At 41.2% G+C, this 288,358-nt stretch overlaps 1 protein-coding gene across 2 annotated transcripts; it reads right to left on the bottom strand.

The window, feature by feature from the left end:
* Positions 1 to 111,723: 111,723 nt before the first annotated feature.
* Positions 111,724 to 265,597, bottom strand: ADGRG6 (adhesion G protein-coupled receptor G6). 2 transcript variants are annotated; one of them, XM_073337489.1, is made up of 25 exons: positions 265,370 to 265,597; positions 259,222 to 259,322; positions 203,398 to 203,739; positions 199,740 to 200,363; positions 191,193 to 191,261; positions 188,014 to 188,100; positions 180,390 to 180,475; positions 177,257 to 177,309; positions 177,104 to 177,163; positions 166,731 to 166,873; positions 166,099 to 166,213; positions 162,202 to 162,263; positions 158,310 to 158,517; positions 157,528 to 157,693; positions 152,189 to 152,329; positions 148,082 to 148,198; positions 146,913 to 146,958; positions 145,622 to 145,728; positions 134,221 to 134,348; positions 132,666 to 132,934; positions 131,222 to 131,336; positions 129,761 to 130,044; positions 124,917 to 125,018; positions 121,302 to 121,454; positions 111,724 to 115,040 (listed from the first exon to the last, which is right to left on the bottom strand). In XM_073337489.1, coding segments are annotated over exons 1-25 (3,759 nt in total). In that variant the 5' UTR covers positions 265,372 to 265,597; the 3' UTR covers positions 111,724 to 114,861. The 2 variants fall into 2 exon arrangements, with proteins under 2 accessions (XP_073193590.1, XP_073193591.1); XM_073337490.1 differs by lacking the exon at positions 188,014 to 188,100.
* Between the last annotated feature and the right edge of the window lie 22,761 nt (positions 265,598 to 288,358).

Raw genomic sequence — 288,358 nt, 5'->3', positions numbered from 1 at the left:
GCTCCTGTAATTCTGGCAGGGAAAGGGGGATTCTGGTCGTAGAAGGATCTTGGCTAATAATAATTGAACAATTGCTGTGGCGCATGCTGAGTAGGGATTGAAGTTATTAAGAGAGCTGCCATTCAGGGCAGGCTGCTTCATGTACCCGCACAGCTCCTGTGAAACTGAGCTCATCCCAGCTCTGTGGAGGGCCTGCAGGGAGGTTGCAGGGCGGCTGGGGTGAGGGGACATGAATGGGAAACTGCCACTTTTGGTGAGGAGTCCAGAGTCCAGGGGAATTATTAGCTTTGTTGGTGTGATTTAAATATTTCACTTTTAAATTTTCACTTGTTTAAAAAGAAAACATGAATACTTGTCCTGGGCCAGGTTGTGCACCCTTGCTTAGGCTGCTGTCATCCCTGGGAATAGCCATGTGCTCACTGCCATGAGTAAGGCTTGCACTATCTAGCCTTAAATCTACCACGATCAGGGATTGGGAAGCTCACGTTCATGATTAATGCTTTGTTCTCTGCTCCCAGGCTAAAAAAAGGTTGGGAGTGGCATAGAGGGAGTTTCATAGAGCAGTTTCAGCTCCTGGGTGGAGAGGGTTTCCTCCGTTGCACCAACTATCCTGGCCTTGTGCACTGGGAAATGGAGACTGAGCTCTGTAACACGCTCTGCAGCAATCCTCCAAACTCGGGAAAGGGCTGGGGGAGGTTTCATGTGCAGTGTTGCATAAGAAGGAATGAGTGAAAGGATGGGAGGGCACAGCTACAGCCTCTCCATAAATTTCTCCATGTAGGGAAATTTCATAGGCCTCAATCCTGTAAAGATTTAAGCACGTGCTTAACTTTATGCATTGTGAGTAGTTCTACCGACTTAAGTGTGCGCTTAAATCTTTGCAGGATTAGTTGTAATCTCTTTGGGGAAGGGACCTTGTCTGCCTCTGTGGGCTAGATTTTGTTTTTGGCAATGTAGCCCTATTTTTGAACAGTTCCAATCACAATGAGATACCAGTCCTGACTGAGGCCTCTGGGCACTACTGCAATATAATAATAATTATTATACCACAAAAGACACAAAACTCTCCTGGTTTCAGGCTCTCTATTAATCTAAACGTATCTCCTCTTTGTTGAAAGGATCACGAAGGTTTAGGAAGCTGCAGAGTGCACAAAGCTTGAAAACCTTACTCTAGTCTGAGGGAACATTGTCTCATGTACAGTTCTGCATCAAAACCATGCAAAGCTGGCACTTTCCCAGACTTCTGATGGCGTAAAATGGTACAGCTCCATGTACTTCAATGGCGCTGTCCTGATTTACTTCAGCAGAGAATTTGGCTCTCAGTTTTGCATGGTTTTGACCGGTGGTTTTCCCTGAATTTTGCTTTGAGTTTTTTTGGCTCTCAGTGGGTACAAGACGTATGAACAGCTGAACCCAAACTGCCTCGCTACACCTGGCTCTACTGTGGTTAGATCAACTGTGGGAAAGTCACTTAAACTCAGCGTGCCTCAGTTGCATCAGTAAAACTGGAGTAGTAGTGATTGCCTCCTGAAAATTGCTGGCTTACCGGGCTACTGTGAGGCTAAATTTACTGATGGTTGTAAAGCACTCTTGAGCTTCAAATAAAAGGGCACAGCATCGCTATTTGTTTAGTTGGATTGTGTGTGTTCTCTCTTACGGGCTCTGTAGCTGAGAGGGGGACATATAAGCCACACTGCCACCAGGCACAGGTTAGAAAGACGCATATGAGTGCTCCAGCTTGGAGACCTGTGGAAATGTTGCTGAACAAACTCAAATTCTTATTCATTTTTTAATAACAAAGAGTTTTCCTCACTCACCGCAAGGTTGAAAAGCCAAGTGCAAGGTTAGTTAAAGTCAATGGAGGAAAACTCGTGAAGCACTGTCCTGTTGCCTTACTGGTAGTTTTGCACGGTTCACCCTTCATAATGAGCCTAATGGGTTGACAAATATAAGACAAATAAAGACAAAGATAAGTCTCAAGCTTTGAGGAGCACGTTCACCTCAGCACACAAATTTGACAGGCAGTTCACAGAAGCCCTGCAGGAATGAGCTCCAGACTACAAGCTTTTAGAGCTGAGGTAGACTTAGAGTAAAGACTAAGTAGCAGCCGTGTTAGTCTGTATTCGCAAAAAGAAAAGGAGTACTTGTGGCACCTTAGAGACTAACCAATTTATTTGAGCATAAGCTTTCGTGAGCTACAGCTCACTTCATCAGATGCATACTGTGGAAAGTATAGAAGATCTTTTTATACACACAAAGCATGAAAAAATGGGTGTTTACCACTACAAAAGGTTTTCTCTCCCCCCACCCCATTCTCTTGCTGGTAATAGCTTATCTAAAGTGATCACTGTCCTTAAGAGCTTAGCTCTCAGATTTCCAAGGTCCTGTGGCATGACACTGGCCTTTTCATAAGGTGAGTCCAGGACCCAAATGCGGGATACAACAAAAACAAGAGAGCAGGATGCCAAAAATGATGAAACACTCTTTCTTTCTTATAGGTAACATTTGCTATAACCTCATATTCATGATCTCCCCTCTCTGAGGCTGAGCATTCACAGGACTAAACAATGAAATAACAGGAAGTTGATGTGGGACCAAGGCAAGTTCTGGTCTCAAATGAGTGCTATGCCTTTTAATGAGACACTAATGAGAGGTATGATAAAGAGCCATCAGAAGGGGGGCTGGCCCATGCTGAAAGACAGTGGAGCCAGTACAAACTAAGGTCCACATTTTCAAAAGTGGCCTCTAACTTTGCATACCTCACTTTTCAGAGGCTCAACTTGAAACATTTGAAAAGGGCCTATGACATGGCCCTGGCGGTGCTCTCCTTCTTGGGCACGCATCATGCTGCTGTGTTTGTGCCTCCCATACTGAGTCCATATGCTTTAAACTTCCTGTGTCTGAGTGGGTGTGACCCACATGCTTGTATTGCACCATTTAGTAGTGTAAACAAGGGCAGAAACCATGGGGCGGATACATTGTTTCTTGTTTTTTGTTTTGGGGACTCTGTATGCCTGCTGACTTGCCAGAGCCAGGTGAGGTGAGTGCTGGATGGGCCAGAATCTCAAGACCGTGATTGGCAACAGGCTATCTGAACCGACATGGGTGATTTTCATTGTGGGCAAGCAGCCTGGCGGAACACCTTCATAGTCACTCTGAGAGTGGAACCAAACTCAAGGAGAGGAGAAGGCATTTATAAATAGGAGGAGTGGAAGCCAGACTGAAGAATTTAGCAATAGAGCAGTATAAGGAACAGACGGGTCTGCTGTAAGGACTGTGTTCCAGGGACTCTGCCAGTTTTGTTGGACTCAGACTGCAGGCTCACTTACCGCACTGGAAGAAGAAGATGACTAGAATTTACTTAAGGCCGTCTGCAAATTGCAAACTGTTGTTGTGAAGGTTTCAGAGTAGCAGCCGTGTCAGTCTGTATCTGCAAAAAGAAAAGGAGGACTTGTGGCACCTTAGAGACTAACCAATTTATTTGAGCATGAGCTTTCGTGAGCTACAGCACGAGCTGTACCTCACGAAAGCTCATGCTCAAATAAATCGGTTAGTCTCTAAGGTGCCACAAGTCCTCCTTTTCTTTTTGTTGTTGTGAAGATTCAAATGGAATTTGAAAGAGACTGTGGGGCTGATACTTATTTCCCAACTTTAAGGAGGGGCAGGCCCTACAAAAAGACAAGACACCACCTCTATCTCTGAGAGACAGAGAAGAACCCTGGGGCAGTATATGTATGTGTGTGTGTGCACATACGCTGCATTTGAACTTTGGAAGTAACAAGTACTAAGCCTGGAGGAAAACCCCCTGAAAGTTGTTGTTGATAATATTCATAAGTGTTTCATGGGTTATAAGCAAACTGTTATGCAAATAATACACACACACATAGACATAGTAAACTTTTTTCCTTTAGCGATTTTGTTGCTCTCTCAGAGTTTTAATGGTGTATAAAATATATAAATCAAAGCCTTGAAAAGACTAAACTGTGGTCATACTGCAGCAGAGAGCTAAGCTAAGGTACAGGAAAGGGGAAAGCAATATTATACCTAATATTGTATTTCCCCAAGAGGCTCCAGCCTTGTCTCTTTCCTGGGCCTGTCTGGCACACTTCCTGGGCACAGACTCGCTGTCTGTTACCCCTTCACAAAAACGGGTCCAGCTGCCCTTGATCCCCAGGCCCAATGGTGACCTCCCCCCACCCCAGACTTCCCAGTTGCTTAAGTATACCCTTCCCTGGAGTTCTAACTTGTGCATGATAGTGGAAGCAAGTGGCCAAACAAGCTCTGCAACAGTCTCCAAACCCAATCACTGTTTACATAGAACGAGAAAGATACAGATCCAGACAAACAATAAAACATTTGGGCTCAGGTCAGAGTCCTCTAAAGAATCCAAGATCTCCCACTCCCCCAAAACATGGCTTCTCTTCTGAATCATGAATCCTATCCCTCTTCTCTGGAGAGACTTTCCTTCTTCCTCAGCTGGTCCTGCATTTAAAAAGTACCTCTCTACTTTGAAAGCATGCCCCTTTCCCTCTCCTTCCTAAGTGTCCTTTTACTGTGTGAGTTCCTCCTCTGATGTTTAAGGCCAAGCATTAACAATAGGGCTGCCAATGAATTTAAAAAATTAATTGCGATTAATCGCACTGTTAAACAATAATAGAATGCAATTTATTTAAATTTTTTTTGATGTTTTCTACATTTTCAAATATATTGATTTCAATTATAACACAGAATACAAGTGTACAGTGCACATTTTATATTAATTTTTATTACAAATATTTGCACTATAAAAACAAAAGAAATAGTATTTTTCAATTCACCTAATACAAGTACTGTAGTGCAATCTCTGTGTCATGAAAGTTGAACTTAGAAATGTAGAATTATGTGCAAAAAGAACTGCACTCAAAAACAAAACAATGCAAAACTTTAGAGCCTACAAGTCCACTCAGTCCTACTTCTCATTCAGCCAATCACGTTTGCTTACATTTGCAGGAGATAATGCTGCCTGCTTCTTGTTCACAATGTCACCTGTAAGTGAGAATAGGTGTTCACATGGCACTGTTGTAGCCGGTGTCGCAAGATATTTACATGCTAGTAAAGATTCATATGTCCCTTCATGCTTTAACCACCATGCCAGAGGACATGTGGCCATGCTGATGTTGGATTCTGCTCAGTAACAATCCAAAACAGTGCAGACGGATGCATGTTCATTTTCATCATCTGAGTCAAATGCCACCAGCAGAAGGTTGATTTTCTTTTTTGGTGGTTCAGGTTCTGTAGTTTCTGCACTGGAGTGTTGCTCTTTCAATACATCTGAAAGCATACTCCGCACCTCATCCCTCTCAGATTTTGGAAGGCACTTCAGATTCTTAAACCTTGGGTCGAGAGCTGTAGTTATCTTTAGAACTCTCACATTGGTACCTTCTTTGCGTTCTGTCAAATCTGCCGCTAAAGCGTTCTTAAAATGAACATGTGCTGAATCATCATCTGAGACTACTATAACATGAAATATATGGCAGAATGCAGGTAAAATAGAGCAGGAGACCTACAATTCTCCCCCAAGGAGTTCAGTCACAAATGTAATTAATGTATTATTTTTTTAACGAGTGTCATCAGCATGGAAGCATGTCCTCCGGAATGGTGGCCGAAGCATGAAGGGGCATACGAATGTTTAGCATATCGAATCTTCTTCAGTCGAGTCTGTTCTTCTAACTTGGCCTAAAATAAGTGGTTGATCTTGTTATTATTAAGAGCCCAAGGGTACCTACTACTGCCTGCACAGCTCATACTGGATGATAATAAATACAAGTTAACACATTGTTTTATTATCTTTTAACATAGCCATTTACTGACATGAATGTTTCTTGACCTCGATTTTCTATTGTTCTAGCCAAAATGTTGGCCAGTGACAATTTAATTAGCCAGTGGTCAATTGATCAAATAATACCTGCCCTTGGAAATCAAAATGGATCAAAATAAAATGAGACATTGTTATTGTCACAACAGATGTTTTGTTTCCTGAGTTTTGCTCAAATTAACTATAGGAAATAATTTATTGGCACTCATCTTAAGTGGAAGGTACTGTACAAACTATGCTTTAAATAATATATGCATGTTTCTATAGATGTTAACCCAGTTTTGCTTTGTTACTTGAATGGAAATCTGGACTAACTTTACTGATTTCAGTGGTGTTATTCTGGATTTACCCTGATATAAATGAGAGCAGAAATCTACCCCATTTTCCTTTCATGATTCTTGAATCCTTACCCTCTCCTTCTTGCTTACCCCTGAAAAGAAGACAGTACTTTGAAGGATTCTATAGTTCCGGCTTTGGGCTGGGGAACTTAGAAGGAGAGACTTCAGGTCATCATCCTAGAACTCAGAAATGCTAATTCCAGAGGCATTCTCCTAACTTGAGTTATTAAGATGTCGATTCAGCAGAGCATTTCAGCATGTATTTACCTTCAAGTACATGCTTAAGAGCTTTGCTGAATCGATACCTCGGTCAGCTGAATGGTTTGGCATGGAACTGGGAAGGTGTTTCAACTCTCCCAGGAGCTTGCCTTTGCGCCAAGAAGGTTTGGTTTAGATAGTATGTGGGAACGGTCTGGCCTGATTTATGCTTGGAAGCCTCAAAGAAATGTTGAAGTTGCATAATGCCTCCTTAACATTCCACCTGAAGGGATGGATGTTCAAATGATCTGTGTAGGTACAATGAAGGCAGACATTAGTGGGATCTGAGACACTCTGTGTCTCTTCATGCTTCTCTATGTAGAAGAGTTATAGATAAGGGCCAGTGGGACACTTTATTTATTCCTTTCTCAACCTATTTACCATTGCGGGCTGCATATGGAGCTCTCTGTGTGTTACGTGGGCCGCATCCACACAATATATATACTACCTGTCTGGCCCTGAGGATGTCACATAGGCTGCAACTGTGCTGATTGGGCCGCAAGCGGCCTCTGGGCTATGGGTTGATAAACCACTGCTTTATAAGAAATAGTATTTTCAGTAGCTTTCCTGTATATAAAAAGTGTTTTCATATTTTCTTATATCTGCTGCTGTTTTTGCTTCGTCTGTAGGCTGGATGTAGTAATAGTTAGGCATTTCTCTTTTTAATCACCATCACCACAGTACTGTTGCCTTCGAGTTATAAGGAACCATAAACAGGGAAGGATTTAGCCTCAGAGTGATAGGCACTTGATGACATGCTAGTTTTATATATTTAGTTGTGTGGGAGCAGGGAGACAACCCTTTGCCCTGAATAATTTATGCAAAGAAAATAGACATTTGGTACCAGTGGAAATAAATTTAAATCACCCTCTAGAAATAAACTCAGATACTTGTTATGATTGGGATTTGGAGGAGTTGGCATGACACTGATACTGAGAGATAAAGGACTACAGACATTAAACTAATTTGTAAGCCTCACTTAATGAATATAAACTTTAATATACTTTTTGGGGGGTGGCTCAGTATTATTAGTGTAAACTATAGCTGGGATTTGCAAAGGGCACAAGGGAGTTAGGCACACAACTGTCAAAGAAAGTAAATGGGAGTGGAATGCCATAGGCTGCCTTGAAAATCCCAGACCATGTGTACTTGTCTCATACACTGAAAGTGCTTGAAATCTCTAGCAGAAGTCTGTGGCAGTTCATTAATTTAATCCACTGCTTTTTAACTCACAAAACTCAGAATTTCCTAACATATTTCCATGTCAGGGACGACCTGGCCAGCGTGACTTTGCTGTTAGGTCAATAAATAGCCTTATGTTTACACATTTCTAATACCTCATCTCTTCCACAGCCTGGGTGAACTTATGGCCAAGTAGTTAAAAGAGTGCTTAGGGCTAAATAAAAAAGGCACCTCTTCGCTAAGATCTTACCCTCTGTGACAAATCCACAATGGGGATGCTGGGCAGAGAGAAGGATAGTGAAAAGCAAACAGTACTACAGAGGAGGGGAGCGGAGGGAGGAAATTGGAGCACAGGGAGTCAGGAGAACAGAGTCCTTTGTGGGTGTACTCAGCATTACCTTTGTTTGGTGCTTCGCTACTATGGTGGTAAACAGCAAAAGGTGGCTTGACTCCTTCCATCCGCAGCTGTTGTGGCTGCAACAGAGGGGTGGGAAAAATACAGCCCAGACTGAAGTGGTGGATGGAGAAACCCTCGAACATACTCATTGTGCTTATTAATATCTTGAATCACTGCCTTGGGGAACATGAGAGTCACCTCAGTCAGGCTGGGGTAAAAGAGTTCCTTTAGCAAGAGCGGGGTACAAGAAACACTGGCATAGATACATGGAGTCCCCCTTATTTTTCTCTACTAGAAACAAGGCCTAACTAAGGATAACAGATATTACAACAATATGTTTTGAAAGCCAGATCAAAGAGGTACCTCAAGAAGCTCAAACTGAGGCAGCTGGAAATGGTGGCTCATGATTAAAAGAGCTGCAGCACCATGTCATTGCTACCATCAGCTGGCTTAGTTGTCTCTAGACTCTAAACCGTTGGGCTCATGGTTTGTCACTTTGTAAAGAGATTTCCATTCTGATTCTGGGAGACTATCATTGTCTTTGCTCCCAGGCAGGGATTGTGGAGAACTGTAATGGCACAACAAGGCCTCTCTGACTTCAGGCCCAGATGTGGGTGGTAACACTAATGTAATGTGAAACCTCTCAGCGAGAGAGAGGGATTAAAAAAGAGAAGTCAGGCTGTCTCTTTATCTGCCTTTCAAGACATTTATTACAGAGCATGCATACAAAAATATATTTCCACTACTTTATACAGTACATGCAAGTTTTCCTGCTTTGTGTGCATGTGTTAAGGACATGGGATTCAGATAAAGCAGCTATCTGCTGTATTTGAGGATCAAAACGTGCTACAGAAAAATGTATTTATGAAAGGTCAGGCACTAGACGAATCTCATTCCTCCTCTACCCCCGCCCTTTGGCTAATAAACAGAAAATCCTGCAGCTCCAGTTTGGAAACAGCCTGTGCTCTGGGTTCCATCCCGACAGGCTCTGCAGGTTTCACCCCCAAAGGCTCTGTAGCCTGTTCTGGATAACAAAACCTGAGTGGAGAGGTCATGTTATCACCTCTGCAGTTGGATCTGCCATGCACCTCAGGATACTGTCTGTAAAAACAGCCCCTCCTAAAAATTAGTACTGAGGTGTCAATATGGAGTGTTAACTTCAAATGAAAAATAATCAGGCAACCTGCTGCAAAGTATATAAATATTCCCTTCTCCATTGAGCAAGAACAGTGGCAGATTGAAACATCAGAGGTCCCAATTTGCACAGACCAATTTGGTAGTAAAAGGGGATTATGTGTCCTTTACATTCTGTGATGACTTCTCCCTCTAGCGTTTATAGCTCTTACTATGTCCCTGAATTGTTTAGATTTTCTTTGGGAGGGACCTGACGTTTCAAGATGCTCCTCATTACTGCCTTTTACTTCTTAGCGCCAGACTATATTTTTTGCAGATAATGGTGTATTAATAGACCAAGAGGCGTTGTAGTGATAATACAAGCAAAAGAACTTGCAGACAGTGTTATGCGGGGAAGGACTGAATATTATCACTGTGTCTACCTAACTCTAGCCAAATCAAGTTTCCTACCCAGCTTCAGTGAATCTGAATTTGTGGGAGGGAGAATGGCACATAAGTTGGCAGGAGAGCTCTGTGTGAAGCTGGCAAGTAGAGAAGACCCACAGAGCTCCATTCCACATCTAGATTCAGACTTTTCTGCAGTGTGGGGTGGGATGGTTAGATTCTGAGTTCTTCTTCGGCTAATTATAGAAATAAGGGCTAATGGTAAAATTCAGATCCAGATACAAACTTTCCCAAGGCCAGAGGGTGTTCTCACTGGGCTTCCCCTTTGGGCTCATCTCGAGCTCTAAGCTAAGCTTCTTTAAACAGCAGTAGCCTTCTCTTTAATGTGAAACATTAGTCTAGCTCTTTACCTCCTTTCAAGATAACAGCTATGAACGCCCTCTCTGTAATAGGAGGCACGCTGCTCTGTGTGTGTAGGAGACGGATGTACCAATAAATATCAAAGCAAGATTCTGTTACATTAGCAAATGAGCTTCTGCTAAAGACAAGAACATTGCTTTCGTGTAAACATTTATAAAAGCAGGGATACATATCTCTTGAATAAAACACAGGTCATTTTATGGAGGTATGGTGTACCCGTTTCAGAATATTTGAATTACATTGTCCTTTATCATAATTACGTATTTATTACACACATTTATAAGGCTTGCATCACCATAGTATCTGGATACCATTCACAGAACATAAATAATGCAATATTTGCCACTAAAAATGAGAATCATATTAATACGACATGTATTTTGAGTATGCCAACCCACCATCCTGTCTCCTTTCATATCATCCCTTAAGCCCTACTTCTGTGGCGCCCAAAAGACATGAAGAACTAGGGACCTCCCACAGAGACCAATCTGCCAACACTCCCTCTGACTTCCACCCTGTGGTTGACTGTAAAAGCACCCCAGCTAGTCATAACCACCATCACAAGGGAAAGTGAAGGGTTTTTTTCAGATCACAGGGACCTACACCATTTAATTCTGTATAGATAATGATCAACAGCTTGAAACACAATCAGATGAACTGGCAGCCAGTGCAGAATATAGAGCATTGGTGTAAAGTGCTCTCATTGGTCTGTGGGCAAGCTTCGAGGGTAGCCCTTTGTGGAACTCATTACAGTAATTTAGTGTGGAGGTAACAAAGCATAGGTGCTTTTGTGAGGCCCTCATCTGAGAGGAAATAATTAAATTCCTTGATTAGCTAACAATGAGTACTTAGGAATCCGGGATCAGTGATGAAAGCAGTAAACTCAGATCCTACAAGGAATAAGTGGAAGTTAGGAGCCTAAATACCTTTGAGGCTCTGGCCCTAAGTCTCCAATACAGCAGATTACCTTGACATTAGAAGACATTCACCCCCATTTGACAGCACAAGCACAGCCCCTTCCAATTCCTCAAAATACTTCCCACAGCTGACAAGTATCTCCTGAGTCTTAGCTAGCCTGAGCCAAAGCCAGCTAGTTTTATAAGAAGTCCCTAATTCAGCCAGACACTGGGACAGTAAGGGAAGAGCAAGGTTCAGGTGTGTTGAAAAAGATGAAGCAATGAGTCTCATGAGAATGACGGGGGGAGGGTGGGGGTTGCATCCCTTAGTGCCATCCCCACATGTGTTGAATAAAAGGGGAAACAGTGAAGTATATTTTGCTGTAGTCAATTTGGTGCTTTGTGATGGGGCCCACACTGGCCCTAAGAGGTAAATTAGGCCCAATTACCTGCCCAGGCTGTGCCTAGAGGAGGAGCCAGGGAGCAGGGATTGATTAATTGGACACAAGGCTCAGCTGGGCAGGGACAGGTGGGACTAGGGTTGCCAACATTGTATTGCAAAAATAAAGGACTGTTTTCTTAGCACCCCCACCCTATCCCTCCTGCCAATGTTATTACTTATTATTATAATTAATTAATTAATTAATAAGAAGTGCTCACCTACATTCGCCAGAGGTATTTCTTGCTTAACAACTCCCGACCTTGTTGTACAGAGATGAAAAAACAAGGGACGTCCCTTGTGATGAGGGACTGTTGACAACATTAGGCAGGGCTAATGTGTGCCAGGAAGCTGGTCCTAGAAGGGGGCTGCAGGGAACTAGACTGCAGTCCTTCCTCCCAGGGAGCTAATATCCAGGATGGCCAGCAGGAGGTACCACTAGCAGTGAGTGGACCCTGTGACATGCTTGCTGCTCTACCACACTGCAGAAGTATTAAACAATTAGTTTTACTACCATGACACTATTAATATTAACCTCGTGTTCCCCTTTAGCACTATCTGTATTTGGAGAATATTTTTCCAGAGCTCTGGGTATTCAAGGTTCTCCTGGAAGTTCGACAATGCAGAGTTCCCTCTAGAGCTTCAGTGATACCACTCTTTGTTGCCGACCCCCAACATTTTGGCACCTGAGGCGGGGAATTCAAATGACGCCCCCATACCCCCTCGCTTGGGCCAAAACATTGAAAGGTCTCAATTCTGCCTTCTTCCTGTTCTACTCCTCTCAAAAAGAAAAGGAGTACTTGTGGCACCTTAGAGACTAACCAATTTATCTCTAAGGTGCCACAAGTACTCCTTTTCTTTTTGCGAATACAGACTAACACGGCTGTTACTCTGAAACCTACTCCTCTCATGGTACTGCTCTGCTACCTACCCCAATAAAGGAGCACTAACAACTTAAAATACCTTGTTCAAAAATTTTAAGTAACGCTTAACTTTCAAACACCTGAACAGCAAATGTAACTTTTCTTGTCTGCATAGTAAACACTGGCATTTTTATCTGTTTGAATAATCAAAGTGGTGCTTTCTGTGCCTGCTTGGTTGCAAAGATTTGAACTGCTTCCTGAAGATCCACAGTCTGGGCCAGCTCACACTCTATTGAGATGGTTGCAAGGCCAACCCGCCTCTCCTGTGTCATTGTGGAGCGTAGATGTGTTTTTAACTTCAGCTTGAAGAAGCTGCGTTCTCCACTGGCAACTGTTACAGGAAGTGTTAGAAGTATGCGCAGAGCAACAAAAGCATCTGGAAAGAGGGTGGTCATCTTATTTGTGCACACATATTCCAGAACAGCCTTTGGAGTTGATCCTGCTGAAATGTATCTTGAAAGGGCTTTCAGTTCATCACCTAATCACTCCATTAATATTGCGCATGTCATCATGTGTCAACACTGTCTCTAGTGCTCTGTATTGCTGGTGTAGGTCTTCTTCAGGTATAGTGAGGAGTTTTGGAATATCATACAACATCCCAAATATACTGCTGTGTTCCTTGAGCTGCATGAAACATTCTTCAACTGACTGTATTGCACAATCTAGCACCTGGTTAAAGAATTCAACTTTGAATTGTTGTTTGGGGTCTCTTATGGGATTATCCTGTGCCTCGTAATCAAAATGTCTTCTTCTTCGGTGAGTCTTGTATTCTTGAATGGGTGGGAAAACAGCTTCAGTGTGAAGTTCCTCTGCCAACTTCTGTGCACTCTTCAGAATGTTTTGAAATCCCTCATCTGACCGGTAAGACTGTAGGTATGACTTTGCTTTGTCCAGTTGTTCCATTGCTCCAGATATATCAAGGTCCACACCTTGGAGTCTCTTGCTTACAACGTTTATTTCAAACAGTATGTCACGCCACAACTCTAATCCACACAGAAATGTGAAGTTATGTATATTTCTGGTGAGTCTATTTCCTCTGCCACTGTTCTCACACAAACAGTTCCTGTCATAACATTATCGTCCATAATGGTAACTATGGCATCATCTATCTTCCCAATTTGGTGTTTGATAGGCTTTGCTGCCTCCAGTCAACTTTCCCATCATGTGGCACTCAGTGGTTTCAGTGTCAGAGAGGATGTTCCCAGATGTTGCTTCAAAATTCGCCATCGATGAGCTGATGCAGAGAAAAATACATAGATGTTTTGAATTACATTAAAAATTTCAGCAGCCTCACTAGAAGCTGAAGCTGCATCACTGGCCACCAAGTTCAATGAATGAGAACTGCATGGGACAAAAAAAGCTCAAGGGTTTAACTCTTGGATCCATGTCTGTACTCCTCTGTTCTTTCCTCTCATGTTGGCATCATTATCGTAGCCCTGATCTCTCATGTCAGCTATCACAATCCCTGTACCTTCCAGCTTTTTAAGAAGCACATTTGTCATACCAAAAAGAAAAGGAGGACTTGTGGCACCTTAGAGACTAACCAATTTATTTGAGCATGAGCTTTCGTGAGCTACAGCTCACTTCATCGGATGCATACCGTGGAAACTGCAGCAGACATTATATACACACAGAGATCATGAAACAATACTTCCTCCCACCCCACTGTCCTGCTGGTAATAGCTTATCTAAAGTGATCATCAAGTTGGGCCATTTCCAGCATTTCCAGTATTTTCTACACTCTGGGCCCTAGTGCCCCCATCCCCACAACCTGGCACCTGAGGCGGCCGCCTCAGTTCGCCTCATTGTAAGGCCAGCCCTGGTCAGACTCCATGAGGGCAAGCAGTCAGGGCAGCTCCTTTGCAGAAGGACAGGTGCCCAGTGTGAGCTGGGAAAAGCTGAGCCCAGGAGCAGGAAGCGGGCTGTTATCCCTAACTCTGAAGCATTTTGCAGCAGGTTAGTGATGTCGTTAACCCTCTAACAGGGAAGCCTGGGCAATGCTAATTATAGCAAGGGGAAACTGGGAAGGAAAAATAACTTCTATTTTAATTGTATGTTTTGAATGTTGTTCTGATTTTAGCCAAACTGTTCTCGTTAAATTGTCTGAATTAGTCTGGTTCCCCAACTTTTCTTCAAATGTAGTAATGGGGAAAGAGTCATTTATATTTTGCTATTCTCAGTTTTGTGTGTTCTTGTAATAGGGTTTTATTTGAATCTATACACTTACCTAAGTGGTTGGTTAATCAGTCAGCTGACTGGCTAGTGTGATTTCAGCATATTCAAAAGAGGGGAAAAGAAACAAGACCTTTTAGCTCCTCCCAGTAGTGCTTCATCAGCTAAGATGCCTTAAACTAGTAATTAAATGAACTATTTCAGTATCTGTTAGAAAGTTTTGTCTTCCAGATTTGTTTTTTTTTTTTGGTTTTGAAGGATGTTGATTCTGTTTCTCAATGTTATTTGCTCTTGGCTTTTTGGCAGCATGCTAAAAATTACAATATTTCTGACGTGGAGTCTGCAGAATAGCGGAATTTCATCCTTTTTGGTCATTCTTGTGAAATGAAATGTCTTGACTGTTTTATAGAGCCTATGAAAGTAGATTCATCCAGTGGGACACCAGGGAAGTACCCCTTTCTGGGTGGTTTTGTGTTACTTGTTAGTTTTGTGTATATATGTGCAGTAGCCTTGTGTGATCTGATGTGTAAGTGGTCCCTCATGTTGACACATTACATTTATGTGTGTCTCCGGAGTAGATTAGAAAAAAACAGGCCTTCTTTCCATTCTGAATATGGCCATGAATATAATGCATAATGGAGATGGCATTCTGCATCTTGAGCATCCAGTTAATCATAGCTGTAACTGGAGCTGGTCATATCTTGACAGCCAAATAAAAAGGAACTATACAGGAAGAATGTGTGGAAGTGTGGGGGCAGTACAATTTTTATGAGCACAAGTATGGAATGACCACATTACTCAATGAGTGACCATAGGTGCCAACTTTCCCTCTTTCCCCTGGGTGCTCAATCCCCAACCTCTGTCCCTGGCCCCGTCCCGCCTCTTCCTACCCCTTTGCTGCCCCTATTCCAACCCCTTCCCTAAAGTGTCCACCCCCTCCCTGCCAATTTTACAACTCCTTTCCCAAATCCCTGCCCCGGCCCGGCCTCTTCCCCACCTCCTCCCCGAGCGTGCCATGTTCCCGCTCCTCCCCCCTCCCTCCGGAGAGTGCTAATGCTGCCAAACAACTGTTTGGTGGCAGATGGGGGGAAGCATGGAGAGGTAGGTGGAGGAGCGGGGATGTGGTGTGCTCAGGGGAGGGGGAAGAGGAGGTGGGGTAAGGGGTGAGGGGAGCTTGGCTGCCGGTGGGAGCAGAGTACCCACTAATTTTTCCCCATGGGTGCTACAGCCCAGGAGCACCCACGGAGTCGGTGCCTATGTGAGTGGCTGAGTTCTGAATGAATTATGCAGATCGAATGAAATAAGTGGCAATTAAAATGTGTAGTACCTCACACAGTCATATCTTTAGTTTATGCCAGATGGATCATACCCAGTCCTCAGTTACACTCACACTGGTGTAGCTGAGAGCAGAAGGTGTCCTATACATTCAGGCTAATGGCATGGTTGTCTCATTTTTTGTCTGGGTCCTTCCTTGCGGTCTTTCTGCTTCTTCCTCTTTGTATTACATTACTGCCTATGGGAATAACAGTGAAGGAGCTTAGTGCAATATTAAGGGTTTGAATTATGGATTGTAAAATATAGAAATTGTGTATTTGTTATGATGGCCACAGATTATTGCTAGACATGTTGTAGATGCAGCCTACAAATATGAATGCTCCTGACTTTGGGGATCTTTGGATCTGAATTCAGATCCAGATCCAGATGTCTATGTCGAAAGTCTAGGAGTTACTGACATTCAGCTTTCTTTCTCTCCCCACTTCTGTTGCAGCTGTTTGTCCTTCTGGCCTTCTCACCTGTCAAGTGCCAGCCATAACCAGGCTATGAGTCCGAGGGAGAGAAGGAACCAGATAAGCAGAAGGCGATGAAAAGGGAAAAAAGAAGAGAACAGCACTGAAAATTCAGAAAGGGAGGAGGACAGAATATGGGGAGGCAGAAGAAAGAGTTAAAGAAAGGAGTTGTGTCTGTGGGATCAAGACAGAAAATATAGTAAATGGTCTGAAGCTAAAAGGTACTCCCCAACTTTCAACTGTCCAAAACCTTCCTGACTCAGCCCCATGCCCAGGATGTGAAAACCTGCCCCAGTTTTTAACTTTGAAAATCCACTGTCATCTAATCCCTGTCTCTGGACTTTTAACATGCTCATCAACACAGTATCTGAGTCCAACGGGCTCAGTTACTGCAGAGATAGGCGCCTCTCTCATGCTGGGAGTAGAAAGATTACATGTGTGGGGTGGGAGGGTGTTTACAGGGACAGAGTTTATCCTCTGCAAGGCCGCTGAAGCAGGAAGCTGGGAGGGCAGTGAAGTGATGGGAAGGGTTTAGAGAAACATGTTGAGGTGGAACTAGAAATGGCAAAACATAAAAATGAGGTAACTTTGAAGTTATATAGGAGAGAGAGGTCACAAAACAAGGAGTGACTGGGGACCCATTGTGCTGAAAGCTTTTCCTGTTCAAGTGTTCTAAATGATTTTGGGCCAGATGGGCCCTTTGTTCTTATTGTGTGATGAGCTCATGTCCTTCCATTATTATTTTACAGTGTAAATAATTAAAGCCAGCAACTTGGAAATGCAATAGTCGAGCAAGTTAAGAGACACATGAACACGAAATGGGACAAGAAATCTGAGCCATTTAAGGAAGCTAAAATATGATACCTCCTAAAAAAGATTTTTTAAATGGAGAGTTCCTGCCCAATGAATTGCAAAGGTTCAAAGATGTCAGGGCTATCTATTCCTTGGCATATTTAAATGTGGTCTAATAGGGATATAAGGAGTAGGAATGGGCAACCGGAGCCTGACTAGATGGGACACTTACTCAGAATATACCACACCTGGCTGTGGAAAGTTGGGTGATGAGAGAAAGGCATCAGGGCCATTCCAGAGCTCAGCAGTCAGATGGAATTCTAAAGTAGAAGGGGGCTTTCCCTAGGAAGCGCTTCAGTCTTTTGTCCTGATGAATATTCTGGAAACGATTTGATTTAAAATAAAAATCCTTCACAAGACAAGCAAGAGGGACAGTGAGGTGGCACAAGCAGCATCTCACACACCAACCACCAGGACACAGCCCAGAGGATGAAGAATCTTAGCCCTTCTACGCCACCTAGTGTAGGAAGCAAAGTAGTTCCCCTGTTTGTAATACTGAGAGTTAGACTTGGGAGTCAATGGGAGTTAGGGGCACTCAGTGCCTCAGAACCAGGCTGTGTGTGCTGGAATGGATTGGGTAGGCAGTAAACTAGAAATCTGAATTGCACCCTTCCATGGACTAATTAATCCATTCACTTCACAGTTACCTCAAGCATCTCAGCAATGGGTGCCATTTATTGCTGGTAATGTTGGGAATTGTAATCGGCTAAGGTTTTTAAAGGGGGCTGCCTTCTATTTTCTTTTGCTGGAATCTGAATGCTGTGGTGCTCATTTTTCATTTATTTTAGGTAAGGTCAATTTTTTTTTTTTTTTTTTAGAAAAGATCAAAGATGTAGTAGACAGTACCTCAGTCACAGATACGAATGTAGTGTCATGAGATGTCTGCATTGTTCTGCTTTGTGTTAAGAGGTGGTTTGAAAGCCATCAGGTCAGGGAGTAAAGCTGCTGTGTAGTTACAAAGACATAGCATGTATTTGTGACAGGAGGTAGAGAAAAATACTATCTTTGCAGCTACTCTGGGGAAAGCCCAGGGGAAAAAATAAGCTCTGACTCTGTCAGCATTATTTGGACACAAGGCACTGCAGGAATAGTCCAGAAATGTGGTATTTAGTTTCTAAGTGACAAACATACATATGCTTCAGTTAAGTGGTTAGGAATAACTTTCCCTATGGGCAGGTTTATTCCTTTACTGCCTACTTCAGGGCTTCTTGCATTTTACTTTGAAGTGTCTGCTGCTGGGTACTGTTGGAGATAGGAGAATAGACTAGCGTTCATCACAGGCCTGGTTCAGTTTGGCAATTCCTGTGTTATTGCTTGAAGACACTACACCAGTGGATGATGGTATGTTTTGAACTCATTCAGTAACAACTGCTTCATATGATGCTGTATTATTCAAGATGTCACCAGTTTCAGCATAATTAGGTATATATGTGAATACTTCCATCGTATCTGCAGGTGTTTAAGAACCCTTATGTTTGACGGTTCCTGCACTTTGTCAAACATTTTACATATAAACTGTGAATTATGCTTACGTGTACCCTTGCAGTGTAGAGTTCCAGGAATTCTCATAGTTGACATAGTATATTAGCATATTTTCAGTACACTATTGCTATCCCAATAGTAAAACTCATGCACAGAACCTAAGTACTGTACTGGAAATCTATCTCAAGAGCAGAACTCATGTAGAAGGTTCTAATTCTTGTTGGCTAGGTCAAAAAGTCAATATCTCTGATTTCTCACCCCCTCCCCATTTTCTAACCTTGTTGCTACACCTTTACTTATTCCCTCTAATAATCTTCTATTTAAAATGCCCAACTGCTACCGATGAGTAGTGCTGCAAGCACAATGCATCTGAATAGAGAATTCCACATTTTATGTAGTCGTGTCTAATTTAAAACAGAATCAGGCCCCCCCACTCCTACACCCCCCATCAGACACCCACACAGCCTTTTGTATGCGCTTCCGTGTTGCCACAAGTGTATCATGTAGCACATGTAGAATTTATATAGTGTACAGACAAGGATATTCCAAGGAGTTCAATTGCATGAAAAAGGTTGGCGTGTGTGATGGCAAAACAATGAAACATAGACTGTAAAGTTAATAAGGGCTATATGTCTTGGCAGTATAGCATAAAAGATACCATATCAGAGGAGGAGGCAGAATTACATCATATGCTTTCTGTTTATCCCATGTAAAAAAGATAATATTTCTACTCTTTCCAATGCAATGTGATGTGTGTGTCTGGTTGTGTTATTAAAAAGAAATTAAAATGATTAAAATATCTTTTCATAGGGGGAAAAACAGTGTAAGTTGGTCATTTTGAGCAAGTAGCCAAATATTTGGTTTTCTATTTTTTTGTTTGTTTTTTTTCTTTCCTAGAGCTTGGAAATCACATAAATCTATAGTTAATAGAGCCACTGAAGATGATTGATTGTTAACTATTTCAACTTTTTTCTAACCTAATTATTGATCCCACAATGTTTAGTATCCAGGAAGCAATCTCAAGTTCCTGAAACGAAAACCACATTCCAAAGATGAGGCTTTTTATAAAGATGACTCACTGGCTGGCACTTGGGAAATTTTTTGGAACTCAATTTAAAGTGAGAGGTTTTGAGGAGAATACTTGTGTGTATGAAAGTCAGAATGAAATGCCTGTCAACTTTCAAAGAAGAGCATAATAAAATCACAAAATATCCTGGGTGAATCACGGGGCACCTATATTTGGTGCTTTGCAATGACTCACTTAAATCTCCTCTTAAAGAGTTTCACAGAATGTGAATTCTCTCCCAGATTTCTCAGACCAGTAGAGAGTCCATTTCTTCCTGAAGTGAATGGGGCATAATTTAAACAGAAGGCAGATAAGAACACAAGAGGGTTCGCTAGGTCCTCTGGTCACTTAGCAACTGGCTTTTTAAACCCCTGTTCTCCCTGAATTAGCACTGCCTCCTTGTCAAGGGATCAGGGATCAAAGGATAGCAAGCCCGAGCCCTCTTAGCATGCTCTCAGCCCAGTCAAGCAGCCTGATTGGCTCAGCACACAGCCCCCAAAACAGACCACACTATAAACTTCAAGCAAGCACACAATAGCTAAACAAACTAACAGACAACAAACACTCCCTAAGGCTCACCGAGCTGCTCCTCCTTCACCTGGAGAACTCCCTTGCAAAACTCCCCCATTTGCTGCTCCTGTTCACTAGGTGTATTGCCCCTACCTGGAACATGAGTTTTCACTGCTGGAATTTTACTGCCATTGGGGAATGGCCGAGGATTGAACTCCCCCTAAACAACAGTTCCCCTGAGATCTGTATGATGCATGGGGGTCAGTGAAGGTCAAGGGTGTGCCTCCTCTCTAGTGTGTGGTGCCCTGTTCCCCGGGCTCCTTTGTCAGCGCGACTTTGGGATCATTAATTTACCTGTGAGAGCCATACTATCAGAGAATATTTGGTGGCTACTTCCCTAGGAACAGCCTCCCCTGACTCACTTCAGAGGTTATTCCAGAGCAAGGAGGGGGAAACCAGTTGAGAGAATCATAGAACTGGAAGGGACCTTGAGAGGTCATCTAGTCCAGTCCCCTGCACTCGTGGCAGGACTAAGTATTATCTAGATCATCCCTGACAGGTGTTTGTCTAACCTGCTCTTAAAAATCTCAAATGATGGAGATTCCACAACCTCCCTAGGCAATTTATTCCAATGCTTAACCACCCTTACAGTTCGGAAGTTTTTCCTAATGTCCAACCTAAACCTCCCTTGCTGCAATTTAAGCCCATTGCTTCTTGTCCTATCCTCAGAGGTTAAGAAAAATAATTTTTCTTCCTCCTCTTTGTAACAACCTTTTACAAACTTGAAGACTGTTATGTCCCCTCTCAGTCTTCTCTTTTCCAGACTAAACAAACCCAATTTTTTCAATCTTTCCACATAAGTCATGTTTTCTAGACCTTTAATTATTTTTATTGCTCTTCTCTGGACTTTCTCCAATTTGTCCACATCCTTCCTGAAATGTGGTGCCCAGAATTGGACACAATACTCCAGTTGAGGCCTAATCAGAGTGGAGTAGAGTGGAAGAATTACTTCTCATGTCTTGCTTACAACACTCGTGCTAGTACATCCGAGAATGATGTTAACTTTTTTTGCAACAGCGTTATACTGTTGACTCATATTTAGCTTGTGGTCCACTATGACCCCCAGATCCCTTTCGCAGTACTCCTTCCTAGGCAGTCATTTCCCATTTTGTATGTGTGCAACTGATTGTTCCTTTCTAAATGGAGAACTGTGCATTTGTCCTTATTGAATTTCACCCTATTTACTTCAGACCATTTCTCCAGTTCTTCCAGATCATTTTGAATTTTAATCCTATCCTCAAAGCACTTGCAACCCCTCCCAGCTTGGTATCATCCACAAACTTTATAAATGTATTCTGTATGCCATTATCTAAATCATTGATGAAGATATTGAACATAACCAGACCCAGAACTGATTCCTGCGGGATTCTACTTGTTATGTCCTTCCAGAATGACTGTGAGCCACTGATAACTACACTCTGGGAATGGTTTTCCAGCCATTTTTGCACCCACCTTATAGTAGCTTCATCTAGGTTGCATTTCCCTAGTTTGTTTATGAGAAGGTCATGCGAGACAGTATCAAAAGCTTTATTATAGTCAAGATATACCACATCTACCACTTCCCCCCATCCACAAGGCTTGTTACCCTGTCAAAGAAAGCTATCAGGTTGGTTTGACACTATTTGTTTTTGACAAATCTATGCTGACTGTTACTTATCATCTTATTGTCTTCTAGATGTTTTCAAATTGATTGCTTAATTAATTGCTCCATTATCTTTCTGGGTACAGAAGTTAAGCTGACTGGTCTGTTTAACATAAATCCTTCCACCCTTTTCTATACTGGAAGGATAGTCCAGGTGGAAACCACAGAGCCATTCCACTGGAAACAATGGTAACCACACAGCAACTTGTGGATTTTGTGTCATTAATGTCATGCTCATGTCACTAATGCAAACCTGTAAATTGAAATATTTCCCTCCTTTGTCCTTCCACTGAATGCTGCGGATCCACTTGTGGAAAGCTCTCTCACTGGAGATAATCAAAGATTAATATAAAGAGGATAGCGGGAGCAAAAGATAACCTGTAAAGCCTATTTTCTTTCTAATCTGATCATTTGTGATCACATGTTTGCATTCCACATACATCTAGGCTTTGTCACAATTCACAGCAATACTTAACAGAAAAAAATTCAAGCCTTTCCAGATGCTTTTATCAACTGCCTGCATTCTGATTTCAACTGCCTATTCCAGCTCCAGGGCTTGATCAGAGTAGTCGTTGTTGAAGGTCTAGAAGTTACACTCAGAAGGCGGGAGTGGAATGGCACTGAGCTGGCAAACTCAAGCTCAGATACGTGGTATTGCTTGCCTGCCAGAATATGAAACCTTGGAATATAGTTTGCTCCTGTTTCAGTGGTCATAAGACCTGTGCTATGAAATCCCCATTGAAGACTTTATATGACTAGTTCACCAACATGAAATACCTGATGGTTTATATATGAAAGTAACATTGTTGCTATCTTAAAACATATGCAATTCCATTCAAACAGACCTGTAGAAGTGCATCTTAGCTCACATTCACTCCTGGTTTAGGTCAGTGGGGTTATACCAGGAATAAATTTGGCCTTGTGTATTTTGCTGTTGGAAAAAACATGAATGCTGAGCGTGCTCCAGAAAGTGGCAGGGAATAGATTAATTTTGGTCATACATTAAAGTAGTCTGTAGCAGAGACTGCCCTACTTACCTACCCCAGAGAACACTTGGATATTCTGTACTGCCAGCCAATGAAGATTTACTCTGCACAAGCCTGATTCTCCTCTCATTTACACTGGTCTAAATCAGGAATAACTCCAATGAAAACAAACATAAAACCAACAGAAGTGAGAGGAGAATCAGGCAGGATGTTCTCGCTCTCAGAGAGATCACATTCTGCAATGGAGAATAGTTCTATATTCCCCAGTGGACAGAGGCCACAAAGTTCCATTACATGGCTATATCATGCAGAGACCATAAAGGCCAGGTAATTTGTTCTGAATGAAGAATACCAGATCTGTTATCACCCTTATGTGTTGAGTGCTGAAATGCGCTCAGTTATGTACAGTAAGGGGGTCACAGACTTCATAGCTTGTGTAGACCCAGCTCACTGTACACAGCAGGGGCTTCTTGCATCCCTCCATTTCAGTCCACAAGCTCCTTCTGTGCTACACTCCCATCTTCTTCTAGTTCAGGGACTCTCTAAAACTCCTCTGCCAGGGGTTCTGTGTGCACCCCTTTCCCCACCCTATCACCCAATCACCCCTCATTAGAGGTTCTGTATGCCCATCACTTCCTCCTCCCTCATTCTCCCCGCCCTTGCCAGGGTCTCTGCCTGTCCCCCATTCCCACCTTCACTCCATGGTAGGGGCTCTGTGTGCCCCTCCCCTCATAGCGGGGTCCCCAATTCCCCTCTCCCAGCTTGGGGTTTGTGTGTGCCCCCTCCCGCCTCCCTCCATATCAGTGTCCCCTGTTCTCCCTCCAAAGCCAGGGAATGTGCACACCCCCACTATCCACATTAACCCCAGCATGCTTCCCACCACTGCCATTATTATTTATCTTGGCAATAAATCATTCAGGGTGTAAGGATGCCACCATATTAAACTCTATTAGGAGGATGATCAGTTAATTGGTGCCATTAGCCAGTTTGAGCTATACGCAACTGCAGAGGAACTTGAAGCCATGGCAGGCTGTGCTAAACAGATGGCAGGAGCTCCAGGTGTTTTTCCCCTTCCCTCCTTTTCAGTTTTCTGAACATCAGATACAGATGAAGAGAGGATGGACTTGGCAGCCCAGTGGAGAAAGTCAGCTTAATACGGTTTTGTTAGATAATTCACTTCTGGTCAGATTCTATGGCTCATTACTGACCCTTTGAGCCAGCAACACGGGGCAGAGTCCCATGCCTCTTTGTAGTCTGACCAGCTTTGGTGTAGGGGATGAGAAAGGGTCAGGGAATGAATAAGGAGGGATGTGGAGGGTCTCTGATATGTCTACCCTCCTCTGGTGGAGGGTCCAATAAACACTTGACATCAGTGGCTCAACTTAGAATTGACTGCAGCAGCTTTAAGTGGCATGGAAGGTGCAGCTGGCATTGTCACCAGCTCCCAGATGCTCTCCATCCCTCAGAGTCTGGCACAGAGACAATTTGACCTTTCATCTCTATTGTAATTTGGGGACAGAGAGTGAGTTCAGTGAAGACTGTTTGGAAGCAACACTTTTTGGGAAGGATAAGGGGAATCTGTGACATATATTTCCAAGTGTTGCACAAACACATACCTGTTTCTAAATCCCTCTAGAATTAACGGCCTGTATTCTGTTCTATAAACTTCCATGTTCTTCTTTCAAATCCCACCATCACTTTTGCTCTTGAGTAACTCAGTTAGAGGGCCCCCTCATTCTTCTAACCATATCTAAATTATAAGTTAATGTCTCAGTGGGACTGTCATAGTCACTTCTAACGTCAAAGAAATCCAATATTATTGCCTCTTTTCTCATGGAAACAAAACAACATGTAGACCTCAATTGCTTACAGTCATGCATGAAAGAAGCTTATTTGAGTCTAAACCACAAGATGAAGTTCTGTAGGATTTATTCAGTGAGGGTGTTTTATAACTTTCCTGCAGCCTCTGTCTCCTTTGAGAATTGACTGCAGCAGCTTTAAGTGGCATGGAAGGTGCAGCTGGCATTGTCACCAGCTCCCAGATGCTCTCCATCCCTCAGAGTCTGGCACAGAGACAATTTGACCTTTCATCTCTATTGTAATTTGGGGACAGAGAGTGAGTTCAGTGAAGACTATTTGGAAGCAACACTTTTTGGGAAGGATAGGGGGAATCTGTGACATATATTTCCAAGCGTTGCATAAACACATACCTGTTTCTAAATCCCTCTAGAATTAACGGCCTGTATTCTGTTCTATAAACTTCCATGTTCTTCTTTCAAATCCCACCATCACTTTTGCTCTTGAGTAACTCAGTTAGAGGGCCCCCTCATTCTTCTAACCATATCTAAATTATAAGTTAATGTCTCAGTGGGACTGTCATAGTCACTTCTAACGTCAAAGAAATCCAATATTATTGCCTCTTTTCTCATGGAAACAAAACAACATGTAGACCTCAATTGCTTACAGTCATGCATGAAAGAAGCTTATTTGAGTCTAAACCACAAGATGAAGTTCTGTAGGATTTATTCAGTGAGGGTGTTTTATAACTTTCCTGCAGCCTCTGTCTCCTTTGAGAATTGGCTGCAGCAGCTTTAAGTGGCATGGAAGGTGCAGCTGGCATTGTCACCAGCTCCCAGATGCTCTCCATCCCTCAGAGTCTGGCACAGAGACAATTTGACCTTTCATCTCTATTGTAATTTGGGGACAGAGAGTGAGTTCAGTGAAGACTGTTTGGAAGCAACACTTTTTGGGAAGGATAAGGGGAATCTGTGACATATATTTCCAAGTGTTGCACAAACACATACCTGTTTCTAAATCCCTCTAGAATTAACGGCCTGTATTCTGTTCTATAAACTTCCATGTTCTTCTTTCAAATCCCACCATCACTTTTGCTCTTGAGTAACTCAGTTAGAGGGCCCCCTCATTCTTCTAACCATATCTAAATTATAAGTTAATGTCTCAGTGGGACTGTCATAGTCACTTCTAACGTCAAAGAAATCCAATATTATTGCCTCTTTTCTCATGGAAACAAAACAACATGTAGACCTCAATTGCTTACAGTCATGCATGAAAGAAGCTTATTTGAGTCTAAACCACAAGATGAAGTTCTGTAGGATTTATTCAGTGAGGGTGTTTTATAACTTTCCTGCAGCCTCTGTCTCCTTTGAGAATTGACTGCAGCAGCTTTAAGTGGCATGGAAGGTGCAGCTGGCATTGTCACCAGCTCCCAGATGCTCTCCATCCCTCAGAGTCTGGCACAGAGACAATTTGACCTTTCATCTCTATTGTAATTTGGGGACAGAGAGTGAGTTCAGTGAAGACTGTTTGGAAGCAACACTTTTTGGGAAGGATAGGGGGAATCTGTGACATATATTTCCAAGCGTTGCATAAACACATACCTGTTTCTAAATCCCTCTAGAATTAACGGCCTGTATTCTGTTCTATAAACTTCCATGTTCTTCTTTCAAATCCCACCATCACTTTTGCTCTTGAGTAACTCAGTTAGAGGGCCCCCTCATTCTTCTAACCATATCTAAATTATAAGTTAATGTCTCAGTGGGACTGTCATAGTCACTTCTAACGTCAAAGAAATCCAATATTATTGCCTCTTTTCTCATGGAAACAAAACAACATGTAGACCTCAATTGCTTACAGTCATGCATGAAAGAAGCTTATTTGAGTCTAAACCACAAGATGAAGTTCTGTAGGATTTATTCAGTGAGGGTGTTTTATAACTTTCCTGCAGCCTCTGTCTCCTTTGAGAATTGGCTGCAGCAGCTTTAAGTGGCATGGAAGGTGCAGCTGGCATTGTCACCAGCTCCCAGATGCTCTCCATCCCTCAGAGTCTGGCACAGAGACAATTTGACCTTTCATCTCTATTGTAATTTGGGGACAGAGAGTGAGTTCAGTGAAGACTGTTTGGAAGCAACACTTTTTGGGAAGGATAAGGGGAATCTGTGACATATATTTCCAAGTGTTGCACAAACACATACCTGTTTCTAAATCCCTCTAGAATTAACGGCCTGTATTCTGTTCTATAAACTTCCATGTTCTTCTTTCAAATCCCACCATCACTTTTGCTCTTGAGTAACTCAGTTAGAGGGCCCCCTCATTCTTCTAACCATATCTAAATTATAAGTTAATGTCTCAGTGGGACTGTCATAGTCACTTCTAACATAAAAAAAATCCAATATTATTGCCTCTTTTCTCATGGAAACAAAACAACATGTAGACCTCAATTGCTTACAGTCATGCATGAAAGAAGCTTATTTGAGTCTAAACCACAAGATGAAGTTCTGTAGGATTTATTCAGTGAGGGTGTTTTATAACTTTCCTGCAGCCTCTGTCTCCTTTGAGAATTGACTGCAGCAGCTTTAAGTGGCATGGAAGGTGCAGCTGGCATTGTCACCAGCTCCCAGATGCTCTCCATCCCTCAGAGTCTGGCACAGAGACAATTTGACCTTTCATCTCTATTGTAATTTGGGGACAGAGAGTGAGTTCAGTGAAGACTGTTTGGAAGCAACACTTTTTGGGAAGGATAGGGGGAATCTGTGACATATATTTCCAAGCGTTGCATAAACACATACCTGTTTCTAAATCCCTCTAGAATTAACGGCCTGTATTCTGTTCTATAAACTTCCATGTTCTTCTTTCAAATCCCACCATCACTTTTGCTCTTGAGTAACTCAGTTAGAGGGCCCCCTCATTCTTCTAACCATATCTAAATTATAAGTTAATGTCTCAGTGGGACTGTCATAGTCACTTCTAACGTCAAAGAAATCCAATATTATTGCCTCTTTTCTCATGGAAACAAAACAACATGTAGACCTCAATTGCTTACAGTCATGCATGAAAGAAGCTTATTTGAGTCTAAACCACAAGATGAAGTTCTGTAGGATTTATTCAGTGAGGGTGTTTTATAACTTTCCTGCAGCCTCTGTCTCCTTTGGACTGGTCAAACTGGAACTGCAGCAGGGAAAATCTTGAAAATTATTATAGGAAGGGCTGGTTATGCCACCTATTATTAAGGTTGCTTGACACTTCCCATTTGAAATCCTGTTTTCAATTTCTTATAACGTTGCCAAACTTGAACAGTTTGGGATAACATTTTTGATTCTGGGTGTCTGTCTCAGGCTGAATTGTTCTGGAAATTTTCAGGCAAAACGGTTCAGCCATTTCCAAGAACAAGGATACAGAAAAATGTCATTTTGCCCATGGTAAAAGTTCCAGCAATCTTTTCTTTGAAGACCGCTACCACCACCATGCTTTGCAGCAGGGACTTGAAATTTGGCAGGAGAGGCATTCATGTCAGGGATGTGCCTTTTTCCATCCCTGTGAAAATCTTCTCAAATTCAGCCATGTTATAAACCTTTGCTTGGTAGAGACTTTTCAATGGTAGCAGTTAAAACCTCTGTGGATTCCATCCTCACTGAGCATGCTTGACTCTCTCTCAGCTTGCAGTGCTGACCAGCCTATGTATGAGTCATCACCATGTACCAACTGAACATGCACTGGGAAGAAGGATAAAAGAGTTTGAGGCGCAAGTGGTGTTTTCGTCCATCCTCCCTGTAGAAGGAAAAGGCCTGGGTAGAGACCGTCGAATCGTGGAAGTCAACAAATGGCTACGCAGGTGGTGTCGGAGAGAAGGCTTTGGATTCTTTGACCATGGGATGGTTTTCCAAGAAGGAGGAGTGCTAGGCAGAGATGAGCTCCACCTAACGAAGAGAGGGAAGAGCATCTTTGGAAGCAGGCTGGCTAACCTAGTGAGGAGGGCTTTAAATTAGGTTCACCGGGGGAAGGAGACCAAAGCCCTGAGGTAAGTGGGGACATGGGGTACCAGGAGGAAGCATGAGCAGGAGAACGCGAAAGGGGAGGTCTCCTGCCTCATACTAAGAAAGCAGGACAAACAGCAAGTTATCTCAAGCGCCTATACGCAAATGTAAGAAGCCTGGGAAACAAGCAGGGAGAACTGGAGGTCCTGGCACAGTCAAGGAATTATGATGTGATTGGAATATCAGAGACTTGGTGGGATAACTCATTTGACTGGAGTACTGTCATGGACGGATATAAACTGTTCAGGAAGGACAAGCAGGGCAGAAAAGGTGGGGGAGTTGCATTGTATGTAAGAGAGCAGTATGACTGCTCAGAGCTCCGATATGAAACTGCAGAAAAACCGGAGTGTCTCTGGATTAAGTTTAGAAGCGTGAGCAACAAGGGTGATGTCGTGGTGGTGGGAGTCTGCTATAGACCACCGGACCAGGGGGATGAGGTGGACCAAGCTTTCTTCTCACAACTAACGGAAGTTACTAGATTACAGGCTCTGATTCTTGTGGGAGACTTCAATCACCCTGATATCTGCTGGGAGAGCAATACAGCGGTGCACAGATAATCCAGGAAGTTTTTGGAAAGTATGGGGGACAATTTCCTGGTGCAAGTGCTGGAGGAACCAGCTAGGGGCAGAGCTCTTCTTGACCTGCTGCTCACAAGCCGGGAAGAATTAGTAGGGGAAGCAAAAGTGGATGGGAACCTGGGAGGCAGTGACCATGAGATGGTCAAGTTCAGGATCCTGACACAAGGAAGAAAGGAGAGCAGCAGAATACGGACCCTGGACTTTGACAACCTCAGGGAACTGATGGGCACTGGGAGAATAACATGAGAGGGAAAGGACTCCAGGAGAGCTGACTGTATTTTAAAGAATCCTTATTGAAGTTACAGGGACAAACCATCCCGACGTGTAGAAAGAATAGTAAATATGGCAGGCGACCAACTTAGCTTAACAGTGAAATCCTTGCTGATCTTAAACACAAAAAAGAAGCTAACAAGAAGTGAAAGATTGGACAAATGACCAGGGAGGAGTATAAAAATATTGCTCGGGCATGCAGGAGTGAAATCAGGAAGTCAAATCACACCTGGAGTTGCAGCTAGCAAGAGATGTTAAGAGTAACAAGAAGGGTTTCTTCAGGTATGTTAGCAACAAGAAGAAAGTGAAGGGAAGTGTGGGCCCCTTACTGAATGAGGGAGGCAACCTAGTGACAGAGGATGTGGAAAAAGCTAATGTACTCAATGCTTTTTTTGCTCTGTCTTCACGAACAAGGTCAGCTCCCAGACTGCTGCACTGGGGAGCACAGCATGGGGAGGAGGTGACCAGCCCTCTGTGAAGAAAGAAGTGGTTCGGGACTACTTAGAAAAGCTGGACGAGCACAAGTCCATGGGGCCAGATGCGCTGCATCCAAGAGTGCTAAAGAAGTTGGTGGATGTGATTGCAGAGCTATTGGCCATTATCTTTGAAAACTCATGGTGATCGGGGGAGGTCCGGGATGACTGGAAAAAGGCTAATGTAGTGCCCATCTTTAAAAAAGGGAAGAAGGAGGATCCTGGGAACTACAGGCCAGTCAGCCTCACCTCAGTCCCTGGAAAAATCATGGAGCAGGTCCTCAAGGAATCAATTCTGAAGCACTTAGAGGAAAGGAAAGTGATCAGGAACAGTCAGTATGGATTCACCAAGGGCAAGTCATGCCTGACTAATCTAATTGCCTTCTATGATGAGATAACTGGCTCTGTGGATGAGGGGAAAGCAGTGGACGTGTTGTTCCTTGACTTTAGCATAGCTTTTGACATGGTCTCCCACAGTATTCTTGCCAGTAAGTTAAAGAAGTATGGGCTGGATGAATGGACTACAAGACGGATAGAAAGCTGGCTAGATTGTCGGGGTCAACGGGTAGTGATCAATGGCTCCATGTCTAATTGGCAGCCGGTATCAAGTGGAGTGCCCCAAGGGTCGGTCCTGGGGCCGATTTTGTTCAATATCTTCATTAATGATCTGGAGGATGATGTGGATTGCACCCTCAGCAAGTTTGCAGATGACACTTAACTGGGAGGAGAGGTAGATACGCTGGGGGGTAGGGATAGGATACAGAGGGCCCTAGACAAATTAGAGGATTGGGCCAAAAGAAATCTGATGAGGTTCAACAAGGACAAGTGCAGAGTCCTGCACTTAGGACAGAAGAATCCCATGCACTGCTGCAGACTAGGGACCGAATGGCTCGGCAGCAGTTCTGCAGAAAAGGACCTAGGGGTTCCAGTGGATGAGAAGCTGGATATGAGTCAACAGTGTGCCCTTGTTGCCAAGAAGGCCAATGGAATTTTGGGATATATAAGTAGGGGCATTGCCAGCAGATCGAGGTACGTGATCGTTCCCCTCTATTCGACATTGGTGAGGCCTCATCTGGAGGACTGTGTCCAGTTTTGGGCTCCACACTACAAGAAGGATGTGGAAAAATTGGAAAACGTCCAGCGGAGGGCAACAAAAATGATTAGGGGACTGGAACACATGACTTATGAGGAGAGGCCGAGGGAACTGGGATTGTTTAGTCTGCAGAAGAGAAGAATGAGGGGGGATTTGATAGCTGCTTTCAACTACCTGAAAGGGGGTTCCAAAGAGGATGGCTCTAGACTGTTCTCAGTGGTAGCAGATGACAGAACGAGAAGTAATGGTCTCAAGTTGCAGTGGGGGAGGTTTAGGTTGGATATTGGGAAAAACTTTTTCACTAGGAGGGTGGTGAAGCACTGGAATGCGTTACCTAGGGAGGTAGTGGGATCTCCTTCCTTAGAAGTTTTTAAGGTCAGGCTTGACAAGGCCCTAGCGGGGATGATTTAGTTGGGGATTGGTCCTGCTTTTGAGCAGGGGGTTGGACTAGATGACCTCCTGATGTCCCTTCCAACCCTGATATTCTATGATTCTATGATTCTATGCACCAGCTGCAGGGTGAAGCCAGACTTTCCCTATTATGACTGTTTCCAGCTGCTCTGGGCTGGGGAACTGGAAATGAGAGCACAGAGCCCATCTCTCCTGTTCTCTCAATGATCCCTCTGCACCTAGGCAGCATAGAGGAGGAGGAAGCCACTTGACTTGAATGCAGAGGGGAACAGAGCAAGGATTGCCACCTGTCCAGATTTTCCCAGGATTGTTCTCCTGCCCCCTTTTTTTGAAGTATCTGTCTCAAAAAATCTGTAAGGGTGCTCAGTATACACTGCCTGCTCTCCAGTTTTATGGGCTCAGGAACATCCTAGTTTTTTGTACTTCAGAGATGACAATTCTACCAAGAGCTGGAACACAGAGGAAGGAAAGGAGTAGATTGGGTCAAGGAGTCTGGTGAGACTGGGACTGGAACAGGGAAAGGGAAGAGAAAGAATGACAAGGAGATTTGTACTGGGAGCTGGAGGAAAGGAGAATCTGGGACTGGGAGCCGGTGGTGTGGAGCCTGGGACTAGTCAGCAAGGAGTCTGGGACTGGGAGCCAGTGGGGGAACTGGGAGCTGGTTGGCTGAGGGAGAAAACTGAAATCAGTCAAGGAGGTGAAGGTAGGGAGGGACACTAGATTGGATGTGGAGCCCGAGGGAGTCTCGCACTGAGAACTGGGGTTGGGGGAGTGGAGAGACAGACTGGATAAAGGGGGTACTGGGAATGGCTGGCCAATGAGACTGGGAATGAGTATAAGGGTGGGGAGAGACTTGAAGTGGAAGATTCAGACTTCAGACGATGAGCCCCGAGCAACTGGACAGGGATGAGAAGCCTGAGGAATGGAGACCAGGACTGGTAGGTGAAGAGAAGTGGACAATAAACATGACTGGGACAGATTGGAGGAGATGGGGATGAAGGGGTTAAGCTTGAGGGAAAGAGGCAGAAGAGTTTGTGTCCACTGTAGTACACTCCCCTCCCCAAGCCTGGAATGCAACCTAAGATTCCTGTGTCTAACCATTCCTCTTCTATCAGCAAATAGCCGTGAGACCCACTGGCAAAGTGTGTGTCTCATCCCCCCTTAGTGATGGTTCACACAGAGGATCACAACCTACTACTGCTGTCAATTATTCTATTAGCTCAAGTGGCATTACGCCCCATATCCTTCATAGAAATATTGTTATGATATGAATATGGCATAGCTAAGATATGTTTTATGCAAGATGGGTTGTGTGAGATATCATTTGTATACACATGTCATTTCTGTATCTGAAGTTAGAAATATTGACAATGTGATCACAACTGTGTTTTCACCTGAAGAACGCCCACCAGACAGTATGCAAACAGTCTGGCTGGGCCATTAGGAAGGACAATAGGACTCTGAAGATACTAATGTCCCTCCTTCCTGAGACGTTTCCTGGGATGCTGCATTGACACTGCAGGGTCATCTCATCATGTCACCTGGTACAGGATACCATCTTGAAATGCTCGTACTTTTCCACTGGAAGGGGGATCAAACTGGGAAAGAAAGGATTCCTGTCATATGCAAATCCTATTTAAGCCTGGGGAGCGAGTTAATTTTGGCTCCTCTCCACGGCATCCCCACCCCACCCAAGGAGGAAGACTGCTAAAAACACCTGAAGAAACAAAGGAACTGGGGGGGGGGGGAGGGGAAGGGAAGGAGGGCAGGGGCTGAGCCCAGGAGAGAAAAGTCAGCCTGTGAAGGGAATCCCTGGAGATTAAGCTGCAAGCGGTGCAGTTTACCTTCAAGAAATTCTGCAACCTGCATAAAAGAACATTTAGGGTGAGAAATTGCTATTTGTAGCCAATTTCTTAAATGTATTAAGCCTAGTTTGCATGTTTGTTTTATTTGCTCAGTAATCTGCTTTGTTCTGTTTGCTATCCCTTATAATCACTTAATTTACCTTTTGCAGTTAATAAGCTTGTTTTCTGTTTATTCTGAAAACCAGTTTGTGCAATTCGTAACTGTGGGGGGGAGAGGGAGATCAAAAAGTTTTGCACATCTTCCTCCACATTGAGGGAGGGAACGAATTTCATGAGCTTACACTTGTAGATCTCTATAAAGTGCAAGACAACATAATTTTGGGTTTACCCTCCAGAGGGTGTGTGCACCAGAGTGCTGGGTAATTCTCTGAGCTGAGTCTTCCCACACAGAGCTGATTGCAGACTGTGTGATTCTACAGCTGGGTATTTTCCTACCTGTGTGTGTGTGTGCAGCAGGACAGGATGAGGGAACCCAGGTTGGTGGAACGTGTGGACTCAGTGGGACCCCAAGACATCAGGTGGCACCCCAGAAGGGGTGGGGGTCCAACCTGTCACAACAGAGATCTGTGCAGTGGATCTAATGGTTCCAACCCTGCTGATGCACTAGGTGGGGTCAATATGATTCCACATGATGGAATTTCTAGTTTTTCCGGGTCTTTTTCAAACCTATGAAATTACAAATACACACAAACAACATGAAAAGAACATTTTTAAGGTTCAAAAGTCAAGCGCTACAAATGTGGGAAATGCCAGAATAAAGGTTGCTTGTGCAATCTTAATTTGGCCCCTTGGCATGTATGCATTATGATAATCTTTAATGACATGATCAAATTCTAGTTTTCCCATAGTACCCCTGCCTCATTCAGTGCACAGGATCGATGGTGCTCACTTAATGAGCAGCTATTTAATATTTTATCTTTTCCTCATTGGCCCCTGGCCTTATTTTCAGCACACTATTCAAAGGCTGCTCTTAAGACAGAATTATTAACTTTCTCATTGTCTTCTATATGGTAATCATCGCTATAGGATCAGAATGCTTCACAAACATTAATTAATCTTCACAACAACCTGTGACAAGTGGGGGTGGTATTATCACCATTTTATAGATGGGGAACTAAAGCGCAGAGATCAAGATTAAAAAAAATCCACTAATTTTGGGTGCCTAATTTGAGATGATAAAATCCTGATTTTTCAGGATATATAGCATTATATAACACTTTATATGTGAAAATCACAGTTCCCATTCAGAAGTTCCCAGTGACTTCTGTTGAAGCTGTAAGTACTCAGCACTTCTGCAGATCAGACCACAGGTATCAAGTTAAGCATCCAGAAAATACAGCCCTGAGTCAGATTCATTGTTTTTCTACAAATTAAATAGAATTTCATGTTGGTAAAAGCTGTCAGATGGGAATGTAATCCTTTCCAGAACAGTTACAGAATGAGTAACAGCAGTGCAGCTTCCCTCATACTTTACCCCTATTCTGGAGAGACCACATGTTTTAACAGTTCAGTCTCTATACCCATTTAGGCCCTAATCCAGGAAAGCATCTGCTTTTAAATGCTTTGTTGCATCAAACCCTTATTCACTGGCCTCCACTGAAACTGCTGGAAAGGGTGTTAAATATGTGTAAGTACTGTAGTTTTTGTGATATAGGTGGATGTCTGTTAGGCAGAGAAACTACCAATCCATATGGACCACCAAATCATTTTCAGATTATAATGATTTTTAATTGCATTCACAGCCTGGAGTAACCTATTTCCAACTCCCTGCACCATCCAATCGTCCACACCATTATTTCTTTAATAAATTCCTCAATATGTTGTCCTGCTCTCCTGATATTCAGGTTTCTGATGCTGAGAACAGCCAAATTCCCATGTGGAGAAAATATATTTCCACATGTTTTTTGTATCTTTCACAAGTGGGTTTTATTGAGTAGTTTGAAATGTAAAAAGAAATCAAAAACCCAAACGCAACCTGGCACATTTTCAGTGCCTTTCCCATGGGAAAGTGTCCTACAGAAGTGCGAGATAACATAGTGTTATATACCAACATGATAGATGACGTTCAAGTTAGTATATATTAAAGAAATACATCTGAGTAAATGTCTGCCTAATGTTCTGTACAAAACTGAATTTAGTCTCGCTACATTATTTAGGCCTCTTTCTTAATGTCTTATTTCAAAACTCCTTTTTACTCTGTCTTTATCTTAAGAACTAATAAAATATACAGCAATAATATTGCCTGTCAGTAAAATGAGCATAACAACATTTGGCAAGTTCACAGAGATGGTGGGATGCATAAATAATATTTGTAAAGAGATCTGAAAGTTTGTCAAGGCTGAGGGCCAAATTCTGGGTACAGCTGAGCTGCATTAGATATTACCAATGCAGGCAGATTAGAATTGGTGCTGTAGAGATGAAAAGCTCCATAATTGCTAATCCCCAGAGCTATCCATTCCTCTAACTTTTATTAATATAGATGTAACAATGTTCAGTTCCAGAGGCAAGTTGTAACAGCACCAAAGACGTTTTACTTTTCAAACTTTTCTCATAACATAAGAGCCTGCACTAATACCCAAATACAAACCTAGTGTCTGGCAAAATTATCTCATTGCCAAATCATGTACTTGTGGAGAAAAAGATTTCATTCAATTTTGTGATAAACACACAGGGTTCACTCGTCCCCTTCAGCAGCTGTGAAGCTTGTCACTGTTGGAGGACAGAATTGCCCTTAAGGTTTACACTGAAATAGATCAAATTTATGCATGGACTTTTGTTTGGCTACTTGGGGCCAGATTGTGCATTCCTTACTGAGGCAGGACTCCTGCTGACTCTAATGGATGTCCTGCCTGAGACAGGAATGCAGGATCAGGGACCTTAATTTTAGAAATTACACTGGAAGGTCAAAAATGCCATAATTTTAAAAAGGCAGCATACGGCATAAATTACCAGGAACAGCAATTAAACCAAATAATGGAAATGAGTTTTAGAAACACCTACCTTTATTTCTGGCAAAAGATGGGATTGGGAATGTGGTAAAAAACACATGGGTGGGACTGAAATTAACCAAAAGACAGGCAGACATATCCAGCCAGATGGTCTTTTTCCTGTTCCTAAGATTTCTTGTGTTTTACCCATAATTTATAAAAGCACCCATAAGTGAGGGAAAAGTCATTTCCCACTGCAAAGCACTGCACTGCGTCATTAAATCTATGGGACCTACAGCATTTTAATTGTAAGCAGATACACAGGATCAATACCAGGTCAGCAAGACACCCCGCTCAGAGAAAAACCCATTCAGAAGTTAATTTAACATTCCAAACATCATGGTCCACGTCCTTGGCTCAAATGGGAGCAGGCAAAGACCCTTAGTACTCTTTGCATGCTCCTAAAGCTTCTGGGATGAGGATTCCCCCAGCAGATGGTTGTAAAGCAAGCACAGGAGAGAGGAATACAGTGTTCTTCCTGATCCCTGACACAGTGATCCATAAGGGACAGCTGTAGTTGGCACAGCTTAAAGCAGCTCTTGGGTTGCTCTAAGATCTCCCAGAAGCACCTTTGCATCTCCCTGGCATTCACTTCCAGCCCTCGAAGACACAAAGATATCAGGCCCCAATTTTGGGCTCCACCGTATTCCCTTTACACTGGCTCTGAGGATGTAAAGGGACCATAGTTGGCCCCTGAGAATGTCTCTGGTGTGTGTGTATGGGTTCTTCAGGCAATGTAGGACCAAAGGAATAGTTTTGTCCCTCTCCCCTTGTACTTTCTCATACAGAGGCATACTAGGGAGAGGGATAGGCTGTCACTAGAATGCATTGTACTTTGGCTGTTCTGGGCTGCTGCAGTGGTGTATGGAGAGGTTTGCTGCAAAGCGTAAGTTAGAACAGGTCCTGGGGCAGGTATTTCTTACACCTAGTCCCTGGCTGGCTCCAGAATGTGGGAGGTGCACAGATGGCATAAAGACACTTTCTTCTTCTTTCCCGCAGCTCCTGCACCAAGCTCAGCTTGGCCGGCACTGAGAATTGGGACCATCAGACTTTAAATTTACGGCATTTTTATGTCTAAAAAAAGCATTTTTAGATCATTTTAGAGGTTTCTACCATTTGTTAACTATACCTTTTTCATCTCAGAGCCTTAATGGCTCATAGTAACTAAGGCGCCTGGCTACACTGGTACAGGGTTACAAAACAATAATCCCAAGAAAAAGGTTAAAAATCTATCTAAAACATTCCCAACTAGTTGTCCTCTAATGTATGCGGCATAGAGAGAGTATGTGACCGTGTAGCAGTATGGGATAAAGGTTTATTGGCAGTCATTTGGGATACTCTGCTTGTGCTCTGCATCTTGTGAGGTATTTGGCTTCCTAAATTCATGCTGATAAAAACAAATATATCACCACACCAATATCACTTTCTCTCTGATATGTCTGTGTATTGCACACTAAATGCATAGCTTTATAGCTAACAGATTTTTTCCCCATCGGAAGTACCCGGTGGAAAAAATACTATCTCTACTTCGAAATACTCGAAATACCTTAATTTGATCTCCTTTTTTTGCTTTGAATGTAGTTAATTTTGTTATACACCTCAGAGAAAGCCAATAGGCAAGATATTTAACCATACTCCTTATCTGGAAAAGTACTGCACTTATGAGTCCCCCCAGGATAAGGAATGTGTTTACTTTTGCCATACTGCTATATTGTCTGTGTTTACGCTACAGGCTATGTTTTGTTTACTACTAAAAATATATCGAAGTTGGCTGTCAGTTCACATCATTTAACACTGTTGGTTAGCCATAATATATTTTAATGTCTTCTTTTAACACAACCTTTAATACAACCTTTTAACTAGACAAGCCAAGATAACCATCAAATAGAGTAATTCATTGGATTGGCCTAGCAGCTTAGCTGTAGTTGTCTGTATTGCATACAAGAGAGGCCGTTCAATTCCTAGTCAATCCACACACTGTTCTAAACTATGCTCCCAGTGGTCCCAAGAGACCATCCATCAGCCAGACTTTGCTGGAGCACAGTGTCTGGAATAACCCCGGCAGGCCTTCTAGATCAGAGGCTGCAGGAACCCTCCTTCCTGGCTCTGTGCCAGCTGGGAGATGTCCCTATACTGCAGGAAGCCCCAGGAGAAGAGAATGTGCTTTCTGTCTCTTTCTCATTGCCAGAGTGGTGCGAAGGGACTTGAATGAGACACAGACTTATGCCCTCTTTGTATAGGTGTAAATGACAACACTAGGTGCAAGGCAGAGGAGTGTGTTTAGAATTGTAAGGTTGGGTTCACATTATATTAATATACATCTGGTGCGTTTACTTTAGAACGCAGTTTACCTTAAGACTACACATTTTGCTCATTCCAGTCTTTTCCTACTTGCGTAAATATGAAACAAAAATAAACAACATAAATCTAATGATGATAACCAGATTGTCCAGCCTGCAGCAACAATGTCGAATGGTGTGGGAATCCCCTGACTGCAGCACAGAAGACCAGCTGACAGGTGCAAGATGGCTGACAGCAAACATGCTAAATGTCAGAGGTTTTGTTGGTGCTCAACTCTCAAAAAAGACTAAAAGTGTAGTAGCCTAGCCCAACAATTAAAGATATACATTGGGGGTCCAATCCTGCAAACTTTGCACATGGGGAACTCCCATTGGTGCAGTGGGGTGCAAAAACAAGTGAAGTGTCAGTGGTTGGTAATTTTCAGAATTACACCCTAGATTCCCCATCAAAATTATTGTTATTTGATGACAGCCTGTCCCCATTGAAGTCTATAGGAGTTTTGCCTTTGTCTTCAGCGGAGCCAGAACTTCAGCCCTTCTCTTTGATTTGCCTGGAGTCATATTGGCTGTCAATAGAAGTCGGTGTTCTGGATAGATGAGTAATATACTGGGCCATATATGGGAAAATCAGATGCTCTTCATGTAACCTAACAAGTGCACTGTCTTTTTTTCTTCAAGAGTGTTTTTTTGACAGTTGTATGTTTTAACCAGTCACAGTAGAAATGTTCAAGTTCTCTATTAGGAGTGGATGCTGTTTGAATATAAGTAGGTATGCAAAGATTAGATAAAACCAGATTCAGAACTGGGTGTGCATGATGGTGAAGGGAAGGGCATGTAAGGCACAGACAAGATGCTATTACTAACAATTAATAGGGACATAAAAACTTCTAGACTGGATAACACTTGTAGTCCAGTATCTTGCCTCTAACTGCAGTCGGGATCAGATGCTTTCAGTGCAAAACCCTGTAATGGATAACTATGGAACTTCCTAACTCCAGCAATGGATGGTGTATGCCCTGAAGCATGAGGATATACATAATTTACAGAATATATATCATGTTAGTATTCTTTATATACATAGCAATTGTTATTGCTTTAACTATCTGAATATGGAGGGGGACCCATGTCCCCTGGCTCATTGATTTTCCTCTCCCATGAGGAAAGTGAGGTCAGCCCCCCACCAAAGCACTGTCTCTCCTGTTTCAGACACTTATAGAAAACCCTCTTCTGGCTTGGGGGTTTGTACACTCATTCCCTGTCAGCAGCTGTAAATCCATCCCAAAGAACACAGTTGAGTTTGACTTGTAACCCAATGAATCATCTCACTAGCTCTGAATTTCTATGCCAGCTTTGTGCAGAGCGTGTCATCAAAATGGAGTGGAACTGTTTACCTTGCGGGGGAGGGCCCAGGAGTGAAAATATAGGCCTGCCCCAAAATGGAAAGGCACGGCTTGTGGTAATTAGCTCTTTTAAGCTCATCTCTCTAAAATCTACCTAATGGAGCTGATATCAGGATTTAGTCCTAAATATTGCCAGTAACGCTCAGTTAAGATGTTCATTCATTTTTTGGCCTTGACATAAATACCGTTTTTCTGATATAGAATTTATCTCCCTATGTCCAGCTGACCCTGACTTGGTGAAACAGTAATCATATAAGGACAGGAATTACTGAGCTGAACTTATCAAAGGAATGCAGGACTTTTCACATCGAAGGTAATTTATTTATTCCTCATTCAACATTTTATTCTGATAGAATCTTCTAACAGGGTGGCCTGTCCTTTTAAGAGGCCGAAAGGCTGAGGACTGGCCAGCTCTGTGTAATAAGCCCTAGTTTGCCATTTCTCTGCTGGGTGTAGGACTTAAAAGTGGAGGAAGCCAAGCAGAGAGGGCCTGGATATGGAGGAGAGCTGCTAAGCTGGGTTGTAGCTGGAAATTAAGACAAGCCACAGGAGTGTGTGACAGGCCCATGCTCCAGAGATGCAGTCCTGGAGCTGGTGTTCTGGAAGGCGAACAGAGAGCTGAAGGGGCGCCCAAGATGCTCAAGCCTGGAGGGGAGAGAAGGGTACTTTGGCTGGGTTTAATTTTGTTTGTAGTTTTGAGCTCTAGCCCAGGGAGAAACCCTGAGAAAGAAGAGTGTGAGTCTGTTCAGTTCTGGAAAGACTTTGCGGCTGGCCTGGGGGTCAGCTGGGAGAAGCCAGCTTCGGGCCTTGCCTGCACTTGGATATACTATGTTAAAAGAACAGCATTAAAGTTGTAAAGTCAAACTCTCAAAAGTTAGGAAATGCCAGAATTAAGGTTCAGATCCCTTGTGCCTATGCATTACAGTGAAGTTTTAATTACATGATCCCCTACCATTTTTTCCACTCTGCTCTGGGGATGAACCAAGGCTGCGTAGTGGAAGAGTCTGTTGTCTGTAAGACTCCGCCTCATTTGTTGCAGAAGTTAGAAGGTCTGTAGTGAATGAGGCCAGGGATTACAGGAAGCAAAAGGATATTTTCATGGTTAAAGCTATTGAATGCCAACCTGGAGAACTGGATTCTATCCTGGCTTTTGTCACAGTGTTCCTATGTGATCCTGGGCAAGTCACTTTAACCAGATCTTTCTGGGTGCCCAATTTGAGATCCTAGGATCTGATTTGCAGAAGTGCTGAGCTCTCACAGCTGTAAGTGAAATCAATGAGAGCTGTACTTCCAATGTATAAAGTGCTATATAATGCTAACTACTCTGAAAAATCAGATCTTAAATATCTCAAATTAGGCATCTAAAATAACTGGATACTTTTGACCTTAATCTTTCTGTGCCTCAGTTCCAAATCAGTAAAATGAGGCTAATACCCACTCAGCAAAAAGTTGTGAAAAGAAATTCTTTAATGTTTGTGAAACACTCAGATATTACAGTAATGAGTGCCTGATAGAAGCCCATGAGGAAATTAACATTTTTTCTTGAGAGTAAGCTTTGAATTCTGAGCAGTAAATAAGGCCTGGGGCCGCACATTGAAAAATGAAAAATTGCTGCTCGTTAAGTTAGCCCTGCCCATTAATTTGCATTGAATAAGGCAGGCATCCTATGGAAAAAATAGCATGATCACATAATTAAAGACTATCATAATGCATACACACAAGAGGATTGAATTAAGGTTGCACAAGCAACTTGTTGCTACATCCCAGTATCTCATTAGCTCTTTTTGCCACCAAGTCACACGGGGAGCTCATGTTTATCTGGTTTTCCACCACCACTCCAAATCATTTTCAGGATCACTGCTTCACAAGTTAGAGTCCCAAATCCAGTAAGTATGGCCTGCAGTCTTTGTTCCTAGATTATACACTCACATTAAGCCATATTAAGACACATATTGTTTGCGTGCTCTCTCTATATCAGTGACCTGTCCTCTTCTTTATTTATGACTCTCCCATTGTTTATGTCATCTGCAAAGTTTATCAGTGATGACTTTTTTTTTCTTCGAGGTCAATGATAAAAATGTGAAATAGCGAAGGCCAAGAACTGTTCCCACTGGAAGCACACCTGCTCAATGACAATTCCCTATTTACAATTATATTTGGAGACCCGTCAGTTAGACAGCTTTTAATCCATGTATTGTGTAATCCATTTTATCTGTGCTATGGATTTTATATCATTCAATTTTATATCATTCTAGTTTTAAAATTAACCTGGCATACATTAAATGGATTAAACTGGCTAATTGATAGGTCTCTGCCAGTTGAGCTAATGGAGTAACTGAGAGCTGTAGTAGGTTGTTATTCTCTTCAGCACTAGAGAGGGACTGAAAACTTTATCAGTGGGTTTCACAGCTATTTGCTGACAGCAGAGAAATGGTCAAACTCTGGGATCTTGGGTTCCATTCCAGGCTCTGGAGAGGAACATGCTGTCATGTGCACAGACTCTTTTGGCCATTTTCTCCAAGCTTGACTCACCTGCTCTATCCCATCCCACCAGCTGCTGTCCTACTCCTGTCTCTACCCCACCCCTTGATCCTTGTCCCAGACTGATCTACCTCACCTAGTCAGTCCCAGTCTCCACTCCTCAGGTTCTGATCCCACTCCCAGTCTCCTTGTTTAGTAAATCCTAATCTCACCCTTCAGACTCCCCATCCCAGTTCCAGTGTCCTCTGCTCCTACTCTCAGGCTCCTTGCCCAGCCAGTCCCAGTTCCCTCCACAGCTCCTTGATCTGTGTGTCTCTCTCTTGGCCACCAGTTCTCCCCGTACCTTCCCTGTCCCCATTGGTTCCCAGTCCCAATCTTCCTCCCCTCACTTCTCATCCAATTTGTCCTCTTCTCTCCCAGGTCCTTGTTCCAGTCTCTTTGTCCACTCAATTCGCCCCCCAGACACACTGGCTGTGAGATCTGCTCCCTTTAACCCTCCCTTTAACCCTCATGTACCCTGCCAGTCTGTCTCCTCCACTCCCCACCAGCTCCTCATCTGATCTCAGTTTCTCTTGCTTTCCCCACCATTTTCCTCCCTACTCCCATCACAAGCTCCCAGACCATGTCTCCTTGCCCAGCCTCTAGTTCCAATTTCTGCTGCAGGTTCCTCAGCCTCGTCTACTCTGACAGTCCTTTGTGACCCTAAGCCAGATGGCACACTGTCATATTTACCCGAGGTGGCATGTGTTATATAACTGGAAAACTAATAACTTACTGATCATTAGTATTCTTGCCTGATTTATGTACAGTTAACCCACAAAGAACTTTACAGCTGTGCTGGAAATAAGTGACTAAACTGTGTTCAAACCAGGCATGTCAGGGGAGGTGGTAAACAGGTTTTCTCCAGACAAAGGAAAGAGCCCAACATCTCATACCAGGTATGGCCAAATTCAGGGGGCTAGTCATTTGTATTGGAAGTCCAGGAAGTGGTCCTTTGCATTGTAAAAATCATCAGCAGGGGAGGAACCAGAATGGTGCCTACTCCAGACAGTTTGGCATCTACATCCAGCAGGGAAAAGGGCCTTTATGTGGGGATACTCTTCTAAGGTTTACTGGACTGTAAAGAGGTGTGGGGGAAATCCCTAAGTGATCATTCTCGTAAGGAGTCAAACAAATCAAGTGCTTTGATCTCTATGTGTTGGGTCCTGGTCTATGCCTTCCACCTTGGCCTGGAGCAGCCATTTCAGGGAAAGTCCAGTACCCCTGTGCTAGACCATGTGCAGTTGGTCTATTGGGATGGAGTATGTACAGTCTGGTCAGCACAGTTTGGAGTTGTGAGAGCCTCAAGCAAGTCCTGTAAAGACAGAATTTTTAGAGATTTTAGCTGTTTTGGCAAGTCTATACTGAGCATTTGTGAACTGCTGCATTTCAAAGGTGCATAACTTCGCCAAATTTGAGCAGATTTTCACAGGAACAGCAAAAGGCACATGCCAGAGGATGTTGTGAAGGCCAAGACTATAACAGCATTCAAAAAAGAACTAGATAAATTCATGGAGGATAGGTCCAGCAATGGCTATTAGCCAGGATGGGTAGGGATGGTGTCCCTAGTCTCTGTTTGCCAGAAGCTGGGAATGGGTGACAGGGGATGAATCACTTGAGGATGACCTGTTCTGTTCATTCCCTCTGGGGCACCTCGGAAGACAGGATACTGGGCTAGTGGACCTTTGGTCTGACCCAATATGGCCATTCTTATGTTCTTATGTTTACTGGGCAAAGGCCACCCCCTTGCCAAACTTCAAATCCCTGCTCAAATGACTTACAGAAGTCTATTACAACAACACTATTACCTCTATCAAGCAAACTCATAATCTCATAAAGAGGATATTAAGTTAGTTTGACAGGATCTATTGTCCATAAACCCATGCTGATTGGCATTGACTATCTTACTTTCCTCTGTCTTTATTTATAGTCCTGTTTCAGACACTCCATTATCTTTGCTGGGATTGATGGCAGACTGACAGGCCTATAATTACCCAGGCTATCCCACTCACCTTCTTTAAATAGTGGCACATCATTAGCTTTCTTTCAGTCTTCTGGATTTCCCCCATGTTCCAAGACATATGTAAAATCAACATTTAATGGTCCAGCGAGCTCCTCAGCCAGCTCATTTAAAACTCTTGGAAGTAAGTTATCTGGACCTGCTGATTTAAAAAAGTCTATCTTTAGTAGCTGCTGTTTAACATCTTCCCAGATACTAGTGGAATGGAAAATGTTATCATCTTGCCCCGCCCTCTCTCCTCCACAACCCCACCCCACGTGTCTCCTGTGTGCTATCTGCAATTTGTGACATGCAGGGATGGTGCATGTCTCCCACCTTTGGCAGAGTAAATGCCCCAGTTTGGATGCTCCATGGTCTCAGAGGCAAGATTTGTCCCTAAATCTTAGTCCTCTGCATTTGGGCAGATTTGGTTTTTGTTCCCATGTACATAAATAACAAGTGCTTTTTAAGTGGTCCTCTGGTTGAAGACGTAGGATGTTATTCCATATTCCCTTGGTTTCAGTTCCCTACACAGAGTCTCCTTTAGATTGTACCAGGCTAGAAGTGGGACATGTAAACAGCAGTTGCTCAGCAGTGGCTGCTTATGCCAACTTAAACAGAACATAGTGTGATAATTCAATTTACAGTCTCTTCCTCCCCTACAGAAACCAGCTATTTATTTTAAAAGTCAGATCCCAGCTAGTGTCAAAAAGTTAATGGAGCTACACAAGTTCAGACCAGCTGTAGACTTGGTCCTGCATATTTATATCTGAATTCTTATATGTATTTTTAATAAACTCACCTTCATGAGAAGGAGAGGATTTGGCACACAGAATGAATGCCTGTTCTGTGAAGGACAGAATGCCAACACACAGCATTTATAGTTAAATTACTTTTTCTAACTCCAATGTTAATCTTGGCATCCTGGAGACCAAAGAGAACAGAATTAATGATCAAATCCTGCAATGCAAGGACTTTTCTTGAAAGGTGTATTTATTGTGGCTGAAAGATGCCAAACTGCCAAAACTGGAAACAAATACTCCATTTATCTACAAAACAGGTGTAGCATGGACAGTGGAAGAGGAAACTTCCCCACATCTCCCTACTAATATACCTTAACCTTAACCAAGAGGGACCACTTTTAGACCTCAGCAAGTAGTTAGTTAATCTCCATCTTTTTGTCTGAGACTACTAACAATAGGGACAAGCAGGATGGTAATTGGTGTGATGTGTGCATCACTAGGAATTGGATTGATTGAAGGGGTCTCTTCACAGAAGTCACCAAAGTTAATTTATATATATATATAGAGAGAGAGATATAGATATAGATATATATAACTGTGATCCTGGATTGGATATGACCCAGTGACCTGAAGATGAAAATTGTTGATCCCATTACCAATTCCCTGAATCATCTGTCCCTTATCTGAGGGTCCGCCTGGCTGTATGCTGACACTGTATCTGTCAGCCTGGCCCTATGCTGACACTGTATCTGTCAGCTTCCAGATGAGCTGACCACACCCCCTTCCTTCTCTGCCAAGGGCACCGTTTTTAACCCCTTGGGGTCTTTTGATCTCAGCCCTAGCCTTGGGAAGGTTAAGAGGTGACTTGATTAGTCTATAAGTAGCTACATGGGGAACAAATATTTGATACTGGGCTCTTCAGTCTAGCAGAGAAAGGTATAACACGAGCCAGTGGCTGGAAGTTGAAGCTAGACACATTCAGATTGGATGTAAAGCATAAATATTTAATGGAGAGAGTGTTTAACCATGGGAACAATTTACCAACGGAGTGGTGGACTCTCCATTGCTGATGATTTTTAAATTAAGATTGGATGTTTTTCCAAAAGATCTGCTCTAGAAATTTTGGGGAAGTTCTATGTCCTGTGTACTACAGGAGGTCAGAGTAGGTGATCACAGTGGTCCCTTCTGGCCTTGGAATCGATGAAGAGGAAAAACTGTTTCCTAGTTTGTCACAGCATGAGTTTGGAGCTGATAGTCTGGATTTTAGTAACTGTGTTTATGTCACAGTCTGACCTCTTGCACAGCCTGATGCAAAGATCACTGAAGGCAATGGAAGTCTCTCCATTGACTACAGTAGGCTTTGGATCAGGACCACAGACGATCGCTATGACAGTAACGTTTATACAGATGATATGAGAACTTTTAAGCTATTTAAATACTTTCCAAAATCATGGAAATGCTTGGAAAAATGATTAAAAATAGAACAGAAAAATGTATTTCCTTTTAATATTCAGATTGTACTGCAGCAGGGAAGGGCTTTATAAATCATGCTAATTAATACTAATATATTAAAGTTTTGCTTGAGGCAGCATTGGTTACAGATCTGTCATCTGATCTGTTCCAGTTGATGTTAGAATCCTCCTAACAAAGACAACTTCAGAATAAAGGAGTTATATAACTGCTAAGCATAATTATTACTATTGAACAAATCAGGATTTTTCTTCACCTTCAGGCAACTCTTCTCTTTTCATGTAGTTTTCTCTAGCAAACACAGTTAATGTGGACAATACTGAGAAACTCCCAATTCTCAGAGTTCTCCTGTGAAGCATACAGTCTTGTCACACAAGCCTTTCATAAAGAATTCACCTTCAATAACACTGAGTAGAACAAGGTGTACTGCTCATTGTCTTTCTTGAAATACGTCTTGCATTCAGAGGGAAAGGGAGACTGGTGAGATTGCTTGTCCTCTTGTTGGCATATAAAGATCTGAAGCAGATGCTTTGTCCTATTTAACCAGTGGGGGCTATGGCACCCAGTATCAGAAAATGGAGGACTTTATGAGGTCATCAGTGTTAACATTAACAGCATATGCTTGGGCTATTTCTGTTGCCCGGTTTCCATAAAGTGAAACAGCTTCTGTGCATTATCCACCCGGTGGATTCAGCTTAACTGGAATTTTCATTTGTGTTATTGTCTGTTTCCTCTTTTGGGTCCCATGTTCCCTATGCTGGCTATTCTTGTATATAGAAATGGAAACTATTTTCTCTGGTCAATATTGTATATAGATCACCTGCCCTGTCAAACAGAATGATAGCATTGCAGACACTGTTCCTGATATTGTGTAACTTTTGTGAGTTTTTCTGCAAATTAACTTTCCATAAGAGTAAGCAAGTATCCTTAGTTTATTATCCCTTTAGTCCACTCTGCTTTGGTCAGAATGGATTCTTTCCACATAATATAATATAAAGCTTAGTCTCCAGTAAAGCCACACACACGTTTCACTTTATGCTTGTCCGGAATGAGACTGGACAAGTCATTGAGGATGCAGACCTAAGTAAATTCAACAATTGTTTACTTGTATTGTGCTTCATCTCACATGCCACTGAACACATTACAGTTGGGTGGAACACAGTGTCATGTGATATTTCACTTGCCCATAGACTTCAGTGGGAGAATTGGGACCTAATGCAAAACACCTTACTCCCAGAATTTAAACACAGACAGCATGTTCCAGGTTCTCAGCTGAGAATGTGACCCCATATATTTATCTCAGAGAGTATAGTTATATAGAGATAGAATATGGGACTATAAAGGGACTGTAATTTACACTGAGGCCATATTATACCATCAATTTTTAAGAAAAGGAAAAGTGCTACCTAGAATACAGATGGCACCATGTGACCCATTGTGAAGTGTTTGCAGGGGTTGGCACAAAAATTAACTTTTCCCCAAGAACCCTTAATTTAATGGAAAATGTTTATATAATTTTCTCCTTCCCCACTCTTTGCCAAACGATGAAAGTTTCTCTTCAGCTGATTAATTTTCCTTTATGAACTGAAAATACCCTCCCAGTAAGAAGCAGATGTTACAGAAATTTTGCACAGCAGATGTGGCATTTTGTGCTTCAAGAGGAATTGGCACTGGAGCAATAACTGGATTTGAGACATGTTTTCCTCTTGTAAAGCCCATAACTTTCCCATACAAACAAAACCCTGCAACCTTTGAACTGTAAACTGCCCCAAGGATTTTCTTCTTGACATCTATCTAGGAAACACTCTGGAGATTTGATTTAGGGGTAACCAAAGTAAAAATTAGAGATTGATAATGGTAGCATTGAACCAAATTAATTCCAGCTGTCAACTGAATGGGCATATGCTAGATGGATGAATTTGTCCTAGAATATTGTGTCTAGAATATTTCACCCTTGTCCTGTTACTTGTTTTGTAACAACATGATGAGAACCCCACCCCCAAGAGTGGTCTGCTGTGTAGTTTCTGAAATATTGTTAATACTCATGTGCCCATAGGCTGCAGGCAGCCTATCTGTGCAGCACACCTGTGCACTACTGTCTGCAATGACAGGTAGTATTTTCTGTTCTGTCTCAAAACGTCTGTAGGAAACGCTGTTTTTTCCTATACAGTATGTGCACTGTGTGTGATTGGTTCATTAATTTCTCCTGGGAAAATGGCTGTGGCTGCTTGCTGCTACATGTGTATTTCCTTATTCCTTTTTAAACTTGTATTATCTTTGGCTTAATCGTAGAATCATAGAAGATTAGAGTTGGAAGAGACCTCAGGAGGACATCTCATCCAATCCCCTGCTCAAATTAGGACCAACACCAATTAAATTATTCCAGCTAGGGCTTTGTCAAGCCGGGCCTTAAAAACTTCTAAGGACGGAGATTCCACCACCTCCCTAGGTAACCCATTCCAGTGATTCACCACCCTCCTAGTGAAATAGTGTTTCCTAATATCCAACCTAGACCTCTCCCACTACAACCTGAGACCATTGCTTCTTGTTCTGTCATCTACCACTACTGAGAACAGCCGAGCTCCAACCTCTTTGGAACCCCCCTTCAGGTAGTTGAAGGCTGCTATCAAATCTCCCCTCACTCTTTTCTTCTGCTGACTAAATAACCCCAGTTCCCTCAGCCTCTCCTCATAAATCATGTGCCCCAGACTCATTTTTGTTGCCCTCCACTGGACTCTCTCCAGTTTGTCCACATCCCTTCTGTAGTGGGGGGACCAAACCTGGAAGCAATACTCCTGGTGTGGCCTCACCAGTGCCGACTACAGGCGAATAATCACTTCCCTCGGTCTGCTGGCAGTGCTCCCACTAATACAGCCCAGTATGCCATTGGCCTTCTTGGCAACAAGGGCACACTGCTGACTCATATCCAGCTTCTTGTCCACTGTAATCCCCAGGTCCTTTTCTGCAGAACTGCTGCTTAGCCAGTCGGTCCCCAGCCTGTAGCGTGCATGGGATTCTTCCTTCCTAAGTGCAGGACTCTGCACTTGGCCTTGTTGAACCTCATCAGATTTCCTTTGGCTCAATCCTCCAATTTGTTTAGGTCACTCTGGACCCTATCCCTACGCTCCAGCATATCTTCCTCTCCCCCCAGCTTAGTGTTATCTGCGAAATAGCTGAGGGTGCAATCCATCCCATCATCCAGATCATTAATAATAATAATAATTAATGATGATAATTTCTTTCTTTCTGAAAAAGAAAGACATTTATAGGCACTCATCCAGTGCTCTGGTCACTTATCTGTGTAAAGCAATGTAGGATAAGTATTGTCAGCTCCATTTTTCAGTTAGGTTAACTGAGGCACTGAGTTGCTAAGGCCTTGGCTACACTTGCAAGTCAGAGTGCATTAAATCAGCCCTGGGCACCCTAACTCCGGAGGTGTCCACACTGGCAAAGCATGTAGAGTGCCTGGACTCTGCAGCTTGAGTGCCCCGGTAATCTACCTCCAAGAGAAGCATAGAGCTTGCTGCGCCCTGGCTGAAATGCCGGGGTGTCAGTGTGGACGATGTGTTGCATTACTGCGCTGTGATTGGCCTCTGGAAACATCCCATAATCCCTGAAGTCAAGTGGCCTCTCTGGTCATTGTTTTGAACTCGGCTGCAGGCATGTGGATATCCCCTTTCAAAGCTCCATTTCTGACAGTCGGCTGTTTCTCTGCTCCGGGATACAAAGCAAACCATTACTGTGGAATGCTCCTGCTGCAGAGGCAGGCGTTTGTGCATGTGTGAGAGAGAGGCTGGTGGGGTGGGGGCTGATGTCAGGGTTTCCCCCTTCGCTCTGCCGCTGTCTGAACTTAGAAGACAGCATGCTGACATGCTCTCTGCCCACCAAAACACACTGTCTCTCCCCTCCCACATACGCACAACACACTCCCTGTCACACTCCACCCCTCTCCCCCACATTTGAAAAGCATGCTGCAGCCACTTGCATACTGGGATAGCAACCACAATGCACTGCTCTCTGTGGCGTTGCAAGGCCTGCTCATGTGGCCATGCCACTGCGCTTGCAGCTGACAGTGTGAACACACGGCAGCGCTTTCCCTGCTGCTGTCTCCGAGGGCTGGTTTAACTCCCAGCGCGCTACATCTGCAAGTGTAGCCATAGCCATAGCCAAGATCACACAGCAAGTTAGCTGAAGTTCTGGGTACAGAACACAGGCTTTCTGACTGCCCGGTGGGTCAATGGGCCAGCAGCTATGGTAAGCCTTGGCTCAAGTTCATTGTGTCGATGCACCTTTTACACATCTGTTTACTTTGACTCTGGTATGACACCATCTTTTATTTATATTATACATACTAATAACTTAGTATTGGAGGGAGGGCACGCCTTGTGAAGTGGAGGACTGGTGGGAAGGGATTGCTGGAGAATGAGAGAGGAGTGGATAAACAGGGAGGGAGACCGAAGGGGCAGAGAAGGAGGGGAAAACAGAAGGGGCAGGGAGCATGAGGTCAGGCACCTGATCAATTGGTAGGAGAAAGGCAGGACTAAGGGGACCAAAAAAAATAAAAGCAATTGAAGAAAAAATCTTCATTGGCCAAGTGCCTGATCATCATCAGTTCTGAGCAAGATACATTTGGCTCGGGAACTGGAAGAGAAGCAGGAGAACATACACCACTTTTGTACCTCTCTGTTGTGAGGTTGGGCTGGGGTGGGGAGGGGGCTGCAAGCCCCTAATGTAAATTAGACAACCTCACGCCATCAGAGAATAACCCCTGCCTATGGCTTTTGCTGGGTGGTGTAAGGAACCTGCTCTTGTAATTTACAATGCGGGTGATGTGTCAGGGCCAGGGACAGAGAAGGGGGGGTTGTGGCTGCAGTGCTGATGTGTTTTGGCTAGTCTTTGCTGCTTACTTGTTCTAGCAAACAAGAATAGCCAGAGAAATACAGCCACAGTGCTAATCTCTCCTCCCAGTGATGGCCACTTACATGCCTCCTACATGGATGCCTGTGGGCAGTGCCTATGCTGGCTCTCCAACACCCAGGGAAGTCATCTACAATGGCAGTATTCCCAGGTGGCCAGATTAATCACCTTTATGGCTCTGCTTACACCACCAAAGCAGCATAAAGGTGCTGTAGGGCAATGCATGTTTCTGTCCCTAAGTTTAGAATTGAGCAAATGATACCAGGAGGTAAGTCTCCTCCAGGCTGCTGCTGTTTGCCATGTGGAAGAGGAAGGTGAGTCTATTGGGGTGGCTTGATTCTGGGTCCAGAGGAGGATGGTCCACAGTCACTTTTGCACAGCCCCCCACAATCCATTACTAGTTCTGAATGCACCTAGGAGGCCCTGAGTTACAGCTTGTGTCCTCAGCTGTGACTCAGCCTCCTGTGAGCTGTGCGCATGCAACTTTCCTGTGGGAGTCAATGAGATTTGCCTCTGTATGCACACAACTGACAGGATGAGAGAGATGGCCTCTTTTGTGTATTGTCTCCTATTTTTCTATTGTCTAAACACGCATTAGTGGCATGTAGAAAGAGAAAAGCAAAATGCTTCTAATACATTCAACATAAGCCCCACTCTGTGCCACCTCCTTGATTTTCTTTCTGTTGAAATACATAAGCACTCAGAACAGAGATATAAGACAGCAGAGCTCGTGAGTTCAGAGCTGTGTGTGTATGTTGTGTGACAGGCCTATTTGTCATCTCTCTGGTACATATCCTGTGCCTACTTGCCATGGGAAGGGTACATGGAACAGCACAAGCATCTTAAATGATCTTATTCATAGTTAAACATTTCAAATCAATCATTTGAGACAGAGAACTTGTTTTGTTATAGGCAGGTGGTGACTAATCATCTTTTAGCCCACCTTAACCACATTACAGAGATGTCAAAGAGCTGACAAGTAGAAAAGCCTCTTAGTAACTCTTCATTATGTACAGCTGATGTGGGAGGCACCTACCCCCTCTGCTGTTGGATTAAGATAGGAAAAATAGGGCTTCCAAGTTCCATTTTCTTATCCTTGACGCTTCATTATTTAGGTAATGGCAAAAATATGTTCCTCATATAGTGTAACTAATATGTATAATCCTTCTTCCCCACAAAGAAATTGACAATAATTTTCACATTCATAGCTTATATTTTTAAGCTCTTTTTTGCATGACGCAGCTAAGATGAAATATTTAGGGGACCTGGTTCTCAACCCTCTTATGATCTTTTTGTACTGCCCCATTGGTGCAAATAGGACATAAACTGGTTAAATAGGTTAACTGGGAATGTCTTTGGCACAGGAGTTGTTGAGTGGCACAGAGTCAGCATAAAAACTCTATGCTACCCATCTACTCCAGTCCTAGTGTATGGCTGAAGTGCCGCTATGCAATGGCCACCAGAACAGCTGTTTGGAAATTTAGGTAGCAGGTGTAGGTTAGGGCAGCTCTGAGGCTGCTGTAAGTTAGACTGTGGGCCAAAGGGGCTCCTTCTTGATCCTAGAATTGGGGCGCTACAAAAGATGTGGGAAAGTCAATTTTACTCTCACCCATCTGGGACCTGAACCAAGTGTAGCTCATCTGGACATGAGAATCAGCATCTAAAGCTGCAGCAGATGCCGGTTGTTGACAGAAGGGTTTTTTAAAGTGTAATTGTGACTGGTGAAGAATATCCTGTAGCTGGAATATGGGACATTTTAGGAATGAAAAAAAAGATAGGTACTCCTTGAGTGAGCAAATATACCACCAAATGGTTATTGCTTCCAAATATATTTCTAAATCTTTAAACCAGATTGTGGCTCCTATTGTTTCCTTTGGCAGCTTATTCTACCCATGAGTTTCTCTCTGGGTAATGAAATTCCATCTACAGGAAATCTTCTAAGTGTCTCCCTGTGCCTGAGGTTTTTAACTTTTTTGAACGCTGAATCTCTGCTCCTCTGACTTCTGCAGCACCGTTGCCATCGGACTGGCTAAGTCACCTAATTTGGCCACTGGGAAGCCTCCTGTTCTCAGCAGCTCTCAGTGAGGAACATTTAAAAGAGCTTCACTCTCTGGCTATGCAGCACTGACGGGAATGCATTTCTGTGCTTAGGAGTACTCTAGGTGGGATCTCTATAGTTAGAGGTCTGAACTTTAACTATGGAGATCCAGCCTGGAGAGTCAAACCATAAAGATAGAGGCTAGCACATAATCCTTCATCCCACCCATCGCCCCAGGCTCAGAGCTGTGCCTGGAATGACACTGGACGATGCTCTGGCCATATGTCCTTGGCTGCATGGGTGTGCGGCCCATAAATGGGGAGCAACTGCCAGGATCAGAGCCTCCCTTCCCTGACCCCATGCAATGAGGAGCAGACAGAGGTAGGCACCTAGCTAGGGGCAAAGGGCTAGATACACAAAGGGACTTAGGTACCCAGCTGCCCCTTTAGGTGCCTACATAAATCTAACAGGCGCCCCCCACTCCGCCTTGGCCTAACCCCTGAGGCACCTATATTTCTGCCAGAGGGCATGCACAAAACTGCATAAGTCCTGACACCGCCAAGCTGCTCTGCACCCAATCTCACACCTAAGGCATGGTGAGATTCTCAGACTAAGCATTCCCCTGCACAGCTCACCTGTGAGGCCCAACTTATGTACTCTAAGCATGCTTAACCTGCACAAAAACTGCTCCTGGGAGTGAGCTGTTCAGGAATATATGTGTGTGTGTGTGTGTGTGTGTGTGTGTGTGTGTGTATCTCATTATAGACAAATGGGCACTCTCCTGGGAGATAGGAGACCCAGGTCTGAACCCACCCTCTGCCTGATTTGGAGCAGGGACTTCAGCACAGGTCTGCTACCTCCCATCTGTATGCTCTTGCCACTAGGCTATTCTGGGGCGGTCTCTCTCACTCTCTCCTGTTGACGCTGCTCCACTTTGTATAAATAATTAACTACTCATTGAGAGAATGAGAATGACTCTATAGCCCTGTGGTTAGGAGAGTGGGGATTTGAAAACAGGTATCTCACACCCTTGGTGAGGGCCCTAACCACTGGGCTTTGGCTATAATAGGGTGGTGCTCCCCTCCCTGTGAGATAGGATTGAGCTGTCTTAGGTGCCTAATTCCAGGAAAAGAGTCATGGTTGTGAATCCCCATCAGAGAGAGGTGCCTTTCTCTGGCCCAGAGTTAGGCACTTAGCTGAGATGAAGGTGTTAGGCTCCTCCCCTCTCCTCAGTGTTTCCTATTGCATTGCTCCCTCCTCAGATTGTTGGCTTCTGAGAATTTCATTCTGAAGTGCCTACCTCTCCCCCGGGATTGTCTGAGAGCTTGGGTGCCTGACTTGGAGCTGAGAATTCTACTGGGCAGCAGGGCACTTAAGAGTTAGCTGCTGCAATGCCGAAGTCCCTTTGTGGATCTAGTCCCGGGTTCCCAGCCAAAGCATCCCCAATTTGATGCCAGGAACCAGTCAGATCCTCCTTCCCAACCCAGGGCAAGCAGCAGCCAGCACTGGGGCAACCGCAGTCCTCCACCCAGTTCATGACAAGGAGAAGCCACGGCAGAGCCTCAAGAAGCTGCCAAAATTCCTTGGACACCAGCCCAGTGAGATGCCAGAGCCAGTCACAATTATAGGGTTTCCTGTGTTCCTAAAGCTCTTTCCATGCCGCAGGCTCTTCTGGTTTAAAGTCTGATAATCAGGACATTTGTGGTCATTTATGTAAATAAAGTAAAGAATATTAATCATATATGCAAGCTAGGGCACAAAAATCATTTGCATAAAGTCTCCAAATTTCGGAACCTCTGGCCTTAACAGGTATATGTCATAGTTCAATAAAACTCCACTGAATTCCATAGAATATTAGGACACACCTGGTACCTTCAGTAACAGTCGTGTGGTTAAATTCATGACCCTGTTCTTGTATCAGGAACTTGAAAAAAATCTGAATTCTGTATACCTCACTAAGGTATATTTTGAAAATATTAGACATCTGTGGCACCATACAGCATTCCTTGCAGGCAAATTCCTAGTCACTCCAATGAGGAGTTTTGCCTATGTAAGGACTGTCAGAGCATACCTTTAGTACTTCTAATTTTTGTGTCGCTCTAAGATCCTAGAGTCATTTTGATTACCTTGTGCTGCAGCACTCTCCCTTTTTTATGGTATTATGCTTAAATGACCAGTGTTAGCTAGTGTTCCAAAGGTACTATCACTAGTGTGAGAGCAATCACACTAGATGCTTTCAGAACAACACTGGAATAATTTATTCTGTGTCCAATTTAATACCACCCTGGACACATGAGTCTCTTTGAACTGCTGTTAAGTGTTAGAGGACTTGTTACCACTACCTCCAGAATGCTTTGTCTGTGAAGTATTTTGTAGCATCACTGCTACCATCATTTGTATTCTAGTAGTACTTCGAGGCACCAGCGAAGATGGGAGCCCCACAGTGTTCTAGGCACCGTACCGGCACACAGTCACAGGCAGTCCCTTCCCCTTACACAATCTAAAGAGGCAAGAGATAGGAAGGGAGACAGAAGCACAGAGATTACATGACTTGGCCACAGTCACACAGTAGGTCAGTGGCAAAGCCAGAAACAGAACCCAGGTCTGAGTCCCAGTCCAGTGCCCTACCCTCTGGGCCACGCTGCCTGCCATAGATGGTATTTTCACCTATTGATCCCTGTCATATGAGTTTACATTTCTCTGAAAGGAATTGCAAAAGATACTTAAACTGTTCACCCAACCACCTTCTTTGACTCATTCAAATCCATCCTCAAAACTCACTTCTGCCCTCTCATCTATGAGGTGTTAGAAGAAAACAACTACTTTAATGGAACCGTTGGAATGTGTTAGTGCTATAATACCTGATCCAAAGCACACTGAGGTCAGTAGAAAGACTTCCATAGACTTGCCATGGGTTTTGGAGCAGGCATTTACTAAGTAATTTTGTGATCTTACTACCCCTCTCATCCTTTCTCCCTTCTTCCCCCATTTTTTTTTTGCCAGCTAGTGACCCACCCTTATTATGTCATATTAAATTTCGATTGTAAACAGTTTGTGGAGGAACCAAATTGTACTTATTTCTATGCAATGCCTAGCACAACCTGAGTGCTTAATAATACATAAACATTAGTAATAAATAAAAATCTAGCCAAGTCATTGAGAATGGTACCACCCCCTTCTTTTTCTAATGACTGACTGCTTTATCTCAGCAGCAAAATCCATTCTCTTAGAACACTTTCTCTTTTAGGCCATTGATTACACAATCATAATCTTTAAAATTAACTGTAATCTTTGCATCACTCTGTTAATTAGCTTCCTCCATCATGAATTATTTCCACAATTCATATTTGTTCCTTTGGTCCTATGCTGACAGTGAAGGACAAAGAACCTCATGCTGCTTTAACTACTTCTAAACCAGTGTTCAGAGGCTCTGGAAGGCTTCACATGCAGCCCTACTTGATTGGAAGGTCAATAATTGGGGAGGGGGAGAGAGGTGGAAAGGAGGAGACACTTGTGGCTTTAAGTACTCCACTGGGTGAAGAGAAAGCACTTGTACGGGCCAGAAATGATAAAGAAGAGGAGGTCAAGCTGTAAATTTTTCTTTCCTACAATAGCATATAAAATAGGGAAGTACAACTCAGTTGATTTTGTTTGAATAGGTACACTGGTATTTTTCATGTTTGCAAGAATTTCTCCCGGTGTGTCTGACGCTGGTCTCTCCCTCAGGAGCTGTGAGCCTTGCATAACTGTGAAAGTAGTATCCACTCACTCTATTTAATTTCCAAATTTCATGAAAGAAAATGTGTCAAATGTCAAAGTGATTTCAATTTGGCTGACTACTGAGTGCTTTGAAATAGGTTCTACTTTCTATAGCGTATATTCTCTGCAAAATGGTTTAACAGGATGAAGCTATTCATTTCAGTTGACATAGCTTTCCAAGTAAATGAAAGATATATTTTCCGCTCTAAATTCATTAGACCACTGTTAAGTTAGACAAGGAAGACAAGGGCACTGCGGAGAAACTAAATGAATTCTTTGCATCGGTCTTCACTGCAGAAGATCTGAGGGAGATTCACACAGCTGAGCCATTCTTTTTAGGTGACAAATGTGAGGAACTGTCTTAGACTGAGGTGTCAGTAGATGTTTTGGAACAAATTAATACATTAAACAATAATAAGTCACCAGGACCAGATGGTATTCATCTAAGAGCTCAGAAGGAACTACTAATTGTGGTATGTATCATGTTGCTTAAAACACATTTTGTACCAGATGACTGAGGGCTTGCTAATGTAACACTGATTTTTTAAAAAGGCTCCAGCGGCAATCCTGGCAATTACAGACCAGTTAACCTAACTTCAGTACCAGCCAGATTGGTTGAAACCAAAGTAAAGAACAGAATTATCAGACACAGATGAACATGATATGCCAGGGAAGAGTCAACATGACTTTTGTAAAGGAAAATCACGCCTCACCAATCTATTAGAATTCTTTGCGGGAGCGGGGAGGGAATTGTCAACAAACATGGACAAGAATGATATAGTGTACTTGGATATTCAGAAAGCCTTTGACAAGGTCTCTCAAAACAGGCTCTTAAGCAAAGTAGGCAGTCATGGGATAAGCGGGAAGGTCCTCTCATGGATCAGTAACTGATTAAAAGATAGGCAACAAGGGGTAGTAATAAATAGTCAGTTTTCACAGTGGATAAAGGTAAATAGGGGGTGGATCCCCCAAGGATCTCTACTGGGACCAGTGCTATTCAATATACTCATAAATAATCTGGAAAAAGGGGTAAACAGTGAGGTGGCAAAGTTCGCAGATGGTACAAAATTACTCAAGATAGTTATGCTCAAAGTTGACTGCAAAAAGTTACAGAAGGAGCTCACAAAACTGGGTGACTGGGCAACAAAATGGCAGATGAAATTCAATGTTAAGTGAAAAGTAATGTACATTGGAAAACATAATCCCAACTATACATACAAAATGATGGGGTCTAAATTAGCTGTTACCACTCAGGAGAGAGATCTTGGAGTCCGCATAGTGTGCTTAGATGTTGATAGATGCTTGGCTGCGTGTGTGTGTTTCCTCTGTGAGCCGCCCCAGCCCTGCACAGAGAGCTGTTATCCTTGGAGAATGTTTGTGTACTACCCTTAATATCGGAGTGTTCTGGTACCACTTGATATCGAAATGTGTTTGTGTAAGTACTTTGTAATGAGCACTTAAAAATGTGTATTTCTGCAAAATTAGATTCTTGCCAGATTCTGTAAGCAGGTCCTGCCTCATACCAGGCCTCTAATACGAGGGCTTATGTTTCAGGCTCTCTTTTTTACCATATATGGAGAGTTCTCTTAAAAAATCTGTTCAATGTCCAGCAGCAGTCAAAAAAGTTAACAGAATGTCAGGAACAATTAAGAAAGGGATAGATAATAAGACAGAAAATGTCATAATGCCTCTATATAAATCCATGGTATGTCCACACCTTGAATACTGTGTTTAGTTCTGGTCCTCTCATCAACGGTATTAGTAGCCACTGAGTCAGCGTATACTGACCCCTGTCAAACCCTGCAGGGAGGAGAGGGGATGGATTCTATCTTGTCCCAGTTAGTGGATCACTTTGGGGATTAGGTGGGAAATAGGTGCACGGACTCGAGAGTTAGGCAGCAGGACCAGAGGCAGAGACTTATGTGCCTGGGAAACTTTTACTGCAAAAACTTAGGCTCAAAAGTGAGTTTAGTTGCCTACAGGGTTAGGCAGCAGCAGAGAGGAAGTTTTATGGATTCTACTTTGACTAAAAATGGAAATGCGGTGCCTGGTTTTCTTTGTGGATCAGAGTCTATCTGATAAAAAGTTACTTCTCCACTGGCATGATAAAGGACAGGTTTCCATTTTGGGGGGAAAAGTGTTTTATACTTCTCAGGAACTGACCATCTTTTGTATTAATTGATTTTGGTTACAGCTGCTGGGAGCACACTTAGAAGTGGATGCATGTGGCTTGGAAGTCAAAATGACAGCATTAGATGCAAAAGGAATGTTATGTCATTAGCCCAAAGAGTCCAATTGCTCCCTTAACCATAGCATAGCAGGGCTGAGGCATGCCCTAAGAGATCACATTTTATTATGATGGGTGTAAGAACAAAATGTTTAGTTTCAAAATCTAACAAGCTTCTGGAGCCGAGGGCCATTAACCCCGAAATAGTTATAATATGCCAGGCAAGTAGAATAGAAGAATCACTATGACAAAATGCTAAACACCCACCTTCTCATTGCAAATGGGAGAGAATGTTGGATTCCAAAAAGAAAATGGCTAGAGATCTGCCAAGATAATAGCTATACCATCCGCCAGGTCCACAGAGCATACAACATAACCAACCCTGAAGGTTAGTCTTATCTAGTGTCCCACACAAAACCAAGAGGACACTGACTCTCTGTTTCTTGAGGGCATCCAGAAAGCTAGTGTCTGTGTCTGTGCACTGGCAGAAGTAACAAATGCTCACCAGTCACTGTCAAGGAAAATCACCATGAGCATCAACCACAGCTCCATCTAGTTGGTGGAGCCTTAGAAACTGAACAGGTCACTACAGGATGAACTGTTCTGAGCATAAGAAAGTGACTGGGGAACAGAAGCCACAGAGGTTCAGAATTAGTAGTTACTGGCAGATGTGCAAATTTTAGGCAGGATAGTTGTCTCATTTCTAAAGGGGGTTCAGGCCCTGTATCTTGATTTTCATTCTTTACATTTATTTTTTTGAGTTATGTTGTGTTAGTTTGTAGCTGATGGTTTTAGCTGCTAGGTTTTGGCCATAGTTATCAGGCGACCTGCATGTTAGGCTCCTTTTTGTCCCTCTTGAGTGCACCCCTCAGGGGACAGGCCTGGCTTCCTGCTCCTCATGCTTGGTTGACCCATGTGGTCCAACCACTCACGGACTGGAACTCTGGCCTGCAGCCCCGCAGTTTCCCAACCATGTTAACACAACAGGCCTCACTGGATTTGACATCTTAAAGAGTTTCCTTCAAAAGCCTGTGACAGCCTAAGTTTGCAGTGATACTGAAACAGTGTCTTCTGAATAAAGCATTATTTATTCTTTCACCCCAAGATACAGAGCATACAGTGTGAAGAGTAAAAACAACAAGGAGTCCTATATGCATATTTCCCCTTACCTATACCTTAATCTTTCTTTGCTTTTTTAAATATCAGGAAACTTTATTAGTAGCCACTGAGTCAGTGTATATTGACCCCTGTCAAGCGACCTCTGTAGCTCTGACCCAAGTCATATGAAATAAAGACTCTTACTAGCTGTCCTGTATGTCTCACTATTATTACTCAAGAAGTTTCCAACGACACAGAACAACATGTGCCTTAAGCTCTGCCCTCCTGCTCTGCTGACGCTGGTGTTTGTCTGAACTGGACATTCTCGTTTCCTGCAGAGCTGAAGGAGTCACATAGCTGAAACAAAATTCTTTACTAAAATCGGCAAGGAATTGCTGCAGTGTATCTGTAACCAGGCCACTGCCTAGAAACTACTCATAAAAAGTATAAATGTTAACTCCAAGAATCATCTTTTTCAAAATTCAGCAAAATGCCAAAAGCACAGTAACTGATAATTCAAATTAATCTTCTAGAGCCTCCATTTGATTGAATCATGTACAGATGTCCCAATGAAACAAAAAAGTCTGTATTTATGCTGGCAGGACTCCCAGGCATTAGCAAGGAAATCTGCATCTTTGAAAACCTTGATATTTTAGTTGGAAATTCCCAAAAGACTGATGTTCATTTTTCGCATCACTATGGTTTCCGAAATATGCAGCTAAACCACGAACCCAGGTACCATTAAAAGTTGTGCAGTAAATGCCAGATATTCTTGAAGGCAATAGGTGTTTTTGCCTTTGCTTTAAGCTCAGATACCTCATAAGTATGGTACAATGACAAAGAGAGGAGACAGGTTTCAGAGTAGAGTACATGGCAATGATGAATGAACACTGAATCTTGACTCAGGGGATGCTGACTTCTCAGTGACGTTACAGGTACTATCCTGAGGATTCTGCAGAGCTCTGGGCAGAGCCCAATGTCTTATTCTGTGGGGGCTGAGGAGCAAACCGCCCAAGAGAGCAACTGGGGAGAAATATGTTTGAGGTTTCTTTTCTTCCCTCTTCTAATGGCGTTATTGGGGAAAGTGCAAGTGAAGAATACAAGGGAACAATGGGAATGCAGAGAATGAAAGGGATGAAGGGGAAAGAGAGCATGAAGAAATTAGAGGGAGGGAAAACAGGCATTTAAATATCACATACAGAAGAAGAAAGGAAATATTGGACTTAAGAACTAGGAAAGGGCAGAGGAAAGAGGACAAAATCAAGGCAGGTTCAGTAAGTTAATTTGTTTAATAAAGTTACTACAAAATGATAGTATACACATTTGGATATATTAAAAGGCACAAATACAAACAATACTTTCAGTAGCTCATACCATTCTAGTTATAACCTCCCTCTCCTTATCACAACTGTGTGTGTACTAGTTGGTATGCTGTATATATCTCATATAGACACAAACACCTGTGATGAAATGAGGGGAGTTATGTTATTAGTGTCAGCTTCCCAATATATTGCCAAAGGTGAGGCAATAAGGAGGGGTGCTTTAGAAAGAATTTGTGAGTGAGATAGGCGACATGCGAGGAAATATCTATGTGGGGTGGATCCTGAAGTTGGGTCAGCCACAGCATTTTGGTGTTTCCAGGTGTCAGCTATCCTTAATGAGCATGTTTACACGCCTTTTGCTGCTTTTATGTTCTGTGCTTTTGGTGTCCAATGCCTAGTGGTTTCCAAAATTGCGCAGAGGCATTTCAGTGTGTCTCCATTGACTGATTTTTGTATGATTTAACAGCTCACAGATAGAAGGCAGATATTAGAATGTGACTTTTTATACTGCTATTGAAATGGATGTGCATTTCTTGCACACAGTATAACGTGGTAAGCTAGATAAGTGGTGGCCAGCTATAATGCTTCCAGGGGAAGTCCGCCACTGTTGCACTGAAAGGAATGAAGAAGCAAGTGACAGAATTTTGTGGGAGAGAAGTAAGTACAACAATGAGCATTGTTTGCTTTACTGAAAGACTGAGGACTTCTGTTTGCCAGAAGCTGGGAACGGGCGACAGGGAATGGATCACTTGAGGATTGCCTGTTCTGTTCATTCTCTCTGCGGTACCTGGCATATGCCACTGTTGGAAGACAGGATACTGGGCTAGATGGATGTTTGGTCTGACCCAGTATGGCCATTCTTATGTTCATGAACACAGAGCCTCATTCCGCCACCTTACTCATGCTGAGAAGGGCCTTACTTCACCAGTAGCCCCATTCGTATCAATGGAGAAGATATTAATCAGATGAGTGTCTGCTGTGTGGTTTGGTATATTGCATTGTTACCACTGACAGGCACCTATTGCCAAGTACTCATGATTATTTCCAATAATTTAAAGGAACAGCTAAATATTAGCTCTCATTATTTGTAGTCCCATCTGTTTTTTGACACTAACATTGATCTGGGGTAATTCACATCTCTGAAATAGTGTGAAAAGCAGTAGAGCAGGAATTTGACTTGAAAAATGAGGTTGGTTATTATGAAACTGAACTGTCAAAGCATAGCCACTAAAACTGAGGAAAAAAAAGTTCTCATGTGTTGGATTTAATCTATATTCAACTATGTGTTTGTACCTCACTGTTCATATCACTTTTCAAGGCTTGAACTAGCTATAGCTTGGAAAGCTACATGGAAAAACATTACATTCGTGACCCAATATAATCAAGGAGCAGCCTTTCTCCTACATAGTGTATCGTCTTTACACATGGAAAGGTTGAAAACACTCTCTTTGGGAAAAGATTCCCGACAACTTCTAGGGTTTGGATCATTTAACCCATTCAGTGTACTATTTATTCTATCTCTTAACTCATTCGGTGCACATAGTGTAATATGTGTAATGTTTACCCTCGGTATGGCCCCACATATCTGGTATATCCTGTTTCAAGTGCCAGTATACTAATGGAATGTCAGCATAGAGAACAATGCCAAATGCTTCTGTTGCACAGAAATGGCAGCAACATTCCAGTGCTAAATGGTTAATTAAATAGTAGGCCTCCTTTGCTATTCTCCCAAAACCCTGCTTGCTTCTAATCTATACCACCACTGCACATGGTGCATGGTACAGTGCAACTCCACATTACTATTACTTCCGGTGCTTCTACTTTCTACACACCATGATGTGTAGTTTGAGGGAGGAAGGTGAGAGAAAGATGTTGCTGGAAGAGGAGATGTTGATTGAGAGTAGTTAAGAACAATATTTCTTTGTTTCCCTGTCTCAGCAACCACCTTGAGTATCTATCAGTCCCTTCAGCAACCTCTTCATTTTCTCATTCCTTCACTGCTTTAGTAACAAATGTTCTTTTCTTCTCTTTCACCACTTTCTAAGTATCATTTCTTCTGTTTTCCTTCTTTAGTTTCTCAGATTACCAAGATCCAAATGTTCTAGATCATTCATCTTCTTGAACTGAACAGCAAGGATAGAATAATTTTTTTAACTATCTAAACACTCAGGACTTTTTTCTGTTTCTAGGAACCCCCCTCCCCTTTTTTTTTGAGTTTCTAAAATATTTGATAAATTTTTCTCTCTCTTCTGGTGTCCATCTGAGAGCAGAATCAGACATGTTGGATATCCCCTGGGAATGTCTGTTTTATGAAATGTCTAGTCCAATTTTTCAGAAACAAAAGTTGCCGAAAGAATGGATAAACATTTACACTTCTGGATGCTTACTTGATCCAAATCAAAACTCTAAGCCTTTTGAGGTTGCTCTATCTCTCATGCATGTCAACGGACAGACAGATGCATCAGAAATGTGCTCTGGTAGCCGTGGATGTCAAATGATACTGCCCCTGAAACTAACTTCCACACTGTTACTATAGCATTGAATCATAACAGACTGGGACAGAATAGTGCTAAAAAAGGGATGCTGAAGGGATGAACTTGCAGGTTGTATCTGCAATTAGGGCCTGAATTCAAACTATACTCAAGAATACTTTATATCTGTTATATTCAAAAAAGCAACTCCTCTCTCACACTCTTTCTGGGGTCAACTCTCAATAATGTGACTCCCTCTTCTTCTGGCCCTCATTCCAAGACCTGAGGGCCCTTCACTGATCCTCCTTTAAGTGTCTGCGGATCCTTCTTCTTCAATTGCCCCCATCAGCATAGATGGTCCTTATTTCTCCTCCATTTCCCATTTAGAGTCCTGAAGACCTTCTGCCTCCTCTATTGCTCTGCCCCAGTAGAGGCAAGAAACAGCTCTGCAATGATACTCCTGGATCCCTTCTTGCCAGTGCTCTCTCTTGATCCCCTATCAGCACAGCAATCGTAGTGCTTTGTAATCATGAGACACCTTCAGAGATCCTTGGATCTAAGCTTTTTGGGTCCAAGGGCTTCCTCCAAACCTGCTGCCCAGATTGGTACATTCATTGATCTTGTCTTAATGGCAGCACAGTGTTGTAAGGTTAGATTTGTCTTGTCTGGTTATGCCGGGCTTTTACGAGACAGGAGGCAAAGAGAGAGAGACAGGAAAGAAGTAGGAAATGTAAAATGGGAGGTAGCATAAACCTTATGTTCACATCTCAAGAGCTACTCAGACCATACCCTTGGAGATGGCAATGGCTTTTGGTTCCCTCTGATCATCCAGTCTGGTCAGAATATCCTTCAAGATCAGGAATAAAAAGGCCCAGTGGAATGATGATAAATACTTGGATCAGGCCCAGTATGTGGTGGTAGACAATGAGATAGACGCTGGTCAACAGGGTGAGAACAATTCTGCCCAGCAAGCCTCCTGCCATGTAAAGCGATTTGCCAAGGTCTACTCAGCGCCCCCCGACCCGCAATCAAAAAACCCAACAACAAAAAACAACCATCAAAACTGTCCAATCAAATTATCTTTCCTCTTCTTTTAAGATAATTATTAGATGCTATGAGAAGCAACAGATAACTGGTCTGTTGCTACAAGAATTCTGTGAGTTCACCAGAAACCTTGAAACTCTTTTCACACTATTTATTTGACTCTTTCAAGAACAGTTTTACACAGCCTCCTGCCACCTTTCACCCAAATTGGACAAGCTACATTTCAACCAAGACCATTTCATCACAAAGGCCTGCATCATTCTCCCCCTGTCCCATTCAGATCTGTGAATTCAGGGGATCCTCCACAAGTGGAGCTCTCACTCCTGTACTGAAGTGGGGACTTGCCCCCACTTTTGTGAGTTCAGGTCAAAGGGATGCAGATTGGGATGGATGCACTTTGTCTACACCTTTGGTCCTACAGAATTTAGGTAGAAAAGCTAATACAACATGGGACTGCATTACCTTTTCTGCATAGAACACACCCAAAGCTCCCAGGGGTTATGGTTGCCACAACCTATTCCACATAGGAAGAGATGCATACCCTGCTCTCCCACCAAATAGAATGAGTAACTCCATGAGGAAATCTTCGTTGTGATGTTCTCCCCTGAGCATCCTCCTGTGGGGTTCTCTGGAAGTGGATAAGCGGCTAAATGACTTGCTCAAAGTCACTCTATGGGTGGTAGAATCTGTGATCCCCAATTCCAGATATTCTGCTCTGATTAGCCAGACCACAGAAGGGATTTAACCCTATGACATTATATAATTAAAATATGACCAGGTACTTCATTGTTGCTACCACTGTTATATAAGTGCAACAAATCTTGTACAAAGTGTATCAAGTAAGGAGGTCTATGGAAAACTTATAATTTGCTGAATAGGACAATCATATTTTGCATACATGTATCATTTTTGTAGCTGAAGTTATGAATATTAACTATGTACCTGTATTTCAAAAGTTTTCTCCTGTGGCAACACCCAGAAGGTATTTAGCCAGAACATTGTGAAGGGACTATTCAAGTTGATGACTTATCAACAAACACAATGCATCATGGAAGAAGCCTATCTACACCTAATGGATTTTCATGTGAATGTTCTAGCTAGAGTATGGGTAATGGCCTCTGCTATGACACAGCAAAGCATGCAAGGGCATGTGACTAAACCATGTGACTCCAAATTCCATCTTGTTACCTGTAATTTTCCACAAACTAGAACAATGGGTTTCCCTCCACATGGCAGAAGCTATAAAAGGCCCTAGAAACATCTCAATTTTTCCTCTTTCCCGCTCTGATCTTTGGACTATGGACTTATGCTAATGGCAGCATTCTAACTAAGGGACTGAGGACCTTGCAATTATTTGGAAGCAACCGGGGACTTATCAAGCCAACAGTTTATTTCATCACTGCTTCAAGCCTGATCCAAGAACTCTTTGAAACACTAAAGCTCATATCTCTTCTATGAAACCAACCTCAAAACTATATTCATATCTGTATGTATAGTGATCTTTTAACCAATACTCTCTCTCTTTTCTTTTTAAATAATTTTAGTTTAGTTAATAAGAATTGGGAGTAAGCGTGTATTTGGGTAAGATCTGAAATAGTCATTAACTTAGGAAGTAATGTGCCTGATCCTTTGGGATTGGTAGAACTTTCTTATATGATGAATAAGATTTTCAGTAATCTCTCATCATATTTGACTTGGGTGTCTGGGTGGAAGCCCAAGGCTGGGTTGCTTTAGGGGAACTGTGTTTTGGCTTCTGGGTAACCAATAAGGTATTACAGAAGCTGTTTTGTGGCTAGCTTGGTGGATCTAAGTATTGGAATGACCACCAGCTTTGGGGATTGTCTGCCCCATTCTTTGTAGTTTGCCCTAATTAATGACAGGTTTCAGGCCTAACAAAGAAAATAACAGAACGCCAGTAGCCGTCACCTTCAGCCCCCAACTAAAACCCCTCCAACGCATTATTAAGGATCTACAACCTATCCTGAAGGATGACCCAACACTCTCACAAATCTTGGGAGACAGGCCAGTCCTTGCCTACAGACAGCCTCCCAACCCTGAAGCAAATACTCACCAGCAACCACATACCACACAACAGAACCACTAACCCAGGAACCTATCCTTGCAACAAAGCCCATTGCCAACTGTGCCCACATATCTATTCAGGGGACACCATCACAGGGCCTAATAACATTAGCCACACTATCAGAGGCTCGTTCACCTGCACATCCACCAACGTGATATATGCCATCATGTGCCAGCAATGCCCCTCTGCCATGTACATTGGTCAAACTGGACAGTCTCTACGTAAAAGAATAAATGGACACAAATCAGATGTCAAGAATTATAACATTCATAAACCAGTCAGAGAACACTTCAATCTCTCTGGTCACGTGATTACAGACATGAAAGTTGCTATATTACAACAAAAAAACTTCAAATCCAGACTCCAGCGAGAAACTGTTGAATTGGAATTCATTTGCAAATTGGATACAATTAATTTAGGCTTGAATAGAGACTGGGAGTGGCTAAGTCATTATGCAAGGTAACCTATTTCCCCTTGTTTTTTCCAACCTCCCCCCCCACCCGCAGACGTTCTTGTTAAACCCTGGATTTGTGCTGGAAATGGCCCAACTTGATTATCATACACATTGTAAGGAGAGTGATCACTTTAGATAAGCTATTACCAGCAGGGGAGTGGGGTAGGAGGAGGTATTTTTTCATGCTTTGTGTGTATATAAAAAGATCTTCTACACTTTCCACAGTATGCATCCGATGAAGTGAGCTGTAACTCATGAAAGCTTATGCTCAAATAAATTGGTTAGTCTCTAAGGTGCCACAAGTACTCCTTTTCTTTTTGCCCTAATTAAGTAACTGCAGTGTGTCCTCCCTGGTACTCCAGTCACAAACCTAAAGGCTGCACATAAAGCACTTCTACATCATACTGCTTTTCTACCTGTGTGGTTTTGTCTTTTTTTTAATGGAAGAGGGGGAAAGTGTGGTTTGATAACATGCCCTCATCGACACTACAAAATAAGGGATGACACAATACCATGATCCTTATGTGTGTGGAGTAATGGGTAGCCCTGGTCTTAAAAGAAAAAGGAAAAGAAAATATTTTCAAGTTACACATCAATAAATCAATATATTTTTCCAAATCCAGAGACATTTTCATTTTGTTTGAACAATCCTCTTGCAAAACCATCTTTCATATTGCAAATTCCCAAACCACAGCTGAAACACAAAACTGAAAGGAAGTGCCATAAAGAACTAAAGCTTCATCCAAATCACAGATTTGTCCTGCCATTATTGCTCCACCTTGGCAAACCAGGCAGTCATTTTCCATTCATTTAGGACTGAGTCAAGCAGGATCAATTCTGGCTTTGCTTGTCTGTATCCTGTGATGTAAAGCCATCTAATGAAGCTACAAAGTACAAAAACTGACTTCTGCCAGCAAGACCATTATAATGTTCTCCACTCTATTTTGACCTTTAGGTCAAATTGCAGGCACTCAAAGAAGATGAAACCAGCAGCATATGGCAACATATTGAATAGAAATACAGCCTATGGGACTATTCCTGTGACCCACCTACATGTTATCTAATCTATTCACTTAGTACATACAAAAAACTATATTAAAAGACTGTTAAGGTTCCAAAGTCAAGCACTGAAAAGTTAGGAAATGCCAGAGCTAAGGGTGCCCGTGACACCTTAATTCAACCCCCTTGTGTGTATACATGGTGATACAATCTTTAATTACGTGATCACATATTACTTTTTCCACTGGACTCCTGCCTCATACCATGCTCCATGCAACTGGGGCCTCAGCTACTAGGAGGAGCAATTGCTAGAAAAGTCCTGCACAGCACCCATAGCCCTGGAATGAAATATGTTCACTCGCTTTGTAGACATGGCACTCACGCAGTCTGGTCAGTAAGTAGGAACTGTGAGGGGATGGAGCATGCTCAGTGCAGATGAAGTCTTGAGCGTTAGTTTGGCAGCTAAATTCCCAGCTGAACATGTGTGAGCCAAGATATTCAGAGTCTCAGAACTTTGCCAAATTTGGGTAGATTTTGTCAAGCAGAGCAAAGGGCATATCTCTGACACAAAGATACCCCCCCCCCAAATTTAAAATTCCTGCTCCATAGCCTGGAGCTGCTTGAGTTTCTCAATGAAATGGTTATAAGATAATTTTTTATGACTATGGGCAAAATAAAGTATTTTCCCCAGCTCTGTTCTGAGAAATGACAACTGCTTTTGCTGAAATTTTCCAGAAAAATCAGCCTGAGGCAGATAGCTGACTTGGAAAATTTCAGCCCATTTGTTTAAAGTTTGACAAAGTTGCAGGGAAATGAAAAGTACTGGGCAAATTTAACTCATGACTTATAGGGGTCTCTAACTGCACTGCCTATAATATGGCCCCAACATAATAAAATCCGAGCCCTGCAGTGAAGGTGGTGGTAAAACAGTAGGAGGTTGGTGGAGGAAGGACAGGTGTTATAGCAATAGGTACCTGCTAACTCAGCAGGGCAGGCTGCACAGCATGGTGAAGCCAAAACATGTTTAAAAATATCGATGGAACAAATAAGTGCATGCAAATACATATTTATGCTTGGAAAGATTTGATTTTTATTGGTAAATGTTGATTTCACTGCACACGTACAAACCAAAGAAATAATATTTCCAGTGATAATAATTGAAATTTACAGATAGGACAAGTAAGAAAAATGCTGCCTGAGAACTTCTTAGTGTGATTTAAAGACATTTAATTTGTGTATCTTGGCATGTGATGTTGACAATTTGTGTTGCAATGGTTATAGAGCTTTAATTTTTTCAATCTCAATGTCCACTGTCATTAAATAATGATGGTTTGACTCCCCTCCGTAATTTCTGGCAACTGTGAAAATTTAGATCAATGAAGATTAAAAAATGCTTAAACCTCATAATTTTGCACAACTATGAAAATTTAAATAGATCAAAATAGAAAAATGCTTAAAAATAAACAGTGATATTATCCATCAAAATTATAAAAAAAAAATCAAATTGCCCCAAGCCTATATGCATTCAAAGTGCTACACAAACGTTAAGTAATAACTCCCCACAACAGTCTTGGGAGGGAAATATGCAGGTATTACTTACTCCATGTTGCAAATGGAGAAACTAAGGCAGCGAGGTGAAGTAGTTTGCCAAAAGCCACACAATGAATCAAGACAGAGTGGGAATTAGTACTCAGGAGTTCTGAACTCTGTGCTCATTTTTGTAGACCGTGCTGCTTCTCACTGCTAATATATAGCACATTAGGCAGTATCTTCATCGGTGGCACCCCGCCTTGAGGAGTTGCCAAAGGCTGTCTGCAATCAGTTGGAGTGAGAAAGCCACAAATAATTGCAGTATGGTCTGCCATTGTCTTGTGCTGTTCCATTCCAGCACTGTGACTCAATGCCATCACCTACTGCTGCTGCAAGATCATGCCAAGTGCATTGCAATGTGATGTCAAGATACTGTGTGGCCATTGTTTTGTGGCTCTCTACAGCTCTATTTGCCAGTGCAATTTTCCTTTTCTCATCCTGGCGTATAAAGATACAGAAATTCTTTAGCTGATCCCAAAGACAAACGACGAGCATCGTTGAGGGAGCCATCTTTAATGAAATTGAAGGAATTGGACTTTATATATTTTTCCCCGGAAACCAATAGTGGCATAAACAACAACAGATCAGCCCAAGTAAGCAACCTGTTGGCCAGGGTCAGTCTTAGGCTGAAATCCTGACTCCACTGACGTCAATGGCCAAACTCCCACTGACTTAATTGGGGCCACGATTTCATCCTTAGTTTGTATCTACATTTATGCCATAAAGAAATTTGGTGGCAAAATCAAGCTTTTTCAAGCCTGATATTGCCTGAAATGGGGAAGAGGGAATTTGAACCTGATGAACAAGAGAAACTGCTTGAAACTAGATGAACTATTCTCAGAGTGAAAACATTACACAGCATGCTGCCTATTCAGTGTCCACTTAAATTGTCAGTGGCATATGTTCTGAGCATGTTGTGCCATTTGATTTTGCTGGTTGCCAGTCTAACTTACTTACAAACAGGACAATGCAAAATGCTCTGTAATTATCTTGTCTTAGATCCAGCCGCGGAAATATAAATCTCCAGCATGTAATCAGAGTGCTGTTTGCACACCTTCCACTACACATGGCAGACATGCTGCTGTGTGTTTTGCTGAGGCATATCAGGATTTACATTGTTTGCTCAGTGCCATTCCCACTCCCTTGCTCCTATGCTGTGATTTTCATCTTTCACTCTGCCACATAAACCTCCTACACTCTCTCCTCAATGAGAAATACCGCACTGAATGCTCACCAGTACCACTGGATATTAGGCCTATGAAAATGACTCAGGAGAATAGATTGTTCTGTGATTATTTCCCCCTGCATGAGATATGAAACATGAGGCAATATGGACTTTGTTCGCCTATCCATGTCTCTCTGGAACACCTTTCACCTTTTATCTATGTACTGGGCTGGATTCTCCTCATACTTACACCACTGAAAATCAGGAGAATCTCCAGTGAAGTCACTGGAATTACACTGGAGTAAGTGAAGAAAGAATCAGGCCCCCTGAGAAGTCAATGAAAGCTTAAGAAATCAGTGGAGCAACACTAATTTACACCAGCTGAGGATACTGACCTTCATAACAGTCCAAGTATGAGACATCTTTTCTGTGCCTTCTTCAGCAGAGTCATTTAGAAGACTCATGCTATGGGGGAAGTGTAGGGCTATCCATGTTCCTTTGTGTCCTTTATTAAGGCAAGGCCTTTGTGAAGAGGTTTATCTTCCACTGAGCTCTTAAAAAAATGAGACATGGTAACCTTGATTCACAGAAGCAGGGAGTTCCATTGTCAGTTGGCCTTCACTGAAAATGCCTGGATCGCTGTACCCCAAAGTTTCACCCTGGATTTGATCAAATGAATGTTCTCTATGACTTTAGTATTTCTAGAGGGTTGAGCAAGAAAGAGGTGTTCCCTGAAGCCAGGAGTTCCACAGATAAGGACTATTTATTGAAAAGTCCACACTCATTTCCCTCCTGCATGCCCCAACCCTGACTAAAAGATCACAGTAACATTGGCACTGAACTGCACCAGTCTACAAATTAGACTTCTATTTCACTCACCTGACTCATACGACTTTTACCTGTGTCCAGATCATTGTTTCACACTACACAGCTGAAGAATCCAGGTCAGTATTGCTAATGATATTGTTCTAATTGCTATGGGGGGAAAAGGTAGTAAAGTAGAATTCAGTTCAATAAATTGAACTGAGCAGTGTCAGAATGACCATGTCACTGAATCCGTGACTTAAATTCATAACTTTTCTCGACACTAAAAATCATGGACTCAGTAGAGACACTGGTTTTATGTTTCATTACAACAATCTGTAACTTACTAGGTCTCTTTTGCCCTATGACAGCAGAGTTGCTAATTGCCCATTTCATTCTGAATGGTCTCTTGCAACATGTATTTACTCCTTATGCTTACCAATCTGTTCCACCTTATATTGCACTATGACAGATTACCTTTCCCATACCTGAATAAGAGCTCTGTGTCGCTCCAAACTCCAAAGCATGTTTGTTTCATCAACAGCAGTTGGTCCCAAAAAAGATATTACCTCACCTACCTTGTCTCTCTCGTTTCACTGAATCAAGATACCAGACATTGCTTTTCGTTTCAGTGGCAATCACTGTTAACATTTCACATAGTAGTAGGTTTCAGAGTAGCAGCCGTGTTAGTCTGTATTCGCAAAAAGAAAAGGAGTACTTGTGGCACCTTAGAGACTAACCAATTTATTTGAGCATAAGCTTTCGTGAGCTACAGCTCACGAAAGCTTATGCTCAAATAAATTGGTTAGTCTCTAAGGTGCCACAAGTACTCCTTCACATAGTAGTAGATGCTGAAACACTGTAGTTCTCAAAGTTACCTAATATATCACAACAGTTTGGTATGAAGTGGCAAGTCAGTAGTTTGCACCTAGGCAACTTTCCACGATTTTATTTTTTTAATGTTTGCAAGGTGGATCAAGAGTGTTTGGCTAAGGTCTGTTTGGCCAGTATTTTACATTATTTCAGTACTCTGCTTGGGTATTATTTAAAATCTTCACCTTATTATGCAACAGAAGCCAGAGCTCACGTTGCCAACCATTGCTTTCAATTATGTTGTAGTGTACTCGCACAATGCAGATGACTCCTATTCGTGCCTTGTTAGAGGATAGCTTTATAGGTGAGGCCATACTCTCTGCAGGCTGCACAAATGATTCGAAAGCATTTTTTGGTATTGATAACTAGACCCTTGTAATAACCCTTGTTATGAGTGGTGATAACTAACATTGTTTCAAAGTAGATAAAAATCACTTTGCCTCATGCATGTTTTCCAGGCAGAGGAGGCTCCAGCCATTATTATTTGGCATCTGTCTTTCTGGCAGAGTGTTTTGCTCTTTTACGTACTCCTGAAAACCATAAAACCAAAACAATCAAAACTGTTTAAAACTGTAGTGTTGACTTCCAGGATTTGTTAGGCATTAGGATAGGAACCTGGAATTAATTACTGAGAAAACAACCATTTTAAGCTATCCATTCTTAGATCTCATTTTTGGCTCTGACTCACACAATGGGGTTTATGTGAGTAGTTTCTGTAGCTAAAACTTTTTTTTTTATGGTGACAGAAAGCCGCCCCATCAACCAATCCTCGTCCTTTTTGATCCAGGCTTGGGACTGGCACTGGTGGCAAAATGTGGAGCAATAAGGAATTCCAGCAAAATTAATCAACATTATGAAGGCATTCTACCCCAACTCAAAATGCTGCATTAAAATGGAAAATGGATTGAGTAAGCCATTCAGCTTCAAGACAGATGTAAGGCAGGGGTGCGTCCTGTCTCCTTTTTAGTTTATGCTAGTCATCAACTATAGATTAAAACAATGTGACAGCGATACATATGGCCTAAAATGGAACAATTCAAGGCTATTTGATCTACGCTTTGCTGACAACATCGCTCTTATCAGTGAAGATGCCAACGGTCTACAAAAAAGCACAAACCAAGTAAAAGAAGTAATGGAGAAGACAGGTTTGAGATACAATGCAAATAAATGTAAAGTCATGTTAATGGGGACAACAGGGACAGAAATCAAAATTGAAGAAGAGAAATTGGAGAAGGTGAACAATTTTCTGTATCTTGGAAGTACCATCAGCCAAGATGGTACTAGTTCCAAGGAAATAAGAAGGAGGATCAGGAAGGCAAACTCTGCATTTGGAAGACTCAGAAACATCTGGCAACTCAAAAACATTTCCCTCAAGACAAAACTGAATATGTACAAAGCAACTGTTATCACCATCACAACATATAGCAATGAGACTGTCAAGGTTCCTTCCCCACTCTGAACTCTAGGATACAGATGTGGGGACCTGCATAAAAGACCCCCTGAGCTTATTCTTACCAGCTTAGGTTAAAAACTTCCCCAAGGTACAAACTTTGCTTGTCCTTGAACTGTATGGTGCCACCGCCAAGCATTTTAAACAAAGAACAGGGAAAGAGCCTACTTGGAGACGTCTTCCCTCAAAATATCCCCCCAAGCCCTACACCTCCTTTCCTGGGGAAGGCTTGATAATAATCCTCACCAATTGGTACAGGTGAACACAGACCCAAATCCTTGGATCTTAAGAACAATGAAAAATCAATCAGGTTCTTAAAGAAGAATTTTATTTAAAGAAAGGGTAAAAGAATCACCTCTGTAAAATCAGGATGGTAAATACTTTATAGGATAATCAGATTCTAAACATAGAGAATCCCTCTAGGCAAAACCTTAAGTTACAAAAAGACACAAAACCAGGAATATACATTCCCTCCAGCACAGCTTATTTTACAAGCCATTAAACAAAAGAAAATCTAACACATTTTCTAGCTAGATTACTTACTAACTTTACAGGAATTGGAAGGCTTGAATTTCTGATCTGTTCCCGGCAAAAGCATCGCACAGACAGCCCAAACCCTTTGTTCCCCTGCCTCCGATTTGAAAGAATCTTGTCCCCTCATTGGCCATTTTGGGTCAGGTGCCAGCAGGGTTACCTTAGCTTCTTAACCCTTTACAGGTGAAAGGATTTTGCCTCTGGCCAGGAGGGATTTTATTGCACTGTATACAGAAAGGTGGTTACTCTTTCCTTTATATGTATGACAGAGACATGGCAACTTACCAAGAAAGATACACAAAAGCTGGATGCATTTCATCACAAATGTTTGAGAAGAATATTGGGAATAATATATGGAGATAGGAAGATGAATGAAGAAGTCAGAAAAATGACTGGACAAGGCACCCTCTCATAAATAAGCTAGAAAAGACGACATCAGTGGCGGGGACATGTGCTGAGAATGGAAAAGGAACACTTACCAAATACCGCCCTTGAATGGAAGCCAGAAAATGCATGAAGAAAGAGAGGAAGACTACGAATAACATGGAAACGAACAGTTCTGAATGACATCAAGCACCTCAACATGAAATGGGAAGATTTGGGGAGAAGGGCAGTTGACAGGCAAGGATGGCAAATGTGGGTAGCCCAATGTGCAGCAAAGCATGGGATGGACTAAAGTCTAAGGTAAGGTCTCATGCAATGGGGCTTTAGAATTATTATTTATTCTTTCAACTTTTATTTATTAAAGTTCGTAAAGCACTTGGAAATCCTCACATGAAAAGAACTATACAGATGTTCACAGTAAATTCTTAAAAAGTAGTATTATTTGCAATTACATAATTGTACAATCTATACCATTTCCTCTATTGCTTGTTCATAGTCCTGCTAATGTTCACCTGTAGGAAAGGAGAAAACTATAGTTCTGCTGACCGGGCTCCTTTAAGGGATGATCCAAAGCTCACTGAAGTGAATGGAAAGACCCCAATTGATGTCACTGGGTTTGGATCAGGCCCTGATAGCTTTTACTTGGAAAAAACATGAATACTGAGTTCCTTCTCCTACATCTGGGATCTTCCTTTGTCACTAAAGGGCTTCAGAATTTTCAGAATAAATATAACTTTCACTGCCTTTCAATGGGGACTGAAACTTGTCATCTCTGTGTTTCAGTGCCCTCATCTGTAAACTGGGGATAATCATGCTTACCTCCTTTGTAAAGCATTTTGAGATCTATTGATAAAAACCACTGTCTAAGTGTGAGGTGATATTATTTTATTATTAATTATTATTATTATATAATGATGAGGGCTCATATTATAGACCAATTTCAGGTCTGCAGAATTAAAGCCACTACTTATAACCTTAGCCATAAAATGTCAGTCTCCTTCCTCAGTTTGGTATAAGGATTTATTTAGCACACACTTCAGATCTGTTGAGTCTGTCCCTTTTTGGTGAGTGATAATCCTAACATAATTTTCCTGCCTTAAAGAAGCACTTTCGACTTGTCCATTCAATGTCACATCTGTAAAATATAACAGGACATGGACAGAAAATACAAAACAGCATTGGCTACCAAGTACAATGTCATCCATTACACACCATTTGATTTTATGTATTGTACATAGGATTTTACCAGTCAAAATTTCACAAATGGAAGAATTATTTATAGTGTTTGAGAGTAATAGAGCATGGTTTTCTATGGGTTCCTGAGAACTGACCACTACAGTTATGTTGGAATTCAAATGAAAACATAAAATGAACCAAATAGTGATATGATTTTAAGATTTGATATCTCAAAACCAGCCAAACTTTGAAATGAATGCTTTGTTTCACTGGAAATCTGGCATCCTCAGATTTCCAGTGGCATGAAATGTTCACTTATAGTCTTGATGATTTGGTAATTATTGGTTTTTCAGGTTGTCACTGGATCCTTTGGTCAACAATTGGGTTTCAATACATGATCCAAGATTGAATATAGAAAGCCCCAGATCTTGGACCAAAGTAATTTTTAATCTCTACAAATTTTAGAAAAATACATTCTAAGTATAGTAATAATGTTTAGTTCTTGTTTAACATTTATCATCAGTAGATCTCAAAGGATTTGTCACTGCAGCAACTAGACACCAGCAGCTGACCCATGGGAGCTGACTCAGGTTTGCAGAACTCAGACTGCGGGGCTGTTTCATTGCTGTGTAGACTTCCAGACTCAGGCTGCAGCCTGAGTTCTGGGACCCTCCCACATCACAGGGTCCTTCAGCCCAAGTTGGCTCACATGGGCCAGCCATGGGTTTTTCTTTGCAGTGGAGACGTACCCAAAGTGCTTGACAAAGGAGTTCAGTATCATTATCCACATTTTACAAATGGGGAAACTGATGAGACTCAGAGATGATAAGTTTCACATCCATTGAAAAGCAGAGAGAGTTATGATTTTGGGGGCAATCTCATGATTTTTTGGACTCTGACTCATGATTTTTGAACCTCTTAGGCTGATAATACTGCCTCATGCTATTCTTAAAAGCATATTTTGAGTAAGTCCCATATTTGCCCCATCTTTAAGTAATTCTGGTGGAGAATATTCTTCAGTTTCTAGGTGCTGTTTCTCTATGCTATGTCATTGTATAGTCATTTATACCTTTAAAAATGGTCCAGATTCTCAGTGCTTAAATATCATCTAAATATTTCAAACATTCATCACTGAGAAAAGAACGAAACCAAAAATAATGCTAGCCATTGTTTTTGTGGGACCCATAACACTAAAATGTGAGCTGAAATCTTTTTGTCGACTGTAGTAGTAGTTAACCCAAAACAAACAAAGAATACATGAAAAATACCTTAGAGGGCTATCTAGCCTGATTAAAGGGTCAAATGCACCATGGAAAATATAAAACTCTCAGGGTAAGATTCTATGCTCCGCCTCTTAGAGGTACAGTATGGAGCTCACAGCCAAGAGTGAGGGAAGGCTATGGTAGTTTTAAGCCACCTTTGCAACCTCTTGTTTTGGGATGCTCCTAGGGCTGGAGAGACCCTCAGCATGTTAGACAGCCACAGGGGTCTGTCTTTATTACAACAGATATTATCCTAGCTAATGTAACTGCATAGGCTATTCATGGAAATGTCTAATTTTTTTTAAACTTACTAAATGATTTGTTCCTATTACATGAAGGACTCAGTTCCCCAGGCTAGTCAGTCATTGTGTGTAATCCTGCTTTTCAGTTTGTAATCAGGGTCTGAATGAGTGATGCACTGAGGGGGAAAAGACTTCAAGAGCAGACTGTTTTTGCATAGACATGCCTATTCTGCCGAGGTGTTTGGCAAACAGACAGATTTTGCCACAATGCACTTTGAATGCGAGGGAATGAAATGATTTTATCCTTATTGTATGAGTAAAGGGCAGTAGAACTGTACTTAGCCTGTCCTGGTTGAGTGGGGGTTACCCTGAACTGAACTTGCTAATCAGGGGGTAGGCATACCCATTTCACCATCAGTGGGATCTGATATTTCTATCTGATGTGGGTGTTAGCAAAAGGGTTCTTGAAACTATTTAATCCTCCCTTCTCCAATGTTTAAAGGCAGCACTGGCTGGAGTCACTTGCTTTCTGTTCAGTGGCCACTGCAGCTGATATCGCTGATGGATGAAGTATTGTGGTGAAAGGCAATGGAGACAGCAGCATAGAAGTTCCCTAGTGAAATCACTAAGAGCTGGGCTAAGTGGGTGAAACTCGGAATGTGTCATTGTGGAAGCGGCAGTATGCAGCCATGATTACAGCAAAGATAACAGTGAGCCAGCTGCAGGGGTGCCTTTGCATTGCTTGATTTTTCTCCCCAGCTCCCTTCAAGGGCAGGAGGTGGACCCATGTGAATACACCTCTGAGCTCTGGGCCTTTCCTGACTAAGGACAACTAAGTGGGATAAAGGGGAGTGATGTGTTAAAGGGACACACATCTGTCAGATTTTCACATGGCCAGGTGGGAAACTGAGGGAAAGAACACTGCCCAGTGTAGGGTGGGATGGGTGTTTGCTATGGCTACATGCTTCTGACTGTGGTCGTGGTGCTTTTCCCAAATGAATAGGGGGTTCCCTTTTAATAAAATCATCCTTTTGATGCACACACATTCAATGCTTGTGAATGGGAAAGTATTGCCTCTCAGAGGTGCCTGGGGTGCTGTTTAGCTTTCCCCAGATTACTGGGTGGGGCTTGAGCCAGTTCCATTTCTTGCTGTTAAGAAGAATCCTGAGGTATTGAACCCAGGACATACTCCTTTGCTGAGGTGATCAACTTTGGCTGTTCTGATTTAAAATTCATTTAAGTCTTGGATGCTGGTGGGATAATGAAATGTTATCCTTAGTGTATGATTAAAGGGAAGCAGAACTGTACTTTATATGACCTAATAGAGTAGTCACCACAATGTAAATATCACTGAGAGATGCAGCATCAAAACGCCCCCTGCTGCAGAAAATCCTAGCGCTGTGATCACTGATAACTGAGCTAGGTGGTCATGATGCTGTAGGACTAGACAAAACCGAGGATGCAGAAGGTATTGTGGTGACAGCAGCATTACAATAGTGGATGAGGCATCATTTGTCTTCCTCCCCTCCATCTGGGGCTGGAGGTGACTCCACCTGAACACACACAGCTGGACTCTGAGACTTCACTAACTTTGGACAACAAAGTGCAGCAGAGAGAAAGGGATTTGGAATGGTGTGTTACAGGAACTTTTGTCTGTGGGACTTTCACACCACAAGGGGAAATATTGAGGCAAAGGACACTGCCCCAAGATAGTGTGCGGCAGGAGTTTTACTTATTGTTTGCTTCCTTTTGAGCTATCACTGCACTGTTTTCTCAAATTAATGTAGTAGTCCCTCTTCCCTTTAACAGAACTTTTATATCCACAGACTAAGTGCAAGAGAGTAGGGAAGTATGGACTATTGGAGATGCCCATGAGTAGTGGTTAATTTCCCCAGATTTCTGGGTGGGGCCTTGAGTTGGTTTTGTTAATTTTAACAACCCCTAGATATTGAACCCAGCCCTTGTTACTGCCAGCACCACCTGGTAGAAGGTTTCCACGCATAAAGCAAGTGGCTTTTTAAACAATTCAAATCTTCAGAAAGCTTGAACGGGCTTTGAATTCCAATGTGATTCCCATATTAAAAGCTGCAAAATCCTTCAATTACCTTCTTCATGCTCTGGTGGTTATTTGCCTCCTAGGCCCCCTGCTTTCATAAGAGGCCTGTTCTGCTGTCCAAACTTCAGCTAGTGTCAGCACTGCCATATCACATGAAGTGAGCTGGACAGCCTGCCCTCCATGCCTTTGCTGACTCTTCTAAAGGCATCCCAGCCATACCTTTTCCCCATGCCCAGTATGTGGAATGTCACTCATGTTTGCAAGACCAGACACCCTCCAGTGTACATGCTCAGTGACAATATTGTCAGTCACAAGAGATCTCAGGTGTTGCTTGACAGAACCAGACAATCTATTGACATCCTTCAAGACTGGAACATATGGTGCTATGGCAGTGTCAGCAAACTTTCTAACATGTGAACAAATACACTGCCATTTGAAGAAATGGGCACGCAAACAAGTTTTTTTTAGTGTTATGCTCTCTGTATGTGACATTCCCAGCTGTGATCATTATAGTATCCTTGAAACTGTACTGAGGACAAGGGGCGGGGGTATAGAAAGAGAAGGCAGTTTAGCTATGCTGGAAATCATACCTCCTGCATATGGAGTCTAGGAAGGTAGAAACACTCACCTGCTTGAGCACTAACTTACCACCACCATTTTTAACACCAGGCACTTGGGAGTGAATGTACAGCTCTAAAAACTGTCACCATGGTCTTAACATCATGTTTTCAGATGTTTCTGTAGTGTGTGCATGGGGCTCATTTGGCTAGTCATATGACTGATGTGGGGAAATCCCAGGTTCAAGGCACCAGTTTGGTGCCTTTGTTCCTTTCTGCAAGATCTTTGAATTTATTTTCCCCATCTCTATTGCTTGCTTTCAAAATTATGTAGTATGTTGATGTAAAGTTCCATTCTCCTTGGATTTTTTTTAAAGCTTCAAAACATGAAGGCAAAAGTAGCCACATAACTAAACAGTTTGGACTACTTTTTCTATCTGCTCCCTACCCCAGGCAGTAGTGCAAAAGCAGCATATACTCCTACTAAAAGCTCTCAATGGAAGGAATGTACAGTCTATCTAGTCTGGTATCCTGCCTCAAGCTGTGGCAACTTCCTTATTTCAGAGGAATGTGAACCTCCACACAATGGACCTATTTCCTGAGGCAAAAGACTTTCCCAAGAAACTGTGGATACCTCAAAGGGCCAGGGTAAGAGTTATTGAATATGACAACCTATGACACTCACAATTACTCCATGAGCTCAAGTGACAGACATCTGTGTGGTGGATCTAAAGGTTACAACCTTGCTGATGAAACCCTTCCTGCAACCTGGGTTTTTCCCTTCAAGTTCCAGGCAGGCTGCTACAGTGAATATACTGTAATGGACAAAAGTGTAGTTTGACTAATCTATTGCCTCATTGTTTCCTTCTCATTTCAAATTATTGCCCCTATTTTCACAGAAGAAACTACTTTGATTTTTTTTAATAGCCCTTCCCCTTTCATGAAAGGTGATGTGCCAAATGCTTAAGTCCTTACTTTAATAAAATTTGAATAACTCATTGAGTCTTCCCAGCCTTTGCTCAGGCAAAACACTGATACAAATTTTTAGGATTTGTCCTGGACTATATATCTTCAGAGATGTTATACTTTGGACTCTATATTTTTTAAATGGGTTAGATTATCTACTTACAGAAGAACAGTCCCAAATAGCCAATATTTTAAAGTTGCTTCAATGAGAACTGGATTCACTTGTTAAGAATGGCTCTAGTCAAGTACTTTTTGGTTTGCCAACCTACTTCCCTTAGGTGATGGGGAGAAATCTAAAATGAGATGTTTTAGGGAGTATTTCCACACCCAGTTTGTTATGCCACTAATGACGAAGAGACCATGGAGCTCTTGAAAGCCTGTTTAACTCACATTTGTTCGCCAAGTCAAGGCTATATCTTTGCCCAAAAAACAAATGAGCAAACAAAAAACACAACACTTCCCCCCTGTCTTTTGCTTTGGTTGACATATAGGTTTTATAATTTAATTTCCTTTTGGAAAGGCATAATTAGGATTAGTACAGAGCTATGACAGCCTAACATTGTGAAGGCAAGTTTGTATTTTAGCCTGGTAGTTAGTGTATTATAGGTGAGTCTTCATAGCACAGAAACAATAATACTTGTTGAATTTTTGCAATGAGATCAAGAATTTAGTGGACCTGGAGACAAAACTGGTTTTTCTCCTTTCTTAGAGGAGAGGGTAAAATAGTAAAGATTTTCCACTAGCACTTATGTTGCCCTTGAATATCTAATATGGATGCCATAAATGAAATGGTGGTTTTAAGAATGAGGCACTCAAAGCTTTTTACAGAGCTCTCTGCCTAAAATGTCTCTTTAACTGAGACTGGACATCCTTCAGAGTCAAGGCTTTCTTTGTACTTGATTGTAGCTCATATCTTCCTGATGACAGGACAATTTTGCTCAGAGCTACTCAGCCACAAGTGGTATAATAGAGGGCTTCACAACTATATCAAATGTAATAAGCTGTCACGTAATCATGTTTGAGCCACTGCGTAAAAAAATCCAGATATTGAGCTAAATGAAAGGAAGGAATACAGCTTATAGTTGTCTTCTCTACATGCCCTGCTTTCACCTACTCAAGCCAAAAAGATCTTCCTGAAAAGCCCTCTTCAACTCCAGATAAAACTCCTATTCTCTTGTACATATTTAACCTGAAGGCCCAGCCCCTGGGAATGGGCTGAAGGCCCAGCCCCTTCATTTTTAGGTGGGTTGCCTGGTTGCTTTGAGTTAATCCACTTGTAAAATATATTCTTGCTAAAGAGTAGCGTATGCCATACTGCCCAATCTTATGTTTAAGATCTTATTCAGAACTGGTACATATGGGGGGATAGAAGGATATATTGTGGGGTCTGTCAAGGGTCCTTCCCCACTCTGAACTCTAGGGTACAGATGTGGGGACCTGCATGAAAAAACCCCTAAGCTTATTTTTACCAGCTTAGGTTAAAACTTCCCAAGGTACAAACTATTTTACCTTTTGCCCCTGGACTTTATTGCTGCCACCACCAAGCGTCTAACAAATATATAACAGGGAAAGAGCCCGCTTGGAAACGTCTTCCCCCCCCCAAATCCTCCCAAACTCTACACCCCCTTTCCTGGGGAAGGCTTGATAAAAATCCTCACCAATTTGCATAGGTGAACACAGACCCAAACCCCTAGATCTTAAGAACAATGAAAAAGCAATATTTAACCATTTAATATTTAAATATTTAACCATGTCACAATATGTACTATATCAACACAGATTTCCTCTTTGTGATGGCTCTCAGGGTATCAGGACTTGTGAGTCACCTTATTATCACTCTGCTTCCAGTGAGAGGGAAACTTGCTGGTGCTTAATTGGGTGTCAGGTCCCTGACAACCCCAGCTTGTTAGCCACCCCAGCACTTACCACTGGGCCATGCCAGCCCTTTCTTTGCCTTGCAGGTTAACAAGAGGTGCACCCCAGACCCAAGCCCCTTAGAAGGGTTCACCTGTAGTGTCCAGCCCCTTATCCACTGAACACTCACAGAAACACCAGGTCTGCTATCCCCAAAGGAACAATGTACACAACAGCTTGAATGATTCAACTCAGGATGCACTCCTTGTATAAAACCACAGCACTGAGATATATTTACAGTGAAAACAATGTGACTTTTATTACCCAAGATTTGAGATTCAAGAGAAAGTGAGTAAAGATAATGGAAACAACAAAAGAGTTCCATATAAAACACAATCATGAGGTGATTTCTAGAAACTAAACTTAACAAGCCAACCTTCAGCCTACAATTTCTCAGCCTAAAGTTTCTAACCCCAAATGTCCTTTGCAGCATTCAATCAAGGCTGCTTGAGATCCTGTTTTCAGGAATGTAAATGTGCTGTTTAATTCCTAGGTGCAGGATAAGGGGGCATCTTCTTTCCCTCTTACTTCCATCCCCCCCCCCCCCAAGTGCACTGTCTTTGTAGATGGTCAGGCTAGCCCCCATGGCTTCCCCCCCATGTACTCCTTTCCTGTTGACTCCATATGAAAATGGGCTTCCACTTGTGTTACAGTTGCTTAATTGTCATTTGGACAGAGCTACACATCTTACCTCCAGTCTGGAAGAAAACCCTTTTCCCCTCTTTGGTTGATGACAAACTTTAAAACCTATTTTCAGTACATATACCCAACTTCTTAGATATTACCCATCCATCTTGCAACAATTATGAGGATTAGTATGGCATAAGCTTTTATTAAAGACTTTCTAATAATGACATTCTTTGATAGCTAGAATATACATACCAGACTTGGGAGATATCTGTAACTTCTATGCACCTCCCCCCAGCCTTTTTGCCAGCTGGCATGGTCACACTATTCTTTCAGTGTAAATTATAGTCGGATGAAATCAAAGTTAGAAGGCAATTATTACATTTTAGTGTCTACCACTGTCCCAACCCTTTTCTTGCATTTTGTTGAACCTCTGTCTATGAGCATTAGCAAATTGCAATTTGCTAATCCGCACACCTGATTTTAGTAAGCCTCCTTGAGTAATTCTCCCTAGACACTTATCTCTAGCCAGAGTTTTAAATGGTCAAATATTTAATGACCTGACAGTTTTCTCCTGCATTGGTGTGAATTTTTATTTACTGCCAGGTCCTACTGGCTTATAGAGCCAGTGGCTTGAATCATTATAGTCATGTTGCCAGTAAGTGGCACACTGTGTTTTGATTGGCAAAGGCACTAAGGCATACCAACTGTGAATGACTTTTCTCTAGCAAAGAGTGTGCAGGACAATTAAAAATAAAACCAGAAAAGCTAGTTTGGGGAGAGATAAGGAAAGGGGAAAAATACTGAAGAAATCTGAGTCCAAAACTCCATAGCTTCTAAATGTAAGCAAGTTTCAGATCACCCTATAAATAAGATCTTCAAGAGAAGATTTATGTGAACCTGAATGAGGATTTGAGACTACCTCCTACTGGTTAGTCATATTACATTAAATTTTAATACAAGACTTTTCTCAAGGAAAAGCATCAGTTTGCCAGCTCAGAACTGTTGGTAGCCCAGTAAGAATATTAAGTTAGATGGAAATGTCTATAGCATTGTTACCACACTGCTGCTGTAATTGCAAAGAGTCAAGGAATTAGAAGTTGAGAAAACAAGACCCATTAGATCATTTATGATGCTATGATCAAAAAAGCTAATGCAATCCTTGGCTGCATAAACAGGAATCTCTAATAGGAGCAGAGTTTATTTTACCTCTGTATTTCGCACTCATGTGACTGCTGCTGGAATACCACATCCAGTTCTGGGGTCAATAATTTAAGAGTGATGTTGATAAATTGGAGATGGTTCAGAGAAGAGCCATGAGAATGTTTAAAGGATTATAAAACATGCCTTATAGTGAGACTCAAGGAGCTCAATCTATTTAGTTTACAAAGAGAAGGTTGATTACAATCTAAATACCTATCTGGGAAACAAACATATTTGATAATGAGCTCTTCAGTCTAGTTATAACAATCAAATGCTTAGAAGTTGAAGCTACACTAATTCAGACTGGAAATAAGGCATACCTTTTAACCAAAGGGTAACTAACCATTGAACAACTAACCAACAGGTGTGATTTCTCCATCACAGACAGTTTTAAAATTTGGATGCTTTTCTAAAAGAGATGCTCTAGGAATCTTGCGGAATTTCTATTGCGTGGTCACAAAGGTCCTTCTGGCCTTGGAATCTGTGAATCTAATCCATTCTGCTGCTGGTCCATGATTATTCCCCATAGAATATTTTCTAGCAATTTATATGTCCTAGTTTTAAACCACATCTAGGAAGAATTTGTCTGCCCCTCCCCCCACTTTGGCAAGTGATGGTCATACAGAGAGCCAACCTTAATTATTTAGAAAACCTTAATCCTGTTTGGGATACCCAGTTTTCTCCTCAGTGTCCCAAAGCTCTATCTAATTTTAAATATCAGAGCTGCTTTCACACTTCACCCTTAAGTTTAATCATTTTTGGCATCTTGTTCTTGCAGGGCCAATTCTTGTAGGGCTCTCCTACTGGTGATGACAGTACCACTAGGCCAGGGCAATGGCTGTAGCAGTTTGGAGCCATGTGAAAGTACCATCTAGTAGGGCATAGGTGGCAAGGAACAATGTATTTGTGGTGCAGAGCAGGAGGAAGCTGAAAGACAGAAGGCTATTTCTTGAAGGTTATATCAAGGGGTGGACACTGTAAAAACTAGCAAAAGCACTGGAAGGCCTATTTCCCCTGATAGCATCTCATTACTCCAAGTTATGTACTTGTTTATCACCTAAAATGTTTCAATCCTCTAAATACTTGCCCATACTTTATCAGCCAGGCTATATTAATCTTTCCTCTTATTGTAAGTTGTTCCCTCCAGACCAATTTGGTATGATTACTTGACTCTTTCTTCAATTTGCCAATAACCTTCTAGTATTGTGGTGTCCAAAAATGAATGCAGTAATCAAAGTGCAGTCACCACCACTCCTACACCTGCTTTGAAATGTCTATGCATGATCAGCTCAAACTGCAGGGCCTATTTCTTTTACTTGCCCTTTGAAGATAGATAGGTGGGTTGAGGTAGACCTGTGGGGCTGTTAGTATTTGAAGACATCTTTCTGTTTGATAGAAGGGGTCAGCTGATTGGACTGCATTTTGGCTTTGCAATTTTAAGTCACTGGTAGGATGCTCACCCCCAGGGAATTATGCACAGAAAAAAAAAATCAAGTTGCACAAGCAACATCAACATTCTTCAAAAGTAAATATATTTTACAAACTAAAAATAAAAATATTTGAGCCTTCTCTAGAAATATATGCAGGTATTTTGTATTTAGCACATTTTATCACAATCTACTGTAGTGCTTTATCATTCCTTGACCAAAAAAAGGGACCCAGCATGTGTGATTACTTTAAAACTAAAGTTATGGATTGTTTGAGATTAGTTTTTATAATTTTCAGCAAAATCACCTTTTTCTGCATTAAATTAGATCTTTTCCAAGTTCAAAACAATTCAAAAGAATTCTTTGAGTCATTATGGTATCTCAAGTATTGTGAAATGTCGTAATTGTTGTGCAGCTGTCTTGGATTCTTTGCTCATACTGACTATCAAAATACTAGCACAGTAAGTAAAGTAAAATAAAACAAAACATCAGTAAGACTAAACGAATGGATTTTTTGTTAAAGTCGTCTTAAATTTCAAGATTGAAATAAAGGAACACCCGCTCTTTCAGCTGGTCTTCCAAAAGAGTGCTTCCAGTTGGAGAGCACAAGATTATACAGTGAGTTGTTGCACGCAGCATCACCTGTTACACCAGTGATGTATCTGAAAGCTAATGTTTTCAAATTCAGAAGATGGTTGGCGGTTGACCAAAACATGGCAATGTCAACTTCCTCTGAGTGTAGATCATGTCAGGGGTGCCACCTTCCCAGTACATAAAGTAAACTCCTTTGCTGAAATATCAGTGACATAAATTGAAGTATAATCCTCCTTGACATGAGACATTACAAAAACTCTTCTGACATTACTCATTTCAGGAATTTAATTGCAGGCTGCTTACTCTCAGTATCACTGATGTACTTCAGATTTTCAACTGAATTGTCAACAGCTGAAGGAAACAGGTGCACCAACTTGCTACTTTGATCAGTTGTTACATTGTTGATATCTATAGCCTGAGAAACCTTTGAGTGGTTTCCTCCAAATCCAGAATGTGTTTCAAGGAAAAACAGCAGTTCTTCTATTTTCTCAAAAGCAAAGAGTGTACTGTCTCTGGCTTTCAAATGTAGCAATTAGGTCAATAATTGGCTTGCACATTTCATGCATAAAATGCAACGCTATCTTCAGTATTAAACATAGAGTGCTGTCAGATGAAACCCATTCTTTCAAGTTCTCCCAACGAATGTGGTGCAAAGTTGCCACACACACCTATTCTTTAACAAAACCAACAATAATATTGAAAGTGCATTTTATGGTACTGAACAGCAGCAAACCAGCTGTTCCATCTAGTTGCTACTGGATATGGTGCCATTGTTGCACTAGGAACTTCTTATCTGAGGTAATTATGTACCTTATCTTCCTGCCCCCTGCCATATAGAACATTTGAGAGCTTCCACCAGTGCATTGACATCCTCAAATGGCTTACAAAAACTTCCCCCACCAGACTGTGTGCAACCCATGTTACATGGATGCTACTGGGGAAACAGTCCAGACAGTACAGTTTTGTAAGCTTTTTTCATGTAGGCAGCATTATCTGTCAAAGACAACCACATTATTGTAGGCAATTTCATAACTGCACAGTCTGTATGACTGAGACACAGTGCTGTGACTTGTTTTTTGCATGAAGTGTCAGCAAGAAAGGAGGATATCTTCTCAGCACAATCTTTCGCCAGTGGCATAAGTAAAATGTTAAGTGCATAGCAGTCCTCATTGTCAGTCCTTGAAATGACTGACACGTAGTTATTCTTCACTTTGTCCTTACGTTTATTTCTCTGACATCAGTAAGATATGCATCTAGAAGCTGGTAACCTGGACTTGCACCACCATTCTTGACTCTGTTGTTTAGAAACTGGTGTATGAAAGGATGGTCCATTTTAGATAATGGTATATTTGCAATGGCACAAGTTATGACCCAGTCATGGACAACATCCAACCACTCATGTGCTATTGTGGTTGTGTTGAAACACATTGAAGTGTAAACTGCATTTTTGTTTTTCCCGAAGATGCAATTTTTCTCTTTAAATGCCTCTGATTTGGTGAGATGGTTTGCAATTGTCAATTTTTTTCCTCTGATGGTCCAGAACAAGGTTACACTCTTTGCAAATATACACCAGCAAAAGAGTAAAAAAAGATTTTCCTGGACAGGTATTTGAAGATGGTGGAAAATTTTTTTGAAATGTGGGACCTTTGTGGCATTTTCTAGCGAAATCAATCAATGCTGCCTTGACCCTCAGTGTGAGCCAACATTTTTCACTCTGTCTCTGTTAAGGGATATTATGTAGCAATGCATGGTCATAAGTTTTACACATATGCAATTATGTACCCCACATAATTTTAATTATGTACTCAGAGCCTGTATGTAGGTGCATTTAACTTATTCTAAAGAGAACTAAAGTATGGGGAATCTGTCTGAAGGGGTCTGCGCAGAGATCTCCTCCTCCTGGGACCACTCAATGTGTTTTGGTATGGGAAGGGATTATTTGACTGGGGTTTCTATTGCTCACCTTCCAGATTAATGGAAATGTTTTAAAACATTAGAATTGTCACCATTCCCTAAACACTGCTCTGCAACTCAGTGTTGCCATACAGCATTGAGAGAAGGGCATGATGTGAATGGCAAATTGCCATTCACTGAAGGCCCTGGTTATATCAAGCAACTTGAATCAACTGTGAAGAGTTTTTTTTGAGTCACACATTTTAAAGCCAGGAGTGACCATTATGATCATCTAGTCTGTCCTGCAGCATAACACCATGAAATTTCACCCAATAAGTCCTACATTGGGACCATTAAATCAAAAGATGCTGTAGCTCACACCAGAAGTAAAGACTTCAAGTGATGGAGAATTCACCAATTTTTTTTAAAAGGCTAGTCTGAATTTGTCTTGCTTCAGCTTCCTGCCACTGGATCTTATTTATACCCTGGAGTGAGATGATAGCCATGAATTTACTAAAACTCACATTACTACACCTACTATGCAGCAATTAATTTTGCATGAAGTTTGTTTGACAAGATTTGTAGTAATAAACCATACTTCCCATTGCTCTTGATGCTTAGCTTTTCTGTGGTTACAGATTTGTCTTCATATTTGTTCAATTATCTTAGCATGAATTGAAGACTGATTTGCTGGACCATGTGAAAAGGGGTTAAAAATAGGAATGATGTCAGAAGGGTACATGCCCCAGCCATATCAAAACCGAAAAGGTAGAAACACTTGTGTTCCACATGAGATTAAAAAGATTATAAAACCATTTTTGAGCATCAAAGACTCTGTGGCACACTGGCATTTTTGACAGATATTACTTTTCTGTATCTGATATAGGTAATTCTGCTTACCTAAACACCATATGAAGTTTTAATTGGATAACATTTTTCTCTTTTGTCCAAATCACAAATGTTTCTGCACAGCTATTATGTTACAACCACCACTGCAGTGCATTTCACTGGTGGGTTCAGAGATGCCTTTGTCCATAATTTATATATGGATTTGGGAGCACTGGGGGGAAATGCACTGTAGAAATATAAGCCTATCTTGCTCTGACTTTTCCAGGGCCTTTCAGTCAAAGGCTGTCAAATGCTAAGCTCAAACATACAATGGACTGTATTTTCTGGTCCACTAAACCTAGCAGTACAAAGCAGCCCTAAAGATGAATTAACTGGCCACTTGAGGATTCCCTCTATACCAGGGAATCCTTCAGAGCCCTACTAGCTGTGCCCTCCCCTTTCCACTGGCCCCTGGTACAGCCAGGGAAAAGAGGGCCTGGCGGGACTGTGCTCCCTGGCTACCAGAAAGGCCCCACAGGCAGCACACCTCCACTTCTTCCTCAGCCCTGCTCAGGTTACAAGGTATCGTGGAGCAGCTATTCATTACAGTATGTTTTGTCAGCCTGCCAGTGCCAAGGCAGCATTGGCTTCCATTTTGCAGTTAATTCCCCCCCATATACTCAACACACTCACATGCCCGTATGCTCTTGTGTAGAATTGCACATGGGTTTTAGAACATTGTCCTGCATAAACTGTAAGATCAAAAGATGTGACCATTTTGTGATCCTCGTATGGCAGGGAGTGGAGCCCTTCCCATTACTGAAACCTAATCCTAGGGAAGAGAAATAATACATCAGATAACTGTTTCAGTCTGGAAAACTAAAAAAAAACCAATTCCTATGGAAAGAATTCTCTCAAACTGTATCCTGCATTTGTAGCTTACTGAGCCCAAGACCATAAAGACTTGATATATACTTCCTCTTTGTAGGAGCCCACAGACTCACAATTGGAATTTGGTTTATAATATAAATTAAAGATCCAGAGCCAGCAAAAAAGGAGTAATAATGGACTCCAGTGGGTTATAATGTTATGGGATATTTTAAACCTGAACAGAAATGGTTACCTCTCAAGCACATCTGAAATAAGACACTGTAAACATAAAAGTAAAACTAAAACAAATGCCAGCAGTGTGGATAGGCTACAACAGGTCAATTCATTTAGTTGAAAAGGCATTAATGCTAGCATAAAATATACCTTTTATTTAACACTACCCTGCTGCTTTGGCAGCTAGCTCTGAGAAACTATTGAACAGATGCATTACTCATGCAGTAATGTTATGAGCAAATTCAATTTACAAGACTTGATATGCCAGAAAATTAGTTTCACATTTCCAGACAGAGGGGATATTTTATCACGGCACAGAAGACAGTTCCCTGTGTAGTAGTGCTCACGTTGTATTAGACTAAAACCAGGATGTACAGTGTACATACAGTCCAAATGAGGTAGATGTAAACTGCAATCTATGATTGTCCTAGTTTATAAGCATCAGCTACCTTTCATTATAAGGCCTGATTATACTTTTATAGAAGTAATGGTCATGATTTCAGTGAAGTATAGTATAGAAATGCTTAGAATTTCTGCCAAGGGCTAACTGTTCCTCAAACATAAACACCAAATAAGGGTAAAAGTTTGATACAGTTAGGTCTGACATACAGTTAGATTTCAGAGTAACAGCTGTGTTAGTCTGTATCCGCAAAAAGAAAAGGAGTACTTGTGGCACCTTAGACTAACAAAGTAGTATTGAAAGAGAAATGTTCTGTTCCAAAAAGACTGAAACATTCCATTTCCACCTTATCAAAATACTTTTAAACTCTTTTGCAATGAACTTTAATCAAAAATCAGCGTTTCCACAAAACATTTAGCTTTCAACAAATCACTTGCTGATGGTGGTAGGGGAAACATCATGTTGGAAAATTTCCCACCAGCTCTAATTTTAAATCTCTTCATCCACAGTGAATAAAAAAAAAATTACAAACAGAAATGACACGGGTGCTGTAGGCCAAGATATGTTGGCAGAGATGCAACGGGGGACTTGCACACCTCTTGTCTGCCTCAAGCCCTTTGTATTTTTACAAACATTTAATAGAAAGACATTTCAGCAAAAGAGTACATGACAGTACTTTGTGGGAAAGCCTGATCTGAATATGCCAATGTTAATCTAGTTAGCATATAGTGTGTGCACATATGGGATACAAAGTCTAGGGGGATGGATTTGGATTTAATTTGATTTCCATGGAGTTAGTCCCCATTTATACCAAAGTAGGCAAAATCAGAAGCAGGCACTAAATGCATTGTTCAGGCCTTAAGTGAGTTGGCTGCAAGTACCTAGGAACAGTAAAAGCTGATCCATTGCTGTAACTACTCTTCTAGCTTGTAGCTTCAGCACAAGAAGTTTGGAAGCAGAGTGGTGATGGGATGCAGCAAGGCAGACATATATATTGGTTTCTAAGCATTTAGAGTTTCTTCTTTGGAATTCTTCGCTAATAGAAGTCAGTAATATTTTCAAGGAAATCTAACTGGGAATCTTTTCAGTTATTCAATATGCAACAAGTACCTGCTTTGTACCATAATCACGTAGTATTAATACTTGGAGTAATAAGTTGAAACTGCCAGGTCCCCAAAGTATTCAAAACTTTTTTTAAATATCCATGTCTGATGGGGGGGAGGAGAAGTATAATGAGACAAATGGGGAGGTGGGACTATAGAGGGCCCACTCATCAGGTGATGTAATCAGCTATGCTGATTTACACCAGCTCAGGATCTGGCCTAGGATGTGTCACATGAAAACTAAATATTTTAGGCTGGGTTTTTCAAAGGAGTCTATAGGAATTGGGTGCCCAACTCCAACTGAAATTCAATGGGAGTTGAGAACCAAATTCTCTTAGAAAATCCCAAACTTAATGCTTAAGGGCCCATTTCTGACCTCCTTTATCTAAGTTTTACACTGTGACTCCTGTGGGATTACTGCATATTTACATCAGTGTAAGAAAGTTCTGAATCAGGCCCTCTGTCTGGCATTGTACCAAACTTCTTAAGAGATAATGAGCTAGGTACAACGTTGATAAATCTCTTCATTTTATCCTAACATTTGATTTTTTTCTTAAAGCCCCAGCTCCTGGAGTCCTGTTTTTAAAACTAGCAGTAGTAAAGTAAGTTTCCAGTCCTCGTGGTCATGGAGAAAATCTTGAAAACATGACAAAGTTCATCCTTTGGGTTTGTAATACTGAGATGCTCCACTTCATTAAGGCTGAGTTGTACTGCTTAAAATGTAACTGGCCAGTAGAAGGTTGTGCCTGCCTATGGGATTATGTAGTGGCCTAGTCATCCAGCTTTTCACTTATGTTGGGGACTGGATTAGTGTCTGTCCTCCCAGTTGTGGGGCTGACAAAGATGGCTTAAACTATGTTCAACACATTCTCCCTCTCCCCTCATCCTTCAAAATCCAGACTTGTGGTGAGCCTGACTCTGCTGGTCTGCAGAATCTGAGCCAATATTTAGAGGGTGAAATTTTCAAAGCCATCTGGATAAACTGGGCACCCAAAGCCCCTAGAGTTTGAAAATGTCAGCCACTGCAAGTGTCCTTTTCAGAATAGTTTCATATGGAAATATTAGATACAGAAAGCCGGATCTCACTATGTGCACCAACAAATAATGTTTTGTCAGCTACTCTTCAGTAAAGTGGCACCATGAAGTTAAGTCTCACTTCTGTGTGAAAATGCTGTATTAATATTGATAAATGGTAATGCCTCCAAGGCAAAACTAAAAATAGAAATCCATTTCTCTATCTTGTGCACTAAACAGCACTTCTGTCTGGGTCTTTAACACAGACGTTTTAAGATAGGTAAATATCACTGTAAAAAAAAAATCAGATTGGCAGGAAGTGTAAGGAGCTTTTTTTTGGAAACTGACTAGATTTCAAATTGATGCACTTTTAATGTGGTGGCTTGCATAATTTACACTAGAAAGTAATTTTTACTTTGGAATTTCCAAATACCACAACTGACTCCTATGCAAAATTTCTACCTGCTCTAATTGAATAACTAGGAGAGATGGGGTGAAATCCAGGTCCTGTTGAAATCAGTGACAAACCTCCCATTTATTTCAGTGGGGCCAGGATTTCTCCTGTAGCATTTGTTTTTTCCTAAAGTGCATTTAGTGCTGGAAAAATGTCAGCCTGACCACTTAATTCTAACCACAGACCAGGTATAGCACAAGGAGCAGAAGCCAGGCTGTCTAATGCTTCCCCACTAATAGGTCTGGAAGGTCTGCTTTAAGAGGAGAGATACTAATGCCCACTCAACTATTGGGCTTACTGCTGAGCTGGCCAGGAGGGGTGCCAGTTGTGATGGTGAGCAGGAACTGAACAGAACTCTTTTTTTCTAATAGCCCCCCCCCCAAATTCCATGACCTTTAACGAGGCTGGGGTAGGGTTAACCCAGTGACTTGGCATACGGCCCAGCTAATCTACTGAGCAAGCTCTTCTCCTTGTGCGATTAAAAATGAGCATAATGTAGGTAGAGACATTTTTAGTGAAGGAACAAAATCTGTCAGATCTGAGCAACACAGAAACACACCATAAATAAGAGCAGCCAGCATTCTAAGTATCTTGTCCTGATAGTCCATAAGGACACACAGAATCAAAACTGCTCATGTAACTGTAGGAGTAGCTTATTTTTAGCCAAGTTTTCAAAGCATCAATTGTGTGCTTACAGAGGAGCTTGTAGCCACATTCCTTTCTTCAACACCAGTCAGGGATGGTCTAGGTCAGGGATCGGCAACCTTTGGCACTCAGCCCATCAGGGAAATGCACTGGCGGGCCAGGACAGTTTGTTTACCTGCAGTGTCTGCAGGCTTGGTCGATCACCAGACCCACAGGCTGCGGTTCGCTGTTCCCGGCCAATGGGGACTGCAGGAAGCAATGTGGGCCAAGAGATATTCAGGTTGCCAATCTCTGGTCTAGGTAATACTTTTAGCCCTGCCATGAGTGCGGGGCCTGGAATAGATAACACTTTCCAAAAAGTTGGTCATTCTTCTATGCATAGAATCATAGGACTGGAAGAGACCTCAAGAGGTTATCTGTGGAGCTGCTTGAAGTTTGTTTTTTAATCAAAAGTAGCTTGTTGACAATTTGATTTTGATCAACATTTTTTATTTTTTTTGGACACAATCAAAATATTTTCAAGGAAAATGTTTCTGGTTTTAAAACAAACATCCAGACTTTTTTGAGGTTTGGGTTTAAAAAAAAGTGGTGGGGAAACATCAATTTTATATTTTCCACAAAAAATGACTGGTATTTTTAAACCAGCTCTTATCTATCTCTGCATCCTGTGTACATCCCCCTGGGATTTGAGCAGTAGGTATCTATACATTTACATATGGGCAAAGGCAGGTTGAAAGTTAGGCCAGATGAAAACACATCCAACATCTGGCACATATAGATTTCCTGGGCATGTACTTGCTCAAAGATTCTGCAAGTCATCTTGGTGCTTCAGTGTCAGGGGGTGACAGGCAGTGACTCCAAATTTTGGACTGCTCCTCTTTTCTGCTGTCCTGTTCCTGATGCTGGAATTGCAAGGGTGTTTGCGGTGGGGAGGGGGGTGTGTGTGAGATGAATGAGGGGGTTACACAGGATCCAGGATTGAAGGATGCGGGTGGGGTAGGCGTTTTCACTGATTGCATAATAATGTGCTGTGCAGTTTTGCAAAACACAGATTCTGGTTAGAATAATTTCTGGGGAAATGATTTCAGTTAGTGCAGCAGCCAGGCCCTCATTCAGCTTATCACTTCAGTGATCCTGGCATGTCTGAACAACCCAGGGATAGGAAGGAGACTGCACCATCCCATGCTGTACCCTGATAGGTCACACGCCAGGCCTTACAAACTACACACACAGGGCTTCATGTCCATGACCCATCTGTCACTGTGCCATATGCTAATCATACCAGCTACTGAGCAGAAGTAACTTCTCTATTTTAGAGATAAGTAAATTGAGTGAGTTACTGAGGCAGAAGGTTCCTAAAAAAGTGTGTGTGGCGCAGGGGCAGGGGGATCACTGGTGCCTGAACCATGGCCCCGCCACCCCATACCACCTCTTCTCCCCCCATCCCCAGACCCTACCCTTGCTTGCTCCTCTCCACCTCCTCCCCCTGCTCTGGCACCTCTGTACTGAGGAACTGAGTGACTTGCTGAAGGTCACAGGAAATGTGTTCCTGAGGCAGGAATAGAGCCCTACTCTCTTTACTCCCAGCCATGTACCTTAAAACTCTACATTCTCTCCTCCATCTACACTTCACTTTGTTCAGGTGTAAACAGTTTAAACCAGCAGGCCTTTTTTCCTTGTGATTGTTAAATCAGCTTGAAGAAAAGATGAAAACTGGATTAGTGAAGTATCAGAAACAGCTTCCATATGATGCTGTCATAAACAAGGTCACTTTTCAGCCACTAGGCAAACTGCACAATCGTTTTCTTTGAAAATAAGTATCTGTTTCAGTTCCATGGTGGAGGAAATGCTTCTTGCCCTATGATGTGGGTTCACTGGGTTAGGAGCCTATTACCTTAGTAGTGTGTTAAAGCTCAGCTCTACCTATACTTGTACCTATTTCTCACGCAATAGCCTAGAGACCTTACTTACTAGATTGCTACATTTGTTGCTTCCATATTCAAGCTTTATAATACAATGGACAAGTGATGCAATTTAAAGCTAGAATTCCAGGCTAGATTTTTTTTTAGCTTTAACTATTAACTTTGTTTTTAGCTTTTAAATCAGATTTGTAAGTTGATTGACAGATTCTTGGGATTGATTTATCAGGATAAGCAGAGGAAGCAGTTTCTGTTTTAATAAGTGCATTTGTGAATGATATTTATTCTACCAGTCATCACAATGCAGCATGTTTTGTCTGATTCACTGTCATACACAACTACTGTATGTGTAACTGGCCATCTGGACCTCAACTTTGCTCAGCTAGGAATCAAACAAAGTTTGTGCAAAAACACATATTAGAGGTGTACTTCAAAATCTGCTTCCATGTGAAGATAAAAATGTGAGATAGTGTTTGCATTTTTGTCTCCCCAATATGACAAATTACATCCTATTTTCCTGTCTTTCGTACATTTCAGTGGCATGTTAAAAGAAAACAGACTTACAGAATTGAACACTTTCCCCCTGACACAGTTGCATTATTTTTCCTTGTTTTCCTTACATATAAAGTAGGTATAAAGTGTGGTGTGTTGTAGGGTCAGATCCCTTAAAAAGATAAGGGATAGATATTATTTCATTGTAAGTTATGCTGTGAGATAAGGCAGCACTTCCATACATGTAAATAAAGTCACTAAAAGAGCCCTTGAACGATTTGGCCCAGAGGCACTTTTCTTCAGAGGGAAAACAAGCCACTGAGATTGGGTGTGGACAAGCCTCTTCCTCCCAGATGTTGAGATTTTGCTAATGCTGTGGGTTTATAAGACACTAAACTATGCAAGTGAGAAGTCATTTCTGTGCAGCTGGATGAACCCTGGATGAAGTGGAAATTATAACACACTACAGGCTTTCCAGTCACCCCTACACCTCCACTAGACCCAGAAAGGTCTGCCAGGGTGGTGGACCCAATGGCTTTACTGCCCCCCCCCCCCCACTCTGCATAGCAAAGCAGCAGTCCGGAGAAGCTTTGGCAACATCAACCTAGGGACATGCTCTGGATTTGGTTTCCAGATCTGTTCTTTGTTCTAGATCTACTTTATCTTAGCCATTTTCACTGTTCCTATACCCCTCACTCAGAGGGACTTTTTGATACCATGTGAGTAAGGACTGCAGGATCAGACCCAAAGGGTGGGAAGCTAATTCCCTATGAACCCGATATTCATGTTAGAAGGGGAATGAGACACTGTGACAAGCTAGGCATGGACTAAATTTCCCATCAGTGGAAGTGAGCCACAGTACAATCTGAATGAACTGTGAATGGTGGGAGAGCATTTATAAAGCCTGATCTAAAGCCCACTAAGGTCAATGGGAGTCTTTCCAATGGCTTTTAATGAGCTTTGATTTGGGTATATAAAGACTGCTATAATAAGTATGTGGCAGCAGAGTTATAGAAAAATGGCCCCCTTTTAGCTGCCATTATGTTTATAAGAGAAGTGTGTGCTGAACTGGATCTGCCCAGCTTGAGCCTGGGTGTTGGTGTTAGGTGTGCACAGATGGGGAACTAAGGTTCTCTCAGCTAAGAGCTGAAATTGTGCAAGCTTGCACCTTAGCTGGACTAGTCCAAGCTTTATTTTTTTTGCACTTCAGAACTGAGTCATCAATGATTATTCAAAGACAGTAATGAGTAAAAACACTCCATAATGCAATAGCATTGTTTGTTCCTTAGCTATTGCATCTGCTGCTTTTTCACAGCCCACCTTTTTATTAGGAAATTGTTCCCAGGCACAGAAAGAACAGGCTTCTTGTAAATAGCCATGTGTCAGTCAGGAGCCTGCAGTCGCACTACACTCCAAAATGTCAGGCTTACAAGAATAAGCAGCTGCAAACCCTATCCCTATAATGAGTGCCTAACCCTATAATGTCTGGGTCGAGCCTTTTTAAGACTTATGCACAGGAAAAATCTATTGGGTAGCAAACCAGGGCCAGGCTACGTGAAGTCCACTCCAAAAATCTGAGATGTTTTCCCTGATAATAAATATAAAGAGAAAAAAAATCAAGCCTAAATTTGGGGCCTAAATATAGATTTGTGTGTAACTTTAGGCAACTGGACAATGTTGACTTTTTTGTCTAGTGGACCTTAGTACAGTCAGCAGCTATTGTTTAGTTTTTTTGTTTTGGGTACATGGGGTCAGGGGACGCATGGCCTCTTTTCATAAAGATGGCCTGAAGTTTGTGCACTCTTGTGCATGCACAGGTAAAATCTCTCTAGGTTCTTAGGCCATGCCCATCATTGTGGCATGCAAGTATCCACAGATGTTGTTGCCTGAAAGAATGCTCTGCAGATGTTTTGCATGTCCAAAGCTGCATGCCCACAAGTGTAGGCCACCAATTAAAAACAGATTACTCTTATAATCACTAGCAGATTTGAGTATAGACTGCTTGCTTGATCATCGCTTTAAAGTAACAGGTTTAGGAAAATCTTCTTCTCTCAATCCCTATGCCCCACTGCAAATTCTCACTATCTTTCTGCCCAGCCCTGTTTCACTGCTTCTTCAGTGCTGGATGCATTTCTTTAAACGGGCAGATTAAGGGGCTTACACTTTTGGCTGGCAGATTCAGAGCAGGACCAACAAGCACACTCCAGGTTGAGGTCAGCAGTAGCAGCCTCGCTATCAAACACTGCTGAAGCAGTCATATAAATTTAGTATGCAGACACAAGGATGAGCCAGACACAAGCTTGCCTGCGCAGACACTGGCTAAGTGACGCACCCCTAATTTTCATATGAACCCACAAAGATGCTGGCCAACAGCAGGATCTCTAGTGAATAGCTTGGTCCAGTTCTACTAACAAAGGGAGCATGTAAACAGATACTTAAGTTGGGAGTGGCAGGGGAAGGAAGTAAGTGTGTTTTCTTTGCCCTTGGCTGGGAGTCAGTTTAGGGAATATTCCTGTCACTTTCCATAAATCCAGGTCTCTGGTTAATGTCTACTGTGACTGCCACAAATATAGATAGTTTAAATTCAAATGACCAAATTGAGGAGCTCATCCCTCACATACAGTAAACACCACATACAGGAACTGCTCAGCATCATCAGAAGTAGCTTACTGTCGTGAGGTTGAAGACTCACAGCCACTGTGCCTCCTGCTGGTCGTTCTGGGAATTAACTCTTTCCAGCTCTGGAGCACCCTCTACTGGCCAATGTCTCACCTGCTGCTGGCCTCGTGTCCTTCCCCCAGATCCGGGTGCCCTTTACCTTGGGTTCTGCCCCAGCAGTACCCCCTTGCTCTGGGTCTCCCCTTCCAGGGGAACCCCCAGCCCTCAAAGCCCACCTTGACTCAGTGGCTACTGCCAGTCATCATCTAGCCCCCACTCACTGAGGCAGACTGCAGTGTAATGGCCACTCATCATTGGCAAGGGGTTAGGACCAGCTGCCTCTGCCTATTCCCAGGCTGCCCCTCTGCAGCCCCAATACCTTTCTGGGCCTTCACCAGGCTGGAGCTCCCCAGCTCCCTTTGCCCTTCCCCAGCACTGCTCCTGCTCTAGGTACCTTGCTCCCAGGCAGCTAGCCCTTCCCACTCCACGGCTAGAGTGAGCCTCCTCCGCTCCTGGCCCTGGGCCCTGACTGAGCTGGCCACAGCTGTGGTCAGCTACTCACTCAGCTTCCCCCAGCTGTTCTCATTCCTCTTCCCCCAGCCACAGCCCTCTCCAGGGCTGCTTTTACTATTGGCTCCCCAGGGCAACCCTCTCCCAGGGCTGTTTTAATGCCTTCAGGGCCAGAGCAGGGGGACCCCACCCCACTACACTTACACAACAAGCATTCCCCTTACATCAGTCAGAAGACTGAAAGTGATTGATCATTCTCTGAAATTGGAGTTCACATAAGTTAGAGTAAAAAAACAGCAAAATAAAATAGGTAGGAAAGTCACTGTTTAAGAGGCAGTAAAACAACAGTAACAACAAACCAACTGCTCTGTTAAACAGCAAAAACCTCCAACTCTGTAGTCTTACAATGAAACTCACATTGACTGAGTTTGCCAGAGTACAGATCCATTAAAAAAAGTTACAAATTGTCTTCTTTACTTTCATTAATGTTTTTACATGACCTGTGAGAAATATGTACTCAAGTTTTCCCTCTAATTTCTACTAACTACAAGCAACAGCAGGTCATGCATTCATTCGGTCATTCCCGTGATGTAATAGGGTATGTGAATGCAGCATACCTCTCCAACATGATGTGTGGCTGTCCCTCAGTTTTCCTGCCAAAGACATTCTCCAGGCTGATAAGATGACTTGGCCTTATCCAGCCAAGTCAAAAGTCATCTTGTTCCAGGGCAAATTAAGTCCAAACCAAAAAAGAAAAAAACATTTTGCCCTCTTTGGGCCACAGTTGCTAGATTCTGTGTGGCTATTAAGTCCTTCCTGCTTGTTTGCAGGGGAGGGCTCAAACACTCATTGTACCAGGAGCCAGGTTTCAGAGTAACAGCCGTGTTAGTCTGTATTCGCAAAAAGAAAAGGAGGACTTGTGGCACCTTAGAGACTAACCAATTTATTAGAGCATAAGCTTTCGTGAGCTACAGCTCACTTCCTCAGATGCATATCGTGGAAACTGCAGCAGGCTTTATATATACACAGAGAATATGAAACAATACCTATTCCCACCCCACTGTCCTGCTGGTAATAGCTTATCTAAAGTGATTTCCAGCACAAATCCAGGTTTTCTCACCCTCCACCCCCCCACACCCCACAGTATGCCAACATTTTTATGGCTGATTTAGAACAACGCTTCCTCAGCTCTCGTCCCCTAAAGCCCCTACTCTACTTGCGCTATATTGATGACATCTTCATCATCTGGACCCATGGAAAAGAAGCCCTTGAGGAATTCCACCATGATTTCAACAATTTCCATCCCACCACCAACCTCAGCCTGGTCCAGTCCACACAAGAGATCCACTTCCTGGACACTACAGTGCTAATAAACAATGGTCACATAAACACCACCCTATACCGGAAACCTACTGACCGCTATTCCTACCTGCATGCCTCCAGCTTTCACCCTGACCACACCACACGATCCATCGTCTACAGCCAAGCTCTGCGATACAACCGCATTTGCTCCAACCCCTCAGACAGAGACAAACACCTACAAGATCTCTGTCAAGCTTTCTTACAACTACAATACCCACCTGCAGAAGTAAAGAAACAGATTGATAGAGCCAGAAGAGTTCCCAGAAGTTACCTACTACAGGACAGGCCTAACAAAGAAAATAACAGAACGCCACTAGCCGTCACCTTCAGCCCCCAACTAAAACCCCTCCAACGCATTTATTAAGGATCTACAACCTATCCTAAAGGATGACCCAACACTCTCACAAATCTTGGGAGACAGGCCAGTCCTTGCCTACAGACAGCCCCGCAACCTGAAGCAAATACTCACCAACAACCACATACCACACAACAGAACCACTAACCCAGGAACTTATCCTTGCAACAAAGCCCGTTGCCAACTGTGCCCACATATCTATTCAGGGGACACCATCACAGGGCCTAATAACATCAGCCACACTATCAGAGGCTCGTTCACCTGCACATCCACCAATGTGATATATGCCATCATGTGCCAGCAATGCCCCTCTGCCATGTACATTGGTCAAACTGGACAGTCTCTACGTAAAAGAATAAATGGACACAAATCAGATGTCAAGAATTATAACATTCATAAACCAGTCGGAGAACACTTCAATCTCTCTGGTCACGCGATCACAGACATGAAGGTCGCTATCTTAAAACAAAAAAACTTCAAATCCAGACTCCAGCGAGAAACTGCTGAATTGGAATTCATTTGCAAATTGGATACTATTAATTTAGGCTTAAATAGAGACTTGGAGTGGCTAAGTCATTATGCAAGGTAGCCTGTTTCCTCTTGTTTTTTCCTACACCCCCCCCCCAGATGTTCTGGTTTAACTTGGATTTTAACTTGAAGAGTGGTCAGTTTGGATGAGCTATTACCAGCAGGAGAGTGAGTTTGTGTGTGTATGGGGGTGGGGGAGATGTGAGAACCTGGATTTGTGCAGGAAATAGCTCAGCTTGATTGTCATGCACATTGTGTAAAGAGTTGTCACTTTGGATGGGCTATCACCAGCAGGAGAGTGAATTTGTGTGGGGGGGTGGAGGGTGAGAAAACCTGGATTTGTGCTGGAAATCACTTTAGATAAGCTATTACCAGCAGGACAGTGGGGTGGGAATAGGTATTGTTTCATATTCTCTGTGTATATATAAAGCCTGCTGCAGTTTCCACGATATGCATCTGAGGAAGTGAGCTGTAGCTCACGAAAGCTTATGCTCTAATAAATTGGTTAGTCTCTAAGGTGCCACAAGTCCTCCTTTTCTTATTGTACCAGGAGCGTAAGTCACCTTAAGTTCTCCCTCCATTACTTGATCTCTCTCCACACAGTTATTAGAGATGGCAATGGGAAAAACAAACCTTACTTCAGGCTCTGAGTCTGGCACCCTAGGCTTTGCAGCAGCTGTCCACCCTCAACCCCACACTGCCCTGCTTCATGATTCCTAGCCATGATCTGGGAGGTGGAGACTGTGCCTGATCTCCTCTTAAAGGCCTAGCTCACCCTGTGACAAAGGGTATTTTACAAAATCAAATAGAGTTAATAACAATACATTCACCGAAAGGAGGTGTATGTCTGCAGACCTCCAGGCCTGGATGAGTTCCACTGGCATTCTCTATATGATCATAGAAGATTAGGGTTGGAAGAGACCTCAGGAGGTCATCTAGTGCAACCCCCTGCTCAAAGCAGGACCAACCCCAGCTAAATCATGATGGGCAAAAAAGAAAAATGTATGTGACCTGTCTGACTTTATTAAACATATCTGCGACAAAATGGGGAGCTGCGGGGCCCCATATCACCTGAAGTGGGGCAGTTGTGCAAGAGCTAGGAGCTGCCTGCAGCAGCAGCTGGTGGCTGGGGGGTACCCCTGCAGCTTGGGGGATCCCCCCGCTGCCTGTGGGGCCGGGAGCTGTGGCGTGCCCCTGCTGCCCACAGCTCTGGGGACCCATGGCGGCCGGGAGCTAAGGGGTTTCCCCACCACCAGCAGCTCCGGGGGCTCCCATCACCTGCAGCGGCCAGGAGCTCGGGGGTTAGCTATGAGTGCTGGTAACATATAGTGCTGGCTTCTCCTCCTTGTTTGTAGCTGTTTTAATGCAGTTTAGCAGCTAAAAGTATATTTGATATGTCCATGTAAACAATGACTTGAGTTTAACTGCCAGACATATAGGATGAGTTTATGAATGGGAATGAAGGTTCAATAAACCTAAAAGATGAAATAAAATAAAGTTTGGAAGGAAATGAGAGATGAAACAAAACACTTTGTTTTCAGTTGAATTGTTTTAAAAAATCCATCTAAAATTTCATCAATATCAACATGTTCTCACGCAACATTTAAATTTGGACAAAACAGCATTTTCTGTCAGAAAATCGTTCCTTTGAAAATTGTCTGACCAGCTCTACAAAGGCCAGAACAGGCATGAGGAATGCAGAGATGGAAAGCGTAATCAAGCAGCTGTAAACCTCAGTTGTGAACTGTCTGCAGTGTGAATGGAAAACAGTAGGAAATCTGCATTTGGATTAGATGATCTGCTAGGGTCAGGTTGTGCCTCCTATTTTGTTGGAGAAAAGGAGGGATAATACGGCGTGGCATTATCAACACGATTGTCTTGTCTCCCTAGACAATGTGTACAGTGAATTTCAGAATCAAAAGACACCAGCGCAGAAAACTCAAGTAGTCTGTACAATCTGTACAGTACTGGAACAAACTGGTGAACAAAGGATTTTTAGCTTGAAAGGATTCTTAGCTGAAAGCAGAACAGCAGTTGCTGGTCAATGGGATCCATTAGGTGTTAAAGAGATTCTGAAATTCCCATCACCTCCTCTTACTGCAAAAAGGGGAAAATGCAATGACCAGTGTCAGAAACCCCCCCCCCCAAGGTTTTTCTCCCCCACAAAGCTGTATGAACACATGCAGATAGGCCTCGACCCCCATATGTGCATGCACAAACCATTCACTTTATGCTGTGATGTAAGACTTTAGTAAATAATATAGAAGCTAGTAATCCTGATTTGAACCCTCCAACTAATATTTGCACCCAGGTTTATTTATGGAAGCATCTTGCTGAGGTTTTCTTGTCCTTTTTTTTTTAAACAGCTTTACACATAGTAATATGACACTGCCCTCTGCTGGAGGGATTTTATAATTGGAACCAGGCAGAGGAGAGAAGGAAAACACGCAGGAAATGTTTTTGTTTTTTCAAAATTGAGTTGTACAGTGTTTGGAAATGAAATTCTGTGAAGTACTGCACTGTGGGGACTATCAGAATCAGTCAATCAGCAGCTAAAGCACCGCACACTTCTGGACGCCCCTTCCCTCTCCCAAAATAATCTAATATTGAACGAGTAAAGAGTTGGCCAGCACTCCAAAGTAAAGCACTCAGCAGTCAAATTTCAGAACCATTTTGGTACAGGAAAGAATGTTGTGATTGTTAGTGATGGGGTATCTCCACGTGGAGAACCAGATCTATCAAAAAGAGTTCAGGCAACAGAATACAGGTGGGATCTGTGTGCACAGCCTCATTTGAGACTGGGTAAGACCTTTGAGACTGTAGGAGCAGCTGGGAAAAAAATCTGGATTGTATTTATTACTATTACTTGCTCTTTCCCCTGAATACCCCTTAATTTGCAGTGCTCTTTGGCTCCATTTCACTCATGTTCTGGATACAAAGAGCCAGATTTAGCAGTTGAACCAGGTTCATGGGTGCTTTGGGTTGCTGAAAAATCCTGTTATTATTGGGGTTACTCTGTACACCAAACCCTTTTGGGTCCAATAGCGTATCTGGTGTACCGTGTTTCAGCAGCAAGCACTTTAGGTGCTTCAGCTACGCCTTATTGGCAACAGTCCTGCTGGGTCCCAATAACCCCTACGACACATGACTAAGGGGAAGGTGTTTAATTGGGCTGGCAGGAAAGGGCGAAGGCTGCAAATACCTGAGCTACAAAGGCGTAAACAGTTACAGTTCAAAGTAAGCACTTGTGGTTCCTGTTTGGGTCACTGGGGCAGTCCAGTTCAGTCAGGGCTCTTCAGGCCTAGTGCCGGGGGTACCCTCTTCAGTCTAGTCTCCGTTGCAGCAAATAAACTTTTGCGGGTTTCCAAGCAAGGCTCAGTGACTCTCTTTGGGTGCCTTTGCACTGGCTCCTTGCCCAGCTGCCCCCACACAGACCTGCACCTAGCTGTGATGGCCGGCGCTCACAGCTTTTCCCATGTGTGACTCTGGCCTCAGTTCCTGGGGGTTCTCTCCAGCTCCTTGTTGCCATGTGGCTCCCACTCCCGAACAGAGCCTGGCCACTTCCTGACTCAGGACCTTTTCCCTTACCAGGCCAGGGGGAAAGTAAATGCAATGGGGAAGGAGCTGCCAGGAATTGTATTCCCTTCCTTTGCAGATGCATCACATTGCCCTCCTCTCTGAAAAAGGATATGTCCTCGCATCCAGCACTAGTGCATGTGGAAGTCTTGGTGCCAGCGGGGGCTTGGCACTTGCTTTACGGCCTCAGGTTTCCCTTATTTCTGAGTCCATTTATAGGTTCATTTCCACTCTGCGGGGCATGTTCTGTTGGCGGGGTGGACCCCCACCCCCAACAGTTCTGCCATGTCACCAGATTCAGTTCCCCCTTATAAACATATGCCTTACCAGGGCTTGGTCAAGCTTGATGGGCCTGGTCACCTCAGCCTGGTTCTCTTTACTGCCCTTTTCACTAACTAGGATTTTCTCAAGCACTGCTTGGGTCCTGCTGTGGCAAGTTGGTGATACTTACTGTTGGGTCAGGACCCAGGTCAGATTTGAGCCTGTTGTACTGTAGGATAAAACTGGTCCCACCTAGGATGGGAGATGCAGTGCCTATGACACCCGGCTGACCACCCTCAATGGCCCCTTGTACTTCAGTGGCAACTTGGCACACAAACCCTCTTCCTTCAGTACCATGTTTCAAAGGCAGGTGAAAGTAATCTTGTGCAGAGCCGTGCTCCACTGCAAGAGTGGGACTGATGGTTTTGGTAGTGGGGACTCTGACTTTCAGGGCTGAGCTTCCTTGACCGTGTGTGTCTGGATAGGGCACCATGAAACACTTCTTGTTACGCACAGCCTGTTGAAACTGGACACAGCATAAAGCAGAACTCTGGCAAACACCTTAAGCACTGAGGCCTAGATCCTCTTGGGGACTTACATGCTTTGAAAATTACTGGAATCCGCAAAGCCCGAGTTAGGCCTACTCTACACTTGTGGTGTTGTGTAGGGTCCATATAGCTACACAGCACACTGCAAGGCAAGCTGCCTCCCACCACCTGCTGCTGAAGCCTTTCCTTGCAGTACAGAAAGGCTCTGGAAGCAGGGAGACAGCGGCCACTACACTGCTGAAAATAGAAGTGGCGATGGGGAGGCACTGCTTGGGCATGTTAAGAGCTGTGTAGGGTGCATACCTAGTGTTCCGGCATGACTTTACTCACCTAAGCAGTGCCACCTCATCTACACTGCTACTTATACCCATGCTGGTATGGTGACATTGTGGCTGCTCTTAAGGCTTATTGCCTATGCCCCCCCCCCCCAAAAAAAAAAAATACTGGCAAAGTCGAGCGAAAAAGCCCATGTTGGTGGCATATGAAAAATTGGCTCCCTGGATTAGTTTATGTTGGATGGAAAAAAACTATCTATTTGTCCTAGACTATTCTGACTTCTCTGACGTAGCATTACTAGAAGCTACAGGTGATTGTGCACAGCAAATCTGTTTTTGCTACACATTATACCAATGTCTGACAATGAGTCTCAGTTTAGAGGACATGAGCTTAAGCAGCTTGCAGTGAAATACGGGTTGTGACATGTAACCACTAGGCCTCATTCTCTCAAGCCAATGGGTTGTGGAGAACAGTGTCAAAATAATGAAGTACCTACCAAAAAAGTCTGTGGAGTCAGACGCTGATCTCTTATTAGCACTGGTCGGTTACAGAACAGCACCCGTGGAACATGGGTTGTTAGCTGCCGACAGTTTGTTCAACAGAAAACAAGCTTGCCTGTGCTGCTAGAAACCTATGTCAGGGTCACTAGGGACCGGCACATGTATAAAGAGCTAGATAAGGCAAAACCAAAAAAACCCAATACGATTTGGGGTCCCAGGTGCTGTCATCACTGCATGCAAACTACGCCGTGCATCTCTCTATAAAGGAAACAAGGGCTGCAAAGAGCAGTGTTTGCGCTGTGATCGTAGGTGGGTGTCATCTCAGCGGGACACATGCCGCAGCGGAATAGGCTGCTACTCCAGATCATAGATGGGAGGGGCACGCACTGTGCTGGTTTGCCCAGGAGGGGCTCAGAAAAGCAAGAACCCCAGTGGGTAGTCTCTACCTACAGAGTGCAAGGCCTTGGCACAATCAGAACAAGTGGATTTGCTGCCTCCTGACACCAGGGGAACCCCACAGGTTCGACTGACCACATGGGGCATCTTGAAGACTAATTTGAACATTGCTAGCAAGTTTAGCTCTGAGGGTGGTTATAAGTATTTGTGATGGTGTTATATTACTGTGGCTTGGAAGGAAAGATGTGGTGGTGGGGACTGTAACTTTAGTGGAATTGCTTCCCAGAGAGTCTGAGTGAGGTACTGTCAAGCTGGTTACACACAGCCGCTGGGAACCGTCTAGCCATTGGGAACCATCTACAGCATTAAGCAGTTCTCTTGCAAGCATCTTAAGCACTGAATGTACCTTTGTACCAGTACAAGGGCATAGCCACTGGATTTGCAAACTATACTGACCAGGTGGCCAAAACCCGACTTGAGGGTGCATAGAAGAATACAGCTCGCCCTACAGGAGTAGTTGTCGTAATGGTCGTGAAGGAGCTTCATTGCTGTGTCACAAGCTGGCTGGGAATATTGTCTTCCCATCCCTGTGATAGCCACCCATGCAACGCCCTCTGCCTTGGCGGAGGCCATTTATTGTAGGAGCCATTTCCAGAGGATTAAAATTAAATAGCTCTTGGTATTTAATAAATAATAAGAAAATGAGGAGAAAAGGCCGCAGTACTTCAAGACACTCCAAAATGGCAGACCCCTGCATTTAAACAGAGCACCACTGAAGGCAGTGGCCTCCTTATGGGTGCAGGGGGGGTCCACCTACACAGAGCAAGATCAGGGCCTAAGGGGGGGGGAGTTTGCTGTATGAACATGACCCACCTCTTTCAGTGGCCTCATTGATAATACCTTTGCCCTTCCTCTCTACCTACCATATACATTTGGTTGTTGTGTAGTTCTAGGTGTAATGGAATGCTAAACTGTATAATAGTGTTCAGCCACAAGGTGGCAATGTGTGTAACATACCTTAAGCCAGTGGTCCCCAACTTCTCAGGGTGCCCCCCTTATCCACGTTCCCCACCTCCCCTGCCACCATGGAGCTGGGAGTGGGAGCAGAGCCCCAGCTGGGGGCCGAGGCTGGGGGTGGGAGTGGAGCTGCAGCCGGGCCGCAGTGTGCAGGGAGGCGAAGCTGAGGGCTAGAGCAGAGCTGGGGGCAGAGTGGGGCTAGGTGGCACTCCCTCCCCACCCCTGTGTGGGCTGGCCTGGGTCCCACCATGCTGTGCCCCCCCAAATGTTCCTTTGCCCCCTCCCAGGGGAGTGCATCCCAGGGAGTTTGGAGACCTCTGTCTTAAGCTCTCAAAAGCCATTCCTAGCAGTGCATTAAAGGATCTTATAGTGAACACATCTGGTATATTTCCCTGCAAGGAAGCTCTGTAGCCAGACCACAGAAGCCTGACCCCTGCCAGTAGCAACCCTGCAATCTACCAAGTACAAGGTGTAGATGATCCAAGGAGGTCTCACTGACTACTTCAAGTTTGTGTTCTCTTTAAAAAAAAAAAAAATCCTGTATCTACCACTCACTCAAGCCTGAGATGATTTTTTGTTAGTTGGTTGCCATGGAATGATTATGCTGCTTTGCTTAATTGACAGGTTGTACAAAATGCTGGCAAATGTTTGCAACTGCAAAATTTGCTTTAATTTGCTATAGAGCAAGGGTTCTCAACCTTTTTCTTTCTGAGGCCCGCCCAACATGCTATTAAAACTCCGCAGCCCACCTGTGCCACAATAACTGCTTTTCTGCATATCAAAGCCAGGGCCCTTGTTAAGGGCAAGCAGGGCAATTACCAAGGCCCCAGGGGATATTGTGAAACTAATTTGCTCAGGTTTCTGCTTCCGCCCCAGGGGCCGAGGCTTAGGGCCCCACACTTCAGCCCCATGCGGTGGGACTTTCGCTTTCTGCCCTGTGCCCCAGCAGGTCTAACACTGGTCCTGCTTGGTGGACGCCCTGAAATCTGCTCGTGGCCCCCCAGGAGGTCCCGGACCACTGGTTGAGAACCGCTGCTACAGAGCACGGCAAAGACACAAAGCAGCATTGCTCATGTCACTTTGCTTTATAATAAAACAAATCCCAATAACTATATTTCAGGATGAAAATAATGGTATTCTACTCAGTGTTCATGGGAATGTCAAAACATTTTTCTAAAAAATCCTCCTACTTTTTACTATATTGTAAGTGCATTTTCTCTGCTAAGGCTCACATATGGGGTCGTAGATGAAATACATTTCAGTGGCTTTCTGTGCTCTTTGCAGTTTAACATTAGAACTTTTGCATGTAAGCCATAGCAACGACTCGACTATTTTTATAGTATGATTTTGGTGAAGAGGTATGACAATTGGCTAAAATATTTTAGCAGTGATTAGTCAAAATACTAAACATTATGAGATTGTTTAAACCCTGCTAAGATATTGAAGTTATACTTAAGGGCCAAGTCCTGCCCCTAGAAACAAATGGAGATGAATAACTAACTACCTTGGTATAAATCAGAGTTTAAGATGATCTGTTTATAGTCATGTGAAAATACCATGCCAGCATATAGTATAGGATTTCTGCTTTTGTTCCCCTTTCAGTGTGTTAATATAACTGGGTTGCCATTAAATGAATGCCATTAAATGAATTCTCTTCAGTCATGCATTGGATTTGGCATTGAATTAATCGCAACAAGAAAAAAGGAATTCTGCAAAATACATTCCCGGCTGAAGTGGATTTATTCCCAGAGTTTTGGCTATGCAAACCCCAGTGCACATACTGAATAAGCAGCAGCTTATTTTCCAACATTCCACCAAACAATGTTTTCTCATTGAACTGTAAGAAAGAAAAAGTCATTATTAAAATATTTTAATTCTTTGTAACACTAATAACATGAATATTTATTTGAAAAATATTTCTTTCCACTTTAGTCCATCTTTAAATCAGTTACACTAACTTCCACTAACTAATATTTCAAATTACTGTCATTTTTCCCTCATATTGGTAAAAGATACAACTACAGTAAACTATTTCACAATTTTGGAAAAAGTATGAGAGATTATTCTTTCCCTCTCCTCCTATGATGAATCAGAAGCTTAAAATAACAAGGACAGAGATTATGGAGCTAACATATATGTTGACATATTTAACCTCACAAATAAATAAGTATATACAAGGGAGGTTGTTACATCAACAACAAAGTAGAGATTTTACATTGCAAAAGTGAGAGCATTCAAGAACATCTGACATAGACAGTTAAGGACTACTACATGGTAGTAAAAAAAAAGAGCAAATTCTTAATTTAGCAAAAATATAGGCAACTGTACATTAATCTGTTGGTTAGGTTACAGCTAGGCTTCAGCCAGGATACTTCTTTTACTTCATATTTTATTGAACGATTGTGTTTCATTAATTCCTCAATGTCCAGAAATATTTTCTTTTCCTTCTTGTCACTGTAGAACATCCTAGACAGGTAGAAATCTCACAGTAAGCTACTATCTGAAAACTATTATCTACTGCAGGAGGCAGGTGGGATGATAATATACAAGTTCTGTAAATGCTCACACATAAATTTTCCCTAAATTCTTTCCCTTGATAAAAGTATTTGACCAAATTCATCCCTAGTATAATTACATTTGAAGTCAATAGGGATGGATTTAGCTTATACAGTCATGAAAGGATTTTGCTCTAATATGAAAAAGGTTTGATCAGGTAATTTGTAGGACCTTTACTTCACAATAGTATTTCAGGATTGAATGTGATTAAAATATATTTCTCCCCTGGAGTGATCAAGGTATTTATAGTTAAGGATAATATTCCATTTGTGTGGGCACAGAATAAAATGATCTTTATAAACAAGTGGATGCAAAGAGCCCATAAAGGTACAAATCCAAATACCCTATTACTGAACATCTAATTGCTTCTTAACTGAGAATCAATAGCTGTATGACATCAGACCAGTGGTTTGTGGAAGTGTGATGAACAAAACTGATAGAAATTTTTAGGTAAAAATAATTTGATGAAAAAAGGTCTTTTGGGGAAAATGTTCTTCATTTTTTAAATTTTTTTTTTGAATTTTCATGGAAAAATCCCATTTTCTGGCCAGCTCTATTACTGACATTTTAAATGAAATGTGCATTTACAGGTGTTTCACAATTTGGCATGGGTTTCTACCAGGACTGGCTCGAGGCACCAGCAAAGCAAGCAGGTGCTTGGGGTGGCACATTTCCAGGGGTGGCATCCGGCCACCCTTTTTTGCGGGGGGCAGTTGCGCTCTTGGAGCTGCGCCACTTAGACGGGGCGAAGGCGCCGCACCCCTGGCCTCAGTGGGAAGGGGAAGCCCCAGCCCCGGGATGCTGAGCTGCCAGGGCCCAGCCGCTACCTGGGGAGGAGAGGGCGAGTCCGGCCGGGGCTGCGCCACCGCATCTAAGCACTGGCTGCTGCGCTGCCTTGTGCCACCCCTTATATCGGGGCTTGTCGGCGCGGCTGGGCGGGGGAGGGGGGAAAGCCCTTGCAGGCACTGGGAGAAGGGGACGTCACTCCCTCCGCTTCCAGCGCCGCCTGTGAGCCCCAGCCCCACCTGAGCTTGGGGTGGCAAAAAACCTAGAGCCGGCCCTGGTTTCTGCATATTTTCAAGAATAGTTGTACACTTTTGATAATAGGGTTAGAAATGGCCATATTGTGCCACGGCTTGGAAAAGTAAAGTATTTTATGTTCTTCTTTGTCTTCTGCACACACTTCTGTGCATAGCACAACGATACAGAACTCAGTTTACGTTGCTTGGTCATTGCATCTCAAACAGTACAGATCTATATTTAGTTTAATCAGCTGATGCCAGTGAAAGCTTGAAGCTATGGATGATGCAAGTCCACATGTAGATGCTGAATGCTATTGTGTAATGTAGTGTGACCTTGAGAGCCTTCACAAATTGCAATGTCATGTGACAGAAGTTCTCTGTACACGCAATATGGCCACAATATAGAAAATGGACAAGTTAACGTGTGGGCTTACAAGGGATCTGCAATGTATTGTAACTGATAAATTTATAGCACTATATGATTTACAAAGTGTGGGGTCCTTTGTAATATTTGCTATGAATGTACATGCTAACAACTACTATTTCACTTGACCAACATGAGCACTCTGCATGGGCTCACACAGACCAATGTGGGGGTTACAATGGGAGGTGCTGCTTTTTTGTACATCAATGAAACGTATGCCTCTGTGTAAAGTCTGGAATTAGGTTTTTTACTGATGTTGCACCAACTGAAACCACACACACAGGTATGGGCTTAAAATTTGCAGGAGGGTTCTCAGGGGCTTGCACACCCTTATCATGAGCAAATCCTGGTGCGCATGTATGTGATAAATGCTTTTCTGTGCACACAGATACAATGTGGTCCAGCGTATACAGAAACTAGTCTGTAAGCAATATTTAGATCCAATTTTCTTTGTGTGGTTAGCCCTGAAGATTTACTTATTCATTTGGTCAAAATAACCTTTGACACTGAAGTTAGGGTTTTCCTCACCTGTGGAAAACACTGTCAACAATGGACACCTAAACATCAAGAGTTTAGCAAATACAGTCAGGAAAATCCACATTTCTCATGAAGAAGAGTCTGACTAAGAAAGCTGCATCCAAGAGCTTGTGTGTACTGTGGGATACTTCTCCTGTTTTCTCTAACAGACCAAGTCTTCTACCCATTCAGATCTGACATTATTGAGAGATGGGCTTATGGAACTTCTTCAGTTTTGCAAATATACACATAGGATCACACCTAAATTAGCTGTCCCAATATCCTGTTGGCTGGCATACAGCTGATGTTTGAAAACAGTCTTTATTTCATGGTGGGAAAATGTCAGTATCAATACTAAATGACTGACTCTCTTAATGGTGAAAAAACCTTTTCTCGAGAAGAAGCTGTTAAGAGGATGACAATATACCATGGGAAAAATGACTACATCTGGTAATACAATTCTCCCCACTCAGTCTCCAAGTATTCCATTGTTTAGAATCTCCAGGCTTCGTGTTGTCTCTGTGGTTCAGAAGTTCAGAAGCCCAATCAGAACTTTGTGCTATGGCTGAATGTGTCTGACATCATGATATTTTTATAGAAGTTGTCTGAGTGAGCACTGCAGTACCCCTTGACTTTGTCAATAACCTGATGGACTGGGATGATTGGTGTCTGCTCTCCGTCCACTTGGGCAAATTTTGATGCGGGCTTGTCAACAAAAGTATTGTCTAGGAAGGGGAAAATAAACAGGAACAGGAAATTAGGCCTTTAAAAACAAGATCATTATTTACCAGATTTGTCACCTGCAGCCAATCCTCCTCTACATTACTTTAGGTAATTTATTTTTTCAATTATATTGCTCTGCTGATTTTTGATATAGCCAATCAATAGTTTGACATTATACCTTCTATGTTCTTTTCAGTTATACGCTATAGACTAAATTCTACACATTCTAACCTACATATCTGGAATCCTAGCCTCTCTGCTCAGTCCTTTCCTGAAACTATTCCCATATCACTCCTTTTGCTTATGCTGCAACTATATCAAGGCACAGTAGGATCCATTAGTTTATCTGCTGAAGATTCCAGCTACAGAACTCTCAAATTACAAAGGTTGTCTGGGTATTACAATATTACAGGATGGGGGTGATGCAAGCATTGCTTTGGTAACATTTGGTAAATAGTGCCCCACCCCACTGAATCAAATAATGAAATAGCTGAAAAATGCAAGTGAAAAGCATGTAATAGTATGATAAAATGTTTTCAAATAACAGTTAAACAGTTTTCAAATAACACAACAAAAACAAGCACAGAAAGCAGCAGCAGATGATTCCAAATAAAAATAGATGAGTAGATTTTAAAACTGGCCTGATTCTTACAATTGCATCTATTTGACTTCCTAGAACATGGAGAATACAAGGAGAGCTGAGGAGCTATGTTTGTGGTTTGTGGCACTAAATGGATGTGGAAAACTCGTATGTTTTCATGTTTCATGTGCTCTAAACTAAGAATGAAGCAGGAGATAAAAAGAAAGAAGACAGTTCACTCTTTGCCCCCCCCACCCCCTTTCACTTTCAAAAATCTACATCCCACTGTGTCTGATGATGTCAGTAATGCTTCTGATGACCACACCATACATTATTATCACCGTATACCCAAGCTGGTTTGAAGGGCATTTTACACAGAGGACACAGGAATATCTGAGTACTCAGGTATAAGGAGAAAGTATTTTGTTTCTGCTGTATGGATCATCATCGTTCTCCACGTTACCTGATACCGACTAAGGCTTATTCAAAGAGGGGCTTGAATATCTCCACAACTGCCACCTTTATCCCTGTAGCCTTCACTCATATAGCCTCCACTGTGGTACTTTTCTTCAAAGAAGACAAGCATCCACTTGTGCGGCTAACAGCATTGCAGTTCTGAGTCTGACCAGTAGGGAGAGCTCATGTAGTGAGCAATCATTACCTCCTCTTTTTAGACTGTATTTAATGAGTTCCACAATCTCTTCCAACCTGCTCTTTGGGATCAGAATTTCTCTTTTTAACCCAAGTCTGATATGACCCAACACAAAATTTGATAGCAAGATGAATGGCTGCATGAAACAATGCTCTCCACTGCTGGCACTTTAGTCAACCAGCTTAATACTGCTTATAGTAAAACCACCGTCAGATAGTTCTTCTGAAAAAGGTAATTTTATTTAAATCAGTGTATTTTATTATATTAATATTAGAATGTTTTATATAAAATATTATATAAAATAAATATGCTGCTTACCAATGAAAACAGAATGAAAATGCGGGTTTCAGAAAAGATTTAACAATGGTACCAAGCTATAGTTCTCATAAAGATTTGCAATATGAAATGCTGCTGCATTGCACGTAAAAGAGAAATGGATCGCATAGAAGAAAATCTAAACAGTTTCATTATGAACAAAAGAACAGGCAGTTTAAGAATGATATTTCTTCAAAGCGGGTGAAAATGGCTAATGAATTACCAGCAAATAACCCCTTGTACTACTGAAAATGGCTGGGTACTATGTGTTCTTTAATTTAATTTACTCACTAGCCAATAGTTTTACATTTTGAGGTTTTTCTATTTATTTTGTTTAAAAGGAGTTTAAAATGAGAATTCTTGTTTCCAGAGAAGACTGTTTCAGTACCCAAAAAATGATTATGCACATTCAAACAGCTTCATTAAACCTAACTCTCATTTTCCAAAACATTTTTTGTACTCTGTATACCTATCCAAAGCTCTCTGGAGTGAATGGGAGTCTTCTAGTTGAGTTAAACGGGCTTTGGATCAGACCCTATAGATGAAATCTTGGCCCACTGAAGTCAATGCGAGTTTTGCCATTGATATCTGTGGAGTTAGTATTTCAGCATATATGACCTTTCAGTGCTTCAGGTGACTGCTTTCTGTCAGTCCCATATCACAGCTGTGTCACATGATTCAGAAAACTCATGAAAATGGTTTCTTTTGTCGATTCTACTAAACAAATTCTCAACTTGAGTAGTAATACACAACAAAGTTTCTAGGCATATTTGAAAAATACGATCTGTCATTCAGATCTAATTTTGATGTAATTGAAAGATATTTAAAACCAATAGCTAGGAGATTGGCTTCTATAATGGCTATAGGCCCAAATAAAGAGACAATTTCTAGAACCCTGGCATTACCTTTCATACGTTCATTCCTTCTAGAAATGTACTGTGATATATCTAGCAATTCACCACATAACTTTTGACAGTGGGGTGTTTTTTTTGGGTCTTTTTGCTTTCAAATGCACTTTTTTTGTTTAAAATTAATGTTATTTTTCTTTATCAGGCATCACATGGTGAACATTAATACTGTGACAGTGTACGTTTTCTAGAAGGGTAATCTTTCAGATACCCCATGCTCCATGCAGAGTATAGACAACCAGAGTTTGAAGCATATTTGCCTTTTGAATTACAGCCAATCAGCTTCAATAACAAAAAGATGAATAGTGAAGCATAAGCAGTATTTCTGATTAGCAATAGTCCTTTTGGTGTCAATTAGGACTTCATGCACGTGATTCCCCCTCCACCCTGTTGAAATCATGCATTCAACAAAAATGATGCACACTTTACCTGGAATGTTCCACCTCTGCTGAGGAAATGCTCTTAGAAGACATTATCTATACCATAAACATATGAATGTCTGGGTCAATTCCAGGGATCAACAACCACGTTAACAGCTACCAAGACATACATCTATTACACTGTATACTAAAAATGGTTATAGATTCACCAAGATAACAATTTGAGTAGATTAGCTGTGCAAAAATCTGAACCAATTGGATAAAAAATAACTTCTGAATTTTTTTTTATGCCATGAAAACTTGTTTGAGAACCAATGTAGATATCTGAAAAAACTGGATCCAGCCAAAAGTACTTTACAGTGTCACCGGTAGAAAAAGTGAAATAAAATGTATATTTGAAATGGTCAAGGGAAAAGGAAATCACTATAATATTAAAAAGAATGCAGAATATTTTGGTGCTTCTATAATGTCCATTAAATTATTGCATTACCATCTATGACCCAATTCAGGAAAGTCCTGAAACTTGTAATTAAATCCATCCCTATCCAGGAAGCACTTAGTCACTTGCTTAGCTTTAAGCATATGATTAAGTGTTTTCCTGCGTGAAGATGCTTTTCTGAATTGGGCCTGAGGGGTTTGATTCATGGCCAGGGGTGATGGAGGTGCAATTGCAATATGAAGTGTACACAATACAGCTGTGCCTTTGAGGAGCTTCATTCGAAAGGGCATATCGTAATAGCACTATTTAGAGTTTCAATTAAGAGCGAGATTGTTTTAAATTCCAGCTCCTCTAGTATCCAGTGGAGGCTGCTCAGGAAATGTGTGGAGTCAGCTCATCTCTTGGGCCTTTGGCCACACCTTCACGGCTAGCCCTTTGTGGAAATAGTGGTGGTGGCAGGTTTGTTCTGCTGTAACTCCCCTTTTAATAGGATTTTTCTACCACCAAGGTCTTGCAGCCCAGGTGCCACTGGCAAAGTACATAAAACTCCATGACTAGTGTAGTTAACTCTCAATTAAAAACATATAAGTAGTTACTTGGGCATAAGAACCTAGCTTGAGTAATAAAAACATCCTGTAGAAATGTTCCCTTATATGGACAACATTCTCGGTTCATTTCAGAACCTCTCATCTGATGTCTCATCTCCCTGCATGCAGAGGCTCTGACTACTTTTAGTGGGGATATGCACAGGTAGGAAGAGCAGAATGTTGAGTCTTGATCTTCAATAAGGTTCTGAGCGGAGAGTTTTGCCTAAGGTTAAAAAATATTTAGTACCTGGTCTGATCATTATTCCAAAAAGATTGTCTCCCAGTTTATTTGAAGGTATAATACATTTGTTTGTTTTTTTATATTTTTGTTCTTCCTCTTTCTGCTTACATTTTATTATCTGGAGCCTTTTTTATTTCTCTTAATGCATGAATTCATTTTCTTTTAAGACTGCACTTTAGAAGCACTAAAAGTAGTGAAAACGCATGATCAGGCATGCTCTAATTGCTAATGTTCTACAAAGGCCCTAATTTACCAAAGCATTTAAGTATGTATTTAATTTTAAGTATGTTTTTGTCTTTAAGCACAGGCTTGCTGTGATCCAACAGAAAATAAGTGTTGATATAAAACTGCTGCATAGGACTCTAACGTCTCAGCTGTCATTAGCATAAATGGAATTGTATGTCACCAGTACCACAAACTGAACTGAGAACGTGCTGTGGATTGAACCACAGAGAGATATACGTGACTCTATAACATATAAAATTTGACACATCTACAGTATGGTCAGCAGGGAACAAGAGAATGTAACCAGGTACTATCTGCTGAGTTGGCATTGCTGTAGTGTCATAATAGCAGCACGCTTACTGAAATAAACCAAACACTATGAAAGCCGACGTGGGGAGGAAACGCCTTTTATATGGTAAAGACAGCTGGAAATAGGGGCGGGGAGCACTCTGCACAAGGGGATGGGCTGCATGGCTGGTCAGTGTTAAGCAGTGTGAGCTAATGGGTTTGGCAGTGGCAGTCACAAGTGCTAGGATTTGGTTCTGAAGACTGTGAGTGTTAGAGGCACAAAGCCAGCAGAAAGCCTGGTGTGAGCAGGACCATGAGGGGAAATGGATGGACAAGGCTTCTGGGAGCCAGAGTTCACTGAACAGGCACATTGGAGGAATTCTGATCCAGGGAATTTCTTTCTGTTGTTTGTTTCCACTGTGTTTAGGGAAACAGGACTTTGTGTAGATTCTTTGTAAGCAAATAAGATTACACCAATAAAATACCTGACTCGTATTAACGTCTCATAATTGAAACAATCCTGCAAGGCCTGGAATACTGGGTAACTGCTCAGACCAAAGAGGCAACATAAACGTTTGAAAAACTGGATCTAACCAGCCAGCTATAGTCCACCTGAATGAACCACATGACAAGGAGAAGGAAAAGCAGGAAGGTAATTCCTGGTACTAAGCCACATCGCCTGTTCAGACTGTGGGCAAAATTCACCTCTCCAAACCATACAGTGAAACTTGACGCTGATGCTCTGTTCTCCATATTTGTGCAGAGCTTCAGCTGATGTCAGTAGGAGATCTACACATGAAAGAGACTGGAGTATCAGATGTGGGACTAGTCTCGTGAATCTGTGAAGTGTATTTAGTATTATAAGAAGTCTGAAAGTTCCTTCTAGTCATTTCATTTAAGCCAAGTCTGTATTTTTGAAATTATTCATAAAGGAGATGATGATTTCAAGGAGTGAATCTAACAGATTTTTTTAAAATATTCCTAGAATAAGTACATGATTATTTTGTGTGAATGGAATATAGAGATATAGATGGTCCCTTTTATTACACACATGACATCTGAACAGCTATGTAGTAACTACTGTATGCTATTTGTAAAAGGTGGAAAACAGTGTATATTTTTTAACACAGTACGATCAAACCTCCAAATTACTACATTTACTGACAAAGGGACAAATGGAAGTTAAATGGCAGGCAGCTTGTTCCAGTAGTCAGTAGCCTGGAGTGGAGCTCAGAAGATAGGGGCTCTATCCCAACTCTGCTTCTAGCCTGCTGTGTGACTGTGGGAAAGTTGCATCACCTCTCTGTGCCTCTGTTTCTGTAACATGGGCTACTATTACCTACCTACCTTTTAAATCTTTGGGTAAAAGTGCTATGTAAGAGCTAAGTAGTTTTATTAAATATACTTTTTATATCACAATAAAATTCCAAGGTTAGATATTTACCATGGTTGGTGACTCTTGCCTCATGACAGCCCTTAACTAAAGAAAAAAACGTTTTTTTAAAATGCTCAGTTGACTTCTACTCAGTGATGTCTTTTATACATGAAGGTAACACAAGTCACTGACATACCTATTGTGCAAAGTAAACAGTCACAATTTGAAGCACCATACCAGAAAGATCTCTTTGATGTACGAGAAATGACCCACCTGTATGGCTGTTTCTTTTGAAGTATGTATTTGAAGTGGATTTAGATTTGGATGTCAGGTAGGTTGAGTTGGAACCAATAGAACTGGAGGACAAGGATTTCCCAAGATTGTCTGAGCTTTTCTTTATAATATTAGTTGCTGTCTTGCTCCAGTCTGAAAATGAATAGGCATTTTTTAAAAATCATTCATTTCTATTAGCACTAAAGTCCTGCTTCTCTCAAGATTTAATTTCCAAGCATCAGAAGCACTTTTTACATTACTTATAACAAAGTGGTCTGCTCTAGTTCTTGTCTGGTGGCATTTTTTTGTTATTTAGAAGGCAGGACTATTTCAAGATGCTTTACTTTGTTATTAAGGATGACATTAAAGAACAGCAGTTGATATTTCCACTTTCTAGATAGGGTTAAAACTAATTGATGGTCAGAGGTGGTGTATTTCTGAGTTGCCCAAAGATGCTCAACCCCCGATCCGCCCCAGGCCCCTCCCCCACTCCACCCCTTCCCCCAAGCTCCCACCCGCCTCTTCCCACTCCTGCCCCACTTTTCCCCCTCCCCTGAGCATGCCCTGCCCTCACTTGTCCCCTTTCCCCCAAATGCCTCCTGTATGCCACTGAACAGCTGATCGCGGTAGGTGGGAGGCACGGGGAGGAGAGGGAGGAGCTGATTGAGGGGGCTGCCGGTGGGTGCTGAGCACCCTTATTTTTTTGCTGGAGCACCCGTGGCATCGGTGCCTCTGTTGATGGGGTAGTCGAAATGGCATTGCCAAACTTCTTATAAAATTAACAACAACTACTATTCTTTATTTGTATTCTGGTAATGCCAAAAGAGCCCAGTAAGGGATTGGGACCCTGTAGTGACAGTTTTGGGTGCACGAGGAATAAACAGTGGGGTACCTACTCTTTTTTTTATGATTAAAAAGAACAATGCAAAGAAATGTGGCTCACAAGCACAGATAACCAATGGTTATCTCCATAATTTTAAATCTTAGACTGTGAGTTCTGTAGGGCAAGGACTGTGAGGAAGGTCCATCAAGAATGGAGTGGGAAGAACCAAGGTGACTTTTTGCCACCTTTGCACTCTTGCAATTCTGGATCTGTGTGGCTGGATTCTAATTTACACCTGGCTAGACATTCCAGCAGCAAGAGATTGTTGGGATCTGAGGTTGCCCTGGCCACACCCTCTGTGCTGAGGGATCCAGGAGAAAGGGTGTATGAGGGCTATTACTATGGCTACTCCATGCAGGGATTCCCCTTCTAAAGAGGAATCATAAGGGGCTGGACCTGTTAGATCTAAGGCTGCTTTGTACTGCTGAATTTGGACCCTGGGTTCTCCTATATATGTGTACAGTACCTAACCCATTGATATAATAATAATATACCTTTGAATGGAATAACTTTAAATGATCTAATTTGCATCTAATTTAGATTGTTGCTAAACTAAGCTTTTTTTACAACTGAAACAAACAATCGCTCCCTCAGTCATTCCCTCCTCCCCCAAATTCGGACAAAAAGTTACTTCGTGATTAAATGTTGTTAGAATATTGACATTCCGAACCTCACAATGTATGTTTCAAAATTAGTACATACAGGAGTAAATTTAACAGCTAATTTTACAAAACATATTGCAACACATACCTGCATGTAAGGTTAGTTTCAAATCCTTGTTCCTTTTGTGGTTCTTACTATTATAATGTATTCTTCTGGGAGAAAAGTAATCCACATGAAGAGGGGCCCAAACAAAGAACTATGTACCACTTAAATCTTTAATGCTTGGTTTATGTAAGCAGCAGGACTTTATCTTGACTCTTTGCACTAGGGTGAATTTTACTATTTTTGTGATGCTAACCATGACAACATGCAGATTTTTGATCAGATCGTGTTCTAAGGTTCATTTAAATCTGATCATGTTTTTAAATCTTATTTGATTTAAGTTGCAGTGGGGGAGGTTTAGATTGGATATTAGGAAAAACTTTTTCACTAAGAGGGTGGTGAAACACTGGAATGCGTTACCTAGGGAGGTGGTAGAATCTCCTTCCTTAGAGGTTTTTAAGGTCAGGCTTGACAAAGCCCTGGCTGGGATGATTTAACTGGGAATTGGTCCTGCTTCGAGCAGGGGGTTGGACTAGATGACCTTCTGGGGTCCCTTCCAACCCTGATATTCTATGATTCTATGATTTATACTCTACTCTTCCAGCTGCTAATGGTGTCATGCTGACCCTCCTTAACAAACCAGCCAGCAGTGAAGAGTTGGTAAGCATAAAAAGTAATTATGCCACATAAAGTACTACCCCTGAAGTCCTTGAATGCTTCAAACTTTTATTGCTATCCTCCCCAAAGGCTGCCAAGAGCAGTGTAAAAATCTGGAAATAATTTGGTCCATCTGCAGTTGCCAGTTCATGATTTACAAGGCATGCGTGTTGGAAACTGAATGCATGAAATAATCTGGATGCCTGATCAGAATTAATGTATCTTTCCTAGTTTGTGTTAACTTTGATTTCATGAGTCAGGATTTCTTAATATGAAATGACAATATAAGATTCATCACAGCTTACAGTGAGAATGCCTCACCTGTTGGCATTAAAGTAATTAGGACAAAATGGTATTACACTAAATTGCCCAAGGCCATGGAGTCACACACAATGCCAATTTACACCAGCCAAGGCTCTGACCGTTGGTTTGTGAGTAAGTATCATATGGTCAAAAGTGTAAGCATCCACATTGCTGCAACTCACTTCAAATCTTTAGGTCAGACAGTGGATTTATGGTTTACATAGAAAAAATATGATTTCTGAGAGTATATCAAACTGTGGCATGTTAATGTGACTTCAATGGAGCAATGCTGATTTACACTAGCTGAGGAGTTGGGCCAATATTATCAACACATTGGGAAGTGGCCTTTGTGCCTGCGGAAGGCCCAGAGCAATAGGTGTTTGCTATGGGGAGCAGCAGCAGCGAGTTCCCACAAGGGAACCTCACATTCCCTGCCACTTTGAGATCCTGTTTGTAGGAAGGGACATCAGTTTCTGAGTGTGCTCAAGCCTCTTTCACTCTGCCCCTGGTAAATCTCTTCTGGGTACTGTGGTTTCTATGGCAATAGTACTGAGGGGGAAAGAGCTAGGATGCACACAGGACACATGTGAGGTTGAAAGATCCCTGCCTCAGCAGTTCAGCATATGGCTCTTGTGAAGCACCTCCAATATTCCCTCCACATTAGTCTGATAGCCCACAGGATCACTTGGCCTTGCACAAGCCCCTCATACATAGGGAAAAGGGGCCAGATTTGACCCTCTGAATCCTTATTTAAACAATGAATCACTGTTGCTGTAAAACAAAAGGGACTTCCAAAGCCATGCTCACAGCATTGCAAAATTTACCAGCTGGCTTCACTGGAAAACTTCAAGGGAGGACTGGAGACTTTTTTGTGGAGCGCTCTCTGAAGAGTCCCTAGGCAATCATTATTACAGTCATAGGCTAATAATAATCATGTTCCTTACTCTTTCCACATCTGTGGCCTAAATTGTGTTAAATACAAGAGACCAAAGCAGTGCACCTGGCCTTTTCCAGTCTACTGCTGCATCTCAGAAGTGGAGACATGAAATAGGCATGCTGTTTTTCACCTGAGTTGTCTGCCAATCGGAATCTGCCACAGCAGAGATGTCTCCTCCATTGTTTCTGCACATTCTCTTTCATAGCACAGTGGAATACAAATATAAATAAACCTGCAAGCAAATGGACAAATCAGAATTTTATTTGTATAAAATCTTAATGTTGCAAACATTCTGAATACCACTATGAACTGGTCCTCGTCATCAACCTGCGTCACTGAGGTGTACAAGGTAAAAGATGCTCGAGTCACTGAATGCTTAGCCATCCTCTAGGTTTTACACAACCATGACTTTCATTGACTTGAAAGAGCATTCATTTGGCGCTCATAAACACTGCAAGATAAAGACCTCCAAAGCCAAGTACAGCAAATATTCTACGCTGAGGGAGATTTTTCCTGTTTAACACCTAGTATTCCAGATCTACAGGGCCAACTTTTTAAATATTGGAGACTGGAAGTCTCTGCACCAATAAAGTGCACAAGAAAGATCATCACTATTTGCATAAATATTTACTGACTATTAGTGTGAAAATGGGGAAAATACATTTGTAAATTACTATGGAGGTGCCCACCGAGCCATTTCTGCCTGGTTTGTGCATACACTTGTTGTAAATGTGCCTACACAGGCAGGTGCACACATCTGTAAGCAGCATTTTTTTGCATGCAGATCTACAGCCACCAATTTTCAGAATGCAGTCCTGTGTTGCTAAGAAGCTTGTCATTTGGGTTAATGGTACAACTGTAATAGTTCCACAGAGATACTCCAGTGCTAATTTTGAAAGCAGAAATAGGAATTATAACATGAGCCTGGCCTTCACGGGTAGGCGTTAGTTGTGGAATCTTCCATCTCTCTCTGGCTTGGCATGTGCTTGCTTCATTCTCATTAACTGAGGCAGAGCCAAGGCTGAACCTGAGGGCAAAATTCTAATGCCAGATCCCTAAATGATTATATCTGTAAAATGATTTAAGTGAGATCTATTGTGGGCCTAAATGCTTAACTGGTGTTCTTTGGAGATTCGTCTGTTTCCTAAACATGCTTAACTCCGTGTGCTCATGTCTACTGGGATTTAGAGGGTGGAACAACAAGACAGTTTGGGGTTTGGAAAATATTGTCTGAATCATTAAAAAAATCATTACTAGCAAACATCTCAGTACCTGGGCACTGGTGTACTTTGGCATGTACAATTGGGCATGGACCTGGGTCTCTACCCTAAAACATTGCCCAAACTGAGCTCAGTGAGGACTGAAACCTGCTTGCTTTGTTATCTTCTGGTGATGGCTGAATAATGAAAAATGTTGCTTGCAAATTATTTGATACTTGACAAAAAAAAATGGTAAGAACTAAAATTCAGGAAGTACAAAACCAATTAAAATCCTAACTACTGAGCTTGTGAAGGCCTTACAAATGGAACGATGGCACTTCTAATGGTCTTTCTTTATGCAAAACAGTAACTTTTGGATACTGCATCTGATCAATTCCGAAATATGAAAGAAAGATCTAGAGACAAGGTGGGAGAGGGTATCTTTCACTGGACCAATTTCTGTTGGTGAGAGAGACAATTACCTCACCCACCTTATCTCTCTAAGATCCTGGGACTCACAGAGCTGCAGCTACACTGCACACAAGCAAAGTTCTAGGCATCAGCTGGCAGAACTCTGTTTTTCCATTTTCTGATTTTCTGCAATAAGTGTGTGTGTGTCTGGGGGGGAGGAATACAGAGAGCATCTGAATTTGATTAGCACAGCCACAGTTGCAGTCACCTTTGCAGTCGTCTATAGATCAAATAACTGGCTGATGTCACCCATTAACTCCTTCCAGCATAACAATACCCCATCTCATCTCAGCCCCTCCTCACAAGGAGTTTGACATGTTTACTCCCTGCATGACTTATCACGTGGTGAGAAAAAGACAAATAACTAGGGGTGTGTTAGGAGTGGGGGCTGGGAGAAATAGGAGTGTGTACACAGCCTCTGGCATGGGAAGGGACAATGGGGGACCCTAGTAGGGGGGGAGGAATAGGGGGCACAAAGAACCCTGATGTGTGGGGGATATTGGGGACCCCTGCTATGCGGGGAAGAGGGAATGGGGGCACACACAGAGATCCTGTCATGGGTGTGGGGAATTGGAGACCCTAGTATTAGGAAGGGGAGAAGGGCTGCACACAACCCCCAGCTGGAACAGCTCAGGGAAGTTGCAAGAAGGCCCTGGAATGGAGGGGGATGGGAGGATGGCACACAGGGAGCTTTTGGGATGGAATGGAGGGATGCAAGGAATCACTAGTATGTAAATAAGATCCATGAAATGCGCAACCCTCTAGTACATAAAGTTTGTTACTGCATCAGAGCCTAAATGCAAATACAACACTTTATACATTACTTGCCCCTTTCTATTACTTAAAGTATGTGCTTCCCTTCAAGCACCTGAATAACCCCACTGAAATCAACAGGATTTCTCACATACTGCAAGTTAAGCTTGGATGTAAGTGCATTGCTGAGCGCATTGGGAACTTAATGCAGAGCTGGGCAAACTATGGCCCACGTGCCACATCCGGCCCATAGGACCCTCCTGCCCCGCCCCTGAGCTCCTAGCCTGGGAGGCTAGCCCCCGACCCCTCCCCTGCAGCCTCAGCATGCTGCGCCGCCGGCACAATGCTCTGGGTGGCAGGGCAGCGCAGTTGCAGAGTTGCAGCCTGATCCAGTGCTCTGGGTGGCGCGGCTGTAGTGCTCCAGACAGCACGGTAAGGGGGCAGGGGTGGTTGGATAGAGGGCAGGGGAGTTGGGGTGTGGGGGTGTGGGTAGGGGTCGGAGCGGTCAGAGGGCAGGGAACAGGGGGGTTGGATGGGGCAGGGGTCCCAGGGGACAGTCAGGAAGGAGGGTGGGGGTTGGATGGGGTGGTGGTGGGCAGTCAGGGGCAGGGGTTCTAGGGGCGGTCAAGGGACAGGGAGCAGGTGGTGGTGGATGGGGTCGGAGTCCTGGGGGAGGCTGTCAGGGGGCGAGAAGCGGTGGGGTCGGATAGGAGGCGGGGGCCAGGCCACACGTGGCTGTTTGGGGAGACACAGCCTCCCCTAACCGGCCCTCCATACAATTTTGGAAACCCAATGTGGCTCTCAGGCCAAAAAGTTTGCCTGCCCCTGCCTTAATGTATCCCTTTGATGGTACCCTAAAGCCCACAAGTTAATAGACGTCCCCTACTCCATCTGCAGGAAGTGCTTTTCTGTGTATTTTAATGGCTTGTTCTGTGCACTATAGATGACTCCAACAATGGGGCTTACACCAGTTCCCTGGAGAGACTATCCCACAATCTAGTGCATCTTACTTTTAGGAAATATTTCCTGATATATATTTTAAATTCTCCATTGCTCAGTTTCACCTCATTACTCCTAGGTGCATGTCTCCAGCCTCAACAATTTTTGTTAATCTTTTCTGAATTTCCTCAGCTTTATCCACTCTTTCTAGTGTGGAGATGCCCAGAAATATAAGTAATATTCTAGTTCCAGACAGGCTGGTATTTTATACAGGATTATCATCTCCCTGCTTCATGATGTGATGCCTCTGTACAGACAGTCTCGGAGTTAAAATGCTGGCATCTTCCACCACCATACTGCATTACAAGCTCATGTTTAATTTGCTACCTGCTTTCATTCCTTGGGTTTCCCTTCCCCTTTTTTCTTTTGACATTACTGCTTTTAAAGTATGCCTCTCCCACTGAAAAAGATTCCTCAGAGGTTCTGAACTAGCGCTCAGTCCTGCAGGACCATTGTACATAAAACCCTACTGAAGGCAATGTGAATTCTGTTCACAGAGCACTTGCTGAATCAGACCCTTAACTTACTTTTTTTTTTTTCAATCTCATTTTATGTTCTTCCACTATGCTTCCAATCTCTCTAGACCCTGTGTATTACTCATTGATACATTACAGCAAATACTTCTTTATTCTTATCAGAAGTAAATCATATCAGAATCTGGGGAGAAAAAATATTTAAAACACCAAATATTTCCTTGGGAGGAAAAATATTTAAAACACCAGATTCAAACACCTTTTGGACATTTTGACTCACATTTTACCAATATTATTTTCTTCCCACGAAAGCTTAGTAAATCTCTTACAGCAGTAAATTTGTTTCATCTGTAGCAGACAGAATGAAATCGCACAGAACAAATGCTTTTCTGTGAAGGAAAGATATTTTGCTGACCTTTGGAAAAATTTGTTTTTATCTCCATATTTATTTGTTGGTGGGATGATATGCTCTCTATTAATGACATCCTTATTGATTTTTTTTTGTGGGGCAGAGGATTCTTATGCTGGGTGGTTTATGCACAAATTTGCTTGAATTTAAATTATTTTAAATATCAGTGGAATAATTCTATAATTTATCCTGTACAATGACTTGATTACAACTTACAGCATTTTCCATAACTGAAGGATACATTATGCTGGAAATATAACCCCCCCAGATCTTCAATAAAGGAAAGAGACCTGAACAGAATGCTGTAATCACTAGCGTTACTTTCAACTATGAGCAATAGCAAAAGCAGGGCTGGTCGACTTGAAGAACTTTGCAAGCATTAATTAATTAAGCCTTACAACATCCATGTGAGGTAGGCCTCCTTGTTTTACAGATTGGAAGTGAGACACAGAGAGAATTAAGAAAAGGAGTACTTGTGGCACCTTAGAGACTAACAAATTTATTTGAGCATAAGAATTAAGTGTCCCATGTTTACGCAGTGAATTAGTACCAAAGACAGATCCTAAGAAACCTGGTTTCGAGTCCCCTGGTCAAACCACTAGAAGCACTCCCTTGCATAACATCAGCAGCTAAATCCTTGCTTTGTTTACTGAAATTGAATTAATCTTACCTTGCAATGAATTGAATATTGCGAAGAGGTACATGAAAGGGAGATTTAAGGGCCCCCAGGCAAAAAAGGCAAAACCCCATGTCATGCCCAACAGGAAGGTCAGGCTGACCATGCTACGAAGATTCCTTAGGACCTCTTCCCGCAGGGTCCGATTGCTTCTTTTCCCATTCCTCCCGCAGATCTGCACCATCACCACCACGAACATGGCTATGTTCATAAGAAACATAATTCCAAAGTAACCAGCACAAGTCACATAAAAGACAACCTTATCCTTGATCCAGCAGCTGTTTTTAAGAACAAAACAAAAAACAGTCATTCTTAGATACTAAAAACTATGCTCCTCTTTAGTTATTTAAATCGTTACATGTAAAACTAATCTACATCTGTCTCCATTGCTGTATTGATAAGATTTCCCCTGTGGAACAACCCAAACTTTGACCATTTTATTTCTTTACACAGGGTGAAGCTCTGGGGCATCTGTGAGTAACTAAGGAACACACTGGTATCTTGCCAGGTACCTGAGCGATGTACCTACTATATATAAAATTCATGTTTACCATATAGATGTAGCCTGTGGGAACTACAGTCCCACCATGCAATGCTCTACACATAATCTGAAGTGACTTCAGGATCAAGATAGAACATTGTATATTGGTGTAACAAACTAGCAGCATACACATGCTCACAGCTCTCAGATAGTACTGAAATGGGACCACCAGCATAAAAACTCAGCTCTCTACTACTTGATCTTAAGAAAGTAGCACGGTGGGTGGTCTTTGGGGCTAGCCACTAGACAATCATGATCACAGGCACTGGGCCAGGGATCAGTTGCGCCTATGTTGCTCATTCTTTTAGCTGCAAATGGCTGCCTGAGAGAACTGGAATGCTTAACATGAAGTTTTAATGAGAAGATATAATGGTGGTTTTTTTTTTTCAATGTGCTGTTTTATCAGGCAAGACTTGATAATATATATAGTCAGTGAGAAAATAAGCTTCTCTGAGATTGTTTGGAATGTCTACATAAAAATGTGGAAGACAGAAGTGCTAGGTAGCTTACATTGTGAAAAGGCTGTTTCATTTACAAAGGAAACATGATTATTAAGCAACCTCTTCCTCCCTTCCCCCCAACCAATCTTTCGTTTCCATCAAAAAGTGAAAAATTTAAGACAAAACCAAACACAGTATTTTTTTTTTTGTGAAACAGCAAAGCTATGAGTTATTCACTTTTAGCGAATAGGGATATTTTTTACATGGCTTTTGGTAATATAGGATTGATTCTGATTTTCTCATAGCTTTTAGAAGGCTTCAGAAGCAAACAATTTAGAAGATAATGATCACACCTTTTTCTTGTTCTTTATCTACAAACTTTATGAGACCATTGATGAGTGCCAGTTTGGCCACTCCCAAATTCTTTGCAAAATGCAAACACAGAACTGTAACAGATTTTTAAAAATTACTTACAAATCATCTCCTCCTTGCTCTTTAGCACCTCTGCCATATAAATCTTTGCCATAAACACGACTTGCATTTGTATTTGTGCTTGCTAATACAATTGTGACCACTAGAGCTGGTAAACCTGTAATACAAGAGAAAGCTATTGTATTTTTGTTTTCAAAACCCAAAGCATCTGAAACTCCCAGACAAAGCTGCATTATTGATAATCAAAAGAACTGAAAATGTTTGCGTTAGCGTAGAGTATCTTGAGGTAGCCATATAACTCCAGATCTGTCCATGACACACCACAGCATGGAAGAACAGCATGAAATAAATGATTTCTCACAAATCTCCATCTAAGGATCTCAAAGTGCTTTACAAGCATTAACAAATTAAGGGATAAATATTATTATTACACATGGGGAAAGTAAAGTAAAAATGTTCAACCCTGATTACTTAAAGTTAGGCTCCCAAATCCATATATAGGCATGTAACTTAAAACAGTCTGATTTTTAGAGGTGCCGAGTACTAACTAACTAAGTTCTGTTGAAATCAGCGGGAGCTACAAGTGCACAATCCCTTTAAAAACTGGCCCTCTTTTATTCCTTCAGCTACAATGTAAAGCTGTGCAGTTTGTATTTTTACAAAACTCTATATGCTCTATCTAGACCCCTACATAAACAGAAGTTCTATATACTTTTTTCTATATAATATTAAGTGAATGTAGTGCTTGAGAAAGGTGCTGGACTGACAGCTATACTGAAGCCCTCTGTCCTCAGAGATACAGCACAAGCAGCATCAGTGTAAGTCTCTCATACTATGCTGTTTATGTGTCTCATCCCTGTGTTGGAGAAATTACTCCTAAGGGTCAGTTTCACTGACCATTCAATCCTTGTCCTCTCTGCTGAGACTATATGGAACCTACCAAATAGGAACTGGATTGTGATCACCACAATGTTCATGAGGCTAATGATTTTGTGTTGCTCTGTATTATTTTGAACACAACAGATGCATTCAGGCAGCATGTCTGGCAGAAGCCAAAGGGCCCTGCTATAAAAAAAAAAATGAAGAAAAGCCTTCTTAGTTATTTTTCAGAAATACATTATACTTGTGGTTGAGGCACTGGACAGAGGCTCAGTAAATCTTGGTTTGATTCCTTTCGACTTTTCATTTAACAATTTAGTGAAGTTTACTAAAACAAACAAAAAAGTACAAAACATAAAAAAACCTGGAAAAATTTCATTTCATTTTGGCTTAAACATTTTGTTCAACGTGAAATTCCTCCCCCCTTGAATTTTGCAGTTTTGCCACTGAACTAAAAAAATCAGTTATCAACTCAGCTCTAATGTTTATCGAGTGCCTAGCACAATGGGGTTATAACCTCACTTGGAGCCTCTTGGTACTGCTGGAATGCATAATAATACGTAATTTAAATATACAGTATCTAAGAAATACATCTTCTCACACATACCCCAGCCAACAATGCAAAATTTCAGTATGTATCGCCGTATGTAGGTGTTGAACACTTTTACTAGAGCAATGTACATGTGGACTGCTTCCAGTCCCATCCAGGTAAAGGTGGCCAGAAGGAAAAAGTGCAAAAGGGCAGCAACAGCTATGCAGAGGCCTTCTATGTTGAATGATGCTATCCAACCATCCAGCAGGAAGACCAGGTTGAGAAAGAGCAAGGCTGTGCTCAAGTTCATTAAGATTTTGGAGGGGTAATCTCTTCGTAACTTCCTAGAGAGACAAAAACAGAGACATATGTTAAGTAGCCAAAATGTACTGAGATATTTATAGCAGCTGTGGTTACTAATTTACAAAGGAAATAAGGAGCAGGGGTCTCTTCTTGATAAAAAACTGACGTAGCAATAAGGCATGTTGGTATGGACTTTAATGGTCTTTTGTTGAAATCCTCTGTTGCATTTCTTAGGCAGAAAGTCACAGCTATTCCTGATCAATGGCTCATTAACAAATGACCTTACTGTCATTATACTAAGTATCTAATGTATTACATATAAATATAACCCCCCCAAGTTACATTTTAAAACGTGTTTTGTGTTTCATTGAATAATGTAGACAAATTGAAGGAAAAAGCTTTAAAAATGTAGTATCAACCAAGAGCCAATTTCTGCTTTTTTTTAAAAAAAAAGTTCATTACTTTTTTATTTTGGGACATAGTCCACTACAGATTCTCATTCTCTGTAGTTTGTAAAATCCTAATGAGTTTAAAAATCAAATGAATTTTCCTTCCAACTACTGAATACTACAGTTCATGTACTGGAAACCTACCCAGCAAATTATGTCCTCTTTGGACCATAGCATTATACCACAGGGACTGTGCAGAATGCAGTAATTGGTGGTACACATGGGTACTTTTTAAGAGCTCCACAGCATGCCCTACTACATAATATCCTCTTTTATGAGCCACCCTGCGCTGTTACGTCAGGGTTATTCTTGTGATTGTGTGGCTAGAAGCTGACACAACTTCACTTCACCTCCCGTTCCCATCTTCCCCAGAACTGTGCCACTGCACAGTCTCCTTACCCCTGGGCCATCCTGCCATTTCTGTGGGATGTTTTCAGAATTGTTGAGTAGATGGCATATCTTCATTTCACTTCCCCTCTCTACCGAAAGTCTCCAGCCTGAAAGGGCTGGATTTTTCCTGTTATACTTAGGAACTATGAGGTCTAAATAGCAAGTTTAAAAAAAAGACTGAGTAACATGTTGGTAGATTTTTGAAATATATGAAGGGACACATTATGCCCCTCAAGAAGATTATTTGGGACCAAGATTCCACTACTTTGCCCATCCTGAGCCACACAAAGTGGTCAGACTAGGAAGCGAGTATCTGGGCTTGGCCCTCTTTATAAGAAACATTCCACACCTAACAGTGGAGCACAGTGGTGTTCAGCCACTTTTTGTGAGACGCATGGGCATCCCGATCCAATCAAACAAAATATCCTGGCCTGTGGTTACAAACAAAATATTTGTTTTGAATTGTTTTCGATGGCACAAATACTTACTCAAAAGCAATATATGTCAGAAGAGTTGCAGCTGAAAATATGGCAGATATCCCACAACCAATGTAGGTGATAAAGGTGAGGACTTTGTTATTTTGTGGATCTATTTGTGAAGCAGTTCCCTGGAGGTCCTACATGAGAGAAGAGGAAGAGGTGTAAGTTGCAGCAAACTCCTTTTTTATGAGCATGACACTGTTTGTTGGTGTGAAGTGAAGCAAAAATTCAAGAACACTTAGGCAATATCTATATAATCCCAATTCTAGAGGTTGAGTTTACTGGATATTTAGTACGTAGTTGTCATACATCTGACTTCCTTCCCACATCCCTTGAAAACATTGTGCCGTAAGTAAGTACTGGGATCAGTAGAAAACATTGTGCCGTAAAAGGAGGTTACTTACCTGTAAGTGGAGGTTCTCTAAGATGTGTGGTCCCTAACTGTATTCCATGGAGGGTTATGCATGTGCACCATGTCCCTGGAGTTGAAGAATTTGAAAAGTAATGCTCCTGATCCAAATGATAAAGAGAGGGGTGGACCAACTGTGTTTCTAGTTCTTTCTCCACCATGAATCCAGCAGATCCATAGGAGAGGGGGATGTGGAATACAGCTAAGGACCACACATCTTGAAGAACCTCAAGTTACATGTAACTGCCTCTTCTTCTTTGAGTAATGGTCATAGAATCATAGAATCATAGAATATCAGGGTTGGAAGGGACCCCAGAAGGTCATCTAGTCCAACCCCCTGCTCGAAGCAGGACCAATTCCCAGTTAAATCATCCCAGCCAGGGCTTTGTCAAGCCTGACCTTAAAAACCTCTAAGGAAGGAGATTCTACCACCTCCCTAGGTAACGCATTCCAGTGTTTCACCACCCTCCTAGTGAAAAAGTTTTTCCTAATATCCAATCTAAACCTCCCCCCCTGCAACTTGAGACCATTACTCCTCGTTCTGTCATCTGCTACCATTGAGAACAGTCTAGAGCCATCCTCTTTGGAACCCCCTTTCAGGTAGTTGAAAGCAGCTATCAAATCCCCCCTCATTCTTCTCTTCTGCAGACTAAACAATCCCAGCTCCCTCAGCCTCTCCTCATAAGTCATGTGTTCTAGACCCCTAATCATTTTGTTGCCCTTCGCTGGACTCTCTCCAATTTATCCACATCCTTCTTGTAGTGTGGGGCCCAAAACTGGACACAGTACTCCAGATGAGGCCTCACCAATGTCGAATAGAGGGGAACGATCACGTCTCTCGATCTGCTCGCTATACCCCTACTTATACATCCCAAAATGCCATTGGCCTTCTTGGCAACAAGGGCACACTGCTGACTCATATCCAGCTTCTCATCCACTGTCACCCCTAGGTCCTTTTCCGCAGAACGGCTGCCTAGCCATTCGACCCCTAGTCTGTAGCGGTGCATTGGATTCTTCCGTCCTAAGTGCAGGACCTTGCACTTATCCTTATTGAAGCTCATCAGATTTCTTTTGGCCCAATCCTCCAATTTGTCTAGGTCCTTCTGTATCCTATCCCTCCCCTCCAGCGTATCTACCACTCCTCCCAGTTTAGTATCATCCGCAAATTTGCTGAGAGTGCAATCTACACCATCCTCCAGATCATTTATGAAGATATTGAACAAAACCAGCCCCAGGACCGACCCCTGGGGCACTCCACTTGACACCGGCTGCCAACTAGACATGGAGCCATTGATCACTACCCGTTGAGCCCGACAATCTAGCCAGCTTTCTACCCATTGTATTCCACTGAGGGTAATGAACAAGCAGTTCATTATGGTGGACAAGGGTGTGAGGATGAGGATGGAACAGTAGCATGAAGGACTGCCATACCAAAGGAGGAATCCACTGCTGATTATTGTACTAAGTCATAATGCATAGCAAAGATATGTAGAGAACTCCACATGGCCACTCTACATATGTCAATGAGTGGCACATTCTGAAGGGAGACCGAGGTCAAAGCCTGAGCCCTTGTGGAGTGAGATTGTAACCCTACAGGGGGAGGTAGACCAGACAGCGGGTATAAGAGTTTGATACACCCCCGCAAATCCACTTGGAGATTCTCTGGGTGGAGATGGCCTGTCCCTTGAGTCTCTCTACTATTGCAATAAATAGTCTATGGGACTTCCTGATTGGTTTAATTCTCTGCAGGTAGAAGTACAGAGCTTGTCGAACATGGAGGGAATGTAGTCAACATTCCGCTGCAGATGCATGTGGTTTCAGAAAGAAAACAGGTAAGTAAATGGCTTCATGGATGTGAAATTGAGAAACCACCTTTGGTAAGAACTTGGGGTGTAGTTGTAGAGAGACTTCATCTCTATGGAAAGCTGTGAAAGGTGGGTCTGACATCATAGCACCGACTTTGCCAACTCTTCTCACGGAAGTGGTAGCAACATGGAAGGCAACTTTTATGGAAAGGAGGGACATAGAGCATGACGCTAAAGGTTCAAAGGGAGTCTTCATTAGCACAGAGAGAACAAGATTCAGGTCCCATTGAAGAGCTATCGGTTGGTGAGAAGGTTCTGATGGCAGTTAGTGGGTGTGTGAAGATAGAGAAACCTTCCACCAGAGGGTGGAATGTGCTAATCGCCACCAGGTGTACTTTCAAAGAATTGAAGGCGAAACCCAATGACTTTAGTGACAGAACATAGTCCAGTATGAGGGGGGGATCCCTCTGCACTGATTCTGGTAAATCACCTTTTTGTTGACCCCATGATGAAAAACATCACCACTAGCCCTGATAACAACATCTGTTGCAGTCCTTCCTGCTGCTAGAAAGGATGTTCTGTACAGCTGAAGAGCATGTTCATTCTAAGGCAGATACCCATCCAAATATCATGCTCTGAGGTGTACTGCATGTGGATTGGGAGGTCTGATCTTTCCTTTGCAATGGGTCAGCAGATCTTGACAATTGGGGATGGGAATTGGTGAGCAGATGACATGCGGAGAATATTGGGGAACCAGAATTTGTCTGGGCCAGCAGGAAGTGATCAGAATTACCATTGCTCTGTCTCACTGAATCTTGTGCAGGACTCAAGGTAGGAGCAGTAGTGGAGGAAAGGCATAGTTGGTCTGACCAAAGGAGCAGGAGGGTGTCATCCTGGGAATGGTGACTGAGGGCTCCTCTGGAACAGTACGTTGTGCATTTGCTGTTCACCTGGTTAGTGTCTTCCATGGAGTGAAGATGTTGTGTACTATTGAATCGTGAAGTTCCCACTCATGGTCAATCACAAAATGTCTGCTGAGTAAGCCTGTGAATACATTCTGTGTCCCATAAAGATAGGATGAAGACAAAGGATCTGGTGATTGATGCATCAGTTGCAGAGATTGATCACTTCTGCATACAGTGCAGATGATCTTGTCCCTCTGTTTGTTGATGTAAAAACCAGTGGTAGTGTTGTCTGACGTGATGAGACCACATGGGAGCAGATGAAGGGAAGGAAGGAAGGATTGGCATGCTCTTCTCACAGCTCAGAGCTCCAGGATGTTTATGTGCATCCTGGATTTCTGGAAGTCCATTTTCCTTGAGCCATCTGGTCACCGAAGTGAGTCCCCCAGCCCACCAGGGATGTGTCAGTGATAATCATCTTCTCTGGGGAGGCAGAAAGAAAGGGAACCTACACACATGTGGGTCTGTCCACCATTGGAGTGATAATAGCACTTTGGAGTGGCAGTTTGGAGAGTAAATAGACTGGAGCCATGTCTGGAGGCAGTGAAGATGGAGTTGTGCAAAGGAGGTCATGTAAGTACATGAAGCCATGTAGCCGAGGAGGGACAGGCAAGTCCTGGCTGGAACATATTGATTTGTTTATGTTGTGAGTTCTGTCCATTACCAGTGGACAGTTTCCAGGCAAGAAAGCTCATGCTGTGACCAAACTTACAATAGTCCAGAGACTGCATGGGGTTTAGGATCGATTTCTCTATGTTGACACTGACTCTGAGGGACAAAAGAAGGTTGAGTAACATGGGTTGGCACATGGGTTTATTGTCTGGACCTTGTGGCTAGGAGCCAATCATTGAGATATGGAAACATGAGGACACCATAATGTCTGACATAGGCTGCTAGGATGGAAAAAAAACTTTGGTGAAGACTCTGGGAGTGGTGGCTATCCCAAATGGGAGCACTCTGTACTGGAAATGGTGGGTACCCACTTCTCAGGAAGTGACTGTGGGTCAGATGAATATTGATGTGAAAGTAAGCATCCTTCATATCAAGATCCAGTGTGACCACACAAAAGTAGACCTTATGGATGAAGTGATTGAGGTGCCAGAGAGCAAGGATTGATCTTCACCCACCTTTCTTCAGAGCAGAATCCCATTCCCTGATATTTTGGGAGAATGTGTTCTACTGGTCCCTGTTGTAACAAGGAGTTAATCTCTTGGGAGAGAATGGAGTCATGAGAGTGGTCTCTGATGTGGTAGAGAAGTCTTGGAGGATTGTACAACCATGGTGGATGACGTTCAATACCTATCTGTCCATTGTTATTCATTTTAAGTGTGGGGAAATAGTGCTAAATGACCCCCAAAGGGAGTCGGAGGGTCATGAGATGGTAGGCACAGAGGTTGGCAGCTTTCAGGATGGTATCAGAAGTACCTCTTGGCTGGAACTAATGTCAAAGCCTGCAAAGGGGGCCCTGGGAGGCAAGACCTCTGTGCCTTTTGACATTTTCTTGGAGGCTCATAAGGTCTCTGAGAGTAGAATTGAGGAGACCTATAGTGTTAAATAGGTGGTTGGTGGTGGAATTTTTGCTTCAGGGCAGGAGTATAGATGCCCAGAGATCAAAGGGTGGCCCTGGAATCCTTGAGCAGATGCAGCTATTCATCCATCTTCTGGTTAAAAAGATGGGATTCATTGAACGGAAGGTCTTCAACAGTGTTCTGTACCTCCCTAGGGAAACCAGAAGAATGGAACCAAGACTCCCCATGCATGACTATGGCCATAGCCAGGGGCCTGGAGGAGGTATCTGCTGCATCCACTGCCAATTGGAGGGCCGATTCTGGCCACCAGCTTTCCTTCCTCAATAAGCGCCTCAAAAACAAGCCTAGCCACGTTGTGGCAGGCCATCAATAAATTCCTCTAATTTACTGTAATTCAGGAAGTCACATTTGCCTAGTAAAGCCTGATAATTTGCAATCCTGAATTGCAGGCTAGACAAAGAAAATACCTTGCTTCCCAAAAGGTCCAGATGCTTGCCCTCTTTATCAGCTGGCATAGATCAAGGGTGTTGTTTGGCCCATTCGGTCGCAGCCTGGACTAGGAAGTTCGGAGGATGATGAGAAAAAAGGAACTCAGAACCCTTAGAAGGAACATAATAGCACTTTTTGGCCCCTTTAGGGGTAGCTGTGCATGTGGCAGATGTGCGTCACACTGTCCTGGCAGGCTCCAGAATAGCTTTGTTAATTGGTAATGCAATTCTCGCCAGACCTGACGTGTGGAAGATATCTAGCAGCTTGTGTTGGGGTTTTGAATTTCTTCCAGGGGAATCTGGACTTCCCCTGGGACTCTCCACAACAGGTCCTGAAATTGTCTAAAGTAATCCGGGGAGGAAGGGGATGCTGTAGTCACTGCCTCATCCGGAGATGAAGAGGGAAATCTTGCTGGTTTCAGTGGCATTGCTGGAAATGGAGTAAAGGGTTCCTTCTCTACCATCAGATTCAAACACCTGCCTGAAAGATCCCTTAAAAGGGAGGCAGACAAATGTTCCCCCATAGATCAGACAGGTTCCGAGGGGAGGTACTTGTGCCCAGTGTCCCCAGTATGCCCAATAGGGTGGGTCTGAGGGAGGTTGTGGGGGTCTCCATGGCATGGGGTACCAATGATTCTGAGGTGGTAGATGCTGCCATGGATGTGACAGTATCCAAGAAGGTGCATAGGAATGGTATGACACGGGTGGTTCTTCTCTGGGTTCTGATTCATTGGGAGAAGAGAAGGCAGACTCTGGTTCCAATGGCAGTACCGTCAGAGCTGGTGGAAAAGCATAGCATATCTGTGCAGAGGATGAGGGATCCCGTACCGGAGGCATATCCCAGAGTGGAGATATGATCTCTCTAGAAGTGGAGGGACCCAATGGAGGGGGTGACTCTGGGTCCAGCAATGCAAACACATCTTGAGGTTTGGCCACAATTCTGGATCTCCCTGAAGTAAGAGGCACTCTCTTTTCTGGGTATCAGTGCTGGCGATGTGCTCTTTCCCAGAATCTTGTGGGCTGATTGTGCTGGTGGTATTGATGGATTGGTGCTCAGAACTGCTGGATCCCATTGCTTGTGGGTCTTTTTCTCATGTCTATGGGACTTAGGTTATGCTCTGTCTGCATGCCTTCAACTTGTGGAAACAGCATCCATGATCTTTGATTTGGAGGAAGACTTAGTCCCATGCTCACGGATGTGCTTCCTTACCTCCTGACTAGGCCTCGCCATTGGATCCATGGGGGTGGTACTTCCAGCACTGGATTTAGACATGGTAGCGGGAGGCGCATTCCTTGCTGAGTCAGGCCGATGTACTGGGGGAGTTTCCTGGCATGGGTCTGAGTACAGTCTCATGGAGAGCTCCCTGATGTGCTGCTGGAGGCGAAGAGCCTGGCTTTCTCAGGTGTGGCTGGGGAAGGACTGGCAAATACTCTGCCTGGATGCAATGGGAGCTTCCCCCAGGCAGTAGAGGCAATGCTGGTGGCTGTTGCTGATCAAGAAGGAGTGCAGGCAGTAGGTGCAGCGTTTGAAGCCTAGACTCCTGGGCATCGTCCAGTACCTGCACATAGGGTAGGGGGTTGAAAATCCCCCAAAGTCTATTTAAAGTATTGACTAATAAAAACTACAATAAAAGTGGTAAAATTACTATAGTCTGATAAACTATGTACAACTATCCTTATCTGAAAGTTTGTCAGAGACAAAGACACTGAAAGTTCCAATCAGGACTGAGCGATGGTGAGAAGGAACTGGAGATGCGGTCAGTCCACCCTGTCCTTTATCGCCTTGGACGGAAGCACAAGGTGAGCCAGGTGCATGCGTGGACCAACAGATTCTACTTTTCAAATTTTCTGACTCTGGGTGCATGGTGTGCATGTGTAACCCTCAGTGGAATATCATAGGGACCATTATTGGAAGTACTGTTACAGCTGGGATCAGCAGACACACATAGGTAGGGTCCTACCAAATTCACAGTCCATTTTGATCAATTTCATAGCCAGAGGGTTTTAAAATTGGTCAGTTTCACTTTTTAAGCTGTTTACATCTGAAATTTCATGGTATAACTGTGGGGCTCCCAACCCAAAAGGTACTTGGAAGTGGGTCTGATCTCCTCTCCCCCCTCCCCCCTGCCCCGAGCTGCCATGCAAGGGAAGGTCAAGTCCTGTCCCTCCCCAGGGACTTGCAGCTAGTGGTCACCTGGGCTGGGGTGCTTTGAGGGGCAGGGGGAGATCGGACCCACCTCCACAAGTCTCCAGCTGCAGAAACTTCCAATGCTGGGCAGGGAGCTTCCTGCAGCAGCGGGAGGCTCTCCAAGGTGGGTCTGATCTCCCCTGAGAGTGAGAGTGGCCATGCAGGGGAAGGACAAGTCCTGTCCGTTCCCAGCCCAGCCAGCACTTGCAGCTAAGAGCCCCCTGGCTAAGACACTTCCAGCAGCCAGGGGGAGATCGGATTTCACGGAGAAGGGCTTATTTCATGGTCCGTGACATGTTTTTCATGGCCGTGAAATTGGTAGGGCCCTACACATAGGTCTCTGCTGTTCATTATACTTCATCACCCAGAATTCAAATGGCCTTTTGTAGAAAAATCAATCATTTGTAATTTTCTCATCCTCTCAACCCTTTTATGTTCAGAGGCGCATATGCGCCTCTCTTTTACACTGAATGCATTTAAATTGAATTTGCTACAGGAAATATAATTGTAAATGTATTTATAGTCAAATTGACACCATGCTGGAGAATAGCAGAATCACAGAAATTCTCATAACAATAGCTGTGTTTAATACAATCTCCTAAGAGATTACATGTGTGTAGGCATCCATGGAACAAATATTTTACTTACTAACCAACATTTCAACACAAAAATTGAAAATTAAATGTGAACATTCTGGGGAATTTTCACCTCTCTTTTCTGTTCAGTTCTAATTGCCACACAGTACAGTCTGAGAATAAATGGCAATGATATTTCTTTTTCTGAGGGCTTGTCTTCACTTAACATGCTACAGAGACACAGCTGCACCGCTGTACCACTTCAGTGTGGACATTACCTATGCTGACTGGAGGGATTCTCCCATTGGGATAGGTAATACCATGAGATGCGGTAGCTGGGTCGACAGAATTATTCTTCCGTTGACCTAGAGCTGTCTCCACAAGGGCTTAGGTTAGCATAACTGCATCACTCAGGGGTTTGAATTTTTCAAACCCCTGCCCAACGTAGTTAAACTGACTTAATTTTCAAGTGTGGACCAGGCCTGAGTACAAGAAACTCTACAGCATCTCTGTGATGCAACTATTAGCAAATGCTCACATTTAATGGAGACTATTGTTTGATAGCTATTTTTGTAAAGGACCTATCAAATGGGTTTTTAAACTCTAAAAATATGCCATTCTTCACAAGGGAAATGCAAGACTTGCGTGCAGTTGTCAATTCCTGTGTGTCTGTGTCAGACACTTGTAAAAGTGTTTATTTAAATCCAGAGAACATCCTGTGAAAGTAACTAAATATCTGTAAAAAGAAAAAGAGTACTTGTGGCACCTTAGAGACTAACAAATTTATTTGAGCATAAGCTGTTGTGAGCTACAGCTCACTTCATCGAATGCATTCAGTGGAAAATACAGTGGGGAGATTTATATATAAATTTGTATATAAATCTCCCCACTGTATTTTCCACTGAATTCATCCAATGAAGTGAGCTGTAGCTCACAAAAGCTTATGCTCAAATAAATTTGTTAGTCTCTAAGGTGCCACAAGTACTCCTTTTCTTTTTGCGAATACAGACTAACACGGCTGCTACTCTGAAACCTGTCATTATGCAAGGCACTAAATATCTGTGTGGAAAGTCAAGAAGGATTATTAAAATAGAAAAAGCATGTAAAAAGTATGTAAAAATCTTCCATTGGAACACAGCCAAAATTCAGAAGACTTCCTTCTCACTTCTTAATGCAACAAAAACATTCAGACTAGGAGAAGGGACTCATTGAACATATCCTAAAGAAAGCTCATTTTTCCCTGTCAGCATGAGAAGCTAGAATATAATTAGACTGCAAAAGGACAAAAAGCCTTATGACATTTTTCCTATTTAAATTCAAGCAAGATGTGAACAAAGCAACTATATTATGAGGCTCAGGGAAGCCAAATTTTATAATATATGGCTCCCTGGTTCTGTAAATCATCTGCAAGGAAAAGATTTTCCTGTTTCCCCTCATTTTATATCTTGGTATTTCAAATATTTATCACTTTTCTTTTTAAAATATCCTAGTTAAACTGGTTAAATCAAAACACATGTACCTGCACGAGTAGCAAACATTCTCCCTGGAAGAATGTTTCCGGAGCCAAGGAATGTTAATGTTAGAGAGAATGCTGCAGTACAGTGCAATATTGAGTAAGGTTGCTAAGGATGTGGGAACCCAGAGAAGATGGGGGATTTTGTAAAACCATCAGACTTTCCGAAAAGACTGCATAAATTTCATAGCTTTCCCTCCTTTTTGTATTTTTTCTTTTAGAAACATTTAGATTCACCCCACTGGTGCAAGGCTATATACACATCTGGGGGCAACACCATCCCCACAGGAAGGTAAACTGTGTTTGCTATGAAGCTCTTCCCTGAGGATTCTGCAAAAGAGGCTGTAATAGAGGGTATTGTTCAAGGTGCCAGGGGGACATGAGTGCTGAAACAGTGCAACCTCCAGTTATCCTGGTCATATCTTCTTCTAACCAGCGTCATCCAGTTGGAAGGCTGTGCTGCAGGCCCCTGGAAGAGCAGAATTGGCAAGTGTTTTGCACCACCACAAGTTCCCTATGGATGAACTTTCTTCCAGTAGAGGCATTGCACCCTGGAATATACTGACTTGAGATTAGTACAGCACAGGGCTGAATCAAGCCCATTTACTGAACACAGCAAGTAGGAAAAAAATCTTTACATCGAGTAGTTTATACCTTTTGACAGTAAAAATATAAATATAAATTTCTTCAAATCTGCAGTCTGTTGAGTTGCAGGATGGGATTTTGTTGTGCTCTTTGGCCTTGTGTTTTCCTCTTTAGTGGCATTTCTACCTGATTGCAGGACATATATTTTCCTCTCTCTCTTTCTCTCTTCGTAATACTAGGGTTCACTCTCTTTTCTCTCTTTTTGTATCTATCTTTCTATATCAGAGTTATATTTCTCTCTCTCACCCTCTCTCTAATCTTAGAGTATTTTCTCTTACTTTATCTGCCCTCACAGCCCTACATCTTTCTCTTTTTCAATTTCCAGCTCTCCATCCTAACCCTCTCTGTCTCTATATAACACTGGCTTCCATCACAGTCTGTGAATTCCTCCCTCTTCTGCAATCTTCTCAGCCTCTTTGCAGCTAGAGCCATTAATTCTCAATGTCAGGTTCTCCTTCCCTTGAGCCATCCCAGAAACCCCCTGCCACAGAGGTAGGGACTATTTTCTGGCTGGCAGTTGCACATTGTTTTTCTCCCCCACCCAATTTCCTTTGTATAAATCTGTCTTCTGGAGTCTCATCAAAGGCATTCTGGTCTCGCATGACCCCAAAGACCACAAATAATTTTTGTTGGCTTGGGCCCTTAAGAAAAATTACAGAAGTGAGGGTTACTTAGGATGTCAGCTGACTAACTCGACCCTTGGATCACCTTATACTGGAGATGAATAAATTGATACATAAAGTCAAATGATGCTTGTCATTTTAAGTATTTCTTGGAGTGCCTCTCTGTTGATGTCAGAGGTTCAGCAGCAATGAGATGGCATTTGGGTGGTAATGACCACAAGGCTTTTCTTTGCCTAGTGTTTAATGCATTATGGCTTTGGGGTCTCTAGTGTCTTCAGGATCTTATCAATAACATATATGCTTCAAAAATCTTTTATTTTTCTGCTTCGGCATTGGCAGGGTCTCTGTGTGGAATCTTGTTTACTTCCACTGGATAATGGCCTTCTTTTGGACCCAAGTCTGACTACTACTACTCTAGCTCAGAGTTATATTGCAGGCCACAGTATATTATTACCCATTATTTGTGTTGTGATAGCACCCCTGGGACTCAGCCAGGAACAAGACTCATTGTGCTACGTTCTTTTCAGGATTAGCTGTGGGTCAATTTTATTTTAGGGAAGGTTCCTGTGTAACACTGCAGCTTCGCATCCGTGCCTCTGGAGCTCTCCTGCCCCCCAACAAAATCATCACATTGTGGTTTCACATAATCAGCAAACAATGAAGGTCTACTTACCATCAGCACCCCAAAGTGTGTGAGGTGATTGCATAAGCAAACTGTCTCATTCTCACTTGATTCTGCTTGTGCAATGCAGCCTGTGGGGTTCCAACCACCATTACCATCTACAGAAAACAAGCAATACAGACACTTACAACAACTGCAAACAAAACCCACAAAACCTCTCCACAATTTCTTTGGCAGGCTTCTAGAGCCCCTACATGAAATCTAGTGTACTTTCAAGTAGAAAAACCCCACTGAATACATCAAATCCAGTAATATAATATTTATCAATGCAGAATGAAGTATCGGATTTCCTAGAGTTTTTGCCAATGAAGTACTCTTACAGAAGGGTAGATTAAGCAGATAGATTGCAGTGGATAGAAGAGCATCTAAGCAGTCACCTGGGATAGACTCAAGAGGCTCAAGAGGTTTTGGAGCACTCTAAAATTTGTATTCTTACAGACTCCTGTTCCATGAACCTATCCAAGCTGGCTCTTTAGAGGAGGAGGAGCTGAAGAAAGAGGCAGCAGCAGGGTATAAAACCATTAATTTTTATCATTGCATAAGCAGATTTTTTTCACTCTTCAGTAAGGTAGCATGTCAGCTAATGGCCTGTGTGTTCAACTCTGAACACACTCCAGTTTTCTGGATGCCCTGAGCTGCTGACATACAGGCCATTGTCACTGGTGAAGCGGATGTTCAGCCTCTTTTCATATTGTTATTGTAATTTTCTCCCTTTCATGCCTTGTAACCAAGAGGAGTTTATGGCTCATGATTAGCGATACAAGCTCACAGCTAGCTAGCTCCCATAGTTTTAAAATGAAGATATACGCAATCTTTTCCAGATCAATCTTGAGAAAGGATCATTAAAAGGCTTCCCATGCTCCTGACTAGTTACTATTTGTGCAAGTGGGGAAAAAAAGTCAAAAGCTGATTGTCTTTAGATACAGACACTTTTGGAAGCCTTGGTATCCAGTGTTGAAGCCCATGCATATACAGTCCAGGCACAAAGCTTATTCGAATTGGGTGCAACATTCTATTTGCAGATTTCTACTATTGGCTGTCACAAGCAAAAAGTGTTACAAGCAAAGCAATTGCATCCCAGGCTTCACCAGTTTCTATTTACTATTTTGTACTGATAAGAAAGAAAAGGAAAAGACCTACATAACTGCATCTTTGGCACATAGAATCCATTTTAGCTGAATACAAAAACACTGTCTACCCAGGTGTCAAGTGTGTGATTGATTTAAAAACCAAGACATCTTTATTCCTCACATAAAATAATTGGCAAAATTTTTAAACTTACTGTTTTTGTTCATATCCCAGAAGACGCAGGTAGGATTAAGATCCTCCTAAACACATATATACAAATGAATATTTTTATCTATTAAAATATAAATTTGCTTAAAATATATGAACGTAGCAGGAGTTCCATTACTTAGGTTTTCACACAAAAGCTGAAGAGAAATATTATTGTTGTTTGGACTGTGGTAGTGTCTACAAATTCCAGTCAGGGATCAGGACCCCACTATATTAAAAAGATAGTCCTGCCCTAAATCCGGCCCTGATCCCGTAAAGAGTTATACACGTGCTTAACCTTATGCATGGTAAGAAATCTCATTGAAGTCAAGCATGTGTATGAAGTCTTTGCAAGGTCAGGGCCTAAGTAGAAGTTCTTTTGCTTGTTCGCGTCCTTTGGGGTCTCTCAAGGGACTCTCCAGGTAACTGGCATCCAATGGTGGGTAAAAATCGAAGGGAATAACTTACTGAATCCACTTAGAGGCCATCTAGTGTGACCTGGAAGTGGATTTCATAATAAGCAGCTAATCTAAGCTAACTGAAATATGAAATATTATTTCCTCTTTCCCTTCCCCAAGGTCAATGGTCCTGATTCTCCTCACCTAAAGAGTCTGACACCAGTGTGACTCTATTGCCTCCGGTGGAGTTTCTCTTGGTTTACAGCAGCATAACTGAGAGCCAAATGAGACCCACATGGGGATTTTTTTTTAAACTGATAAATAAAACAAGACAAAAGACTGGTTTTTCTGGGCTCTCCTTTCCCATCAGTAATATTGGTCACTTTGTAACGGTCCTTTGTTTTTTGCACAAAATGAAGAAATAACAAAATTCCTTGAGGTACAATTAATAAAATGGTCCATGTCTGGTCACAGACTCCACATCAACCTGAAGTTCCCTTGAACAATAAATATTGACACAAATTATGAGTCCATCTGATTAAGTATCAAGTATTATCAGCATGGAAACAGCAGCAGGACAGGTTGAATTACCTACATTTTAGATGATTATTAAACTCTGGATTGGTTGTGTGTTTGTTAACAAATGTGAAGTTTTCCACTCTACTGGAATCTTTCCTCAAACCCAACAAAACCAATGATAATCTTTCTACCACTGATTCTACCACTGCCAGATACAATTTGCAATTTTTTACCTCTGGTTACACCAGTTTTTTCTTACCTGGAATAGGGTATGTTTAATTGTAATTTTGACAGCATCCTGAAGGTCCCGGATGGTAACATTTCCAATACTGCATGCCACTACAAAACTGGTTAAATTGGCATTCATTTCTGCATCCTTTGAAGGATTGAAAAATGCAATAAATATTATCAGAGCACCAAATACACTAGCCAGAGAAAATGAGTTTATTTTTGCAGTGTGCCAGAATAAACAAACGGTCAGCACTTCTATACTTAAGACCACCCATAAGAACATCCTGTTTATAAGCTCAAATTACAGCTTTTCCTTTGCTATTTCCTTTATTATCATAAACATATACAAGCACATAACTGAGGGCAGATTGTAAGGCAATTTCCATAAAATTTCTCTCTTAAATCACTTTGTTTGATGCCAACTACCGTTATACCTCAAACACTGCTAACTGATAACCAGCTGTGATATAATTAGATCATTTCCCGAACCAAGAGTGAACTGGAGCTTTTTTATCATATTGACAAAACAGCCTCTGGGAGCATGAGGTGGATACTTTTTTTTTTTTGGCATTACCTATAATATTAACATGATCTATTCACCACCTGCAGCATTATATACTACCTGACAGCAAGTGGCCATGAGGCGACACAAGATGTGAAAAAAAAAAGTTCTAAGTGACACAATATAGTAAGAGACAATATTTCTAACACAGTCCTATTTGGCAGTAATTTCAACTGGAGACTGGCTTTATTACTGCCACAGTGCTATTCCTAACCTGCTCTGAGAAGGCATAGAGAGATGAGCCACATTTTTACAAATCTATTTATGTTCACACAGCAAAAGATATCTGGCTGGTGAATTTTGCCCATATGCTCAGGGTTCAGCTCATTGCCATATTTGGGGTTGGGAAGGAATTTTCCTCCAGGGCAGACTGGAAGAGGCCCTGGAGGTTTTTCGCCTTCCTCTGCAGCATGGGGAACAGGTCACTTGCTGGAGGATTCTCTGCTCCTTGAAGTCTTTAAACCATGATTTGAGGACTTCAACAGCTCAGACATAGGTGAGAGGTTTTTCCGCAGGAGTGGGTGGGTGAGATTCTGTGGAGTGGGTGGGTGAGATTCTGTGGCCTGCGTTGTGCAGGAGGTCAGACTAGATGATCTTAATGGTCCCTTCTGACCTTAATATCTATGAACCTATAAGTCTACCCTCTTAATTTTTAGTGTCTGATTCAAAGCCTAATGAAGCTTGTGGAATGACTCCCACTGATTTCAGTGGGCTTTGGATCAGCCACTTAGTGAAAAAATTGGAGGCTAGACTTCAAAAGGCCATTTGATGCCTGGTTCCCACACTTTGTTAAGAGGGGATAGGAGACATTTGTAAATTAAAATAAAATACAATTAATATTTCTTCTTATGATGTTAGTTTGGACTGAATTAAGGTTGGGGAAAAGTTTTTAGGCAGGAGAATATAAGAAGTATAAAAATGAAGGGATTGTGTGGCTGGAACTATTATAGGGATCTGAGAGGAAATGTTGAATATTTATATAGCTATTCAATACAATTCATATAGACTGTACCATTTTAAAATACTATCTTCAGAGGCTCAAAATAGAGTCTTTTAAAATCAAGTTTTCATATAAACTTTAACAAACAAGATAATTATAGTAGAGTGTAATGTAATAGCACCAATTAGCATTCTCTCAAATAGAGACATGGCATAGCCAACACCAGTGGAGATTATTTTAAAGTTTTGAACTGTGCATTTATTACATATATTTACACTAACAGAAGAAAGTGCTTCATGCACCAAACAATAAATTTCTGTTGATTGAGATGTTCTGCAGATTATTTTATATTGTAGTTTATTTGAATAGGAAATGACCATTATTTAATTGTCTTCATAATCAGAATCCAATATAAACTACTGTAGCTGAAATGATCAAGCAGCATTGAGTGCTCTTTGGAAGCCTCTTCTTGAAGAGGCATTTGACTAGCTTTCGATAGCACAAGCACTGATGTTGTTTGTTTAAACGTGCTTTGAGATCTAGAGATGAAAAGCCCTATACAAGAACAAGGTGGTCTTTTTATTAATATAGTATCAGTATAATATTAGTACTCCAAGGAAAGATGGGAATGTTAGTCTGGATTAGGATGACATTTTGAAATGAGAATTTTCCCTTCTTCATGCATCCATCTAGCCATCTCCAGAAAGAAACCCTCCTCTTCCTCTTCTAGTACTCCCTTCTTACAGAATGGCAAATAACTCTCCACACATGATTTGTCTAGGGAAATTAGTCTCTTGTGTTTAGGAATATCTGTGAACACATTATGATTTCCTCAAACATTTTTAATGGCTCGAAAATATTTAACATAGGTTTTTGACAATTAAAAAAAAAATTCTGGATGGCTTGTCAAGAGTTCTCAGTGAGTATTCACTGTTTGTCCTGCATCGGTGAAGAGGTCAGAGCTCCTTATAGGATTGAAATCTTGGCTACTTGAGATCGGTCACAAGTTACTGTTTTTATTTTATGGTCTGATGAATGCATAAATGCTCACATGTGCAAATTGAAAATATGGTTTTTGCACATGCTCACTTTCTCAAACGTCTGACCGAGCACACCTAGACTGCCTAAATGAATGGTTTCAAAAAGTAAACTATTCCTGAAAAAATTGCTTGCAGTATTAGTGCGGCTTTACATTTTTATTGTCTTCCTATCAAATATATCTTTCTTATTGACATTCACATTCTCGTACCACTCAGGAACATACGCAAGGAAATCAGACAGATCAACCAAATACTAATCTGGCGTCAGGCATGTCATTTGTCTTTTGAGAGGGTATCATTAATTGTAAGTTATAATCATTATGGTTGAACTTTGCCCCTTAATATAAAATATGAAGAAATCGTGATTAGTCAGGACTAATCATGATGGAGCTTCTGAAGACCAAGCTTAGTGCTATTTATTAAGATAGAATGTTTTATCATTATAGGGATTTTGTGTCGTTATGACAAAACCTACTGTTGTATGCTTCTGTTTTCTTGACTCACTGGAATCATCCTGGTTTTCAATAAAAATGAATTTTAAAAATGAAAACTGTTTAAAACAGCTGCAGATACTGCAGGGTGTATTTCAGAAGGCAACTATGGGTCACATGTATTTTGCTAGCCTGGATTATCTCAAGTATCTCAAAACAGTGCCAATAAAAATAATAATATACACACAACACAATACCACAGAGTCCTGCGGATGCACAAGAGCCAAAGGTCATTTGAAATACTAATTCAAGGGAAAATGAACTCAAGCCAAAAACACTGTTCATTATGAAAACTGTTTTCTTCTGAATGAATACAATATCTTTTGAATGTACAGTGATTTTTTCAATTGTGAAGATCTTCCTTACTTGTTGGTGCATGAGGACCTGGTAAGTGATTATCACATGATCAGACTTAATGAAAAAAAAAATACCTAGATCCCCTCAGTTCTCTGATCTCAATATCACTAACCTTATTGAGTAACCATTTCCCCTCAGAAAACCTGTATATAAGGTGTAAACACACTGCATGGGGATTGAGAATGCGTATCTGTGATGGTCAACAGTAAAGTTAACGTGCTCTCTTATCGGTGGAATTAACCCCTGTGCAAAGTACCAGCACAAAGGTATCAGTGGGATTTAACTGGTACATACGCCTTGTGCTGATCTGCACACGGGTAAATTTCACTCTGTGTGATCACTTAAAAAAAAAAGGAAGAGAAATAATTTTAGCAGAAATAATTTTAGGCTCAATTCCAAGCTGGTGTAAAACAGCGTGGCTCAACTGAACACAGTGGAGCTATGTCAATCTATGCCTGTGGCCACTTGGATATCAATTCCTTCTAGACTATTATGAGCAGAAGTTTGTGTGATACGGAAGGAAACTTTCCTTAGAATTGCAGTAAGATCTCTGACGTAATGTATAACCTAACTACTAAATACTGGCAAGCCAGTCATTATTAATATGCAATACTCATTCCTAATGCCTACCTCTACTACTACCATGTAATTTCTATAACTCATGAGATATTGCAAAATGATTATACTTTGGCAGGCTCACTTGCTTCAGTCCAGGTGAAATTGGTTCAAGCATATTTTCACTTGCCTGGAAAAGTCCATTTTTGTTGAAGAATGTAAACTGAGCTCTAGATACAGCTTCAAACTCATCTTGACTTAAATTCTTCAGTAAACTTGAGGGCAGAACAACAGAAGCCAGGGCATTTCCCTGATTCTTGTCAAAATCTAACTGTTTTATAAAAAGAGGAAAGAGCAGATTAGACCAAAAATGAAATCAAGCAAGGTCCACTGAATCCGTGCAAACTCCCCGCAATATTGTCAAATGTGATTTGAACATAAGACTACAATAACCATTAACATAAATATGGCATGGAGCTAGATGAGGATTGAAACAGTCCAAAATAATGTTCTGGTATGTTTTTACATCTTCCTTGTGGGAGTCCAGGCTTGAGACATATTATTATTTGTATTACTGTAGCACCTAGGAGCCCAATCATGGACCAGGGCTCCAATGTGTGAGGTGCTGTACAAACACAGAACAAAAAGACAGGCCCTGTGCCCAAATAGCTTCAAGAAGTAGACAAAGGCAATCTCCAGCTGCTGTATTGATCCCTGGGGGCCCAGATCAGTGACAGTAATTTACAGCACCCTTCATGTTACTCTCACTTATACCCAGGAGAACAACCAAGCAGTAAGGGAGCACACTGACCAACTTTGCCTTCGCCTTTATGAGGAATGCTTTGTACTCCTTGGCCATTGTTGCAGAGCTGGGCCATTGTTTCAGGAACACAACACTGCTTCAGTTTACACTTAATTTATGTTTTGAGTGTATCTTCACTAGAAAATGTCCCACTTTCTAGCAGCAGTGTGGCTGCACTAGTGCTAGAGGCAATGGGAGCACCAGTGTGGGCAGGGCTCAGGCATTTTAACTATAGAATCATGCAAATTAACGGTGGCTACTATCCACATTAACTCTTACAGTGCTGAAAGCACCAGTGCACTTACCCCTTTGCTGGGGAAAAGAGTACAGGATTTCCAGTATAAACAAAGCCTTAGAATATTTTCTAAGGGCTAGAAATATTTGTCTTTATAAAATGAAAGCTTTAACCTGGAGCACAATTCTATATTAAGGGGTTGATCTGTGGCAAACTCTACCAAATCACAGAATACATGGGCCCTGGCTATATTTAACTTGTCTTAAGAGACATTTTTAGCCGTTTTACGTTAATAAACAACATTGGAATAAATGAGTGCTAATGGACTTTCCCCCCAGTTTTTTGTTAAGATTGTCTTGCAGTGACTTTTTGATACACATGTAAATTGCTAGAAGGTGGATTTTTAGTTGACCATATTTAAATGTGTAATTTCCCCATGAGACCAACAAATGTTTCCACTTAGCAGCTTCTACATAACTCATATTCAAAATTAGTGAGTAAACGACATGTTTCCTTCTGGAATTCTGTTTATACTGACTAATGCAGTAACAATAGTGTTAGATTAATGTTGTTGTTTGTCATTTAGAAAAGATTTAATTCTCTCCCTTTTGAATTCTGTAATAGCTTATCAGCATGTCCAGTTTCCGTGTGAAACAATCTGGGGAAGAAAAAAACAAAGATTTTTTTTAAATTACATTTAGGGTCACCAACTAGATATGGCAAAAATGAGAAACTCCCTAGAGTCAGAATAAGGATAGACTATACAGGAATGTGTCAAACAGCTAGAAGTCTGTCAATCAATCCATCAGTCCATGCAATCAGGTCCTTATTTTGACAGTCAGCACTGTCATATATCTGAGAGCCTCCTCTTTTCCTGCAGCTACAATGGAAGAGACAAGAGACTTACAACTTTCTGAACAAGACACTGAATTTAACAGACAAGTAGACATGGGAACATCAGTGCTGAAATTTTGTATGAGTGCCTATGAATATAAACACATATTACACTAGTTTACAAATTCATATTAGTGGGTAACAGAGCCATTAACAGGGACTGAAAAGGTCAAAAGCGCTATGGTTGATATTTAAGGCCCAGAAGACTTGACCTTGGTGAAAGAACATTTGTAAACAAAAGAAATTATACTGTCATTGGTTAAACCTCTATATTATTTCTTCAGGAACGTTCTTTCAAGTACCATCTTTCAAGTTCTTGAGTACCATCTGGAACTATGGCACAAGGGATTTTGGAACCTACAATACTTCATTGTGTCTGGTAACATTATCTATAAAAGCCCATCTCTAAACAGGAAAATAGAACTGGCCAACAGAAAAAGATATATTCATAAATACTCTTGTGAATGACACACTGGTATTTGCAACCCTTATTATATGCTTACTGTAAACATTTGAAAGAATGAATATTCATTGACAAGAATGCTCATGGACATTAAAAATACTAGAGCAAAAAATGTGTGAATGTATTACAGTTTCTGCAGCCATTTTGGAAAGCACTTATTATTCCCACACTTGATTTGAATAATTATCAGTAGTTCATAGATAATATAGGATCATTAAAGGGGACTCCCAGTGTGTATAAGCTTACATCAACCAATCATGTGACACAAGTGATAACTCAGAGGGTACAAATAGCAACAGCAACCAAGACATAGGCTACAAGGCCTGTTCACACAAACTGTTTATCAAGCATTTGTGAAGAACACATGCATTTGTAAAAATCACAGCTGTTTATGGATAATACCTGACAGACAGACAGGACACAGAGCCAAATTCATCTGGTAAGTTGTCCTCAAAGAATAAATTGGCTAAGGCTAGTAGAAACTCTGCATCTACTAGAGATGTCTTATTAGGTTCAGTGAAGAGAATGGAAGAGGTTTCTCTAAAAATAGGCATATATTACAGGAACAATTTAACAAAATGAATTCCCAAATGCTAACAGTCAAAGATTTGGCAAGAACTGTAGGATACTTGACTAAAGTACAATTTCTTCAAGCTGCTGTGGATAGATTTGCTTGATATCCATCTTAAGAGGAAAAAAATAAAACAACATTTAGAAGCTGTCTGAAATATAGCTTGAGGTTTTTAAGATTCCCTAAAGATCATCACAATATTTGGTAGAAGTTCTTGACCTTGTGAAAGAGAATTTCCATCTAGAGAGGAGAGAAAAATTTTTGCCTAATAAACATGGAAATATAAACTGTGACCACAGATGTTGAGGAAATTTTTGATGGGGAAGGGGCTAAGAATTCTCAACAAGCTGTTGGAAGTGTAAAAGCCTGAAAACCAACTCAGTGTTCCAATAGGAACATTATTAATAAACTTGTCTTTTCTTATGGCACAATCTGGATTTCATCATTATTTAAACAGTCCTGTAATAAATTATTCCAGGGCAAGAAAATTCTAATATTCCTGGATGTCCTCATGCCACAGATGATATTTTTTATTATACATGCAGGACATCCCAGATCTAAATGTAGAATTTTTCCTTTCATCTCTCCATAAATGCAAGGTGAAAACTGAATGATAATTGTTCCTTTTTTTATAACACTCAGCAATCAAGCTTTATTAATAACATAACTTCCTCATCCATTTCCACTAAATTTGATTTGGAGAAAAATGGGTGAAATTCTGTGAGTGAAAATGAATGAAACTCCATTAAGGTAAATGTCACAAGGCCTATTTACACCTGCAGAGAATTTGATCCTTTGAATTTTATGTCCAGAAGATAATATGAACCATATTTTAAAATACTATAATATTTTATGATACTGTTATGAATGTACATCGTGCCATAAATTTGCATGTTACTTACAGAAATGACAAGTTATTTAATAGCAAGTTTACACCAACAGAGAATTTAGTTTCTCATGCATATTACAGCAATATTATTCTGTTACACTATACTGTAATGATCTGCATTAGCTGTTAGCACAACTTCATGTTTAAATTATGAAATTAGCTCCTCAGGTCTGATTATTTGTTTATAATAGAAATATTTTTATTGTGTTTTTTTTTTAACCCTCACCTACCTTCACCTACACTGCAGGCTTAAACAGAGACTATGTGTTTGGCATGTGGTCAAGTGGGAGAGCCATGACAGTTCATGGTTAGGGCACTAAGGAACTCAGGATCAATTCTCTGCTCTGCCACAGGCTCCCTGTGTGATCTTAGTCAAGTCACATAAGGCCAGATTTTTACATATATTTATGTGCCTAAAGAAGCAGACAGGTGCCTGGCAGGATTTAATGGGAATGAGGTACATAGGGGCTTTTGAAAATCCTACTAGTTGCCTATCTTCATTTTTAGGCACCTAAATACCATTAAAAATCTGGCCTCTAGTCTCTCTGTACCTCAGTTCCCTATCTGTAACAAAATGGGAATAGCACTTTATAGCTCACAGGGATGTTGTGAGGAAAAATATATTTAACAACTTGAAGCCAAAATCAAAGAGCTGGTGACATTTATCTCCTGCTGGAGTCAATGGAAGATGCAGGTGCACAGCAGAACTCGGGGTTTGGCTCATAATAAGCAGAATTATTAAAAAACTGTTGGAGGTTTCCATATTGATCCATGAAAGCTTGTACCACAACACCGATGAAGTCCTTCATGCAGATTCTACCTTGGATTTACTGTTCAGGAGGACTGAGTGCAGACACCTGCTTAGGAAACTTTAAAATTACATCGCTGAGTACATGTAGATTTGAGAGGTAAAAATATACAATCCATCTCTATGCCTGAGATGAAAACACCCATATTTCATTATTTTTCATGGGTGACACTAAGATACACTAAGTTCAATCAACTTCTTTTGGTCATCTTTAAGAAGAATTTTAGATACAATAGTGACACATTATTGTAAGTCTGAAATTCACCATTTTTTGCTCACTTGGAAGTGTGTAATAAAGCAGGTGGGGCATTTTGTTGATATAGTGAAATTGCCCTGGGTTTAACTCTTGCTACGTATTTCGTAGGAACTTCTGGTCATCAGCAAAACGATGTATGAAATCAACAATATTATTTTTGTAGGCAGAGATACCAACATCATCAGCTGTTTTTACACCAGTAAAGCAACACTCAACCCAAGAAACATCATCAGTTATTTGTAAAAGGTAGTTATAAGTGACAATCATATGGGGCTATTAAATAATGTGTATTGGCTAACACATTGCCAAAGTCTAATTCAGGAGACGGGAAGATTAATAGAGGATATTTTCCCTCCTCATTTTTCCAAGTAGATGAAAAAATTGAGCTAGTTTGGAATATGTCAGCAAAACATTTAAATTTGTAACAGTCACAATTTGGTCTGGAGTTCCTATAACCCATGGAAGTACTAAATTAAACTATTTGAAAGAATGCGGGAGAAAAGGTAATCAATACTCCCAACTGGGTTCAGTGCTACTGTATCATACCTAATAAGTAATAATTCTTAACATCAGACATATTTTGGGTTCCAGTGTAAATGTCTGTTCTGTACCTGAAAATCTGAAGCATTGTTCTGGGGACCAACACTGAAGGAGGATCCACTAAATGAAGTTGAATTAATAGAAGAAACTCCAAGTGCCAAGTTCCGAGTTGAGATGCTCATGGATGGTCCAGTGAACTGAATCTTTAAGGCTAAGGTATCAATAGTTTTTAAAGCTCTAAAAACGAAGAAAATTAAAAACAAAAATGTTGTTTTTATATATCTATATCTATCTATATACATATAAACAAAACAGAAGAGATGAGAAGAAAGAAAAATAATGATGAAACCAGTAATACAGCATCAGGAAAGAAAATGAGTCTTGTGAGCTTTGAGTCCATTTCTGACACTAATTTTTGTTAACCCAACAGGAGATTTGATAGATTGATCTCTCTGGGCCAGATCCTCAAATGACGTAAATCAATATAGGTATTGAAACCAGTGTATTTATGCTGATTTGCACTAAGGAAGGATCTGTCTGTCTGACATTTCTGGCTACAGAATAATATTCCAATAATATTTAAATTCATATTACAGTTTCATTTCTTATATCAAAATAGTTAACTTTTTGTCAAGCCCATTAATTTGAGACTTGATATACGTCTCTTGGAAAAATATCTTATAAGTCATCTCACCTGGAAAAATGTCTTTCAAGGGACTTAATCAAAAGTCTAAGGTAGGTTGCTGTATCTTGTGTATCTCTATTTAGCAAGCTTGAGGTTTTTATGATCCCATACCCCAACAGGTAGTAAAACACTTTCTCAACCTCCTCCCTCAAATTCAGAAACACTTACTCAGAAGATGATGCTGCCAAAACACTGTCTGAACTTGTTAAAATATTGGAAAAAATTGTCACCACAGTAGAACCCAAAGACTCATCAATTTCTTCATCATTCACAATTTTTTTAAGCTTCTGCACAACATCATTGACTTTGTCTGAGGTCAGCTGCTGCCCTTCACCAGTGAGGTTCAGAAGTTGATTGGCTATATCAGCTGCATTTTCTGTGAGAACATAGGTAAAAGGGAGCACAAGGAGAAAGGGATACATGTGAAGAGATATTCTTGCTTGTTGATTTACAATGTATTCAGTGCTAACTGAACAAACATAATAATTAATCAACATAAAGTATATAGGATGGGCTGAACTTATATAATGTACTTCTCTGTTTCCTCTTTCTTTTACTAATTTCATCTGGGTTTATCCTCATTTAAAGTAGGAAAAGATTAGAATGGATGAATGAAAGAAGAAAAGAGGGGGAAAAGAAAGAAGATAAGCATATTTCCTTTTCCCTTCCCTTCTCTCCTTTCCTGCCCTTATCTTATACTGTCTTTCTCTTTGGGAAAACCAAATTCTCCTTCATCCCTGAGACCAAACAGTGGGTCTCCTGATGTCCCAGTTCCAGGAGAAATTTAACTCCTTTTTGGGTTCAGAAAGTGAAATCCTGACCCTACTGAAGTCAATTGGAATTTTTCTATTGAGTTCATTTCACCCAGAGCCTATGCGTGAATGGCATGACAAGTACATCTCATATAAGGGCTTTTTCTGACAAGATTGGGTGTTTAATATAGTGGCAATGTGGGCCACACCCAAATAGTGGTGTAAATTAGACTTGGGGCATCAGTTGGTCAGAAAATCAGTACAAAAGGTCAAGCCATGTAATCTGAAAAAAATTGGCACTCTGTGAGTGTGCACAAAAACGTATTTTACAGGCTAAGGAGGTAGAGTGATGAATGTAGGAGAAAAAACTATAAACAAATCACTTTATCTACACTCACACATTTGTTATTTTTCCTGATATACAACCACTGTTGCCCTGTTGGCTAACATTACATTCATTTTACACCCGAGTGCCTGATTCTGCACTGCCTTATCCCTTATATGGTCACTTACACCCATGCAAAATAAGTTCAAACTGGCTTTAAAATGCTACCAAATAAGAATTCTACACTCCTATGTTCCAGTGACTGTATCCACTTTGCACTGGTGTACACAAAGAACATGACTCCAATTTACACTAAGGCCCTTTACATTACTCTGGCAGTGTAAAAAGGCCATAAAATGGGTATACATGTAATTTATTCCCACTTTACAACCAGTGTGATATAAAGCTGTCTTTGTGTAAATGAGAATAAGGCTCCAGGAGTCCAATCCAAAGTCCCCTGGAATCCTTTCTATTGACTTCAATGGCTTTGAATCAGGGCCCAGGTACAAAACATTTGAAAATCAGACTGGAACAGACTGTCAATTTGATGCAAATTAACACCTGCCCCCACTCTAGGCATAAAAAATTTAACTCATGGCACCGAATTTGATCCAGAGACTGTCATGGATAGGCTGGATTCAATTTGTTGTTTTCTCATAGATTTTAAATATTTGCTTTGATTTTTTAAAAAAAATATTGAAATAATTTAGTATGAGTGAGGGAGACATGGTGGCATAGGGTGGAGAAACCAAACATCACAAGAATGCTCCACAGTATTTTCCCCAGGCATTGAAATTAGGGGTGTGTGTTAGAATTTACAGGGGGATGAGACCGTGAGAGCGAAGATGGGCTGTATGTCACCATAGTAAAAACTGAAAAATGTTTCAAGACCCTTTTATTACTTTAACTCCTGTTTTAATATCATCACATATATTAAAGTCGGCTACTCAGGCCTTCAGTGAAGCACTATATCTACATCCTTTTTGGTTTCTTGTAATTTTGCACAACTCTGTTAATGAACTTCTTGAATGAAGTGTGCTCCTCTATCGTGCCTTCTTGTGTGTACGGTACTTCCAGTCCTTCGGTTGCTATGCTCATTAGTTCATTCACATGATGATGCAGAAGTCGACGTCTTTCAAAGCACAAAATTCTATTCATTGATGAAAAAGAATGCCCAACTGGAGCTGTTGTGAGTAGGGGTAGCAAGAGATGAATTCCTACTTCTTTCATCCCAGGAAACATAGCACAAAGATCAGGTTAACCTACTAGTGATGATAAAAAAGAAGCTGAAGCAAAATCTTCATTCATTCGTCATATGACATTCCACTCTGTATTCAAATTCTCTTATCACATCACAGCCCAATTGCTTATTGAATTTCATCCTATTTCCTTCAGACCATTTCTCCAGTTTGTCCAGATCATTTTGAATTTTAATCCTATCCTCCAAAGCACTTGCAACCCCTTCCAAGATGGAATCATTCACAACTTGATAAGTGTACTCTCGATGCCGTTATCTAAATCATTTATGAAGATATTGACCCAGAGCCAATCCCTACGGGACCTAACTCAATATGCCCTTCCAGCTTGACAGTGAACCTCTGATAACTATTCTCAGGGAACATTTTTCTAACCAGTTATGCACCCACCTTATAGTAGCTCCAAGTTGTATTTCCCTAGTTGGCTTATTAGAAGGTTATTTGAGACAGTATCAAAAGCCTTACTAAAGGCAAGATATACCACATCTACCACTTCTCCCCATCCACTAAGCTTGTTACCCTGTTAGAGAAAGCTATTTGATTGGTTTGACATGCTGTTACTTATCACCTTATTATCTTCTAGGTGTTTGCAAATTGATTGCTTAATTTTTTGTTCCATTATCTTTTTGGATACTGAAGTTAAGATGGCCTCTGCGTGTGTATAAGAGAGATTATGGTTACACTTTTCTCTGAGCAAAGCTTGTATTCCACCATGTCTTCCAGAGAAGTTTGCAGCTCCATCAAATGCACAAGCAGCCATCTGTTTGGTGTTCAATTTACAAGCATTTAACTCTAAGATGTGGGTTGTCACACATGCAGCTGATGTGTCTTCTATAACCTGAACTTCTAGAAATGTATCTACAGGCCTACCACTGACACTAAGATAATGTATACAATGACTTAATGCTTGATGCCAATTTGCACTGGTGCATTCGTCGGTCATGTATGCTAATTTTTTGAATGCGGTGAGACAGTTCTTCACTTTTTCAACTGCTGAATCTTTCACTTTTGCATTTCATGCTTCTAATCAGTCAGTTGAGTTTCTTGCAGAAAGATAGCGAGCACTTGCCAATCTTGTTCAGAAACAGTGTCCAACTTCAGGGTTAACAAGTGACAATGCACTTAACATTGGCCTCCAGTTTGTAGTGTGTGGTATCTCTTGCTTAAATAGAAAGTATGATGCCAACAGCTGTGTTTATTCACATAAACTGTGTTGTCTCTGCAGCATTCTTAACAGCCTCATTCAGTACTTCTAAAACTGGCTTTTACAATGACTGGGTTATAAGGCTTGCAGTCCAGAGGCTTGGTGTTTTGCAGCCTTTTCATGTAGTTTGTCAGCTTTGGCTTTGCTGATTGGTCTAGCAAACCAAGCTCCTCCAGTTTTATCAATTTTAGCAGTGGAAAGCTTTCCTTCTTTGTAATCTTTTTTGCAAGAGGTACACCAGTAGCCATCTTCTGTAACTTCAATAAATGGAAAAAGTTTGACCAAGAAACATCAGGAACTGCATTTAGGTTGTGGAGACACTATTTTTTCAGTGTTTTGGGCTGTTGTAGATACACCATTTGAACCTTCAGATGACATGTTGGTATATTCTTTAGTTCTTGGTATGTTCTTCTTCTTGGTTGGGGGTGATGGGAGAGTTTGGGGGGAGGTGTACATTGTTCCTGAAGGGGAGGAGGGTGTAGGGAAATTGCTCTAGATAAAGGATGAATATCAATTCACTTACCTGTGCAATTTCTAAGATCAGGTTGGCCCCAGTATGATGTATAGTTGTACGGGTTTAAAAAACTATGGAGGAAAAAAATGACAGAATATGCATTTATGCAAAGCATGTCATATTATTCAGAATAATGTAGCAAAATAAAGATGGATGTTTCAGAATTCATTTGTAAATTTCACAGCATCATGTGACATTAAAATTACAGTCCTGGCAGCAACAAAACTACAATGAAAATTAACAAGATATGATCGATATTGGGAATTTGTGGTTGATTGTTGTATAAAACCAGTGACATCAACAATGGTGCAAAAAAGATATGCTCCATGGGCCAGATCCTCAGCTGGTGTGAATTGCCATACTTACATTGTCTCCAATGTAGCAGTGAGGATTTACACTAGTTGAGGATGTAGAGTTATATTTGAGGAGTGACCAAAACACCTATGTGGTACTACAGCATTCCTAAAAAGAAAAGGAGTACTTGTGGCACCTTAGAGACTAACCAATTTATTTGAGCATAAGCTTTCGTGAGCTACAGCTCACTTCATCGGATGCATAAAGTGGAAAGTACAGTGAGGAGATTTTATATATACACACAGACCATGAAAAAATATACATTGTAAGGAGAGTGATCACTTAAGATGAGCTGTTACCAGCAGGAGAGTGGGGTGGGGGGAGAGAAAACCTTTTGAAGTGATAATCAAAGTGGGCCATGTCCAGCACATTTCCAGGAGTTTTTAACTCCTGGAAATGTGCTGGAAATGGCCCACTTTGATTATCACTTCAAAACTCCTGGAAATGTGCTGGACATGGCCCACCTTGATTATCACTTCAAAAGGTTTTCTCCCCCCCACCCCACTCTCCTGCTGGTAACAGGTCATCTTAAGTGATCACTCTCCTTACAATGTATATTTTTTCATGGTCTGTGTGTATATATAAAATCTCCTCACTGTACTTTCCACTTTATGCATCCGATGAAGTGAGCTGTAGCTCACGAAAGCTTATGCTCAAATAAATTGGTTAGTCTCTAAGGTGCCACAAGTACTCCTTTTCTTTTTGCGAATACAGACTAACATGGCTGCTACTCTGAATATAGCATTCCTAATATGTCCTGACCACATGTTTTGAAAAGTAAGATTGCAATTTTCACATAAAGTGCCAAATCCTGCCATTATATTTTAACTTTAACTTAGTTAGGCTTTGAATCAACCCTATGTGAAAAGAGCAGTGGCTGTAGGAAGAGTGTGAACAGTTGCAAGAAAGCTGGACACAAACTTTCTGCCATCCTTGATCCTGTGCAAGGAAAGGTAGGCAGGTGTCTAGGATGTGATAAAGGGTATGTGACAAATCTGAGAAGTATCCCGGGGTTAAAGAATCACTGATAAGTAATCATTTAAAAATTCTGTTATTAAAACCTCACAGCAATAGATTATTTCCATGGATTATATTTCCAAACTATAGAAAAAACACACTAAGGCCCTGTAATAAAAGATGGTATCATAACACATACGCACAAGCGGGACAAATTAAGGAAACCTTAATTCTGGCATATCCTAACTATTGAGTGCTTTGACATAGCATATTTAATGCTTTTTAAATGTAGCTTTGGAAAATATAAATTGTAACCTGGCATTGTCCCTCTAACATTTTTTCTGTGACTGAGTACGTGAGTTCCATGCATCAGCAAGAACATGGCAGTAGGTTTCACTGATGTGCTAACCAGCACCTGGTTACTTTAGTACTGCCAAATCTGTGATCCATACTGTACAATGTTTGCAGGCCACGTCAGTCTTCTGTTGTTCTGGGGTTTGCTTAGGACCCAGTGTCACAGAGACATTACTAAATTTAACATTTTCCTCCATGCCTGGGACAGGTTAAACTACATAGGCTGTCTATTTGAGCCTTTTTTGAGGGGTGGGATCAAAACATCACTGAATTTCCGCTCCATTGCCATTTTCCACTTAATCATGCCCACCATTTTCACATCAGATGGCAGAATGCTTACACATTTTGGCTGTGCATTTCATCCTTTGTGAACCAAACACACACAAAATGTTTGGTATCTTTTTGTTTCTACAATGTAGCAGCTGAGCATGTAGTTGCCTGCTTCTTTTTGTTCCCAGTATTGGCAAGAGTTACTGGAGACGACTAGGCAAGTAAAGCCTACTACAAAGCAGAATACAAATTTTGGATTAGAAATATTTTATGCTGACAGTCAAAGTCATTGTGTAGTCCCCAATGAGTGTGCAATAGAGATAAGCAGTCCTGGGGCAGTAAAGGCCAGGAGCTTCAATGTGTAGTCACTCAGTGGCACACACATCAAAACAGTGTGACCCCTGCACTAGCTACTTTGCAACAAATGTTGTTCAATCAGAACCTAATGGTATTTGTACAAGATTAACAGGCTGAGGAAGTAAGTTAGTTAAACACAAACTCTGGTTGTTTTCCTGTCTGGCACAAAACCTTGAGCCTGATGTTCATGTTGCCATCTTGTTTCCAGAAAGTAAAAGAGCTGGATCAGCCTTCTCAGACCATGTCCCAGATACAATGTAGGCAGATAAGTCTTTTTATGGCTTTAAAAGAATTCATTCATTCATAATAGCCTTTATCATTGCTTATGGCTATCATATTAACTATAGTTACTATCATCATTGGTATCACCATCATGCCTAGATCAAAGCCTCATTGTGATAGGTACTGTACAAACACACAGGAAAGGACAGTCTGTGCTCTGAAGAATATATAGTCTGAATAGAGAAGACAGACCAACATGTGGAGGAAAGGCAAGATTATTACCCCATTTTACAGGTGGGAAATTGAGGCATGGAGAGATTAAGTGCCTTGCTGAAGCTCACACAGGAAGTCTATTGCAGGAAGTCTATGGCAAGGCCAAATACTGAACCTATGTTTCCTGAGTCCCCAGTCGAAACCTTAAAACCTCCTGCCTAAAGCCTTAGCCACATCTTTACTCCCAGCTATTACGAACTACTGCCAAAATGCAAATTTCGGTGTTGTAGCTGTGTTGGTCCCAGGAAATGAGAAAGACAAGGTAGGTGAGGTAATATCTTTTATTGGACCAATTTCTGCTGGTGGAAGGGACTAGCTTTTGAGCTTTACAGAGTTCTTCCTCAGGCCTGGGGAAGATAACCAGAATGTCCAAATTAAATACAAGGTGGGACAGATTGCTAAGGGGTTCACACACACTGTAGGAGACCACTTAAAATGAAACAGGCAATTAATACCTATACTGTAGGACAATGGAGGATTAGCAGGCAGTTGGGTGTGTTATGAATTGTTGTAATGAGCCATAAAACCAGTGTCTCTGTTAAATCTATGGATTTTAGAGCACTTTTCAGAGTATTTAATGTGAGTCTGACTTTGCTTTAACTAGATGGGAGGTCTCAGAACCTACCAAATAAACTTCTTCAACCAGAATTCAGCTGAGAATACTGTTTGTGATGGACAAATCAGTTTAGAATCCAGTTTACTATTGGTTCTTCAGTACTAGCTGTAGTAAAAAATTATTTTTGACAGTTAAATAAGAAGAATGATTTGAAGATAAACAGGAGCAGATCTGTTAGGTAAGAAGATACAATTATAGTTATTTTTTGACCAGGCAGTATTTGCTCTCATTTCACCTTGAAGAAGTGATGTCTATTTGTATCTTTCCCCGGTTATTACTAATCAAGGACATATCTCTACTCCAAAAACGTGTGCCTCTCTGTGCTGTTTTTGGGCCTGCATATGTCACAATATGAAAGTAACCTCACTTTAAAATAATGCTGATCAATTCATGGACTAAATCGGACACAATTTAAATGGAATACACACTAAATTGTGAATACTGAATATTGGTTTTGCCATTAGACAGCTAACAGCTTCTGACAGGTCTCCATGATTACTTACCATGTTCTTGATGCAATCTGGACTGAGCTCCCATGGCACAATGTAAAATTGGTTACAGTGGGCCTGGTATCTGGCCAGAAATAGTTTGGAGGGTTTTCTTCAGCTGTACATTTTTCTATAAAACAACAGTGTACATAAATGAGAACAAATCTTAACTTCTATCAAGTAAATTATAGCTTAATTTATCAGTCTCTCTTGCATCACATTTTATTAATCATTCTGTGGTTTACATGCAATCATTTTTTCTCCAGTGGGCGCTTGCAACATGTTTGTAATGGCTAGGTGCTGTACATTGTACACCTTTGTCCTGGAGATACCAGGCCAGATCATCAGCCGCTGTAAATTGACAGAAGCCTACAGAGCTATGCTGAGTTAGAAGTCGAGAACTTGGATGTCAGAATGGCAATTTGAAGCCCACAGACCAGTTGCTGAGAGTCCATTGATGGAATTGTCTGGTCATAATTTTAATCTCAATTAGAAGATACCAGATTTCAGTACAACTGGAAAGTCCATTGTTAGGGCCTTTAGTGTTCACTAAATGGGGGGGAGGGGGGGAAGGGGGCGGAAGGGACTTGTTTTGGGGCAAGCAAACAAAACCTGAAGAATGGCAAAGTTGAAACCTCTTTACCTACCTACTGGATCAACATCCACTGTATGGACCCTCAGTCCATCCCCTATGGTTTCATTATTGCTTATGAGTTTCTGCCGGATGGCTTGCTCTTCTAAACTGATGTTGTTGGTGGAGTTGTAAACCAGAAGAGCCCAAACCACCAATCTGCAAGGAAAATTATCCCAGTGTTTGAATCAGAATGAGATATAACAAAGGAATTGGGGTTCTGAAATTAAAATATCCAACCAGTTAAATAAGGTTTATGATGAAGGTACCTGCCCATATTTTAATCTCTATATGTCATGAGAGAGACCGAGCAAACCATGTCTATCCCAATTTGAAGGGAATAACTCAGAAAATATTGTTCCTTACCTGTAAATTATCCTTCTCTTACACACATAGCCCTCCAAACCTGGCACTGTTGGGAAATCCCACCAACAGCTACTATTATTGAGGCAATTCTCTAAAAGATTGAAGGTAAAAATATTAAACGCGCCTAAGGGTCAGATTTTGAAAAGTATTTAGGTACCTAAAGATGCAGATAGGTGCCTAGATGGATTTTCTAAAGCATCTAAATACTTTTGAAAACCCCACTTGGGAACTATCTGTATCTTTAAGTGCCTAAATACTTTTAAAAATCTGGTCCTTAGTGACTTAGGAACCAAAGTTCCATTGAAAGTCAACGAGACTTTGGCTACTAAGTCATTTAGGTACTTCGGAAAATGTTACCCTAACTAGGAAAGATTGGTTGCTTAGTCGAACAGAAACAAGTAGTTGTGGAACAGTAATAACTGTTTTGGACAGAAACCCATTGATCTTTTCTCGAGCACAAGGATCTTTGGTCCCTCTCCTGTGTGCGAATTAGAACAATATCCTCCCCTTGTCCAGACTCATGGACTTTCTGGATGCAGGATATCATTGCTGGCCATTCAGATGGAATGGTGAGATGAAAAGAGAGGGCTCAGCCAGACTTTTTCCAAGACAGGAGAGAAGCCCAGGTCATAGGGACAAACAGCCACTGCTCAAAAACCTCACGAAGATATGTGCGTACTTGAAGGTATAGGAAAAATGCTTAGAGGAGAAACAAGAAGATGTGCAAGGGCTGTGCCAGGCTAGTACTAGGAAGGCATAACACTGAACCAGGTGCCAGGCTCAATTATGAGCTCCTTGGAAGCGGATAGGAGAGATGCCAGTGTGCAAATAGGCACATATTTGCTGTTTACATAAATAGAAATATTTATTCTCTGCTCTTGCACTAGTAAATATACAGTTTTTCTTTTATACTGCTGAGCAAATGTTTGAACCTGGCCACTAGTCTCCCATTTGCCTTGGGATGTGGGTGGCCCCAGTAGAGTTACAGCTGCAGAAGAATTACAGGTACCTCTAGACGGATCATCCCTGCTGTGCTATCACACTTACTGCGTTCATCCAAACATTCCATTGGCTTCAATGGAACATTAATTCACAGCTAAAAGAAAAGGGGGACTTACTTGTGGCACCTTAGAGACTAACCAATTGATTTGAGCATGAGCTTTCGTGAGCTACAGCTCACTTCATCGGATGCATGCTGTGGAAACTGCAGCAGATGTTATATACACAGAGACCATGAAACAATACCTCCTCCCACCCCACTCTCCTGCTGGTAATAGCTTATCTAAAGTGATCATCAAGTTGGGCCGTTTCCAGCACAAATCCAGGTTTTCTCACCCCCCACCCCCCCCCCACCCAAACTCAGGAAATGGCCCAACTTGATGATCACTTTAGATAAGCTATTACCAGCAGGAGAGTGGGGTGGGAGGAGGTATTGTTTCATGGTCTCTGTGTATATAATGTCTTCTGCAGTTTCCACAGCATGCATCCGATGAAGTGAGCTGTAGCTCACAAAAGCTCATGCTCAAATCAATTGGTTAGTCTCTAAGGTGCCACAAGTACTCCTTTTCTTTTTGCGAATACAGACTAACAGGGCTGCTACTCTGAAACCTGTCATTATGTAATTCACAGCTATAACCTCAACAGGCTGTGCATTAGCAGGCTATTAATACATACTCAGGGTGCACTGTGAGGCACAAGGCTAACAGTGGTAAAGGGGTTATTATGGCATTTATTTCAGAGGAAGAGTGAGAACTTCCTAGGAGCATGTCAGTTTCAGCCCCCTACCCCCTCCCGCGCTGCTCCTGCCCAAGAGGCTCCAGCCACTAAACCATCTTTCCCAAAAGGTTCTGGCCTCCATCATCTATTTCATCTATTTCTACTTCAAGAGAGAAAAACTTAATAAGTTGCTGCCACTCCCAGCTTCAGCAAAAGGGACGTCATAGACAAAGGGTCACTACTCTCACATTGTTTATATCCTGTTCTACCAGCTAATCAGAATGTGACTTTGGACATTCAGCAACCAAAGCCATGCTCTAATGGCAACAGAACAGCAGGAGTAATGATAGATCAGGTATAAATGTGTTAGTTATCCTGACTATTTACAAGGAGGAAAAATTGATTATGAAGCACTAAAGAACTAAAGAACATCTGTTATAACTATTCTGCTTATCTGGCTTTTGGTAACTCTTACAGGATATACTGTACATATTGTGTAACATGGAACTCCTTTATATTTTGACATACATTACAAATATTATTAAGCTGTACAAAATGACTCATGTTAACAACCTGTAATAGATAATAATCACTTTAACTTGATAATTAACACAGTTCCGAGCTGATCATTTCCCTCCATTTTTGTAGCAGTCAGATCCCAGACAAAGAACATTTTGATGTTGAAATACAAAATTTAGTTTGAATTTGTGAAATAGTAGGCCAATTTTCATGTAAATGTCAATGATGAAACACTGCTTCAGTGATGTAATGATGGGTGAGCCCAACATTAAAACACACATTCATCTTTCACAATGTATCTTGAAGGTAGTAATACTCTAGCAAATGGATGTTTATATGAAACTCCATTCAAAAATCATAATGACAAATTCTATCACACTGAAATCACTGTGTACCGAAGAATAGATTGTGGTCATCTGGCATAAATGTGCAAGATGGGGAAAGATGAAGCTAGCACTAGCTGTGAGAAACCCATGGAAGACCTGCTGCCTTCTTCACAAGTCTGCTGAGCGGAGCTGACATGGAAGGGGAGGATAGCACATGTTGCACCCTGAGTCAGGATATAACAGAGGTGCAAATGTGCTTCCATCACTGCTACCCAGAGTGATGAGCTTCCCTTAGGCACGACTCTTGGAGCTGCCACCAAGGAGGCCATGTCCTAAAAGCCACAATATAGCCCCAAAGGAATGCACTATATACGGTAAAGTAGATCACACTGAAATATAAATAATCAATTATTATTACAGCAGACTTTTCTTTTTTCTCTTATTCCTTGTATAATGTTAATTGGCTGAACTAATTGTGTATTTAATATGTCCCTTTTCAGAATGCAACTGTAGTCTCTCAGCTACCAAGTCATTATTAATTCGTTTTGTTATCATTGTAAACTTATTCAGGGGCTAGGAATCCAATTTTTTTTTAAAATACATCGAGTAAAATTTTCAAGAGCACCTAAATGTCTTAGGATATTAACACCCACTGAAATTCATTGGGACTTAGGCTTGTAAGTCACAAGGCACTTTTGGAAATTTGACTTAAGTCTGCTATTTCAGCTTCACTCTACACATCTTACTTTGTTATGCAGTTTTTGAAGATGAGCAGAAAAGTTTTAAAGATGTCTGTAAATTAGTAGCAAGTTTAAACATACACTGGGATACATGCGGTAAGGTCTGCAGCATAGATCGGTGCACGACTTGGAAAGAATAATTTGAACTACTTGTTGCTGAATTCTAAATTAAATGCAACTATTCAAGAAAAAAGAGCCAGCCATGACTGTGAACTATTCAATGAAAACATCTGGTCAATGAACAGTGGTGATCCACACAGCAGGCAAAATGTTCAAATGTATAAGGAACAGAATTAATACTGAACATCTGATAATCCCATCATATATATCAATGGGAGGGCATTTCCTGGAATAATTTGTTTAGTTCTGGTCACCCTACCTATAAAAAGATATAGCAGAATAGAGGGAGTTTGGAGATGACCAACAAAATTATTTGAGCCATGGAGAGACTTCTAAATGAGGTAATATTGATAAGACTGGGAATGTTTAGGTTACAGAGCAGACAAATACGAGGATACATGATAAGACGTATACACAGTAATCTGTGGTATAGAAAAGGTAAGTCAGGAGCTCCTAGTTACCCTCTCATAATACAAGAAGAAGTGGGTATTTTAGAAGGGACATAAATCCTCACGTTTCAGGATATAAATTAACCACAAATGGACATGTATTAGGAAGAAACTTCCTCTATGGATAAATTGTTCCATAATTTTTCACCTCAGGGTTTCTTACACCTTCCTCTGAAGCATCTGGCACTAGCTTTTTTCAGAGACAGTGTACTGGACTAGATGGCCCACTGCTCTGATCCAATATGACAATTCCTATATGCCCATGTGTCTTTGTTTGGGTTACATTCCTCCCCATTGAATTGGGGTGGCAAGACAAATAGTTGATCATAATGCATTTGCTTCATAACATAACATTTGTTTTGCATTGGTATTCAGTCTTATATAGGTGCTTACTAGTAATATAATATGGTATGTCATGATGAAGTGTAAAACATAAAATCTACTACAAATTAGAAGGGGAATGCTATAGTAAAGGGGAAAAAAAGTGTTAAAAGCCATGTTGTGTCAACAGTGACCAACAGCTGATGCCAGTTTATATGAAATGAATTTGTTATATTATCATTAAATTGTCGACATAACAAAATAACCCAGTACAACTAGTGCCCTAATAACTTCAGGCCTCACCCAACTCCCACTGAAGTCAATGGAAAGGCTCAACGGAAGACAATGGGAGCTGGATCAAAGCTCCTTATTGGCAGTTGCATCAGACAGGCCAACGATTGAATGAGCACGCAGACTGAATAACCCATTTGCTTACAGAGATTTTCCCTACAGGGTCATGGCTAAAATATACTAGTTGGGCTTTGTGGAGAACCTTGTACCTTTTCCATTGATCCCGAGAGGACTTCAGTCTCAAGGACTCAGAATTTGACACCTTTCACAAGCAAAAATATTTACAAAGAAATAAAACACTTTAAAAAAGCAAATGTGTGTGCACAGGGTTGGATTTTCAAAAGTGCTCAGCATTCTGTTCCCACTGAATTCAGTGATATAATTTCCATTGGCTTCAAAGGGAGCAGAGTTGGGCCAATGCTGAGTGATTTTGCAGTAGGGTTTAGCAGGATTTTTTTTAAAATCAAAGCAGACATTACAATTGTGTTACTTTATATGAACTCTGGTATTTATACTTCATAATGTATTTGAAAGCAATAATGAACAATGGGAGTGTCGGGCACTATGCCAGCTTCCTCCATAAACTCTTATGTGCCTACTTTATAGTTTGTCACACACTTTAACGACTAAAGATAATTTACCAAAAACAATAAAAACAAGAACAGGGGGTCCTGAAACTGCTAACTCTTGGCTGAAGCCATAGCACTTTCTAAACAGTAGTCTATCTAGTCTCAAGAATCCTTCCCATTAAACATTCCATTAAACATCACATCACCCAGAACTCATCAGAAGCCTGATTCTCTTCCTACTGAAATTAATAGAAAACTCCTACTGACTTTAATGGGCAGAATCAGGCCTGGTAGAACTTCTTTTCTTTCATGTCTAAGAGAAGAGATTTCTATGTAGATTTAGCAATTGATCTTTTAAACATGTTAACAGTGACTGATGTTTTTATTTGGATGAATTGTTAAACTGTAGTTAGAACTGCTATTTCCTGTAGTAGGAGAGATTAAGTACAGACTATGGGCCAAAATTATGACAATCAAGTAGTGGAGGTTGGAGCAAGCACAATCTTATTTTGCTGGTAAGTGGAGAAAAGCTCAGATATGGAATCAAGGCTCAAGGTTTGCAAAATTGCTTGGAAAAAAGCATACGGAAAGCAAGGGTGCTGAATAGGTCTGAGGAAGCCATTTCTCTTACCCAAACGACCCAACCTTGGTCAAATGGCTACACCTAGGATCTGTAGGATCTTTCTGGGAAAAGCAGCAGCAGCAGCAGAAGAAATGTGTGGCATTACTGTGGTGTCAAAAAGGGCAAGGAATCAATGGAAGAAACAAAAAACCACATAAATTTTATCTGCAGAAAGAACACAGATTTACTTTATTGATAATGATTTGTACAAAATCATAGAATCATAGAATATCAGGGTTGGAAGAGACCTCAGGAGGTCATCTAGTCCAACCCCCTGCTCAAAGCAGGACCAATCCCCAATTAAATCATCCCAGCCAGGGCTTTGTCAAGCCTGACCTTAATGGAGGCAAAAAAATGGAGGCAAAAATAGACCACCATGCTCACAAACCACTGTGCTTATACCCCATCTGGAGTGTCCTTTCAACTCTATTTTGAACCAGCATCTTCTGGGATAGAGACACTGCTACTAAGTTGAGAAAATTAAACACACACAAAACTACAGTACTGTTGTGATAAAATTCTGTCTCTTACTTTAGTTAATAATCTACCAGTGCATGATATTGTCACATTGCTGCCATCAAGAGATCTTTACAGTGTTCAAGGTGCTGATAATAATATTCACTTTTGGACTTGGCATTGCATGAGACTCTCATCAGCACATTGAATTATCACATCATAAGCACAGTGCACTTTGGATTGCTTCAGCTTATAGAGCCCAGCAATGCAGGAATAACAAGCCACTTCCATGTTTTTATTTAGTTTTTCTCTTCTCCAGAATGTAATTGTTTATAACTTTTTAAAAAAATATCTATTTTTAACATGCCCCAAAATGACAGCTTCTCCACTCCCATTTTCTCTCTGTGTAATTCTGTCTCTATGGGTTCTGCATCCATCACTTCAGGAGGTCTGATGAAGAACTGTACTATGCTGAGGCTGTTTTAAAAGTTATGGCTGCAATATAGCAAATGAGGGTGGAAACAGATTAGAGTAAAACAGCAGAAAATGACTATAGTGGAAGCAGTTTGGAAGTAGTTCAAACTATTGAATGAAATATTTATATGCACGGTGAGGGTAGAGAGAGTGAGGTTAGAGCATTAAAAATTATTGGATGAATGCAAAAAAAGAGGATAGATACTAAGACAGACAAATTAAAGAACCAAGACCATGATTCTGAGCAAAAGTCAGAGAAAAGTAGGTGAGAGCTGATGTTGAGTGAGTTAAAAAGACAAAGACAAATAGGATAAGAAGATAAGGTCAAAGGTCATGATGCTTATGGGCTAGGCCTGAAGTTTTAAATTCAGAGCCTGTCTGGGTTTAGAAAAAACCTTAGAGAAAATTGAATGAAAAGTATTTGAAAGCAAAGGGAAATGTATTAGATAGATGACATACTGAGCTTCCTGAAACTAAGAGATCAGCATTATTTATGACTGTCCATAGTATGGAAAACAAGAAAATATAATCTTTAATAATTTATTTAAAAAATCCTTATGAATACACATTGAGAGCAAGACTCATCCATAAAAAAAAGAAAGTTTAAGACCTTCTACCAGATCATCCTAAAAGTAAGAAATAAATATTACCTCCATTTTGGATAAAGATTTACAAGTGTCACCAGCTAACTTTTCATAGCTATAAATTTTACCCTAAATGCTATTTGGTTTCTTTAGAATCTTGGCCAAGAAAAACTTGAAACTGAAAAATGTTAACAAACATTTTAAAGTTAACAGTCTGGAGGAAGTAGCAAGGGAGGTGGTTTTTTGGGTCTTCACCTGAGATTCAATCGATTTCCTCTTTGTCAATACTGCAAATATCTGTGTACTAATATATGTAAGCTGCAAGGATTTGAAAGACAGGTCTTTAGAGACAGGAATAGTGGAGACTACTGGGAAGCTAAAGCCCCTGCTTTTGCAATGACAAGACAGTATATTGTGAGAAATGTATACACACTTGTTGCTGGCACTGGAAGAATACGGGCTTTCCCAGTGGATTCCACTCTATGTGACATTACGAGATGAAAATACATGCCACGAACAAAAAAACACTGGAAAGATACAGCATGTGTTTTTAATTTCTACTCAAAACACCCATTGAGCTAAATTCCACCCAGGCAATCCTAATTATTTCAGTCAGTTTCTTCAGACGTATAGGTCTTTTATTTTTGGATGAATTATTTCAGTCAGTTTCTATAGATGTATAGGCCTTATAGGTCTTTTATTTTTTTGCACGGCATGTGCAACACAACAACCTAGAGTATATGAAACAGACTCTTGTTATATGTAACACAATTAGTATTTGAAATAAATACCTCATAATGAAGGGACAATGCTTTCGATTCTATTTGGGCCTGACCCAAAGTCTATTGAAGCCATTGTATTTATTTGGTCTTTGGATCAGACCTTGAATTCTGAAAAATTGTACCGTATTGAGTTAGACATAATCCCCATTACCTCTGAAATGCAATGTGATGAATAGAGTATCAAGAAAAGGGGGTGTTCATATACAGTACCCATAAATTCACATTGCTAGATGTTAGGAGGATTCATAACAGCAAGATTAATTGCATAGCAGCTAGGCTAACTCCTTACAACATGACAGTGAACATAGTGGGATGAGAAGGATATTGAAGGAGCAATATAAACTCCATCAGAACTGCACATGCCTATTTCGAAAAAAGTGATTTAGAGGGTGGTTTTACTCCCCAGCCAATACTTTTAGATATCACAAGGTACTCTGGAGTAAAGATTAGGATTATTTTTAAATTAATAGTTTAATTTAGCACTTTATTTTGGATTCCCGGGATTTTGCCTCCAGTTCCTGAAGGCCACCTGTCTGGGGACAGTCTTCTGATAAAGCCATGTGCAGAGCTGAACAGTATCTCAGGGCTCAATCCCTATATGGTGTTAAGCACTCTGGGCCTGATCCAGCAAAGCACTCTAAGGGCATGCTTAATTTTAAGTATGTGAATAGTCCTGCTGAAGTAAAGCTCACATGCTTAAAATTAAATAATGCTGAAATGCTCTGCTGGATTGGGACCAGAAGTCTTAGCACCTTGTCAGACAGAGCACTTACACACAGACTTCCAGCACTGTAAGTAGAAAGAGATATTTCTTCCTCTTTCCCTTCTTTTCTTAGAGACCAGAATATAGAGAAAAGGGAGGAAAAAAGTCCTAGGGCTGATAATAGGAGGATGTGAGGCTGAAACCTGCTTGAGTCTACTGTAACTGTATTAGAGGAGCAGGGCTGCTGACAGGCTGGGCAGCCACTTCTACGGTAAGAGACACAGAGACACTGGAAGGAAAAGCTTTTCATCCCCTCTGCATCTCTTGATTCCTTCCCTCGGTGGTGACAACATCCATCTGTCACAGGCTGTTGTCAGGTCACTAAGAGTAAGGAAGAGTGTACAAGAACTGAGAGCATCAGAAACTAGCTCTGGACAATGATCCCTGAATGGGCTACCATGGGATAAAAGGCTCTATCCTGTCACAACAATTCACATGTACATCTTAACAGCAAAGCAGTTACTTACATTGCCAGGAGATGCACTCCATATGCAGTCTCTCTTTACCCCACAGCAGCCACTATGTTTTGGCCACCTGCCCTTGATTCAGTCCAAAGACAAGCATCCTTCTCATTTGCCTCCCACAGCTTGGATTGAGATTTTCAAAGAGACCCCATGGAAGTTAGGCACCCAACTCTCACAGGCTTTCAATGGTAGTTAGACACCTAACTTTCTTAGGCTATCTTTGCAAATCACAACCCCAGTGCCTAATCAGCAGCCCACTGAAATCAGGAAGTGAGGGCATGTGGTAAGTAGTGTGATTTGCATCAACTTGGCATTCAGTTCCAGCATGATTTTCTACCACCTGGGTCTTGATCCATTGTCCATTGAAATCAATTGAAAGACTCCTATGGACTTCAATAGGCTTTGGATCAGGCCCTTAGAGATGAGGCAGAGGAGAAAAAATGCCTCTTTCCATAGATAGTGCTTAGATACCAGTGATGGGTGCTACGGAAAACCCTAAGATAGATAGTGTTGGGACAGAAGAATGGATATTGCTTCCCATGTATGTTAGACAGGTCTGCAACATTTTGTGACAGGTAAAAATTAAGTTTTGAAAAATGATCAGCCAAGTTTTAAGGAGCTCATTGAACTACCTGATTTAAATCCAAGGTAGTTTAAATTACAATACACATCATACCAATGTGAGGCTTGAGTGCAGATCCAGGGCAGTAGGTGGCCATAAATGACATTTACCAAATGGAAGGGTGTGGCCCATAGCATGCAATAATGTCACACCCAATTTTGATAGTATGTGTTGCCTCTATCACTAAAAAGTCCCAGAATGTTACCTTTGATCAGGGATGCTTCTTTTCTCCCTTGTCAGTTCGTTCACAGTGGTTGGCTGAACACTTAAAAAGCAAGAATCATAAATATCAATTAATGTGTTGTAACTCCACTAAGGACTTAAATCAGGTATTTTCCCAATCATCACCAACATTTACCTGATATTGACCACATACACGGTATAATTCCAGTTCTGGAAGGTCTTATTTAGCTGAAAAATACAGAGAGAATAATTACAAGGATGGTGTGATAAAGAAAGGCTCCTGCATTATCTAGCAGAGTCTTATAAGCTCACCTCCCACCAAAAACAACACCTTTATTTGGCAAAATGAAGAGACTAACATTTTCCCATTGTGAGATTATGGCCTTATTAGGTGTGTATATTTACCGGTGCAAAGTGGAGGGTGCGGAAGGGACCCGTAATAAAGGTACTGTGCAATCAATAGACAACTGTAAGAGGTGCTGAGACACCTCCCCATGCCATTTTTTCTGTAAAGTTTGTGGTTGGAAAGATTTCTGGGCACTGAATGATACGGGAAATACACTGTAAATTTTTCTCAAAGGTCTACAATCTGTTGCTGAACCTCTCTGTTTCAATCTTTTACTTTAAATAGGCATGAAGTGCCCAATCCTGCCCCACTGAGGACAATGGGAGTGTTACCATTGACTTCTATGGGTGCAGAGTCTATCCCTAAATGCATAAAGAGGTGACATACTAGTTTCTATTCCCTCTTTCCGCCCCTCAAAAAGTTCAGACCACATGTAGGGGTAGAGACCTATGAAGCAGAGCGGTTACAGAGGATGTGCATGGTTTGGTTTAAGCCGGGGAGAGAATGGATTGAGCTGCCTGGCACCACCACCCTATGACTAACATTGGAGGATTTTGTAAATTTGGGGAGGATTATTAAATTGTAACTTGTGGGGGTGAAAGTTCAATGGATGGAGAGGGTTGGTTTGTTTGTATGTTTGTTTCCCCAGACTGTGATCTTGAGAGGAAATTGAGAATCGAGAGAGTACCTGTACTGGGGAGAAGGACTTTGTGGCCTGCCCTGATGGTGCTCAACTGCATTCTTTCAATTGACTACTTTACAGTGTCCAAGAGAGTGGAACAAGGTATTTTTTTGGCCATGTTCAAGAATTAAAACCCAGAAGTCCATACTCAGTGACTTCAACAGCACAGCAGTGAAGAATTTCATCAGTTCACCACGTGTCTTTGCAGTAGGCTGATTGGCACACCGACACTAGACCCTTCATAACCTCATTGTGGGAGTAACATACAAGATGGACACACCGTATTTAACCCATTTTTAGGTGTGAGACCTCCTGTCGTTCAGACGGAATGCAAACCAACTACTCCAGTGATCCACCCTAAGGATCCTACACTGTATGAAATACCTGGCTGGAGCCAACTGTGCTCTATGGACCAGCTTTTCACTGATTGTTTTAAGAGCACGGTGGGGATGTTCTCTAAGACATTTAGATGCAGCAGGTCAATAAGAATATAGTGCATAACTGTCACTTTTCAGTGCCAACATCCACCAAACATCATCATTAAATCTACATCAGTCATTTCGTAGAGTATAATTTATTTTAATAATGAATGTACAGATTCGAGGTCTCTTGCTACAGAAATATAAATACTGCAGCTCTATGTCAATAAATCTATCATCAGGAAATTATTTTTCTTCTGGAAAAATAATAGTAGTAATAGAAAAATAGAAAGCTGCCCCTCCACCTGTACAAAGCAAAATGTCCACCTCAAACCACTAACAAAAAAGTAATGAGCCTCAGTTACATCTATCAACCATCACCTGATCTAATTTACAATGTGACACTTTATGGAACGTTATTGACATCAAAATGCTCTAAAGCAGATTCCAACTATTGTATATTCCCAAAGTGTTTTGCCCAAAAATTTGTTTTAGGGTATAAAATTATGTGTACGTAGCATGCAAATATCACTGCAGGTTGCTGTATTATCAAAACTTTTCACAGACATACAGTAATTTACCATTAAAAATTCTTTACATTTATATGAAAAAGAAAAAGGAGGGCTATCTAGGTAGGCATTCTACCACCAAATAAATAAACAAAGAACAACAACAACAACCAGCTATCAGAACATAAAAATACATTCTCCCACATATCTAATCTGTATGAAACAGCTCCCTAATATGAGGTAGAGAAGGTTAATGTACTAAATCAAATTCTAAAACACCTCATAAACAAGAACAAGATCTTACTGTTCTGCCTACTTTTCTGCTTTTGTATATGTGTTGACCTCATTTTTAAGACAACCTCATACTTGCAATGTGCTTTAGCTTGAAAGCAGTTAATTACACGTAAATAAACGTTACGGTCAAATGTCAATATTAGGCAAAAGTTATTCTGGAAAATCACATGGTTCCCCTGGGCTATGCCTCCTCCAGAAATATTATATTTGAAGTTCTTTGTATTCTAATAGTAACTTGCTGAGAGAGTTCTTTCTGGTGGTGTCTTGATTATTATTTTCTGATCTTTTCCTCATCACTTTGATGACCTGTGTTTGCAGCCCATCCACTTATGCACATCAAACTGCATTTGGTGGCTTGACATTTCTGGATCCCTTGTATCAGCATAAAACTAGCCTGGCATGGGGAGAGCATGCTACAATAAACAAGGCAGTTTCTGGGTATTATGACAATCATAGCAAGCATACATGGCTTTGAGAATCTCTGCTCCAGACATACACAAACTCTGACCCACGGACCACTAGTAGTGTTGACCCCTCATTTCTATTGCTGTAGAATAACATTTCAAAAACACCTAAGTGACTTAGGAGCCTAAGCACTACTTTCATTTGTGACTTAGGCACTTAGGATCCTAAGTCCTGTTGACTTTGAATGAGACTTAGATGTATAAAGGCTACATTTTTAAAAGGCATTTAGGTGCCTAAAGATTCAGATAGCCACCTAGTGGGATTCTGAAAAGCTCCAGGTGCCTAACACACATTGATTTCTGTCCCAAAATGCCTACATCACTTTTGAAAATGGGACTTAAATTCCCAAGCTCCTTAGATAACATTTGATAATTTTACCCATGGTACCTAAGGGCCTAAAGAAGTAGCGTGTTCCCACTTGTTTTAACTACTGTACAAACAAACAACAGACCCTGCTCAGGAGATCTCATAAACTAGACCAACTGGTTTCTTTGATGTTCCCCCTTTTTCCCCAGCTCTTATCGATTTGACGTAATTTAAGGTGCAGATTCACAAATATACAACTCACATAAATAGGGAGAAACTTAACTTACCCATTCGGCCACCACACTCTGTACTTTTGACTCTAAAATGGACTTGTAATTGAAGACAGTAATGGAAATCCTGTAGAATAGCCCCCCTGTCCATTAAAAACAGTATTACAAATATCAGAAACATTGAACATCATTCATAATATATTGCCAAACTTTCTCTGTTTAAAACTTCAAGACCTTATTTTTGTAGCAAAAGATAACTTGGTGGATAGGGTCTGAACTCACATTTTGGTATACCCAAAACTCTTGTTGCTATTATAGGAGTTTGAGTGCACACAGGAATGCAGGATTGGGCCTACGGTCCAACAAAATGGAATTTATATGTAAATATGACTCTGTATATGACTGAAATGTAATTGTGAGATCCTGAAAATGCCATAAATATAAAATAATAATAAATACTGAGTTTTCAAACAGGACATAATCTGGTGTAATCTAGAAAAACTCTGCAGATTCTACTGGAATCTCTCAGGATTTACAATGGTCTGAGAGCAAAATGTGAATCCATCAGTTTAAAAGCAACAAATAACCAAGGACAGAATTTGAAGATAGTAGGGTTCGATGGGTGTTTCTTGGACACAATACTGCATGAAGAATCTTTGTTCTCAAATCCCTCTTGAGTTTGCACAGCTGGCAGTTAGAAAGACAAACCATATTTTAACTGCAAAGTGAACAAACTTCATTTGGAAAGCCTTCAGATACAATAAATCTAGAACTTCATCTTGCCATTTTTTGAAGAGTCACATTTTAGATGACAGTGAAACTTTAGAACATGAACAAGACTATTTTGAAGTGACAGTAATTAACTTTAGATAAATTCTCCCTAAACTCATGGGGACGGTAAACAATTCTTCTTTTCCTGTTGCAAAATTTCACACATACATAAATAAATAAAATAAGTTTTGTTCCAGGCCATTTTGTGACTCAAAAATTTGACTTTTCACAAAATAAGAATTGTGCTTTAAAACACTGCAAAATTTTGCCAGCCTTCATGGGAAATGGCTCTCTCTGTGTGAAATTCATCTTTATGTGGCGGGGTGGCGAAAGGACCTCCAAACCAATTAGGCTCCACATGTGGATTGTGGAGGACTCCACCAGCTGAGTGGCCATACAGGTTACCTACTCTCTATGAACTACAGAAAAGGTATCAGCACTGCCTCTGAATACCGTATTAGCCATGGGCATGGTCCATAGATCTCCATTTATATAGATCCTATAACTTAAGTGGATGCGGAGGTACTGTGGCTGCTCTTACAGTCCATTGGCGGGAGTAGCAGCTGAGGAGAGGCCTTGCCGTGGTCCTGGGTTGGAGTGGAAGAGCTCAGACACTCAGGCTTTTCTGAACCCTTTGAGAATTCAAGTTCAAAAATCAAAGTCAAAACTTCAAAAATGTTGAAGATTTTGTTAAAATAGAAGATCATGCTACAATCTGTTGAAAAAAATAGATTCAGTTGAATAGATTCTGAATGAGACTTGAGATTTTCCAATTTAATTGTAAATACTTTGCATCACCCTACTCATGAACTTGCTTTTCTCTTTGTTATGGGTTACTCCTACTGCCACTAAGGTCAGTGTGAAAACTCGTTTTGAATTCAACAGTGCAGAATCAAGCCCTTAAAGGAAACTTGATTGCCAAGTAATGTTTTAACTAAACTCTCACAGCAAAAGGTCATAAATCTAAAGGACACTAATGTATATTTTCCTAGTAAAAAAAAAAATAAATAAAGATAAAAATTCATTATTTGGTTTACTCTGAAAATGGCATTTCCATTGTTATCTTTATTGTGATCATTTCATGGAGGAAAGTGGAATGTTTAATTCTGGACTCAGAAAGAGAAAATATACTGTACTGTAAAATACATGGTATATACTATATATAGTTAATGTATTTGATATGTATATACATACAAATGTATACATGTATACACATACAATAAAATACATGGTATATATTGTATATTGATAATTAAATACATGGTATGTATTATTTTTAGATAATATATTTTATGTGTATATATATATATATATATATATATATACACAGTAGACATACAAATGTTACACACACACAGTGTCATATTATATGTATAGTCTCTTATATAGTTATATAGTGTCACACATATGAGTGAAATGTTCTTAATGTACAAAATAAAATACTTTTCGAAAACAGCATCTATTAACTAGTGTTAAATAGTTTCACAGTCACCACCACATTATGACCCAAAGCGTGTTTCAATCAGACTAGCAAAGAACTACTCTACATTTCTAATCACTCTCAGGAGACTACAGGACAGCTGGTGAATCCAAAACTGCTTCCCCACTTAAAATTGTTTCCCCCCCCCTTAAATATGTTGCTTGGAGAAAATTATTTTTACAGGAAAATAATTGATGAAAAGTAGACTGAAGCAGTTTAACATAAATAAATAAATAAATAAAATGATTAAAATTGCAAAAATACAGAAGATGAGCAAAATTATCCGGATTGGATTCCCACCCTCACCCCCCATTTTCCTCACATTTTTCAAAACTTTCATTGTTAAATTTGAGGTGGACCCTGGATTTGACTTTTTAAAATAATCAAAGCCACAAAAATGTAAATACTGTAATTGAAAAAAATCCAAAAATATTTAAGAATAAAAATAATGAACATCAGAATAATAAATAAATAGATGGCAATCAACTTATTGTCCCAGCAGTCTCCTTAGAGCTCTATTGGTTAGAGAATGGGAAGACAGCTATTAGAAACCACATGTTAATGGCATGTGCTAAGATTGTTTTGGAATATGTTACAAATTCCCTCCTACTGTAATTAAATTGCTATTCTACAATCTACATGAAGCTACATGTAAGGATTAAACCTGGATATTTCTACATCCAGTTCTACAAAGTGCATATCTAGGAGATGAGGTGATATTTTCTCTACATCTAGCTTAATGCCTTGACATACTGTAGTTGACCTCAGGTCCACACAGGCAGCTCAGTTCAGCGAAGGAGTTACATAAATAAGACAAAACTAATTTTGGGGAGCTGGTAAGTGGATTCAGTGGTCTGTAAGGGGTGAAGATTTGGCTTGTTCCAGCAGATGCATTGGCCAAGGGATTTTCATACACTGAAATAGATGACTGGTGGTACATTACTTGAGAAGCTGATCTTTGGGACTGCAAGACAGAATGATGAATAGTTGCTCCGGTTATTGTTACAGCATAGTTTAAAATACTCTCAGTGGCATGAATAAAAGTCCCGCTGTATGGAGATGACAGAGATATTGCACTGGCCACTACTGAAATTGTTGTTGGTTCCAAAATAAAAGAGATATTTGTTATTTTTTCATAATCGGTGTACGCTTCAAAAGACAGATGCATGGTCTGTAATTGCGAATCAGTGGTATGAATATTACTGGAATTCAAAGAGGACATTCCTTTGTTAATAAACCCTTCAATCTGTCTGCTAGAATAGTAGTATACCTCCCATTCTGATTCTCTTCCTGGAAGTGGTGATTCAGTATTTGACATCAGTAAAGTAGTACTCCCAATATTTACATCATAGAGCACTCCCATTTCAAGAGAAGGTGTCAGATTGATTTCTGGATCTTCAACAGATTTTTGTTCTAGAACAGTTATGTGGCTTTTAATTGCTAGCTTTGTTAGTAAATTTAACTCTGCTACATTCCATAGCTGACCCAAGCTTGGTGAAATTTTGTCAAGATCATTTTGAAGACTTTGTGATAGTGAGGGTGTAGAAAATAACAATGATGTTGAGCAGCTGTCAGGATGTGCGCTGGCCCTGATTTTTTGTTCTGAATGAAGAGTGTCTGTTTTTTCCAAAGACAATGTCATTGTGAGGAAGTTAGAACGCAGTGAGCTGTGTGTTCCTACAAAATCAGTGTCTACATCTGGCTGAACTTTACTTTTTCCATTGTCAAAAGCACTTGTTGGATTACTCTCTTTGACCATATAAATGTTTTGTGATTGTGATGGTCCATTAGCTTTTGTATAGGTTACCGAACTCTCTGATGATCTGTCAGGTAAGCAGGCAACATAGTTATCCTCTGTACACGAAGGCTGGGCTGCCGAGTAAGTGAAGAAAATTGAAGCAAATGTCTGCCTGTGATGTTGGAAGGTCATGCCGATTTGATCTGGACTTGAAATTTGATCCCAAGTCTGCATGTGTAAACTAGCAACACTTTTAAATTCGTCAGTGAAAGTTGCATGTGAAATATCAAAGGTACTCGTCCGTAACTGCATGGAAGGCTGATGTGAAGACATTTCCAGTGAAGGGAAATGAGAATTTGAAGACACATTTATGTTAGGAGAAATGGTCATTTTTGACTGTGATATTTTCCCTTTTATATTTTCTGAAATCCCTAGTGAAGGGATCAGAACAATTGAACTAAAGCTTTCCATATCCAAAGATGACATATAGCTAGAAAAGTTCATTTTTTCTGTTCCATAACCTGATGTATTGATGGTAGTGTGCATAAGGATATTATCAGCTGCAGTAGGGGAACTAAAAAATGTCTGTTTCTCTGTTGAGGAAGTAAGTTTATTAAATGAGAACCACCAGCTTTCTGAAAGTTCCCCAGAAAACTCTGGAGACTCTTGTTTGAAATTATAGTACAAAGTCCAAAAACTTGCTGGTAAAGAAGGAGCAATATTAATATACTGTGTTGGCAGACCCAAATAACCTGGTTTCCAGGTATTACTGATTCTGTTCATGTTTTCTGGCTCAGGTGTAGAAAAAACAGAATCTTCATGTAGGTTGTCATTATGATTTGTATCTAAAGTACTTTCTAATTTTTCATTTCCAGGGATCTCATTTGGTTTCCTTTGCATATTTGCAGAGGGTTTTAAAGAATGGGGTATATAGTTGCTGGTAGAAATAAGTGTGTTGAAGAGTTCAAATTCATCTTCTGGAGAAGATGCTTCTTCATCTTCCTCTTTTGGCAATTTGGTCAAAGGCCTAAATATAAATAAGTCACTTTTCAAATATGCATGACTCAAGGATTCTTGATAAACTGGTGAAACAGTAACAGTGTGTTGAAATTCTGAACTTCTCTTTCTTGTTGCTAGCAAGAGTGCTGACAATCTTAGCAATTCTGTTCTGTCTTCCAGTGTTAGAAGAGTTTCTGTTGGTTGGATATCAAGTACAGCTTCTTTATATATTTCTTTTATATCTTGGAAGAAACTAGATGGATTTGAAAGATGAGTCTGTTTGGAGGTTACCTTTCTAAGGTTTACTGATTGATGATCCTTGAAGTATTTAAATTTTGTAGACTGCAATTCATCATTCGCTTCTGCAATATAAACACTATTCCTAATAGAATCATCTTCCAGAATTTTCTTAGTGGATACAAGGTAAACACTTTCAGGTGAAAATTCTAGTAAGTCCAGCCTACTTTTTTGAAAAGATGACTCATATTGTGTAGAAGCAGCAGATAGGCTAGACAGAGAATGATGGTTTTCTTCTGGAATGTCAGAAATAACATGATGATATGATGCAGCATTGTTCCACCAGCTGAGAGATTTCAAGACATTGTATATACTTGCATGTGTGGAAGAGGATGTGCCACTATTAGAAGAAAAAATCCACAGGGGTTCTTTTGTGTGTTCATAAAGGTTTCTTTTGCTTGTCAGAGTGAGGAATGCTGACTCAGAATTAGTATAATCCAATCCATCAGTCAAAGTCCATGTTAGTTCTGGACTAAAACTTTCACTCTGCAGAAGAGGAAGTCCTACATTCTTGGAATGATCTGTAACCGTGGGGGTTATTGGAATTTGTGCTATATCATGAATCTCATTCAGTAAGCCACTAGAGTGATTCAAAACACTATTATGGGTTGACTGATTTATTGTAGTATTGTGCTCTGTAAAAGGATTCAAGGTAGCAACTTCAGTCTCCCCAGAAGCAGCTGATGTGGCCTCAGAAGTAGGTAGCAAGAACACGTTGTGTACGTTTTTTCTCTCTGGGTTTTGGTCCTTAGGTGATGAACTTTTACTGAGTTGGAGAGGCCTTTGTCTCACTGGCCAAATAATTGGGGTTGAGATAATTCCTAAATTTTTGACCCCTTTTATCATAGAATTTTGCTGCCCTTGTAGTAGTGAGCGGGAGGATTCAGGTGAATTTCTCTTCATTCTGAAGATAACTGTAGCAGGAACTCTCAATTCCTGCAGGTCTGTATGTAGCAAGCCATATAGTTAATGGATGAAAGAAAAATTATTTATACAAACCAAATGATTCACCTCACGTCAGAAACTCTGTTAGCTCAGTGGAAGCTGTATTTGCTTACTTTAAGTGTGAATTTGGCATCTTGTCTTTTAGTCTTTCTGTTTTATGAAGAGAATTTTATAGACACCCAGAAGAGTTAGCCATCCAGTTTTCATTGATTTTAATGGAAATTGGGCATCCAGTTTCCCTGTGTGGCTTTGAAAATCTCAGCATTACTATATTGGGTTAACTGTTTAGTGTGAACATCTTGCGATTGGTTCCATAAATAGAAATGAAACACCCCTTGACATAAGTGACTCAATACTTTCCAGGGTCTGGCTCTTTTCCTCTAGAGTACAGTCAAATATCAAAGAAGAAAAATATAGGTACAAACTACTAAATTCTAAGATGAACTCTACAGTAATGTTTGCAGGACATAATAAGCTATAATATAAAACTACCAGAGGTTTTACATCCTCCAATAGAAATGAACACATTTGTTAAAAATGCACAATCATTGATTTAATTCTGTGGAGCCCACTGAAAATGAAATCCCTGCAGAAAAGGATTTTTGTGAGATCTCCTGTGATATTTTGTAGAAAACCAATGAAAGCTGTGTTAAAATAGTTTCTTTCAATTCATTACTATTATTATTTTTACTTAATTTGTATTTTGGTAGCTCCCCCAACATGCTACACTATCTCCTGAGGAAAGTGATTTCTTAGAACTTGATAAAATGTCAAAGGAAATCTCTACTTTCCTGTGAATAGCAGTGGGCTTATAATTGATTCATCTGGTACCATTAAAGTTTCCCTAATCTTTCTGAATGAAAACTACATTATATTCAATGTTGTCAATATTTTCCTAAATAAAATAATGATCCTGCTCCCCTTGAAGTCAATGGAAAGATTCCCGTTGAGTCAGTGGAAGTTGTTTTGCTCCAACAGACAGATTCCACTTGGCTTCTCAAAAACTTACCAGTGGGGAATAGATAATTCCAAAGTTCCACCGGCCTACCTGAAAATGTGGCTGCTATGTGGCACTTAAACAGCAGCTGTGTTAAAATGTCTCAAAGACATGTCTATTTTTATCCTCTTTTTAAAATATCTATCTTGGCCCTGTGTGCTTTGAAGATTAGTGAATGAACAATATAAATAACAAGTGATACATAATGTGGAAATGGCTCGCTTTTATACAAGAAATACGCAAGCATATTAAAAAAATATGGGGCCTGATTCTGTTCTCAAACCAGTTTTACATGATTGACATGGAGTAACTCCTGATTTACACTAGTGTTATTAAGAGCAGAATCAAACCCAATATGTGAAACTTGATATTTGTTATATTTAAATAAACCTTATAACACAATACATTTGCTTTAGACACAGTACAAGGAAAAATGTAACACAGGATTTCTTACCATCGTTTGGCTTATCGGTTCTATTAGTATCGGGCATGTTAGTGGTGACAGTGGGTGGTGGAGGAGTAGTAGCATTTACAGTAGTAGCTGGTAACAAAGATGAGAGAAAGGTGAATTTGCATGAAAAATGAATGTTAATGTGGTCAGGCACAATGGGAATAATGCATGAAAACATACATAGAGAGTGAAGGAAACCATTTACTATATATGTTAATATACACACACCAAACTTCTGTATAAAGTAATGAATATGAATGAACTGATGTAGGTCCCAGTCCTGCAATCCTTACTCCTGCGGACTTCAGTGGGAGTAAGTGTTGCAAGATCAGTCCTGTACTGTCTTCACAAATTCTGAATCATTTAATAAGATCTTCTATGAAGAGTTGTGCAAAGGCCAGAAAATAAATAACACGGCTTCAAACTCACACAAACTATGAACATTAGCTTGTGAAAAAAATAGATGTCTCTACCCAGGGAAGGAAGATGAAGAACAACTGTGAAACTAAAACATTAGTGTAAGGATCTAATTAACTCCACTAAGATCTGTATAATGAACAGAATTAAAATCATACATGGAATATTCTCAAGAAATTGATTTTCAAAGCTTCATGTATTATACAATTCCTACTGATATCAGTAGGAGTCACCTCACACAGCACTTCCAAAATTTATCCCTTAGGGACTAGCTCAAATGAATTTTCGGTTGGTACAGGGAAGATATACAGTACCAGAAAATTCCCTTTAGAACAGAATAGGTTTGTGTGTTTACACAGAACAGCATCAAAACAATTAATAATCATATCACTGCATTTTAAATAACAATTTGGAAAAGAAATGTATTTTATTCAGTAATTCTCAGGGAACTCAAACTCAAAATTGATAGTTTTTTGCTGGAAAGCTCTCTTTACAATATGGACACTGATATATCATAAGCTCTCAACCTGCCATGTTCTTTTCTGATACAATTTTGGCCAACAACCAAGCTCAAAAGGTTAAGAAAGTGTATTTTCAGCAGGGTTTGGTTTTTTTCCTAGATACAATCTATGTTGTTTTTGTTACAAGCTTCTTGTATGATTTTTTGGTGTGACAGAATAAATTTGTTTCACCTTTGTTACTTGTTTTCTATTGATATTTTATTAAGCAAAACACAGCAACAATTTAAAGAATTTGAACATACAGGATTATAATTCAGTGGATGATATGTGTTCAGCCATTTATATAATTATGACAAAGAGGGCCTCATTAGCCAAATCAACAAAAGTGGTAATAGGCATCCATCCCTATTACCAAATGCTGCTATAGAAATCTAAGGTCTTTAACCTATAAAAAACCAGCATCCGTTCTTTTTCTTCAACAATTGCTTTTATGACACTGTGGAAATGAGTTCATTAAAAAAATGCTTGATATCTGAATAGTGGCAACCTATCCAAAGGATAGTAATCAGTAATAATTATAAACAGATGACCAGGCTTATGTCGATAATGTTGCATTACTGACTGTTTGTCTGATGCAAATCATAGATCTCTGGGCATTTTTCTAAAAAGACTATCCTGATGTCCTGGTTATCATAATCCTGTCTCAGTAAAACTGGTTTTAATTACCATGGCTGTGTGAGAGCTATTACTGAGTTCATGATGGCTACCACATTTACCTAAGCAGTTGCTCCAGGACCTCTATTTAACTCATTATTGCAAAGTACTTTGGGTGTCTTAAGTCCAAAAGATGCTATTTAAAACTAACTTCTGGACCTAGCTGGCATTTCACCTTAACTGTGGACTTTGCAATCTGGACATCAGTTTAGATCTAGTTTGAAACACTGCAAGTATATGCTCCAGCAGCCTGAGTCAAATTCACCACCAGAAAATCCAGTGCAAGCGGCTAAAACTCCATTATAGCCTGCTATAGTAATTACCTTGGCTCCCCACCAGGAGTTAATTTTACCCTGTGTTGTTAAGCTCAATATGTTTTATTTTTACTCTTTACCACAGAAAGAGTTCCAAGAATCTTAAGTCCTTCCACTTTATTTACTTTTCTTTCCCGCTTGCCTCTGCCTTCCATCCCTTATCTTTAAAAGGGTTAAATCATTTGAAATTATTTTAGAGCAGGTGCTGCTGCTGCAGCTAGCATAGAGCTGTATGTAAGTTTTATAGAGAAGTTTAACCCAACCAGTAGGCTCTGGGGTCATGAATGCATTGTGAAAGTAGGCCTACCACCATTCATGCCAAGGGGTTGTGCTGAATTCCAACCACGAAGCAGAGCTGCAGGAATTTTATTAGGGGTGAATCCTTATGAGTAATCCCTGCAGGTTTGATTCACATGGCACATGGAAGTGGAACTCTGCAGTGTTCACCCAGCTCTAGTGATAATCTTGCAATGTCTCCCCAAACTACGCCCATGGGCATCCCCAGCTCCACCTCTCCCCTGTGCACTTCTCTTTGCTTCCCTGTCATTTTCTGAGGGGAAGCAAAGAAATTCTGCAGAGGGATATGAATTTTGCACATGCACGATGGCGCAGAATTCCCCCAGGAGTAACCCAGCTGACCTGGCCCTTCAAGATGTCTGATGTCGTGACTCCTGTTGTGGTTGACAGACATGTTGATACCTATAGTGATCATTCATTAGTATGCCTCTGGGGGGAAGGCCAGAAAATCATCGGCTATTACAATAAGTAGTTTTATTATAAGAATAATAATGATTATACTTTGTATTTGTATAATACCTTTCACCTGAGGATCTCAAACCATACTAACAATTAATTAAGCTTCACAGCAGCCTGTTAAAAACATCTAAATAATGATCAGTTCCTGTAATTACATCAGTTTATGCCCGATTTACATATTTTCTACCAGCGTTATCATTATAGCCTTTAACTGTGCAGGAGGAAAAGAGATGGGGAAAGAAATTAAACCAGTTCATCTTTGCATTAGCATATGATTGTTAGGTTTTGATACAATGAAGACTTTATGGACTTGATTGTATTATAAAGAGTTTGATCACATTCTTTCTACATACTGTATGTATAGTATACCCACACATCTGTTGAAGCTAAGAAATTCCTTTCTTTGCTCAGTTTTCTAGAGGTCAGCCTTAAGAAGTTAAAGTAAAAGGAAATTAAAAGAAAAAAAAACAAGGAGATTTGGTAAAGCTGAAAAATGCAAACAGTGTCTTTGGCTTCTTACCTTGGCAAAGGCTCCCAAGATTTTCACAACTAGTTGGTTCAGTTGTAGGTGGGGGAATTAGGTATGAACCTTTAGAATATGGAAAGACAAATCATTAAAAATGTTTGGTATATGATACATAACATTGTCATGTCTCAAAATACATTAGGTCATGCACTCGCCGTTCTTTTTCTGGTTTATCTCAGCAGGAAACCTGATATGCCATTTTGCTCCGAAGACTCATGTACGATCATTTCCCTGTGTTGCTGACAACTCCAGGAAAGTCCTGCTGGCTTGCAAGTTTGGGTCATATCTAACAAGTACCTCCCATCTTCATATTTTCCAAGATTTCCGTTAGATTTAGCTCCCCTGGAAATCATTGAGCAGCGTGTGGCAAACTGTTTAAAAATGTAGTAGCTAGTGTGGCTGCAGTGCCTATGCAGAATTAATGGATAACAACATGGCATCTTCAAGTGAGTTCTGAGCTCAGTTGTGGCAACGTAGTCTACCAGCGTACTAGTCAGAGAAATTCCCCAAAGGAGATACCAAGCAGATAAGCTGTGATTCAACCAGTTCCTGTGTGCAGGGCGTGGGCATGATTCATGTTCTGGTATGCGTGTATAATAAACAGATAAAGACATCAGAATGTGTATTTACTGAATTAATCATATCAACATGCACGTATTTTGTGACCAACTGAGAAAGTAATGGGGTCGCTGCATTCATTATATTTGGAATATCCCCGTGCTTCAGCTGCACATACAGCGTTTGCACATTATGTTGAAAATAATGGGACCAAATAGCATGGCATACTCGATAATGCACATGTGCAAAAATAATACTAAATAAATGCTAAATACTTAGATAAACAATATTAAACAACCCAGCTTGTGCGTGTAAAATGTGAATGGGCCAGATGTCTACGTGAAATGCAGATGTTTTGTGCTATATGGCTGGCTCGGTCTGGCCCCCAAACCAGCACATCTCCCTGGTAGAATCACCTCAGTGCAAGAGGGTTCCTTTAGTAGCACACAGCAGCTATGTTAGATGGGGAAAGAGGGTGTGTCCAGAGGAAGAAGGCATGGCTGGGACACTTCTATGCCAAATCAATCCCTGGTTGCAGGTTTTGGCCTCTGGTTTGTTAACAGCCAGTATAAATTAGCAGAGCCATAACAGAAGATCTGGCCCAATAATTTTGGGGCTGGTTCTGCATTCTAGCATTGCCAACTTTCTACTCACACAAAACAGAACATCCTTGCCCCGCCCCCTGCCCTACCCCTCCTCTGCCCCTTCTCCGAGTCCCTGCCCCCTCCATCTGTTGCTCGTTCTCCCCACTCTCACTCACTCGCTCATTTTCACTGGGCTGGCTCAGGGGGTTGGGGTTCAGGAGGGGGTGAGGGCTCTGACTAGGGGTGCAGGCTCTGGGGTGGGGCCAGAAATGAGGAGTTCAGGGTACAGGAGGGGCTCCATGTTGAGGCAGTGGAATGCAGGGGGTGGGAGGAGGGTCAGGGTTCCAGCTGGGGGATGCCGGCTCTGGGATGGGGCCAGAGATGAGGGGTTTGGGGTGCAGGAGAGGGCTCCAGGTTGGGGGGTGGAGCCGAGGGGTTCAGAGTATGGGAGGAGGCTCTGGGCTGAGGCAGGGGGTTGGGGTGCGGGAGGGGGTATGGGCTCTGGACTGGGGGTGCGGGTTCTGGGGTGGGGCCAAAAATGAGGGGTTCAGAGTCTGGGAGAGAGCTCTGGGCTGGGGCAGGGGGTTAGGAGGGTGAGGGCTCTGGCTCTGGGGTGCAGAGTCTAGGTAGGGCTGAGGGGTTTGGGGTGTAGGAGGATGCTCCAGGCTGGGACTGAGGGGTTTGGAGGGCAGGAAGGGGATCAGGGCTGGGGCAGGGGGTTGGAGCACTGTGTGGGGGTGAGGGCTTCGACGGGGGTGTGGGCTCTGGGATACAGGGTACTGGGGATGGGACTGAGGGATTCAGAGAATGGGAGGGGATCAGGGCTGGGCAGGGGGTTGAGGCATGAAAGGGGATCAGGGCTGCAGGTTTTGGGAGGCGCTTACCTCAAGCAGTTCCGAGAAGCAGCAGTATGTCCCCACTTTGTCTCCTATGTGGAGGCGCGGCCAGGTGGCTCTGTGTGCTGCCTGTCCACAGGTGCTGCTCCCGCAGCTCCGATTGGCCACTGTTCCTAGCCAATGGGAGTTGCAGAGCCATCGCTTGGGGCAGGGGTGGCTTGCGGAGCCTCCTGGCTGCCCTACACCTAGAACCCAGAGGGGGGACATGCCGCTGCTTCCGGGAGCCATGTGGAGCCACGGCAGGCAGGGAGCCTGCATTAGCCCCGCTGCACCACTGATCGGACTTTTAATGGCCCAGTCAGCAGTGTTGACCGGCGCCGCTAGGGTCCCTTTTGGACTGGGCGTTCTGGTCGAAAACCAGACACCTGGCACCCTACTGAATTCACTGAAGTCATTGGGACTTTTGTCGTTCACTTTAATAGTACTGAATTCACTTCACTCATTAAAAAAAAACCAGAAAAACTTAAAAACAGAACAAGTAGGAGTGAGGGTAAAACTTTTTAAATTGCCTAAGTATCATGAGAATTAGGCTCCTACATCATTACTGAAAATGGGACTTAGACTCCTAAACCACCTAGATATTTTTGAAAATATTTTTCCTATTCTGTTCCTGCTAGGCATGTGTTGTGGTTATTGCTGTGCTGAGAATGAGCTAGGATGGAGCCAGGTGCTCATCACTCGGCAGCAGCGAACCCAGAGGCCATGCAGAAGAGTGGGATATTGCTGGCTGGAGACCTGAGAGAATACAGGGCAGGCTTAAAAGTACGCTGAAGTATTTTTCCATGAAATAACTTGAAACCTATGAGACGGTGGGATGAGTTCATATTTTATATAAGAAACTAAACTCCACTGAGTATCCTTTGCAAGCCATATGATGTCCTGTGTGAAGCATTTTTACAAATATATTTGCTAATGTTAATAGGCTAATATAAAAACACCCTGAAAGCTGATCCCCTATTGGGTCTATATCAGAGGAAGGTGGCTAAGTAGCTACCTGAAGGTCACTGTAACTTCCACGTGGCAATAGACCACACTTTAGTATTTTTTTTAAAGATAAATATGCCTGGGCACTATGCTAAACACACCCTTTTTTGTGTTAATCAAGCCTGGTTTTGGCCAGATCACGTCATCTGTCAGTGCTCAGTAAAAGAAATTATGAGAATCTGAATGTCAACATACTTTGAGCTGCTACAATATTTTCATCAATATCACCTAAGCATGTCAACTCTCTACACATCTTGCTTAATTCACTTTTTGGACTTAAAAGGAATAGCCAGTTATGGCTGAACCATTTTATTTTTTGTATCAATGTGGGTATAGGATAAGGGCATGTACTGCTGGTATCAAATGCAGCTGATGATTTTATAGTGAAATGAAAACCAGGCCCATCTAAATGATGAGCAGCATTAGCGTGCTGTATTAAAAACCCAGAAAAACTCAGCACCACCTATACAGTGGTAAGAACATGCAATTGAATGAAATTCTGAATGGAATATTAAATCAGTACAAGGCAGGGTTCTCAAAAGAAGGTTATCTGCAGCAATTTGTTACTGCTCATATGTTCAGTAATTCCATTAGCAAATGCTTTCTGAAAAGTCCATTAACCGCAAATGAAAATAGAGCCCTTTGCGGAGTTTAATAATGCAAGTGACATTCACATGCAAATATGCTGTATTCACTAGTAAGTGTTCAGACTGCTTTGTTACTTAGCTTCTTTCAGCTCCTTACCAAAGCATGAACATGGCAGGATGAATTTCTCTTTTCTGAACAAACCCTTGCTTTGCAATTAAATGAATCCTTATCAGTAAGATAAAGTCATCTCTCTAATGTTGCTAGTGCTTTGTCTGTCATTGATAGCCTGACTCATCAACTCTTATTTCAAAGGTTGGTCTGACAAAGAATTCTTTATTACTCAAAAAGACAAGGAGAAGAGAAAAATCTTACAGGTGCATCCTCTGGGGTTTCTAGCTGAGTTTTTGAGATGGTATTTCTCACAGTACTTTCTCTGAGGAAATGTAGATGAGTAAGCCAGTAGTACTGTAATCATTTAGCACGCCTGGGAGAAGACTGAAAAGGGTGCTGGAGATTTCTCTTGGGCTTTGTGACAGGAGAGATACAATTACCTTCCTTGGAGTGCTAGGCTTTTTTGCACTCTTAGCAAACAGAGTGTGGTGTGGGTGGGTGAGGATTTTACTCCTGTGCTCTTTCCACTGCACACACACTACTACTGATTTCCCAAGTAATTTCTTAGCTAATAAAACTATTTGGGGGCAGAGCTTGTATCTTCATATGTGTTTGTACAGTGCCTAGCACAGTACAATGGGGTCCTGGTCCTGATTATGGCCCTTGGGCACTATTGTAATATTTTAAATATCAAAACTAATACATATGTAAAACTGTATTAATGTATAAAACCTGGGGCCCATTACCTTGCTAGTCTGATGAGTATTCATGTTTATTTTTTACAATATTTACAGATGGGAGAAAAGGAACCTGCCGTTGATATATTTCAGTGACTACATTTTGTTGTCAAGCAATTAAAAAAATTAATCGTGATAAATTGTGCAATTAAAAATTAATCTTAATTAATTGTGCTGCTAAACAATAATAGAATAGCATTTATTTACATATTTTTGGATTTTTCTACATTTTCAAATATATTGATTTCAATTACAACACAATATAAAGTATACAGTGCTCGCTTTATATTTATTTTTGGTTACAAATATTTGCACTGTAAAACACAAAAGAAATAGTATTTTTCAGTTCACCTAATACAAGTACTGTAGTGCAACCATGAAAGTTGAACTTACAAATGTAGAATTATGTACAAAAAATAACTGCATTCAAAAATAAAACAATGTAAAACTTTAGAGCCTACAGGTCCACTCAGTCCTACTTCTTGTTCAGCCAAACACTAAGACAAACAAGTTACCATTTTCAGGAGATAATGCTGCCCGTTTCTTGTTTACAATGTCACCTGAAAGTGAGAACAGGCGTTCACGTGGCACTGTTGTAGCTGGCGTTGCAAGATATTTATGTGCCAAATGCACTATGTCCCTTCATGCTTCAACCACCGTTCCAGAGGACATGTGTCCATGCTGATGATGGGTTCTGCTCGATAACAATACAAAGCAGAGCAGACTGATGCATATTCATTTTCATCATCTGAGTCAGATCCCACCAGCAGAAGGATTATTTTCTTTTTTGGTGGTTTGGGTTCTGTAGTTTCCTCATCTGAGTGTTGCTCTTTTAAGACTTCTGAAAGCATGCTCCGTACCTCATCCTTCTCAGATTTTGGTAGGCACTTCAGATGCTTAAACCTTGGGTCGAGTGCTGTAGCTATTTTTAGAAATCTCACATTGGTACCTTCTTTGCGTTTTGTCAAATCTGCTGTGAAAGTGTTCTTAAAACAAACATGTGCTGGGTCATCATCCAAGACAGCTATAACATTAAATATATGGCAGAATGCAGGTAAAACAGAACAGGAGACATACAATTCTCCCTCAAGTAGTTCAGTCACAAATTTAATTAACAATTTTTTTTAACGAGCTTCATCAGCATGGAAGCATGTCCTCTGGAATGGTGGCCAAAGCATGAAGGGGCATACAAATGTTTAGCATATCTGGCATTTAAATACCTTGGAATGCTGGCTCAAAAGTGCCATGCGAATGTCTGTTCTCACTTTCAGGTGACGTAAATAAAAAGCAGGCAGCATCATCTCCTGTAAATGTAAACAAATTTGTTTGTCTCTGCAATTGACTGAACAAGAAGTAGGACTTGTAGGCTCTAAAGTTTTACTTTGTTTTGTTTTTGAGTGCAGTTATGTAACCAAAAAAAAATCTACATTTGTAAGTTACACTTTCACAATAAAGAGATTGCACTACAGTACTTGTATGAGGTGAATTGAAAAATACAATTTCTTTTATCATTTTTACAGTGCAAATATTTGTAATAAAAATAATAATATAAAATGAGCAGTGTACACTTTGTATTCTGTGTTGTAACAGAAATCAATATATTTGAAAATGTAAAAAAATCCAAAAATATTAAATAGAATACCAATTGAAATTTATTAAACAATGCAATTAATCATGATTAGTTTTTTTAATCGTGATTAATTGTTTTGAGTTAATTGCCTGAGTTAACTATGATTAATCGACAGCCCTAATATTTATTTTTCTAGTGACGTAGGCTTGCAAAGTTCTTCACAATAAACAAAGACAACGTCCATGCCCCAAGCAAAGTTAGATAGAAAACACAAAATGTACAGCTCCTCTGGTTTATGCTGAGGTTATCCAGAGATCTAGATGGGTGCTTTTGGTAAGGAGTTTACATAATACAAAACCATTAAGATAGTAAGGAACCAGGAAAGCTGAATGTGAGAAGGCACTAGGAGAAGAATACGGTTCTTGCAGGAGTATAATTGTTTTTGTGGAAAGCCAGTCAGTGTCATGTCTGTCTTGCAGGGGTCTCCCTCTCTGCAGAACTGGAGTTCAGAAGCAGAACACAGTCGTGCTCATCATATACATCTACCACACTAGGGTTTTTGACCCGAAAGTCTGGTTGTAAAGGGGACCTGGAGGTGCCCAGTCAGATGTACTGACCAGACACCAAAAGTCCAGTTACTGTGGGTGGGGGAAGGGGGCAGGTGCCAGGTCATCAACCTGTGCCTGCGCCTGCCCAGCCGGGGCAGCTCCTGCCTGCATCTTGTGGGCGGCATCAGGCTGCAGCTCCTGTCCCAGCCCTGGAGCAGAGGGAGCCCAGCTGGGGGTGGGGTGGGGGTGTGGGACGTTGAGAAGATCAAGTGACTAGGAAGGAGGCTAGGGGGAGCAGCAAGCAAATGGGCAGAGGAGAAACTGTGCCGTGGGGGATTGGAGGGGTGAAAGGAGGCAGGACCATGAGGTAATATTTGTCTTGAGATGTGCAAAGGGAAGTGGAAAACCCAGCAATTTTAATCTGAAATGTTTCCTCTCCTCTTAATCCCTTTTGCCTTTAGTTTATTCTCCTTTCATTCTCCTCAGGTTCCTGCGGGGTTTTTTTTGTTTTGTTTTTGTTTGTTTAATTTTGCGCACAGATGCTTTTTATGGCACTCTTCACAGACAGCACAGTGGATGTACAGCAAATGCACAAAGCACACATTGCTCCTTTCTACTGACCAAAGGATCAGAGACCAGAAGTTCATAATGTGCCAAATTGTCAGTTCAATTAATTTTTTTTCTCCAAAGATCACCGTGGACAGACCGAAGTCTGCTGGATCCTTTCCCACTCATGATCCTCTCTCATTTCCTGTGAGAAGAATGCTAACAACAAATAAGCAGTTTAAAAAGAAGTTTGAAATGGACATTATTTCAAGCAGCGATTCAGTATTTTGGGGCTATTGGTTTTGGGAAGATCCCATAGAAAAATTGATTGTATCCCCTCTCAAAGTTTCCATGTATGCGAAGAGTAAAAAACCCGGAAGATAACATTTCCAGGTGCATTCTTACACCTTTACTCTATGATGACATTTTCAGAGTTGCATGAGGGAATAAAGGAGGTGACATAGTGAGTGGAAAGCTCTGCTTCCTGCCTTGGTGGAAACTTTCTTTCCTGGAGATCTAGACCAATTCTTGGATCATTAGATCACAACAACTATGAAAATAATAATACCTCTGGAACATCTTGATAATCTTTTATTGCTGCAATGTCCTTAGAAAGCCACAGCAATGAGTAGACTTAAGACTCGTGAACTGGGCCTGAGTAATCTTAGCTTCAATGCAGGAGAATCAGGGTGGCCGAACCAGCTTTCTAATGGTCCTCATCCATGCCTGTACTGAACAGAACTCTGGCACAGGAAAGAAGATAGCCTGCCTAGCTTTAGGCACTTGAGTAATCCTACTGGTGTCTCAAGGGCTTAAAGTTAAGCAAATTCTTAAGTGCTTTCAGGATAAGGGCCTTAGATTGTAACCTCTTCAGGTCAGGGACTCTGGTCTTAATATGTTTCCGTAAAGTGCTATGCATGCCTATAGCATTATATACACAGTATTATTTCTACCTATTACCCCTTTTTATCTTTTTTATATTTTATATTGCCCCACGTGGCCACAATCAAGTATATTAACTAACTTGTCTTAAAATCACATTTAAACTAATGAGTTTATGGAAAGGAAAGATCGGAGAACTTTTATTTATTTCTTTTATTACTTTTGGTTATTTATTGCTTCTGTCCTGAATAATATATAAAAACCCTTCATTTATACATTTTGTTTAACCTCATTAGTTGTCTTTTGAAGTCAGGCTGGATATGAGCTTTGATTAAACTAAAGGAACAGACACACCCGCGACAAAATTAATTTTTCATGGAATGGAGCTGGCAAGGCTAGGACAAGTGAGGTTGCCTTTTGGGAAGTGCTGCTGTCTGTAACTCTAAACATACAGTTTCTGGCTGTCATATGATACTTCAAGAACAATGCCGGGGGTAGGGAGGAATTAATAAAAGTGATTCTGCCAAACATACTCACCACAGCTTAAGTTGTTTTCCGCTTTCAATGCTGAAGTTGGGATACTCCAGAAGTCATTTTCCCAGTCTACAATGTTTCCTTTCACATCACAGCTGAGGTTGGACAGCTTTTGGGAACTCATGGTGAAGTTCCAGAGACGAAAGTTGTATATATCCCCATTTAAAGAGCTTATTTCATTGCTGTCAGAGCCCAACACCAATCTTCCATTGCCGGGGATAACCTGGCCAAAGGTACCTGAGCAGAGAACTGTGTGATAGATGCTCTTGCCATTTACACCTATAGTGCCAGAGAAGCCATCCCATACTATGCACAATTGTTCAAAAGTTTCTGTGAAAAAATCTCCATCTGAATTTGTGATGAGGACACTGTCTAGTATGCACTCTGTGCCTGAGATTGATAGGAAGTGGCCTTTTGTAGTCTTTCCAAAACTGAGGAGTTCTGTTGACAAAGGATCACTGTAGGAGAAAGCCTTCCAGTCATTGGCAGCATTGCTGGCTTTGGTTGCTTCAAAGCAGAGTGTGAACTGGCTAAGCTCTGGCACTGGGACAGTTTTTGCCACAGACACAGGGTCAACATCTGAAGTTTGGGGGATGACGACTTTCTGATTCCTCAGAGAAACAGCAACTAGTAAACACATACACAAAAATCCATATATAAATAAATTTCAAAGGGAGATACAAATTGGTTTAAAGACAAAGATCCAAGTAATATTCATAAAGCCAAATGTTTAAAAGAATGCTTTTATCATTCAACTGGCCCAGTATTGCACATTACAGTGCATTTAGCTTAGCAATACATTCAACCAAAAATGGGCAAAGATCATTTTAGTGCTGCATTACAGATAATTCAACTTCATGAGGTGATTTAAGTATATTAAACTATTAAGCTCTGAGGCTGCATTCAAAACTCACGGCATACAAGAATGAATTTTTACAATTACTTTGCATTCATCTGGTAACTTGTAAGAATGCATTAGGCAATACACTACAGCAGTAATTTGAAAACATTTCATTTGTTTTCATGATTTTTATTGACTTGTTTTTCATGAGTGCATTACCCAACTGAAGCCCAGGCCACATCTTTGTAACACTGTAGCAGAGAGTGCCTCAGCTACATTCCTTGGCAAATCAAAGCCTTTTGTTGGAGAACTCAACTAATGGGTTTTTGTTGGGTATGAAGATTCTGTTCAATATTTCTCAAAAGCAGTCTAGTTGAATGCTGCAAGCTAGTGTTCACGAATATTTATGCCCTAATCATTCACTATTTGTAAAAATCTGTGTGAATGTATTTTCACAAATGTCTAGGAAAGGCTGGGACAAACTTCAGCTGGTGAGAGAGATAAGCTTTCAAGCCACACAGAGCTCTTCTTCAGCTCACTACATATAAGAAAGGCCAATCATTTTACAAATATGCATATGAATAAGGATCATTGTGGACAAACAAGCTAATGAACAGAAATGGTGAATGTTATTTGTTGTTCCTTATTTTCTTGATTGAAAAGTGTCAGCCACCCTGTCAGGTAGCAGAAACCATGTTTGTTCCAGAATCAGAATGTTAACATAGAGAGTTAGTATAATTACACTAGCATAGTTCTGACAGTAAATTTCCCCATGTAGACGTGTCCTTAGGTTACCATTCACACAAAGTTATCAAGACGTGGGAAGGCCACTTGGTTCAGTCTCAGGGGACCTAGCTTCTAATCCTTGGTCTCCTACTGACCTACTGGGTGATCTGGGGCAAATCACGTCATAACTCTGTTTCATCTCCCACATTGTGGGTATGTACTGAAGTCAGTGGAGTTGTATGGGAGTAGCTGATGGCAGAATTTAGCTTGTTAGGTTTATCTTCAGTGTTTATAGTCACATTCTCTCCTTTCATGCATGCAGACATCTCCCCATGTACATCCAGCTCTTAAAGAAGCGCGACAGATCTGTAGTAATCCAATCAGGTGCAGTACCTTTATTCCAGACAGAGCTTTAGCAAGAAGCCTTATAGAGAGTGGACTGCATGGCCCAGTGATTATTTTAACATGACTCTTAGAAGCTAAGCTGTGTGTGTGTGTGGGGGGAATTAGTGCCAGTTCTGGTATCCTTGAAGACACTGAGTAGTACTTTTCTCCACCAGTCATCTCATTTATATCTGAATATTTTTCAGAAATATTCTATTTTGGTGGACTGATTCCAGGAGTAAGGTACTAATCAATGTGAGTAAGGATGGCAGAATCCTTAGAAAAGACATTTAGCATCAGACAAATTTGAATGTTAACAATCAAATGTATAATTTTGCACTACCTGATTCTATGTACATTTCCTCATTATCCAGATTATGATCTGATTGCCTTCAGTACAGCAGAAGTGGCTTTCTGACCCAGAATAACCTTTCAGGTGGCTCTAATGAGCTTTACTAACATTTCTAGCTCTCTCTAGTTAGTGTTATCTTTTTTCTTTTTCAAAGCTGTAAACAGATTTAGCTTCTGTAATCCTGCCCTTTCATTCTAAGGATGTAGTTCTCTCTCTTGCAAGGTGTTGGGAATGAGGAGGAGACATACTATATGTAAGCTCTTTGGGACAGGAATTATCTTTCTTTTTTTGTCCTGTGTTTGTACAGCACCTAGCACAATGGGGTCCTGGTCCATGACTGAAGCTCCTAGGCAAAACCTCAGAACAAATTAATAATGCTCCAGCTTTAGAATGTAAAAGCATTCTGACTATAAAAGAAATAAGGTCTCCTCAGAGCAAGAGAGCTGAGAAAATTCCGGAACTTCACTTGTGTCAGCTATGCTGGCATGCAGGGAGAGCGGGGCCATAGTGCTGCCCATGCTCACTATGGAGCTGCTACTGCTTCTGTTCTATAGAGATTGTTTTACCCCACTTATCATAATATCTGAGCGCCTTCCAGTAGTGCATTAAGTGAAGTGATTAACATCTGTCATGTGCAGTTTGTTCTCTCATCCTCTTTCCATAGGGGGAAGCATATGCACTGGAGTGTCTTATTTTCGTAGGGCTTCTGGTTTTTTTAATAGATCTGTTGCTGTGCATTTATGCTAGAGAAGGCAGGGTTAAAGAAGGCTACCGAGTGGAATGTGGTGAGGTGTGTGATAGTCCTTAGTTCCTAGGGGAGTTCACTCCACAGTCTCTGATCTGTCCCTGAGGAAGTTCTGTCTCCTGCACAGATGAGGTTTACCCTTATTGGAAAGTTCTAGTGTGCCAGAGGAGCGCAGTTGTTTCTGGCTGTGTTAACTTCCCTGTTGCACTCCACAGCACTGGGAGTCAGATTATGGCTCCCTGCCCATATGTGGGTGCACTGGTCTGTGGGAGATATATCTCGCTTGTACTCTGTAACACACATGTGCAGAAAGAGGCATAACTGAACCAAAAATCTTCACAAGCACTGTAGGTGTTTTTTTGATATACTGGAGCAAGCCATATGCCAGGACAGAATCAAGCCCTGTATCTTCATTCACACACACTCACAGCAATAAATTGTTAAAAAGTATGTATAAGTAACTGGTTATGGCTACATTTTGTCCCCAAATATATCTAGCAGAACCAGATCTCCAGATTCTCACTTCAAAGATTCACCTTACCACATAGAGTGAGTCTGCTTGGTATAAGACATGCTAGATAAAAGAGGAAAGAAATTCTTTATGCGTACATACCTCGGTTATAGCTGGCATTGAAGCCTCTCTTTTGGATACTAAAGTCACTTGCAAAAGATACTATCATTTCATTTCCAGTGGAGTTAAATGATAATCCTTTGGCAGTGACGCCGCAAAACTTAACCTGATTCTCTCCAGTATCTAGAGTTAATGAATCGTAAATGCAGTTTGGAGCTTCTTCAATGTCAAACTCAATAAATGTTATCTGAATGATGAATCCAGGAGGAGCTCGGAGGGTCCACTTGCATGCTTGGCTGTTAGGGTAATCACTGGGAAAGCAGGGAGAGGTGAAGATTCCCGTGGGGTTGGACAGCGATATCCTGCAGTCAGAGCATCCAAGAACTGTGGGACCAAAAAAGAAAAGGGGGCGGGGAGGGTTGAGAGATTGTAACATGAAATAAAACATCAAGAAATTGATATAACAATTAAAGTTTAAGTGAAGGGAGGAGAAAGGAAGGTGTTCCTTTAAAGGACAATAATACTGGGGGTAAAGGATCACTAAAAAGGAGCACATATATAAGAAATACTCTGGGAAAGAAATACATAATATAGTTCTTAATACACAGTGGTATACCATGCAGCATCTTTTTATTTGCCTGATATACTAATGCAGACAATGTAAAAGCAACTCTTTTTTGCTCTCAAACACACACACATACCCTTTAACTGAAAGGGTCTAAAAAGTCTACAGTAGTTACTTTTTAAATTGTATCAGCAACTTTCCAATAAATATATCCACAGTTCTGTCCCTGCTCTCCCCTTCCGGAAGAAGGGTAAGAATTTGTTGCTGGCTTATATCATCAGCAAGTTATTGCACCATTTCCATGCTGACTCAGCTCTACTGGCTGGCATAAGCGGATGGGGGTAGGGGGATCGCAAAGGTGGAAGTGGGGTTTTATTCCCTTTTACGCCCTGCATGCAGATCAAAGGATGATCTAGCCCTTAAGGATTCCTATAAATACCTTGATATTCTCAGATGAAGAGGTATGTATGAAAATCTATAAAACAGTTCAGCTACCTCTTGCCAAAAGAACACTGAGCAATTTAGGCAAAAACTTTAAAGGACCAGATCCTGCCACCTAGACTCACTCTGAGTTCCTTGCTCAGCAAACAGTCCTCCTGATTTCATTGGGCCTTGCTCCTAGAGAATTTGAACCTTTGTTATTACATGAACTGAGTTAAGCAATGAAAAATGAAGAATTAAAACTTAAAAGGGGTCAAAACTTGCTGCCTTTTATGCAATATCAAACATAAATAAAGTATTAAATGAGTTGTTCCAAAACAAAAAGGTACTATTCTTTCAGTCCCACTTGCTAGCCTCGGCTGGATTTAAAGACTTATCTTCAATGCAATAACAAGTAAAAGTTACATAACTTTGTCAATAACAACTTCCCTGAATTTTAGTAACTTTCTAACAGAAAAGCAGAAAGGTAATTAATTAACCCCCCTTCTTGGAGAGAAGAATCCTCTTTTTGATGATACTGCACCATCAGCAGACATTGCTACTAAACTGCAACTGAAATGCTTGATTAAAACTCCATTAAAGTTAGTGGAAAGACTCCCAAAGTGTAGGTAAAGTACAGGATTAGAAAGAGAAAAATTATAGCACTAGAAAAAATATATGCTACCACTAAAATACAGTACATAGATACTACAGTAAGTACAAAGGTAGTATATAGGAACATTTTAAATTAAAATGATAGTATTATTTATATCACAGTCATTCCTAGGAGCCTGAGCCATTGACTAAGACCCCAGTGTGCTAGGCACTGCACAAACACAGAACAGTAAGATGGTGCCTGCCTCAAAAGAAGTATTCAGAATATTCTTAGGCAAACAATATCTGGATACTTTACAGGAACCAAGTCAATTGATTAACATTTAGACCTGTCAATTAACAAATGGAAGAAGTGTTTGCTCTATGCACCATGTCATAAATGAAATAAAGGTGGCTTTTTAGTGTATTGAATTTCTCAGTGTTTCCAGTTCAAGTCCCCTTCAGGAGCATAAATTTATGATGGGATTATGGTAGGTTTCCCAGCTTTTGTTTGCCGTACGTTCATGGGGGGTCATTACAGGTGAGCTGTCCTGTAGGCACCAAGGATTAGGTAAGCAAATCTTGATTTGGCGTCATCCTAGTATTGTACTAATTGTTCTGTACACAATGTTGATCAGGGGGAAGCATTTATAGCCAGACATGTATCCAGTGTCTTCTGTTTCAGAACAGAGGCTAGGGGATCACAGGAAAATCTGGTTGGGAAAAATGAAACCTTAATTATCCTTCCCCTCCCCCCCCCAAAAAAAGGCGGGGCAGTTAATTTTGGTTATTTAAGTGCAACAAAACACTGGTTAGCTTCTATTCCCTTTCATTCACAGAAAAAAGACCAAAAACTAAAAGCCAGATTAGTAAGAGAAAATGGGCCAGTGAACCCAACTCCACTCTCTAGAACTGGCCACCTGAAGGCTGTGCTTTCTGAACAATCAAGGAAGCATTGTGTGCAATGCTGCCTGAAGCTCCCACTGGTATGGATAGTATGCAGCACATTATGGAAGTCCCTTGCCATGAGACAAACCCCTCACAATATTAACAAGATCACTGAGAGACGGCTTATGTCTATTCAGACCTCCACTGAAGGTTATTTCAGTGAGATGTGAATTTTTACAAATAGCAAGTTAAATTTCAGAGCAGCATTGACTGGCATCTGTTAACTGCAGGTAAGGTATTTTTGTTTTCCCAGGGTAGCGTTTGTGGCACTTTGACTTTGCCCTCATTCTCACCACATTTCCTAAGACCATCCCCCATTTCTGGAGTTTACATGGGACCATTTCTATGTTTTTCATTGGTATGGCAGCATGCCAACTAGGAGGCTTGCTCTGTGAGGAGAATGTGGAGATACGGTTTCTACATTTATTTTTGTGTGTGTGTTCAACTTATTGAAGCACATGGCTCTAAGTGGAGAAGAGGTAATTCATTTATAGGGCTTCCAGAACAAAGGCGGTGGACGACAGCTGTTGAAAACGACTACAGAAATTTCATTTGTTTAAATTTCTAAATCATCTTAAACATTCACTGCAAACACTGGGAGGTTGTGGCTCTGCGTGTGGATGAGAGTGATGTGGGCAGAGCGATGGGCAGGCTGCTTTATCATTATATTACTGAAAAAGCACAGAAATGCTAACGTTATCTTCATGAGCTTCAGCAAAAATCCATTCTGCATAATGAAGCACACTGGCAGTGATTTATGAGATCTCATGATAGCGTGATTCCTTGTTTGCCCTATCACAACTGGTTGCCGTGGACATGATTACAATGCCACACAGGGAGGACAACTACGTTGGGTAGGCTACACATATAGGGATATAAACTCTTGGGGATTAATCTCATGGTGAGAGGAACAGAGAGAGAAAGATGGCACTAAGTCACCTTTCTGCTCTTCTGATCCTGGTCTGGCTAGAGGATGAACCAACCTTTAATACAAATGAAAGCAGCTGCAGAACTTGTCTAAATTATGCCTCTTGCAGGCAGAATGCTTCATCATGCAGACTGATGTACTAGTTATTTTCAGTACAGTGGCTCTGGTGTGGCCACAGATTAGTACCATGGCTGTGGATTTGGCAGAGTGTCACGTATTTCGCTCTACTCCCTCCTACCCACGCTATATCCCTTCCCTGCCCCTTCTTGCTGAGTGCTAGGAGAAATAGGTAACACAGAGCTGGCTAGACCAGATTTGTATAAACTAAGCAGAGCACAGCAGATGAAACTGGAGCCAAGAATTAAGCCCTTGGGCCAGATCCTCAGCTGGAGTAAATTGATATAGCTCCTTTGATGCTGATTTACACTAGCTGAGGATCTGGCCCCTCAAGTGTGATTATAGTCTGATGATGGCTCTGTAAAAGTATCATTGCTGGCTTCTACATTTTTATATATCTTCCCAGTTTGCAAGCAAGCTGAAATATTTATTCATTCAATGAGAACAATAAACAAATTAATGATTGGGATGGTCAGGGACTCCATGGGCATAGAGTTCAAAACTTGCTTGTCATTTACCTTGTTGTTTCCCTGGACTGGTGGATAATACAAGTTGAAATTAAATATATCACAACCAAAAAATGTGTTTAAAAGACATTAAGGTTGCAAAGTCAAGCACTCAATGCAAGAGTTAACGTTGCCTGCACAACCTTAATTCAGATCCTTTGTGTGTGTGTTTTATGATACTGTCTTTAATTACATGATCACACATTTTTTTCCACAGGATCCCTGCCTTATTCACTGAATGGATAGTTAGTTTGTTCAATATTTTCTTCAATGCTCCTAATGGAATGCGTTGCCCAAGGCCTTATTTACCTCACGCCATGTAAACCTGTTAATCAGTGGGGCCACTGGACGATCGAGGTGCTAAAGGAGCACTCAAGGACAATAAGGCCATTGTGGAGAAACTAAATGAATTCTTTGCATCGGTCTTCACAGCTGAGGACATGAGGGAGATTTCCAAACCTGAGCCATTCTTTTTAGGTGATAAATCTGAGGAACTGCCCTAGATGGAGGTGTCATTAGAGGAGATTTTGGAACACATTGATAAACTAAATAGTTATAAGTCACCAGAACCAGATGGTATTCACCCAAAGAGTTCTGAAGGAACTCAAATGTGAAATTGCAGAACTAACTGTAGTCTGTAACCTAGCATTTAAATCAGCTTCTGTACAAAATGACTGGGAGATAGCTAATGTGACGCCAATTTTTAAAAAGGGCTCCAGAGGTAATCCTGGCAATTACAGGCTAGTAAGCCTGACTTCAATACCAGGCAAACTGGTTGAAACTATAGTAAAGAACAAAATTGTCAGACATATAGATGAACATAATTTTGTTGTGGAAGAGTCAACATGGTTTTTGTAAAATGAAATCATGCCGCACCAATCTACTGAATTCTTTGAGGGGGTCAACAAGCATGTGGACAAGGGGGATCCAATGGATATAGTGTACTCAGATTTTCAGAAAGCCGTTGACAAGGTCCCTCACCAAAGGCTTTTAAGGAAGGTATGCTGTCATGGGATAACAGGGAAGGTCCTCTTATAGATTGGTAACTGGCTAAAAAAGAGGAAACAAAGAGTAGGAATAAATGGTCAGTTTTCAGAATGGAGAGAGGTAAATAGTGGTGTCCCCAAGGGGCCTATCTGGGCCCAGTCCTATTCAACATATTCATAAATGATCTGGAAAAAGGGGTAAACAGTGAGGTGGCAAAATTTGCAGATGATACAAAAACTACTCAAGATAGTTAAGTCTCAGGCAGACTGTGAAGAGCTACAAAAGGATCTCTCAAAACTGGGTGACTGGGCAACAAAATGGCAGATGAAATTCAATGTTGATAAATGCAAAGTAATGCACACTGGAAACCATAATCCCAACTATACATATAAAATGATGGGATCTAAATTAGCTGTTACCACTCAAGAAAGAGATCTTCAGGTCATTGTGGATAGTTCTCTGAAAATATCCACTCAATGTGCAGTGGTAGTCAAAAAAGCAAACAATGTTGGGAATCATTAAGAAAGGGATATATAATAAGACAGAAAATATCATATTGCCTCTATATAAATCCATGGTAAGCCCACATCTTGAATACTGCATGCAGATGTGGTCGCCCCATCTCAAAAAAGATATATTGGACTTGGAAAAGATTCATAAAAGGGCAACAAAAATGATTACAGGTATAGAATGGCTGCCATATGAGTAGAGATTAATAAGACCGGGACTTTTTAGCTTGGAAAAGAGATGAGTAAGGGGGGATATGATAAAGGATTATAAAATCATGACTAGTTTGGAGAAAGTAAATAAGGAAGTGTTATTTAGTCCTCATAACACAAGAACTAGGGGTTACAAATGAAATTAATAGGCAGTAGGTTTGAAACAAATAAAAGGAAGTATTTCTTCACACAATGCACAGTCAACCTGTGGAACTCCTTGCCAGAGGATGTTGTGAAGGCCAAGACTATAACAGGCTTCAAAAAGAACTAGATAAGTTCATGGAGGATAGGTCCATCAATGGCTATTAGCCAGGATGGGCAGGGATGGTGTCCCTAGCCTCTGTTGGCCAGAAGCTGGGAATGGGCAACAGGGTGTGAATCACTTGATTACCTGTTCTGTTCATTCCCTCTGGGGCACCTAGCATTGGACACTGTTGGAAGACAGGATACTGGGCTACATGGACCTTTGGTCTGACCCAGGATGGCCGTTCTTATGTTCTCTTATATAGCACCTTCTATCTGAGGACTGCCTAAACACTTTACCTGTATTAATGACTAGATTTTACAGGTAGGTAAGTATTGTCATCTTTTTTGAGTAACAGAAGTCAGATGACGTGGCTGGTCACACATACAGGAAGTGGGTGGCTGAGCTCAGAATAGAAGCCAGTCCTGCCAACCACAAGACCATCACACTGCACTTTCAAAGATACAGTGAAAGTTTATAAAAATTACTAATTGTTTTATACTATCTTGTCGAATTTAATGAAAAGGAAAATAATTTCCCCTTTTTACAAACTAATTGCTCATCACATTCATGTTTTGAATGGAAGCCACAAGATAGCAGATTTACAGAGAAGTCTCAAGGCAATAGGTCAGATGTATTTATGACTCCAAACAGGCGTGTAAATGAGGGCAGTGGTGGACACACCTGCAGACAAGCAGGAGAAAGCACCAAACCACCATGATGTGTGTGGTCTGGAAGGTCTACAGGAAAAACAACCCCCTATTTTTTCCAATATGGAGCGCAAACACTGAACACAGAACAGTTATAGTATTCCAGAAGTTTAACCAGTGGCAAACCTCACCCATGCTACACTTTCTTCTCTTTCAGAAATCATTTCAGAGGTGAAAGGGGTGAGAGAAAGAGTGGCTGTAATGGGTTCTCACACTCAATCCTTTTTAGGGGAGGACTGAGTGCAGTGTTTGCTAGGCGACAGCTGTAAGATGAGCTCTATGTGGTTCATTCATAAACATTTCACATGGGACTTCTTGAGGCCTCAGTGCACTTTATTTGAAAACATATTTTCAGCCCACCCATCCCACTATTTCTGAGAGTTTTGTGGAGCTGCAGCTGAGTAGGTGTAGCAGGGTTTTTTGGTTTTTTTTACCAATTTGTAGAATCTTTGACCTCCTCGGAAAAAACCCCTAACATGTCACACTGCACTGGCACTGCCTACATTTAATTGATACATTGAATGTTAGCCAGATTTTCTTTTCCAGTTGAAGGGACACTGACAAACGTGTGTTTTAAGCTCCCAAATTTTCCTACCCTAATCCTTGATGAATGTTTTCTGTATGCAGTGCTGTTGTAGCTGTGTCGGTCCCAGGATATAAGAGAGAGAAGGTGGGTGAGGTAATATCTTTTGTTGGACCAACTTCTGCTGGTGACAGACAAGCTTTTGAGCTTACACAGAGCTCTTCATCAGATCTGGGAAATTTACTTGATTATTAGATGTTTTCTGTGTAATACTGTACACTACATGGCTTTAATTCAGGAAAGAACTTGGGCATGTGCTTAACTGCTAGTCGGTGCTTAAATCCTATTGATTTCAATGGGACTTAAGCACAGGGTTAAAGTTAAGCAAGTGCTGAAGTGCTTTCCAGATCAGGGATGCTTTCTTGAATCAAAGCCTATATTTGAAGGCCTACTGTCATGTGTGCCCCCTTATGCTTTGCTTCCATGAGGACTGACAAACACAGAGTGGGAACAAATGGGAATTAACGCCATTGCCCTGCCACATATCCCTAAGCAAATATAATCTCAAATGTACGAAACAGGCAGAAAAGCCTGTCCACAGAACTGGACAGCAGTGAGAGGGATGCCAAGTAAGCTCATCTCTTCCATTTCTGACCATTTTCCCATTTTCTCTGACTATCAGGTAAGTCACTAATAACTAGGTAATTATATATACACGCACACATATTATATCTTGTGCACAAGTATCTAATCTATATATACACACACACACATACATAGACATGCCATATATGTGGAGTTGGTAACCATGTGATCAATTAGACACCATGTGATAAAATAATGTTCAAAAGGTTCAGGTTATGTCTGCCCTACTGTCTTCACAAAAATCAAATTCCCCTCCTTCCTGCCTTTTCCTCCCCAAAGTGCTTATTCTAACATTCTCAGTCCACTAAGCAACTTCAAAAGGCCAATGGGGGTGGCTTTTTTTCCCCCCCAAATCAAACTGCCACAGAAATAATTCCCTCCGAAATCTGGATTTTCTTCACAAATTACCTCTACCCAAAGCCCAGGCCCTTTAAATTGCCAGCCCAGCTCCACTGCTACTACCCCAGGGCTCTGGCAGCGGGCCTCTGGCAGCAGTTTAAAGGGCCGGGGGCTCCAGCTGCTGCTGAGAGCTGCAGGCCCTTTAAATTACACCTGGGGAAGCTGATCCACCCCAGTACGGTGCACTGGCTGGCTTTCACCTCTGACTAGTGCTGAAGGCCTTGGAGGCCAGGGGCCTGCCCCAGTGGAACTGTGAAAATCCTTGGGGCCTGGCCCACTAAACGGGTCATGCCCAAGAGACTGGTTACAGACTGGAACACCAGACTCTGTGAATCTGTGACAACTGGATTTTCTAAAAGTGTCACAAAGTTATCCTGTGCCCTTCCTGAGCTAGAAATAGGAGCTTTATCTTTATGGAAAGGGTTTTATCCTCCCCTCATCAACCCTTCCCAATGGGATGCTAGCATTCACTTCCAGCCCCTTAAGGACCACAGACAACAGACTTTAAAAGTGTAGCATTTCTGAGTATAGAAAGACATTATAGGTCATTTTTATAGTTCCTCTTAGAGCCCTGAACTGCTGGCCTCATGAATACTAAAGCTCCTTGCTTTGCAGGCTGATGAATATAAAAAATAGTCCCAATACAATTTTTAAAAACTCTCTAAAATATTAAAATTGTTTTTCTGTAACATATGTGGCAAACACAGAATCCATGATGGAGTGCTGTGGCATGAAAGTTTTGTCAGAACCCATATGAGACAACTTGCATAATCTTGTGAGTAATATGCTCATCCCAAACCAAACTTATACTACCCTAACCCATTTATTATACATACATGCTACAATATATTTTTTCATAATAGGCCATATGTAGCAAGAATCATAGACTATCAGGATTGGAAGGGACATATAGTCCAACCCCCCTGCTCAAAGCAGGACCAATCCCCAACTAAATCATCCCAGCCAGGGCTTTGTCAAGCCTGACCTTGAAAACCTCTAAGGAAGGAGATTCCACCACCTCCCTAGGTAACGCATTCCAGTGCTTCACCACTCTCCTAGTGGAAAAAGTTTTTCCTAATATCCAACCTAAACCTCCCCCACTGCAAGCTGAGAGCATTGCTCCTCGTTCTCCTACCTCTTTGTACTATTCTTGGTTTGAACATTAAGAAATGTTTTTTTTTCAATTAACTTACAAGGAAAAATGCTATTTTAAGCATTAAAACCTAAACCTCAGTTCAAACTCATATTCTGGGTAAACCCATAGCATCATCTGTATAACAGTATTCCTTGTACACAGCAAGAATTTAAAGCCTCCATATTCTTGACTAGAAATAGCACATAACCCTGATGGAGACTTTTATTATTCCATGAAAGACAAGATTGTGCTCTCACACAAATTATTCAACAATTGGGTTTTGGCCACTGAAGCCAAGAGACAAAGAAAGTACTATGTGCTGGCTGGTCCTGTCCGCTTGCCTCACATCTTCATTTGCTGATATAGTATGTCTTGTTGTAAGCTCTTTATATGGCTGAACCGGTTGGTGCACATAACAGTGAAGCAGTAGAGAACACCTCCTCACAGTCTTGCATTTATTGTCTTCTACATGAAAGTGAAATTGTAGTCAGCAAAGTGACTTCTTATTCAATATATCTGCTCCTGGTAGTTTTGACCTTTACTGCTTGCTTTACTGTGTAAACAAATTTCTACTACTATAAAAGATAGCTGAGGAACTTCTCTTCTCTTTGTCTTGTTTCAGAGTGGCAGCTGTGTCAGTCTGTATCAGCAAAAACAATGAGGAGTACTTGTGGCACCTTAGAGACTACCAAATTTATTTGAGCATAAGCTTTCATGGGTTAAAACCCACTTCATCAGATGCATGGAGTGGAAAATAAAGTAGGCAGGTATATATACACAGCACATGAAAAGATAGGAGTTGCCTTACCAAGTGGGGGGACAGTACTAATGAGACAATTCAGTGGAAGTGGAAATGCGCTATTCTCTTTGTCTTGTAACACAAGTACAATGAGACATTCAATTAAATTAAAAGGAGGGAAATTCAAAACTGATAAAAGGAAATATTTTTCACACAATGTATAATTAGACTGTGCAAGTTAAAGAAGTATAGGCTGGATGAATGGACTATAAGGTGGATAGAAAGTTGGCTAGATTGTTGGGCTCAACAGGTAGTGATCAATGGCTCCATGTCTCGTTGGCAGCCGGTATCAAGTGGAGTGCCCCAAGGGTCTGTCTTCGGGCCGGTTTTGTTCAATATCTTCATTAATGATCTGGAGGATGGTGTGGATTGCATCCTCAGCAAGTTTGCAGATGACACTAAATTGGGAGGAGAGGTAGATACGCTGGAGGGTAGGGATAGGATACAGGGGACCTAGACAAATTGGAGGATTGGGCCAAAAGAAATCTGATGAGGTTCAACAAGGACAAGTGCAGAGTCCTGCACTTAGGACAGAAGAATCCCATGCATCGCTACAGACTAGGGACCGAATGGCTCAGCAGCAGTTCTGCAGAAAAGGTCCTAGGGGTTACAGTGGATGAGAAGCTGGATATGAGTCAACAGTGTGCCCTTGTTGCCAAGAAGGCCAATGGCATTCTCTGCTGTATAAGTAGGGGCATTGCCAGCAGATCGAGGGACGTGATCGTTTCCCCTCTATTTGACATTGGTGAGGCCTCATCTGGAGTACTGTGTCCAGTTTTGGGCCCCACACTACAAGAAGGATATGGAAAAATTGGAAAATGTCCAGCGGAGGGCAACAAAAATGATTAGGGGACTGGAACACATGACTTATGAGGAGAGGCTGAGGGAACTGGGATTGTTTAGTCTGAGGAAGAGAAGAATGAAGGGGGATTTGATAGCTGCTTTCAACTACCTGAAAGGGGGTTCCAAAGAAGATGGCTCTAGACTGTTCTCAGTGGTAGCTGATGACAGAACAAGGAGTAATGGTCTCAAGTTGCAGTGGGGGAGGTTTAGGTTGGATATTAAGAAAAACTTTTTCACTAGGAGTGTGGTGAAACACTGGAATGCGTTACCTAGGAAGGTGGTGGAATCTCCTTCCTTAGATATTTTTAAGGTCAGGCTTGACAAAGCCTTGGCTGGGATGATTTACTTGGGGATTGGTCCTGCTTGGAGTAGGGGGTTGGAATAGATGACCTCCTGAGGTCCCTTCCAACCCTGATATTCTATGATTCTATGAACTCCTTGCCACAGAAAGTTGTTGAAGTCAAGAACTTAGCAAGACTGAAAATGGAGAAAGGGACATTATTGTGGATATCAAGAATATCAAGAGAGACCTCTGGATATATCATAATTAATGGGAATAAAACTTTTGGAAGGGATATTAAACCTCATGCATTCAGGATTTAACCCAATTTATACCTATTACAGAGAGGGGGAGTCCCCATGTGGGCGTCTTCCTGCAGGGTTCTTACACCTTCCTGTGAAGCATCTGGTTCTGGTTACAGCATACTGGACTAGCCGGACCTTAGGATTGATTCCTATGTTTCTTCGTAATAATATTCGTAGTACAATCATTACAAACATGGCAAAGGGAAGTAGCTTCTAATCTATTCTGCTTTTCATAATCAACAAAATTGAAAGCTAAAAGCTAATGGCAGAATCACCACTAAAAGTGACAATATATTATAAGCCACAGAAAGAACAAGGCTTAATTTTTCAAATACAAAGCTGAGTTTAGAGTACATTGGACACGAGAATAGTCAATTATTGACTGAGCAAATTGAACATGGAAATATTGACAGCAAAGAAGGGGGCCTATCCTTCTCTCATTAAAATCAATGGCATACTCCCATTGATGACAATGGAAGTGAAATTGGACTCGATGGGTCAATTCCTCAACTAGGGTACATCAGTATAGTTCCACTTGATGGACACTTGCTGAGAATGAATCATTATGTAATAAAGATTTACATATGATTATCATTATATGTGTGCACATAAGATTCTGTCTCCTAACAGCGGGCGGCTCGATGAAGCAGTAACACTATTAGTTTCTGACTGATCTGGGGAATCGAGGGAAAAAAACTACAATAGAAGAAAATTTGTTCAAAGCCAGGGTGGGGGCCCTGCACCACCTGTTTCCCCTTGGTTCTCTGGTTTTGTGCCAATGTAAAGAGAAGTGGAAACAAACACATCAGCTAGGTAAATCTGTAATGACCTGCTTGTGCAGAGTTCACATGTTAGACAAAGTTAAGGATTTCCCCCAGAGGGAGAGGGCAATATGAAAATCCTGTGTTACACCCATTGTAAATTCAGAATATTTTCATTGGCATCTCCACGATAATCTTATATAAATAACACTAAACAGTTTGCTACCTAGAAATGCTGTACACAGGCAAATATACATGTCAGTAGAGAGGGAAATATAAGTGAGTAAATGAGTTTAGGGACAGAGATAGGTGGGAATAGGGGAGTTTTTGTGGGATTTTGATGTTATGTAACAGTAGTTTCAACGTGAGATCCACAGAGTCGTACCTGGTGGTCTATAAAGAGTTGGCTAGTCGCACAGGAGCTGGCTCTCCTTGTTTGCAGCTGCTATAATGCACTAAAACAGCTAAATGGGCTGGGCAGCTGGTGTAAACCAATGTAACTCCACTGACTTCAGTGCAACTATGCAAAGTTACACCAGCTGAGGATCAGGCCCATTTGAATCGGCTTCATTCTTTGCTTCATTCTTTGCTCTCTTGGAATCCATCAGAACATAACAGATTGGGATTTTACCAAACTGTATGCCAAAGATATTCTTTAAGCTTTGTGTGTTTGTAAGCAGAATATTTGAGCCTTTGAGTTGTCCTAGAAAATGTCAGAGTGGTGGGTGACTTGCCTCTCCAGCAGACGTTGGGACTAGGGTGACGAGATAGCAACTGTAAAAAAAAACAGGATAGGGGTGCAGGGTAATAGGCCCCCATATAAAACAAAGCCCCAAATATTGGGATTGTTCCTGTAAAATCAGGACCTCTGGTCGCCCTAGTTGGGACTGCTTGAATTCAGTTTATTGGAGAGTAACAGCTTGTAGAAACAGGCTGTAATTACTTTTTACTGGAATTCTCTATAATAGCGACGATATGCCAGTGTCGGCATTTTGGCAGATTTCTGCCCATCAACTGCTCCCTTTGATATCTTTTCCCTTTGATACTCTGGAATTCTGTTTCTTATTTTTCCATTATATGTGGCAATCTGTTTCAGCATTATTTAGGGTTGCACAGAGTTCAGCAATTAGTCCTTTTGTATTTGTTGGGTCATTTCAGTACACAATCAAAGCTAGCCATTGGTTGCAATACGTCTGTCCAATCTCATCCGCAAGGAGCAGTGTCATAATTTCAGATTTCCTTTGCAGAGAAATCATTTGAACACATATGTGATACGCAAAGATAATTCTCCTTCATCCACCATCTACTAATACAACTCAAAATGCTTCTTCACCTCCCAAGGTTCAGTCCCTGTGTGGGTTAGTAAATCAACCCTAACTACAGCTGGTTTAAAAATAAGGGGTGTCAGCAGGAGAGTGGTGAAAATTTTCAAAAGTTTTCATTTAATCGGTTTTGAAAAGGAAGGGTTTTTCTTTTATTTTCATTTTTAACAAAAAATTAGTTTTTGAAATTTTTCATTGTCACCATTTATCTTTCTCTCTCTCTCCTTTGCACCCTTCCCCTTTTTTTATTTAATTTTTCTATTTTACCACTGAAAAAGGGGTGAATAATGGGGGAAAACAGGGGGTGGAGGGAGAAGATGGAATAAAAGAGGAAATAATGATAAACTGGTTGACTAAAATTGGGGGGGGAGGGAACACCCTGAAAAAAACAGCTAATTTTGTTTTCCAATTTTGTTTAAAATACCCAGACTTTTTTTCACTCAAATTTTCCAGTTTAGAAAATAGGTCATTTTTTAATGAAAAAATATCAAATAATCCAAAATATTTCAACCAGCTCTGGCCCTGACCAGATATTTAAACCTAGTGTTCTAGATATTTTTAATATGCATTCCAGCTTTGTTCTACTTAATGTGAATTTCTAAAGGCTACACAACACCTGTTAAAATCTGTATAAGAAACATTTGTGCAAGGAACCTAACCTTGGAATTAGAAGGGTCTATTTGCAAATTATTAATAAAATCAATAAGTGGGAATCTAGTCAGAATAAAGCATGACTGGTGCACAATATTTCAGCTTCTGTTTATGCAGGGTATTATGAGCATCTGATTACTTAAAATCTGTCAGGTGCACATAAAACCTTGAATGAAGCGGGGAGAAGGGAGGAAGGAGGCAGGATGGTCTTGGCATGAAGGCATTGAACTGGGATTTCAGGTGATCTGTTTTCAATACCTGCCTTTGCACAGGCTCCCTGTGTGATCTTGAGTAAGTCATTTAATAATATTTCCTTTGTCTGTCTTGTCTAATTAGACCGTAATATCAGGTCAGGAGCATTCTCTCACAAAATGGGGCCCAGATCTCCAGTGAAGCTCTGGGTGCTACTGTAATAGAAATAACAAATAGAAAATACATTGTGGTCATGTGATATGTAATTATAATAATACCCAGCACTTAATACCAGAAGGTCTCAAAGTGCTTTTCAAAGCAGTCTACTATCATTACACCTGTTTTACAGATGAGGAAACTGAGGCACAGAGAGTTGATGTGACTTGCCTAAGGTCATCCAGCAAACCAGTGGCAGAGCCAACAACAGAACTCAAGTCGCCTGAGTCACAGTCCAATTCTTGATCCACTTTGCTACAAAGTGGACATGGTCATCAATAATTGTTGTAAAGTGCACAGACTAATCTGCATACTCTGGCCCAGATCTTTGACCCAGCCTCTGTTCCCTTCACACTGCTTCTGTGATGCAAAGAGGGCTTAAAGCTATCTCAAATATGCTGTTAAGGATTCCCCCAGTGCTGGGGAAGCCTCAGCTGGTGTAAAGCTGGAGTAACTAGCTTTACAGCATCTATTCTCCCTCCTTTGGCAAAGGAGACATGAGGAGGTAGGCTGCAATGCACAGGACTCTGGCTGATCCTCAGCCTTGGGACTGCTCCAGCTAGTGTAAATTTAGAATAGTTATTAGGCTGCTCTGAATTATGCTGGAATTTCCCTGCAACTCCCTCAGAATCAGGAGAATGGAAAAGTGGTTTAAAAAGCGATCTTCCCTACACATATCCATCCACCCCTCCCCCAGCTGTTTCAAAGTGAGGATCTAGCCCTTTCTACTGAACATTCTTAAAAATGTCATTCAACGTAATTATAAATAACCTCAATGATGGAGCATCAACAACTGCTTTTTGACACAAAGGATTTCAATCAAACCTAAAGTGAGACAAACTGAAGGAGATAAAATGAGCTAAATTGACAATTCCTTCATTTTGTCTTTCCTGATCAATCAATATTAGTAATCTTTGGATTCCTTTTCCTTCTTCATTTCTTCTCATTCCAGCAAAAATGCAAAGATCATGCATACAAGATTAAATATGAAAGTGTATCCTTAATTAAGCATGCTACTTGCATTAAACCTGGAATAACTGATTATTTTTGCTTCATCCATGTGTGATCGTTTTACTTTTGCTGCTTTGGATTGTGATTTATTCTTCTTATTTTACTCCCATCCTGAAGTAGTTCTGCTCAGAGAACAGGTGCCCACTGAAGTAACTAGCAATTATAAATGCTGATGAGTTACAGGATCAGTGTTTTAAATGTTTCTATTTCCAAGTACACCTTGACTATCTCTCCAACTAAACACACAATATTGCATTTTTTCTTTCGTGTGTTATTTCTTCTTTCTCTCAGGATTCTCTCAGATTTTCTTTCCATTCACCTTCTCCCTCTAGTTACTTTTGATTTTTATCCTTTTTCAATATTTCTTATTTCCTTCTGGGACATACCAGGGTACAGTCCAGACTAATGAGTAGCTGTGTCACCTCTGCCCTCCTACCTGTGTTGCCCTTTACAATGCTTTACTGTTGTAGCCTCCAGCCTGGTCTGCTCACAAACAGCCTTCAGCATACAAGTCACTCCCAGCTATATCTCTGTGTGTGCTGCAGCCAGCCAGCCACACACCTCCAATCTTAGATTTTCCCACAGATATGTATCTCCTGTACTGCCCAGCTCTCCTCTGGACAATACAAGTTTATATAAAGTCCATTACCTCTTTAATAGAAACAATATGCACATAACTTGCCATTCCAAATGGAGTTTCCAAAACACTTCAATTTAAACACACTGGATTAGATAAAATAATAAAACAAGTTTATTAACTATAAAGAGAGAGATTTTAAGGGAGTACAAGTAATGAGGCATAAAAGTAAAAAATGATTACAAGAAAATAAAGTTAAAACACTACTGGTATTTAAATTAAAAAAACTATATCGGCGTTAAGCAAAAATTCTTGCCATATGCTTTCAGCAGTCTTACTGACCAAACCCTGTAGGTTTCAGAATCCAGTGAAGGCCTTGATGCTTCATGTGTAGAGAACTGGTGGGCAAGGAGAGGGAGAGGGAGAGGGAGAGAGAGAGAGAAGGGTCTCTTGGGGTGTTTGTCCCTCCTTTTTATAGTTTCAGTCTCCCTTCTGAAAAACGTTTCCAGCTGGGTATCAGGAGACAAAAAGCCTATATGGAAGGATGTTCCATGCTGTTTCTTTGTCACCTGTTTGGATTTCCTTTGTCTCCCCTTCCTGCTTGATGACTCAGTTTATGCTTAAATGCAAAGTAAGCAGAGCACACATTCCTTTGGAGACAGACCAGTTTGCCAACCTCAATTTGCATCATGTGTTAATAACACCATACAATGGAATTGTATAACTTCACATACAATGTTGCCACACACATTTTATCAGAACAGTATTGATCAGAAAATGATGAGTTTTCAAAGAATACCTTACAAGACATATTTTGTACAAAGATTATTACAAAGTATGTAGGGTGTGAACACAGGAGTACATTCTGTCACAACTTCATTTTTATTAATTAATTTACTGTGTCTGAATATTGACAGTCTTTTCTAAGGAACTGATCTAAAGTTCACTGAAGTAAATGCGTCTTTCCATTGGCTTCAATGAGCCTTGGATTAGAGCCTTCGTTCTTTTTCTACAGTGATAAAAGATAAACATGGAAGAAATTTATTAAAACTACCTTATCCATCCCTCTGCCAGTGCAGGAATTTCCCCTCTAGAATCCAATGTTTTTTTCCAGTCCTGTTTTAAATGACTCAAGAATTGGGGCTTCCAACACTTCCTTTGAGAAGAAGATTCCATAGGCTAAATTATCTCAGTTAGGAATTGTTTTCTGATAGTCACCTTAAATCTTTATTTGAATTCACTCCAACTTGTCAATGTCCTTCTGGAATTGAGTTGAAAAAACTGACTTTCATAACTTATTTTCTTTTGAAATATTTCCCCATGATCTTGCCAACTCGTAATTCTTGGGAACCAAGTTCTTGATCAATCCATTCACTCATCTTTTAATGTTATCTAGAAATTACAGTGAAGGAACTTTTTGGGGGTGGGGAGAAAAAAGACACTTCCTCATTCTTTCAGTCTCCTGAACTGTTACTTATATTCATGTTTTACACAATGATACTTTTTCTTAAGGTTCAGAAAGAACAGGATTTTTTTTTCCACCTTTGAACACAGAAGGTATGACTAATACTGGGTCAGACCAATGGTCCATCGAGCCCAATATCCTGTCTTTTGACAGTGGCCAGTGCCAAAAGCTTCAGAGGGAATGAACAGAACAGGGCAGATATTGAGTCATCCATCCTCTGTTGTCTAGTCCCAGCTTCTGACAGTCAGAGGTTTAGGGGTACCCAGAGCATGGGGCTGCATCCCTAGCAATCTTGGTTAATGGACATTGATGGACCTATCCTCCATGAACCTATCTAATTTTTTTAAAGACAGTTATACTTATGGCCTTCACAGCATCCCCTGCGAATGGGTTCCACAGGGTGACTATGTGCTGTGTGAAAAAGTACTTATGTTTGTTTTAAACCTGCTGCCAGTTTAATTTCATTGGGTGATCCCTGTTTTTTGTGTCATGGGAAGGGATAAACAACACTTATTAACTTTCTTCAAACCATTCATAATTTTATAGACCTCTCTCATAGCTCCCGGTAGTCGTTTCTTTTCTAAATTGAACAATCTCAGTCATTTTAATCTCTTCTCATATGGAAGCTCTTCCATACCCCTAATCATTTTTGTTGCCTTTTTCTGAACCTTTTCCAATTCCAATATATCTTTTTTGAGATGGGGTGACGTGAACTACATGCAGTATTCAAGGTTTGGGTGTACCATGGATTTATATACTGGCTTTATGATATTTTCTGTCCCATTATCTATCCCTTTTCGAATAGTTGCTAACAGTCAGTTAGCTTTTTTGACTGCAGGTGCACACTGAGTGGATGTTTTCAGAGAACTATCCACAATGACTCCAAGATCTTTCTTCAGTGGTAACAGCTAATTAAGATCCCATCATTTTGTATGAATAGTTGGGATTATGGTTTCCAATGTGCATTACTTTGCATTTATCAACACTGAATTTCATCTGCCCTTTTGTTCCCCAGTCATGCAATTTTGTGTGATCTCTTTGTAACTCTTCGCAGTCAGCTTTGGACTGAACTATCTTGAGAAATTTTGAAACATCTGCAAACTCTGCCACCTCACCGTTTACCCCTTTTCCCAGATCATTTACGAATATGTTGAACAGCACTGATGCCAGTACAAATAGTTGGGGGACCCCAACATAAGCCTTTCTCCACTGTGAAAACTGACCATTTATTTCTACCTTTTGTTTTCTGTCTTTTAACCAGTTACTGATCGATGAGAGGACCTTCCCCCTTATCCCAGGGCTGCTTACATTGCTTAAGAGCCTTTGTAGAGGAACCTTGTCAAAAGCTTTCTGAGAGTCCAAGTGCATTATAACCACTGGATCACTCTTGTCCACATGTTTGTTGGCACCCGGAAGAAATCCTAATAGATTGGTGAGGCATAATTTCCCTTTACAAAAACTGTAACTCTTTCCCAACATATTGTATTTATTTATGTATCTGATATTTCTGTTCTTTACTATACTTTCAACCACTTTGGCTGGTACTGCAGTTAGGCCTACCAGCCTGTAATTGTCAGGATCACCTCTGGACCTTTTTTTTAAAAAATCAGCAGTATATTAGCTATCTTCCAGTCAGCTGGTACACATAACTGGAGGATATTTCACATCTGAGTTCCTTCAGAACTCTTGGGAGAATGCCATCTGATCCTGGTGACTGTTACATTTTTCTGCAAAAGCATTCATGATTTCCTATTTCCAAAACTCCCAAAAAACAAATTATGTAATTGCTGGCTTATAAAGATGAGTACACTTACGTGTGACAAAACATCCTGCTTCTAAATGGACTTACCTTCATTTCTGACCTGATCCTGAACTCATCCCTGATATCTGGGAACCACATTTTAAAACTCTAGTCTCCCATTGGAAAGTTCAGAGATTTACAGTTGCCTTGTTTTGTAATCTCTGAAACCAAACCAAGCAAATTAGTCAAAGGAAATCTCTTTCATGATGTATTATTTAAAAGTAATGCAGACAGGAAGAAGGTATTTTGTTAACTCTAGAGACAGAGTTTAAGGAGGTTTTAAAAGATATAGGAACTATAATGACAGGTGCACTGTGTTCCTGGAAATGAGACAGGAAGCGAGTAAAAGGCAAATTTTTACGGCACCATCTTTCTCTGAAACTAAATGTTCAAATCGTTCTTTAAAAAATGACTGTACCCTGACAATTACAATCAAGTACTGTGCCTTAGCTTGACCCTAAACACACTGTATTGGACCACACTGTATTAATGCTTCAGTTAATGAAAGCTCGGCTCTAGCTGGATTCAATATTTATTTTGCCTGAGGTTATGGAGCTGTCAATTAACATTACATTTAAAAAATATTTTCACAGAAAATTAAATTTTGTACTGGGTTGTTTTTCATTTGACAGAGCTTTGAACTTGAACTAAGCCCACATGTGTCTTCATCTCAAAAATTTAATTTAATCATTTTGTAACTTTGAAGCTAATGGGTCCAGCAAAAGCCAACCACAGAGAAAACACAATCATCATAGTGCTCTCTCTGAAAGTGCTTCCAACACCATTAATTACTACACTTAAAATGTTCCATAGGAAAGTTATTTTCAAAACAACAATTCTGAAAAATAAACTTTGATGTTTCGAGTTGGAATCCATTTGCCAGCTCAAACAAAGTAGTCTCTACCTTTGCACCTGAAATATAGACTCATGATATTAGATTATCTATCTACTATCTCCAGTCAGTTCATCGGTATAGGAATCCTGGATAGAAATCAGCTCTGAGAATCATACCCCAGACCTGACTGAAGATTCACTACTGTGGAAATGTTCAGAAACTAAGGAACAGGATCCTCACCTACATGGTGCTAAGTCCTCCTGCGAGATTCTGAGTGCCCTCAACTTCCACCAGCATCCTGTCATTTATATCTAGCATTGATATACTTAATTAAAAAAGCTAAAATAAAAACCATACTAGTCCAGATTGCCCATCCCTGCCCTAAATGTTAAAACTACAGCCCAGGGGCTGCATCCAGTCCTTCAGACTTTTTAATCTGGCCCTCGAGCTCCTGCCAGGGAGCGGGGTTTGGGGCTTGCTCTGCTCCAGCTGGGTAGTGGGGTCGGGGTTTTGCCCCGCTTCATATGTGCCGTGGCTCTGCACGGCTCCCGGAACCAGCGGCATGTCCCCCTTCAGGCTCCTATGCGTAGGGACAGAAAGGGGCTCCACACGCTGCCCCGCCCCAAGCACTGCCACCGCAGCTCCCACTGGCTGGGAACCATGGCCAATAGGAGCTGCAGGGGCAGAGCCTGCGGATGGGGCAGCGCGCAGAGCCACCTGGCTGCGCTGCTGCTTCCAGGAGCTGCTTGATATAAGCGCCGCCTGGAACCTGAACCCCTGACCCCCTCCCGCGCCCCAACCTCCTGCTTGAGCCCTGATCCCCCTCCCACTCTCCAAACCCCTCGTTCCCAGCCCAGAGCACCCTCCTGCACCCCCAACCCCTCATTCCCAACCCCACCCCTGAACCCCCCCCCCAGCCAGAGCCCTCACCCCCTCCCACACCCTAACCCCCAATTTCGTGAGCATTCATGGCCTGCCCAGATGTGGCCCTCGGGCCAAAAAGTTTGCCTACCCCTGATTTAGGGCCTCATCCTTTGAGGTGCTGAGTGCCCTTGGTTTTTATTACCTTCAGATTACTTACATTTTGACTATAATATGTTTTAATCACAAATTGCCCTGATCCTACAAATTTTCAGGATGGTTTGATCTCTGACCTTGGATTAAACAATAACAACAGAAACACAAAGAATTAAATACCTAGGTTTGGAGAACGTGAGAGGGCTTCCCAGACACAGAGAGATGCATGTTCTCTCTGTACGTACATATATTTTGCACTGACAATCAGCCCCACAAGTAGAACTGGTAGTACGAGAGTGACACACTTGTAGTTTTAGTTGCAAAATTTTGAGAGGGGAAGGTGAGAAAGGTGTCCTAGCAGCTGGCAAAAGAATGATGAACAAACAATAGAAATGCAACCTGGAGCAAAGCTCTTAAGCTAAAACCAAAAAGACAGGGGAGAAAACCTTACAGTGTAGATAGATTCCTATGCCACCTGCTGTGTCATGGTTCTGGAAATATGTACTAACTGGTCTTTAAATGTGATTATACTTGTAGCATTTTCTCACTGGAATTTAATTATTATTATTTTTATGGCTGTAATGTCTCCCTCTTATTGCTGATACTTGCAATGTAACCTGAACTAAATGAACCCATTAATGACACTTTGTCTTGGCTTTTGAAGGTCTAATCTCTGCAATCATTTCCCTGTATTGAAAATTCACTTTAGAGGCCAACAAAGTATATCAGTTAAATGAATGAAAGCAAAGTGAGGAGACTGGTCTGAACAGTTTCTCAGCCCCCCACTCACACCCCTATCATACAGTGAAACAAAAACTTAGTGTGAACTTTTCCAGTTGTTGTTCAGCCTAGATATTGTTCAGATATTTTATCAGGAGTCCAGATAAACTTTAAAAACAGGAATTCAGAGCCATAAATTGCAAGTATTGGAGAAGTAGGTATGTTAAGAAAAAAAAGCATAGACTATTATTGGTCTTATGTTTTAGTTTGGGATTATATATTTACTGGAGATCTTCTCTTTTCCTTCTTATTTATTTGTGCAGGTAGTTTACAAGAAATATCCAGTACAGCTTTTGAATTATACAAGCATAAATACTACTGCTACATGATCTCTGTTCATTTCATTGCCTATTGCATCCTGCCTATTCCCTGTTTCATGATCTCTGTTCATTTCATTGCCTATTCATTTCATTGCCTATTCTCTGTTCATTTCATTGCCTATTGCATCCTGCCTATTCCCTGTTTCATGATCTCTGTTCATTTCATTGCCTATTCATTTCATTGCCTATTCTCTGTTCATTTCATTGCCTATTGCATCCTGCCTATTCCCTGTTTCATGATCTCTGTTCATTTCATTGCCTGTTGCATCCTGCCTATTCCCTTGAGTCTCTCTAAATGAGCCAATGTGATTCTGGGATGCATAAGTAGGGGAATCTTGAGTAGGAGCTGAGAGGTTATTTTACCTCAGTATTTGACACTGGTGCAACCTCTGATGGAACATTGTATCTGGTGCCCACAATTTATGAAGGATATTGATAAATTGGAGAGGGTTGAGATGAGGGCCATGAGAATGATTAAAGGATTAGAAAACATGCCTTATAGTGATAGACTCAGGGAGCTCAATCTATTTAGTTTAACAAAGGGAAGGTTAAGGGATGACTTGATCATAGTCTGTAAGTACCTATGTGGAGAACAAATATTTTAAAATGGCTCTCCAGTCTAGCAGAAAAAAGGTATAACATGATCCAATGGCTGGAAGCTGAAGCTGGACAAATTCAGACCAGAAACAACATGTACATTTTTTACAATGAGGGTAATTAACCATTTGAACAATGACCCAGGGTCATGGTAGATTCTTCATCACTGACAATTTTTAAATCAAATTGGATGTTTTTCTGAAAGGTCTGCTTTAGGCATCATTTTGGGGAAGTTCTACAGCCTGGACTATACAGAAGGTCAGACAAAATGATAACAATGCTCCTTTCTGGCCTTAGAATCTATTAATCTTCTACTGCAGCCCTGTAACAGCATTGTCTTTACAACATAGGAAAGAAAATACACTATTTAAATGAGGTCAGTGCTGTCTGTTCTGCGGCTGACTGGCAGGTCTTCGAATATAGCTGGATTTGGTGGGATTGGAGGGCAGATGTATCTTACTCTCATTGTCACTCCTTTGCCTTATGAGTGATCCACTCTTAACACCAGGTCCTTGGCTAAGTGTTTAATGAGTCAGTTTCAATAGAATCATAGAATATCAGGGTTGGAAAGGACCTCAGGAGGTCATCTAGTCCAACCCCCTTCTCAAAGCAGGGCCAATCCACAACTAATAGCCTGAATCTTTTTCTTCTACATCGTCTCATCCAGGCCTCTCAATTGTAGTTTAAGTTGTACAAAGGTACTAAGAGTTTCTTCATGTAGGAAACCATTCTTTCCCACTATAACCACACCAAAATACTCTGCCCCTACTGCCAAGATCTGCAGAATGGCTGTGACTCGAGGTTATCTTATTTAATAGGCTTTTAGCCTGCCAGGAAGTTAAATAAATGCTAGAAAGATTATCCCAGATTCTCCAGTCCCATTGATGTCAAACCTATTTCAGTGTTGTGTACCTGGCACTAGATGTGAAACACCAAAGTACAGGATCAAGCATGCTCTTCAGTGGAAGTTACTGGGAAGTCTGGACAAATCAACATGGATACTTTCAATATAGCTCCCCCTCCATACAGAAGCTGATTAATTTCATTTTAGAGCCCCAAAACACCAGGGCCAAGACTTTCAAAAAACAACATGTTTTTGGGTGCCCAACTTGAAATACCTTTAAGGAGCCTGATTTCCAGAGAACGTCAGTAAACAGGCTCTGAAAATAAGGCCCCTTAAAGGGGTTCATTCCAAAACTCAGGCAGCTAAAATCACGAGTCCCTTTTTTAGAATCTTGACCTAGATACATTTAATAATGCACAACGTGTTCTGTTAGAATAAATAACTGTACATTGTAAAAAATGGTGTTCATTTGTTACAAACAAACAATCTTGAATCCACAAATATAGGGAGGATGAGAACATAACTGAAAAGCAACATTTTAGTGATGTTAGATTGGCAAGACAAAATGGTAAAATATGAAAATCCACAGTTAATGCTAACATCCCATCTTTATCTTATCCCATTGTACTTGTTCTGAAATGCATGCAGTACTTAGACAGAAAGGGAGAATTTAAAGGCAATGGGCCCAATCCAAGCTCCTGGTAAACTGCAATAAGCCTTGTGTGTGTGCCAGCTCTATACCTGTCCATTGATCCTCAAGATATGTGATATCACTGTAGCGGGGAGAGGATGGAAAGCAGAGGGACCCTGCACTTGCTAATGGTGACCTTTGGCTCATAACTTCCTTGCTCACCCGAGCAGTTCCCCAAGAACCCTGATGCTCTCTTTTTGCTTGCTTGGGCTGTGGCAGCTGGGCTTGAGGCAGCCTGGGCAGCTCTCTCCTGACCCTAGTTACTGAAGAGGTTTCTTTGTACTGAAGATCCCACCCTCTCCTAGCTGACTGCTCTGGAACTGAGTATGGAACCGCCAACAGGTTTTGACAGTGCTTGATGCTGATAGCACTTACGTCCTTTTATGTGTGATAGTTAAGACCTATTTCATTCAAGCAGCAACAATTAGAAAAAGAAAGGTTCAGTTCTCATAATTACTTAAATTATAATTGTGGCATGATTTTCTTTAGTGTACAACACTTCTGATCATGCCCTATCCAGGTATGAAAATGACACTTAGAGCACTGCTGGACGATCTGCTTGGGACAGAGATCAAACATTCAGGCTGATGTTACTGAACCTGTCTTTGACCTTCAACAACAAGAGCTGTTGCTCCTTAGCTTCAAGACTTGGCTGGAATGAATTGCCAGCAGCAACTTTAAGCTGTCTCTACTCTTTGAAATGCCAAGGATTGTGTGTGTAAACTGGCGGACCTATTGGATTCATCACAGTGCACCAAATAGCAACATCAGCTAGAAATAACTTTCATTTAAGAAAGGCAGGTGATTTCATTAGGCAGGTGATTTTATCCTTCTGTTTTAAATGAACTAGCCATGCTGTCATCTGTAGGCTAGACTATTACAAGGTATTCTATCTGGGCTGGGCTGGCTAGGAAGACCATCCAGAAGTTGTAATTTAGTGCAGCTGACTGCAACCCACCTTCTAAAGGGTTAAACTGACAACACCACATTACTCCACTATTTACACTGGCTCTGAATACCAGTCCAGGGCCAGTTCAAGAGCAGGTTTTCATCTTTAAAGCCCAAAATGGAGCTGTCTCAAAGACTTGCGTCTCTCTCTCTCACTCTCTCTCTCTATGTATCCCACCTTGTCCCCCTACTTTCAGTGTAGATACATTGGCTGACAGAGGCCAGGTTTGAACTTATAGGTAGTAGCACATTTATCGTCCATTTTGAACAATTTCATGGCCAGAGGGTTTTAAGATTGGTCAATTTCACATTTTCAGATGTTTACATCTGAAATTTTATGGCGTTATAACCGAGGGGGTCTCAACCCAAAAGGGAGTCATGGGGGTCATAAAGCAACAGTAGGGGGGTTGTGGGATTGCCACCCTCACTTCTGTGCTGACTTCAGAAGGAGGTTCCTGAAGGTGCAGGAGGCTCTGATGTCCCGCATGCTGCTGGGGCACTGGAGGCAGTGCAGCCGTGGAGCTTCCTGCAGCTGGGGGTGGGTCTCATCTCCCTCTCTCTTCCCCCTCCCCACCCAGAGTGGCTGTGAAAGGGAGGAAGTCCTGTCCCTCCCCTGCCCAGGAGTAGCAGTTAGGAGCCCCTGGCTGGGGCTCTCCCAGCAGCACAGGGGAGATCAGACCCACCTCCTCAAACTTCCTCTGGCTGCAGGAAACTGTAGCTCAGCTCTGAAGGCAGCACAGTTGCAGAGCTTCCTGCAGCCAGGGGAGTTACCCAGATGTGGGTCTGATCTATCCCGAGAGTGGCTGCACAGGAGAAGAGGAAAGTCCCATCCCTCCCCAGCCTGGTGGACTGGCAGCTGGATCCTGATGAACAGGGTAGCTGGGGAACCCCCAGCTGAGCTCTCCCCAGCCCTGCCCCTCTCCCTTCCCTCCAATAGCTAGATTTCACAGGGGACATTTGATTTCACAGGCGTGAATTTGGTTGGGCCCTATTTATAGGAGATGGAGGCAGTGCATTTTTGACAGGACCCTACAGCTACAGGATTTATTGCTATGACGTCTAAGCCCAAGCCTTACTATATTTAGTGTGGTGCAAGATACACTGATTTCTCTAGCACCTCTAATTCAATGAATCCCTCTGACAAATCACAGTGCCAAGATTTGACAACAGTAAGATAACATATGTTATCAGACGGGTTAATGCATTTCTACATTTTGTAGGTTACCTAGATATTATGGAACATGGGCATATTAGAAATGTGTAATAACAATCAGAAGCATATGATTTTCTCCTTTTACTTTTGGCGCTTATATTTGGTAAAAGAACATAATTCCAGAAGATGATATTAATAGCCTTGTACTAAAAATACACAGCATCAGATTCTGAGCTGGTGTAAATCGACATAGCTCCATTGACTTCAAGGAAGCCATACCAATTTTCACCCATAGTTCCATTAACATCAGTTGAGCTCTGCCAATTTACACCAGCTGAATAACATGCTCACTAGCATCACAAATACCTATTTTGTCTGAGAGGTGGAGTGGGTAAAAATATTACATGCTCGTTATAATGCTGATAACCAAAATGACCACATATAAGTGAGAAAGTGAGAAATACATGCGTTATAGCGCATGTTTAGATAGGATTTTAGAGGGATCATTCCTACTCAAGTTGGTTTATACGTGTGTGTGCGTGTGTGTGTGCGCGCGTGTGTGTGCATGTGTGTGTGCATGTGTGTGTGCATGTGCGTGCGTGTGCGTGCGTGTGCGCGTGCGTGCGTCTACAGATAGAATCATAGAAATGTAAGACTGGAAGGGACCTTAAGAGGTTATCAAGTCCATCCTCCTATGCTGAGACAGGACCAAGGAAACCTAGACCATCCCCCTTTGTCCTACCTGGTCTTAAAAATCTTCAGTGATAGGATTCTGCAACATCCATGGGAAGCTTATTCCAGAGCCTAATTATAATTAGCTTAATTATAATTATAATTAAAAAGTTTTTCCTAATAATATAACCAAAATCTCCTTTGCTGCAAATTAAGCCCATTACATCTTGTCCTACCTTCAGAGGACATGAAGAACAATTAATTAACACCTTTATAACAGCACTTAGTATATTTGAAGGCTATTATCAGTCTTCTTTTCTCAAGCTTAAACATGGCCAATTTTTTTTTAAACTTTTCCTCATAATTCAGGTTTTCTAAACTTTTTGACATTTATGTTACTCTCCTCTGGACAATCTCCAGTTTTTCCACATCTTTCCTAAAGCGTGGCACCCAGAATTGGACACAGTACTCCATCTGAGGCCTCACTCGTGCTGAGTAGAGTAGAACAATTATCTCCCGTGTCTTACATACAACAGCCCTGATAATGCACCTCAGAATGATATTAGCTGTTTTTGCATTGCACAATATTGTTAACTCATTCAATTGGTGATTCACTATAACCCCTGGATTCTTTTCAGCAGTAGTACTGCCTAGCCAGTTATTCTCCATTTTGTAGCTGCACATTTGATTTTTTCTTCCTAAGTGAAGTATTTTGTGCGTGTCTTTATTACATTTCATCTTGTTGATTTCACACCAATTCTCCAATTTACAAAGGTCATTTTGAATCCTAATCCTACCCTCCAAAGTGCTTGCAACCCCTCCCATCTTGGTGTAATCTGCAAGTTTCATAAGCATATTCTCCACCCCATTATCATCCAAGTCATTAATGAAAATATTGACTAGTGCTGGACCCAGGACTGACCCCTAAAGGACCCCACCACGTATACCCTCTCACTTTGACAGAAAACCATTGATAACTACTCTTTCAGTATGGTCTTTCAACCAGTTGTGCATCCACCTTATAGTAATTTCATCCAGACCACATTTCCCTAGTTTGCTTATGAGACAGACTGCTGTGTAGGATGTATCAAAAGCCTTACTAAAATCAAAATATACCACATCCATCCACTAGGCCAGCTACCCTGTCAATCAGTGCTGCACCATTCCCTTCAAATGCAACCATTGCTATTTAATTTACAAATTACAAAATTACCTGTTCTGAGAAAGCAATCATTTTCCAGGAAATAATAGTATCAGAAGGTTCTTGGTATACAGTACACTAAAATAATATCAATAGCATAACAGTGTTATCTTCCACTAAGTACATATTGCAGCATGGTACTTTTTAGAGGGAAATGCAAAGATCTCCTACAATGGCTGGACTTTCCAGCTTTCCATACAGGAGAAACAACCTGCCCCATGTGTATGTAATTTGCATGACTAACTGCATCCCGCAAGTTTATGCAGAAGTGCTTCATAGTTTCAGGGAGAGAATGCTCTTTCCCTGACCATCTCAGAACTTCTCTGAGCAGAGTTCAATTACATGGGCTTTGTGAAGAGTGAGGGATTTGGCCCTATATTTGTAAGGACAGTAAGTATGGGAAATGGGATAAGTTGCTGACTGTCTTCCCATTCTGACCGAATAAGAGAAAGCTCTGAACATCATGACCTACTTACATGTCCTATTTTAGGTTCTTGGGCTCACCTTAGAATCTCCTGTCGGAAGGAGCTTCCTATGTAATTCAGAGATGGAGAAGATTCGACTTCCCCCATTTCCACAAGGGGCCTTCGTCAAAGATGGAGGAGATGAGATATAGCCATACAACTTAAATGTCTTTTGATCTATCAGTTGTGGAGGTGAAAAGAGTCTTACGCTCATGATAATTACAGAGATGGCTCTAGGACAAATTTTTAAACGGGGGAACTGTCACGTCCTTGAGCTGCTCATGTGTTCATTTATTTTTAGGACAATTTTGAATGTACCCCTCAGACCTCTTCACTGATTGTCAAGATCACCTATTGTTTTGAAGCCTACTGGAATGTGTAGTATAAGGTCTGGGATTCTGGAGTAACAGCCTCTCACAGATCAGACATCTAGAACAGAGGTTCTCAATCTGTGGAGCGGGTCTCCCGGGGGCGGGGGGGAAGGGAGGGAGGAGCAGAAAGTATTCGGGGGTGGGAGGGGGATCATAAGGTTTAGGGAGAAAAAACCCCATACTGTGCACATTTTGCCCACAGCAATGAATAGCTAGCAAAGCTGATTCCTCCAGACATCTCAGGTCCTCAGATTTGCTAGTTGCATTTGACTCTAGACTGCACTGTGCATTTTGACAGATTTCTGTTAAGCTTTCACAACATGATACAAAGTCGATGCCACCTGTACGTTAATCCATTTGCTATGACGTGTTGTGCACATTTAATTGTAAGCATCAAACACAATCTGAGTTTTGCTTTTGCTCTTATTACAATGGATCATTGGCTCTGTTTGAATCAATGCCTTACTGTTTTTAATATTTAGTGAGAGGTGCATGTTGATTTTTTTTAATCGATATACTTACTTGTGTGGCGGAGGGGGCATAAACTACTTCAGACACAAAGAAGAGGGGTGCGATTAAGTAAGTTTGAGAGACATGGATTTAGAAGAACAAGTTAGTAAAATTAACAGCTGTGAATGGTGTCTGTAACTGGGAAGCAGGTCAATCTGTTGTACTCTACTTTTATTTTCTCATTTTCCTGAGTGCCGCAGCTACCATGAGGGTAGAACAGGTGCTAGATCTCAGTCTATACTTGTGGAGCAGAAAAGTTAGTTGAGGAGCAATAATCTCAAAGACTGCAGCAGCCCTTGATTCTTGAAGAATTGGAGAATCAGTTGCTGTGTTTTTTGTTCTGTCACCAACTAATTGCCTGGAAAGAATTCTTAGACTTACTGATCTCCTTTATAAAGTGCTTTGAGATGTACTGATGAAAAGCACTATATAAGAACTATTATTAGTAATAATAATAATAATAACAATAAATGAATCCATTTTCAAATCTGATGTGTTAGGGATTCTGAGCCTGCTCTTTTTGAAGATGCTAGCACTAAAGGTGTTAGGGAAGTAGAGGAGTTTGGCATTGAACATCAGCTTTGAAATTGGACTCTTTCATCTGTTAGAAGACCTTCACATCAAAGATACTCTATTCTTGACAGAAGGTATTTATTTATTTTTATTTTTGGACTTATAATACAAGAAGAAGGTGCCCTTCCACAAGCTCTGGGCACCCTGCCACTACTTAGATACACAAAAAGATTGTACAGACTTCAAAGAATCTCAATCCCTAACAAACTCCAGCCTTAATCCAATCAAATAGTAAACCAATACCTCACTCCACATCAGATCCTGCTCCTTTATATTGCCACTTTCTTCAAATGCCCTCCCACAGGATTAGTCTTGCAGAAGTGATGCTATGCAGTTTATTTTCTGGACTGTACGTTTTAAGTATTTATTATTTTATGCCTCAATTCAGCAAGGTACTTAAGCATGGGCCTACATTCAAGCACTACAGAAGCCAGCGGGACTACTCATGTGCTTACATTTAGACACACATGCTTAGGTACCTTGCAGAATTGGGGCCTTAAATATTTTTTCTTCACTCATTTTGTTCCCCCCTCTTCCTGTGGATATTACTAACCATTTTATTCCAAGTGTAAAGCATGCTTTTTCTACCACATGTGACAGATGGTGGCCATGTCACTTGATGTGTCAACTAGAATGCTCTCAGATATCACAGGATGAGTGTGACGTAAGAACCTAAATAGAATAGTTTTATAATTGTAAATAACTTACAGGTCAATATAATACATACATCTCTCAGCTTTTTTTCCTCACTGTGAAACAATTTCTGCTGCTGCTACTCATATCACATAGCATCAGTTTGCTATTGTTTTAAGATTTGGGTCATTAAAAGGCCACATTAAATACACAAGTAATGCATTAAAAAGGAAAAATCTTCAACTCCCAAAGCCTGTGCTTCACAGTGAAGTAGCTAGATTATCTCAAGCCAGCAAAGTATGAGCCTAGTTTCCCCAGACTTCCTTAAACTGTCTCAAATGCCATGGAAAACATCCTGGTTAATGCAGTAGAGAATACAACAAAAAGTCAATGTCACCAGGGAAATTTTTTAAACTAATATTTTGTTAACAGTGCTTTGTCATTTCTACATATGTCAAGCTACATTTTTAAACAAACAAACATTTCTAGTGTGTATATAGAAACAGTAAAATTACACACAGAAAACTAGGTTAAAACAACATTATTATGGTTGTAAAATAAAATACTCAAAAGGTAGGAAGTGCCCCCCCTTGTAAGTATACATTATGATACAGTCTTTAATTACATGATTACATACTTTTTTTCCATAGCCAACCCTGCCACATTCAGTTCATGGGGTGGATGGTGCTCACTTAACGAAAAGCTATTCAATATTTTGTTTTCTCCTTGTTGTTCAATGCAGGCCCCATGTCTTATTCACTGAACACTATTCAAACCCTGCTCTAAATATGGAATTACCAATTTCTTCATTAGCTTTTCTATGACTCTCATCACTAGAGTGTCCGGGTGCTTCACAAATACCAATTTTTCTTTACAACACCTCTGTAAAATGAGAGGATGAATTAACCTCATTTTACAGATATGGAACTGAGACAGAGAAATTAAGGTCAAGAGTATCCACAAATTTTGGGTGCCTGATTTGAGATGCCTAGGACTTGATTTTTCAGTTTAGCATTACATAGCCCTTACATGTTCAAAGCACAGTTCCCAGTGACCTCAGTTGCAGCTGTGAGCGCTCAGCATATCTGTAATTCAGACCCCAGGATCTCAAGTCAGGCATCCAGAAAGTGAGGAACACACAAATAGTGACCACCGTAAAAAGTCTGTTTTAAGAGACCTGCTCAGCATCATATAGGAACTCTGTGGCAGAGGGAGAGACAGAATCTGATTCTTCAGGGCAGCAGTCAACTGTCTTAACCATGAGAACCTCCAGTCTCTTCTTGCAATTCCCTGCTACATACAAGGCTTGGAAGGACTTGATTTTTATCAATAAATGTTGGTAAATGCCGATTTCAACATACACACAAAAATGAAAAAATATTTCCATTGGTAATAATTTAAATTTATGGACAGGCAAAGTAAGAAAAGTGATGTTTGAGAATTTATTAGAGTTTAATTTCAGGCTATTTACTTTGTATATTTTGACATTTGATGTTGGCAATTTGTGTCTTAATGGCCATAAAGCTTTAACTTCTTGAATCTCAGTGCCTACTGTCATTAGAAAATGGACACCCCACCCCCATAATTTCCTGCAACTGTGAACATTTAAATTGATTTTTTGTAAAAACTTAAAACCCATAATTCTGTGCAACTGTGAACATTTACACAGCTAAAAATTATTTTAAAATGCTTAAAAATAGAGATTACCTGTTGGAATTATAAAACAAAAAAAATCAAATTCTGCCAAACCTACTCATGTACTATACACTTTCTAGCTTCTGGAACAAATGAGGCAAGGATTCTATAGACAACAGCCACCCTCACTGGACAATCCAGATTCATCACCAAAGCAGACTCACTCAGTTCACCGAGGGCCGGGGGAGAGGGGCATGATAGAGGTATATACAATCACTGGAGTGGAGAAAGTAAATAAGGAAGTGTTATTTACTTTTTTTCATAACACACAAACTAGGGGGTCAAATGAAATGAAATTAATAGGCAGCATGTTTAAAACAAACAAAAGGAACTATTTTTTCACACAACACACAGTCAACCTGTGGAACTCCTTGCCAGAGGATGTTGTGAAGGCCAAGACTATAACAGACTTCAGAAAAGAACTAGATAAGCTCATGGACGATAGGTCCATCGATGGCTATTAGCCAGGAGGGCAGGGATGGTTTTCCTCGCCTGTCCGCCAGAAGCTGGGAATGGGCAACATGGGATGGATCACTTGATGATTACTGTTCAGTTCATTCTCTCTGGGGTATCTGGCACTTTGGTTTGACCCAATATGGCCACTCGTATGTTCTTATGAATGAGGCAGGGGTCCTATTTAAAAAATAGTGTGTGATTGTGTAATTAAAGTCTGTTTTATAATGTATACGCAGAAAGTGTATATGTGTGTGTGTGGGGGGGGGGGGAGAATGATAGGCAACCTTAATTATGGCATTCCCTAACTTTTGAGTGCTTGATTTTGCAATCTTAATACTTTTCTATTAATATTGTTTGTGTGTGTGCATGTGTGTAACTTCCTAGGTTTTAAAAGAGCAAACTGAGAAAACAGAAATTCCATCATGTGGTGGCATATTGACACTCACATGGTTCATCAAAATTTCTCTTTATTGAAGTCTAAGCTGCCATCATAAGCTTGTGTTTCTTTACTTTGTTTTTCCCCACTGAGGTTGCTTATGGAAATTGTTTGCACTAGCCAGATAGTAATTATTAATCATGTTTATTATGGAAGTATCTAGAGGGCCAACCAAGTATGGGACCCCATTGTGCTAGGCACTGTACAAACAGAGTAATAGAGGGTCACTATCTTGAAGAGCATAGTTGTGATAGCCGTTAATAGTGCATTCTAGGTTTTGAACTCACTTTTTTGGGACTGACCACATTATGTGTTGAAAGTAATGTAGACTAGAATATCAATAAGAACAACAAACAATATTATAGTAGCTCCAAAAGGCGAAGCAAGTTGGGGCCTCATAGTACTAGATGCTTCATAAACAAATAGGTTGAAATCCCACTGACTTTTGGATATGTATCTATTCATTTACAAGGTACAAACTCTCACCTACAAATAAATCATTAATTAAAATTAATTAAGAATATTACACCAATATAATGAATTGGACTACAAACAGGAACTGTATTTAAAATAAAGAAATAAAACAAACGATATAGGGAAAACTGTCAAAGAAGATTGAACAGTTACATTTGTCACTTACTTTAACTTCCACCAACTGCTACAAACTAATTTATGTTACCTTTGTCTCCTAGAGGGCAGGTTAAAGTATTATCCAAAATAAAAATATGGCTTAATATCTTTTAAATTCATTGACCTGATTCTAATTTCAACCCATTTTTGCTTTTAAATTGTGGCAGGTTTATTTCCTATCGTGGTGATAGGATTCCTTAAACTAAAAGTGATTTTTTTAAATGGAACACTAAGCACACGTCTAATAAGAAATAGTATAAATTGCCAAAAGATTAGATTTTTATTTTCTTTGGAACTGTGCCTTGCTCCCTGCTGATACAAGATGTTTGTGCAGTACTTTATGTATCTCAAGTGAACAAAAGCAGTAGCTGATTATTTAAGATAAGGAGCGCTGCACACCACACATCTGAGATTAGAATTTGGCCTGGACTGTACAGTCCTACGATCAGGAGCCAACACAGCATAGTGAAATTATTGTAAAACCACAACAAATCTTTCATCCCAATGTGATCAAAACTAATTTGTTCACAGGGGTGAGGAAAGCTTTTCTCTGTGAGTTAGGATTAAAAACAACCAGATTATACATGGATGAATAGGTAGAAACATGGATGGATGCTCAGATTCAACTGACTGCTTTATCGCCCCTACCAATTTCTGAACAGTGACCAGTAAGGTTCTTTAAAGCTTATTTAGAAGAGGATTATTGGAATCAGAACACAGATAATTAACACAGTGCCAGATCTAATTAGATGAAAATATGTATTATATACAATATATATAATATATGTATATTTGGATACAATATATTATATACAAATATGAAAACAGTTCTGTGTTCTTAGTATTGGTCTGATTTTCAGAAGGACTGAGCACCCATAGCTCCCAGTGAAGTCATGGGAAGCTCAGGTGCTCAGCACTACTGAAAATCAGGGCAATATTGTGCAAGTATTTATAGGAAAGTCTGCATTAAGTCTGAGTGAAGGTGACTACAAGTCATTTAATATCAATGCCTCCAATGGGATTTGTGCATTAGGGTCTTTAGCAGGGGATCAAGTCATTCCTTAAGCATCAGTTTATTATCATCATATGACATGATGATTATAGAGGTGAAAAGCAGAATACAAAATCCCCTTCCATTACAGGCATTAGTGGGTGAGATCATAGTAAGGTCTATACAAAACCACATGCTAAAACATGTAATCACTGCCAAGTGTACACAGCAATTCTTCTTTCTTCCTCTAAGCCTTTTCCATCCTGAACACTGAATGGCATTACTGTAGTAGCAGACAAAGGGGGGAAAGATAGGTTTCGTTTCTTCTGACATAATAACTTTGCTAGGCTAAGATGTAAACTAGACTGTTTTTAATTGGATTATTGGGAGTGGGATTTTCAAAAGCATTCATTGGTCTAACTCCTCTTATTGCAGTCAGTGGTAAAGCTTCCATTTACTTCAGTGGGAGCAGAGTTAAGTTGAATGGTAACTACTTTTCAAACTCCCATTTGATCTCTAAGGGGCATATTCTTTAAGTCAGAGCCCGAGGGCAGATCTACACTTAGAACGGTGTAGCTTAGCTACTATAGAGCTTCAGTGAAGATGCTACTACGCCGGCAGGAGACCTTCTCCGATCGGCAGTTAACCCCCTCTGCGAGAAGCAGTAGCTATGTTGAGGGGAGAAGCCTTCCCGTCAACATAGTACTGTCCACACTAGGGGTTAGGTTGGTATAACTGCGCCGCTCAAGGGTACGGATTTTTCACACCTCTGGGTGACGTAGTTATACCGATGTAAGTTTATAGTGTAGACCTGGCCTGAACCTGTGAGGTGCCAAACACCTTCAAACCCCCCTTCCCCCCCACCCAAACTTAGTGGTGTAAGGCACCTAGCAAGATCAGGGCCTCAGAGTTTTCTGAAAATTAAAAATACAATATTCCTAAAATTAATTTTTCTGATACCCACCATTCAGAAAAAATACCCAGTCCAATTGATAATCTTAATACCATCCCATAATTATCTATTGTTTGCAGTATTGTAGCTGTGTTGGTCCCAGGATATTAGAGAGACAAGGTGAGTGAAATAATATCTTTTATTGGATCAACATCTGCTGGTGAAAGAGACAAGCTTTCAAGCATGCACAGAGCTCTTCTTCAGATCTGGGAGAGGTACTCAGTGTCACAGCGAAATACAAGGTGGACCAGATTGTTTAGTATTAGTTAACACATTCTAAGATATGCAGTGTAGTTGTAGTCGTGTTCGTCCCAGGATATTAGAGACGAGGTGAGTGAGGTAATATCTAGGGTTACCATACATCTGGGTTTTCCCAGACGTTGCCTCTTTTTTTGAGCCAGATTTTTCAAACAGCAGGCAATGTCCAGGATTTTTTCAGAGAAGATGCTGCAGCTCAGAAAGAGCCCCAATTGGTCCCTCCCGGTCATAGGCAGCTGATTGGTCCATTCCCCTGTATTCCACAGCCGCCAGATCCCGCCCACTCAGGCCCCACTCCCAGCTGTGGGGAGGGGGTCCCACATAGAGGCACTGACTGACAGATACCACTGCATCCTGTGCTTGCACCAGCTGCCCTGCCAACATGACAGAGAGTGACACGGCCCCCCCACTTCCAGTGAGTACCCCCGCCAGTCCCCCCTTCTGCCTCCTCCCTTCTCCACTCCCTCCCGCAGCAGTGTCCTCTTTTTGGGAACTTGAAATATGGTAACCCTAGACTAACATCTTTTATTGGACCACCTTCTGTTGGTCCGCTCTCTGGCCGCCAGCAGCAATAGTGTAAGAATAAGGGTGGCAATGAGGCACCAAGTCTGCTGTGAAAAGTGATACTGACAACGTTTCTTCACCCCCCCCCCCCAGTATTAAACGGTAACTATTTTAAAAAAAATAACTTTTCTGCTTATAACAATAATTCAATAAAAATGTGATTTACTCTTAATTTAAAAGCGGTGAGAAAAGATAAATTCATTTTAAACAGGGTTATACATTTCGCATTTAAAATAGTGTTAAATATAAAAATGGTTTTTAATTTATAAGGGGGGGTGTCTCACTCAGAGGCTTGCTGTCTGGAAGGGGATGCCAATAGAAAAAGTTTGAGACCCGCTGTGCTAAACAATCTGTTCCACGTTGTATTTAGCTGTGACACTCTAAGTACCTTTCCCTAGCCCGAAGAAGAGCTCTGTGTAGGTCGAAAGCTTGTCTCTCTCACTAACAGAAGTTGGTCCAGTAAAAGATATTATCTCACCCACCTTGTCTCTCAAAAGTATCCATGTCCATTATGCAAGGAATGGGACAAATCCTGCAAACATGTATTCACATGAGTAATTTTCCTCTCCTGAGTTCAATAAACTGATTACATGAGTTGTCATAAATATAAAGGGAAGGGTAAACCCCTTTGAAATCTCTCCTGGCCAGGGGAAAGCTCCTCTCACCTGTAAAGGGTTAAGAAGCTAAAGGTAACCTCGCTGGCACCTGACCAAAATGACCAATGAGGAGACAAGATACTTTCAAAAGCTGGGAGGAGGGAGAGAAACAAAGGGTCTGTGTGTCTGTCTATAGTCTGTCTTTGCCGGGGATAGACCAGGAATGGAGTCTTAGAACTTTTAGTAAGTAATCTAGCTAGGTACGTGTTAGATTATGATTTCTTTAAATGGCTGAGAAAAGAACTGTGCTGAATAGAATAACTATTTCTGTCTGTGTATCTTTTTTGTAACTTAAGGTTTCGCCTAGAGGGGTTCTCTATGTTTTTGAATCTAATTACCCTGTAAGGTATCTACCATCCTGATTTTACAGGGGGGATTTCTTTATTTCTATTTACTACTATTTTTATTAAAAGTCTTCTTGTAAGAAAACTGAATGCTTTTTCATTGTTCTCAGATCCAAGGGTTTGGGTCTGTGGTCACCTATGCAAATTGGTGAGGCTTTTTATCCAACATTTCCCAGATAAGGGGGGGTGCAAGTGTTGGGAGGATTGTTCATTGTTCTTAAGATCCAAGGGTCTGGGTCTGTAGTCACCTAGGCAAATTGGTGAGGCTTTTTACCAAACCTTGTCCAGGAAGTGGGGTGCAAGGTTTTGGGAAGTATTTTGGGGGGAAAGACGCGTCTAAACAGCTCTTCCCCAGTAACCAGTATTAGTTTGGTGGTGGTAGCGGCCAATCCAAGGACAAAGGGTGGAATATTTTGTACCTTGGGGAAGTTTTGACCTAAGCTGGTAAAGATAAGCTTAGGAGGTTTTTCATGCAGGTCCCCACATCTGTACCCTAGAGTTCAGAGTGGGGGAGGAACCTTGACATGAGTAAAACGATTAACTTGGAAATTCTTTGGATCTGACACTAAATTATCATTTAATCACCATCAAGTAAGGATGTTCACACCATTCAAAATATGCAAGTTGCAGAAGAAACTGGGACATTTATCATCTACGGACTAGGAGAAAAATTGTAAGAACTCTCATAATATATATTGATGAACATCAGTCATACAGCTTCTTATTTCCTACTTCACAAAATTCTGTTCAAACCCATTGTTTAGAGAAGGTCTGTCTGAACTGGATTGTTCCTGATGTCAAGCAACAAAGAGAACATTTGCTGCTATTCTCTTTTATGGCTCATTTCCCCATTTGTTCTAGAAAAATGTTATAGATCAACTCCCCCATTGCCCTCCCAGAAAATCACAAAAACTAAATTAACAATAAAACTAAATTGAAAATTAGGGGGGAGAGGGAATTGCAAAAGTTTGCACAGATGTCCTGTTTTTCATCAAAAAAATGTGGAAATTTGAAAAAAATTTACACACTAACAATGAATAGTCCTTCATTAGTATTCAGAATTGTGACTACACAGGGAAAATTGATAAGATCACAAGGAAACGTGTTTTGAAAACAATCTCTATGAAAGAGATTTTACGAATATGGAAAGACTTTTCAGCAATGTTTCCATCACTTGATACACTCCATTGTTATATCTGAGAGAATTTAGGCATCCAAACACAACAGAATAGGAAGTCTTTTCTCAGCATCTGGAGTGTAGCTAATAATTACTTTAATTAAATTGCCAAACTGTCACTCAACACTTGAGATTTTATAGACATTCTGTAACAGCTTCAAACACTGCAGAAGTGGACAAAGTCAACAAAGGATGAAGCACCAGAGGGGATGTCTCAGAGAGGGATGGTTCCTTCATGCAGTTTATACTGTGTGCATCAGCTGAAAAAAAACAGCTAAGCAGAGAAGGCAAGAACTGTTTATAGGTAACAGTCACTAGCTTTTTGGCAAAGGGTCTAGGAAGTACTTACTTGACATTATATTACTGTGAAAAATATGGCTTTATGGTCCATTGGGGGGGTGTGTGTACGTGTACATTTTATATATATATACATTTATAGAGATGCTTTCTTGAGCCTCACTGTCACTTTCCAATAGTGACCTTAATTAAAATGCTATCTGTGAGACAAGTACAGAGCTAAACAAAAGAAGCATTTTCTACTGCTATTGATGCTGCTTCTGTTATTCAGAAAGCAATCATCCACTCTTAACTGAAATACCTGGAGCAGGGAGAGAACACAGTTGACTAATTTGCTTTTATGGGTTATTCAGTAATTGACAGAACAGAATATAATCTTTCCAATTTGTAGACAGTTTTATGGCCTGGTCTATGCTATGGCTGTTTTATATCAGTTTAAGTGGCTAGTCCCTCCTCCTCCTTCCCCCCGCCCCATGTGGACAAATCCCTGAGTGACATACACCTGCTACTCCACTCCCTATCCTGGCCATTTGTGAAGTGGGCATGGGCAGGGGAAAGTGGAGATGGCAGGGATGTCTTTATGCACTGGTGATCCCTGGCTACTGGAACAGCCCTTTGAAGGCCAGAGGCAGCTGAGTGTAAGCTTGAGCTACACTGTTGAGGCTGCTCTAACTTGTGATGCCAGAGACCATGTGGTTGCTAGGCAGCTCAAGGATCAGGTTACTTAACACCACTTTTGTCTTATTTGCTTTCCCACTTCCTGAGGTGTGCGGAGAATACTTGAATACAACCCAGGATTGGGGCCCTCCATCTCCACAAAGAATTACAAAAAAAAATTAATTACTAATACAATGGACAAACATCTCATCTATCCAACAGACAAAATTTAAACAGGTGCATATGATCCATAATAAGGTTAACCAAGCTGTCCTCTAAGAAACAAGTATCTTATCATGCTAGGCTTTAACAGCTCAAAGAAAAAAAAAGTCTAGATTTTATAGTACAGGAAACCATATCTTTACATAACTAGATCTGTTTGTACTATCCAATTTTACTTTCTTATTTATAGGGAAAAAAATCCCATTGCAGCAGTTCCAGTTCCTCAATTACTCATATCACACAAACAAAATTAAGAAGCAAAAAACTTCTCATTTTTCTTTCTAACCAATTCTGCTTTCTGTTAATGCTATCATTTTTTCTGCCTTTATTTTTTCAAGTGTATATTATAGGGTTGATTTCTAAAGTAATAACAATATTTTACAAAGTCAAAAACACAGAAACAGTCAAATCAATCATTTGAGATAATTGCTCAATGCCTAGGGAACACATGAATACACACTTTATTCCAACATGGGAAGTAGCTCTTTTAGACTTCATTCCATAAAATCATATCCATATTCTTTGGGGCATTGTAGTGATTGCTGCATTTAGCTGATATGATTACGGTATGGTTCCTGGGTATCAGCTCCTGTCACATATCTAGTATGAAATATGCTAATATGCTGGAGAATTGGAAAAAGTAGACACTGAAGAAAAATTATTAAAAGATTTTAAATTCAGATGCAGTTACTAATAGTTTTCTGTAAATCCCAGGCAGGCAATGAGAAACCCACACTGAGGCTATGTCTACACTATCACTTATGTTGGTATACCTTATGTCACTTCAGGGTGTGAATAAGTCACCTCTCCTTACACCAATCTAAGTGCTAGTGTGGACAGCACTATGTCAATGGAAGAGTTTCTCCCAAAGAGAGTTTCTCCCCAACCACTGATTGGGGGTGGATTAACTAAATTGACAAGAAAGCTCTCTCGTGTAGCCATAACGTCACTCCTTCATTCCACCCCCTCCACCTAAAAAAAAAAAAAATCACACACTCAGGACTGTGTCTCTTGCCACAAATGCCTCTGTGATAACTTCAGCCATTAAGTCTTTTTCTCCACCTCATAACCAAGTTCTGATAAAAGATGACCTCAGCTTGATAGAATGGGTTTGCCACTGCACCATTAATTAGGAGAACAGTGAGCAGCCAGAGCATGTATCTGAACAAAACAAACTCTGTTTAAGATGGGGAGTTGCAGTATCCTGACACCCATCTTGAACTGTATTCATAATGGAAAAAAGCTGGAACTTGGAAAAAACTATGATCATATTGCACCCCGTAAATAATCAGGCCAGTTGTATTAAGCTCTTTCCACATTTCTATTTTTCTTGCTTTGTAAGGGCCCAATCGTGCACATATTTACCACTGGGGGTAGCACTTACTTCCATGAGTTGGCCCTCTGAAGACAATGGGATTACACCTGAATGCCCAGAATAAGTACTTTCAGGATTGAAACCTAAATTTTAATGGGACCTAAAAATAATGCAAAATGGTACACAAACATACAAAGTAAATTTTTAACTGTACAGCAGTGTTTTAGTAAACAAATGTATAGTACCCATTAAATAGTAAACATTTTAAATTTTAACTATAAAATATTATTCCAGTCGCTTCAGAATATTAAACAAACAACTGAATTAAAACGGTGAGGGATTCTATTGCCTCAAATGACTTAAAAAAAATATGCCCTACAGTTTCGAGTGCCGTGCAGTCAACAATCCAAAACATAATTGAGATGCAATGGAGCTATATAGAATTTACATAACAGGAAGCTTTTGGAATAGAAAGCGATGACAGGAAGACCACAGGGGGGAAACCTTGAGAATAATTAGCAACAAGTAAAAGAAAATTGTTTCCCAATAACAAAGCAATTATGAATGTATCTCTCAAACTGCGAAGGTCCAAATATGAAAGACAAGTGGGACAAAATCCAAAATGAAAGACAAGGAAAAATACTACATGAAAGGGCAAATTCTGTTTGATTTATTCCTTTGCTATAAATGATCTTGTCTATTACGAAAACTGTCACAAATTCATAATTGGTATTATTTTTGAGAGAGTAGTTTGATTAGTTGGATGCTCAATTTCTGTCCTTAAATGTTATCAGACACTGACTACAAATTGGGGTGCATAGTTTGTGCCAATAGCAGGTGCAAGTATTCTCTTCAGAATGCGTTTAATGACATAAAAGAACAAAGATGCAGTGCAGACTCCCACTCTGTAATGGCATGATGCAGGGTGTGGCTCAGCAAGGGACACCAGTCTTGACTGAGGTCTGTGAAGAGCCTAACTTGCTTAGCAGTACTTGAGTCGTAAACAAAGAAGTGTCAAAACACACTTCCAGTAGTAGTACCTTAAGTACTGGAACACCGTTCTGTCTCCACACAAAAAAAGTGCTGGAAAGGCATTTTGTAGAGTTCCAGTATGACTTGAACCCTATTGATTAAATATTATTGTGGGCCTGATCTGATTTTTGACCTACTATCATTATACATTTTACTGGGTTGTCATTGCTCGATACCATTTTTTGTTCCCGTAGAAGACTTGGATTCTCATGGCAAGAACTTACCAGGTCCAAATGCTTAAGGTGGGGGGTAGCCACTAGCCACTTCCCCCCACCCCCTCCCCATTGATGCTTCTTTTGTAGCTGATCTTGGGGCAATGGGGTGGTTCACAAGCAGCAGTGATGGGTGGTTGGGGCTATTGTTCACCATGTCATGTTAAAGTCATACTGTTTTCCCTTGTAATTTATTTTTGTGCTGCATGGATATTTCTAGTTAACTGTGAGGAAAAATTTTTATAGCCCATGCTTAGCCAACTTTATTTTTTCTTTCAGACATGAGGAATGGAGGAAATACTAATGGCACAGCAGCCAGAGGAATAGCAAGTGTGACTTTATTTATTCAGGTGTATTTATACAAAATCTTAAAATCTGAATGAGTAATTTGATGTATTTTCTATTTTTTAAGCAGTGACTAAAATTCTTTCACTCTGCTTGTTTCAATTTTTTGTAAAATAAAAGCCTTTTATTTTTAGCAAAGTCCATGTAGTTTGTATAAAGGAAAATCTTTGCTATCTCAGCTATCTCTGTGTGGTAGCTGTGATTAAATGCTGACATTATAAATCCAGCATTTACCCACAGTTATCAGATAGTGATCTCTGAGGCCCTGAGCCAGTGAATGTGCACATGCGTATCTGTAATCACCTGAACAATCCCATTATGTAACCAGATTCAACATCCTATGGAACTACTCATGTGAATAACGTAAGGCATGTGAGTAAGTACCTGCAAGATTGGGGCCTGGCATTTATTGACAAATATTGACTCTTTAGTGGTACCAAAGATAACCAAACAGCAGCAGGCACATTAAATCAGCTATTTTAATTATCCATCGATTACTCATTTTAAGATTTTTGTATGAATATGAATTTGGCAAACTTGCTAGATTTATGTAGATATCAGTTCTTACTTGAGGGATTGTCCTATTCTCAACTAAAATTTCTGCTTTATTGTCCAAGATTTCTGATGTCAATCATTCATAGTAGAGGAAAGTAGAATTCTAAAAGGACTGATGAATAGAAGATACTGAAATGAAAGCCATTCATCCTGCTAAGGGAATATGAGTCAGCAATGTGCTCTTGTTGCCAAGAAGGCCAAGGGTATATTGGGTTGTAGTAATAGGAGCAATGCCAGCAGATCGAGGGAAGTGATTATTCCCCTCTATTCGGCACTGGTGAGGCCACACCTGGAGTAGTGTGTCCAGTTTTGGTCCCTCCACTACAGAAGGGATGTGGACAAATTGGAGAGAGTCCAGCGGAGGGCAACAAAAATGATTAGGGGGCTGAGGCACATGACTTACGAGGAGAGGCTGAGGGAAGTGGGGTTATTTAGTCAGCAGAAGAGAAGAGTGAGGGGAGATTTGATAGCAGCCTTCAATTACCTGAAGGAGGGTTCCAAAGAGGATGGAGCTAGGCTGTTCTCAGTGGTGGCAGATGACAGAACAAGAAGCTTTGGTCTCAAGTTGCAGTGGGGGAGGTCTAGGTTGGATATTAGGAAACGCTATTTCACTAGGAGGATGGTGAAACACTGGAATGGGTTACCTAGGGAGGTGGTGGAATCTACGTCCTTAGAGGTTTTTAAGGCCCGGCTTGACAAAGCCCTGGCTGAGATAATTTAGTTGGGGATTGGTCCTGCTTTAAAAGCAGGGGGTTGGACTAGATGACCTCCTGAGGTCTCTTCCAACCCTAATATTCTATGATTCTATAACAGATGAGGACTATAGCAACTTGGACTTGTGAACCTTTGTACAACATAACTTTTATGAGAGGCAATGGGACTTATTAGACTGGACTGTGAGTCAGGAGACTTGAGCTCTATTCTTGGCTCTGCTATGGGGAGCAAACACAATAACATATGTAAATTACAGTTTTCACAAACCATATTTGATGGGATAAGCAGATGATCTTTATTCAAGGTATACTCTTCAACAGGTGCTTTAAAAATATTACTACCCTTCCTGACATGCTTTCATCCCTTGGTTTATTTATAAAAAGTCCATTTTTGTAACTACTGTGGAACAAAAAAAATTAGCAGAAAGCATAGAGCAGGTGTTGCCAATTCTTCCTCAGTTCAGTTTTTTCAGTCGTTTTTGGCTGCATTCTACTTTCTGGCTACAGTTCCACATGGGGGGCAGGGGGCGAGGAGAGACACCCAGCAAGCTTTTAAGATAATATTTTTATGTTTAATAGAATAAGTTCAAAACACTTCAAGGGAGATAATAATCAGTTCAATCAAAAATGTATTGTTAAAAAATAATATAAATATAATAAGAGACTGCTTCCTGCACAAATCATCCCAGCTGTGACTTATTTTCACATTAATTAGCTGGTCAAGGCAGGGGTGTATAAAAGAGGCAACTCAGAGATTTCAACAAAAGATGTAAAGCCATAAAAGGTCTCAATGCATACCCCATCAAAGCATAAATCTGGACATTAAATAAATACAGCATAGAGTGCTTATTTTGATATTGCTTTGGATTACATTAAAATGTGAAGGGAAATTAACAGGAAAAGGGAATAAATGAAAGTGTTACAGGATGACTAGGGAGAATCTTGGTATTATGCTACCTAACCTCTCAATTTCCATATACATATGCACATCTATTATATTGGGTGGACGCTGCTTGGAAGTGGAAGTGACTTTTCTGACTCATACACACGAGTATTTAGAAAGTTAGGAAACCTAAAGAAGTTTAGTTAAAAGGTATCTTTCGAGGAGAGTTAAGAAATGAAATATCCTTCCTCTAGCCAACAGGAAAGCAGATACCTTTTTAACTGAAACTTCTTTAGGTTTCCTAACTTTCTAAGTACTCATTGTGTGTCTGAGTCAGAAATGTCACTTCCACTTACACACAGTGTCCACCCAATACATACACACTTATCCCCACCCCAGTGACGCCAGGAGAGAATTTTTGCAAAGTATTAGTAATAAAGTTATCAAATCATTCCCTGCCTCTCAGCCGTATATGTAGAATTACTGACTGTTTTGGATAGTATCTTGGCACTTCAATCCTTACTGCACACACGGCAGGAGGGAGAAAGATAAGCAACTATGCTTTTAGTTATTTCAGCACTCACTCGGAGATACGATCTTTGGCCCTTGTTTAGGGTAGGCTGGTTCAGAACAGTTGCAAATACACAGTTCCTGAGTTATGTAGGCAAGAAAGGTATGTTAAAGATAAAGCGGAATCAATTTTCACAGTAGATGCACAGTACTAGCTTTCCCTGCTAATACACATGCTTTCTGCTTTGTTCCCTCTCCTGCAAACTTGCTCTCACCAGGTTTTGTTCATGGGGGGAGGGAGGGTGACATTCATCTCCAGACCTGTCCCTCACCCTTATATAAGTGGGCACCCTAATCCCATCTTTAGCCGCACTCACCACCTTCCACAGACACCCCAGACTTGGCTCCTGTATTCCTTACATGGGGATAGGGTCACATCCCAAACTAGTACCTGGCTCTTTTACATGTGGATGACCCCTCCAATACCCTGACCTGGCTCCCAGTTTGTGTATATCCAGACCCCTCACCGATTTCTATTCAACTTATGGGGAAGCGAAGACCTTTCGGGCACCCTCTCTTCTCTAACCTTTCCCTTGAAAAAAACAAACAAAGAGGGAAATCATGTTTCAGCAATCTACTAGAATTCTTTGAGGGGGTCAACAAGCATGTGGACAAGGGGGATCCAGTGGATACAGTGTACTTAGATTTTCAGAAAGCCTTTGACAAGGCTCACCAAAGGCTCTTACGCAAAGTAAACTGCCATGGGATAAGAGGGAAGGTCCTCTCAGGGTTTGGTAATTGGTTGAAAGATAGGAAACAAAGGGTAGGTATAAATGGTCAGTTTTCAGAATGAAGAGAGGTAAATAGTGGTGTCCTCCAGAGGTCTGTTCTGGGACCAGTCCTATTCAACATATTCATAAATGATCTGGAAAAAGGGGTAAACGGTGAGGTGGCAAAATCTGAAGATGATACAAAATTACTAAAGATAGTTAAAACTTTGAGGACAGGAAAGTGATCAGGAACAGTCAGCATAGATTCACCAAGGTAAGTCATGCCTGGCTAACCTAATTGCCTTCTGTGGTGAGATAACTGGCTCTGTGGATGAGGGGAAAGCAGTGGACATGTTGTTCCTGGACTTTAGCAAAGCTTTTGATATGGTCTCCCACAGTATTCTTGCCAGCAAGTTAAAGAAGTATGGCCTGGATGAATGGACTATAAGGTGGATAGAAAGCTGGCTAGACCATTGGGCTCAATGGGTAGTGATCAATGGCTCCATGTCTAGCTGGCAGTCGGTATCAAGCAGAGTGCCCCAAGGCTCAGTCCTGGGGCCAGTTTTGTTCAATACCTTCATTAATGCTCTGGAGGATGGCGTGGATTGCACCCTCAGCAAGTTTGCAGATGACACTAAACTGGGAGGAGTGGTAAATACACTGGAGGGTAGGGATAGGATACAGAGGGACCTAGACAAATTAGAGGATTGGGCCAAAAGAAATCTGATGAGGTTCAACAAGGACAAGTGCAGAGTCCTGCACTTAGGATGGAAGAATCCCATGCACTGCTACAGAATAGGGACCAAGTGGCTAGGCAGCATTCTGCAGAAAAGGACCAAAGGGTTACAGTGGATGGGAAGCTTGATATGAGTCAACAGTGTGCCCTTGTTGCCAAGAAGGCTACCAGCATTTGGAGCTGTATAAGTAGGAGCATTGCCAGCAGATAGAGGAAAGTGATCATTCCTCTCTATTCGGCACTGGTGAGGCCTCATCTGGAGTACTGTGTCCAGTTTTGGGCCCCACGCTACAAGAAGGATGTGGAAAAGTTGGAAAGAGTCCAGTGGAGAGCAACAAAAATAATTAAGGGGCTGGAGCACACGATTTATGAGGAGAGGCTGAGGGAACTGGGATTATTTAGTCTGCAAAAGAGAAGAATGAGCGGGGATTTGATAGCTGTTTTCACCTACGTGAAAGGGGGTTCCAAAGAGGATGGATCTAGGCTGTTCTCAGTGGTAGCAGATGACAGAACGAGGAGTAATGGTCTCAAGTTGCAGTGGGGGAGGTTTAGGTTGGATATTCGGAAAAACTTTTTCACTCGGAGGATGGTGAAGCACTGGAATGGGTTACCGAGGGAGGTGGTGGAATCTCCTTTCTTAGAGGTTTTTAAGGTCAGACTTGACAAAGTCCTGGCTGGGATGATTTAGTTGGGGATTGGTCCTGCTTTGAGCAGGGAGTTGGACTAGATGACTTCCTGAGGTCCCTCCAAACCCTGATATTCTATGATTCTATGAGCCAGGCAGACTGCAAAGAGCTTCAAAAGGATCTCTCAAAACTGGGTGACTGGGCAACAAAATGGCAGATGAAATTCAACGTTGATAAATGCAAAGTAATGCACATTGGAAAGCATAATTCCAATTATACATATAAAATGATGGGGTCTAAATTAGCTGTTACCACTCAAAAAAGAGATCTTGGATTCATTGTGGATAGTTCTAGGAAAAACATCCACCTAATGTGCAGCGGCAGTCAAAAAAGATAACAGAATGCTGGGAATAATTAAGAAAGAGTTAGATAATAGGACAGAAAATATCATGTTGCCTCTATATAAATCCATGGTACACCCACATCTTGAATATTGGGTGCAGATGTGGTTGCCCCATCTCAAAAAATATATATTGGACTTGGAAAACGTTCAGAAAAGGGCAACAAAAATGATTTGGAGTATGGAATGGCTTCTGTACAAGGAGAGATTAATAAAACTAGGACTTTTCAGCTTGGAAAAGAGACGGCTAAGGGGAGATATGATTGAGGTCTATAAAATCATGACTGGTATAGAAAAAGTAGATAAGGAAGTGTTGTTTACTACTTCTCATAACACAAGAACTAGGGGTCACCAAATGAAATTAATAGGCAGCAGGTTTAAACAAATAAAAGGAAGTATTTCTTCACACAATGCACAGTCAACCTGTGGAACTCCTTGCCAGAGGATGTTGTGAAGGCCAAGACCATAACAGGGTTCAAAAAAGAACTAGATAAATTCATGGAGGATAGGTCCATCAACAGCTATTAGCCAGGATGGGCAGGAATGGTGTCACTAGCCTCTGTTTGCCAGAAGCTGGGAATGAGTGACAGCAGATGGATCACTGGATGATTACCTGTTCTGTTCATTCCCTCTGGGGCACCTCGCACTGGCCACTGTTGAAAGACAGGATACTGGGCTAGATGGACCCTTGGTCTGACGCAGTACGGCCATTCTTATGTTCAAATAATAAATATTTTTAAATAGCCATTGGAAAGAGGAACATGGTTCCCTACACTCCAGTGAACACCACTACCTGTGACATCACATGACACACAGTTATTCTCCCTACATCTTGTTCTGTGGACTTCACTGAAAACCCACTGTAGTCAACTGAAAGACTGAAGTCAATGGAAAGATGGCTACTGACATTAAAGGGCTTCAGATCAGCCCCTACCACAGGTTGGGTGATATCAGCTGCAACACAGTGGTTCCATAATAGCACTAATAGGGGATATAGTATGGAACTACTGTAGCTATAGTTTCTTTCTATGTATGTTTATTTTAAAAATATCTTTTTCACGTCCTGCATAACATTAAAATGATTAAGCTGTAGTTAAGGTTGTAAATTTATAGCATTTACTTAAAGGGATAAAAATTCTTAAGAAAATGTTGCAAGTCCCTCAAAAGGCACAAACATTAGAAAAGCTGGAAATTCAATGAAGAGATTATACTTAAATTAATTAGAAAGCAAATATGCAGTTATAAACATACAATTAAGGTCACCTAAACAACCTTGGTTCTGCTCCTGTGTTACAATCCACAGAGCTACCAAAATCAGGAAACAATCCTATCCTAAACACCAGACATCTTCCTATGCATCCGCAACTACAACAACTGAGAAGTGATCTAACTGAACTCTTGTTGAAACGTTAATTATATATTTCCGCGGCAATTAACCCCCAATGTTTTTACTTCACTATATCAAACTACTTCTGCCTTATTTTAGATGATATGAGATTACTGTAAAAAGACAGACTTTTACATCTCCACTAAAAATGTCCTTATTTAAGCCAACCATTCAGTACAATTTCCCAAATGCATGTAGGGTTTCTAAGGCACAGAACATTGTCATACTGTCAAATATCATGTATCTGGATCTCCCAATTTCCTAAACACTGAACCAAAAAATCAGGTTGATTTTATGTCAGTGTTCAAGGGATTAATTTACATATTGTACAAATACAAAGACAGGGAATCCAGAGTCCCACAGCTACATAAATGGGATGGATTTAAAACATCCTTATTAAAAACTCTATTATCATCATCACCACAACAACCAGATCTTTCATAGTGTTTTTCATCAGTAGATCTCAAAGCACTTTATAAGGGAGCTAATGATCATTAGTCTCATTTTTACGGATGTGGAAAGTAAGGCACAGAGTGGGGATGTGACTTCCCCACAGCCACCCAGCAATCTAGTGGCAGAGCCAGGAATAGAAACCAGGTCTTCTGTGCCCTATCTACCAGGCCACACTCCTCATAACATTGCTCTCCTACATACAAGATGCAACAGGTGCATAGGGTAGAACAGAACAGAGTTCAGGATATTGGGGATGATATTCCATGTGCATTTCTACACTTTAAAAGAAGTGGAAAGTGCACTTCTTTAACTTTGAATTAGGTGTTTTTTGTTTTGGTTTGTTTTTTATACTGATTTTTAAGAGCACTGTATGGTAACCAATGGTCCAGTTGCCCAAATTACAGGAGAAATGTTGACCTATTTGTATATCTCAAACTGGCTGACTTACACTGGGAAAAGATACACTATTTCTCATCCTGTTGGTAAATACAGATCCTCAGTGGGTGTAAATTGCCATAGCTCCATTAAAAGTCAATGATCTATGACAATTTACAGCAGCTGAGGATTTGTCCCATGATCTTCCAGGACCTGATCCAAAGCACATTGTATATCAAGATTGCAAGTTTTTTCCAAAAGATATGCTTTAATTCAAACAGGAATTAATTCAGGAAAGTCCAACTTGATACCAGCCAGGTCTGTATTCTTGGGGAACCAGGGCGCAATATCCAGCCTTTCTGACTCATGAAAGACACCCCCCACCAGTCTCTGCTTGAATCAAAACCGATTAGAGAAAAGACTTGCAGAGAGCATGGAGGGCATTAGAAGACACATCTAGACCTTCCTGACTAGGGTGACAAGATTAAGACATCTCCATTAGCATACAGAATGGAGAACTGAGGCAACTCCCCTAGCCTCATCTGCATGAAAGATGGGACAGAGAGACATCTCAATTAGCATACAGAATGGAGAACAGAGAACTGCACTGAACGCTGGGACCAGAAAAGCAGGGAAGCACTGCATCATGGGGGATCTCTGCTCCAGATGTTAATGAACCTATGCTTGCACACACCCAGCTCAGCAGTTATCAGATCAATTCTAGTAACGAATCCTTGATTGATATCCAAAATACTGAAGCAGCCTAGTTGCATTGTGAGCTCCCTGGAAGAAAACACCACCCATAGCCAAGAGTGATCAGCTCCGATTGTCTAGCCCAAAGAAAACCCTTAAGTCATCAGTTTACCCATAAACAAATCTAGTGTTCTCCCTTGAACCACTGTTGTTTCTCTACAAAACCCCCTACCTATGCCCAAGTAATTCATGGACCCAAACTCTGTCTCAGTTTCACTGGGACTCCATTTCCTGACTGATCGTGCTAGGGGCTCTGCCTGCCTCCAGCACCCAGGACCCTGAGCCACCACCATCACCTGGGAACCCCAACCAGTTCAAGCCTCATGGAGTGGATAAGATCCCTCTCTCTCTTTCTTTCTGTTTTCTTTTCTACCTCAAGTATTAACCTTTAATAATGTAACTGTTATGTTGGTTTAGGCTCTCCTTGTGTAGTTATCACTATTATTCAATAAATAACTTTTATAGTTAAGCTGGTTGCATCTCTCTCTCTCTCTAAACTTTACTCTTTTGTGTTTTTAGCTTCCCCATTTACTCTGCAGCAATGCTAAAGATCCCTGTAGTGCCCAAAATACTTTGGGGTTTGCTCATCAAGTGAGTTACTACCAGTACAATTGTGACGTGAAAGTGGGGATAGGGATGTGCTAAACCTGTGGCATAATAAGGTTGCAGCTTGAAAGTGCTGCTTGACCCAGCCTACTGAGTCCAGGGACATATAAGGGTGACAGCTTGAAAGTGCTGATTGATCCGGTCTGCTCAGACTTGCTCTGTTAGTGTGTGCATGTGTGTGTGTCCGTGTTCAGGAATCCAGCCCCGGGGAACCTAGGTTCTGCAGAATAGTTCCATTGGGAGGGGACTTGCAGAAGGAAGGAGTAGAGGTCCATATGAACACACAAGTGACATAAGCAGTACATTAACAGAATTACAGAACTCCCCTCCCCCCAGAAGAGTAACCCTAATAAATAAGCATACCCCAAAGTAATGGGCAAATCTGGTAACACATAGCCTACGTTAGACTGAAGGTCAGACTAGATGATCAGAAGTCCCTTCTGGCCTTAAAATCTATGAATCTTTGGGAGTGTTTCCACTGACTTCAATGTGCTTTTGAGCAGGTCTATATTAGGGTAATTCACTGAGCTATTACACTTGTCTTTCAGTATGTTTGCATTTAACTAGCCAATTCAGAAAAAAAGGAGCTGTTCACCTTAAATAGCTGCTGACACATCACAGAAAACTCTGAACAAACATTCTATTCAGAAACAATTCTGCTACTATTATAGGTTTTCTGCTGTGTTTATTCCTCCCTTGAGTTTTCTTTCTGAAAATAAGCCTGATTCTGCATCCTTATGCAAGCAAAGCTCTCACTGTAAAATTATTACTTTTGAATTTGTGCCCCGACAAAGGCATGACTGACTTTTTTTGCCTTGACTACCAGCCCTATAGTTAATCCATGAGAAAGGCATCTGATTATCATCATCCTTCCACATATCTAACCTCTGCTAATCAAAGTGCAAAAAATCAACAGCTTTCTGAGATTACAGATCACTAGTGAAGCTGGCTGAATGTGAGATTTTATGGCATTTATTCTATTGCATTAACTTCAGTAATATTTAAGCTAACATTAACATTCTGGGTACCATGTGTGTCCAAAGCCAAACTGACATACATCTTTAGTAAAAAGAAAAAACATGGCAAAGAATCTGTAATGCATTAAAAGGGCTGCTGTAATCTGCTTAGTACACCTCAAATAGCAAAACTTCTATTAAAAAGTACAAAGATATGGGGGGAAGGTTAGTATATTGCAGCTCTAGCTTATGGCCTAACAAAGAAGAAACACACCTGTGAGTTGCAAGGACAGCACTAAAAATGAAAACCCAAGGGTCTGAAGACAAGTCCACTGAAATGACATCACACGAAATGTAAATGTATCATTTTCATTTCAATAGAGTATCAACAACAAATTTTGCTTGTGACCTGCTTCATTGCTGAACTGCAAACATATCTGTCTATTGAAATTGTTTATTCCTGGCTATCCTATCTACAGTGTCTGATGATCTGATGTTCCATTAATTGAAAAGTAATGTACAATAGAAAACTCCTGCCTACACACATTCACATTCGAATAGCAATAAAGGGGTTAACACATAAAACACAGGTTTTCTTTTTAGCCAAAAGACAGGAGAAATAAAACAAAACAAAACAGAAACATAAAAATTGACAAGTATCAGATCAGTGGATTTCAAAACAAAATACCAGATTAACAAGTATGCAGTTTTCAGAGTAGCAGCCGTGTTAGTCTGTATTCGCAAAAAGAAAAGGAGTACTAGTGGCACCTTAGAGACTAACCAATTTATTTGAGCATGTTGCAGTGTTGTTGTAGCTGTGTTGGTCCCAGGATATGAGAGAGGCAAGGTGAGTGAGGTAATATCTTTTATTGTACCAATTTCTGATGGTGACCTGAAGAAGAGCTCTGTGTAAGCTCGAAAGCTTGTCTCTCTCACCAACAGAAGTTAGTCCCATAAACAATATTATCTCATCCACCTTGTCTCTCTGATTATCAAATGCATTTTGGCTTCTTTGTACCACTCCACTGGCATTAAGCAACTTTAAAGTTGGTGTAGCCAGCTGCTGGCACATATGCCCCTGTAAATGAGGGATACTGCAATGGTACAGGGCCGTTGTAGTGGCTCTGAACCCTCCTAGTACCCAGCTCAGGGAGACTGTCTGAGGCATCCTTGTGCCCCAGCATTCCACAACTGCCAGACACAGGGCCCACTAAACAGCTGATGAAAATTAGAGCCGTCCCCCAGCTGGTTTATTTTACACTAAGGACCAGACTGGCAGCTGGAGAGCTCAAGATCAACAGGATTCACATAAAGAAAAGGAGTACTTGTGGCACCTTAGAGACTAACCAATTTATTAGAGCATAAGCTTTAGGGATTCACATAGGACCTTTGCACACCCCAGTTGTGCTAAGCACTAATCAGCTACAGCAGACAGTCTGGCCCCAAACGTAGACTTCTGTCTATAATATTTTATCTAGGTTTAAAAAGTACATCACTTAAACTAAAAGAAAAGGAGTACTAGTGGCACCTTAGAGACTGCCACTAGTACTCCTTTTCTTTTTGTGAATACAGACTAACACGGCTGCTACTCTGAAACCTATCACTTAAACTGTTGTGCAATTGAAACTATGAATGTGCAGCTTGGACAGTTTAACAAATACATAACCTCTGATGAAATTTCAAAGTTCTTTACTTCTTTGTTTTTAAAAAAAACAGAACATCTCTATATATTCCACCCTGTTTTGCAGATTTAGTATGGTCTTTCCAATGGGAAGTTAGTAACTGGAAAATTTCCCATTTGATATGGAATTAGCATGCCACAATCTGCTCTAAGGTTTTCTTATGCTCAAGAACTGTCCAATAAACTGCAGAGGTTTTTCCAACAAAGCAGCTGAAACTCCTAAAATACTTTCTGCACTCATTGTCAGGAAAAGGCATTTGGTAAATCAAATCTCTAGGTTTTCAGTTTACAGACAATAATTTCAAAATGTTACAAAATTCTGCACTCACCAGTTTATACAGGCTGACAAAGACTGAGTTGTTAATTAAATGTCCTGTCCAGTATATGATTGTTCTATAAATTTTTAAGCAATTTTTATATCATATCATTTATATATTTTATATCATTCAAATTGCATGTGCACAAACTATTTTAAAATTAATCATCATCTTTCATTTACAGTTTTTAAGATCAATTTATTTGTGATGTGAAAAGTCACTACATTACACACATACATGCCCACCCCCAAATTTGGAAAAATATTTAAGTATCACACCTTATTCTTTCAATAGAGGAAGCAGAAATGAATGAGAAAATCGGGAGAGATGCAAGAACTTACTAAGAAAAATCAGAAGAAAGGGTCAAGCAAATAAAGTCAAGTTGCACAATTAGCTGAAAAAAAAAAAGAAATGGCAGGGATGGATGAGTGAAACAGTATTTCAAAAACAGAAAAACTGAACCTTGGCAATAGCATAAAACATAAATCAAACTATCAAATTACAACATAATCAAAATATTAAATTGTGAAAGTAACGGAAATACATAATACAGCCATACATAAGGATAGTTCTTATTCACCAAAACTGGGCCCATGATCTTTTATTGGAAAGAGATGATAGTTTTCTCACTTACCCAAATCCTGCACACATATCATGTAGATAGTAAATAAATACAGAAAGTGCGGCAGCTTCCGTTTCCAGTGATAGTACCACATATCACTCACAGGTGACATCCTATGAAGCAAGAAAGCAACAGCTTAGGAAACCTTTAAACAAGCCAAAACTTGATTTTTTCAGTAATAATTAAGATATTGCTATTACACCAGCAGCTGAAAAATATAGAGTTCCTTAGAATCTTGCTTTAAAAGAGTGTTGTCTCTGGTCTTTACATGGAGGGCAAAAGACAAGGTGTTCATATCTCTGATAACAGACAGGCAAGCCAAAAGATGGACTGTGATTGGGGGTGTGGGCCATGCATGGTGGGTGCGTGGTTGTTTATGACAGTTTGTAGCCCATATTCAAAACATGTAGAGTGGATGATGTAAGAGGGATATGGTCTATATGTTGAGACTGGGCAGGAATATGGGTGAAGTTAAGGTTCTTTTTGGAATTTGCAACTCACTGACATGTATTATAGACAATATGAAGAGTGCATTTGAATATTTACCTTTCTTCCCATAACTGTTCTTTCCGACACTTTTCAGTCTTAAGGTTTTTATAGCTGTAACATTCCTTGGTTTACATATTGTACAGTAAATAGGAACCTTAACTTAAAGGTAGTATTTTCTGTCTGTCAGTGACCAGAGGCCCAATCTTACTCTCACTAAAATAAATTAGACTCTTGATATTTAATACAATAAATACAAAAATAGTTTGGCCAATTCTATTTACATTCCTTTGCTTTTAAAGCATATATGACAATTTTTAGGCCAAATCAAAATGTTCCTAGTTAAAATTATGGTATGTGGAAGCTGGACAAGCAAGAAATAAGGCTTATAATGGAACTTAGTCCCAACCTTTACTATGGAGATATAATCATGGATCCAAAATTAATTGTAACCTATTATATTGCTTTCTCTTTTTATGCAACAACTCAGCAACAAGCAACAGCAAAGAAGTGAAACACAGCTCACATATTATATTGACCAACCCCATTCCCATCCTATTTTGAACTGACAGCCTATAATTAGCCTTTTTCCAGTAAGAAATTATTCATTTATATTATATTGAGGAGACAGGGGGATGGAGGGAATAGGATGGACTGGCAAGAACACTGAACTAACAGTAATGAAAAAACATCACACACAAATGTCTGTCAGGATAGTGAAATATTAAATAAATTGACCCAAAAGACATTTTGGATGAACTTTAATGCCATTTGTCAGGCTGTGAATGTGAGGGAGGTGAATGAGAGGAAAAAATACAGGCAGTTAAACATATCATAAAAACCTGACTTTTTTAAACATATAGAAATCTTTTTTCTTTCCCCACTCCACATTTATTGCTTTAAAACTGATAGTGAAAGCTGGGGGTAAATTTAAAATCTTGTCCACTAATGGCTCTTCTAGCTTTTGAAAGAAAAAAATTAAACACCAACAAGCCTAGATGAGTAAGCATCCTAAAATAATCGACTGTAATGAAACAACTAATGTTGCAAGTTTAAAAGTAATAGTTCTTCAAATCAGTCCTCTGAATCATATGCTACAGACCTAGGTAAACAACATTTCATGAGATTAACTGCTGTGAATGGATTGTAGGAAAACCTAACTGGTGTTCTCTAATATAAGTATCTGACTACAAAAAGGTCCAATTCTTTATTGAAAGTTTTGTTAAATTATTAACTTGAAGCTGATTTATTTTCTGAGATATGGTAAAATTAAACTTTAAAAGTTTTAAAGACAAGCACAGAACATTCAGGGCTCTGAAATACAAGAATCTCTTTGATGAAGCCAGACACAGCAGAATAAGCAGATTACTACACAATAGAAATATTGTCCTCCAACTCAGTGGTCCATAAATTCTTGTTAGCATCTCAGACAACAGAATGCCAAGACTTTGGGAGCTGTACAGTATGCAAAAAATAAGTTTCATACACATACAGATACCCTAAATATTCCCCTAGAAAGTTATTGTTGATGAGAAGCTATCCTGTTTAGACAGCAAAATAAATCATATATACAGGGACGCAATTAAAACCTCAACATTTGCCAGTTGGGGTGGTGACTGTAAAAGGATATCCTCTCTTTCAAATACAGGAGAATACAGTGGTCCTCATGAGTTGGTAAGTTCTTGTACAACTCACCAACTGCTGTTTCTACAAGAACTTACCAACTCATGAGGACCACCTGAACCTTCCAAAAAAAGGACTGAAATCTGGCAAGCCTTTTGGGGATTGGACTATAGCTTTTAAAGCATTTTCATTCAATCCTGAAGCACATTGGAAAGAATTCTGGGATAATCTAAAGTCTCAGACAAACTCCTCATTGCGGAACCCCACAAAAAAACTTCCTGGCTTAAACCTACACTGGAAAGAATGGCCCACATTGAACCATTTTAGAACACTGAATGGCAGATGCTGTCATCTCTTGCACCTTTGGAAGATGAGCAACAACTCACAATGTATCTGTGGACACCAGTCACAAACTATGGATCACACTGTAAATCAGTGCCTGCTTTGATTGTTTACTGGTGGCATCTCAGACTTACATCAAGTGGCTCACTTACACAATGGCTCACAAATTTGGACTTCCTCTCTTGCCATACAAAAGCAGCAGCAACAGCACTGCAGATTAAGTACAGAAGAAACTGCTGTCTGAGATCATTTCAGAATAGCCTGGTAATTGGAGAAGTCATATTGTGAAAGTGAATAACGGAACTAAAGGCAAATATTAACATTAAGCACTAAATATTTATAAAGAGCATTAAAAATTAAAAAGTTCTGTAAAAGTGCTAAATATGCTAAAATACTAACATGTCAATTTAATGCAAATAATATATATTTATTAATAATAATTCTGTTGATTATTAATGGTTATTAAAATCTAAAACTTGAACCTAAATAGCAAATGAATAATTCAACAAGCAAATTAGTGAATAATTAGTGAAAAATAGTATCTTGCAGTTTGGAGACATCTTAGAGAGCAAGAAGGGCTGCATTTTCCTCCTTAACATTCATAACTAGGGCCCTACCAAATTCACATCCATTTTGGTCAATTTCATGGTCATAGGATTTTTAAAATCGTAAATTTCATTATTTCAGATATTTAAATCTGAAATGTCAGTGTTGTAATTCTGGGGGCCTGACCCAAAAAGGAGTGTGTGTGTGTGTGGGGGGGGGTCATAAGGTTATTGTAGGCAGGGGTTGTGGTACTGCTACCCTTATTTCTGCACTGTTGCTGGCGGTGGCGCTGCCTTCAGAGCTAGGTGGCCGAGCAGCAGCTGCTGGCCAGGAGCCCAGCTCTGAAGGCAGAGCTGCCGCCAGCAGCAGTGCAGAAGTAAGGATGGCACTATTGCTGCTGGTGGGGCGCTGCCTTCAGAGCTGGGCATCCTGCTCTCTGTCCAGCCCAGCCCTGACGGCAGCACAGAAGTAAGGGTGGCAATACTGCAACCCCCCTAATATAACCTTGTGATTCCCCTGCAATTCCATTTTGGATCAGGACCCCCCAGTTTGAGAAACGCTGGTCTCCCCCGTGAAATCTGCATAGTATTGTGTAAAAGCACACAGAAGACCAGATTTATGGGGGGAGACCAGACTTCACAGTCCATGATGCGTTTTTCATGGCTTTGAATTTGGTAGGACCCTGTTCATAACTAATGGAGAGACAAGAATATGAGGATAGTAATGTAATAACCCCCCTCCCAATGGATCAAGTAAATACTGTAAACTGTAACAAGAATGACTATTACAAAGGAGTAAAGCTTCAGATAATTTCTGCCTCTAACAACCAGATTCACTGCAATTGTGAACATGGCTCAAAGTGATGTCTCTTTCTCACTCTCTTTAAAATTTAGACAAAATTCAGAACAGTGAGTCCGATTCGGTCTTCACTTAGTTACATGCATGTGACCCCAGAGAAATCCATGTAGCTAAAGCAGAATTTGGCTCAATATACTGTAGTTGGCAACTATCTCATTATAGCTGGATGTAATCCCACTATAGTTATCCTTTTATACATGTTTTAAACAAATATCAGTTATCCCTCTACAGATGTAAATGCTCTGCAGAATATTAAATGCAGTCTACAACGGCTAACAAAAGCATTACCGATTTTTTCAGTGAAAAGACAATTTTAGATACTGCTGTGACATACCCAGTTGAGCACTCTAGCTACCAACTTTGTGCAAACCATAGCTACTGTACTCCTATTTCCTATGATGCAGGAGACAATGGGTGTATTCACAATTCATTCTGGAAGAGCAAAAATGTAATGTAATTTATCTAAACCATAAATGGGGTGGTAATTTGACATGGTTCAAGACCAATTTAGTGCTTGTCTTGCTAAATCTAACTACCAAAAATCCCACATTGTATATACAGTATACAGCTAAAGCAACACCAGCATATTTTTGGAAACACACAACTTTGGAGTAAAATACATACTACTCCTGAATAATCCAATAACCTGTGGTTCATGCACCAATACCTCATCTACAGAACATGCTGGATATATCTGCCTACACCTTGTTCAAAACCTGGGCAGAGTTCTCCAGAGTGGGATGTGAATTCTGCCCTAGGCAGATTGACTGGATTTTCTTTGATCTTTGACATGGATGAAACTATTAAGAAAAAAAAATGCTGCTGACAGTTTGAAATTTAGAAAGAGATACCACCAATTTCAAAACATCTCATTTAAATTAGGAAACAAAAATATTTTATGATGTAATCACGATGGAGTTATAAAGCAACAAGTGAGAGACAACTACTTCGCGTTTTAGTTCCTGCACACTAACGAAAGAGTACACTTCAATTCTACCTCATTTTTAACTGTAAATTGCTAATTTCAGACAATGGCATTTAAAAGGTTCGTTTTGTAGAGTGCTGCTTACTCTCCCCATATACAACCGTTCTCAGAGCCAGCCAAAAATCTGACTAGAAAATACTGGCGGAAGATGAAGGTAAGGCATATACATTTTAATTTAAAACGTGTCATTTGTATGTATCCGATATTTTCTTGGTCCTTGGATTTCCCTCCAAAATGAATTTTCTAGCGTTTTAAGTTACCAACATGCTCGTGCAACGCTTGTTCTTTAGTCATAAATTCTTCTCGCTTTACTTTACCTTGTGCTGTAAAAGAAAGCTACCCTTTGCGCCTGTATCATTGCTTTCATTCAGTGCCAATCACAGGCTCTGTATCATTAGGTGTGAATGTGCTAGAGAAGCACCAACAGCTCCTTTGTATATGTCAGCAAAGGCAGAGCCTACTTGGGAATCTGCCCAAGATTCAGTACAATTCTAAAGGGCTAATCCCTGGACCGGATAGTTTATCAAAGATAGCGTCTACGAACCCTTTGTGAAGGTGCCCTTTCTCTCCCTCCGAAAGGCTGCGGGAATCTAGCAATCTCTCTCCAGTAGGAGACTGTGGGGAACAGCGAGGAGTGGGGCTTAAATTATTATCCTCCTGACCCCTCCTTCTCCCTTCCCTTCCTTCCTATTTTTGGCACAGTACCTTGCTGGCTAGAAAAAGTACCTCTCGCCGATCTGTTTCTTAGATCTGAACTCCGCTTTGAAAGAGTTGAACTTTAGGCTCCAGATAACGTGAACACACACACACACACACACACACACACACACACACACAGAGAGACACACGCGCGCGCGCGCACTGCCCCACAAGCAAAGCACATTAAGGATGGGATGGGCTTTGTTTCCTTTTGCAATGTTCCCCTGGAAGCATCGAAAGTAAAGAGTAACTTCTGCCTTCAAGCTGACTGTAAATAATTATAGATATTTTTTTTAAAAAATCGGTCTTCTCGGGATCTTACAGAACATTCTTTTGGCAAATCCCGATATTGGCCAAGCAGTATCTGTTGGCAAGTGTGCACAGATAGACAACACGGTTGGCCCATTCTTCTAGCCCTACCTCTCTGCACAGAATAAACCTGAGATTCAGCACGGGCTACAGGGGGAAGAAATGCGGTCTGTCTGGCCGGAATCCCTTTGACCGAGGACCAACCGGTTTGCCGCCCCTAGCAGCTGGCGAGAGTCGGTCCTTACCAAACTGTTCCGACGGTTAAAAATACTCCTCGCCCCACTGTGGAAAGCGCAGGGAGGCGAAACTTACATGTTGACATTAGCGGGCTGCTGTCCTCCGGCGGGTGCCAACCACCATCCCCTGCTGCTGCGGCCGCCGCCTCCGTCTCGCTCCCGCTCGCGCTTCCCGGGAAGTTCCGCAGCCTCTGCCCACCTGAGACACACGCAGCGTCCCGCGCGGGCGGGCAACGCGGGGAGCGGCCCCTGCTCAGCCCGGGTCCCTCCCGCTCGCCGCGGTGGCCGCGCTTTGCCTCTCCAGTCGCACCCGGCGGGAGAAAGCGGGGGCTGCACTGGGCGGGTGCTGAGCGGGCGGGAGGCTGGGGCTGGTCGTTGGGAGGGTGGGTCCCTGCGCTGCCCACCCCTCCCCCTCGCTGGGGTCGGGCTGGCCGCCCCGGGCAGCTGCGGTGTCTCTCGGCTTCCAGCGGGCCGGGGATTATTCAGGTGGCTGCGCAGCCGGCTGCGACTCGGGACAGTGCGGCTGGCGGACCGCCCCCGCCCGCGGGCTCTCCCCTCGGAGGCCGGGCTGAAGGCGCCTCGCAGCGCCACCCGGCAGCGGTGATCTGGGCCCCACAACACCAGCAGGAGAGAGAGCACAGGCAGCTAGGGGCACCCCCTGCCCGGGACACCTCAGCCGCAGAGACACACCGCCCCGGAGACCACCCCACCCCCCCGCCTGCCACACGCTGCCCCAGGGGTGCACGAATCAGAGATACCCCCCCACACCACACGCTGCCCCATAAACACTCGCCCACCACACGGGCTGCCCCAGGGGTGTCCCCCCCCGCCCGCCACACGCTGCCCCGGAGACACCCCCCTCACCACCACCACCCGCTGCCCTAGAGACACCCGCCAGCCACACGCTTCCCCGGGGGTGTACGCTACAGTGGGGACACAACACCTCAGAGACATAGTGCTCCAGAGACCCCCACCCACTGCTTCAGGGGCACACACCCCAGAGACACCCACTCACTACCCACTGCTCCAGGAGGGCACACTACAGTGGGGACACAACACCTCAGAGAGACTCCCTCCCCGCCCCCGCCCCCGAGAGACACACTGCTCCAGGGGCACACAACAACCCTGAGACACTCACCACTCCCAGAGATACACTCCACACTACTCCAGGGTCACACCTGCCTCCCTCCCTGCTGCCAGCTGCACACCACACCCTGCCTCTGGAGCATATACACACATCCCAGGGACACACAACCCAGGAATACACACACCAACCCAGGGATGCACATACAACCTTGAGGACATACACACTCCATGCACTGACTCCGAACTGACTGACACTTAAAAGTGCACTACCAAATTTGAGTTCCATGCAGAACCTAGCACCTAGGAAAGTGCCACCAGCTCAGCAACAAAGGGGTTAATTGAACATGTCATTGCTCCTGGTGCCAATTGACTGGATGCCACTAGAATTTTGAAATTTTTTGAAATAATTTTCGTAAGGGATGGATAAACCAGTTTGGTTCACCTATTTTTAAAACCAAACTTTTTTGCGGCACTGCAATATTCAGATAATGCTATTTCTACATAGAATCTCTCCCTTCCAGTTTCTATCCAGATGTAAAAGATTTGAAATACTGGAAGAAAGACTGACCTCATGGTATTTCCATCCCGTTCCAGTAATGGAAGCACTGGAAACCTCATGAGGAAAGTTTTTCTTTGTCCTAAATTTTCAGTCCAGTTTTGCAGAGATTAGGAAAGTGTGGATAAACTTTGAATGGGCATTCAAATGTTTGGATGCTTATCTGAACCACAACCTAAAGCTGAACCTTTTAAAGTTCACTTATATATATATATTATACACGGATGGTGTCAAAGGCAAAGGATCACAGAGACAAAAGAAATAATTCCAGATTAGTCACATTCAATTAGTTTTTAGCCATGTCAGAAAAATGATCTACTTTTCTGTTGTAAAATGGAAATTAAATGCCAAACAAAACTGCAAACACTGAAAATATCAAAGAGCATAAAACCCTGTGACTCGTAGTGTTGTAGTTTGAAGGAAAGGGAGGTGGACAGTTTTGCATCATGTATACCAAAGTAAATTCCTCTCAATTTTAGTGGAAAGTGAAAAATATCTCTGTATATACTACAGTATTTCTGTTTAAATGCCTATTGGATCTCTCATAAAAACCCTTCATGGTACTCTGCAAGAATTGGCAAGAACACTAATGCTTGCAAGTGTGATATTTCAGTGTTTTGGGCCATTACAGTAGAAGACATGACAATGTTATAGGCAAACTAGGGAAATATGGTCTATGAAGTGGTCTAGATAGAAGAAATAATTATAAGGGGTGTGTGTGTTTGTGTGAAGTGTTACAGTAGCTGCGTTGGTTCCAACACAGCTCAAAAGCTTGTCTCACCAACGGAAGCTGATCCAATAAAAGATATTCCTTCACCCACTTTGTGTCTCTTATAAGGTGGGTGCACATCTAGTTGAAAGAGTAGTTAGCAATGGCTCACTGTCAAACTGGGAGGACATATTAAGTGGGGTCCTGCAGAGCTCAGGCCTGGGTCAGTACTACTCAATATTTTCATTTCACCTGGATGACGGAGTAGAGAGTACACAGACAAAATCTGCAGGTGACACCAAGCTGAGAGGGGTTGCAAACACTTGGGAAACAGGATTAGAATTTTAAATGATCTTGAAAAACTGGGGAATTGGTCTGAAATCAATTAGATGAAATTCAATAAAGACAAGTGCAAAGTATTGTGAAGAGGGTCTTCAAATAGTAGATTCCTGGTATTGTCCTTGTGAGCAGCAACAATTAGAGAAGTTTACTGATGTTAACTGGGTTCCTGCAACCCAAAAGCTAATTAGGACTAATTTTAACCATTAACAAGCAACGGAATCCATCAAACCCACAAATATAATATAAAACACACACAAAAATTGAAGATAATTTCCACATTTTTCACATGTACACACAAGGGGATTGCACAGACAACCTTAATTCCAGCATTTCCTAAGCTTTGAATGCTAAAATTTACAGTCTTAACAGTTTTTTAGCATAGGTTTTTTTTAAAATGTAGTTTTTAAAATAGAAAAAAGTCAGAATCATGTGGAATCATACTGAACCCCAGCTTGGCTCATCATTAGGGTTTGGAACTTTAGATTCACTGCACAGACCTCTACCACCTGAACTAATGCAGTAACTAGTAGCAGTAGTAGTCTATTATCCTCTATGTGGATGACGACTAGAAGAGGGATGCCCCTGTGTTTTACTGCTATTTGCTGTCAGCAGAGGAATGGTGAGACTCATAACTCCTAGGTTCTGGAGGGGAGTGTTCTCTAGTGGTCACAGACATTTTAGCCAATTCCCCCACAAGGCTGCCCCTGTTCAGCTCTCCTCCTATCTAACCCCCACCCCTCCTTGCCTCCCTTTGTCCACTACTCTCCATGCCTTGCATCCTGCCCTCTATGCCTACCCTTCCCCCGCCTCCTTTTCCTATCCAACCCCCTGGCTCCTGCCCCACCACTCTCCTCCTATCTACTCCCACCCCAGCTTCAGTTCCTATTTCCCTTACCCTCTGCTCCTATCCGGTCCTCCCCCTCCCATACTTTGGGCTCATGCCCCCTACCTTCTCTGTGCCTATGCACTCCTCTTCCACTCCCTCTGCTCCTAACCCCCCTACCCCCGACTCATATACCCCTCCCACTTCTGCTCCTTCCTCACTCTCTGGTTCCTGTCAGCCCCTTTCCCCAGCCCCCACTCCTCACCCCTCTGCACTCCAGTCAGCTCAAGTGTTACCATCCCCAAGTGTTAAACGCCCATGCCATGCATCTAGCCCCAAATATTAATGAAACAGGCTAAAAATCATGGGATTTTTAAAAAACTACATGTTATTTTTCTTGGCCTTCTTGTTTCAGAGCAAAAACATGATTCCTGGAGCTGGGGCTGTAAGAAAAACACTATAGGTCATGAGACTCACAATCAAATCACAAGAGTTGGCAAGACTACAACTTCCTCCTCCTCCATGCTGCCTGGGCCCAGCAGGGGGTGCATTAAGAACAGTGGGGGCACAGGCTCCCTGCTCTAAGTTCCAGTGCCCAACACTACAGCAGCACAGAGGAGCAATTGCAGTGAAAGTCCTGCTGAGCCCCTAGAATCCTGGGCTGAAGCTTGCCCAGTACAGATGGAATCTTCAGGGAATTTAGCTGTGAGTGCCAACAGGCCTTACTGAGCATGTGCAAACTGAGTTCTTTCAGAGACAAATTTGCTGTCCCTCTGAAAATCTTCCCAAAAGGCACATCCCCATCATCAGATTTCCTTGCCAAATTTTAGGGCCCTGCTCCAACAAAGTATCTGTGGCATGGTGTTTTTTTTTGTTTGTTTGTTTGTTTTTTTGTTTTTAAACATGGGTAAAACAGCATATTTTCCTAACTCTTGTTCTCAGAAATGGATGAATCATTTTTACTGAAACTTTAAAATAAAAATTCAGCCTGAGACAGATATGCAGCATGGAAAATTTCATCCCAAAAGGCTAAAGCATGGCGAAGTTATGAGCAACTGAAAACAGGGCCATATTATGGGAAGAGTCTGGCAACCTTAACTATTGGCAGTGCTACCAGCATTGCATACAATATATGTCAGGCTCCCTTAAAAATATGAAAGGCCTAAAGTTAGAGGCATTACCAAAAATAGGATTTTTTTTTAAATATCCATATACTGAACCCTCAACAGTAGGCATGGAACATGTTTCTACAGTTTAAAAATATTCAGCTATTTTCAATATTTCTATATTTCACATGTTAGAGACACAGATATGTAGAAAATCCATATTCAGCAAGGACAAAAAAAATAATAATCAAGAAAAGCCTGAGAAACTATACGAATTGTACTGGATTTTATTAAAGGTAGTCCAATGTGGTAAAAATCATCTAAATTCTATGTTTAGCAGCTGCCCTGGATCCTGCATTTTTACACAATGGCAATAAAATAATAATGATAGTAATATAATACTAATAATAGTTAAGTCAGTAAACTCCTAGAGATATAATATCTTTTTGCTAAAGCATATTTTCTTAAGAGGCCTGGATGTTCATAATTTTGTAACTATATCACATTGAGGAACAATAGATTAATAATGAGCAATATATGTACAAGCTAACACAAGATAGGGAGAAAATAAGAGGCACAATAACTATTTAAACATGTTTTACTATTATTGTGTCTTTTATGGTTTATGTTCCTGGTTTGATAAAATAATTAACTTTGAGTGATAAGGACACTGTTAATGAATGATACTACGAACAACTGCTTAATATCCTAAAAAGAAAATTGCTTTCAGAGTTTTTGTGGATTTCAACAGATTTTTGGCAATTTTTTTTCATGTGATTACAAACTCCTGGGAAGGACTGTGCTTCCTATGTGTTTGTGGAGCACCTAGCACAAGGGAGATCTGATCCTGACTGGAGTCCTCGGGTAATACCACAATATAAACATGCAGACAGGGAGTATGACACATCTTGGTTCTTCCTCTGCATTTATATCAACATGGTGACATCATCATATTCTTGCAGGGCTCTACAAGCTATGTTTGCTCTCCTCCATTCCCCGTATAGGAAAAGGAATTGTATAGGGATGAAGATCATGAATACTGAGATAAATAAGTGAAGATCTGGTGAAATCAATATATTAAAACTGTGAATCTGAATAAAGGTGTTAGGGTGTCATTTCATGATATCATGGTTAATTTTTTTAACACGTGTATTTGCTTTCTGGTTTTATTTATTTTTATAAACTACACCACACATATCTTTGATCCACCTCACCTTCAGAAGATACCAGATTCCTGCCACCACCTAGTCCTCTTGCATTTCTTTAGTACTTCCCATCCAACTGAATCAAACTTTGTTTGAACTACCCAAATCCAGCCCTCTCCCAAGCATAACCTGCTTCACATATACACTCTTATAGTTCCCTCACACCACACAGCCACAATACACCTTCTATGCACATACACACAAATAAATGATGCCAGCTACACAACAAACAGACTACACTACCAGTCTTGCACCCACTAACTATAATACAATGCATCTCCCCCACACACATCCGTGTTGCATCTTTTCCATTACACACATGCATACACATGCCATAATTTTGTCCTTTGTACTTGCAAACATGCCCTGCTGCCCCCCACCCACACATATATACCAAAACACACACACACACACACACAGACACCCCATGAGGGTAGTGCTGCTGGCTCTCCTTATCTCAGCCTGGTCTACACTACAGAATTATTGTAGTATAATTACATTGCTCAGGGTGTGAATAATCCACACCCCCGAGCAACATAATTATACAGACGTCAGTGGGAGAGCTTCTTTCCACCAACAGAGCTACCACCTCTTGCGGAGGTGGATTAACTTAGCCAATGGGAGAGCTTTCTCCCATTGGTTTAGAGAGTCTTCATTAAAGCCCTACAGCGATACAGAGCAGTGTTTTAAGTGTAGACTTGCCCTCAGATAGTGGCTCTGCCCTACATCTGGCTCTCCTTCCCATCATTCTCTCCTTCCTCTGCCCCTTGGGGCTGCCTAGACCTACAGCACACAAATAGCCATCAGGAGCATGCCTATGTGCTAATCTCCATGTGCACATTCATGCTCCCTGATTCTTTGTAGGGGTTAACAATGCCAGCCTGGGAATATTTAATAGGGTTAGGAACACAATACAAATACAGACAGACTCCTGATGGGAAAAGAATTCTAAAAGATAAATAATTCATTACACTTTTCAATTAAATAAAAAAAATCAAAGGTAAATTTCACCAAGGTACTGCCTACTAGAATATGAACAGTAGTTGTGTGGACAAAGGGAGACATTAATGGTAGGTTTGCATGACATTAGTGCAGAACTGGAGTAGGAAGTCAAAATTCAGAGAATTATGCACTAAAGCTTTTCACAGATGGATCTTTAACTCAGAATTAGAATGGGAGCACTGTTCTACAAACCAAACATGTTTAATTCATTGTTAAAATATGTGTTTTCCCTAGGAATTGAAATTAGAGGTGGTGTTGAATTTAGGGGGAAGTGGAGGGATTTGAAAATGACTAAATAGGAAACACTGCATGTAACCACGGCACGGGGGGTATGGGGGAATATGGAAATCCCATCACAGATGTTTCAGTTTAAATTAATTCAGTCTATTTATTCATAAACATCGCTATGCCACTCACTACTGAAGTAAGCAAACACTCTATCAAGTTGGAACATGAATGTGCATGATCCCACAAATTTCCCATTTATTGTCAGATAATGAAGAGCATGTTTATACAGATGAGCTTACATCTCATAGTAGTAGCCAGGCACAGCCCAAGCTACATTTTATTTTCTATTTCGAAGTGGTATCATATCACAAAAGTTTTAGTCTTATACAGAGCATAGTTAACACAAAGCTCTGCAGCACAGGAATCAAAATCCACCACTCTCTTTTGGTGTCTAGTCTAGGTTCATTTTGGAATTTACACTACCATCACGGCCTCTCTACTGCCCCTTAGTTTTAAAGGTGATACTACAAAAGAAAACCAACTGGACTTGTATTTCTTTACGATGAATAAATAAGGCCTGAAAAGGTTTTGGCAAAGGGGTCTGGGGAGCAGAGATGGGAGATGTCCGTTTTTTTATTTTGGAAATGTAGGTCCTGTCTACCCTGGAAAACTTTATAGTGACTGGAGAGCTAGCAAAATTATGACATCACAAGAGGCAAGTAACTGAAAGCTAAGCAAATAAAAGAAGAAAAGATTTTCATTCAGACTGTGTCAAACCTTAGTGTTTTGTCTGTATTATTTTTAAATTTTCCTAAAATTTATCTATCTGCTGTGCCTAATAAATGCTTGATGGTTAATTGTCTTGGCTAGGGCTAGGCTACCCTGACAATGCGGCATCAGTGCAGCCCTAACACTGCAGCTGTAGTGCTTCAGTGAAGATGCTAGCTACGCCGATGGGAGACAGGAGAATTTTCCCCATCCACCTAGCACTGACTACACCGGGCGTTAGGTCAGCTTAACATTGCTCAGAGGTGTGGATTTTTCCACACCTGCGACATAGTTATATTGAACTTATTTCCTAGTGTAGGCCAGGTCTTAGAGATTCAGCATCTAAAATGGTTTTGTTTGATTGAAAAATGAAAATTTATTTCAGTGAAAAGTTTTGAAGTTATTTTCATTTCAAAGTGTTCAGAAGGGACTGTGTTTGAGTTTTCACACAAACAAAATGGAGTATAATTTATATTTTGTGAAAAACATTGAACTCCAGGTTTTTGTTAAATGAAAAAATTCTATACCTATTTTGATGTTTTTTATTTTAAAAATTGAAACAAAAGGAATAGTTTTTTGTAAAAAAACAAATGACGATTTCAAACATGTTTTAATAGGTTTTTCAATAGGTTCTATTTTGACAATAAAACTTTGCTTGGAAAATTTGGATCAGTTCTACTCTCACTGAAGTGGGAAGTTCAAGTTCTTAGCTATTTATTCTTTACCCTCAGTCAAGTTCTACATTTTCCTGATTTGGAGAGTTAAGTGCTCTAGGTTGTATCTCTGTGGTTATGTGTACTGTAGGTGGGATCTCTGTGTTTAGAATCCTCCAGAATTCTGTGACATCGCCGCGTGCCTCCATCAGGTATGTGTGTGCCTGCTCTCTCTATTTCTAGCTCTGGCTGCTCTACTTGCAGTGACCCCTGCTGGCAGTTTCTCTTTTCAGGTGGCTTTTCAGTGACTCAGCCCTCCACACAGGCCATGTGTAAAACACATATGAACCCCTCCTGGGCTAGCTTTCAGATAGTCCTTGCTCTGGAATGGAACAGTGCCCCCAGGGCTTCCTCCCTAGAGACTCTTCGCTTTATAGCAAGTCTTGACCAACCTCAGCTCTTTTGCTCAGTTGCTCTTTCAGTTCAGTTCACCCCCTTCTGTAGTATTTAAGTTCAATATATACTGACCCTCTTTGGGGTCTTCAGCCCCTCCCTGGGGCCTGTGTAAGCTCCCTCCTCAGGGCATGCAGGCCTACCCACTACTCCAGGTCCCAACTCGGGGACCCTACAAATAGCAGCCAAGTGCTGCATCCCTTTTAACTCTGGTGCTGGTGCTGCTGCTGCTGCTGCTACTGTTCTCTGGGCCACTTCTCTGCGGCCTCAGCACCTTCACCCTCTCCTCAGGGCTGAAGTCTTACTTGAGACCCTTCAGCCAGCCAGGAGCACCTACCTTCCTCGCTCCCCCAGCCTCTGCCAGTAACTGAATCTGCTCAGGCCCAGCAGCTTCTTTTATATGAGCCTGCTGGGCTCAGATTGGCTGCTTCCCTGCAGCCTCTCTATTCTAATTGGCTGCTTCCCACTCAGCTTCTCTAAGCAGCTTGGAGGACTCACCTCTTCTCCTCTTTTCTGGGGCAGGGCATGGTAGGATTGTGAGGCCTCCAGCAGGAGACTCCCGGGCCTGGTACACCCCGCCCCACTAACTGTAAGGACCCAGACTCTAACAAAGCAGATAACCTAGAAAGAACTCTATTCTAGAGCATAGCCCCCCAAAACCCACCTATGGCTGTAGACTCAGAGCTATTGCTATAGTGACACTATGCAAAGCTTCCTAGCCACTAAGCAATGGGGAATTAGCAGTCAGAGCCAGGACTCCGCTGGAGGCCAGCAGCCCAGTCACAGCATCTCCCAGCTGATGATAGAAGGCAGCCAGCTCCTCTCTTTAATCCAAGGCAAGATGCGTTTGGGCAGAGCCAGAGTTATTAGAACACCAGTCCAAGGAGATGCCAGAGTTAGCAAGAATTATAGCACTTCCCATGTTCCTGAAGCTCATTTCATGCTGCAGCTTTAAGTTCTGGCTAATCAGGACATTTGCTGTTATTTATGTAGATACAGTAATGCATAATTGAAGGGTTCATGCAGGGTTCATGCACCTGAAAACATTCAGGGCACACCCTGAGTGTTGTGTAGGAGCAGTGCACACACTGCTCCTTCCAAAGACATGGACCATGGAAAATCGCCCAAAAACCATAAACTGTAAAAAGCTTCCTTAGACTGGGCTCAAGGCCTAAAAGCAAAAAATGTAATAAATAAAAGCTGGTAAATAAAAATATTAATCAAAGTCATATTATTCCTTTTGTTGTTTTCTTTTGTGGTTAAAATATGTAATATGCATAAATAAAAAAAAATGGATAGAAAGCCGACACAGCAGACCTTCCCGCTTGCTTGCTAAAAGCTTTGTTTATCTTGCATTTAAATCACAACACATAATAATCAAAGATGTGAATTAATTTGCATAAAAATGAAATTTCTGTATCTTTAGCCTCAACCGCTTTGACTGAACATGAGTGCTCACAGTGCTCATGCTGTAGCACCTGACAAGAGGCCCTTCAACTAGTAAAGACCAAATTTGACATTCCTATTATTTCACAGGTAAAAAACAAAACACAAACAAAAACTGCTCAGGTCTTTATCATAAAGAAGCAATAATGCGTAAAAGTTCCATCTTAAAAAAAAAATCGTTTAAAACCAATTTTACATCTTCCCTTAGTAACTAGAGATCAACTGGACCGGGATTAAAAATCTGAGGTATTCTGATGTTGTGTTCTGATGTCAACTATAATGACAGAGGCTATTGTCCAAAATTCAGATAGAGATTGTAAAGACTGAGGCATGGACGGTCAGGTCTAGTGGTCAAGGTTGGAAGACAGGAACAAGAGCCAGGGTTGTAACTGGAGTCAGAGTCAGGGGATGAGCCAGGGGTTGAATCCAGAGCTGGAGTGAGGGGTAGGGTGGAGAGACAGGAAAGCAAGAACCAGGAACAGAGGAGAATCTGGGATAAGGAAGGTAGGAACCAGGAACTGGTAGAAAGACAGGGCTCAAGAGTCAGGGTCCAAAGTGTGTGCCTGCCTGCCAGGATCCACCTAGTTGCTCAGACAACATCCTGTGCCTCTTTCTGACTTAAGCAGTGTGTCCAAGCTAATCAGGAGCTTCGTGGGCTGAACACTTGGTGAGCTAGAGCTCTACTAGCCCCATTCTCCACTAGATCTGGTGGGCTGCTGGTGGTAGCCACAGCCTGTCCACTGACTGTGGGCCTGGATTAGAGACCTGGATTCAGGCTTCCAATATTCGAGTGTTTGGATATGATGTTTTCATTTGCCTGTCTCTATCAGAAACCTGCGGTAACTTCGTTTTATTATTTGAAATTAGTTTCATTAGAAATTAATCATGAAAGTGAAGAGAGTTGAAATAAATACATGCCTAATAAATTCCTTATGACACTCATCTGAAATTAATTTATTGTCCTTTTGACAATCCACAAAGATTAATTTAAAATTTGCAGCCATTGCTTTGAAGTTTTACCATTTTCATTTTGATGCTGAAATATTTTCTGTGGTTGTTCTTTGTCTAATTTTATTCGGAGCACATTTTATTTTTTGCATTGGCAAAAGGAAATTTCTGTTGTGGAAATGTTCATGCTTCTTATTAGTTTGACAATATTAATACAGTCAATAATTTATTAAGCTAGAGGTATTTGGAAAACTAGATGGCTAGTAGGTCAAATGAGACCCCAAAGTAATGATATGATTTATAGGCTTTTCTGAGTATTATGTGAACGGGAATTTGAGTCCAGTTCCCATTGGATTGGTTTCACCACCATAAACGCCACCATCCCAACTGGTGTATCTCTTGAAATTCTCAACAGACAGCCTTAAAATGGAACAAAGATGGGGACGGACTTGGATGAGGCACATGAGCAGGAGAGTTGGGGAAGGTGGCAATGTTCATGCAGTGCTTCTTCTATAGAATGGAGGAGGACTTCAGTCCACAATACTAAAATCTGTCAAAATTTAAAAATAAAGGAGCCTGGTATCTCTTAAGCCACAAAGGGTATGTCTGCACTGCAATAAAAAGACCCACCCTATGGCTTCAGCTGGCCCGGCTCAGCTGACTCGGGTTCGAGGAACTATAAAACTACAGTGTAGACATTCAAGCTGAAGCCTGAGCAAAGGACTCAGAGCCCAGACTCCAACCTGAGCCCGAACACCTACACTGCAATTGTATAGCCTCACTGCCTGAGCCCTGCGAGCGTGAGTCAGCTGACCCATGCATTAAGACTTGGTGCCACAGGTTTATTTCAGTGTAGACTTACCCTTCACTTAAAAGGCCTGCCAGCTGGTTGTTTACTTTGTACACCATTCAGCTAATGCAGGTGTCAAGTTAGGCCACTATTTTCCACAGGGGACAAAATGACCTCCTTCCTCAATCCATCACCAGGACCTTACACCTTCTTGGACCATGATGCAGAAGGAAGCTGTACTGGGTCAATGCAGCACAAAATTGCTACCCCATATCCTCCCTTTGTTCCCCTTACATACAGTCACCACTCTACTCCTCTTCCCGGCCCAATAATTTCCTGTCAGCTGGGTTCAGCACTGCCCTGGAATGGAAGTTGCAACTCCTCTTACTAAATCAGAGGCAAACAGGCGATGGCTGAGCAGGAGTGGAAAGTCCAATGCACCAGGCAAGAGGGTGGGAGAAGGTATGAGGCAACTGAGGAAAGAATGAGACTTTGTACATGCTGAGAAAGACATAGGGAGAACATTTCAGAAGACTGATGGGTCAGGAGAAAACTGCTGGAAGTGAAGAAGCATAGGGGATCTGAAGAAGCGCTGGAATGAGGGATGGTGCTGGATATAGAAAAGTGAGGTGAAGGGGATAGACAAGAAGCAGTGGACATAGCAGCAGGAGCAGACAATAAGCAAAGATTGAGAGAGAGGGAAATGAATGAATGAAAGAAAAGTCAGAACAAATGGTTGTAATGAGAAAAGGAGAGAGGGAATGTGCTATAGAAAGAAAAGAAGGGAACATGGCAGAAGGAGGTAGAGAAGGAGAACAAGAAGCTGAGATGTAGATTTGGAATAAAATTTTGGAAAAAAGGAGAAAAGAAAGAATTAATAAAACAAATAGAAAAGAGAGACCGAAGGGAAACAGACATTGAAAAAGATGGTGGAAAAGATAGACCAAGAATGTATATATTTGATACAAAGATTTATTTTGAATTGATCTTAGTTAAATGAAAGATACTTTTCATGTAATGTTTCTATATACTGTACATATATATGTACAGAGAGTACATACGTATACAATTCCCATACAAAAAGTGGTAGGTTTGAGAAAGCATACCAGTAAGTTAAGGGTAAACAACCCTACAGGAACATTAAACCCCAGCAAATCCCCTAGCCATTAAAAACCCAAGACATTCAGAGTTAAGGATTATCTATGTTCTTCTTTCTCTACTTTCCATGAACCTAAATGCATCCATCCGTTAAGCTATAGGGAGAAAATGGAGCTGAAAACAGACCTCCCACACACACATTTTTCTTCGTTTGCTTTAATTTATTTAGAGTGGCTTGATCTGTGTACAACTTGAATAGTACCAGTACTGCTTGGTTTAACAGAGGAATTTAATTTTGACATTCTGCAGAGCAGTCATAACATCTGGCCCAAATCCTGAGTAGTGTGAACACCCACAATTCCTACTGAACTCAATGGGAATTGGGGTTGTTCAGCTCCTCTCAGGATTTGGTTCTTTCATTTTATATCCAAACCAGTTCCTGTATTATTTGAAAAATCTCTCCACATGAAAGCCATCTCTGCAATATAATGAATAAATTACCTTGTATTATGAGTATGGGATTTAGAGAAGACAAGACAGACAAAAAGGATCATTAAGATGTCTCCAATGATGCTCAGTGATGAAAAACTCCTTTGAAGTTGTACATTTATTGTTCCTAATTTCTTCAGTCTCAATAGACAGAAAAAAATCTTCTCTCTGTTGTCTCCCAGACAGCTGTTAACATTTACATTTACTGAAATGCAGGCTAAGAGAGAATAATAGTAACTCCGTTGCATCATAGACTGCGGGAGTGTAGGACAGCTTTCTCATTTAGGGCCCACCTTACTCACACTACACTGTGAATAGTTCCATTGAAATCAAGAGAAACTCTCCCACTGACTTCAATAGGCTTTGGATCAGCCCAGAGAAAGGAGTTCCTCAGTGTGAGTAAGGGTGCTAAAATCTAGCCCCTGGTCAATGAAACAGAGAAACAAGAGTTAGTGAGAGTCTGAAAATGTTTCACTATGGTCTAGTAAGGAGCAGGAGATCTTTTCTGGTTTATGGCTACAATCCAATTACTTCAACATTATATTCCCCACACGGCCCTCCAAAAAAGAAAGACTGATAGGATCTTAAATTAGGTATGAATAAGGTTAAACCTTAAATAAGGATCACTGGAATCAGTGCTGTCAGATATTTCCTGATCAGTTCAAAAGAAACACTAAGATGAAATAGAATCTAGATGAGGGGAGTGCAAACTCTGGTCCAGGGCTGGATCCGGCCCATCAGGGCTTTCAATCCGGCCTGCGGGATTGCCAACTTTGTGGCACAGCGGGGCTAAGGCAGGCTCCCTGCCTGCCCTGGCTCTGTGCCACTCCCGGAACCATCTGGCACCACGTCCCTGCGGCCCCTGAGAGGTGGGGTGGGGTGAGGCAGAAGGCTCCGTGCACTACCCTCTCCTGCAGGTCCCGTCCCTGCAGCTCCCATTGGCCGGGAATGGGGAACCAGAGCCCTAACCTCTCCTGCACCCTGCACCCCAACCCTCTTCCCTGAGTGCCCAACCCCCTGTCGCACCCCAACCACCTGCCCTGCAACCCCTCCCGCACTCTGCACTCCCTCCCACACCCCAAACCCCTGCCCCAGCCCTACATTCATGGCCCTGCATACAATTTCCCCACCCAGATGTGGCCCTCGGGCCAAAAGTTTGCCCGCCCCTGATCTAGAACTATCATGAACATTTTTAGGATACAGAAGTCAATTCTATTCAAAAGGAGGCTCCACCAACATTTTGGGCAAGAGTTAAATTGTGTCATTCATTTCCCAGTGGTCCTGAACATTTATCAATTGCTTGCTTATAAGTAGCATGAAAACTAACATTCAAATATCTTTGAGTGTAGAATAGATCACCAGAATTGTCCAGTTGTATCAAATATTGGGATCTCTATGACCAGTCATCCCTTTTTATGAATAGATCTTTCCATTGGTGGCAAAATGTGATATGCCTCTTATAACAAGAAAATGCACATGTATATACGTCTTTATATCTTATTAGAGGTGCTGGTTAATACTTGGTTGCACGTGACTGCAATTCTAAGGAAAATTCAAATTTGTGTTTTTATAATCTCTTCCTTGAGCATCCATTACTTTCCTTAACTTTAGTTAAGTATTTTATGAAAGAAGACAAATTCCTTCTGAATCAAAATAGAATGAAAGTAGAATTATTACAATGGGAAGAACTTAAAACACACCACATTTATATTCAAGAACAGAAATGAACACACTGCTTTTAATTTTATGACACTTGGTGGGCATTATCCCATGAGGCAGCACACATATTTTTTTTGTCCTTGTTTTCTTTTGAGGAACATGGATGAATACAAAATGACTGGTGACAAAAGCAAAATTAAAGTGGAGACCGAGTCAAGACTGACAGGTATCAAAACAAGCATATAGTACTTTGACTATTGTCCCACATTGAAGTTCTTAATTTCAAGGGTTTTTTAATACTTACATATTTTTAGCCACTCAGCTCATGAAAATGGAGTCATATGGGGGCAAACTCATCAGGAAAGCAGAGAGCCTCTTTTAGAGAGGATAATACTGTTTGTTATTTTCTGAACTGCAAAACACAGCTCATCTGACTTGGTGTCAGTGGTGCAAATATCTGCAACTTAATCATTATGGTCTAAACATTTCCATAAATGTAGCCCCTGAGGCTTCCCTGATTTGCAGAAATGAGGAGTAACAGTTCATTTACACAAACACATTGCGTGTTTTCAAAACTTAAGCTCCCCATTAACTTTTCCTTTGTATCATTCAAAGGCAGTCTGGAAAGAGAACTATAAGAAAACTTTTCAGGGAAACAATGCAGTAAAATACTTAGCCTTATTTTGTTCATGGAATGACTAGGGAGGCCTGACCGAGGCTTATGAAACTTATAATACAAGACAGAGCATGCCAGGTACCTTGTCTCCTAAACCAATGTGACCTTAGTTAATTGGACAAGCATTGTTGCTGTGGGCAAACTGGAAGCAACATTTCTCATGTTTTATGTTTGTGTCCTACTCTTGTTAGGCAATGGGAACAGATTTGGTAGCAATTGACACTGTTGTGGAATGCTGGAGCCTCTATATTGTGTTTCTGTGAGCCTGTATTATTTTTGTATTTTAAACTAGCCCTAGATGTTTGAGATTTTATTTTCCCCCGAGGGAAAGAACTGGCAAAACTCCATGACTTTTCTACTTGCTTTGCAAAAGGAACAACAGGTCTGGTGGGATGGTCAGCACAAAAGACTCCTCACCATGGAAACGACAGCATGTGTAAAACATCTTTGCGGAAAATGTCATGTGGCATGATCTAGGACATATATAAAATCCTGACCAACAGCAAAAATGTAACCTTTTGTCTAAGCTGGAATGAAAATGGAGAACTTGTAGACAGGTAACTCTTGTACCGAAAAAGAACAGTTGTGCATTTGGGAGGCAACATAGTGATACACTCAGCTTACGAATGTGTGTAGAAGACAAGCAACTCAAGTAAAGAACTATCTTAATAAAGTCACCAAGTATCTTATACACTTCTTGGGTCCTTTTAGATATAAATGTCATATTGTAGTCTAATATTCTAGCTCTCATTATACTTGTTTAGATTCTTTAATCATTGATTTAGCAAAACAAATCTCGTACAGTGCAATGAGGCAAATCACTAAGCCAGTGGCTCTCACCTTTCCAGACTATTGTCTGATTTGTCTTGCGTATTCCAAGTTCCACCTCACTTAAAAACTACTTGCTTATAAAATCACACATAAAAATACAAGTGTCATAGCACACTATTACTGAAAATTTGCTTACTTTCTCATTTTACCATATAATTATAAATTAAATTGATTGGAGTACGAGTATTGTATTACATTTCAGTGTATAGTACATAGAGCAGTAAAAACAAGTCATTTTCTGTATGAAATTTTAGTTTTTACTGACTTTGCTAGTGCTTTTTATGTAGTCTGTTGTAAAACTAGGCAAATATCTAGATGAGTTGATATACCCCCTGGAAGACCTCTGAGTACCCCCAGGAGTACACATACCCGTGATTGAGAACCACTGCACTAAGACAACAATTCAGTTGCAATATCCAGATGAGAGTAATAATATCAATCCCCAAATAAATTTGGTCAGTCATCTTATACTTCCTCTCAACAACGTTTGGGTTCGTATTCCAACTGCTTATACCATGGCTAATAAAACTATTTCATGTTTGCTCTCAAAAAGCCAGCATCATGTTGCCTAAATTTTATTTTCATAGCAACATTCCCCTTGGGGCAGATTCAGCTGCCTCCCCATGGAGCTGCTGCCTCAGGTCCTTCACATGCCAGACAGCAGCTCCGTGGGGACCACTGGTACAGGCTAAGAATCTAGATTTCCTTCCAGTTCCGTGCACTGCCCTGCATTCCCCACCCAACCCTGCCCCATGCAGGCCTTCTCCAACTCCTGCCTATCCACAGCTCACCTTATTGAGTCTCAATCTCTCCTTCCACCCTCCTTTTCCAGTGCCGATGGCACTGTTTGCCTGCTGCACTGTGGCAAGCTCCAGATAGTGTCACCTTTGGATGCTGGTAGCATGGAGATCTCAGTCTGTATGCACCAAGTCATCAGCCTTCCCCACTGCACCCACAGCCCCATTATCTTCCTATATCCTCTTCCCCATTAGATCCCCAGTCTCCTCCCCCGTCCCTTTCTCCTTCATACCCCATGTTTTACCATCAGCCTCCGTGAATCCCAGGCTCTCAGTGAGGAAGCTGTTGAGCCAGAGAGGCAGGCTGGCAGTGGCAGAGAACAGAAGTAGCTGGTGAAATTTGAGAGCTGTTCTTTGAGGAGATCAAATACGTTTTATGGAACTAGTCGGACTAAATCTGAGCTGTTATGAAAATGTCTGTGTGGAGGCTAGGAGTCTTCAAAACATGAGAATCTGAGGATTTTTTTAATAGTCTCTTTAAGTTTTTCGCCTCAGAATCAGTGAATATTTGATTAAGAACACATATGGATGATTCAATTGATCCATAAAGACTTAATGTATTTAATTAGTGTGCTGGGGAAGTAAGAACCCAGCTGCTCTGGTCATTGAACTGTGGTCAGTTGCTTGGTAGGATGAGTGTAATGATTTTTGGATAGATCCCCATCAGACATTCAATATGGGCTGGTTCAGACACAGTCTTACCCTTCATCTGTTTGCCTCCCCACTTTCCCTCTTTCCCCAACAAATTCATCACATTTCCCTTCCCTTTTCTCCACTCTCACCACACTCTTAAACCCATCAAATCCTTCATCCCTGCTCCCCTTCCACTCCACAAATCCACCAATCAGTTCATTTGCCTGCACAATACCTCTCTGCAATGGCCCTTCAAAGACATGGTGGCTACTTGAGGTCCCCTCAGATATTCATGGCTACCGTAATCAACTGCATCCCCTGTCACTCTGATAGTGCCTTCAACTTTTCCCATGGTTTCTTTACTTCAGGTAGCACTGTTGGGAGAATACCCCATATTATAGTGATGTGCCAGCCCCTGTATAATTAAGGTTGCCTCACAATATCTGTTTAAAGGTTGACCTTTCTAAAATTGACATACTTAGTCAGATTTCTTTGAAATCTGGTGTTCCTCTACAAGGTGCAGGGTAGGATTAGTGACCTACATTTGGACTAATCTGAGTCAGGGGTCCTGGAAATATAAGCGCTAAAAATAATAACCATTTTAAAAAAACTTTCTAGGTGAGTATGTTTTGTCCAGAGCTAGAGATCAAACTATTGATGTGATGAGGGTCAAAATGCACTCAGTCTGTCAAATTTTACCCAAGATAGTGGATGGCACCCACTAAATCATTGGGAGGCCCAAATTGAAACCAGTATTTAAGAAAATATATACTTCTATTGTGCATATGCACCAATGGAGAAAAGTGGTTAAAGGATTTCCACTCCTGCCTGTTGATATGGTGTAAAGCTCCACTCTTACAAATGCTCTAAAATCTGAATGGATCTTTGGGTTGTTTTGAAATGTGGTGGGCCTCATGGGGATGGGTTAGGGGCTTGGCTGAGGAGGTGGGCCAAAGCAGGCTGCCGGCACTCAGAGGGTGCATGTCAGTGTGTGTGCATGGGTGGGGCAGTGGACTCAGTATGCTAATTTCAGGGCAGGAGACACACAACTGCTGAACTAACTACTGACACCTGCCAACAACGTATCTTTCCCTATTAAAAAAAATTGGAAATTCAAAGGCAAAAAAACCCGTTAATGCTGACTTAAGGTGGCGTGGTGGTACATCATCCTCTTGCAGAACGTGGAGTTGAGCCAGACTCAAACGTCTGAAAACCAGGCAATGCAGAGTGCAGCCCATGCACTTTAACTCTGCCGTCTTTCAGCATTGCCCCAATTTGCCCCATTAACATACATACCTTTACTCTGCCAACCCCACATTTGCATCACCTCATTTTACAACCCATTCATTCACACCCACAGGATTCCAGCTAACACTATTAAACGACAAAAACAAACGCCTTCCCTCTGTTCCCATGGAGCTGGCAGTAACCAGTAGGCCTTATCTGTATACGTTCCAGGTGCAGTCAGTGTGTTAGGTGGTCGAGGCAGTAGTTGGGCCTGCTCGGCAAAGGAACGTTTGGGATATGAGACCATCTGTGGATTACTTTGAGGCGTGTGACAGAGCTGTGATTGCGAAACGAGGACTCCTAGGTGTTGCACCCTCTGATGTGTGTCAGGAATGGGAAAAGGTGCATACCTTCAGGATGCAGTATGCATAGACTTGGCAGAATTCAATTCATATGTTATTATAATGTCAACAGATAATACCAATGTTTGTTTTTAAGCATCATTTTATATATTTATCAATTCAAATTTTCACAGTTGTGCAAAATTATGGGGGAGGAAGGTCAACGTTACATGTCAAAATATACAAAATACATATCCTTAAATAAACGCAAGTAGCTCTCAAGCAGCATTTTTCTTTTTTTGCCTAGCTGTAAATTTAGATTATTATTGATAGAAAAATGTGTTCATTGGTTTGTGCACGTACGGTGAAATCATGTACTGCACAAAGGCATTCTGGTGTAACTTCTTAGTGTGCAAAGATTTACTTTCAGCTTAATCTAATCAGGGGCATATGCAAATCAAGTGCACACAGCTTTTGTGTCTGTATAGTCTCTCATACTATATGTACAAGTGATAATGTGCAAAGACAGTGAGTGTAGAGTTGCTCACTTCCGAGGCTGAGATAAGCCTACTGAAAATTTGACCCCAGAGTTCAAAGGCCACACAATTTTCTTTACTCCAAACCTAAGTTTCCAATAGTGACTAGTGGTTTTGAGTGCCCAGCACTTTCCTAGGCCCCTTTAAGGTGTCTCAAGTAGGAAAAAACTTGAGGCTTCCAAAATTATAGTCGCTTTCTGAAAACTTAAGCTTAATATTTTAGCCCGGCCTTTTTCAGTAGTTACCCACAACACAGCACAGCAATTGTAAAAAGATTTTTCCTCAGGCTGTGTAACTGCTTTCCCTGTTTTCCTTTTCCCTCTGTATTGATTTGAACAAAGGTTTTTTCCCTTTCTCTACTGTTCTTCACAGAGCCTCTGTGTGTTTTCAACGATTTTCTACCCCTCTGGCTCCTCTCTGCAACAAAATGGTTCACCGCCGCACAGCAGCCAGCTTGTATAGGCAGGTCATCCTGGGGGACAACACTTCTTACATTATCTCCAACCCATGAAGGAAGGAAGTGTCTTTTGCCCCCAGGAGATAGTTTACATTTTGGTACAGGAAGCAACTGTAAGTTTTGTTTGTCAAGTCTAGAAGCTCAAGCCCACCGCGTTTGAGCTCTCAAATTAATTCAGGCTTTGTAAGTAGGTGAAATGCATTCATCCAGTTCTAATAAGAACAGATGGATTTGAGCTGCAACGTTCAGATCCAAATTTGGAGTCAAACATCAGAGGTTTAGGCTTTTAGTTCATGTCCATCTGAAACAAAAATCCATCCCTCATTTTTTTGTTGAATTCCTGTACATCTGCTGCATATGTTATAAACGCTAGCAAGTCCTTGACCCCAACTCTTCTGATCTGTTTTAGTTAAATGTCTAAACCATTTGCTTATCACAGTTCTGGGCATCTCACTCTGAGGTTAGTTAATAGTGAGCAGAATGTGAATCCTTTCCTTAAAGGCAGTCAGCACAGCATAGGGTAATTGTGTGCAGTGCATGGTGAGATAAAAATGAATATAACCTCTTCAGAAGGCCACTAGCTGAATGACAATGCTCAAAAGAAAACCTATTCTGCTACTATTATGAGCCATATAAAATAGTTGATTGTTTGTAATTAGGTTCCCATTCTTGCCCTTAGAGAATTACTCAGACAGTGGGAGTAAGAATTTGGTGAACTACTGAGAACACAAGTTAGTTCACATACACAGAATGAAAACGAAAACATGCCTTATAATCCTGTAAATCTTAGAGAAGGCTAAATTTCTTTCAGCTCGTGATGACTGTTTGGCAGTTTTTCACCAATAGACCAAATACATCTTTCAGATCTCCCCCAAAATGCCCAACTGTCCTCTCAGAATATTCAGATTGCATTTTTGTTGAGTCGCTGGGGTTGTTCCACTGCCTTGGAAGTGGGGGATAGTAGGTGCACCGAGATAATTACAGGAAAGTCTTCTTTCTCAGAAAATGTGTCTTTTTTGTTGCTGTTGAGCTGATGTGATGTTGAGGAGCTTAACATTTCATTTTAAAGCTGCCCTTATTTCTGCATCTTTGTAATAGAAAAATAATGTAGATGATTAATGCAGTGGGCATAAGTCAAAATATTGTGTATATCTGCGGAAAGGAGGTTTCAATGGAGAGGGAGATGCACATAAAAAAGGAGCAAGTGTCAGCCCAAAGTGTTAAAAACCATGGGATTGGTTTGAAAATCATGATATTTTTTAAAAAATAATAATTTGGGGGTTCTTTTGATTGCTTCCTGGTGTTGGAATGCAGTAGGGCTCACAAGTTCAAGCTTTTCTCCACAACTAAAAGGGTTAGCAACATACTTTAAACAAAAAAAGTTGAGATTCTCAGCCAATAACCTGATTCCAGCAACTGGGGCTCTAAGAAAACACAAAATATCATGAGAACTGCAGTAAAACCGCAATAGCTGGCAACTCTGCTCTGTGGCTATGGAGGGGGTACAGTAAAGAGAACAGATCAGCATGAACAATAAGCACTGTAACTGAGAGACAGAGCCATCTAAAGTTGTACTCATTCCTGCTCTGCTCTTTGTTATACACTATTTCTCTTTTTCCAAGCAGCACTCAGTGCAGGAGTAGAGTCAATTTGTTAAATATTTGCTCTCCTGTATTTTTCCAAAAAAAACGGTGATTACTCATTACTGATCATTAATGACGAGTTTGTAGCCAGGAGACAGGGAGGTTCTGGCAGCGCATGGCCTTTCCCAGCCCATTAAAGGATGGTTTTTGGCCATTAGACAGTAGACATTTTGGAAGCCAATTTATAATAGAGATTACTGTTATTTCATAACTTAAGCAACAAGTACTCAAAACAGACATTTTAACTTTGATAGGTTCTTACACCATATATCACTTATCCACTGCAAGCTACTGTTAGTTCTATGTCCATCTTCCTTGGCTTTTATGCTTCAGTGTGTTTGTCATCTGCATTCCTCTCTGAGAGGCATGAGAATTCCATGGGGTCTTCCATTCTGAAATATTTTGTACATGTGACTTTGATTCACACCTTTAGGGACTGATTTAGGTCATGGGAACTGACATGATGGAAAATCACTTATGTGAGGAATGAGGAAGAGGGACAGAGCACAGCAATTTCTCTCAATAACGCATGGTGAGGCTTGCCACCGGATCCTCCCTTTTGC

The sequence above is a fragment of the Lepidochelys kempii genome, chromosome 3, assembly GCF_965140265.1.
Source record: "Lepidochelys kempii isolate rLepKem1 chromosome 3, rLepKem1.hap2, whole genome shotgun sequence".
Lineage (NCBI taxonomy): Eukaryota > Metazoa > Chordata > Testudines > Cheloniidae > Lepidochelys > Lepidochelys kempii.
This window is presented reverse-complemented; position numbering and strand designations above follow the sequence as displayed.

Bases quoted from the DNA above. Each gene is read 5' to 3' on its own strand.
- ADGRG6 (XM_073337489.1), bottom strand. The intron at 146,959-148,081 runs GTAAGAAAAAAC...ATATGTGTTTAG, and splicing joins TTAAACATACCCTATTCCAG to GAGGATCTTAATCCTACCTG. The intron at 115,041-121,301 runs GTGGGTCATTTC...TCCCCTTCCTAG, and splicing joins CAAAAGAAACAGCCATACAG to ACAATACTTTTGTTGACAAG.